Source organism: Phaenicophaeus curvirostris, chromosome 1 (assembly GCF_032191515.1).
Source record: "Phaenicophaeus curvirostris isolate KB17595 chromosome 1, BPBGC_Pcur_1.0, whole genome shotgun sequence".
Taxonomy (NCBI): Eukaryota; Metazoa; Chordata; class Aves; order Cuculiformes; family Cuculidae; genus Phaenicophaeus; species Phaenicophaeus curvirostris.
The window spans coordinates 111,902,945-112,190,540 of record NC_091392.1 but is presented as its reverse complement, the minus strand read 5'-3'; the positions used below and the strand labels follow the sequence as shown (position 1 = coordinate 112,190,540).

Sequence of the window (287,596 nt, the reverse complement as noted above, 5' to 3'; positions counted from 1 at the left end):
CCATCCTTGGGGATTTTGAAGACTTAACTGGAGAAAGCCCTGAGGAGCCTGGTTTGATGTCAGATAGGTTGGGCACTGCTCTGTGCAAGAAGCTGGACCGAAGACCTGCTGAGGGCACTTCCACCCAACAGTATCCTCCTGTCAGGCTGAGTTGCAGATGCAAAAGCTGGCTCTGTACCTCATCGCCTGCCTAACTGTGTGTGAAGAAGATAAGCAAGCTTTTTTGACATGTAAAAATGTGCAGACACAAGTGTATGAGAGACAAATGAGTCCTGAGCAGAGCTTCCCATAGCTCCAACCTATTATGAGAAGTTGCATCATCGACCTCTATGCAAGTGGTGCCTAATAAACACATTGTACACAAGTTCTCAGCAGCAAGATGAAACCACTGTTAAGACTATGGGACTCATCCTGTTTTTCTTGAACATCAAACTCCTGGGCATTGCAATGCAAAACTTCTTTAGAAAACACCAGAGCAGAAAAAAATAAATTAACGCTGTATTCCATATCATGAATGGCATGCCCTTTTTGTAGTGTATGTGCAAGCAACAAACAATAAGCACAACAGAAATTTAATAAACTTTAACAATCCATGTTTTTTCAATTGACATCATCCTTTCTTTTCACAGTGTGGCACGTCAACAGAAGGACATTTCTTTCCTTGTGCCACAACACGGCGGCAGCAACATAAGCAGTGTAGTGGGTCAAGGTGGAAGAGCAAGAAGTTGGCAGTAATTCAACTTCAAACTCTTTCTCCAGGGACAGCTCAGCCCTGCACAAAGGAAGGATGAGCCAGTCTTAACAATCCATCATTTTCTTCTTGTGCCAGGTGATAACACCTTGCAATAAAAGATTGAAGTCTGGTTAAGGGAAGACTCTTCATTGGTTTTACCCTTTTCTCACTTTTTGTGCTGCTGAATAATGAAGGCAAATAATGCTTTCTTTTTAGGACATTTGTTCAGAGCTCCTCTGAATCTGTTGGCAACAAGTTCTTGGAGTGGTGATACATAGAGGTGGCAAACTCAGGTTCTCTCAGTTTCCATAGCTGGGCTATTGAGCCGGCTGCCAGCCAGACGCTTTCTTAAATAACTTGACAACAGCCAGTGGTCCCAGAGGAAGACTGAAATTAACAGAACTAAAAGCACTTTGTGGTAGCCCTAAAGGAAAATATAAAGCCAAGGACAGTTTGGAGCAGGAGGGAATGAAAGTCTTCCCTTGGTGGTACATCCAAGAGGGGCAAAATGGGGTTAAAGTGTGGAGTTTAACTTAAAACACAACAGACATTCTGATAAATATATGCATAATCAAGTTTGCCACTATCTGAAGAGTCATATAAGCAAGACAGAATGTCTCTCATCGCATAATAGTAACAACTGAAAAGTACTCCAGTGAACAGATCCTAGGTGCTTCTTATATTTGCCCGATGCACAGCCCATGCATTTATTACAAAAGAGGGTCCCCCAAAGCACTTCTCCTTCAAAAAGCTGAATGGGCATCTTGGGGAATTCAGGCTCCTGAATGGACTTCTTATGGGCAAAAAGTGAAACGTGGCTCCCTCCGTCTTGAAAAATGATGAGAGGGGACTGGTGTTTCTCACTCACTGGCTCTTCCAGGAAAAAAAAAAAAAATACAGTCACAAATCCCAAATTCACAAATCAGACAACTTGCCTGACATATCTATGGTATAATCAGTTGGACTTTTTCCTTTACATTTCCATATGCAATGCACCTTGCAGATGAGTACTCCCTTACTCCCTGTGCACCAGGCTGGGCACCCCCACCGTGAACACGAGTCGCCAGCTCCCACTGCTTGACCAGGGTCTGCTGCACCCTGGCTCCCCTCCTACAGCAAAGGGTCCTGAGGAAGCTGTCAGTTATCTCCAAGCCTTCCCAGGTGGACGACAGCATCCTGGACAACGTGGGGGCAGAGGTAACAGAGACAGGTAGGGATCCTGCCGGGGTGGTGTTAATGATAGGGGTAGACCTTGGACTGCTCTCATGGTTGTCAGGGGAACGGCATGGGTTGCCGGCCCGTGAAAACATAAAAGAGCAGCAGTGAGTGGGAGAGAAGGCACTGCCGCCTGCCCCACAGGCTGACCCCACTCCCAGCCACAGCCAAGCATCCCTGCCTCAGCAAGCCTGGCCAAGCAGGAAGCCGGGTGGTGACAAACCCATTCGCTGGCATCTGGAGAAAGAGTAAGTTGCTGTCTTTGTTTCAGTTCTAAAAGCTGGGGGGAAAGAACAGAATAACGTTCATTCGCTTGTGTTTTTTATGAATGGGGCCATTTCTCTTCCAGCACAATATTTCCCTTGCCGCTAAATCTGTTCTTGGCAGGTATTTTTAGTTTTTCAGATTTGTTGCTTTGCAATTACAGATTCAGCAAAGTTTGTCTTTCATATGTTGCAATTGTTTATATGCTGTATCTGTATGCTTTAGGTAATAATTAATAGCTCTGTGAATAATAACCATGAAGAACAGTGGAACTACTTTGTTCTATTTTGCATATACTTATTTAGGCAAATCTTTAAAGATTACAGAAGTGTTAGTGGAAATTAATCCAGCTGACTGGAGTTGAGCGATTTTATTCAGTTAAAAATGCCTTGAGAAGAGCACTGGGAGAAGAGGATCAGGTAAAGAGCAGCTAGGACCTGTGTTTTATTCTGCCATTTAATTTATAAGTGAAAGCAGTGATACAGTAAGGACAAAACAAAGTAAATACACCATCTCTATATAGCTCTGGAGTCTCAATGCCAATGACAACATCCACTATCTGAGCAAGTGAACAGGACCCAAGATACCCAGCACTGGGAGGCCGTACTCTAGAATTTCAGTCTCCAGCTACTTAGTCACCATTAAGGCTTCATAACAGCTCTCTATGGTGAAGCTTTCTCCTCTCATATCATTATTTTTTCTTAATTTAGGATTTGAACAATAGAAAATAAAGTGGTAAAGTACGCTTTTTATACCATTTAATTCATGAAGTAAGCATTATGTTCTGGGCTTGGCAAATCTTTAATTTAGTGTAATACTTAACCTGAACTTTTGTCCAGGTCAAGTTAGAAAGGGTGCTGGGAAATAATAACAAAAAGTTGCAGTCAAGCTTTCTTTCCTGAAATTCACTCAGTCTAAGTATCCTTGCTCCAGGGAGTACTTGATTTGATGTAAAAAAATACGAGAATTTTAAAAAGGTTGTTTTAAAATTCATTTTAGTACCTCGGTGTTCAAGAGCTCAGCTTGAGCCATCAAGGACAACTCTGATTTTCACACAGTGCTGATCGCCTGTACTCAGGACACCTGATTTCCCAGATGTCCCTTTCTGAGGATTGATGAATAAACAGGGACTTAACTGCACATACCTTACAATCACAAAACTACTTGTATGGAATTGTGATGCACTTGTGTATTCATGAGCATACAAATTCATGTATTGTGCGTGTGTATACACTTTTTGTTTTGAATATTCAGAATTTAAATCACAGGAAGCACAACCCCTCTAACACTGTAGCTTACGCACACTCAGTGCATTCAGAGTCAGCACCAGTGTCGAAGGAAATTGTATTCACTAATGCTTCTCTTTTACAAAAATAAATAAAATTAGCCTCCTGGAAGGCAAAAGGCAAGATCATTCAAGAAGCAAACAAGAAAATTATTGAAAAATACTAATCTATAATTTAGAGCAGAAGACGGATCTTTTCACAGTGTAAGATATAACTGTGTACTCTGGGGTTGCTTTTTAACATAAAAGCAGGGCATTATTTTCTATTCCTTCCACCTTTAAGGTACAGGGCTCTCTCATAAGCATCAGGATGAGTTCAAGCTCCTAGTTCTTCTGTTATTTGAAAGCTGCAGAAGGCTGTGCAGAGAAATATCAAACAGGTAGCAGACTGGAATAGCTACCTGGCTCAACAGCGACACAAAGAAACTTATTTTTCTGTAATGCCTTCCCTTTGAGACTCTTGAAGCATTTCAGATCCACTGAATAGAAAACTGGTACTTGCAGTCATAGGTTTTACTAGCAGGCAGGATGGAAGCAGACTGCTATAATGGCACTGCTAGAAATAAAATTCTGATTTTCCATTTCATTAGGTCAGATTTACACCACTGATTCCAACCCACTTACACAGGTATAACAACAAATCCTGCCTATGGTGCTCGAGAGGGTAAGGTATGTTCAATCTGCTGCTGCTTTGTAAAGCTGTGCAGAACGGTGCTCTCCTCCTGAACTGGTGAAGTTTTACACCACTTTCTTCTTCCTTTTCATTTATGCAAATCCTTATCTTGGTGCAATTCAGAGGTGAATATCCAGATCAGTGTGCATCAGCTTTCCCAGACAGCATGTACTGTGCACACCTCCAAGCTGGAATAGCTCCAGGTCTGCTCTGGCCAAGCAAATCCTGCCACTAATCTTGGTCTTCGGCTCTTTATTAGGAAAAGTGCAGACTGCATGTGTGAAGTGGGGCATTAAAATGAAAGCCTTACACACGCATCTTTTCTGCTCTCTCAGGGTTGGAAATAATCAGGCTGTGACCTGCTGAGAGTGACCTTTACCCGGGGGAAAAAAAGGAAGTATAACCACTCTCAGTTCTTTGGCAGGACAAGACTTCCTCCTTTTCCTTGAGTTTTTTCCTACTAATCTGCCTCCCCACGGTTACACGTTGCAACCTTCCCGGCTTAACATTTGCCTCTGATACGGAGAGAAACTTTGCATAGGATGGACAGGCTTGACAATTTTGCAGAGGTGTTTTTAGATTAATTGTCTGTCACAGAGTCTGTGTACATCTGAATACCAAAATACCTATAATGGAACATATTCAACGGTCTGTGAGTTGTTCCAAGTTCAGGGCAACAGAATATTTTATCTCACATTTTTATCATTGCTGGGAAGGCATTTGTTCTGCTACACTTAGCAGCACTGCGGCTACAGCACTGGCTGCTCAGTCTAATGACAGCAGCCTGGGCTTTTGCTGCAGAAGCAAGTGCAAAAACAATTTTCAAGTTATTGACAACAAATACAGATCACACTGCAGCCTGGAAGCCTGTGGAATATCAGCTTTTATCACAAAGTTATTTTCCTGCATTTATCTGTGGAGTAACTAAATAAATATGGCAATTTTTTAAGCAAAGAGATGGAAAACAAAATACCTCTGTCTCTCCCATCAGCCCACTTAGGGTACTCCTAAACTTAAAAAGGTCAAATCCAGCAGTTGGTTTCCCTCCACGCCTGAGCCTCCCTAGGGCTTTGTGGTCAGATAGTGTAGCTGCCCTGCAGTGAAGGCTCAGACTAGATTTCTCAGGGTACTGACTCTTTGCATTTTACATAACCCTTTACATTTTTCTGGAATCTTGTATTTTAACACCTGCTTAGTTCAGTAGCTGTTAAAAGCTAACCTCATCCTTTCTCATGTGCATAAATATCTACAAAGGGGAGGTGATATTTTTTTCAGTTACAATTTAGCAATAAAAGTTTTGCTTCCAGACAATCCAACAGTATTTAAAGGAAATGGTTAGAGTTATCTCTGAGGGGAAAAAAAAAAACTCAGTTTACTTTCAAATACCAAAGAAATTGCAAAGAATTGTCTTTAAAACCCTATTTTCAACAAACTTTTTACATGTTAGACTGGTATTAAATATCACTGAAAGAGCACAGAGATGAAGGCAAGACTGGGGCGTGCTTTGCTCCTTAAAGTAACAGTCGCTTGTCTGTGCCCCTCTTCCCCCTGCCTCCCCTTGAGGTTTCCACGTGGCAGGCAAGAAACGCATCAGCCCTGGTGAAATCAGCCCAATTATGCTGCTGTACCTATCTTCTTGCTGCCACCTGCATTCTGAAATGCAATGTATTTTTTTACACATCCTTTCCATACCTGCACGCAAGCAGGAAAAGAAAGAGGCAGTCCTCGTAGTTCTTCTAAATGCTTTTGGCGTTGTCCAGCCTTTCATACTATTTTGATCTCAGTTGGGTGGGTTTGGTATTCATTCTGTGTACGTTACTCAAACTGCACAAGATTATATGGATTTAAGCTTCTCTTTGCTTAATACAGCACTTTCACATAGGCACATGTTAACACAAGTAATCAATGAGGGGGTTTAATTAGTTTTTTTTCTGAATAGAGAATGGAAGAAAGCACCCTGTGAAGAAATTAATTGTATAGGATTGGGGCTTCCATTGAATAGGATTAACTTTCCTTGAGACAGTAGCATTCTCACACAACAGTCAAAGGCTTTTTATTGCTTTTTTGCAGTTTTCTTAATACACAGATCTGCAATTAAAAAAAAAATAGTGGAATGATCAAAGTAAATTCAGAAACCTGAAATGACACTATTACTAAATAAGCACTGAAAATCTCCTTTAGCTATCAAAACCTGTGAAGAAAAATGAGCGGGGATGGAATCTCATGCTAGAAAACTTTTGGGAAGGCATGAAACAAAACCGGAGGTTCAATGCTGGAAAGAGATACACATCTAGAAACATACATGGCTGAAGTAATCAAACTGGAATCGTTTTCCGCTGGCCTCTATGTCTGGTCTGATTTTCACTTGAAAGGCCACCCACTCAGGACAAAAATTAATAAATTATTTGCTAGATTTAGATTGCTCAAAACTGATTATTTTTTTTCAGAAGCAAGTTATTCTTATGGGAAGCAAGTAAAATTTCCCTAAAATCATTAAGATTTTTGTTTGCTGCTAAGCAGTGAATGCAGCTTCTGTCCTCCTCTCCCTGTCACAGAGATTCCAGTTCCAAAGCAGTGATTGACTTACCCCTCCCCAGGCCAGCACTACAGGCTAGAGGGACTCTGAGGCTGGGATCTAGTTGTTCTCCAGTTTTTGCATGGAAGGAATAACTCATTACTGAATTACAAATATTGGATTGGATAAAAACCACACAAATCAGGAGTGAAAGTAGAAGCAGAATGAGTGGCTCTTTTATAGAATAACCAGGTTGGAAGAGACCCACCGGATCATCGAGTCCAACCATTCCTATCAAACACTAAACCATGCCCCTTAGCACCTCGTCCACCCGTGCCTTAAACACCTCCAGGGAAGGTGACTCAACCGCCTGCCTGGGCAGCCTCTGCCAGTGCCCAGTGACCCTTTCTGTGAAAATTTTTTTCTAATGTCCAGCTTAATCCTCCCCTGGCAGAGCTTGAGGCCGTTCCTTCTTGTCCTGTCCCCTGTCACTTGAGAGAAGAGGCCAGCACCCTCCTCTCCACAGCCTCCTTTCAGGTAGTTGTAGAGAGCAATGAGGTCTCCCCTCAGCCTCCTCTTCTCCAGGCTAAACAACCCCAGCTCTCTCAGCCGTTCCTCATAAGGCCTGTTCTCCAGCCCCTTCACCAGCTTTGTCGCTCTTCCCTGGACTCACTCCAGAGCCTCAACATCCTTCTTGTGGTGAGGGGCCCAGAAGTTGTTCCTTTTCTTTTACTTTCCATCAAGACATGCTTGTAAAGTTAGCAAAAAAACTTTCCCAGGATCTCAGTTTTGTACTTTTTCTGTATTTTCTGCCCTATTAAAGAGCTTCCTGATCTGTTGAGGAAAACTTCCTAGTTCTTTCCTACATTGGAAGAGGTTGCCCAGAGAGGTGGTAGAAGTCTCATCCCTGGAAACGTTCAAGGTCAGGTTGGATGAGCTCTGAGCAACCCGATATGCTTGAAGGTGTCTCTGCTCATTGCATGGGGGGTTGGACTAGATGACCTAAAAGGTCCCCTCTGACACAAACTTTTCTATGGCTCTATGGCTCTCCTTCATTCCTCAATCCCATCTCAGGGCTGCACTTGCGCCTCCTCCACCCAGCCCCTTATTACCACTTTTTCCCCTTCTTTTCTCTATAGTTGCTTCCATTGCTCACAGCCACCTCCTTGTTCTACCTATATGGTCCAGCCTATATGGCTGCTGTGGTTTCTTTCTTATCCACCTGCACCTGCCAAGTCTGTGTTCTGGGGTTTATGTACTGTGCCCAGGTACTCCTAGATATGCTTTACTATCTAGACTTAGTTATTTTTTACAGAGTTACTCTTGGTGTTTAGAGTTAACCTTTCTTCCCTGCTCTCCAAGTATTCAACTAAACAGATCTTTTTATAACAAAAAGTCTTCTAATTTGGGGTAATGCCAGAGCTTCCATTCAATGTCAAGGAAGGTGTTTCTATAGGAGTCTATGAGGAAAACCGGATGGTAGCCTTGGACTTCAGGAATCTTAAACAACAGGTGAAAATAAAGAAGATAATACCAGTCACCAAAGCCTTCTTGACTAACATCCTCAGGACAATGAAGAATCTCTTGATTTCAAACATATCCCACTTCCACTTCCCCATTGCCCAGAAAGCCATTACAGTGGCAGAGTTTCTATCAATCAGTATTCTTTCTGTAATCACTGGAACTTTGCGGTCTGATACCTGAACTGAGGTATTCATAGAAAACAAGATCCACACCTCAAAACCTTTGTGAGGTACAATTACAATGCTGTAATTGGCAGAAAACCACTGTGGAAACACTGGCAGCTGTTTGGCGGAGAACTGGATCAACTATCAATAATCCCCATAGGGTAGTCGTTACTCTACGCTGCTCAGTGAAGGTGGGTGACTGCTTACCCAGATGTAAGAAAAAGCAGGCATAAGTAAAGACGTCTGAGGCAACACAATCTAATCACTATTGAAGGCACTGAGTCATTCTCATACACCAATTTAATTTTTCACTTCATTTTCAAACACTAAAGGCTTGCCACATTACCACAGCAAAGCCGGGGGGGGGGGGGGGGGTATGACTCAGAAGATATTTATCTATTAGTTTTATTCACTTCTTGTTTTTTCCACTTCTAATTTTATTTCCAAAACTGGGCTATGTAAACATGGAAAAGGAAGGAAAGTAGGCTTTACCTCCAATTTACCTGTGCAGTGAGTGGATTTGTTGAAGGCTGCAGCTGTAGGAAAAACTGACCAGTAACTGATAAAACGAAATGTTGCAGTCACAGTATATAATTTCAAAACTCCGTGGAATTTTTAGCTGACAGTATGAGATCAACTTAGAAGAAGTATCAGCGCAGTTGGGTGAAGGGCATGTTATTATATTCCACCTATACCTCATTTGAAACATGGTTGTTTGGGATGTTGTTAGAAATAATGCCACATGAAGAAACCATGTTGTTAGAATAAATCACCATCTGTTTGGACAAATTATTTCTTTGCTGCATTGGATGAAGAGGTGAACCCAAGGTGATATTACTTCTGCTGGAGGTCATCTTGCAGCCTGGTAGAATTCTATGTTCTTTTACTCAAAAGTTTAAACCAAATCTTCAGCAACAGGACAAGACTCCTATTGTGCACACCATGTTTAGGCTACAGAGCCGCTATGTGCACTAATCAAAATGTATTTCTCAATCAGCTCACTGCAACTGGATAATGAACAAGTTCAATCACTTTGGAAAATTTTTATTTCTCCAACCACTTTCAAAGACTGATGAACATTGGGTATGAGATGGACAAGGATGGCTGTTTAAACCAGCTGATTGAACAATTGTAGGGAAATAAAATGCAGACAAGCTCCTTCTGAGCTTGAGTTTCTATAGACAAATGAGTTATTCTTTGTTCCAGAATAGATACATGAAAGTAGGTAAGTTTTGATTACCCATCTGTCAAGGAAGAGCATTCAGATAATTTGCCAAGTTCAGATTTGAAATACCATTCTTGTTTCTTGAGTTCAGCAATCTTCTACTAAAAATGGCAAAGCTGAAAAACACTGAAATTATTTTTACAGGACTGCTATACCTGCTATGCTATGTTATGCAAAGAAATGTGAAATGTTTTATGGAAAGAAGTTGTAAAATCTGTTGTGTCAGGTGCATGAGTCTTTAACTAGCTATAGATTTTAAAAGTTTTAAGTAGAAACAACACCCATAGATGCTTTCTTCACAACTGTATGATAAGCCTCCTTTTGCCAAAGTTGGTAGCATAGTAGGAAAGTAAAACATATACTCTGTTCGGTCATTTATCACTGAAATTCTGCCTCCTAGCCAAAATCAGGGAAGAAGGCTGCAGAACTAGTTGAACACATGCATATTAAATGCATATGATGAGAATGTTGCTCAGTTTCTGAATATGTACTGATTACACTGGAAGTCTAGCTAAGCTTCATTTGAAAACTAAGGAAGAGAAGAAGGCACACCTACCAATTTTCCCTAGAAAAATGTGTGTGAATGCTTGACATTTAGCATAATCTTTGGGTTTCTATAGGCAGTATCTAAAAATATTTTAGTGAGCTCAGTGGATAAATGATCTTTATTAAGGGGAGTGGGTAATTTTCAGAGAGAGCACATGGTGGAAAGATGTATTCCACAGACAGCCCCAGCTTGGAGGAGTGTGACCTTTGAAGCTAAACATTAGCTAACAGTTAAACTGGTATTTCTGGTATGTTCCACAACATGGACTAAATATTTGATTTAAGCATTAAAATGTCTGCATCCTTCAAATAAGAAAACAACAGGCTAACTTCAGGGAACACATACAGGATAAAATCACATTTGAGTCAGTTTGTATACATTTACACAATACAGGTCTTGTACAAGAATGGCCATAATGACAGACCAAAGATTCATGTAGTTAAGTAACCATCTCCATGTGCATAACCATCTCCATGTGCAGCCGTAAGAAGGTGCATAGGAGAGATTTTGAATAGGACAAGAACATGTGATACTTCCTGCTGTAACTATCTTTGCCTCCAATTATTTTCAACATGGGGCCTTCTGCAGCCAGATCTGGTGTCTGTGTACCTGATAATCGCAGTGGACTTCTCAATGACCTTATCTAGTCATTTCTTGAATTTGTGAAAACTTTTTGCACCCGCAATATCATTTGCTAAGGATTAACAAGTCAGCTGCGACCCTACTGGTTTTATTTAAGAGGTATTGCTTTGGTTCTGGGAAGAAGCAGTGAAAAATCGATCTCTACCCATCATTTCCATATTATTTGTGCCTAAACCTGCCTAGGGAACTACTTTACCTCGTCCTGCCTTACTTAAAGCAGAGCCCTTCCATACCTTGTCACTCTTGTTGCTCTTCTCTGAACTCCATCCTGTAGTATCCTTTCTGAAATAGTGGGACCTGAACTGCACACAGCAGGCAAATGTCAACAAACAGGTGATTTCTGCAGTAGCTCAACAGCACTCTCTCCTTTTTTTCCCCTAATTTTCCTATTACATCTCAACAATTTAATTACTTTTCAACTGCTGTTAAGCAATGAGCTAGTATTTTCATGCAACCGTCTACCACCCACTAAAAATCTAATTCCTGGAAAGGATCCAGTGCTAATGTCTGGCCCAGAGGCCACTGTTGCTTATGTGCAGGTTTTTTACCCCATGTGCATATAACTTTCCCTTTTCTTTCTTTTCCCATGGATGGGAAAGTCCTGGACACCAACAAACCATCACAGTTTCTACAGATTCACTGACAGGAGACTAAACTTCAAAGAAAAAAGGTGGACTAGAGGACTATATCCTCTATAAGTGAGAAATGTGGAAAGCAGGGCACAAACTATTCTGTCAAGATGCAGTTTTCTGGGGTTTTTAGAATTTTATATTAGTCAAAGAACACTCTCCTTTGAATTTTCAGCAGGAATTGAGCTTAAAAATTTACATCTAAATCACACACCTGGTAAACTATAATACATATGACAGTGCTTATGACTAAGCGAATTTTACTGTGCTCCTAAAGACACTTTCCTTTAATTGTCTGTTAAATGACCATGAGGCTTATAGCAGAAGGTTCCACTCTATAATGATGGGAGACTGAATAACAGATAAAAACAGCTTGTGCTTCTACTATAAATGCTATTATTTTCTTCTTTATCTGATATGTTTCTCCAAAACTGTAGGTGCATTGTCATGTTTTCTAAGGTGCTGGATATGCATTCTGGATATGGAGCAAGCTTTTCAGATGCTAAGGACTAAATTCTACTGCATGCCCTAGTGCTGCCTTTACCAGGACCTGCCCCCTTTGGACAAAAACCGCCTCTAATGTTTCTTTGTGATTCAAAACAATTACAGTCAAATCAGACACACTTTCCAATATCTTATAATTTCTGTTGAGAAATGACATTCTGCATTGTTGCTTGTACCATCATCTAGCAATACTTCAGGAGAACTCAGGTGCTCCTGGTAAGATCCAACCCTGGTCTGAAAACCAAAGGGCTGGTAGCTGAGAATCCAAGTGTCCCTACCAGACATACTCCCAACCACCTGCGGTGGAGCATGGCTGGAATGGAAACTTGCTCCATTGTCATACGCATGCACAGAAGTGCTACTTTGCTTTGCCCTGGTAAATGAAGGGAGGAAGAGCAACCTACAAAGCCAGGATCTATCCTATGCTATCTGCTGTGCACACATCCACTAAGAGATGGTCCTTAGTCTCCAAAACTCACACGTTATTTCCCTTTGCCCAGTCTGTCCCACACTCAGTTTAAAGGGAAGGTTATCACAACCTTTACTCAGCATTTCAGGTGCAAAACAAAACACCTGCCATTAGTCCTTCTCAGACTGCCTCATTCAGTGATGTGGTCATTCATCACCCCTATCTGTTGGGAAGTGGACAAAGAGAAAGCAGAAAAAAGAAACAAGCAGGAGGAGTCCTGTCCTTACCTTCACACTGGGCTGAAGAACTGCTTGGTTAGAGAACAGGGTGTCCAAGCAGTCCCAAAAGCATAATAAACCATTTAGAGCAAATGTGGAGTGAAAGAAGAATCCCAAACATGAATCAATTAATCTTCCTGAATCAGTGTCCCCTCTAATGCAGTGCAACTTACAAAAACGCAATATGGTTCTGAATATCTGAGACAGATGAGTGCGAAAAGCAAATTAATATTAACCACTGAGTGGTCTTTAGTATAATAAAGAAATTGTTTTTCCTCAGTAGGTAAAGCCAAGTGCCATAATTCACTGAGTAAAAGGAGGAGACACTTGGCAGCTTGGCACCAGTACTAATGAAGCCAAAAGCCTTCTCTGCTTTCTCCTTTTGGCTGGCTCTCCTTTTGGCTGGCTTCCTTGGCATACACATCACTGGCAGTTTTGTAAGAAGTCAGAAGAACCATACGCTAATTTTCACCAAGGAAAACACAATTCGCAACTGCAGCTGCTCAGTGGATATCCACGATTGTGATTACTGCCTGGCAAATCTGATGTGCAATTGCAAAACAGTGCTGCCTTCTACCATGGAAAAAACTACCTACAATAGCCACCTGACCATTTGGTTCACAGACACCTCTGTGCTGGAGATGCTACTCAACTTCACATGGGTGTGGGATTTGAAGCTCTCCTTCTGTGGCACTACTCCTCTCCCAACAGAATACTTGGCTATTTGGGGACTTCAAAAGCTCCAGGTAAACAAGGCCAAGGGACGATTTCCAGAGCAGAGTGTAACTATCTACAGCAGCAGCAACAATGAAAAAGACAACTCATTTGCGGTGCACAACAAAGACAGGCAAATGCTTGTATATCTTTCCTTTCTGGATACCTCACTTTTCAATGAATATTCTCTCCTGAAGTCATACAGTGTGGAAAACGTCTCTAGTATCACAGAGCATTTCCCCAGCCTGCTGTACTATGATGTTTTCCCAACCTCAGACAACAAGAGCTATGTTGTAACATTTATTTACTGAGTTATTTAACATATTCAGTAGTCAGAGGCATTGAAAAATGCTAGAAGAGAGATGGGGCTTCTTCAAGTTTGTTTGGTTTGGCCAGGAGGAGCTGCTATGGGATGGACAGTTCTGACTGTGACAGCACTCTACAAGGAGATGTCTAAAGACATTCATCAGATTAATTCAAGTAGATGTTTCCTTAACGAGCAAAGAAAATGTGAAATGACTGCTTTAGAAAGCATTTGTACAAATTCTTTTCCTATATCGTAAGCTAAGAATTAAATAAATTTTAGATTAAGATAATTAATAAATTTTAGATTAATTAGATAAATTTTGGTTTTAGGTAATGCCTCAGATAGAAAAAGACATAACCTTGTACCTCCAGCTGTAGAAAACCCTGAGCCTTCCAGAGGATCACTCAGGTTAGATGGCAGCTCAAGAGGTCACCAGTCCAACCCCCTGCTCCAAGCAAGGCCACCTCTGGGATCAGACAAGGCAGTTCGTTTTCTGCAGTCAGGTCCTGAAAAGCCCCAAGGAATATCCTACACAACCTCATTGGGCAACCTGCTCCATTGCCTGCCTGTCCCCATGGGGAAACTTTTTTCATGTATTAACCCCAGCCTTCCCTTCTCCAGGCTGGGCAAGCCCTGTTCCCTCACGCTTTTCTCAGAGTCACATGTGCCAGCCGCTGACCATCTTGGTACCTCTCCACTGGACCACTTCAGTTTATCCATATCCTACTTGTGCTGAGGGGGCCAAAGCTGCATGCAATACTCTGTATGCAGTCTAGTAAGTGCTGGGACAAGGGGAATAATCCCTTCCCTCCATCTGCTGGCTGTGCCCCTGTTGATACAGCACACAGCTGTCCGGTTCAAGGAGTGTAAGGTCATAACAGGTTACTCAAACTGGGAGTGCTTTGTTGTCCTTGCCCCCTGGTACTCAGTCAGAGTTGGGCACCCTCTGCTTGGACTGGGTGGCATAGCTTCTTAGGAAAACAGGGAAGGGCTGCGCAGGCAGCCTCCATTATCAGCGCTCGGCTGAAGCCGTGTTCTCTGCCAAGCCACAGCACACATCATGGGAAAGCACTGGGCAAGAAGCCACCTGACAGGGAGATATCATGCTCACAAAAGTGCTTTACCCAGGGAAAGGCCTCCCTCTTGCACACTGGATGTGCTGATCTCTGCAATTTCCTCAAATGTAGGGAATTTGACATCATCTTCTGTGATTACAGCAAGCTCTGCCCATGTTCTCCCCTGTGAGAGAATAAAGGCCCCATCCAATGACTCTCATCTGATAAGGGAGGAGAGGCAAGGCTTCTAGCAGACATGTAGCAAAGAATCTTCAGACATGTTTTGGGATAACGTTTGCCATCCCCTGAAAAACATATGTCAGGATTATTGATATAGCCCAAATTCTTCTCCTTGCACATGTCTGCAGGATTCACATTCTATGAGATACCACTAAGGCTGGGATCCATCCATATAGCACAATAAAGGCTTTGGAATATCAAGTCCTAACAGTCTTGCATTTCCAGCAAACGATTACATGAAACTGGGATAAAATATGTGTACTGAGGGGAATGGCTATCAAGATTCCAGGAAATCAATAAATTTGCTTCGACTAAAGAAAGACTTTTTCTATAACTATGATCAATGATGGAGCAGTAGATGTGGTAGGTATTGAATTAACGAGATCTATTTGCAATAGCAAATGAATGGATTTAAGCATATGGGTGTTTGAAGGCTGGGGACTGAACTTGGTTTAGCTCAACCAGAGAACCACCAAATCAGTTGTTGTAAAGATGTTCTTTCTTTTGTCATCACCTTGGCAACAAACTACAAGCCTTCTCCCCAAATTACAAATATTTCTAGTGATACCCCTCACGATTGTGTCACAGGTTACAAAATGGTCAGCAGCTGGAGCTGGGCTGACAGAAATTGGCAGTGCAGTGTGGGAAGGGAATGTTCTGATCACATTACACGCCTGAAATGCATTACAGACACAGGCAAATAATTTATATTGTCTGCCCAGGAATCCCATGTTCCAACCGTCTCTGCAAGAGTACTAACTTTGCCCTCACAAACTGACTAGTTGCTATCCTGCACAGTATCGTGCTGATTTTAAAAAAAATAGAGCTGGCACACACAATTATATTAACTTCTAAATGTTACCAACCCTCTCATCAAAAACAGGGAAAATCAAATCTTAACGATCTTCAGCGACTTCACTGAGGCTCTGCTGCCCTCTAGTAAAAAATGTGCTGAATTAACACGGCATTTCCACATTGTCATGACAGCAGGGGTAGGCCGCTGTCACTGTTGAAAATTCACATATGCAGTACTAACCGAGGATGTACGCATCCTGGCCTTGTCGGGAAGACACCATGAGATTAATAAATCCATGGAATGTTATCCAGAGGGGCCTTGACAGGCTGGAGAAGTGGGCCTGTGAGAACCTCATGAGGTTCAACAAGGCCAAGTGCAAGGTCCTACACCTGGGCTGGGGCAATCCCCAATTTCAACACAGGATGGGGGATGATGTGATTGAGAGCTGCCCTGCAGAGAAGGACTTGGGGGTGCTGGTCGATGAGAAGCTCGACATTAATGGTTGGACTTAATGATCCGGTGGGTCTCTTCCGACCTGGTTATTCTATGATTCTATGATTCTATGAGCCAGCAACGTGCGCTCACAGCCCAGAAGGCCAACCATGTCCTGGGCTGCATCAAAAGAACTGTGGCCAGCAGGTCGAGGGAGGTGATTCTGCCTCTCTATTCCTCTCTTGTGAGACCTCATCTGGAGTGCTGTGCCCAGTTCTGGAATCCTCAACATAAGAAGGATATGGAGCTATTGGAACAGGCCCAGAAGAGCGCTACAAAGATGATCAGAAGGCTGGAGCACCTCCCATATAAGGACAGGCTGAGAGAGTTGAGCTTGTTCAGCCTGGAGAAGAGAAGGCTCCGAGGAGATCTTATAGTGACCTTCCAGTACCTGAAAGGGGCTGCAGGAAAGCTGGGGAAGGACTGCTCACTAAGCCTTGTAGTGATAGGATGAGGGACAACAGGTATAAACTGGAGAGGGGCAGATTTAGGCTTGATAGAAGGAAGAATTTTTTCCTGATAAGAGCGGTGAGGCACTGGCACAGGTTGCCCAGGGAAGCTGTGGCTGCCCCATCCCTGGAGGTGTTCAAGGCCAGATTGGATGGGGCCTTGGGCAGCCTAATGCAGTGGGAGGTGTCCCTGCCCATGGCAGGGGGGTGGAACTGGATAGCTTTAAGGTCCCTTCCAACCCAAACAATTCTATGATTCTATGTGTTTTCTAACACTACAAATTACAGCTTCTGCTACTTTTACCACTGTACTGTCCTGAATAAGGCCTTTTATTCCTGTGCCCAAGTGAACACTGCACTGATTTTCCCAGAATCAGGAAAAAATCCTCCTCTCAATTATACATACAGCAGAAGTCCCTTTCTTCTCCAGAAAATATCAAGAACCTGATTCTTCTTATTTCAATTTTACATGGCTTTGCCATGTGAATGCACTGCATTAGAGGCGTGTAGAATTTTTTCAGAGCAATGCATATAAAACATATACCACATATGTCATGAGTTTTATTAGTTCTGTTGGTGGAGGTTTCTTTTGTCTGCATGTAGACTACACACACAGCAGTACAGTAAGTATCACTCTGCAGAAATAATTATGTGATTTCGTCAATCTGTTTTAAATGCCAGTGTAAGATACTCACTCTTAGCCACACTCAACGCGCTATGGTGTTTGATCAAATTTTTATAGTAATTAGTATTTATAGACACAATGGTTTCATCCTCTATGTATCAGGTTCAATCTGAACATGTTTGCCCATCTTTAACCTTGATGCATGAACATTGGATATGCCAATTTATGGAAACCAAGGTGATTTTTTGGTACTAGAAAAGAAATTGAGATATGAGCTGTAAATTTATGTATTTTCCTTCCTACTAGTAGTTACAGTGTGAGCTAAGTGAGAACAGCACAAAGTTAAGACTATGCTTTCTGCAAGAAATGTTGCTCTGAGCCGCAGTGGAAGGCTGCAGATCAGCCAGACCCCCTGCATCTCCTCCCAAGCAAAACTCCCAAGGTGGCTGGCAAAGATAGGCTGCAGGGGAGCCTGGCCCTCCTGATACACCAGGAAGGCTGAGAAGAGGTGCTTCCAGTTCACACCTCTTGTAGTTGGAGAGGATGTCTTCAAAGAGGCCACTGATCTTTTGGCACCTGCCTCCAAACTCATTATTTTCCTTTTAGTCGAAACAGTGGCTGCAGAGGCTGCTCTGACTAAATTCTGAGGTTGCTGTCAGCCTGAATGAAACTGAACGCCACAGGGCCCTGCATACATAAGATGCTACTATTTAGCACCCGTAAAGAGAACCACCACATAGAATCAAAGAATAGTTAGTGTTGGAAGGGACCTTAAAGATCATCCAGTTACAAGCCCCCTGCCCTGGGCAGGGACACCTCCCACTAGACCAGGCTGCTCACAGCCCCATCCAACCTGGCCTTGAACACCTCCAGGGATGGAGCAGCCACAGCTTCCCTGGGCAACCCCACATTATTTCTCCCATCCAAGCAAGAAGCTGGGATACCTTCAAGGACAAACAGGGTCTTTCTGGCAGAGGTTGTGCAAAGCCAGGAGCAAAACCCAGCCAAGGTCACCAAGAAGACGAGGAGCCAGGCACTGTAGGGGTGTTTGCATGCACCTTCCCTGGCACCCCAAAGCTGGTTGTGGAAAACAAGCCCACAGGGGCAGTGATGGGAAGGTCAAGGCTCTGTGCCCTCCCTTACTCCCAGGGGACATCAAACACCCACACACATGCCCCTTCTTAATGGTGTTCGCATCCTCCCTGGCGCCCCAAAGCTGGCTGTGTAACAGCAGCACAGAGGCATGCGATACCAGAAATGCCAACAAGTAAACTTGCTGAGGCTTGGTTTGGAGTTTATAAAGTAGCAACCTTTACCAGGGCAGGGCAACACGAGGGAGCGATCTCCATCCATCGTGTGCAGCCAGACAAGAGCTGGGACGGGATATATTTCCCACTCACAGGCACGGGGATCAATTCTCCCAGAAACCTTATGCCTATTCCATTAGAATCATAGAATCATAGAATAACCAGGTTGGAAGAGACCCATCGGATCATCGAGTCCAACCATTCCTATCAAACACTAAACCATGTCCCTTAGCACCTCATCCACCTGTGCCTTGAACCCCTCCAGGGAAGGTGAATCAACCACCACCCTGGGCAGCCTCTGCCAGTGCCCAATGACCCTTTCTGTGAAGAATTTTTTCCTAATGTCCAGCCTAAACCTCCCCTGGCAGAGCTTCAGGCCATTCCCTCTTGTCCTGTCTCCTGCCACTTGGGAGAAGAGGCCAGCTCCCTCCTCTCCACAACCTCCTTTCAGGTAGTTGTAGAGTGCAATGAGGTCTCCCCTCAGCCTCCTCTTCTCCAGGCTAAACAACCCCAGCTCCCTCAGCCGCTCCTCATACGGCCTGTTCTCCAGCCCCTTCACCAGCTTTGTTGCTCTTCTCTGGACTCGCTCCAGAGCCTCAACATCCTTCTTGTGGTGAGGGGCCCAGAACTGAACACAGGATTCGAGGAGCGGTCTCACCAGTGCCGAGTACAGAGGGAGGATAACCTCCCTGGACCTGCTGGTCACACCGTGTCTGATACAAGCCAAGATGCCATTGGCCTTCTTGGCCCCCTGGGCACACTGCTGGCTCATGTTCAGTCGCTGTCAACCAACACCCCCAGGTCCCTCTCCTCCAGGCAGCTTTCTAGCCAGACTTCTCCTAGTCTGTAGCACTGCACTATTATTTCCAAGGGCTGAGTTTAATGTTATGAATTTCGCATCAGTCAGATCCCTCACTGCTTCGGAGCCGGCTCCAGCCCTGCCTGACCCCGCACCGGGGGTGGGAGAGGCTGCAGACAGAGGGGATGCAGCAGCCCCGGCCGCTCGGCACAGATCACGCTGCGCACAGGGCGTTAACGGGGCGCACAAGGCGTTAGCCGTGCCGGGAGAAACCCTGATTGAGAGAAAACACGCCGTCCGAGGGACATTCTACCTGACTTGCAAAGAACACAATTATTTGGATTTTAGCTTAAATCAAAATATTCCACTTTCCATAACAGCAGCCGCTTCCCCTTCCCCGAGACAGGTAGGCACCACCCCTCCCCCCCCGCCATGGCGCTCTTCCACGCCGCGCGCAGCCCCGGCCCCGCCCACCGCGCCACAAGATGGCGGCGGACCCGCGTAAGGAAAGGCGGGGAGGAGCTTCTCTCCGCTTCTTGCCGCGTCTGCTCTACCCTCCGTCCCCGGGCGGGCGGGCGGCAGGGGGCGCTGTGGCGCGGGGCCGCCATGCTGGGGGAGCCGGGCCTGGGCCGCGGGGCGGCGGCGGCGGCGGGAGGCCGGGCGGCGGGCGGCATGTTCCGCAAGGCGAGGCGGGTGAACGTGCGCAAGCGGAACGAGTCGGAGGAGGAGGACGAGGAGCGCGACGAGGAGGCGCCGCAGGAGCCGGCGGCGGGCGGAGGGGAAGGCCCCGGCGAGGCCGCGGCGCTGGCGGCGGGCGCGGGGCTGCTGCCTCTCCCCGCGGGCTGCGTGCCCCTCGCCCTGCCCGGCAGCCCCGCCGCCTTCGCCTGCGCCGCCAGCTACGGCGCGGCCCTGGGGCTGGGGCTCGGCCTCCTCGGCGGCGACGGGGCGGCGCTGGGGGCTCTGCCGCCGCCCCCGCCCCCGCCGGGCAACAACGGGCTGCCCGGCCGCCCCAAGGAGAAGAAGCGGCCGCGGGAGAACAAAGAGGCGCCCCGGGCCAGCCTGCTCAGCTTCCAGGACGAGGAGGAGGGTGAGGCGGGGGGCTGCGGGCACCGGGGGTGGAGGGGAAGGGGACGCGGGGCTGCTGAGCGACGCCGGCCCCCGGGAGAGACGGGACAGAACCCTGAGCTGGAAGGGACCCGCAGGGATCGTCGAGTCCAGCTCCTGGCCCTGCATAGGGCAACCCCAACATTGGCGCTGTGTGTCTGAGGGCTTTGTCCAAATGCTTCTGGAATACTGTCAGGTTTGGTGCTGTGACTGCTTCCTGGGGAGTTGTTCCAGTGCTTCCCCACCCTCTGGATGAAGAACCTTTTTCCAGTATCCAACCTTTTCCCTATCCAACTTGTGTCCCCTGGCACATCTTCCTGCCATTCCTTCAGATCCTATCATTGGTCGTCAGAGAGAAGAGATCAGCACCTGCTTCTCCTCCCCTCGTGAGGAAGCTGTAGAGAAAGTCCCTCCCCAGCTTTCCTGCAGCCTCTTCAGGCACTGGGAGGCTGCTCTGAGGTCTCCCCAGAGCCTTCTCTTCTCTAGGCTGAAGAACCCACACTCGGCCTGTCCCCACAGCAGAGGTTCTTCAGCCATTGCGCCATCTTCATAGGAGGGCACAACCCCAACACTCACACCGTGTGTCTGAGGGCTTTGTCCAGATGCTTCTGGAATATTGTCAGGCTTGGTACTGTGACTGCTTCCCTGGGGAGCTGTTCCAGTGCTCGCCCACCCTCTGCGTGAAGAACCTCTTCCCAATGTCCAAACTGGCACGACTTCCTGCCATTCCCTCGGATCCTATCATTGGCTGCCAGAGAGAAGAGCTCAGCACCTGCTCCTCCTCCCCTTGTGAGGAAGCTGTAGACTGCGATGAAGTCTCCCCTCGGTCTTCTCCATGCTGAACAGACCAAGTGACTTCAGTCACTCCTCACATGGCTTCCCCTCTAAGCCCTCCCCCAGCGTTATAGGACCCTTCACTTTATTGATTTTTTTAAGGCAGTCACGTTGCCCGGTGTTATATGGGGGTGAGGAGGGGTCGCACAAGGCAGGGAGGGTCTGAAGGAGGAGGGGATGTTGAGCCTCATCAGCATCACCTTTGACCCTTCCCTTCCCAAGCCAGGGCGCTCCCAGCAGCAGGGTGATGCGCCACAGATTTATTTCTGTTTAGTGGGGTGAGTTGCCTCCATTTTGCCTCTGTATTGCTGGTACCTGACCATTGCACCCCAGTTGCACTGACTGCAGTTGGGTGGCTTGTTGGTCTGGGCGCAGGCTTTAGCCTGACCTGGGTCAAGAAGCATCATTCCTGCGACTTTTTGTCCAGTTTGTTTGCACCTGATGTGGCTGGTGTTTCCAGGTCACGTTGGACTGGTGTTTTGTTGCAGAGTTAGTATGTCTGGCTGTCCGTAGGGTTTATTAGAGTAACCTTCATAAACAGTGGGAAAAATGGTCTAGTTTCTGGACCGCAGGTTTTGGGAAAATGACATAGTTGTGTTTCTACAGTGCTTCAGCTAGTAATTCTGCTGGATTCCAGCAGGTAATGCACTCATGAATTGATCCATTTGGACTGGGATAATCTGATTGTGGATGACAGTTATTACATATTAAAAATTGTCAACAAAGGATCAAAACCCACTCCTCAAACTCCTGAAGTTCAGGGTGAATAAAATGAGCTTATTTTTGTGATACCTTTTGTCAACAGGAGAGTTAGTATGCATTTTTAATTTTCTTTGGAGTTCTCACTGGAACTTGATTTCTAACAGATTTCAAATCTTGACAAATTATGGAAACATGGAATTACAGTGTAGACTTAAAAACACACGTCAAACTTTGATTATTTTTTTTCTATGCTATTTAGTTCTTTAATTTATTGCATACCTTTTAGTACGTTGTAGTGCAGCAGGTGTTTGAACTGGTAGTGCAATCAAAATCAGCCATTCACTTGCTCGTTAGTTGTGTATATGTGTGGCTGTGAAAGGACTGTTGACCCAAAATATTGGGGCTTCATGTCCTTTTCTTCCAAATTCATGGTCACAGTGAAGGATCAGCTGGTTTTTGTTTGGTTTTGTGTTTTTTGGGTTTTTTTTTAAGCTATTGTTGCAGTCAGATAAAAGCAGGCTATGTGCATACAATTTTGTGTAACTTCTGCCTTGCTTTTCTGTGACTGTGCTATGAGTGGGATAAATACACTTTCAAATGGCCGCAAAAAGTCAAGGGAGACCCGAGTCTTCATGGAAGGCTATGGATCTGGTTTTGTTGCTATGGTGCAAAGGTAAAGTCACATTAAATTATAACATTAACGGCATTTATTAAGTTCTAGGTACAAAATCAAAAGATTTAATGGGTAAGTATACTTCTTGCCAGGTCTAATGTAATGTTTTCCAACTTTTCTTTTAAAGAAACTGAAGAAGTTTTTAAAGTGAAGAAATCAAGTTACAGCAAAAAGATTGTTAAACAATTGAAGAAAGAATACAAAGAAGATCTTGAAAAATCAAAAGTTAGATCAGAGGTCAATTCTCCAACAGATGGTAACCACAAAACTAACCAACTAACTAGCTAACTTTTGTAATGGCAAGGATTAAGTATCGTGAATAGAAACTGGTTGTTTACAAGATGAACTGTTAGTCTTTTTAGAAGGTGTAGCATTTAGAACTGAAGTATGCATTTAGTGTGTTCAAATGAACCTTACAAATGCCATTCTGAAGCTAGTAGAGAGTTCTTTAATTCTTCCTCATGTTGAAATGAATGTAGAAGCGTGAAACTTCTCAGCTACATACACAATTGTCAGTAGACCCCAGTAGTTTCTCTATTTCAGCTCTGCTTATGTCAGATGAGTTTCTCCAAAAAGGAAAGTTTTGGGGTGTGAAGAGTGGTGTTAAGTAAATTATTCAACAGCTGCCTATTTCAGGACTTGGACTTGATGAGTAAGCTGAGAGAGTGAAAGTTTTGGAGCAGAAGGATCTTTTAACAATATATAGACCTCCAGACCTTGAAATAGACCCTGGGATTTCAATTTTATTATACTTCTGCTTTTTGGTTTTGGAAGGTCATTGCTAAAGTGTAATGATTCCTTTTCCAGTTAGGTTTTTGTTTAGAGTAATAACCTACAACCCTATGAGCACAAGTTGAGAGTCTTATGATCTTAGAGTTGCAATGATATGGCTGAACATATGAGAGCTGAATGTGGTCCCAAGCAGAAAAGTGCCCTTTTTGAGGTTTATTTAATTAGTCTTTTAAAAATTTTAAAGATTCAGAAGGATTTTGTCTACATTTAAAAAACCCACAAAATTTTTCTTATTAGAAACTTTAAGTTGCCTCTGCGGTGGTATGTGGCATAAACAGAAACACAAATGATTGTTTAGGTGATCTGTGGAAACCTGCATCTTAATTCTTGCGTCTGTCACAAGGATTCTTTAAAAATTGCATTTCACACATGGCTAGTGTGTGCTTATTTTCCATTAGTCTGTTTTGCAGTCTCTGCAGTTGGTTTGATTATATTGCAAAGACCTTATGGCTGCTATTGAGACAGGATTCTCTTAAAAGAATGCTCAGGCCTAGAAACTCAGATACGTGTAGCTTGGATTGGATAGCGGTGTTAAACATACATGTTTTACATAATATTTGTACCTGCTGCCTGTATTTTTGTGTGATCCACCTAACGTAGGGTAATGCTGCACCCCAGCCCAAGAGGAAAATGAAAAGTTTCTTTGAGATGAATCTGATCCTGTGGAAAGATTTGGTGTAAGACAGGCAGTACTTTCTAATTACATACATAAAAGGCTGCGTGAGGGTTGCACGAATATTCATTATTGAGCTCCCTCACTTCTTAATACTTGGCAATATGTAGAATGATTAGTGTTTGTTGAGGTGTCTGCTTAGTCAGAGTTTATTCTGAGAGGATGTCAGTGACTTAATTGTAATTAAGGAGGCCTGTTTTACTAGATCTCAAGCAGTAAAATTATCATTTAAGATTTACATTTGATTTTTACTTTCAGTTATTAGACCTTTAAAAAAAACCCCTTTGCTTGATCTTTATAAAAAGAATAAAACATGGGCTTTGTTGTTTTACCAGTTGAACCGCCGCTAGAAAAGACAGGACAGATTAAGGATACAAGTCAGGAAGATGGGACTGCAAACAGTGAGCATGGTGAAGAAGAAATGGAAGTTGAAAGTGAGAAGGAAGAAGAAAAACCAAAAGGTGCTGGGGCTTTTTCAAGTGCTCTGTCATCGCTGAATGTTCTCCGCCCAGGTTGGTTATTGTAATATGTCTGACGTGTTAACAAAAGTTTTAGCCAGTGTTAACAGCAGACTGATGTATCTAAAAGATGAGGAAATGTTTTCCAGCAATATATCCAATATCTGAGAATTCAGGAAACTACTGTTTTCCAAAACTATTAAATTTGACAAGTCTTAGAGAAAATGCTTCACTACAGGATGCTTCATTTTGATGTGTCAAAAGCAGGAATTTGTCTCTCAAAGTGCCAAGAAGCTGGGAGAAAATCTGGATTTGGAATACATGTTCTAACATGAATTTTAACTATTTTCAATTAAAATTCTATCTTTAGTTCAAATGTCTTAGTTACGAATCTGCAGGGTATCTCAAGTGTTTTCCTATCTCATTTTGTCTAATGAGTTCCTAGGCAAGCCCTGAAGTCAAAGAAATCGGTCTGAGAGCGTATTTTTGAAACTAGGTTACGAGTTATCTAACTCGTGGTAGCCTGCTCCCCAAATAGAAGATGGATGCCCTGGGTCCACAATCTGGGCCATATTTTAAGGGAAAAAGAATTTCCTCATTGATTCCCAAATAATTTTTCCTTTTAGGGTAATTGCAGAGTGATGTGATATCTGATTTATTGCATCTCTAAAGATACTGCTGGCTGGAATAGAGTATCTCATGTAAGATATAAAGAAAATCTGAAATTTAACTTTTTGTGTTTGCCTAATCAAGATAGTGGTAAAAATTACTCCTGTTTTGAAAAATTGATTTTAGGGGACCTTCATATGACTTTTGTAAGCTACGTTAATATTGTGCTGGGGATTTCAGATTTTTTAGGTCTGCTTTTCTTGTTTCCCCTCAACTGTATGGTCTTCCCATGTTAGCTTTGTCTGGTTTGGTGTCGTCTTAATCTCTGAGCTGTCAACATCTGTTGAAATGGCCCATGTTTTTCATTCCCTCAAAATAAGAAAGATTGGGAACAGCATCAGCACAGCAAGTGAAAGTGACACAGTGAAGAAACTAATTTTCTTCCTCCCATAGCAATAGTTGGCTCCTGTAAAGGACTTCCTTCTTTAGGAATATTTCCCATAGAAACATCAGGCTTCTGCTCCTAGAGCGTGCGAGCTGCTTGAAGCAGAGCCAGACTTTGGGAAAGCTCCTAGCTTTGAGGGTTTCTGGTCAGAAAGTTTGCATGTGCAGCCTGTATGTTTCTAGCAGATATTTCTGTGAGTACGGATTTTTTTTCTGTTTGCCAGGATGATTTGGCAAGGTGGCAGTGATGCGTAATGAGTCGTAATACCGGTTTTGTTGCAGTCGTTGTTTAATGGTGCAAACATCTGTCTCTAGGAGAAATTCCAGATGCTGCTTTTATTCATGCCGCTAGAAAAAAGCGTCAAATGGCTCGTGAACTTGGAGACTTTACCCCCGTTGACAGTGAACCAGGTAAAAGCCGCCTTGTTCGAGAAGATGAAAATGATGCCAGTGATGATGAAGATGATGACGAGAAGAGGAGGATAGTTTTTACAGTGAAGGAAAAATCCCAAAGGCAAAAGATTGCTGAGGAAATAGGTAAAACCTTTTGGAAGGACAGCTAATAATCATTCACATTGTTTTCACTGCAAGTGCTCCTAGTCAACACATTAAACATTTAAACAGCAGATTTTTCAAACACATGTGAATCTGGAGTTGTATCCTGCTTCTAAGGAAAAGTATTGCATAGTGGAATCCGTGTATTTTTTGAGCACAAACTATGTTTCTGTGCTTAGGAGGATGCAATTTGACTGCACCTGGTAGAAACTTAATCTAAGGATCAATTAGTATTGTACCTGTGCTTTGTTTTTTTACTAAATACATAGTTGTAAAAACAAAAAAAAAATTAGTTCTTTGGCATAGCATTCCTGTTGCTGACAAGCAGGTAAAATAACCTTTTGGAAAAGGATAATTAGCAGATACATAGGATTTTAACGTTAGAGGGTCTTACCAGCAGTTAGTAGCAAATTCATCCATTGCATTTTTTAAGTGGAACCTCTGTGATAATAATTTACAGGTTAGTGTCCTTAATTCCTTGTGAAGAGGAAAGGATAATGCACTGAGATATTTCAGCTGAAGCATGGTCTCTCAGGATTTTTAATTTATGACCTTACTATGAATACATTATCTTCTCGTTTTTGTTACCTGGCTGCTTTACTTCTATTTAAGGTATTGAGGGAAGCGATGATGAAGCACTGGTGGCAGGGGAGCAAGATGAAGAACTCAGTAGATGGGAGCAAGAACAGATACGGAAAGGAATCAACATACCTCAGGCATGTATTTAGTTGTGCTTATTTGGTATATATTGGATAAATCCATTACAAACTTGAATGGCTAGAAGAAGGCTGTTACATCTGAGTAGTTCAATGTGTAGCTTCGGACATTCTTTAAAGAGAAATGAGAGGACAGATTTTAAGTATCCAGTAGTATACATTTCGTTAGTCCCTCTGTTCTGGGTGGATACTGATTGTGGTGGTGTTAGCCAGCATTAATTTGCAATCTAGAATAATGCCACTTCAAAGAGATTTCTGGTCTTGTTTACCGTTGGGCTTGTAGAGTTTGTGCAAACAGTGTGTGTTTCTTCAGTGTTTCTGTGTCTGTTTCTGCAGGGTAGAGTTGGAATTTGTCTCAGGTTGTACCATATGTTGTCTATGCATTTATAATGAAGTTGCCACTCGGTTGAAGAGGATCCGTTATTTTTTAAAAAGCATTTCAGCAAAATCACAGCCAAACACACTGTCTGAGAACCTGTCAGTATATTAAATGGTCTTAGCACAATTTAGTATAGTCTCAAACACTTGGCTATAGTACGAGTTACAGGCTGGTTAAAATTTTCGTTTAATGACTTATAATAAGTATAAACATTCAGAGTGATTGGTACTAAGAGTTTGTCCGTTTAAGAAAGTGCTTCTGAGGGAATTTTTCTTCCACCTGAGGTGCTGGGGGTTCTGCGCCTGAATCCGCTTGATAGTTACATGATGTGAAAGAAAATAAGTTTCTCCTTTTTTTATGTCTAATATAGGACAATTGCATTTTTTCCTCCATTAGGTTCAACCAAGTCAGCCTGCTGAAGTGAATAATCTGTACTACCAGAACACTTACCAGACACTGTCTTATGGTTCATCATATGGCATTCCATACACTTACGCTGCATATGGATCATCAGAAGCCAAGTCTCAAAAAACAGATAATACAGTTCCTTTCAAAACTCCCAGTAATGAGATGACTCCTGTTACTATTGATTTGGTAAAGAAACAGCTTAAAGACAGGTAGGACAGACCATCTTTTTAGACTTAAAGACCTGTCCCCTAGCTTTCTGTTCCTCAGGCATCTTTTAGTCTCGGTGAGCAAACACAGAGTTTCATCGCTGGAGAAGTATTGACTGGCACATCCATTAAAAAAAAAGGCAAACATAAAAGCTCAAAGTGAAGATGACACTGACACTTTGTTCGAAAATCGCCTTGGATTGCTTCTCTGGAAGTGAAGCTTTAAATATGAGGCCATTGATGTTGTTGAAGACAGGTCTGAGTTGCTTCTTCTGGACACTGCACAGTCTTATAGTCAAGAATTGAAAGGCCAGTGAGGTGTTTAGCTTGTCAAGTTGCATTCTTTTCAACTGTGAATCAGGTTTTTTCCCCTTCAGTAGATAAAGGGTTTAAATTTTAGCGTATACAGGGTAATTTTTCAGTTTAAACTCTGTAATCTGCTTGTCAGGTAGGCAAAAGGTCCTACTGGATGAACAACCCACTTGCAGTAAGAAATCATTTATAATGACCAACTTGCACTTTACATGTCTTCAGATTTGGTTCGTATGCCCCTTGTAGCATTACAGCCTTTGACAGTGAGTCAAGTTAGTAAAGGAATAAGGCTGCTTTATATAAGCTACAGTTCTCTTCCCTCTCCACTCCAAAAATGTTTCCTCCTAGTTTTATTTTAGGGCCAGCCTTGCACTGTTCTGAATGATGTCAACTCCTTTAAAAATGTCTAGGAGTGGCCAGTGCAATGCATTCAGTGTAGTCTAGCAAATTAATTTAAACCATTAACCTTGCTGGTTTTGTGTAGAAGGGAGAAAGTGACAAAGGAAAGTTAGAGGATATGTCTTTGCAGTATTTCCCATATATAGGCTTGATACTTGCACTGTATGTTTAATATCTCAACAGTCTGAAATACGTAGACTTTTGGATGTAAATTTGCTATTTATCCATTGCCCTTCAGGTTGGACTCTATGAAAGAATTGCACAAAGCTAATCGGCAGCAATATGAGAAACATCAGCAAAGCCGAGAGGACTCTACCAAGGCAATTGAAATATTAGAAGGGTCTTCTGGGGGTATTGGTGAACAGTATAAGTTTTTGCAAGAAATGCGAGGGTATGTCCAAGACTTGCTTGAGTGTTTCAGTGAAAAGGTAAGGATGCAAAAACATTCATCTTTTTTCAAAAAAAAAAAAAAACACCAAAAACCAAACAAAATCCATCAAACTAGGGACTCTTAGTACATGCCAAACACCACACTTCTCTTTGCAAAAAAAAAAAGTCCCCTGAGAACATATTCTTCTAAGGATTTGGTTATTCCAAGACTGAAAAGATAACTTTTCATCATGCTAAGCTGGTTATCAGAAACCCATTTTTCACACTTTAAGAGATCTCTGACTTTAGATCACCTAAACCCACTTTTAGATTATCAGTCTTTAAGGTTTTGGTAGACAGTCTGGCATTTCAGGTTTGCTCAGATGCTGCATTTTACTTGTGTTGGATATCAGGTTAACAAAAATAAGGACTGAATTACAATATTGCTAGTCTCTGGAATCCTTTATGAACACGGTAACAAAGGCTCGTATTTTATGTGGTGTTTTATAAACTTCCTCCTGTGAGGCAGTTTTACATTGTTGATATCACTCTAGTGTCTGAAGGAAAAAGTTGTTTAGAAGTAGTGTAGCTGTCTGAAGACACCTGAACTTAATAATATACTTATTTCCTGTAGTGTGATACTTTTGTGTGTGTTTAGCTGAACACTTAGTCATTCTTTATTATGTTAGCTATTATGCTTTAATTACTTTATCTACATATATACACAGGAGCTATAAAATTCAGTGAGCAGTGCATAGGCTATTTCTTCATTATCTTCTGACTTGAATGCGATAGTATAGTACGTTAGCTTAATACATTAGCTGTCAGAATTACTTGAGCAGTTGAAGGTACCGCTTAGCTAGCTTGTTAGTTGTGGAAGAGGAGTATAGAAGCATTCTGGTTGCTAATCAGTTAGGCATTAATTGTCTTGTCCAGCGTTAGTGGTATTGGGAGAATCCCATCTTCAGTCCTGTAAGCTGGAGAATAACTGCTGTGAACAAGCCGAGGAAGTTTGGGGCACTTAATTCACCCAGCTAATTGATTAGTTACAACAGATACGGTTCACTAATGGCATTAGCTGTTGAGGGGTAGTAAAGGTGCTTTTCTTTGCAGCTCTTGCCAATGCTGGTTGCCTAGATGCCTAAATTCTTAACTTAAAGAGAACTTTTTATATTCTTTCTCTGAGATGCATTTTTGTTTCAGAAGACAAGTTAAATACCTGTATCTCTATTCAGCATTTGCTTTCTGAAGACCTCTTGTTAAATTTAGTTTGTGATAACTATAAGCTATATCTGGAGGTTCCCTTTGATAGCCCATGGTTTCTTGTTCTAATATTTTCTTTAAACAAATTGTTCTAGAATGCATCGTTCTGGGTATAAACCAAGCCCTTTAGTCTCCCAGATTTTTAATAAATCAGGAGGGTTTACGGATAATTAATGGTGTAACAATTTCAGTTCTGTTTGCAGGTCGTTGACTTATGTAGCTATACTACTAAAGAGATCAATTCTACCCACTATACAGCAAATTAGCTGCTGATAATTAAACAAGCAGGATTGTTAAAGTTTTCTTACAATATATGTTTGCTTCCCTGGTAGTTGGTCTTTCAAGGGTTCTACACCTGGACACCTTCCTTCCCCTTTCTACCCTCCCCATGCTCCACCTGGCATGCCAGCCCGTTGAACTTTTAAAATGTAATTTTTATCTGCTTCTTAGAAGCCTTCAGGGTTTTGCCAGTTTCACTTGGAGGCTGCTGCAGTACCTGTATGAACAATGAGCTGCAAAAATTAGGAGGAATGTTGTTTAACAGGAACATTGCATTTATTATGATATCCTCTGAATTCCTCAGGTCCTTGGCCAGGTGATCTGTTTTGGAATTCAATGCTTTCAGCATGACAAAAGTACTATCAGATTCAAAAACAGTAGCCCCTAGGACACTGCAAAGTTTCCTAAAACGGAGATTGGAGGAGGGGATAAAATAAATCGATAAAATTAGTATGAGTTTTTATTTAAATGAAGTAACAAAATGCAGCAGGACAGTAAATTCTTATGAGTGTAGAGGTAAATTAACTTCAGCTCTTTTTCTAGAACCTGAGTACTTAATATTTAAAGTGTGTGTGTGTTTATAATGTGCATAGTTGTTACGGGTTTTATATATATAAGCATATTAAATGTGTATCCACATGTGTAATAATACTATCTGTGTGTGTGTATCTGTACACACGCACATGTCTCATAGAATGGGTTGGGTTGCAAGGGACCTTAAAGATCATCCAGTTCCACCCCCCTGACACAGGCAGGGACACCTTCCACTGAATCAGGTTGTTCAAAGCCTCATCCAACCTGGCCTGGAAAACCTCCAGGCTTGGGGCTTCCGTGACTTCTTTGGGCAACCTGTTCCAGTGTCTCACCATCCTCATAGTAAAAAATCTCTTCTCAAAGTCTAATCTAAATCTCCCTTCTTTCAGCTTAAAACAGTCACTTCTTGTCCTGTCACCGCACTCCCTGATAAAGAGCCCCTCCCCAGCTTTCCTGTAGGCCTCCTTTAAGTGCTAGAACGCTGCTATAAGGCCTCCCTGAAGCCTTCTCTTCTCGAGGACATATGAATATATATCCTGAATATGTATAAAGCTAGATCCCTCCCTGTCCTTTCAAATACTATGCTTTCTTTTTATTTTATTAGGACTAGTGATGCTTATTAGTCCAATTCACATTGGTACTGATTTGAATGAGAAAGTGATTTGCTGAAGAAGCGCTAATGGGTTCCCAGTATACTTGACCACTCCTAAAGAGTGCATTCCCCCTGGAGTTTTCTTGTATGTCTGTTGACTCAGTTTTAGAGAACAAAATATATTGTCATAAATTAGACTTTCTTCCCCCATCATCTTATTTCTACACGAAGTCACCATGCTCCAGCCTTTGTGATCCCCAGCTGCGCAAAACCATTTGGTTTGATTTCTGTTTGGAAGAGATTCTGAATGTTATAAACACTTTGATTACTGCTAAGGTGCAGTGGAGAGTATACCAAGGCAGCTATTATGCAGACTTTAGAAACAAGCAATAGAAATGTCAAATCCTCTATCATTTATTGAGGGGGGGAAATCATTAAAACAGTAGTGTGGAAGATACTTGTATGGCTTCCTTCACAAGTAACTACTGTCAAAATTATGCTTTCTGAGAAAGTGGTAACGCTGTCTTTACATTTTGAATATAGGAATATGTAAAGGATAAAGAAAGATTGAATAATTCTGAGCATATCTTTGACAGCACAGTTAAATGAACTGTTGTTTTGCTTGCAAAAGCAAATTGTCAAAACTTGCTCTGTGTGTCAGAGGGGGCCTGTAGGTTAAAATTATCCTTGTTATCTAAATGTTCAGAGAGCTTTCCACTTTTCCCTTTACTCTGTTCACGGTGAAAGTGAAGGGGGGGAAAAATAAGTAGAATGTCGATTTTAAGGAATTTATGGAACAAAGCAAAATGAATGAGAGCTTGAACTTTTATTGTAGCGAAATTGACAGTCACTCATCAACCATAGTATTGGTTATAGAAGGATAATGGCTTCCAAGTCTCTTAATAGAAGACTAGTCCTTAATATTTCCTTAAATAGGAAATATTTTTAGTGTATTCATATGAATACATGGCTGGTTGTTTTCTTTTTAGTACTTAGACAACTGAGAAAGAACTTCTGCATATGCTTTGAAAAGCTTTAGCATCTCAATTTTAGAATTCCCTGTAAACACTTAGGAGAAGAAGCTATATTTTCTATGGGAAACTGCAGTAGGACTAGTATTTCTTTATTATTTCTGTTTTCAAAATTGTCTTAATTTCAGAATATACACTTCCGGTGCTTGGATATTCCCTCTTCCTATTTCTCTCTAATCTGTTTTCGCCAAAAGAAAGTTGTACATATTTTGAGTTGGTGCAAAGTTGCTTTCATTCTAATCCCTGTAGCCCAGTTTAATACCGCAAAGAGCTAATATCAGAGGAGATATTAAAAGGAAAAAAGTGTGTATTGTTCTCAGATAACTGAAATGGCCCTGTAGCTATAATCTCATAATCTTATATTTTACTGGAGGAGGCTCTATAATAGCTGCTGAGTCACATTCTAAATTACATCAGGAAACAATTTCTGATTTTATCTTTTGCTTTGAAAAAAATGTAATCCTGAATGGTAGGCAGCAGTAAAATATTTGAGCTAGAAGACTGTGGACTAAGCATATGTCTCAGAGGTAAGGAGGATATGACTGAAGTGTTCATATCAAAAGGGCTTGTCTTTCCAAGTTCAGAGTTTGTGAAAGTTCTGGGGTTTTATTTGCATATTTATAAGAATCTAATTTTAAATTGTCACAGGAAAGGAATTATCGCAAAAGGGAGAAGTGAATCTACTATTTAATATCAGAGAATTCCTAGTTGTTATAAAATCAACTACTTTTGTTACAATTGCTGCTGAAATTTAGTCCACTTAAAAATAATACAAAGTGGCAAGTCTGATTCAGTCAGCGTTCTTCAAAGGTTATACTTAATGTGTAACTCACACAAATTGTACGTTTTTAATTTAACAATAGGCTAGAGGAGCATTTTACTGATTTGAATTTCCTGTTGTCATAACATTTTTATTGCATTGCAGTAATAATATTTCAGCATGTCCTAATAAGAGTTACAGCAGAACAGTACATGCTGGCTTTGGGTGGTCGCATTCATGCTTTCTGTTTTCAGTGTATACAGTCAGGCTGCTTTCTCATTAAAGCGTAGAACACTACAACGTTCTCATTTAAAGTTAGAGAAGAAACAATGATATCTGGAATTGTAAGCACTATAACACAATATGTAATGCACTTGGGTGAGAAAACAGGAGTACTTGAAGTAACATTTCACACTCTAAGATGGTTGTCTTACTGTGGTAGTCATTCAACCAGCAGAAGTTACTTTCAGAATGCTATTGCTACGGTTGAAAGCGGTCAGCGTTGTTAAATGCATGCATTTTCTTCACATTGAAATATCCTGTGGTCCAGGTGATACAGATGGGTAAAAGGAAAGTTCATGCTGCTAGAAGTGCAGTGACAGCATTGTGCTTTGGAATAGTATGGCGCCCCAGAAACTAAACACGTGAAGAATTTGATATTACGTAGTGTGTTGTATTTTTACAGGTGCCTCTGATTAATGAACTTGAATCTGCAATGCACCAGCTGTACAAACAGCGAGCTTCCCGCCTTGTCCAAAGACGACAAGATGATATTAAAGATGAATCTTCGGAGTTTTCAAGCCATTCAAGTCAGTCCATCTTGAAGGTTTTTATTATTCATTAAACAACCTTGTTTACTTAGTATTTAAATGTCAATGTTTAAAGTATGGCAGTCTTAAAGCTTATCCTTACTCTTGAGATGGGCAGAATCAAGTTTAGATTAAAAGTTCTCTAATCCGTTTTGTTTTAAACTGAAAGCTACTCTAACTATGACTTCACCTCTCCTTTCTGTTGCTCTTAACTGTATTTTCTCTTTCCTAGCACTGAAAATGTACACATGGTGGCAGTGGTAGTAGCATTAGCATGTGATTCCCAATTTTCCTCTTATGTCATTACTTTCTTTTTTTTTTTAACCCTCCCTTGAATCTATTAATTTCCTGTAACATCTACAGTTAACTCTGTACAAAGTCATTGAAACGCTGGGCTAGAGCAGACGTCTATCTAATGCTCTGTTTTCTAGGCAGCATGAGTTTTTCATTTCAGACACTTAACTGGTAAAGATAGAGAACTGGTGCCATTGTTAAAACTCAGACTAATACAAAATGACCCTGTATGAAATATGGCTTAAAATTAGCCACTGAAAATACCTGCTTAACTGTGGGTATAGAGGTGGGGGAATTCTCACTGGGGAGTTTTTTTGTGGTGGTTACTCTCCTGTATGTAAAACTCTACACAAGTGAAATAGTAATTTGAATGGAAATACACGTTCCTTGGAGGTTTTGTTCAGTGTATTACACAATGGGTAAAATATATTAATAGTAGCAGTCTCTCTGCTTTGGAGAGCTTCCCATTTTTAAAAATGGCTTTCTTGTCTATCCTACTGCTGACCTAAAATCTTATAATAAAAGCCATTTCCTATGCTGTCACAGTGTGTTGAGAGATGAAATTTTGCTAATATGATTAGGTAGAACTTACCGAGGGTGGTAAAGCATTAGGGCATCAGAGTTGGTCATCCCTTTACAGAGTGGTTAGCACAGGACTCCCGTTAGGACTTTAGTGGAAGCCTTAGGCATCATATGTAGGCCTTGGCAGTTTTACCATGAAAATGCTGTTGTGAGAACTAGGAACTTAATGTGCTAGAAGCCCATTTCCTAAAAGAAGCTTAGAATGGATTATTTTGGACTGGAATTTCGTGTTGAGGTGGGAATAATTGTCATTGTCAAGACTGGATTTTAAAGAGAGATTTTATTTAGTATCTGGGAGCCTTGAGAATGAATTTCACTGTGTCTAGAAATATTCAGTTCTGCCCCTATCTCAGAAATTAGGAATAGGTGCCAGCCTTTGATTTGTTACATGTTGTGGACATGGACCATCTACTCTTCTTCATGCAGTGTCAGAATACTAAGTGGCATAATTAGGAATACCTATAATGAGTCACAGTTTAAAGAGAAGAGAGAAGATGATTTATTTTCCTGTGGATATCGAAATGTTTTAAGCTTGAGGCAATCTAAAACATATAAACTTAGAAAACACTGACTGGAACTCTAAAATGTCCTATATTCCTGCACTGGTCACGCATCTTTGCCTTCCTTTTTCTTCATTTTTTTTTTCAAAAGATACATAATGTGTTTGTGTAAAAGGCATCTTTTGGTTTGGAGCGTTCAGTTTAAGGAATTTTTGTTAAAACTGTTGATTTTTATGTAATTGGGCACTGTTATGAGAGGGACAAGAGTGAAGTATGGTGAAAAATATATGACATGTAAGGGGAGGATTTTCTGAACTCCACTGCTTCCTCTTTCAACCTCTACACTTGTGAATCCAGGCTTCTGGTGCATCTTTTTGAAAACTTCAACTTTCTACTTCAAATTGCACTTAGTTTAAAGTAGGTAAAAGGCTCTTATGAAACTGCCTACAACACATTTATGTAATCGCAGGTAAGCATTTTAATTTTCATCAATGTAATTTTACAGATAAAGCACTGATGGCACCAAATCTTGAATCTTTTGGACGAGACAGAGTGATCTATCAAGAACAAGTAAAGCGTCGGACTGCAGAAAGAGAAGCTAGAAGGTAGAGTACTGAAGTTTCTCAGCCATTAAGAGTCTTTCCCTGATTTCAGAATACACTTGTTCTGTGCAATGTGCTAACATAAATAGCAATGTTTGGTCCTTTTCAGAGCTCGTCGTAGACAAGCAAGAGAGCAAACTGGGAAGATGGCAGATCACCTTGAAGGCCTTTCCAGCGATGATGAGGAAACTTCAACAGATATTACGAACTTCAACATGGAGCGAGGTTAGAAAAGCCACTAAAGCTTTATGTAACATAATATAGAACATTTGGCAGGAAGAAAAAATTATCCAAATGCAGTTCCATCTGTATATTTCAGCATATTCTGGAGAAAGTTTAGGAACTGTTTCTTGTTGGATCATCAGCGTTACCAAAACAGTCTCTTTTGTTGATCTGTTGTGCAGCTCGTAGCTAATTGAATACTGCATCCTTAATGAGAGTTGTTTATTTCATGCAAACATTCTTTTCCTGGAAAGCAGTAAGATTTTGTATGATCAGTGGATACTAAGTCTTCCTTCTAATTTGTAACATGTTTTATCATTATTCAAATATGTTTTACATGAAATTCTGAAAACCTCAGTGCTTTAGAAGCCTTTTTTGTTTGATAGAAAGTATTTTTTTGAGTTTTGTGTAGGCATCTAGAAATGCAATGACAGAAGTTTTGTAGAGACAAACTTTGCACATGACAGAGAATAATGTTGAATGTAAACATTGCAGGAAGATCTTGTGGTACTGACTTGATTTGAAATCTGCAGTTTTATGATGGTTTGCTCAAGGTAACCATTATTTTCCATAACTTTAATTGTACAATAAATGGGGTTGTAAGTTAAGCTCATCATCTAAAGCACTGGGAGAACTGTTAGAAATCGAAGATTTGGAGAAGTATGGATAGTTTGATGAAAGAATCATCTTTTACAGAAGCTGTTAAAAGGCAAAATTCTAGTGATTACCACAAAATTGGCAGCAAAGAAAAATATAACATCAATGTAATAATCCTGTTACCGTCTCATTTTGAAACTGAGTACTGTTGTCATTCTCTCTGATTAAAGAGAATGTAATCAGATTAGAAGAACTGTGGAGAGGGGAGCATATATAGAGTTGTGTATGTTATGTGTGGGAAGAGATTAAATAGTTTTGGACTCTTCAGCTAGGAGAAAGATGTTGATTTTTTGCAATATGAGAGGTAGTGAGCATGAAAGGAAGTGATAGGATAAGTTTAAAGTCAACGAGTCACTTCCCACTGAGTGTAATAAAAATGCCGAAGTCGTTTCTGTAGGTGGTTGTGGGGATCCAAAGTATGAACAGATTAAAAAAGCTATTAGATGAACTGTCTAGCAGTTGGATCCTTCAGAAGTGCAGTTTCCCCACCTTTAGTTACTGGCTGATATACTGGAATTGTGGATGCAGGGAGATCTTTGATAAGAAAGTAATTACTTAGGGTTCTTAGCAAAGTTAATTATAGCATCTAAGTTAAATGATCTAGATTAAAAATTCAGGCTGTGTGCATTGTGCTTTGTTACTTGGGACTACTATCTGTACAAAAGCCTTTTGTAGGAGTTTCATCAGTCTTCGAGTAAGAATAGTATTTCTAAAGTTGGGGGGGTTTTTTATCATTCTTAGCTCTTGTGTAGTCCAGAATCATCAGGGGAGCAATGTCAAACAGAGAGATGCAGTTTGGACCTGCTAACTTTACTTGTAGCATCTCTTCTTGATCCCAATGTGAGAAATGGCTTGATACGGCATAATCTCATGTTCTCTCTGCCCTGTCTCCCCGTGTTGTGTGTACTGGTTATGTTAGCTGTGCACAGGTTAATACTGAACATTTAAACCTGTGACTGCTACAAAAATAATGGGTTAAAATGAAACTAATCTGGGGAAGTAGAAAAGATTAAGGGAAAATTAAACATAGAGAAAAAGCTTTGGACTGCATAGAGCATTGGGACTGTAAGTACTGAAAATGTAAGGAGGGTGTTACGGGATTGTAATGGTTGCCTAGTGTTAAAAGCATTGTTGGGTTCAGCTGTTCAGTATGCTGTCTGCCAGGACCTGCTCTGTCTGAAGTGCCAGTCCAGTTGGCTTATCTGAGATGCCCTCCTATACTTGCACTTGGATGAGCAAAGTTGTGGAATAATTTTGGTTGGAAGGGACCTGTTTCAAACTCCCATGCAGAACAAGGTCAACTTTGAAGTTAGATCCACACTGTTCTCTTATTTCTATGAATACAGCTTAATTCATCACCAATCCAATGCCTGGTAACTGAAAATCATTGTATGAAATGTTTAAAGCAAGATTTGTGAAAGAATGGTATATTGAAGAGTACTCATGTGCTCATGTTTTTATTGCTTTGTGTATTTGAGGAAGGATTAAGAACTGTTAAAGATGATGTTTTTTTGATTGTGTTCATAGGAGTTGGCTTATGCCAGTGAGCATCAAAGTCTGCTTGAAAGAGATGTGACAGGGAATAGGTGATTAACTTATTACTATTTTTATCCCCACCAGATCGTATATTGAAAGAATCCAGCAAAGTTTTTGAAGATGTTTTGGAAAGCTTTTACTCAATTGATTGTATTAAGTCACAATTTGAAGCTTGGCGCTCCAAGTATTTTGCTTCTTATAAGGATGCTTATATTGGTCTCTGTTTACCAAAGTTGTTTAACCCTTTAATCAGGCTTCAGCTGCTTACCTGGACTCCTTTGGAGGTAAGGTCCTGCGCAAGCAACTTCTGTTTAAGCTTCTATGTAGCAGTTCTCTCACGCTTCTGCAGAACAGTGAATTATGCCTTTGATGTGTGCTTCTCATAAATGTGTGTTCTAGGCATGACCTGTTAAATGGGCATATCTCTGTGGATGGCACTTTTCAGGCGAGTTTCTGGACTGTTGCCCTCCGTTTTCCCAGCAGGTCAAAGTTCAATTCAAGACACGCGTGTGCCTTCTCAGTGAGTGGTGTAGAGACCAAAAAGTCAAACACCCTCTTAAGTAATGCATTTAGGTTTTAAAATACTAAAGAAAAAATTGTGCTTCAAGAGATGTTGTTTCTTCAGAAGTGGAACTAAGAACCCTGTTTTTATGTTAACTTACAGTGTATGTTTACATCATCTTTCTCTCATGTGTACCTTCATACCTTGTAGAACTCTGGTGGGCAATTTCTGAGTCTTCCTCAGTACTCATTGCCCAGTTATGAAGTAGGAAGCATAGGAAAAGCAGGACAGCATTGTTGCAGTCCAGTATCCCTGCCAGATGTTCATTGTTCAGCATGCGTGTATGTGCTGACATGAGTAGCCGTCAGGAAAAACGATTTAGGTAACTTCTGACTCCTGCTCTGTTCTTTCTACCAGTGAAAGCTCTTGTAAGGTATTTCTGCTGCAGTCAGGTGCTTATTTTCACAGTACTTGTAGGAACTTAACTTTTTTCTGCCATATTGTCTTCTACTGGGGAATGGGAGTGGGTAAAGGCACAGGGTGCATGCAATTTTACATAAGCTTGTTGTTTAGGAAACTGTGCTCATTATGTAGATTATCTTCACCCCTTTCAAAACTTACCTTATCTCCAGCACAGTCTGTAGATCAGTCAACCTACCTCACAAATGACTGAATCTCTTTTTTTCAGAAGTGGGTTTTTCTTCTTTACTACTAAGAGAATATTTGTAGAAGGGGATCTTCTGTTGCCTGTGCTTTGATTGCAGAGGAGGGGAAGCAAGAGTCTTCTTCAGAGCCCAGGGTATTTAGTTTGAATAAATGAGGGAAAATCTATGAAAGGTGCCCTCATTAAATTTAGAACTGTTTTTGTAAATTCTTTCCCCATGCTGTTTCTATGTGGGTTCCCAGACTGGCGAAATACGGCTCAAGTTAGTTGGAGACATGTTACAGAATTCTTAAATCTAATTGTTTTCACTCATAGACAGAAAGGACTAGATTTTTGAGTTGTTATTGTGCTGAATTGCTGCTTACTTTCTATTATAATGTGTTGACTTTAAATCTCTGTTTGGGAATCTAACCTGAATTCTTTTTTAATAGGGCAAGTGTCGAGACTTCGAGACTATGTTGTGGTTTGAGTCATTGCTGTTTTATGGCTGTGAAGAACAGGAGCAAGTGAAAGATGACGCTGACATTTCATTATTGCCTACCATTGTAGAGAGAGTTGTTCTTCCTAAATTAACAGGTATAGTCTTAGAAAGAAGATGGGGAGGGAGATGTGGAAGCTGGTGCTTGCTTGTGCTTTCAAATTTTACTGTTTTGTAAATTGTTGTCTGACTGCCTTAAGACCTGTTCTTGCTCTTGCAGTGATCTCTGAAAACATATGGGATCCTTTTTCTACAACACAAACGTCTAGAATGGTGGCAATGGTGCAGAAACTAGTAGATGGGTATCCTTCAGTGGTGAATGCAGAAAACAAGAACACCCAAGTAAGTTGTTTTTTCATAAGTATCTTGGATAAGTTAAAGAATTTAGATCTATTTTTATTACACTGTATTGGAGAACACAGCATGCTTAGTGAGGAGCATGAAAGAGAATTTTGCAATTATTTGGTGCTCCGCAGCCCAGTTATGGAGATTCAAGTATGATGATAAATTAGGAGATGAAGTCTTCCCAAAGTAGATGCTAGAGATAAAGAGAGATAGCAGATGTGCAAAGTCTTGTTGGTCTGCAGTTTTGCCTTAAAGGTCAGCTGCAAATAGTCAGGCTTCTCTTTTTTAGATATTTGTGACCTTTTCAAATTTATTGCCTTGAAATCTGATTGTTTTACTTGCCTTTTGTGAGTACAAGAACCAAGGAAATGAGTTCAGGTGCTGTAGCTAATGCAGTGTTTGCACTGTAGAGGGAGGCAGACCAAAGTGCACGTGTATGGGGAAGTTAGAAGATTAGAAGTGGCAAGCGTCCAGACTTGACAGTAGCTAATTACATAGCCAAGCTTAACCAAAAACTGAGTCCATTGTCTTCAATTGTTACTGAAAGCATCAAGTTTCAGCTCTGTTAATTATTATAGGCTTCTTTAAAACTTTATTTATATGTGTACTCAAGTATTTATGCTTTTTGCTGTTAGGGTGGCAGATGTTTTTTGTTGCTTTGAAAACCAGTTTTTGAGTAGTTTGCTGCTAAGCACTGCTTCAAACAGGTTTTAAAAAAATTTCTCTGTTGCAGATGCTTTTAAAGGCATTGTTGCTAAGAATGAGGAGAACACTAGATGATGATGTATTCATGCCCTTATATCCAAAAAAGTAAGTTTGCTTTCCACTATGATGTTAGACCTTCATTAGCGAGTTGATGTCTTCTGTCCATAGTTGGCAGGGGTTTTTTTTCCCAGTGTGGTTCACTGGCTGGATACAGGAGATCTTTCGGTTATCATGCTGTGAGGATTTAACAAAGACAAGCAGGATGGAAGGGGATATTTATAGAAATGAACTGTGTGTGGGAAGGAGGAAGCCAGCAAACTGCAGACAGAGGTCTTGGTTGCTCATTAAAGAAATTTCTTACTTTCCAGCGTCTTAGAAAACAAGAACTCTGGTCCATATTTGTTTTTCCAACGTCAGTTTTGGTCCTCTGTTAAGGTAAGTCAGTACATACATCCAGTAAACTTTTGGTCTAGACAGAGTAGCAATAAAGTCCTCTTCATATTTGTGGAAAATGGTAGATGGAAAGTCCTTAAACCTTAGTTAGAAGAACTCTAAACTAGGATTCTTAGCTTTTGATAGTGCACTGCACCCTTATTTTAACTTATACCTTATGGGTTTACTTAGCACGCTCAACCCATTTTTTTAATGGCATTGTTCTTGTCAGAATAGAACAGATGCTTTTATTTCATGTGGGGGTGAGACAGCTTGGTTTGTATTTTATATATAGTGTGAAAATCTTCATGACAGTAACTTGAGCCCTTTTGGAAAGCTCACTGCTATTTGCAAAGTATACAAGCATTTGTAGTCTGTAGTTTAATTGAAACAATAAAGTGTGAAAGAATAGGTCTGTGTGTGGAGTGTGCAGTACTGAGTTTGCAAAGATCTGCAAGAAGCTATGTCTGGTTTAGAAGCTATGTCTGGTTTAGTTTATTTCCAGTAAAAGGCTGTGAAGAAAATTAGCTACCAACTAAACAGGGAAGTAAAGTGTGAGACCCATGTTGTTTGGATTGCTGATCTTCATGATCATGCAAACAGAGCTCTTATCTGGAATTTTCTGTTTAAATTGCAGCAGTGAAGGAGACTGTATTCTGAATACGTTGGCAATCACTTCACTTGGCTAAAATATTTGGCACTGAATTCTTTCACTTTGACGTAAAAGTTAGCTTCTTAAGTGCTATCTAGAGCAAAAAGATGCTCAAAAGTCATTTATCCTGTTGTTAAAAGTGAAACATTGCTTATTTAGGGCTTGTGTCTCTTAAGAGTGAAATTGCTTGCTTCTGGCAGTATCTATCAGAGCTTGGGCAGTTTAGAACGATGGATGCAGCTACCACTGTTTTATTTTAGGGAAGCATTAAAAACATGGCTCCCTCGCACTAGTGAGTCAGTTATAGCATCACGGATGAGCAGAAATAGAAGCTGAGAGGCAAGCGCTCATTTACTGTTTCCTGATGATCTGCCTCAACAGTAAACTGCCGGCTCTATTCATTTGTACAAGGCTGGCAGCAATTTTCCACCGGCCGTACGCCAGTGGGGAATAACAGCTGTACAGTTGGCTTTGCCAGCACTCCCCCATGACACTTCCCGTGTCTCTGGTGTCACCGTGCCTTGGAATAAGGGTATGCTGACGGTGTAGCTGGAGATTTGTAGATGGAGGCTGTGGATTTGCCCCCATATGACATATGCTAGGCCTCACTTGGCTTGATGTTGACAACAGCTTTTTGGGAACAAAGTGGCTTAAAACTCTAGATATACATGAGCAAAGTTGAGGTGGGGGTTGTTGTATGAGAATTCATAACACTCTGGGCTGGTACTTCAAGGATTCTGAATAGTTTCGAAACTAACAGTGTATTTCCACTGCTTACCTTGGTCGTGCTGTTGTGTTTGAAGAGCCTCTGAGTGTTTATTCAACTTCCTGGTCTCAGTACATTTTAAAATACTTTTTTTCCCTGTGTTGTATTTTCAGTTATTAGGAAATTTTCTCCAGTGGTATGGAATCCTGTCAAACAAAACTCTTCAGGAACTGTCAATAGATGGTCTGCTAAATAGGTATATTCTTATGGCTTTCCAAAACTCTGAGTATGGAGAGGACAGCATTAAGAAGGCTCAAAGCGTAAGTAAATCAAAGTGTTTAAATTTACTTGAAATTTGTGAGTTCAGAAAAAAATGTAGTTAAACATGAGGTTACGTATAAAATCTTGGCTTTGATATATCAATATTGTGATGGTAGTGGAAAAAAAAACCCTGTTTTTAATACAAAAACTAAGTAAAGAAGCTTCTCTTGCTCATGCTTGTAGGTAGTTTAGGTATGATGTAGGTTTCAGTGTTTCACTGCTTGAATTGTGAATTTCCCCACCCCTGGTTCCACTCAGTTGTACCTTGTCACTGTAGTCTTACATGGTGGACTTTGCTAGTCATGTTAGACAGCTTTTAAAATGTGTTACATTTTGTTTATCTTTAACTTTTAAACTTTGTTACTTTGTTTAACTTTCTTTTTCCTTTTATGTCTAGGTAATTGGTTGCTTTCCAAAACAGTGGTTTACTAATCTAAAAGGAGAGAAAACTATTTCACAATTAGAGAACTTCTGTAGATACCTTGTTCATCTGGCTGATACAATTTATAGGAACAGCATTGGTTGCTCTGATGTAGAGAAGAGAAATGCAAGGTAACTTTTGAGTTAATGCAATTCTTGCACTGCAATTCTTGTGCTTTGTGTTGATTTGCTGATGCATGCAAACATGGGTCAATATCTCCCTACTGCTCCTTGTCTTTTGAAACGATTTTGAATGCAAAGTTAAAAAATATGATGGTATGGTAGATGCAAGATTTTTAAGGTGTCTGAAAACAGCAACTGCTGGAAATCTTGAAACATTTGTCACGTGTTTTGCACTATTGCTTAGTATGCCTGATCCTGGCAAATTTTGTAGTTCCTGGGTTTGGACCCTTGCACCTTGAGAACCTGTAGCAGATTCCCACATAATGGCTTCTAAATTACAAATTGTGCTTTTGTATACAACACAGAAGTTCTGGCTTTACTTGCAGAACCAACTAGATGAACCTGTTTTCTCTGAGACTGAAAAGTCATTTTACTTGTATCTGATAACTAGCATAATTAAAAGATTGGATTAGATGTATAACTATTACTGCTGGCCAAGCAACCTGAAATGTTATGAATGTATAGTTTTAACCAGTGATAAACTTAAAAATCAAATTGTTGCACTGATACACAGGAATATAACAAGACTGGAAGATTGTTTGTTTCTGTGCTGTTGCATGAGAAGAGATATTTCAAAGTCAATAGTTCAATTGTTCCAGCAAACCTGAAACTTGGAAAGACAAACCCTTGCCACCTGCATTAGTCATTCTTGATAGCTGAACTTGCTTTAGCTGTTGTTGAGTGACTTCAATTATTCAGGCTCTACAGGGGATTAGATCCTTGTCCCTTATTTTATCTTATGCGGAACACTGAAACTTGGAGACAGAAATTTCAACCATAGCAGAAAAGTCTTGGTTAAAAGGTGGGCTTTTGTCTGGTATCAGTTTTTTTCCAGTTACTGTGCTGGTTATTAAACACTTTGCAGTCATCAGAGTAACTTTTGGCTGTGGCATATGTCACAGTTTAGCCCTGACGCAGCTAATTTTGGCAGTTAAAACCATGCAGCTGGATTCCCAGTTCTCTTCCCTCCTCCCTACCCTGGGGAAGGAAAATGAGAGGAAAAAGACTTGCAGGTTGGAAATGAAAACTATGGTTTTAGCTAAATAATAATCATAATTAGAAAGTAATAAAATGTATACAAATACATGAGATCATGCCCCCACCTCTTGATGACTGTACATCACCACAAATACTGTAGAGGAGACACAAGGGAATTGCTTCATGGCTAGGAGGGAGCTGAGCTCAGGAGCTGGATTCAGGAACAGGGATTAGGAGCAACCAGACAGATGAGGTCCTTGCTGGACATCCTCCATCAGAGTTTTATACCAAGTATGACGTATATGGGATGGAAAGCTATGTTGATCAGTTTAGGGTCACCTGCTCTATTCGCCCCTCCTTGCAGGTGTGGCTCTTTTTTGCCAGGTCGAGAAGGGCCTTGATTACTATACGAATAAGTATAAGCATTGGCCTTTCTGCACACCAGTGCCCTGTGGTAACACTTCTAGAGAGAAATGTTTTAAAAACTTGCCGTTAGCTTTCAGAAAATGAAGTTACGTAGACAAGACTGAGTTAGAGTCAAGAAACTGACAATGTAACTCAAGCCACAACAGCATGTGAATCATCTCATTATCAGAGAACACCAAGCTTTGTACCACGCTGGGTTGTGTTCAACTCTACTCTCATTTATCTACTCTCATGTTATGCCTTGGACCTTTGTGGCTGAAGTATAACAGCAGTGTTGCATACCAATATAAATTTCCCCATGATTCAAATTCAAAATAGACTTACTATTACTTTTCCCTTCCTAAAACTAAAATGCCTAACCTAGCATGATACTGGAAGTGAAATGACAAAGTTGAAAGGGAATCTAGTAGAGATTAAACTCTGTCTTTTGGTAGTCTGTTTCTAAATTTGAAAGAACTTTCTTTACCAGCTTAAATGATAACTCAGGTAATTTTGTATTGTAAGAGAAACATCCAATTAATCCTTTTTTATCAGTGAGTTGCAATTTAATTACTATTTTCTATCCTTCTGCTTTTTCCAGCATTAACAAATCTCTTGCCATTGCCCCCATTAAGCACATCAAATAAGTGTGAAGCAGAACTACTACATTTCATTACTGAAGAATATCATGTCTTCTCATGTAAAACCCTGTATAGTTGTTTGAGACAAAAATGCTTTAATTTCTGCTGAGGGAAAGTGTTATTGTTACCGATATCTGTTGGTGCTAGTTTTCCAACCGTTGAATGTTTTTTTGCAAATCAGCTAGGTTCATTTTTAAGATTAATTTTGAACTTCTAGTACTTTTTGTGAGACTTTTCTAAATTTCATGTCCATCCACCTAGCAAGATACCAGAATTGTTCTTGCAGCCAAAGAAATACAGTCCTAGCTTGTTCACTCTAAGCTTCCTAGATTGACCTCAGTTGTAATGCAGTTCATTGGTGACAAGCTTCACACCTTTTTTAAGGCATGCATTAAAGTGTACTTGCTGCCTTGATGTTTTGGGGTTTTTTGGCTTAAACATTGGTTACCAAGAGAGATGTGATTCATTGCACGCTACCACTAGTAATCCAAGATTTTCTTAAGGTTCTGCTACATCTAGCATTAAGCTATGTTGTATGATTAATTCCTATCTCAAAATAGTTTTTTTCGGTTTCAGTACAAAGCTTATTAAAAACTTACTTTATCAGGCTAAGCAAGTGGAAGAGAAGATCATAGAATCATAGAATAGTTTGGGCTGGAAGGGACCTTGAAGATCATCTAGTTCTACCCTCCCTGCCATGGGCAGGGACATCCCCCTAGACCAGGCTGCTCAAGGCCCCATCCAACCTGGCCTTCAACACCTCCAGGGATGGGGCAGCCACAGCTTCCCTGGGCAACCTGTGCCAGTGCCTCACCACTCTCGTTGTGAAGAAATTCCTCCTTATATCTAGTCTAAATCTGCCCCTCTGCAGTTTGTAGCCATTGCCCCTAGTCCTGTCACTACAAGCCTTTGTAAAGATGGTGTGAACTTATCTTAAACTGGTTTACTAAATGGATTCCTACTGTAGTCTTCTGATAAAGTATTAACTTTTGTGTATGATTGTTCTATTCCTGTATTGACCTCTCCTTCCTCTTTTTCAGGGAGCACATAAAGCAGATCGTAAAGCTTCTAGCAAGTGTCCGGGCACTAGATCATGCTGTGACAGTTGCAAATGATCACAATGTAAAAGAGTTAAAGATTTTAATAGAAGGAAAATAGACTTTTCTGACAACTAGTTTTGAGCTTTAAAACCATTCCTGATGTGTAATTTATGTACATATGTAAAGTTTCTTAAACTGTAAAGTATTGATCTTTGTTTTAATACAAAGTGCATTCTTATATACAGCATCCTAAAAAAAAAAAAACTTTGAAAACAAAAATCGAATCCCAAGATTGTCATCTTTCCAGAAAACAGATTTTACTTAAAGTTTATCAAAACCTTGTTTACAAAAATACTTTGTACCCATGATTAGTAGTTATCTGCTCCTGTTAATTGTTTCATGGTTAACTGGAATGTGTGTAATATATTCTGTGTAATACAGTGTATGCATATATTTATACCACCATGTTGCTTTCACACTGGATATAGAGATCTTGTACTGTTGAAATAAGCTTTTCATTTGCTAAGAAGTACTTATTTTGACAATTAAATGATCATATTATTGGTCAAAAGGGCTGACAAAACATTCAAATATGTGAAAATCATTTGAGCTAAAGAGTAGAGACACTTTCAAATGGAAGCTGACTTTTAAAAGCAGCTGTGCTGCTCTCAGTTTGGAAGAGCGAAAACGTATTTGCATTCAGAATCTTGAACTCTTAAGACTGTTCTTAGAAACAAAGCAGAAAAGAAAACCCAAGTCGATGATTAATGATTATTTTAATACAAGTATACAATGAGAACTTGATTATTGCACAGGTATATGTGCCAGCACTTCCTAAGCCCAAACACCTTTGATTTTGTAGGGGTAATAGTTCACCTATGAACTCTGGACCCTCGTTTCTTATGCAAGTTGGTTAAATTCACTGTTTGTGTCTTTTTTTTTTTCAATGTTTTTTGTTGTGACTTCATACATGGAACCCGTTTCTTCTGATTAGTATGGCCAACGATGTCAAGCAAAGTTGAAGGTGAAGATTTTATATCCTATGATTTGAAGTATTTGTAGTGTAGTAAATATGCAAGCATAATACTTCCCACTAAATGCCATTTAAGAATAATCTTGCAAAGAAAATCATTTTATTTAAATGTAAATTAAAAAGAAAACACTTTAAAAATTGGTGTTTTACATCAGAATGCCGGTGATTTAATCTTGATCTTTGGGTCTAAGGTATGGGAAAAGCTGTAATAGCCTTGGATTAAGAGCAATTTCTAAGTGTGCCCTACTTTTTTGAGGAACTGTAGCAATACATTGGCATACTGAATAAAAAATCATTGTATTTTATGCTCATGTTGTGGTATAAATGAGTATATGAAAGATGTACAATTTGTAACATGCGCACTTCATTTGAACACTGAACAATTGTTTTTCTGAGCTGTTGGGACTGATGGAATACCTTCAGAAATATCTGCTTTTAAAAACTTTCAATAAACTTGTCTGTCAAGGAGCTGTTGCAGTGCAATGTGGTAAGATTATTCCTTCAGGAAGTTGGTAAAGGGAATGATGGACATGCTGGCTGACTGTTTCAATTTGTCAGAAAGTAAAAGTCATGCATAGAAGGTGGATTTTTTTGAGTGAACAAGTGTCTGGAGTTTGAAAGAGCAATAGGAAAATCACTGGAACTCATATACCTATGTAAAGAGTCATTAGGATATTGAGGAAGATTATCATGCTGATAGTTGCATGATTTAATAATGATGGATTTGACCTATTCTGTGCTTCAAATGTTACTGGGTTTATTATTTTGTTAGACTGTAAACTGTGTTAACGTTTCTAAAAGAGTATTTGTGTATACTGAAGTGATTTATCAGAGATTCAGAGTTGTAAGGTGTTTGATTAAGGAAGGGAGAAGGAAGTGGGCAATAAATGCAAAATGGGAGTGAGGGGGTTGAGGAATAAACTGCACAGAGACTTTTCTGGATCTTAAGGCATAGAATCATAGAACAGTTTGGGTTGGAAGGGACCTTAAAGCCCATCCACTTCCAGCCTCCCTGCCATGGGCAGGGACACCTCCTAGCAGATCAGGCTCCCCAAGGCCCCATCCAGCCTGGCCTTGAACACCTCCAGGGATAGGGCAGCCACAGCTTCCTTGGGCAACCTGTGCCAGTGCCTCACCGCTCTCATGGTGAAGAAATTCTTCCTAATATCAAGCCTAAATCTGCCCCTCTCCAGTTCATACCCATACCCCCTTGTCCTATCACTACAAGACTTGGTGAACATTCCCTCCCCAGCTTTCCTGCAGCCCTTTCACATCCTGGCAGGTCGCTATAAGATCTCCTCAGAGCCTTCTCCAGGCTGAACAAGCCCCACGCTCTCAGCCTGTCTTCGTATGGGAGGTGCTCCAGCCCTCTGATCATCCTTGCAGCCCTCCTCTGGGCCTGTTCCAACAGCTCCATATCCTTGTTATGTTGAGGATTCCAGAAATGGAACCCTCATGCCTGTTTTCTTTTCACAGGATCTCCAGGGGGCAGGATGCACAGTTAAACACCTTTTGCACAGTCTAATTTGGCTACTCTTTTAGTTCAGCCACTGCACCATAAAACTTGGTGGAGGTTAGCTTCCTGGCTTTAGGATAGTCTTTAACACAGGCTTTTATGGTACAACAAAACTCCTGCTGGTATTCAGAGCAGCTGCTATACCCTAACACTCGGGATTATATGGGGGAAGAGGGGCAAATATTTTCCGTGGACCAAATGAAATGTGCTTGAGCAGTTTTAAGACCTGTGCTGCTACGTCAGGTTGGTTGTCCTGTGGGATAGTCAGTGTTAACTGTTCACATTCATTTGCAAACAGTAATATTACTGCAGGGGTGAAAATGAACTTCTTTTCTTTTGGGATATTTTAGACAATGGAATTCATGCAACTGAAATTACTGAAATGATTGCAAAAGTTTAGAGGCCTGTCCTCTCTGAATACATTAACATAAGTGCACATGGTCTACTGTCAAATTTGGTCAGTCACTGGGTAACAACCTCAAGTACCAAAGCTTTTTACTATTTTTCCTGCATCCAGGATTTTGCCTGCCATCTGGTACTGAAGCCGCAAGGTGGCAGAATCAGAGATTTCAACACTAGAAAATAGGGGAAGTACTTGACCAGGAGGTATCAGAGTTTGGATTTTCAAGCATGAAATTTTTCAAACACTGGGGTAATAAAGCTGGAGAGTGCAGAAAAGGGGTTGGAGTAAACTAGTCTCTTTTGGCACCAGGTGCCTGTGTTGAAAAAGGTGCTCTGTTCACAAAAGGTGGTCAACAGTAACCCACCTGCTCTTAAAGCCCTCTTCAGCCTTGCTCTGCCATCCACTCAGTCTCATGGTGGTGATGGTGGTGGCGGTGTGGATGTGCTGGGCTAATAAAACAACAGGAACTGCATTTGGTTTGTAAGTCATGTTTGCTCACATTCTCTACTGCCTCTGGGAAGAATGCTTGTGATGAGTCATTCCCCCTCACTCTCCCTGGCTGTAGTTCAGGGAGGAGAAAGCCTATAGACTCAAGCCAGCAGCTATCATCTCAAACGTTGCTTTTCTTCTGGCACTGTATACATATATACATGTATATAACTACAAAACTTAAATGAAGGTTTGTGACTCTAGTAAGCATGCACACTTCTGAAGGTGTTCCAGACTAACAGAGCAGCAAAGCTGAAGACATTTATTGTTAAAACTACAGACATTTTGCTCCACTTCAGATGATGAGTAGAACTTGAGGGAACGAAGAGAATATCTTCCTTGTAACCTCATTATAAGTTACAGCTACATACAATCTTTTTTCAAGATAGCCTGTAGTCATTTTCCTAATTAACTGCTGCAGAAGACCAGTTATTTGTATGACATTTAGCCCGTGCTCCCTCTACTACAATGACACCACATGGCTATGATGTCTAAGAACTTGTGCACTTGAGGAGTTTCTCTTTCCTGTTGCCAAACAATGTCACATTTGGAGAACAATAACATGAAGAAATTTGCAGCAAATTATACTGAACAGGTGATAAGTAATTGACTTCTCATTTTGGGCAATGTGGCACCTTTCCTATGTGTAAATGGTTATAATTGTATAGGCATTTAAAGACGAAGCAAATCAAGTTACTCAATCTAATTCATAAACAAAATAACAACTTTCACTTCTACTACTTCACTTGTATCTCATTTATTGTTAGAAATTAAATGCTGCTTGTTACGCATCCATATTTTATGTAATGATCTTTAAACAATGTTATAGAACTGTGGCTTGGTTGAGGTAAAATTGGAGGACAGCTGCTTTAGCATTGTTCTCCCACAGTTTACCACGTGTGTCTCACCATTCGTTACTGAAATGAACAAATAATTATAACATATTAAGAGATTGATGTCCCAGATGATGATGAAATCTCATGTGGGAAAGTAGTAACACATCAAACGATGCAGCAATCTTACTACTGCTCAAAATTCTACAGGGACTCTTGAGAAAGTCTAGTAAGTATTTAGTAGTTAACACTGCCTAGGAAAAGGAAAGATACAGAAGATGTAGGAGAAAATTGCATGTAAAATTTTCAGTCGCTGACATTTTTATGAACAAGAGAATATATTATGGAATAATTATGGTTATTTAATTATTATAATCATTCTATTATACAGTTTTGTATTATTACAGAACTATCTTTACCCTAAAAGTCACCAGTAGCAAAGGGAAAATCTTGTCCTTTACTATAAAGGCAAAAAAAAAATGAAATCTGAAATGGAAAACTCTGAGGAAAAATTGTGGAGATACAGGGAACCACATGGTTCCTCTTTCCTCTCCTTTCAGATACATTTCATTTTCTGCAGAAGTTTGCTAACTGTTTGTTCTGCTTTCAGTTTTCCCTAAGTCATTCTGCAAAAAAGGCTTTTCTGCAGAGAGAACCCTAAATATATACACTGGGGAAGGAAATAAACACTGTGATATGCACAGTGATATGCTGTACAGCTTTGGTAGGATGACTTTGTGATATTTGTCTTAACAGGCTGAGCTGTCCTCTTTATGCCAGGTAAGGGCTTAAAAGCAGTGTCCCTGTTACCCCAGGTTTATTAATTGCCCAGTGAATTAAATGTCCTGTGATCTGTGCTGTAAAAGGAAATAATGCCTGTGATCTGACTGTTACCTTTACCTGTGAAGTCACAAGCACACTATTCCTGCAAGAGTTATTAGTGGCCTGTACGAGGAGGCTTCAAAAACAGCTCTTGCAAAGAAGGAGGATGGTTGTGGTTTTTTGAGAAATACACACAAGCAACAGGATGGATGAGAGTTGAGTGGTTTTGCCCTGCATGCGGTCCTCCAAACATAAAACCTCAGTAGACTTACAATTGTTAGTTGAACTAGGCTGTCAGCACCGTGAAATAATGCAGGAACTTTTGTCCAAGAGTACAGAATTTCTGTATGTAACTAAAACTCTTTCTCTAAATATTCAGAAATAAGTGAATGGGGAGAAAATAATGGCTTGGAGACACACTTAATAATACAAAGGCCTGCAATTCAAGGCTCTGATCTAAACAATGACTTAAGCATGTGGTTTTGTTCAAAAATGTAAACTGTCCCACTGACTCAATTTACATTACTTTTGTGCCTTATGTGCGTAGCTAAATCTTTCTATGGAGCAGAGGCCTGGAGTGAAGCACAGAGTATCTCCAAGAATTGATGTGGTCTTCTTCTTAGAATAATAGAATGGTTTGGGTTAGAAGGGACCTTGAAGATCATCCAGTTCCAACCCCCTGCCATGGGCAGGGACACCTCCCATCAGACCAGGCTGCCCAAGGCCCCATCCAGCCTGGCCTTGGACACCTCCAGGGATGGGGCAGCCACAACTTCCCTGGGCAACCTGTGGAGTGCCTCACCGCCCTCATGGTGAAGAAATTCTTCCTTATGTCCTATGTTCCTATATGCTTAATCCCAAATGTTCATAGCCTATGTTTCTTACAAGTTCCTATCTATTTACTGTCCTAAGGCTCTTGTGATACCTACCTAACAGCAAACATTATGTGGGATGTCCATTGCATGCCTATGGGCCTCACATACCCTGGGGACTCGTGGCTTAAATTGATTGTTTTGCACTTAAATGACATATTGCCATTTTACCCAAAAGCTCCAGTCAGGATAAGACATTCTTTGAACTAAAGATACTAAAATTATAATGTACACACATGGTTACTACCTCAAGGAGCTAGCAGTCCAAAGAACTTGCATCTCCAGACAGATGATGGGTAGCAAAAGCAGCTTTAAAGATTCAGTGAGCAGCAGGAGTTTGCAGGAATAAGGCCTATGATAAGTACTAGGAAGGATATGCAAACTAAATATAATTTTAAACCTTTCATTTATTTGCTGTCAGCGTGCCGATTTAGCGATGTACAGCACCACAGATGTACCTGAGAAAATGGTGGTTTGAACACTTAGTGGAATGGGTAAAATAGTCAGTGGCTTTGCTGCCAGCGGTGCATGTGCCAGAGCCTGGCAGCCCTGGGCTGCTGCTGCTGCCAAGGGGAGAGGTGGGGGGTGTGAAGATGCCGATAGTGCTGAGGCCGAGGCTCTCTCCCTGTTTTTTTTCCCATTGCTGGTTTTGCACTCCTCCTCCCAAATTTACAGCAGGATCTGCAGGTCCAGAAACCTCTTCTTCCACTTTCAGGCATCCTAATTCTACCTTCTTCCTTGTGACAGACACAGAATGGCCTTGGGCTTCCTCACCTTTTCGACACCAAAGGTAATGATGCCTAGTTTCCTGAGAAGCCCCGAGCCAACTCTGCTTTCAGCCAGCAAAGAAGTTTTAAATAGGCTCTGCTGGGAAGACCAGTGAAGCCGTGGGGGGGTCGACCTTGGACTGCAGCAAGATGTCACTCAGATGGTCTCTCACTCCCCTCCTGAACAGGACAAGGTAAGAAAATACGATGAAAAAGCTTGTGGGTCAAGATAAAGATGAAGAGATCACTTAACAATTACAATGATGAGAAACAGACTTGACTTGGGGAATTAATATAATTTATTGCCAATTAAAACAGGTTTAGGTACAGAGAAACAAAGACAGTCAACACACCCTCCCTCCTGCCCCTTTATCCCAGGTTGAACTTCACTCTTCATTCCTGACTCCTCTACTTCCTCCCTGCTCCCTGAGCTCCAGCTACAGAGGTCGTCTCAACATTTCCATATATTTAAGGTTGGAGAGATTCTGAAATTCAGTTGGCAGGTGGGGAAAAAGGTACCAAAACCTTTAATTACACAAAACTGAAGAACAAATTAAACCTTATCTGTAATATGCTTTGCTATATTAAGCAGTGGCAATTCGTTAAAATCAAATACTCATTTTCATTTTCCATTAAGGTATAAACAGTAGTATTTTTCAAAGTTAATACCAGCTTTATCAAAGCTCCCACTGTTGGATAGAAACACATTTTCTACATTCTCAGCTGATGTAAACTGATACTGGTGGAATGAAAATTGGACATGAGCCGGTAATGTGCGCTCACAGCCCAGAAAGCCAGTGGTATCTGAGGCTGCACAACAAGCACCATGGCTAGCAGGTCAAGAGAGGTGGTTCTCCCCCTCTACTCCACTCTGGTGCACCTGGAGTACTGTGTCCAGTTCTGGGGTCCCCAGCACAAGACAGACACAGACCTAATAGAGTAGGTCCAGAGGAGGGTCACAAAAATAGGGGCCTTCCATGCAGAAGGACTGGAACACCTCCCCCGTGAAGGAAGGCTGGGAGAGTTGGGGTTGTTCAGAAGAGAAGGCTCCAGGGACAACATATTGCAGCTTTTCAATATAATTGTTTGTACTTCTCAGAAAGATGGAGAGAGCTTTTTTATCAAGGCCCTTAGTGACAGGACAAGGGCCAATGGGTTTAAAGTGAAAGAGGATTGCTTTAGGTTGGACATCAGGAAGAAATTTTTTCCTGTAAGGGTGGTGAGGCACTGGCACAGGTTGCCCAGGGAAGCTGTGGCTGCCCCATCCCTGGAGGTGTTCAAAGCCAGGTTGGATGGCGGCCTTGAGCAGCCTGGGCTGGTGGGAGGTGTACCGTACCGTGGCAGGGGGCTCGGATGATCTTTAAGGTCCCTTCCAACCCAACCTATTCTATGATTCTATATCCCCGAGCACCTTGTCTCTCAGTTTTTTAAACACCTCCAGGGATGGTGACTCCACCACCGCCTTGGGCAGCCTCTGCAGTGCCTGAGAACACTTCTGGTGAATAAAATTTTTCCTGATAGCTAATCTGAACCTCCCCTGGAACAGCTTGAGGCCATTTCTTCTCGTCCTGTCACTTGCTATGAGGGCAAAGAGACCAGTACTGGGTCTACAACCCTCTACAACCTCCTTTCAGGCAGCTGTAGGCAGTGATGAGATTTCCCCTCAGCATCCTTTTCTCCAGACTAAACAACCCCAGTTCCCTCAGCTGCCTCTCACAAGCCTTGTGCTTGTTATGTTATGTCCTTGTTACGTTGAGGATTCCAGAACTGGATGCAGTACTCCAGATGAGGTCTTACATGAGAGGAGCAGAGGGGCAGAATCACTTCCCTCGCCTTGCTGGCCACACTTCTTTTGATGCAGCCCAAGACACAGTTGGCCTTCTGGGCTGCAGGCACACATTGCCGGCTCAAGACAAGCTTCTCCTATCGATACGGGGCTAGGTGAATTAACCATTGATGAACAGGATAACCATTGTTTAGCAGCTCGAGATAAACACAAAGAAAGGACTAAACACTTAAGGGTAAACAGAATAGCAATAATGTAGCTGAAGCAACTGACACTTAAAGAATAGTGGAATAGAAGCTGCTCACACTTGCATACACAGGATGACAGTTGTTTAGCTAAAGCAACATATTTCTATAAGCCTTTAAGTAGGAAGGGGGCCTGTTGCTAGAAGATTTCTGATAAGCAGGACAAGTCATCTGGACCTGTGATAAGAGTGGAAAGCAACACTGATAAGGATGGCAAGGATCCGGAGAACATGTGCACAGCTTGAAGTTTAAGGAAGTTAGGACAATCGACTTCATCCCTGAGAAGACACTGCACAGGCACAAACAGAAAGAAGCCTCTTCTCAAACTCATTATAATAAGAAGCAGGGAAAGGTTATGAATATGTATAGGCGTTTTTGGAATATGTTCACTGTGTAAAGTCAAGACAAGTTGCCACGATGGGCACACACGTTGTTTTGGAGAAATAATTCTCCCGTGCGTCTCAGCGCTGAATAAACATACCCACTTTATAACATTATAAGAGTCTTGATTCCGCGTGTCGATAGACCAGCACCCCCAAGTCCTTCTCCGCAGGGCAGCTCTCAATTACATCATCCCCCACCCTGTACTGACACCGGGGATTGCCCCGGCCCCGGTGTGGGACCCACCACACCCACAGCGCTGTCCCCCAGCCGTCTCCCAGCCCTCACACAGCAGCCCCTCTCCTCAACCACCGCAGCCGCCCCCCGCACGCCCTTCCCGCCGCCGCCCCCGCCTCTCCGCCACTTCCGGCGCGGGGCCGCAGTGCGGAAGGGGCGGTGGGGCCGGGCCGGAAGCGGGACCCGCGAGCGCAGCGGGGCGCGCGCCGGGCGGTGCAGGCGGCGCGGCGGGTGAGGGGGCGCCGGGGCCGCGGCGGGGCTGGGGCTGAGGTGGGGGCAGCGCCAAGAGGCGGCAGCGCCGGGCGCCTTCCGTGCGCGGCGGAGCTCGGGGCCGAGCCGGCGGGGCTAGACAAGATGGAGGTTCTGTCAGCGCCGTGGGCACCGGCGGCACCGGGCTGGGGCGGCGGGTGACGGACCCTGGGCGGGGCGGCTGGGTGCCCCTTCCCCCTCCCCCCCCCCCAACCCGCGCCGTGGGGTCCCCACCCTTTCCCCCGCGCTTTGGCTGTCTCCCCTCTTCCCCCCCTCGTCTGTCTCCCCTCTTTCCCCCCCCGGCCGTGGCTGTCTCCCCTCTTTCCCCCTCTCTCCCCCCGGCTGTTCCCCCTCTCTCCCCCCGGCTGTTCCCCCTCTCTCCCCCCGGCTGTTCCCCCTCTCTCCCCCCGGCTGTTCCCCCTCTCTCCCCCCGGCTGTTCCCCCTCTCTCCCCCCGGCTGTCCCCCGTCTCTCCCCCCGGCTGTTTCCCCTCTTCCCCCCCCCCCCCCCGTCTGTCTCCCCTCTTCCCCCCCCCCCCCCCCCCGGCTGTCTCCCCTCTTCCCCCCCCGGCTGTCTGCCCTCTTCCCCCCCCCCCCCCCCGGCTGTCTCCCCTCTTCCCCCGCCCCCCCCCGGCTGTCTGCCCTCTTCCCCCGCCCCCCCCCGGCTGTCTGCCCTCTTCCCCCCCACCCCCCCGGCTGTCTGCCCTCTTCCCCCCCACCCCCCCGGCTGTCTCCCCTCTTCCCCCCCACCCCCCCGGCTGTCTCCCCTCTTCCCCCCCACCCCCCCGGCTGTCTCCCCTCTTCCCCCGCCCCCCCCCGGCTGTCTCCCCTCTTCCCCCGCCCCCCCCGGCTGTCTCCCCTCTTCCCCCCCCCCCCCCGCGGCTGTCCCCCCTCTTCCCCCCCCGGCTGTCCCCCCTCTTCCTCCCCCCCCCCTTCCCCCCCCCGGCTGTCTCCCCTCTTCCCCCCCCGGCTTTGGCTGTCCCCCTTCTTTCCTCTCGGCTGTGGCTGTCCCCCCTCTTTCCCCTGCTTTGGGGTCCTCTTTGGTTCGGAGGGACGGAGCGGGCAGCCCCGTTCCAGCCTGGCGACTTAAAGTCCGTACCCGCTGGAGGTTACAGCCACACAGCCCAGGGGAAGAGGTGGGCAGGAACCCTGTTCCTGGCTTTTAAGAATCGCCTTCTCTCCCCGTGTGTTTCCTGAGCTTAAACCCTTGAAAATTGGCTGCTCTGGCGTTTGTAGTTTCTTATTATTTGCTGTTTGTTTATTGTTTGAAAGGAAGATCTTCCCTGTGTGGCCTGCAGGCACTGCAATGTTTCAGTCTACAGCCACTGCAGGGGAGGGTTCAGCTCCAAACAAAAACCTGCTTTCAGTTAAAAAAAGAAAAAAAAACCACAACAAAATAGGTTAACGTTTTTTTGTATGGTCTTTTAAAACCTCTTAACGGCTTTAGTGTTTAAAATATGCTGTCCTTTTGTACAAGGTCAGAATCAGTTAAAACAGACCCCAGAATTGAAGCCTGCCCTGGCTTCTTGCCCTCTGCATTTTCTGTTAGTTTACGATTAAAGTAGACGACACTGTTTACATATTTGTGGTGGCTAGAGAACCTTATTTTCATTTTGATTTTTTTCTAAGAAGAAATCCTATTTGTTAAGTATTGTGAAAGAAATTCTTGTTGTCTCTGAGAAGCTTTTAAATGAGCCCTTTGTTTTGAAAGATGTTTCTTTGGATAACTGGTTTTGAAACATTATTATGTTGTTTTTAAATAGTCCCTGTATTTGTTTTATAACACGAGGTAAAGTAAGTCTCATGAAGTAGAAAGAGTGAGCAGATCTTTTTTGTTGTTTGTTTTTGTTAAACATGCAAAATCCCTAGGAAAGGATGCAAGTCAGACCTGCTTTGCAGAAGGTATCTGGAAGCACAAGAAGGCTTCGCTAACATCATCTTGTGTTGGACAGGACTGCCTCTGATAAAGCAAAATGGCTTTCAGTAAAGGATACCGTGTCTATCACAAGCTGGATCCGCTTCCATTCAGTGTGATAGTGGAAACCAGGAACAGAGAAGAATGTCTCATGTTTGAATCTGGAGCTGTGGCTGTCCTCTGTAAGTCAATATGTTTTGATAACTACAGCGTAAGAAGTTGGCAGACTTGATATTGTGTAAGCTGGTTATTTATGGAATATAAAGAAGCAACTACTCTGTTTTTTCTTTGCTAATGGAGAGGCTTCAGATTTAAGTGAGGAAAAAAAGACATTTTCATATCTTAATCTGCCGAGAATTTTACACATTTAATTGCATTCCATCATGCATATATACTTTCATGTGTACTAAACTTTCTTTGTCTAATAGCTTCCCACTACATCTTATTTCTTTAGTTCTGAACAGCCATCTCCTTTTGAATACATGAGAACTCATTGAAAAGCTAATTCTCTGTTGTAATTCATAATAAATTCTATATTGTTAAATGGTATATCATCTTAGTTTGTTTCTATCTTATTTTGTATCATGATTTTTGATGGCTTTTTGATTTTTATCTTTATTTTGTCCCTGTATTTTTAACCTATCTTGAGACTCTGTATTGATTTGTGTTGTAATAAAACGTGTAATATTTGGAGCAAGGTGTCTTACATTGCAAAGTTATTTTTACATATTTTCAGTGGTGAATGCATTCAATATTTCCCTTAAATTCTTTTGCCTGTACCCCCTCTCCCCCTTTTTAAGTCATAGTTGAAGGAGGACGCGGAAATGAGAAGTGCAGAAGAGATCTTCTATAGTGAAGCCTATAGGTAGTTTTAAAATTAATTCGGTTTGTATTCTTCGGAAAGTCTGATCACCTGATTGCACAGAGTTTCTAAGCTTGTTTTTGGCTCTTATAGAAAACTCTCATACCTTGGAAGCATTTTATTTTTTTAGTCAATAACTTTGTGATTAATTCATTCTGACGCCTGTTCGTGGTTTTCTAGCCTAGCTATTCTGAGCACCCGATCAGAAAATGGGAGATTTGATTCACTGCCTGAAGTCTGAGTAGACTTCAAAACCTATGTTTAGGGATGATGCTCCAGGTTGGAAACTGTGGAGTAGGCGTAATGGGGGAGTGTGTTCTCTACCAGGCCTCAGAGTTAGAAATGTGATTTCCAAAGAGGAGCAGGACTTGATACTTTTTCTTTCTTTGGTATTTGCAATTGTCTATCCCATACGTGACTGTTCTTGGCAGTGATATGGTCTCTTGCTGAGGCACCGAACTGTCACTGTGTTCTATGTAAGGTGCTTAGAAGCAGGCCGTGAAGTCTTCCATACTGGACTGGCTGCATGAACATAGCATACAGCTTAATCTGCATCTTTGATGTGCAATTAGAAGAAGCTGCCATTAACAGTAGAGGCCTAGCGATGGGACATAACAGCTGCAATTGTATGATGATCCAGGTGAAGAACAATGAATGCTTTTCTCCTAGTTTTGAGAATTGGGTTGTTGGTTTTTTGGTTTTTGTTTTCCTGATACAGTTTCTTCTTACTGTGTATATACTGTGTATATGACTAATCTCATTGACTTTGCCAGCAGTATTTGAAAGGCATTGTGTAGAGTGGATTGGCTTGGGCATAAATGTCTAGTCATAAAACTAGTGAAGAACTTAAGTGAAATCTGTATAACAGAGAAAAATACTTTGAAGATTTGTTGAAAGCTTTATTTCAGCATATATTTAGTAATTACTGAACATGCTTAAGCTACTTAAGGAGAAATGAATTAAAAATAATTTATTCATCAAATTTGTGCTCAGAAAGGACAGTATGTTGCTTTTTGTGCTGTGATACACTGCAGGCACCTGGATAAACTCATTTTCTCTAAAAATCGTACCAAAGTTCTTGCCTTCATCTATGCCCTGCGTTGTGAAGAAGTGAAACCCAAAGGGAGTTTGAAAACCTCTCTCTTCTTGGGTTCTGTACTTAGTAATAGCATGTTATTAATCTGTAAAGGTTTGTCCTTGTATTCTAATTGATAGATTACAATATAGTAAACATATTTATCTAGCAGTAGTTACTCTAAATATTGTTTTCAGTAACCAGTAAACGGCTCACTGCTTACCCTTCTTTTTTGTCTGGTAAACGGACATGTTTCCCTCATGCACATTTATCTGTGGCATTTTACTTTAATTCCCTTTTTTTCACCTAAATTCTTTAGATACTGAAACATGATTTTTTTGTTAAGGGTGGGAGGATTGCAATCATACCCTTGAACTGACAGCAGAAAAAGCACTAGGCTTCACTGGCTCAGGGTGGTTTTGTTTTTTCTGTTTGTTGTTCGCTGATGGTATCTATACTTTTTAATACATATTTCAAGGAGTACAATTATTAGTGCTTGGGGAAGATTTGTAAAGTACTGCTTTCTCTCTAGCCATGCCACAGAAGTCAGTCAGAAGGTTCTAGTCTGCAGCCTTTACAAACTTGTGGCTATTGGTACAAATCTAAAAGCCAAAGTTAATGAAAGACTAGCGCCTGCAGAAGGTTCCCTAGGTGTTCGTAAAATCTTTGCAAATAGACAGGAAAAAAACAGTCAGATCAAGTACATATCAATTTAAATGAAGAACAGCATTGCTTAAAAATGTTAAACTCGTGGGGGTTTTGCTGCTGATACTAACACTTTTTGGAGTCTACAAAATCTGACAATACTGATTGCAAACTGTTAGACGTTTAAAAATCTATTTTAATAAATACTGAAGATAAAGTGTTCAGCCTTATATGCAATCATAGTTCTTACCTGAACGTAGAATGTCTAATGTAGGCCAAACCTAGTGAAATACACTTCATTAAAAGTGATTCTTGTGGTTTAGTCGTGAGAGTCGTGGTGAACTGCATCTTCAGGGGAATCCACGTATAGAAATTTGTATTTGAAATGGTCTAAGAGAAAGGAATGAGAGCTTACTGGTCCTTTAAATGTCATCTTAAAGGGAAGTACATCTGTCATTTTGCTGAGGGAAGGATAACGGTATTAACCTTCATCCCCTTTGCATTCAGTGAAGCATTGCAAGATGATTCAGAGGATTTAGTTAGGCCTCTGTATGAAATGCTATACAACTCACGTTGTGTGATTTTTTTCAGTGCGTGTTTTATCTGCGCCAAATCTGCTATTCAAGTCAACAAAATAGGATGGAAGAAGGTTGCAGGGATAGGTCACTGAGATGGCTGTTGCACAAGCATTCAGTTTTAATGTGAAAGCAGCTCAGGCCATGCTTCTACTGGAAGTGTTCTGTGTCCTGCTTGTAATGTGGATTAGCTACTGTTACTGTGACCAAAGCATGTGATAAATACTTCATTTGCCTTTATATATAGAATATGTCTTCTAGCAGCTCACCCCTCACCTTGTATTGCATTTGCCGAAGATGCTGAAGCCTGAGAGGATCCTGCCACCTTACTTCTTAAGGGCCTGTAAAAGCACTTTGTTTTAAATGTCAGCAGCTTCACTGCTGATTTGTTTGGAATTTAGTGGAGAGATATCATAGATCTGTGTTTTCTTCTTTGATGTATAAAATAGACAGCACATTTATTCTTTGAAATAGGACTCGCTAATGAGATATCTTACCTGTGAAGTTTCCATTGACTGAGCAGGCGGATGTTCTCTCTCCCTGTTCCTCTCTGGTGAGTCATAACAAAATGAGTGGGAAGTTGTCTTTACTCCTGTCGCCTGCAGTGAGTAAAGGAGAATGTTCTATCGTCTAGGAAAATACTGAGACCTGAGTGAGGAGAGCAGGAACTTAATGCACATTCTTTGACTTACGATAAAGCTGAGAAGAAAGCAGGTGTGAACATGAAGAGGCACTATGCCCACCCTGAGCTTTCTGTATGAGCTGTAATAACATATGCAGGCATGCTGGTATTCATAGTCATGTTTAATAATGCTACTCTATCACCCATTTATTTTCTACTTCTTTTTAAAAACAATATTCTTCCACACTGTGTTCTTGGGCTTGGGGGTGGAAGGGAGAAGCAGATATGCTATTATCTGTCCACAATAGCAGATGAAAGATAAAAATTTTGCAAGAGATTTTAAGTTGATGTGGTGCTTGAGGAAACTTGGATATCTGCTATATGTACATAATTATTAAGGAGGGTAAAATTCTATGTGCTTACAACCAGAGATTTTTTTCTTTTGTGTTTGCTGCCACCAGTAATAAATCGCCACTGTGTGATTCTCACCACCCACCCATCCACAGCCACCACGCTAGTGTTTATACAGAGTTTTGAGTGAAACCACATCTCCTTAACTAGGAAAAGAGAATATTTCAAAATAAATCACTCAATTCTGTTTTTCATTATGGGATCCTATAGAAAAAGCTTAATAGAAATATTTTTGTTTTATATACATATATAGAGGTACAATAAAAAGAATTAAAATTCTTCAAGCAAGTAATTTATGCTCCAGAAAGAGTGTCTTTATGTTAGAGAGGAAAGGTCAGATACAGGCTGTGATGCAAACAATTTTTGAATGCATTTTGATGTAGTATTACATTCATCTGAAGCCAATTTGAAGGGACCAGTGTGAAGGGACTAGGATGGAAAGCCCAATGGCAATTTTATCTTCCTGTCTTTATTATTGTTTCGACTAAGTGTCATCTTCCAGGCTACACCTTCCCATTAAACACTATCTTAAACACTTGAGAAGCTGCAGTGAAACAAGCTACAGTGCATGCCAAGGGCAGCTGTGCTGATGGAGGAGGCTGCAACTTGTCCTCCTGTTATCAGGTGCCTTTCTTGTGACTCTGCCAGCATTCACTGTCCTTTCAAGTTTACTGGGAAGATGTTCCGCTCATTGCTTTCCAAGCATTTCCAAAAAAAATCACATGGTTAAAGACCACTTATGCTAGCCTAGCATGCTTTGAAAAGTACAAAAAGTACAGAAACAATTTTCCCACAAGGGAATCCTCTTGCTTCGGAGGATTGTCACCTCTTTGAATGACATAATGGATATTCAAGAATTTGGTCTGTGGTTCTGGAAATATTAAAAATAAGTTACTTAAAACTGATTCTGAAGGCTTTTTGCTTCTTAATGTAGACTACCTTTACAGCAATGGCAAAGGCTATTTTGTATGTGTATCACAGCACTTTGTATGATTTTAACAAGGGGTTTCACTGGCAACAAATAATTCTCTAGGAATGTTCCCTTTTCAATTCAGTAAATTTTTTATTTCCATGGTAGCATATGTGATAGTAAAAGTCATGGTTTTGCCCTACTGGACATGTGCTGAATGATGGCTCCTTCTAATTAAATGTTTGTTCAGAAGCCTAGTTTGCATACTTCTGGAGTTACTCGGACGTACTTTAGAAAAAATAATTAGCATTTCTACATTTCAGATAATTTGGTAGCTTTTTTTGCATACTGGCCTGCTTTTAAATTGAAAATTTTGTAATTTTCTGAGTTGACTTGTACAGGCAACAGTTGCAGTAGTTGGCTGTCATGTAAAATAACTTTATTTTAATCAAAGCATTCAGAATTAGAAGAAAAGCTTTGTAGACCACTGGTCCTGTAAATTTCTGGTTTTGATGGAGAATATGTAATTGGATTAGAAAGTTCAAACCTGATGGAAAGGGAGTACTTATAGGCTGTTACACAGGTCAGCTTTGTTTTAATGCTTTTATTTCTCAGGGTTTTTTTTTTCCCTTCCCTCCACAGTGATGTTAGTTGAAATAATACATTTTATGAAGTATTGAAAGTAGTATTAAAGCAACCAAATTTTTTATTTACTCATCTGTTATGATTTTTTTTGTTGTTCCAGTGTTTTGTTTTGTTTCCTGGTGTGTAGTATTTTAATATAATTGCTAATGTCTAGACATGTTTTTTTTTTTTCATTGCTGGGTAGAGGTGATTTGTTACTTAGGGGTTCCTCTCCATAGTCTTAAGATACATGTTGCTTACTGTGAGATTTAAATGTCTTTGTGAAGCAAGTGATTTAGACTAGCAAATAGAGTGGGGAAAAAAATCATCGTATTGATTCAGAGCACTTATTGTATGAATTATGATAGACTTAAATATCAGCTGTCGTCCAGTTTTCTGTGCATCTTCTCATGTCATCAAAGTATCAGAAGTAATAAATTATTCAGTTGGTTGATTTATAAATGGAAGTGGGACTCCACTCTGATTTTAATGTTGTCAACGTGGTGATATTGAATTGTTAGCTTTAATTTAAGCACCGTAAGTTTAACTGTCCTAATTTGACAAAAAGCTCGAAAACCTCAATCTTAAAAGCTCAAACCCAAACTGAGAATAGTACATAAATTTTACAGTCTTAAAACTTTATTTGAAGTGACAGTAGCACGAGCTTTTTCTTGTGTGACTTATAATTTAAGTCTTATTTCTGAAGGAACTGCATGTAATTTCAGGAGCGTATCTTTGTTCCCAGCTCACTGTCCTATGTTCTAGCTGGGAATTGTAACCACTAGCTCATAATGTCTCATCATGGCACCTTGTGAACCCACCAAAAAAGGAACACAACTACAGAAAGCCTAAATGATAACTTTTAATGTGATCTTAGCTTTGTAATTGTTAGAGCTGCAAAACTTAATTTGTAATCTGGAATTAAACAGAATACCTATTGGATGAATTTGTCCTGAAGACAGGATTTTTAATGGAGTTTCATTTGCATAACAGTAAGAGGGCTGACATAATTCCGTTAAAATAATTTAATCAGTCCCCTTTCTTCAATGAGTCAGTGATTGATAAGGTGTGATTGTTACAGATGCACGCTTGTAATTTAACTTGAAACAAATGAGATGTTAACATTTAAAAATACTACAACCTGTTAATTTTTACTAGAATGACTTATAATTATTTCATTATTTTTCTCTTGATACTGCAAATGGGGCTTGCTGGACTTTTACAAGAATGCATTACAACTTGACCTGCAAGCCACATTGAAAGTGTTACGGGGGTTTTTTTGTGCTGCTCAATAGCAAGATATTATTTCTTCTTCAGAAACTGATCTGCTTGAATGTAATTAATGCAGTGGGTTAGGCAGAAGTTGCTTTTAATTTCCTTTCTGCTTAACATCTGAACTGACACTAATAGAACAAACACTGCCTTCTAATGTTTTGTGTCCGTCTTTGTACACTGACACATGTATGCTTGCTTTTTCTACTGTTTAGTGCTCCTCTACGGTATGAATTAAAATCTGTTAAGTCTAGTGTTATACATGGAAGTTGTTCCAGCTGGTAATGTCTGTCTGTAGAAATTGTATGTCTTGTTTCATTCTTCTTATCAAGTGACAGTGTTTTATGGTTTTTTTCAGACAGGCTTAATTGTGTTTGCTTACTTCTAGCTATTTAAAGATGAATAAATAGAAAAGGCAATTTCTCAAGTAGAAGTAAGTTCATTAATTTGTAGGACTTTATGCTTCTCTGAGTGCATATTTATACTGGCCGTATTTTTTTTAAGGCTAGGAGATCATAAAGTCAAAAGGGTTCTCATGGCTGCAGGCCAACCTACCGCTCTGGGAAGATATATTCTCATTCATTAGGAATGTTGCAGAGGAAATGCTCTTGGAAATGCTCTCTTCTACTGTCAGGATTACCTTAGCCTTCCTGTGGTTTAACTTCTAAGCTGCAGTTCACCCAGCTGGTAATTTCAGCAATTCACAGAGGACCCTAAAATTTGGCTTTGCATACACTGAATAGAATATAGTAAAGGGATGTGGGGATGTGGTCTTAGTCATGTATTTTTGAAGTTTCAGTAGCTTTTGTATACCCAGCTGTGTCTAATGACCTTGCATGCTGAGTGAAGTCAGAGGGTGTAGATCTTCATGTAGCTTAATGATTTAGTGAAGAAGGAGGAGTTGAGTATGATTCTTACAGGGAGAATCTGGATGGTTCCAGAGCACTTACGTTGTTGATCACACTGTTCAGCACGGAATGATTTAATTTTGGTATCTTCAGAAATGGGAAATACCATGTGCAGTGGCAGGCAGTAATAGATTACACTCTGGCATGAGTGTTTGGGTTTTTTTTCTTCTATTATCCATAAAGGAAAGGCATCCTTGCGGCTAGCGCTCATGGAGGTGCTCTTTTAGGAAATTCTTGTAAATATTTGGAGGCTAAATGGCCTTTTGGTTCAAACCAGCTGGGTATTTTCATTAGCAGTACTGCTAGTGTCAGGACCCTGAGGACACCACCAGCCCTGACTGCCCCTACCCAGTCCTCTTGGGTCTTCCCTCACCCTGCCCACAGCCCCATTTTGGTCCCCTCAGGGCTGTCAGTCCTTGTCCCAGCAATCTTGCAGCAAAGCGCTGGTCTCCAGCTCCCCACAGCCTTGCCCAGCCTGGACATGGGCCATGCTGAAATGGGCTGAAGTCCCAGCCCAAGCTCCATCTGTCCTTGTACCCTGTCTGGCCATCCTGGAGCTGTGTGTGCCCTCATAACCCTCACCAGGCCTGACCCTTGCTTACAGATTGATGGGCTGGCCTGGCCTCAGTCCATCCCCATAGTGGTGCCCAATGTCCTGGGCTGGGGCTGCCGTCAGACTGGCTTGATTCCCTGGGAGAGCCCTCATGGCGACCAGCGCCTCAGTCCCCAGGAAGATCCTGTTCCTCAGGAAGATCCTGGTCCCCGTGGTGTCCCAGGTGTTCAAGTGGAAGAAAATGGAGTGTACTTGTAGCACTGTGTTGTTCCTGATTTCATCTTGGTTTTCAGAAAACTCTAGTGCCTTTCCTTGATATTTTGGTGCTCCTGGTTGTGGGAAGTCTCTTCTTGTGCATTACTATGAGAGCAGCCTCAGAACTGCTGCAGTCAACCATCTAAAATGTCCCTACGTAGTGTGGGCTTGTGCTGTTTTGATAGGGAAGAGGCAGCAATGTGGTGCTGTGGAGCTCTTGGCGCTACTTTTGTGACTGATTTGGTTTTAGCTCGGTTTCTTAAGGAAAAGGAGGTCTATGCGATGACCATTTTTTTTCCTTCTATTGGCTAATACCAGTTATCACCAAGTCTCATAATTTTTCAGGTTTTGTGAATGCTGACAGCTAGGGGTTCAAATGGGTGCCCTCAGTGAAGGGGAATCTGCCTTACGAATTTATGTTATAAAGTTGTAGCTCGTAGTAGGCGTGATGTACCTTATGGGAGGGTCATAGGAGCGTGTTGCAGGTAAGCTCTTCTGCATCCTGTCTTTCTGCTGTGGGGCCTGTTAAATAATGGATGAAATGAACCTTATGAGGTGTGCGATGTTTGTCATTTTCCAATGTGAATTTTGGCCTTACAAAAAAGATGGGAAAATTGCAGGCAACTTGAGATAGAAATGCTTAACGCGCTTAGTGTGGAAAAGCTTTGCTCAGAGTTCCTGCTGTATTAGATCTAATGTAGTTGTAAAACATTTCATGAAATGCTTTGGGTTGGTGCTTTGGGTATGTACTTAAGAAAAGAATAATTGGTGATCCACAGTAAGTTTTTCTCTTTCCATTTCTTGTTGTTTGTTTTTACAACCCTTTGCTGATTTATTAGTGGCGGCTTTTTTATTTATTTGGGTTTGCAAAGCCTATGTTACTTAATTTATTTTGAGCATTTTACCTGCTAAGGCTTAGCAAGGATAATGGACGTTCTATGCAATGGAAAAAGAGAATAAAGACAGAAAAGCAATTGTTCTGAAATATCATTAAAAGCTGGCAGACACCTGTAAGAAAAATCCTGCAAAATGTTTGAAACTATATCTCATCTTTCATTATTTTGAAATGTGATAGAAGAATGTGGCAGTTCTCTGGTTACCAAAAGTTGAGTTTAGAAGAGTACACTGACATCATTAAATGCTCACTGGAAAAATAGATTGAAAATAATAGATTGGAAATAATGCTGCCATGTCACGTTTTTATTCTTGGAGAGGGAGGATAAGTTTTTTCAGGGGGGGGCAAAAAGAAGCATCATTTAGCACTACTCTAATTTTATGTAATTATAGGAGAACATTCTCATGGAACTCATTTGCCTGTGTTTTACATGCTTTGTATATTAGGAGATGATGTTGTTAAAAATGCCAGCATTCTCCTTTAATATCACTTGGAGGTTTTCATAGAATCACAGAATAGAATCACAGAATCACCAGGTTGGAAAAGACCCACCGGATCATCGAGCCCAACCATTCCTATCAAATACTAAACCGTGCCGCTCAGCGCCTCATCCACCCGTCCCTTAAAAAAAGGACTTTTGTAAGTCCTTTTTTTGCCACGTACAAACATAGCGTGATCATACTTTTTCATAAAATCAAATACTCATTTTCTGTTATAAAAGGCCATATGCTCATACATTTTGATTTATTTCCTGAAGTTTCACAGAAGTGCTACTTTTGTAGTCTCAGGGATTTTCAGTTTAGAGTGGACTCATTCTCTCTGCCTTAGTGTACAGTTTTTTATCGAAGAATCTTATGTTTTTCTCCCAATAGCTTCTGCCGAAAAAGACACAATCAAGAATACCTACTCAAAAGTGATGGATGCATATGGTCTCTTGGGTGTACTAAGATTAAACCTTGGTGAGTAAAATATCTAAAACCTTAATTTTTCATTTGGGAAAGAAAATTGTGCTGCTCCTGCAAAATTACACAGCACATGAATTTTGCAACAGGAACTGGGGTCCTTTTCTTTTTATTTTTTGTCTTTGTGGAGTAACTTGTAAGTTTGGAGCACTCCCAGCAGTAAGGGAGTGGACAAAAATAACTTCCGTTTTCACAATCCCTGTTTGTGCAGCATAGTTTCTCCTGTTTGTGTTTCCTTTTCTTCTGTAGAACTTGAGAATGAATTCTTGATGTTGGGGTTTTTTGTACTTTTTTCAGGCAAACTGAGGTCAGATCGTGTGCATTTAAGCATATAAATGCATCAGCCTCCCACTGCACTAAAATTCATTCTGTTACCCCTGCCTTTTTTTATTTTACAGGAGACACATTATTACATTATCTGGTTCTAGTAACAGGATGTATGTCTGTGGGAAAGATTCAAGACTCTGAAGTTTTTCGAGTGACTTCCACTGAATTTGTGTCATTGCGAATTGATTCAGCAGATGAGGATCGTATTTCAGAAGTGCGCAAAGTTTTGAACTCGGGAAACTTTTATTTTGCGTGGTCTGCAACTGGTGTCAGTTTAGATCTTAGTCTCAATGCTCACCGCAGCATGCAGGAGCACACCACTGACAATAGGTTTTTCTGGTGAGTTCATGATGTGTTTTGTCAGCTATTATATAGAATAATGCATGCCTGTACAAACTAATCTGTGGTAAGTTCTCCTTGTCTTTATCAACTCTTAAATGTACACCTTTGTCCCACAAATGTTGATGAGATAGAATAGCATTATTTTAACTCTAAGGACATCAGAAGAATATTAATGATACAGTGTTTCCATGGCCACTTGAAGCTTCTTAGTTGGAAGATGTTGTCATGGTGTTGTGTTTCAGCTTTTGTGTCTCTTAATTCTTCATCAGGTGTGTCAGGTTTTTAAGCTGGGTTTAATCTTTTGAACATTCTGGATTCTAAAATGGTGTGGTGTTTATATATAGTTTCCAAGTGTGTTTGGAACATATGAAAAGGCTTTAAAAATTTGATTACACAGATAATTGTCATGTTGCTGATTTTGTTGAAACAGAGCAGGTATGTCATGCCACAGTGCGCATTGCTTGACTGCTGAACTTGGTATCTTTTTACAGAATGTTTTTGAATAAAGTACAGGTTTTCACACAGATGATCCTTGGTAAAAGGAATACAGCTGTTTCTGCCAATTAGCGTCTTAAATAATGCCAGTGATGCATGTAAGGAATTCTGCTTCCATGTTTTCAGCTTTTATTAAAAATGGTGTCTGTTCATGAACTTTGGAAAAGTCCTGATACTTGGTAGTATGCTGCTGGAAGGCATGAAAATCTGCATTGTGGCCCCTGTTCTGTTCAATGGACAAGACACCAAACCGGCTTTGGCATACATGCCAGTGCTACTCTACTCTTTGCTGCTATGATCAGGTTGCTATCTAAGATAAAATACATGTATTAATACAGAAAATAAGCTCTAGTTTTCAGAAACAGACCTACCTTAGTGTAGATGTACAGGAGTTACAGGAACCTAGCTGCTTGTCTCTGCATCTGTAAAAATACTGGGCTCTCTGTTTGTAAGTCAGTATTTCAAAGCTTGAGAAATGACGATGCCTGTTGACCCTGTCCAGCTCAGCTTAGCTAATTTTGACCCCGTCCTAAAGCTTCTTAAGTTACTTGACTTTTTTTTGCAGTAAAAATCAGTCCTCACAGGAAGTAGGATGAAATGTCACAGATTCCAAGATTTAGAAATATAAACATAAACGCTAGAAGTCAATAGCAAGTATTCTGCTTTTTCTTAAACTTTTGGGGGAGCTTTTTCTCTTCAAAAGTTCCAGTCTCAGATTTCCCAGGGATGTTTGCTTTCTCAGTCTCTTGTTGTATTGCATCTGTATATTTTTCTGTAAAGTGAATGCATACTTGATTCATGGGATTTGAATCTTTGTTAATGATTGGTGTTTGATAAATTGCAGATTTTAGTTTTTTGAATTGAAAGTTTAGGATGAAAAGGCTAAAAACTAAAGTTAATAGCTTCAACCTTTACAACAAATATGTTATTTGCAACTTTGGTAGAATTTTCTGGGCAGTGACAAACTCAACTATCCTACTAGAGTTTACTTTTCTTTGCTATGCAGAAAACTTCACTTCCTTTTTAAACAAATGAATGTTTTCAAAGATCAAAAGCCAAGCCTTGTTAGAGTGAGGTAAACCAAAAGTAAAACTCAGAAAACTCAAACCTTAGTCTTATTTAATTACTACAGTGTTGATTGGTATTAATGCACAGGTTTATCCAGACTGCGTGTCTTCTTTGGTTTGATCAGTAGTTGGTGTTAGAGAAGGGTGTATGCACTATATAAAGTATCAACGCTTAACCATGAAATTCATATTTACAGAAATGTGAAAATTGGTTGACCATGTATTCCTGTAAGCTTGTCTGGGCAAATGATACATTATTTTGGTACATAATAGAACTAATTATGTTGACAGGATTTTTTTTTTTCTAGCTTTATCTTTTGATGATGTGAAATTGCATGTCACTTTACCGATCATAGAAAATAACCCCATAACTGGAATTCTGTCTTGCTTTTCTCAGAGTCTGTAATCTTTAGGTTCCCAAAGCAAGACTGAGTGGAGATATGCAGACAAGCTAGGAGTGATTTTTTTTTTGCCTGGGTGAAGAGCAGAGGCTATGTGGATTATTTTTTAAGGTCATTAAAATTCATGGCTTCACCACAATTCTTATTGTGCAAATGTTTAAGCTGTTCCCTTGTAAATTTCGCTGTTTCAAGTATGTTTAAGTAATAGCTATTTTGTAAAATTATAACATGCATATTTTCCTTTTCTCCTTTGTAGTAGTTACTATAAAATATAAAAAGTTAGTAGCTGGCTTAACAATTTGAGCTGTATTTTATTTCCTTCCAGTTATTTTTTTTTCTTATTCCTGATAGGAACCAGTCACTGCATTTACATCTGAAACACTATGGCGTGAACTGTGATGACTGGTTGTTACGTCTCATGTGTGGAGGAGTGGAGATAAGGACAATTTATGCAGCTCACAAGCAGGCAAAGGCTTGTCTCATTTCACGACTAAGCTGTGAACGGGCTGGCACCAGATTTAATGTCCGGGGAACAAACGATGATGGTCACGTTGCTAATTTTGTTGAAACAGAGCAGGTATGTTTCGCTACAGTGCACATTACTTGGCTGATGCGTGCAAGATAAGCATGCGTGTGGGTATTTTTTTTGTCCTAAGTCATAAGATCACAAGTGAAGCCTGTAACCGACAGATATTGGAATAGTTCCTTTGCTGCTAAATAAGGAATCTAAGTAGGTTATGTAATTTAATGATCTTGATTTATAGTGTAGCTTAGGGTAAGGGGCATGCATGAAGTCAGAGTTTCAATAGCTTAAGAAGCTGCTGTCCATCAGCTGAATTGCTGTAGGTGGCTATACTTGCTTTCAGCCTTCTGAGCTATAGGTCAGTGTGTACTTCTTTGGCCTGTGCTAATAGTAAAGGAAAAGACCTTAGAAATGAGCAAAAGAGATTTTTGGCAAATGCGATAGCTTTTGGTTCAGAAAAGATAAAAGCGTTCCTGTAGTCACTTAACATGGCTCCTCTGAAAGGAAGTTTTTAAAGGCACTAATTCAGCTGCATTTCATGGCATACCTTTGCCCTTATACAGAAATACATGAAACTATTAAATAATTCTTTGCTGGTCTTTCTTTGTTCACTTCTTATGATAACCTAGTTACCAAGTATTCATGTGAGTAGATATCTTTGCTCGGCTCACTGACTCTTTGCAAGGCCTAGGTGACTTCAGTAGGATTTCATCCAGGAAGGACTCGTGCTTGTAGACATTCAGTTTCAGGAGTTTAGTCAGAGCACTGTTGTTAGTTTCTCTAAGTTTCCTGGCAGACTAATATCATTACATGACTGTTGCATATCATTCCACTTAAAGTTTCCTTTCTTGCATGCTTAGTAGACCACTGTATTTTGGATTCTGATGCACAAAGTCTGTGCTGGTGTTCTGAGTAGGCTGCATTGTTATTTTCTGTGCATTGATATGCATTTTAACTGTTCCGTAGAAAGGTTTTGTCAGGTTTCTTGAAACAAGTTACTCGTAGTACAGAAGTCATTCAGGCCCAAATAATAAAAGCTTGCTCTATTTCCTGAAGTGTTGTGAATCATGATTCTGCAAGGAAGCAGAGTCGCTAGAATATCTTTTATGAATTGTTCAGAGGGGATGGAGAGAAAACTCTAGGAAATGCAATTAATATTTTAGTTTGTAGTGTGGAATATGTAATATGTAAATATATTTTATTTATTCTATGTTTAGCTAAGGCTAAGAAACATAAAACCTTACACTTTCTAATACCTAGTAATGCTGTGCTTTTTTTTTTTTTTTCCTTAACAGGTGATATATTTAGATGACTCTGTGTCATCTTTCATACAAATTCGAGGATCTGTTCCATTATTTTGGGAACAGCCAGGCCTGCAGGTAAGCAGGAGGTAGATTTAATTATAAGCATAATTCTTATTCATGTCCTTTTAAACATCTTCTAGCAGCATTCAGGCTCCTCTGCACAGCTACTTGTCAGCATGAGGTTATCCATTGGGACCAACTTGTGCTATTATTTAGTTCACCAAGCCTGCTACTCTGAAGTCTCTGAATACTGTTTTGCACAAGATTTGAATGTCTGGTGCTTTTTAGAGGTTTTCCTTTTGAAGTTCTGAGTTTTCCTGTTTACATTTAAATCGGTGTTTTAAAATAAGTTATCCAAGGGCACCCAGTGGGACTGCTTTTCTTCTGAATTGTTCTTGAGGATAAGTCTTTTCAAGAAGTCAATATGAATCAAGAGTTACTGTAATATAATTTCATCTCAATTTTCTTGAAAGAGAGGTTGTATCAGCAGCTACTACTGTGATACAGCTTTTACAGGCAAGGTTAAAAAAAGTTCATGCCATACAGTGACTCTAGGTTCTTCAAACTAGATATATTAACATTCTACAATAGAACTGCCTTTTACTCAAAACAAGAAATAATTAGATGATAAGACTAAGTATATTAAATTTTAAAAGTGTTTGTTGATTAAAAAAAAGAAGAGGAGTTTAAGGAAATCCTACAAAAAGAATGCACATTATAGCAAGCAGAATAAATTTTGGAGATTTGATTTAGAAATTGAAATGAATTTTTAGGCCACATTTAGAATCAGAAGAGGTCTTTGAAGAACAATTAATCAAATGTGTAAAGACAACATAATTTAATATAATCTTTGTGTCATAGGTGGGATCCCATCGTGTAAGAATGTCAAGGGGTTTCGAAGCGAATGCACCAGCTTTTGACAGGTGAAAGAATGTCTTAAGTTTTTGTTTAACATGCTACAAACCTCTGATAAGTGATGCATCAGAGGGGTAGGATGCGTTGTTCCAATGGAAGGCTTTTTCTATACAAATATGTGATTCAGCAAAGCAGCAAACTGCCTGGACAGCTTTGTCAAACTTTGACAGGATCGCAAGTACCTTTGAGTATTTTGTTGAAAAATTTGAAGAAATTTTAAATAAACGTATTACCTTGTTAAATGGAAAGCAAAAAATATAACATGTTTATGTTGAGGAGTCTGTATTTGTCAGCTGCTGTATAAGAAGTAAAATTTATAGTTTGATATTATTCCTGCCATGACACTTCAGCTTCATAGTCTTATGGTTTTAACTAAATGTATGTTGTTAAATTGGTGCTATTATCCTAATTAAATGGCAGTCAATGGTTATGTGCTATTAGTGAGTTATATTGATTTGTTTGGACATGGCATAATAAAAGGCTTGCAGCTGTTATTAGAGTACCCAGTACACTTCTGCAGTGTTTCAGTCAGTATTGCAGGTATTTGTGTTAATTTTTGGCATGGCAGAAGATAACTGTGGACTCTTCCTCTGTTAACAGGCATTTCCAAACTCTTAAAAATTTATATGGCAAGCAAATTATTGTAAACTTACTTGGGGCAAAAGAAGGGGAGCACATGCTCAGCAAAGCTTTTCAGGTGAGTATGACAATTCTCTCACTGTGCACGTCCTTGGAATCTGCCTGTTTCTACGGAAGCTTTTATATAGCCTTTGAAAAATGAAGCGTATTGCTATACTCTGGAACAACTACTGCTTGTGGTTGAAATTGTATTTATCATAAAAGCATGGCTTAAGATACATAATGTGAAACGAATTTTTAAAAGCTCTATATACAATTAGTGTTTTATTGTGTTCAGATTGGTTACTTAAAAACTATAACAGCAACATAGACAATGCTGAGGGATTTTAGTTATTTTCATATTTCATGATTATTAGTGGCTTATTTTAAAAAAATAATTTTTTTTCACTATAAAATTTTTGAATAAATAAATGATACTTTGTGGTATTTAGTACTGTGATGTTTATTTTAAAAAATCTTTCCCCTAGAATTCTTGGGTATATTCCTTAATATTTTTTTAAAAATCACAAATTTATCAATGTAAACGTAAAAGCTGCTTCATGATTAAATAGAAATGTTTGTTCGGAATATGGTAACTATAAGTAGCCATTTTTGTGAATTCCCACTAGTTAGATTAAAAATAACTGTCACGTTGTAGTGACAATTAGAGGAGTTCTGTCTGAAGCCAGAGAACATGTCAACAGCCATCTGTTCTTTCCCTTTCTCTTTTTCCTTTGTATTATATTGATAGGAATGGTTGGACTCGATGATCCGGTGGGTCTCTTCCAACCTGGTTATTATATGATTCTATGATTCTATAATGGTTGAATGTCTTAGGCTATCCACTAATATATTTTCTGCGCCCAGCTATCCTGGTAGGTGATGTTTGTGCTCCCAGGTGTGTATCAATGCCCAATGCAGATCATAGTTTTGCCTACAAAGATTGTATGAGCACTTCAAGATTATTCAGGGAATATTAGGGAAAGTTTTTACTCAATCCACACTACAGAGCAACCTAAATAATTTTTTCAGCAGTAGTTTATGGAGTGTTTACTCACTCCTCGTTGCTGGCAGGTGTCTCTGAAATGGTGACTCTTAAGTGAAAGGGGTTTCCACTAAAACGGCTCTTGGCAAATCAAAGCATTTGAATAGTAGGCAGGCTGTAGACTGTCTTGGCAACCCCTAATATTGGAAGGAGGAAACTCACTTTGATTGTAACAAGAAATTTGTTGAACAATCATGATGATAAATGGTTTAATTTTACCTAAGAGAAAGCACGTAATAAACAAGATCACTAATAAAACAGCTTTAAAAATATTTGCAGCCTCTGATATATCTTATACTAATATATGTTCAGAAACTGGTATATTTATGCTTTTTTCTTCTATTTTTACAATGTCAGAGCCATTTGAAAGCATCTGAACATGCAGCTGATGTCAAAATGGTAAACTTTGACTATCATCAAATGGTTAAAGGTGGAAAGGCAGAAAAACTACACAGTGTGCTTAAACCTCAAGTCCAGAAATTCTTAGAGTGTGGGTTTTTTTACTTTGATGGAAAAGAAGTTAAAAGGTTTGTATGTATAACTTCTGTAATTTCTTAATATTAAGTTATGGTTCTGGGATGCTTTTTACCCCTCAGCAAGAAGATAGGAGAAAAAATTGTTACTTCTGTTATTGTGTTTTTATTGTATCCATGATGATGCTTAACAACTGAAATATGACTCACTTATTTTGTACCATTAAGGTTTTGTTTCATTCTTAATGTTCTCTAAAAATCTTAAGGGAAAATGTCTCTGAGTCATTGGTGAGACATGACTCAATTTCAGGCCTTTGATCTCACCATTTTGGTGAAAGTGGGCAATTGTCATTTTTTCTCAGGGGCACTCACGTAGGATTAAAGGGGAATATTTTTTTCATCTTCTTGTATAATGTTCATGTTTTACTCAGTGACTGAACATACCATTTTCTGTTTGTTGTAAATACTGATGCTCAATGCATTTTTTTCTAAATCTGCTTGCACCTGCATCCCTCATTTGAGAGATTCAGCTCTGCACAAAGTATGAAGGGAGTGCGTGTTTTCTGCCTGCTTGTACTTGTAATTCTGTCACTGCTTCCCCACCCCTCTTCCTAGAGCAAAGGCTGTACTTATCTCAAGAATAAAAAGGAAGCAGGGCTAGAAATAGGTGTCGTTCCTGCTCTTTCCCCTTCCACACCCTTCCTGCTTTTAATTAATACCAGAACAAACTGCTGAATGCGGTTCTGCATGAGAAAGAGATTTGTTGAGTGCAGGGATTGTGCTACGTGCAGTTGCGTTTCGTCTTCTAGTGCAGTGGGAGAGGAGGAAAAGGTTCCAGTGCCACTCTGGGACTGAATCTCCCTGAAGCTGGTTTTAGTAGGCCTGGAGAAGATTAGATTTAGGGGGAGGGTTCTTAGGTTCCATCTCCACCTCAAAGTGTCACTGACCATTCTTCAGACAGCTGTAAAGTTGGTGGGAGAACATCATTTGGTCTTGATGGAGATTCAAATATTGTCACCAGTCAAAAAGACTGACAATAGAACAAAAGGTGTGGCTTCAGATATCTTGAAGAATTCTGTTAATAAAAGGTACAGTGATGATTTTTAGAGGTTTATGGAGAATGTCCAGTTAAGTCAGCAAGGCTTCATGTTTATTTGGAGATCTAACCATAAACAGTAGAAAGTTTTTAAGAACTTTCTCCAGGATAACTTTTTTCATTACTATTTTTTTGCTTGATTTGGCATACAAAGCAACTTGCTATCTATGTTAGGAAAAAAATTGAGAAAGTGTGTAGTGGAAATGATGAAAGTAAGGAATGTGTCTCACTGGGAGAGCCATTAGAATTTTGTACTCATAGCCAGGCAAGAAGGATATGGATGTTGCCTAATATGATCCTTCTGAGAGCTTTCTAGCAGGAGGTGATGGGTTTCTCTCAGAGAAAGGGAGGTGGTTCAGAGTGCCTGAAGGCCTCAAGCATCTGTTTAGCTAAGGGGGAGAGGCTTATTTTTCATTTCTATTTGAGGAGGAAAGGGAAAGTAACGAGGGATTGAAATTGGCTTTAGTTTTATCACAAATTCTTGTTACTTTTAGTTTAATTAAACAAATCCAAGAACTGTCCTGTGGTTGGATTGGGGTTTTTTTGATTTTTTTTTTTTTTTTGATTAAACAAAGAATATCATTTACCCCAAAAATTCTTGGGAAGTGTGTTAGTTGGATTGTTTGGAAAGAAAACTTAGTCCTGTATAAGACTTGAACTGAGGAAACAAGGAGAAATGAGAAAAACCTTTTTCAGGAAGACTCATTTTATTTGCAAAAAGTAAATCAAATTTGTATAGTGAAATTTACTGCTATTATTGGAGCTAACCCTCTATTGCAGACACATTTGTAAACATACTTGTGATGATGGTACCCTTGCAGTGACAATACCCTGATTTATTGTTCTGGTTCAGATCTTGATGTCCCTGTCTATTGATATGTGTGTTAAATGTGTTATTTCAGTTGTTTTCTCTCTGTCTCTCATTGTCCTTGGCACAGATCTCAAAGCGGTACTGTCAGAACAAACTGCTTGGACTGTCTGGATAGAACAAACAGCGTGCAGGCTTTCTTTGGCTTAGAGGTAAGAAAAACAGTGTCCAGATACTCATCTGCTCCTGATGCTTCTGTAGCAATTAGGCTGTAATGAAAGTAGCACTGCCTTCCTGTGAAAGGTCAGTTAAGATGTTTCATACATGGCAGCTTGTCTTATAACGTGATACTACTTCTTGTTTTGGGGCAACGAGATCTTAGTAGCTACAGAAGCAGTAGTTGTGTATTAGCTGTAATTAAGCAGCAATCGTACAGAATTATGTTAAAATCTTTATTCTTTTTTTAGGTGTCAATTTCTTATGTCTGTTAAGGTTCAGGCTTGCAATTCTAGAAGAGGTAGTAATGTTGTAGTCCTTTACAAAAACACTTGTATTCAGAACTATTTTATTAGATGGAAGTTTTTCAGCATATAGGATTACTGTTCTTAGCATCATATTTTCACTGCACTTTGATGTGAATTCTTCATGGGATGATATCATGGTTGAGGCTTTGGCCACTCTCAGATTAAGTAGTTGGAAATTAACCGTGGGATGCAGTCCTGCAGGATTCTACTTCAGCATATTGGCTTCCTATTGAAGCAAAGGTTCTAGCCTGCAGGCTTATACAGTAGAGCTTGAACACATGAACCTGATGGGAGTTGATGGAGTGAAGTAGTACTTACTGATAGGGCTAAAAAAACTAGCTCTGAAAATCTTTTGACAGCTCCACTCATCTTAATGAACTAAGTTTGACTTCTAAAGATAAAATCCTTAACATATTTAGCAAGGAAAAATTTCGAGTGCTGTAACATCAAACTAAGTAAAAGGATTATTCTTTTGTTTCCTGAATTTTAATTGAAATGCTCTTGTTTTAGCATCTATAGGAGGTGTTTCTATGAGAACTGCCAAATCCATTGGCTATAGAAAAAACATTTCTGATTCTGGAATATGTAGTGCTTTGCTGCTGTGTTTATCTAGTGAGCACTGTTGCCTGCTCAGTAGTGTTTTAGTCTAACAGGATATTGAACTGCTTACCCTGAAGCAGATACTCTGAAATTTTTTCTCTTAACATTCAACATCAGTGCATATTTTAGCAGATACTGCACAGTTCGAGAGATTGAATGCCTTTTTTATCCATTGTTTCAACTCTGTATGCACTGCGAGGCGGGCATACCTTTTAATTACTAAAATTAAGAAAAATAAGCTGATTTTTAATACCTGCTAGTAAAGTAATTCTAGTGAGTCTTAGAATTCTTATTCTTTTCTTCCATTAACTGCGTGTTGAAAAGAGTAGCAGCATGTTTGAAAACCACACAGCATTGTATTTCATTATGTAGTTTGTCTGCCTGTCCATTCAGTATTGACTTTGTCATTGGAGAGTCACCTGATTACGTTAAAGTCTTTCCTGGACCTAAATCTGCTTGCTGGAGTTAACAGTTCATTGTAGATAGAAAAGCAAGTTTGAAGTAAGCAGTTAGGTTATCTTCAATGAGCCATGAGAAATGTTGCCTCTTATGTTTTACCGATAATACAGTAGTTTTCTATGGTATAAGAACAAATCTTTATACACTCTTAATGCATATAGTACTTATATGGCAAACTTAGCTTTGCAGCTCTGTTTTTTTTCCTGTTTTTCCTTTCTTATCCGTTTGAAAACCGGATTAAATATTGTCTTTTTTTTTTTTTAGAACAGGTGTGCCAGATTTTTCTTTGAGAGCTAAATTGTCATTGTAGCTAAAACATGAGAGCTAGAAGTATAAAACTAATTAATAAGAAGGAAAATGACAAATCTTCATGAGCTGCTTACTTAATTTTAGAATACTGTTTAAATGAGATTATAAAACTTAGAAGATGAAGCATCCGATTTCTGAAGCTGCTTTCCTTATTTTTTTTACTTAATTTTGTCTTCAAGTTTCCTTTTGTAACTTCTACTAATTACTGCCCAGCCTTCAGAGTTTTGCCTTTATGTCATTCTGTGTTCATCATTTTAGACTACTTCTTGCTGTTGGACACCTCAAAGTTTTAAAGGTTTTTAAAAGCTCTTGAAAATAGTTTTTTAATTTAATTTTTTTTTGGTAGTTATTTTGGGTTTTATGTTGTTAGGCACAAACACAAGAAACTTACTTGACTTTTTAAAAATAATAATGATTCCATATACCAGGATTTCAAACAATGTACAGTGTCCTATTATACACCCATGAGCATAATGCTACATTTAAAGTAATGTATTAAATGTAAAATACATTTATAGGTATACAATTTAAATATATTTAATGTAGCCTGTACATAATGGAAAATTCATTCATATATATTGATTATATGAGAAAATCCTGCTTTAGTGGGAGGGTTGGACTAAGTGATCTCCAGTGGTCCCTGCCAATCCCTGCCATGTAAAGACTTCTGTATGTTGTGCATGAAAACAGTGAATGACAGAAGCCATTGCTGTTTCACTGATCACAGAGCTCTGTTGCTGCTGCATTTGATAATAAGAGGTCCATGTGCTTGATATCCTGATTTTTTGGGGAAGAACATGAATTGCTCTAATTCTTAATTATCTAAGCAAAAAGACTTGAGAACTGAAACTAGTTTATGTAGTGACTGGTGAATTTTTAAAAGAAAATATTTACAAATAAACTACATAATTCTTTTCCTGCATTGCTACCTATCTTTAAAAGAAAACAAAATGCTGGTGCTAAAGTTGCTTCAGCCTTTCAAACATGTCCTGGTGTTCAGAATGACACACGTAAACCAAAGATATATTTTTATGTACATAAGTGCTGAAAAAATTTGATGTCCTTTTTAATAAATACATTTTGCAAATGTCATCTTCAACTGTTGCAGATGCTAACAAAACAACTGGAGGTATTGGGATTAGCTGAGAAGCCTCAGTTGGTCACTCGCTTTCAGGAAGTTTTTCGATCCATGTGGTCTGTGAATGGTGATTCTGTCAGTAAAATTTACGCTGGAACTGGAGCCCTTGAAGGAAAAGCTAAGGTAAAGTACATTCTGTTAAAAAGTTTAGCAGTATTCTGTGTCAGTTTTAAAAATTCTGTCATTAATATAACAGATATAAGATTTTCTTTTCAAAAGTGTGCTTTTGTTGTAAACCTAGAAACACTCTAACCAATAAGAAAAATTAACATAAAAAGGTTGGTTATGTTGCTAACCAGATCTTGCTTCAGTATGTCCTTTCTCAGCCACACCCATGCCTCCCAGATAACACCATTCTGTAGCAAGGGATGAGGCTCAAAGCTTTTATTTCTTTGGATCATAGTTCAGAAAAATGTGTATTCAAATCGACGTTAGTGTCTTTGAATATTTTCATTTTTCTCTTTGTACCTCTGCCTCCTTTTGTTTTGCTTTCATTCACTGTATCTCCTTTCTTCTAAAATGCATTTCATCAGACATTGTTGTTCATGTGTTTATTAACATTGTTTAAATTTAACAAGGTGCAGCTGAGTATTTTTTGTTTGCATGTTCCTCCAGCTGTTCTTTGTAGTATTGCAATTACTGGAAAAAAACCCCAAATTGTGTTTTGACCTTGCTTTCTAATGTTGTGATTACAATTCTGTACTACATGACAGTGTAATGCTCCGTTTCTCTTCAGTTTGTTTTGTCTTTGCCTGAGTTGTTCAGATTTTCTAGGCTGTCTTTATTTTTCTTCTAACAACGTTGCTTTCTTTGTTTCTGTAATTGTCTGTCTTATCAGGTGATACCTGTGGAGACAAGCAAATGTTAAAGTGTAGCAGTTTTTGCCCTTAGTTCCTTCAAGTTCGTTATTCAACAATACGATGCTTGTCGTTTAATATTAAATAGTCAACTGTTTTGTTTTTCCGTCACTTTTTCATTCAAGCGTGTCAGGGTCCTTCTCTGCATATGTACAAGGCGTACCAGTAAGCTAAATTAAAGGAAATACATAATATAGACTTGTTGCTTACTCTATCCCTAATTGGTGCACACAATATTTTTATTTGGGAATTGCTTGTATTTTAATATAGAGTGAAATTTGGTTAAAGATGTTTAGTTTTATTTTCTTACCAAAATGTCACCCAGACCATCAGGAAAACTACAGTAAGTATTTTATGGCATGTCTCCCATTCTCCTGACTTTCTCATTCAACCTTATTTGTTTGTTTTTCTAAATTAATTGGCTACTTAGTTTTTTTTGTTTTACTTTGTAAAATGCATTTACTGTACCTACACTTCCATTTTGAATCTGTAAAGCATGGAGTACATTTACTCTGCTCTCTTTGTAAAAATACAGAATAGTCAATCACTGTCCCTGGCATCCCTGCCCTGGTACAACTGTTAACAAGCTCCACATCTCATAAATCAAATACAGTGTCCCTGATCAAAATCCGTCTATTTGAAGAGGATCTTTAATACCTGAAAAGTTGTAATACTTGCTATTCTTTCAGTGAAACTTGACCAGGTCACTGCTGAGTATCTTCTTGAGTACTCTGATAATTTTTTTTTTTAGAATATTGTTTTTAAGTTGCAGTTCTTATTTCTTAAATGAAAAGTTTTGATGTTTGAAATGCTTCCATTTCTTGCTCCTCAGTTTGATTCTTCAGAGACCAAGAGAACTTAAGAGTAAAAAATATGGAAATTTATGATAGGAGAAAAGAAGTATTTTAACCTTAAATATGTTAATATAAATTTCTGTACTGAAAAACAGTCCTGTTAAAAGTATTACAATACTTGTTACATCTAACTCCTTACCTACTCTTTCTTTTGCTTTCTCTGGGTTCCTTTCAATTAATTGCCTGATATGTGAATGGTGAGTGTGTTTTTTTGGATCGTGTCATAAATTACATCTTGTCTGGCAGAAAGGGAGCAGCATCCTATTAAAATCCTATTGCAATAGTATGCTCCCCGACACCTCATCCATATTGTTTTCCAAGAATCATGGTGCCAACTTACTACTACTTATCCTTGACTAAAGAGTAGTTTCTTTCTTGTTGTCTAGTACAATTCATTATGGGTTGGTTCTATAGTTTTCTTAAGGTTTTGCCTGTTTTTCGTGTGCATTCAAGAAACCTTCATGAACCATGCAAGCTGTAAACTTTGAGTATTTTTTATAATAATATAATACCATGCAGCATCCCTGATGGATTACAGTCTATATTTCATATAAATGTAATAGCATGTGTTTCCTTACACCTCACAGTCAAAATACATATAATCGCATAAGACACAGTAAACCCTGTGATCAAGAAAATGTCTTTGTGCTGGTGAAATTTTCAGTGCTGTGTACACAGGTTAACACTACGGGTTTTTTAATCAAGTATGAGGCTGCATGACACATTAATTATGTTATCCTCCAGAAGTCTGACCCACAGAGAATATCTGTAGTAGCAGTACATCTCTCGGAGATTCTTGTTTAGTTCAGGTACTTGGAGGCTGTTTTGGAGCACTGTTCAGTCATGCCACTTGTGTGTAGTATGTGCAATGACAGTGTCTTCTTATGTAAGTAGCTATATGTTAGTTTATGTGCTCCTTCTGGGATACTGCATGAGACTTGCATGTTATTTTCAAAAGTTAGGGGATCTTAAGAAGTTGAAGCTCTCTTTTTTTTTAACAGGGATATTTCAGAATATGAATTCTGAACTAATATGCTTATGTGCATATACATATATATTCATGTATCATGACATTTGCACTCAAGTGCTTGCTCGTCTCTCACTATTTGGGGAAAAGCCCAAAATCCTGTGCCATCGTCTGAACGTGGCACTATACCAATTTCATTTTTTAAGACTAAGGGTTTAAGAAAAGTTAAAAATCCCTTCCTGCAGTATTTTGTTTAATTTAAATTGGAGTAATCCGGTTGTTAGATATGCCTTGAAGGTATTACTGTGTTGTTTAGCATTTGGAAAAAAGCACGCATTGTACAGTAAGCTCAGAAGACTTTATTTAAGATTTAAGTTGCCTTAGATTTTTAAAATCATTAATGCAGTTTACAAATACATTACTGAATATTGCCAATGTTTTTGTGAGCGATGTCCAACATAAAATATTTTATACGTGTTCCTCCCTAACAGGCTGGAAAGCTGAAGGATGGTGCTCGTTCTGTGACCAGAACGATTCAAAATAACTTTTTTGATAGCTCCAAGCAGGAGGCCATTGATGTTTTGTTATTGGGAAATACCCTAAATAGTGATTTAGCAGATAAAGCACGGGCTCTCTTAACCACCAGCAGTTTACGCGGTATGTGTCTTTCAGGATTTTAATCTGTCTGATAACTATTTTGGTATAAGAAAGCTGTATGGAGTCTGTTTTCAAAGCAATATTGGAAAATATAAATGTTATTTTATATTCATTGGCTTGTTAAAGATGCAAGTTACTTCTGCTTTACTAATATTACTAAACTAACATGCTGCAGTCATTTCTTTACAGTATATCATTTATTGATATCTGGTAGTATAATAGATAAATATTTGTGGAGCATATTTGTCAGAAATTAGCAGTAGGTGCACATTAGATATGTTTTCTTCAGTTCTTCAAATGCATTTATAGTAAGTGTTAATCGTGGAAATTACATGCTAAATTGGGAAAAAAAATCCTGGTTTATTAAAACAGGGGTTTTTTTATTTGCTAAATTTCTTTAATTTGATCTGTCACGCCAGTGAAGAAGCTCTCACTGTGTGATGTTAGACTAGATACAGAGCATTTATTTCTTTTTCAAGCTTAAGAATGCTGCTGTTTATCTTCATTTTTGTTTCTACGGTACTGAGGAATGAAAGAGGTTTTGGTAACAGAATAAAATTTAAGATAACAGGAACTATTACAAAAATTCCCAATGAATGATTTTTCCATTCACAAAATGTTGTGGGGTTTGTGTTTGGTTTGGGTTGGTTGGGTTTTTTGGGGTTTTTTTTTTTGAGAAGTCTCTCCCAGGAATGGATGTGCCACAGAGGCTTGTCAGGCTGTGGGTGAAATTCCTCTTCAAAATCTGACAGATTTCCATGAGCAGCTCTGCTTAGGCATAGCAGCCATGTGGAACTTGGAAGGTCTGGTTACAAGCAGCTGGTTCACCTAATCAGAACAAGGTGCTGAACCACAGCATCCTGCATGCCCGAACAAGTGTATCCTACATGATCCGCAGGACAGCAGTTGTGTTCCATCCTTCCGCAGGTCTGATGGGCAAGGAAATAGCCAGGTGTAGAGCTGTGTTTACATTATTCTCATGAATATAAAAGGTAGGGTAGCTAATTTTTGGACAAAGGAGGAACTTAAATTTTAATCTTCTTTCCAAGATCCTGGGTAAGAGTGTCCTAAATGGTGAGTTGTTGCCATTTACAGGGATTAATAACATTCCTAATTTTTATTTTTTATTGTTTTCCCCTTTCTCTTGGACACTTCTCAACCTAGAATTGGGATAAATGTTTCAAAGCTTCAGAGCAAATATGTGGCACAAGAAAAAAAAATCTTTTACAATCGTAGTCTACATCCTGTGGGTATTTATGTATTTCCTGTGTGGAACCTGAAAAACTGTTTTCCTCTCATTTCTTTACCACAAGGTTTCATGTTATTGTAACTTTTCGGTCAGCTGAAACCTGCTAAATTGGCCTCACCTCAGAATTAGTAGTCATTTTTGTTTCTTCTCACTTTCCCTGTGAATGTAAGCTATCCTTTAAATATTTGCAGCTCCTGTCAGCTGAGGAACATGACTACCTCTTCACTGAATATAATGTCTTTGTGCTGTCTACTACATGGTGAAATAACTAGAGAGATACTTCATTTGTAAATCCATTATTAATAAATTGAGAAAAGAGAATTTGTTAATATTGTTGTGGAACTTCTTAGATTTTGCAGCATAAAAGGTGTATTTTAAGTGATGCAGATGGTTATGTGTAATAAATCATTTATTACTGCATGTTCTCTCACATATTGCTGGAAAAGTTTAAAAAGCAATTGCCTATTTGACTAATTTTTTTCTTGTTTCCTTCTTACTGCACCCATAGTTTCAGAGCAATCATTGCAATCAGGTATAGTAAAATTAAGCTGTAAATATCTGAACAGCTATTGTTCTTCTCTGGCTCTTTTCTTTTGCCTTTTTTTCCATAATACTTGGTTGTGGGATCACATTTTCCTAGTAGTGTTTGGATCTGGCATTCCTGGGCCCCAAAATCTCTTAATCCAAGAGAAACTCTTTAATACAAGAAAATTGAAAATATAAGTCATGAAAAGTGTTGCTGCTGTGCTTGGATGTGAGTTATGAAAAGATGTGACCAGTTCTTTGAGTTTATTTTTTGTAAATGCTTTATTCTAGCTGTAGAGGAATTTGCTTTTCTGTCTGGTTTGGGAGATTCTGCATTTTTGTTTTGTTTAAATCTTTTGTTTAGGGTAAAAGGTAAAATTCTTCTGCACAATTAGTAACTTCATCATCTTTGCCATTAGAAGGTCTACCTGCTTGTGTTTTTGCATGACACAGACAGATTTTATACTATCTCCTAGCAAATGTTTATGTACTGGAATGATCTGAAATTACGTGCTGACACAGAACAAAAGTTAACAGTGGAAACCACTGCGATACAATTACCACAGCATGTGATGCAAAATGAAAGTATTAGAGCATCTATTTAGGTAAAATTCTTGATGAAGAAAGGGCCTGAAGAACTTTATCGTTAACTCCAAATCTCCTACTTTGAGACATTGTAGTAGTATCTTGACCAATTTCTGTGATATTGAGCTTAAAATATGAGGGTTTGGCTTTGTAGGATTGAACAATACTCTGATCACAAATAAGTGATACATAGTAAGAATTTTCAGAGATGAGCTAGATAGAGGAAAATGGCATGAAAGATCTCTGTAATTCAACTTCTGAAAACATCCAGTAAGTTAGCAACATAATGTCTTTGAACTTTGTTTTCAAAATTTTCTAACTCTTAGTGGAAATTCTCCTTTTTGTCATAACTTAAGCTGTTTACATGAAGCTGTTCCATTTAGGGAGATGATATATAGATATTAAATGTTTTTATGGGAGAGCTGTAAGTGTTTGTCAGCTGTGTCATGCTTCATCTCATTGTTCCCAGAAGCTATTATTTAAAATGAAATATTTATAATATTTGTATGTTCAGATTTTTGTATGTGTTAAGAAAATTTAAATGGCCATTTCTGAGCTACTGGCTTCATAGGGTTAATTTTGCTGCCTTTGGGGAATACTTTCAGTGAAACCAGATCAGCTGCTTAGTTTCTGGGTGAAAGGAAGAAATATGTGCTTAATAGCTGGGAAAATGAAAGAAGAGGAGGAGGGAAAGAAACAAGGGAGCTCTTAAATTAGACAAGTCTCCCATTTAAAGGGATTACTGAAGTTGTGCACAGCGTCCCCGGAACCTGTGTGCTGGGGTAGTAGGCACTAGGTCCAGGGAGTAAATATTGACAGGGGAGGATCCTTGGAAGAAAGACTGGAGAAGTTGTTGGTTACTGTTGTTCAAATACACCTGAAGTATTTAAAGCTTTTTAAAAATTATTTATTCTTGGAAAAGCAATTCAACTGTAATCTCTGTTTTTGAGATTTAAATATTTTTCCCCCTACGTTCATCTCAGCTTCACTTTTTCTAATAGCGTTTTATTGTATCTGCTAAACTCTTAATGAGTACTTAAATAATGAAATCTGAGACACAGGTAGTACACACCTGAAAATAACTGGTTGACTGGCATTTTGTCAGTGCTAGAAAGTTTGCTGGCATAAACAATCACATTGTCTATTATGGTGTTACTATATTGGCTTACCTTACAATTTGTGAAGAGTCACACGTCAACTGTTTTTAACTTCCTGGTGTAATATTTTACTGTGGGTTTCATCTGGATGCTAACTGCATATATTGAAACATATCTAAAGGAATTTGGATATTGTAATAAGATATTTCAATCAAGTTCAGTTGCACAGAATCCATCAAAAATTTCAAATTCATATTCCCTTTGTAGAACTGATTCCTACATGTCTGCCTGCCTAGTATGAACAGCAGTTGAAGTATTTTTGCTGCAAAATAATGGAAAATGTTATTGATTAGATTTTTAAAGTTACGGAGTGAGACACAATATTGTGGAAAAGATAAATTGCTAAAAATATGTAGGAAAATAATGTACGTAAGAGGCTCAGGAGCTCTGAAAACCAGTTGGCTCAGTATTTTGGAAAACAAAGTTTCTCTTTTTTCCTTTTTTTAAATTTTATTCTAATGTAGAAAAAGGTTGTTTCTACAATTTAGAAATCTTGCTAGTTTAAAGGTATGAAGTTCATGTTTGTAATAAGTATGTTGTCAGTTCACTTCTAAAATTAGATTCTATCCTGGTAAGATTTTTCATGTTAGGGGTTCATGACAATGTGAGGAGTTACATAGGCAGTAATTCTTACTTTTTTTGTAGCTTTTCTAAAAAGCTACGTGGTAGCAAATAGGAATTATTTGGAGTAACTATTTAAAACTAAGCTGAAAATTGCTAAGTTTGCAGGAGAAAAAGAAGGAACTCGAGTGAATAAAGTCCAAACTCCTTTTAAACTTAATCAGAGTACTACAAAGGCTAATCTGTACAGATCTTCAGTGCTTGGCTGTGATGCTGTTTTGGGTTCCTTGGGTTCAGCTAATACTTTGGATGATGTGGAAACATCTGTGTGTCATGGCTACAATATTTATTGGATAAGTTTCTCTTCAGTGGTCATGTGCTTGGGTTACTTCTGTCCTTGACACTCAGAGGCTTTTTTAGCACTTAGTGGACTTCTTGACTCCACTGTTACCTAGATATGTATATATATTCAGAAGTAGACTCAGTATTGTATTCTGTTGGCTCTTTGCTTTTTTCATGACTTCATTTTCCTGCATTATGATAAGTAAAGCATGATCCTAAGCATGATCTGATTATAGTATTTCAGGGAGGTATTGGTCAGTTCATTGTCTTATATATGTGATTAGACCTTTTATGAATATGTTATTTGTTCTGCAGTGAAAGAGCAACACAAACAACAAATACAACTTTTTTTTTTTTTCTGTTGTTATCAGTTTGTTTCAAAACCATCAAGGCTAGAGATCCCTGATTTTTGTTTTAAATGCCCAGCCAAGATTCTGTAGTAAATGTAAAGGTATTAAATGTAAAACAAATAACTAAAAAGACCACAACAGCTCACCAATTATCCTATTTTGGGGATTTGAATGAAAGTATTGTGCCCATTTTGTAAGACAGCATACGGTAAAAGGAAGAATTCTAAGAATTTCATCTAATGTTGTCTGTAAGATTCTGTGGGAATCTTATAACCATGAGAGTATTCAAAATAGATAAATCAATATCACTTCGGTAAAGTACACTGCAAAAAATACTGTTCATACTTGATGCAATTTTTATTCCATTGAGATTAAAGAAAAAGGACCATAATTTAAAAAAATATTCAGATCTATTCGTTTGCATTAGGAAATATATCTCTTAATAACATTATGCAGCTGATCTATGAAGAGACTTCTAAAATCTCTGTAACTCTAGTGTCTGACCATTGAACAATCTTGTTTTTTGTTTCTCATAGGGCCCTTTACAGATGGGTCATTACTCTCCCATCTGGCAAATAGAAATGAGGCACAGAAAGGCTGGTGTGACAGAGAAATTAGCTTAATTGTTTTGAATCCTAGCCTACTTCCCTCAATAAAGCTGAATTTTAGGAATTCAGCTGACTTACAAAATAAGTCAGATTTGTGGCTTAAATAGACATACTCTAATGTGATGAAATAATGTGCCTTATCTATTTTAGTAAATGTAGCATATCAATAATTTTTAGTCTTCTAGAAATTAACATATCTGTGAGGTGCTTTTTTTTAGTGGAGATTTAATTTCCTAAATATAACCTGTGAAAATGAGGTAGACACCTGTGTTGGCTTGTATGAAAAACAAAGGATTCCATGGAGAATCACAGATAATGTGAGAGAATGACAGATATTTAGAAAGCATAGAAATTATCTTTCTTTTATATATTATTTTTATATATATATCACTTTGAACTGTCTTTTACTACTGTCTTTCATTCAGTCAGTAACCTATAAAGACAAGTAATAACTCTGCAAAGGTACTTTTCCCTTGTGAAAAGCTCTATTCATCTTTCACAGTTTAACTTTGCGTTGCTGTGCATGGATTTGTTGCCATTATTTTAAAAGAAAGATCTCATTGCCAATATTTCTAAAGAAACATTCTTTATAAAAATAATATCTTTTCAAATGTTTTCACAGCATCTGTAAAAGTGCTAAAGAGTATGTGTGAAAACTTTTACAAGTATGCAAAACCGAAAAAAATTAGAGTCTGCGTTGGGACGTGGAATGTCAACGGGGGGAAACAGTTTCGAAGTATTGCCTTTAGAAATCAGACCCTCACTGACTGGCTTCTAGATGCACCAAAGTTAGCTGGTATTCATGAATTCCAAGGTAGGATGTGTATCCTGCTAATTTTTTCTTGAAAACTCTGATTTTGATAATTGGATCATAAATGTTAAAATACATATATGAGGTCTTGGTCCTTAAGTTAACAACAAATAGCTTTTTTAATATTTAAATGCAGATCGAAAAAGCAAGCCTGTAGACATATTTGCTATTGGATTTGAAGAAATGGTGGAGTTAAATGCAGGAAACATTGTGAATGCCAGGTAGGTGATACAATCTATGCAAAATTAGTTTAGTTGATAATCACTTTTTTTTTCATATTTAATTTTATTCTTCTCCTGTATTGTAAGGGTTGGGATTAGTCTGGATAATTTTTTGACTATATTCCATTTTTCTCTGCCAGTTTCTGTGCAAAGATTAGAGATTTTGTCTTAGCTTCCCGTAGCAAAGCTGTGATCACTTAGAACACGTATGCTGTAATCTTAAGGATCCAAACAGTTTTGGATGTACCTTCAGCAGCCCCTCAACTTTTTCCTTCACATAACACTTTGAAGGAATTTACCTCCAAAGCTCGCAGTGTTCTGCAGTCTCTGTGCTTTCCTACTGCTGGGAACAACGAGTCCTGTGAAATCCTTCCGAAAACCTTGTACTGTTGATATGCCTTTATATAGTATCTTGCATCAGATTTTGATCTGGATAAAGCGAGTACCTCCTTCCATACCATCAGTTTTTGCTGTCATTAAGTGGATAAGTAACCTTTGATTATAACTCTGTCTTATTTGTAGTTTGCATTTACCTGTAATGTTCCATGTATTACATAGACATATTATTGAGTTTGGGGATGTGAAAAGCAGAGTGGGATATGAAAATATGTTCTTACCAGTGGTGGGTGATGCCAGCAATGAAGTCTTTATAGGTAGTTCTAGGATCATGTTCACTTTGCCCATTGTTTTGTCTGTCCGTTTTGCATCTTCTGATGTTTAGCAACCTTTAACTCTTTGGAAAAAGCACGTAAAGCCTATTGGGTGGGGAGAGTTGTCTGCTTTCGAGCCCACTATGCTGTTAGCCTTTGTACAGGCTTTTGTCTTGAGGAGGAAGTGGCAGTTTGTCATCCCTTAATTTCAGGCTGTGTCTAGGTAACATTGTTTCCCGCTGTGATATTTTTCATTTGTATCTAATGCAGTTTCTGAAAACCATAGTCTAGGCTAGGAAGTAACTCCCTAAAAAAATTCTTAGGGTTTGCCTCTCTAATCTAGCCTCAGAAATACAGGAAATATAGCCCTGGCTTCCTATATAGTCTATGTCATTGTGAAAAGTGAGGCAGCATTTTATGAGGTTAATTTGGAATGATGATGTCTGTGCTAGGAGTCATTTGAGCACCATTCACAACTTGGTTTCAGTTTACTACCATGAGATTCAGTTAAGGTTACTGTGTGAAATTTATTCAACTAGATCAACAGTTTAGATACCTGTTTAATTTGATCTATTTTAAAACTGGCATATTTACTCTCACTGCTAGCACAACCAATCAGAAGCTCTGGGCTGCTGAACTGCAGAAGACTATATCAAGAGATTACAAGTATGTGCTGCTGGCTTCTGAGCAGTTGGTGGGTGTCTGCCTTTTTGTGTTCATCAGGCCCCAGCATGCTCCTTTTATCAGGTCAGTGAACACACAGCTGTGCCCAAGTTGGGTCACCTTCAGTTTGTTTTGTATTGCAAGCTAACGTACAAGTGTACCTAGAAGTATATGGGGCTTTAGAAGAGCTGTTCCATCTTCTGGGGAGCTGGTTGCTTACATTTTTATCTTAGTTTTTTAAATGGCTCATCAGTTGCCAAGAAAACCTGAAAAGCTGAAGTGTTACTTTCTTATCAGCTCAATAGCTGTTGGCATGTTTTAAAAGCAGACCAGTGGCCTTACTGCTGAAAGAACAACGTGGAAGTGTTCACTTACCAACACAATGTTATACTTGAACATGGTTGAATCTGTTAATTTCTGTACCATTGTATTTGAAGGTTTAACAGTTGTTTAACTCTTCTAGGGATGTTGCTGTTGATACTGTAAAGACTGGCATGGGAGGAGCCACTGGTAATAAAGGCGCAGTAGCAATTCGGATGTTGTTTCATACATCCAGTCTTTGCTTTGTCTGCAGTCATTTTGCTGCAGGGCAATCACAAGTTAAAGAGAGAAATGAAGACTTCGTAGAAATAGCTCGCAAGCTCAGTTTTCCAATGGTAAGCATCAATGTTCAAATTCCATAATGAATGAGGAGTTAAACCCTCTGAGCTCTATCATTGTCATCCAAAAGTTTTATTTATTTTTTTTCCCCTCCACAGATTGCTGTGGAAATCAAATTTCCTTGGATTAGAGGTCTCAGAGATATTTAAGCTCCTGCAGTTTCTATTAAAATAAATGACTGCAGAAGGAATAGCTCTTTCCCGTGCAGTGACTGAAGGAGATGAAGCATGAAGTCACTTGCATTAGACATCAAGTATTTAGCATAGGAAGGAGACCTTGTAGATTCCTGGTATGTAGTAGAACTTTTCTAGGCATAGCTGATGAACTATGAGAAAAAAAAAATCCATGAGAAACTATTTTCAGTACAAAGAATGATTTTTGCTAATAAATTTTAACTTCTTGTTTACTCTTTTTTTGTCAAGTTAGATTGTACAGTTCTGTACTGTATTCTCATAAAGGATTATCAAACACCAAATAAATACTTGATAATTTTATCAGTGCAACAAAATGCTTCTTTTGAGACTTAAAGTTGTTTTAAATTTTGCAGTCAAACTGTCATTTGTTAGTTTCTGTGGCTCTGTACAGAAGTCTGACATCTTATTTTAAAGGCTCTTAAAGTTCTAGCTTTGGCCCCGTGGTCATGTTACAGTTTTTATTGAAAGTACTATATTCTTGGGGTCCCCAGAAACAGTTTACTAAATACTGCTGTCTTACTTTGCAAGTGTATCTGCTTTGATTTACATAAGGGCAACAGAAAGATGAAAACAAAGAGGGAAGTTGAAGCTCTCACTTCAAACCCTAGGCTGTGGTTAAACTGACAGAGCCGTTCTATCTCTTCCAGCCTTGAAAACCATATGTAACTGAAATGTCTTCAATTAAATCTGAATAATAAAGCCCTTGAAGTGCAGTTTGTCAGGATGATGTGCCACAAAACCCCAGGGTAGTGTTTGTTCTTTGTAACCTCTTTGTGAACACAGGTAGCAGTCATCGTCTTAGAGCAAGCTTCTGAACTGGAGCGAAATGATGAAGAATTTTAGAATCCAATTCAGCTGATTCAAGTTTCTTCAGAAGTATGAACTACATAACAAATGTTACTTCTTTCATATTATGTATGTGTGAACACCATACAGCTGGCTATGTGGTCCTAACTATACGAACATTAAATACTAAGGTGTACTTCAGTTGTCCTCATTATCTAGAAATGTCACATATTTTACAATTAAAAACTGAACTTCTGCATCTGGAAGTAGTAAATTTGTATCTTGGTTGGTTTTAAGTTCATTGTGTGCTTCTCTTTACAGGGAAGGATGCTCTTTTCTCATGACTATATCTTTTGGTGTGGTGACTTTAATTATCGAATAGATATTCCTAATGAGGAGGTTAAAGACCTAATACGACAACAGAACTGGGAACCCCTATTGGCAGGAGACCAACTTATTAATCAGAAAAATTCTGGACAGGTATCTTAAAAATGCTACTGCATTTAAGAACACTTTAGTTTTCTTTTTGGCTTTAGAATAACATTTTTCTCTGGTGCTTCTGGAAATCTATATCTTCAGCATGTTTTACTTAGCGCTTTTGGCCAGGCACTGGTGTGGAAGGGTGGGGCATAGCAACATTTAATAACTTCTTTGAAGGAGCTGTCCTGAAGAGGCAGTGATGTAAATACAGTGAGTAGCTATAGGAATGAGGTTTTTTTCCTTCTCTCCTGAAAAAGAACAAAATTCTACAATCCTTTTAGAACTTTTTGTTGAAGGTTACTGGTTATAATGTTTTGCTTTTTATCAGGTGCAAGTATTTAAAAAATATTTATAGAAGTTATTTTGTTAATGTTACTCTTTAAGTTGCTGCTAATAGGTCTAATGATGTTACTGTCATTCTGTCAGAAAAAGCAATAGTCTGAATGATGAGCTTTTTACTAACTAAGAAAATGCATGGAATAATAAAGTCTGAAGAAAGCTTCAGATGTTAGTTTTTTAAGGTTTCTTGGGAGGCAGCATGTAGCAATTAAAGGAATATTTGTAATGAATCAAATTTTATGTGGAAGTGTTTATTTTTTCTTTCCAGCTTTATATGGGAATGCTGTAGATAGTCAAATGAGAGACAATCCTCTCTTGTTTGTTTTCTCTGCTTGCCAGCACTTTGATCATCTTTCAGAATTTAACGTATTAAGGGCTCTTCATTTCTTTTGTTCTCCCTTAACTCCTATTTATGGGTGGGGCATCTTGTGTCCGTTTGGCTAAATACTTCGGATGTTCTGATAGGTACATAAAATATAAACCCTAATTTGCAGTTTCTGCTGACACGTGGGCAACTAACCAACTGATTGAAGTGCTGTGGACAGCATCTGTTTTTGATGACCTCAAGTTCAGAATGACATTAGAGGAACAGTAAATTGCTCATGAGCCTGGGTGTAAAGATATAAATGTTCACATACTTCTTTTTAATGATAACCAGTCTGGGCCACTAGTCTTGGTGGCAAGTGTAGAATGTTTTCAGTAGATAAGATTTAGAGGAGGACTAATATCAAATTACGGGGGTTTTTTTTGGAGATGTGTATACAGGTCTTCCCTGTTAGAAAAGAGAATTCTTATTAGTTTCAAGCTGTTTCCCATCTATTTCTGTCTTCTGGCATGACACATACCTGCTTTGTTTTTTACAGATTTTTAGGGGATTTTTGGAAGGGAAAATAAATTTTGCTCCTACGTACAAATATGATCTGTTTTCTGATGACTATGACACTAGTGAAAAATGCCGCACACCAGCATGGACAGATCGTATTCTATGGAGAAGAAGAAAATGGCCTTTTGACCGATCAGGTTTAAATGCTTTCTTAAATTGTTAATAGTATTTTTATAACTGGTTGCTAGAATCCATTTAGTGGTATTCACAGTTCCAGTAGTGATTCTGAGCTTCTATTCCTGACTTTGTAAGAGATGGAAGGCTTAAAATAGCATCTTGAATAAATACAGTGAAGCTGAATGGAAGGATCAAGAATCAGATACTAGTTAATGCATATTTCAGTAGTTCACAAGCAACTTCGGTATTTTTCTGTAAAACACTCAGGTTTGTTTTACTTTTTTTTTTCTGTTTTTTACAAATAGCTTATTTTTTTAAGCATATTCATGTAATCACTGTGTTTTTCCCCTTTTGTTTTCATTAACACTGCATGTAGCTGAAGACCTGGATCTTCTGAATGCTAGTTTTCATGATGACAGTAATGTCCCTTATACATGGAATCCTGGTACCTTGTTGCACTACGGAAGAGCAGAGCTGAAAACATCTGATCATAGGTTTCAGTTTTATTTTATACGTTACTTCCTAATAACTGAAGATTTAATATTCATGTTTTTACATATTTTGTTGCTCAGGCACTCTGCTTACAGATTCTTCTTATGTATTTTTTTCCAAGGCCCGTGGTTGCATTAATTGACATCGACATATTTGAAATTGAAGCAGAAGAGAGGCAAAAAGTTTATAAGGAGGTGATCGCAATGCAAGGACCACCCGATGGTACTGTGATGGTCTCCATCAGAGGTTCTTCAGCAGAAGAAAACTATTTTGATGATAACTTGATTGATGATCTTCTTCAAAAATTTGCAAGCTATGGTGAAGTTATACTTATAAGGTTAAAAAGACCTTTTACTTTTAATCTCTATTCCTCGTCATTGTTCACAAGTATTTCCTAAATAAGGTTAACTTCCTTAGCAGGCATTTCAGTTATGTTCTGCTTAATTTTTAATATTTAGATTTCAAGTTTAATTTGAATATATTTACAATTGCAAATTAGTTTTACATACCTTTACATGTGTCAGTTTTCAGACTTAACTTTTTCGGATATTCTGTCTCAAAAATAAGAAGCATCATACTGACTTTGTCAGAAATTGGTCAGAGATAAAATTTGTTGTTTATGTAGTTTTCTACAAATTGTGTTCTAAAATTAGGTTAGTGTTAAATGAAGTGAAGATGAGAGGATGCCTGTGAATGTGGCATTTTCACTAAGCTGTTAATTGAACTATAAGTGTTGTGCTCTTTTGGGTTTACTGGGGGCTTGTTTTGCTTTGGTCCCAAGTCCAATGTGGAACACCTAATACAAATATCTACTCTGTAGCCACACAATTAATATTATGTAGTCACGTAATTTTTAAGAGGATAGTGCTTCCACTGTGTGATATTTACCTGGTTCATTCAGTTAAAGCTTATTAGCCAAATATAGATATATTATGAAACTAAAAAAAGTGTTTAATTTCCATCAAGTGAAACACAGAAAAACCTTTATGATAGGAGGCTTCAAAAGTTAGTAGTAGGATAAAGTATTTTAATTACTGTTTCCAATGGACTTTGCAGGTTTGTGGAAGACAAGATGTGGGTAACATTTTTAGAAGGAAGCTCTGCTTTGAATGTTATGAATTTGAATGGTACCGAGGTAATGTAAAAATTATTGATCTTCCATATAGCAAGTGGAAAGCCAACTTTTTAAAGAATACTTGAGGTTTTTGGGGTTTGTTTGTTTATTTTTAACTCTTAAAAGTTTTTTATGTTCCATACTAGATTGTTGCATCTAATCTGTTTTTTTTTTCACTTTTGATAGCCACATAGCATTATGATTCATTTCAAAAGCTAGCTGAGAAGTACCAAACCTAATTTATCTTTAAGAGGAAGACTGTTAGAGAAGTGAAGAGCCATATTGAGGGACAGCATCATCAAATGAGGGATTTTATTTTTTTCTTTAATGCTTTAAAAAGCAGAGTTTTTACCTTGAGTTTGTAGTGTGAACCAGTTTATCATATCTATAGTCTGTAATTATTCGACTCCGAAATTTGTGCTAGCTTCAGTAATTATTTTTTCCTTTAAATCTAGAATGTTGAATTTTAATGTTCCTACTCTTAACAGTTTCTGTTTTGTGCATACCTTTTTTTGCAATTCAGCTACTAGGAAGGATTATAAACATAAGCTTAAAAAATCCTGATTGGATCAGAAGTTTGGAAGATGAAATGAACCTAGAGAAAATTAATATTGGGCTGCCTTCATCAACAAGCTCCACTTTGCTTTGTGAAGATGCTGAGGTTACTGCAGACTATGATATGGAAGGTTTGTTGAAATAAACTATTCCTTAGTTTGAAATGTTGACAGTCCTAAATAATGTGGCTCATTTAATGCATAATATCAAAACTTTAACAAGTCTATGCCAATCTAAAACAGATAAATTAGAAATCCCATTATTTCCAGCAGTATCTTGACAACTTGCTGAACAGTGTCAGTTTACACTGTATCTCTAGGTTTTACTAATTTGTTGACTTTATTCTTCTGTCTTTATCCTGTGACTTGTGTTCTCAGGATCACTTCATTCAGGGAACATTTCCGTCTTTTTTAACAGAAGGTAATACAAATAGCAGATACCTTGAAAGTCCCTGCCCAGCCTTCTGAATAAGTGAAGCTTGCTATCTTTTGCAAACTAGGGAAATAATTTTTGCAAAGATCTTCTTTGTAAAGCTTATTTTTTCTTAGATGAAGCAACATTAGTTGCCACACCATTATAACTATTCATAATATATATCTTGTGCCTTTGGAGTATTTTCAGCTGGTTTGAATGTATTTGCATTTTTGATGTGCAGTTTTGTGACGCAAGGATCATACTTTGGTTGTTGAGCTAATTCCTTGGAACTCGAGGGCTTTCTGTGGAAAATCTCATGCTCAGAATCAGTTTATGATTTCCCAGCTTTTTAAAGTAAGTAACTACTGTTCTCTTTATTTTACGTGTTTTTTCTTTTTTGGGGGTGGGTTTTGTTATTTAGGAGACATTGATGACTACAGTGCTGAAGTAGAAGAAATCCTTCCTCAGCATCTACAGCCAACTTCAAGCTCTGGTCTTGGAACCTCACCAAGCTCTTCACCACGTTCCAGTCCCTGTCAATCTCCTACGCTGTCAGATGGACCTACGCTCCCAGTGAGACCGAGCCGAGCACCAACAAAAACTCCTGGACCACCTGTTTCCACACACGGTGTGTATTATGTTGCTTGACTGCCTGTATTAGTACTATACAATCTGGCAGCTGTATGCCCCAGTGGTAGAATACTACCTTATAGATTATTTTTAATAGATCTTTTAGATTAAAATAAACGGATATTCTTGTCATTATATAGCTTTCACGTGTAAGTGGCCTTGGGCAAATCACCTCGTTCTTTGTGTCTGTTTTCTTAATGGGCAGTGAAAGAGCTTTTGTTTCCTCAGTTTTATTTATTACACTGTGCATTGATCTATACTGCTGCAAACTACCTAACTTGATTTAGTTCTTCAGCATTTCATCACAAGAGAGGCATCTCAAAAAGTTGATTAATAGGCTTCCTAGGTTGATTAGTTTAAAACCTCTGTTCAAGAATTCTGTTGCAATGTGCCAATATAATCCTAGCTCACTTCAGTGAAACTCTTCAAATACAGGCCATTAATGCTCCTGTCAGCTGTAATATGTAAATTGTAATCAGCAGATTTGTAAGTTATGTGTATTTATGTATTATGAAAGCTTCTGTTGAAACACAACTTTATTATAGGGACAAAGTGGACCTTTGGAATTATAGTGTTTGGAATGGCTTCTAGAACAGTTTTATTTCAATGCAATGTGGAGTAACTTTACAAAGACTTTTAAAATGCTAGAATTCCTCTTGTAACACTTTTTTTCCAGAGCACTTAGTTTAAAAATTTGCATCAAAACCAGAATTCAGAACTCTGCAAATTTTAAGAAAGTTTAGGATTTAATGAAAAGCATATACCATTGATTTTATTCCTCTTGTTTTTCCTCTCTCAAAAACTTCTGTATTGTTGTTTACAGGGCTGGGAATTTCCTGTCCTCTCTGTGAAAATAACTTTCTATTAGAAAAACTTAACTGTGATTAGAATGTACAAGTGATTAATTTTTTGCACTGTTTTCTGTCTGTTCTCCAGCTGAACTTCAGCTTGGTACCCAGCAGAAAGAGTCTTTTCAGAGCTTGGAGCCAAAGCGTCCTCCACCACCTCGTCCTGTTGCTCCTCCTGCACGCCCTGCTCCACCACAGAGGCCACCTCCACCGTCAGGTAATGCAGTGATGTCTATCAGGAGGCCAGGAATATTTTGTTTCAGTTCTGTGAGATGAGCTTTGAAGTTCCACACCCAAACTAGGTATCATATTGTTGGTTTGCGGCTCAATGAAACATACCAGTTTTTCACTAAAATGTTTTATTTATAGGTTTATTAGCAATAACAGCATGGGAAATAACAGCATTTTTTGTAACATTTAAGTACTATTGTCTTTGTTTAATGAGTAAGTTTTTTAAAGTTTTTCTAAACTTATTTTCATATTTGAAAAATGTGGGCTTCCTACAGCAGTGTTTACTCAACAATTCTGTTTTTATAGCATCTTCATTTTTTGAATAAGAGATAAATAATCTTGTGCATTCATTGATTTATATTCCTTTAATTTTGGCATCAGTATGTATGCATTTTATCATGTCCAAGTTTTTAATGTAGAGTTCATTTGGATCATCTGAAAATGTAAACAATTGAGCACTAAGAAACTGGATGTTCAAAAGCATATGAGCAACATAGTTACTAACAAACTGACCCTTGTCATTTTTAACTTTCTCATTCTTTTTCTTCCCTCTTACTGTACTGATATCTTTCATTATTGCTGCATTCATTTCTTAAATACTGTAAGGCGGTAGGAGTCCTGCACCTGCTAGAAAAGAATTTGGAGGTAATGATTTTAATTGTTTTCAATGTGACTACATAGCAAAATTACTGTGGTGGTCTGTTGTGACAATACGTAACATGATGATGCCCAAAGGTATACAAATCAGTAATTCTCAAAGATCAATGGAATTCCTTTCTCAGGGTTTGTATCCTCTTCTGAATTACATTTGATTTTTAGTGAAAAAAATATTTCTCCCAAAGATGACACGTTATAGTTGGATAGATCATAGAATCATAGAATAACCAGGTTGGAAGAGACGCACTGGATCATTGAGTCCAACCATTCCTATCAAACACTAAACCATGTCCCTCAGCGCCTCGTCCACTCGTCCACCCGTCCCTTAAACACCTCCAGGGAAGGTGAATCAACCACCACCCTGGGCAGCCTCTGCCAGGGCCCAGTGACCCTTTCTGTGAAAATTTTTTTCCTAATGTCCAGCCTAAATCTCCCCTGGCAGAGCTTGAGGCCATTCTCCCTTGTCCTGTCCCCTGTCACTTGGGAGAAGAGGCCCCCACCCTCCTCTCTACAACCTCCTTTCAGGTAGTTGTAGAGAGCAATGAGGTTTCCCCTCAGCCTCCTCTTCTCCAGGCTAAACAACCCCAGCTCTCTCAGCCGCTCCTCATAAGGCGTGTTCTCCAGCCCCTTCACCAGCTTTGTTGCTCTTTTCTGGACTCGCTCCAGAGCCTCAACATCCTTCTTGTGGTGAGGGGCCCAGAACTGAACACAGTATTCAAGGAGAAAATTGTTCCAGGATCTTATTACTTTATCCTGGTCAAAATGTACCCACCTAACTTTTCAGGGAAAGTGAAAACTTGTCTTTACTTGTGAAAAGGCTAGCTTTTTCCTAGTTGTTCAGGTTGAAAGTACTGATGGTCTGGCCCAGTTTCTCCTGGGTGATGACCAGTTAATAGAGAGCTCCAAGTCACTGACCTATATTTGTATCTAAGCTGAATACTGACATATGGGCAGGGTTTTTTTTTTTCTGTTTCTGAGTCTGAAATGTGCTCCCAAGCCCTTCCTAGAGACTTGAAACATCCTCCCTAGTTCTTGGAACTAGCACATAATTCAGAAACACAAACTTAGCGAAGAATATATTCAGGAGCTACAGGTCTTCACAAAATAGCAAAATCTGGAAATAATTCTCCCCTCGTTCCTTCCCCTTTGATACTGATGATAGCCTTATCAACTCTTCAAGCTAGTTTTGGTTTTTCTCCAGCTTGATCTGGTTCTATATGTAGTAACAACTCTTGTGTTCTCATAAGTGCTTCTTGAAACTAATCTTTGTCCTTTGTCACATGCTTCATAGTTGAGCTGTCCTGCTAGGACTTAAATCAGCTCATTAATACATGGGATAGAGTGAGAATAGTTAGTGGCTCTGGAATACTTCCTTAATGGCTTTTCAGGCATTGCCACTCAGTTGGTAGGAAAGAGGGTTTTTTGAGAAAATAATTCAAAAATTTTGAGTGACCTCAGAAAATAAATAAACTATTTTACGCAGTATATAAATATCAGCTAATTTATTGTGATGTCAGGCAGAGATGTGCGTGGCTCTTAGATACAGTTGAGTGGAGGAGGTTATTATGCCAAAGTTATAGTATTTCAAATTAGTTAAAATGCTTAAGTTTTAGAAAACATCCAGTTTATATATATCACATAACATATGTGAGATTCAATTCATTGCACTACTCCAGTCCTGTATAGTTTTATGTGCACTGACACAATCTTGCTTGTCTAGTTTGTCTCAATTGTTCAAAGACTAGCTGCCTTTTTTTGCCCTTTTTCCCCAGCGTAGCTTTCCATAAAGAATTGCAGTTTACATAAAACTTGCTTTTCATGCAATCTTTTAAGAGATTGTAGTATTTTTATCATATGTTGTTCTGACATGAAACTCATCCTGCTTTTTCCGTCCTCTTCATTTTCCACTCATGTTGTACATTTATAACGCGTAATGCTTTTATTTTCAGCTCAGGTGCCTGAGCTCAGTTCTGAGTAAATGAGCACAGGACTGGAAGCAGCATAAATGTCAGAGTATTACTGTGCTTGGGGAAATGGCATCTTTTTCATTTACCTAGAATGAAGGCTCCTAAAGCAGTGTGAAAATATCCCTGTATACAGTAAAAGTGTATTGAACTTTGTTTGTAGACTTTGGTAGCACGTACAATGTGACATTGATCATACCTTTAAAATGCTGTGCATTTTAAAAGTTACTTCCCTCCTGCTCCCCGCCATGTGTTTTAACCTTTTTTTCTGAGTGCTTCACTCCCTTCAGTGCCCATAACATTTCCTCTGAGGGCTCACTATGCTTTGAAGATGGGAGCAGGATTTTGGCATTTCAGTATTTTTGAGACTTTGGTCATGTTTTGTATCAGAAGTCACTCAGAATTCAAGGAAACATGGTTATGTACTCATTGCAAAGGTTTGCAAAGTTTTTGCCTACTAATATCCACTGAGGATTTTAGAAGTTCTCAATTGTTTGTAGTTAAAAATAAAAATTTTGCAGTCTCTTTACCCAAGACTTTTATTAATACATTACAGAGTAAATTTTTACAGAACACTAAAAATTATAAAGGTTTCTAATTGTCAATTACTTGAAGTTGCAGGAAAGTCTTAGAGTTGTCTTTTGTTTTAAACTGTTAAAATGGCATTGAGATTGGGTTAAGATTGAGAGAATGCACAGTATTTTCAGTGTATGCAATAATTTGGGTAAAATGCGTTACATTATCCTCCAAGTCAATGAAATAAATCTAGAAAATACAGTAATAAAGTTGGCATTAAAAGAAATGCAAGTATGTTAAGCTATGAAAATACATGCACACAAGCAGCAAGTACTTCTTGGAGCACACTGATATTTATTGTCATACATTAAACTTATCCTTGTAAGAACCATTCGGCATCTTTTTTTTCCCCTGTAGCTTTTTCTTTTTCCAGAGCAGAGTTCAAGTTGGTTTGGTGCATTGGAAAAGCTTCTTTTGTTGGTTGAGATTTTTGTTTTGTTTTTAATTATGGGGAAGAGCACCTTTCTTCTTGTCTGAAAAAGGGAAGCTCAGTAATGGATAAAACAATAAGCCTTAATGCTAGAACAGTAAATACATTGTTCAAAGCAGGCAAATGGCCTACATTTCATATATATATTCATATATACACAGACACACACGTGTGCATATATGCACATTTTACTTTTTGAGAACCTAAGGTTACTGTATAAGCTAATGTGTAAATGTAACCTTTGCAAAACATGCAGTTCTGTCTAAAAGATGTCAGGGTGTATGTTGCAGGTTTTCTGTATAAATCCAACCCCTTTCCTTAAAATACTATTTAAAACAACATATGATACCATTACTTGTAAACTACTGTTTCAAACTGCAGTAGAGATTTCAAGCTATATACAGACTACAGCATCAGTTTAAAATGAACAGGCTAAATTCCCTGCTCTTGGAAAGCTTTTATTGTGTCCATTTCCATTAATACTCTGAGATGGACAGTTAACTTTGTCTTCGTAACCAGTGTCCTGTACTCTGTTGGGCTGCTCTCCAACTCCCTTATTTTCCTCCAGTTAGCAGGTAGGCTTCTCATAGCCTATGGGCTACTGCTTTCTTTCCTCCCACAGGGATACTCTGGGTTGCGTGGGATGAGGGCAGAGCTAATCCCTGAAAGCAGTGGAAAGCAGTGGAACGTCCTCAGGCAGTGCTTTCCTCCTGTGCCCCCTCCTTATACTGTCTGTTCATTCCTCCTCGGTGCTGCTTCTCTTGCAGAGAAGTTCACTGTCAGAAACTTTTGCAGTGGAAATGTAAGGTTAATTGGCAGAGCCTGGCACTCACCCAGATTACAGAATATATAACATATGCCAGTATTTAACATCTTTGAACCAGATGTTCAGCAAAACCAGAGATTTGACATCTCTGGAGATAATCACATATCAGCCTCATCTGCAGCCTTCACTCTTCCTACTCTGAGTGACACCTCCACCCGTTTCTGACAAAATTCACAGCACTCTTTCCAGATCATAGAGAGCTCCTGAGCAGATACCACACACTGGCACATGATGAGAAAGCATGAGGCTGTGTCATCGCTAACGCAAAAGTTGGTTTTAAGGTAGGCTTCTTAAACACTGGCTCTCTCTCCTTCCTCTATACTTGAGCCATTCCAAAGTTGCCAGATATTACTGTTACTTATTCCTATGCGCATGCTTTAAGGATTTCTCCTTGCATACTGTCTACTGTTACCTATGTTCTGACATGTTCTTACCATACAATTTTATGGACCCAGTACATGCTCGATCATATTGCAGAAATAAAATAATTCAGCACGGTTATGCATGATTGAAAATCATCTTTCTCTCAATCCTAACTATAACATCTACTATGCATCTGTTGAAACAGCTTTCCTAAGTACAGAGTGCTGCTTCGAGATAACTTAATGATACAGATCTGTAGATTACAATACAGTATATAAAATGGGAAACTTCTTTATTCCATAAACTTGCTTATTCATATGTAGTCTTCCCTGAATTACAGGAAACAGACTTAATGTTGCAGGCTGTAACTGATGTGTATTTTCAAATATTTGAGTATAGATATGTGCTCTGCTTTAGAAGAGTTTCAAGACTGACTTTTAATATCATTCTGAATTTACAAAAGTTTGTGGAGAGTGAATACTGAAGAAATTAAATTCTTCTTTAACTGCAATGTAAATTGAAACAATAGCATGCTTCTAAATATGATCATACTTGCTGATCTCTAATTCGTATCAGTCTGGTTTCCCCATGCTGCTGCCAACAGTTATCTCCTACAAGTAACTACAGTCAGGTCAGGCCATTTTTAAATTATGTAAAGCTGTCTTGTGGCAGTGTTCTTTCTGGTTTTACTTTCTCAATCTACTGCTTTTCTTATGCAATGTACAGCTTCTCTTCTTTCTCTGAAAAGGTCTTGGAGCTCCTCCCAGTCCTGGGGTAGCTAGGAGAGAAGTAGAAGGTAACATAACAATTTTTGTATTTTAGAAAAAGATTTCTAATTTAATATTTGAATTATGTTATTGCCTTTGTGATACTAAAGGTGGTTTCATGAAGGTATTTATTGTCTAGGATCTCTTTATTTAATATCATTTTAAGTAGGCCAAGTTGCTTTCTGCTTTTCAGTCATGGTGTGAATTGTTATAGATGGCAATCTTTGTTTATGAAAAAATGAAGTGAAAACTTAGACTGCAGTAATCAAGAAGAATACTGTGAAGACTGACTCTCAGAAGAAGCTGTAACTGACTGATTGCTACAGTAAATACTGTACCTGTAACTAAATCGGGAATCTAGGCAGCCTAATTTTTCCATAAAGAACTACATACATATATTTTGGGGTGAGAAATTTCCAGTTGAATAATTTAGCATATAATTTAATATTTTTATCACTTTCTAAAGAGTTATATCTGCAAAATACAGTATGTATTTTCATTCTGGTGCATAAATGTATGTGATACATATGAGAAGAATCTCTCTCGCGTACTAGTGTGTGCATATAGTGCTGAATGAGTGTGTCCTTTTCTAGCCATGCCAGCAGAGTCACATTTTTGGGTTTCTTCTTATTTCTTCAGGAACATGACCCTTTGTAGCAAATTCAGGTACAACAGTGAAAGTCCTAATATAGTCACAATCAGATGTCTTTCTGTACAATTAATTTCAGCTGTATTACTGGTTCATTTTTCTAAACTGGCACAATCACTATATGCATAGAATAATTCAGGTTGGAAGGGACCTCTGGTGGTTATCTAGTCCACCCCCTTGCTCAAAGCAGGTAAACTGGAGCCAGCTTGCTCAGGGTACAAGTTGCATTACTGAGAACTGTACCCAGAAACCCCTTCTAACCAGTTCTAAGAAAGCAGCAGGGTAGCCTGACAACTGGAAGTCAGTTTGATAAAGTAAGTGTCTTACATACCACAGAGTATTCCTTCCAGTAACTGTAACTGGCATGGTGATTTTACCTTCCTGGGCAACAGTCAACAGAAACACAAGCCAGAATCATGAACTTCTTTGCCTGTTAGAAACTGTGCACTGAGGTAAAGATAATTTTTTCATATCTTGCACTTCACAACTTGAATGTTGCATAGAAGGCTGCTGTTAGCATCAGCATTGAAATGTTGAGGGTGATGCTGTAATATATTTATCTTATATGCTGCAATATATTTATCCTATAAACAAAGACATTAGGTTCAGGAACTTTGGCATAGACCCTGTAGATTGCTGAAACATGTATAATTACAGATGTACTCTTCTGATTGCATGATTTTTTGAATCAGCATGTTACATACGTTCTCTTTGTTTTAAAGACTGCTGTTAGAATATCTGCAGAGTATGCTACAAAAGAAAACTTCTAGCATGATTGAGAACACAGGGTACCTGTACAAGTGGGCATCTTTAGCTTGCAACAAATAGGTGATTCAACTTAATTTGTAATTAGTGGGGCAAGTCTTTGTGTACCATGAAATAAGTGTGTGCTAGAGTAACAGCTTAGCTGATGGATAGTCTTTTATATATAACAACTTTTAAAAAATCACTAATGTCTTTTTTTGCTCCCATTTCCGTTAGCGTATCATTGCTGTATAATAATACCCATTTGTAGCTTATCTAACAAAGATAATCTAATTTTTTTTCCCATGCTTCAAAGCACAAAAAAGTCCTGGAACACAAAGAAAAGATAACTTAGGTAATACAGATACGTGCTTTGTACTAATTTTAATACAGAAAGTTGATGTTTGAAATACATTCTAAGTCAGCAATCTCCAATATCTATTCCAGTTCGTAGTCAGCCTCCACCTTCAACTGGAATTTCAAGCACAGGAACTGCTGGATATGGTACAACCAGACCGGTAGGTATTCTGTCTTAAAATAATTTTTCTCCTAAGTTTCTACAGATTATTGTGCTGGTGATTGGGTTTTGTAAGTTGCAAGAAAACTGCAATATTGACTCATCATTTTATAGCTTATATGAGTTAATTACCTCAGCAATTCTTGTCTGCTGATTAAAAATACTTTAGAATATATATACTGCACATTATTGTTTTGTGCTCTATGCAATCATTTCACAGGCTTCCAAATAGTACCACATTTTATGTTCATTTTCAAATAACTGCAAAGTTATTCATGTATGTTCCTGTTGATTACATTGCTGATTTAGTATGATAAAGTATCTTATCTTCTGTGCTGAAATGTATGTGTTGATGGCAGTTAATGTATTATATAGGCAGTCGATATATCATATTGCTGATTACGCGTAATGGAATTTTGTACCTTGTTTTAAAAATGAATTTTGTTAAGGATCTTCATGTAAAAGGGAAACATTTAATTATCTCTCCAAAACATTCAACAATCATTTGTGGAATTGAACTAACTGTTATAATAGCTATCAATAGTCTTAAAAAATTACTAAGAAATGGTATTATTTGTTGATGATTCTTTAGACTTTACAGTGTATTTAAGAGAGAATTTTTGCAGCAGCATGAAAGGACTTGTATATCTACATAATCCACAGTATTTGTGCTTACTTTGTTCCCACTGTTGTGGCAGTTTCAAGCTCTTTAACTTAGATCAGACCTCTTGACACCTAGACTTTTTATAGACTAAAAAGCAGCAAAAGGTGGCTCTTTCTGATCAGTTTCTTGTTAGAGAACTTAGTTTTCCTTCTCTAAGGCATTCTACTCTTCTCATTGGAATAATGTTCACAACAACACTGGCAGGATGGAGAGCACAGTTACAAGTCTTTAGAGGGGCTAAAAAGCATTCTGTTTGCATAAATGTCAGTCGGAAAGATATTGATGAGGTTTTTGACCTTTCTACAAATACGATGCCACCTCTTCAATGTCATATCTTTGTTTCAGGTAAAGGGATAGACCAGTTGTTCCAAATGAGAGAGAGTGAAGAAGCAGTTAGAATAAAGATGCAGCTAACTGCGAGAGATTAAGTTAAATCCATATAAATTTGTTTTATAAAAGCTTGTAGAGTCCTTTTCCACCTTTTAAATGAGAAAAAAAACAGAACACTGTCAGCTGTGCAGATATGAAGTTCTTGCAAAGCTTAAAGGAGTTGCACCTTACTGTTATTACCATTTCTGTTGTACTCCCATGCATTATAGAAACAACTGAAAGTTATCATTGAAAGCCAGTACTGAAATAACTTTTTGCTGATTAATTTTTCTCACAGAGATTGATGACTATTGTGAACAGTTCCTGATCTTTCCTTGTTTTTGTTATTTTCCTAGATTCTAAGATTTGGATAAGGAAAACCTGGTATACACAGGAAAGAATGTAGTAATTTACCACTACATGTCTCACTGTTGGCTTTGGGTTTGGGTTTTTTGGTTTTGTTTTTTTTTTTGCAATCTGGAGCCAGCACAGAATTTGCCAGTTCTAAATCAAAATATTTAAATAAAAAATGAAATCTGGTGTGCAGAACAGACTCCACTCATATCTTGGAATTCTTGGTCACATGAACAGGACAGAAAACAAGTAGTACTGGTCTCTTATTCTCACACCCAAGCTGGACTGCAGTTAGAGCTGCTTACTGTTTTCCCAAAAGGACCATGGTACTACAATTGCCAGCATAATTTGACCAGACAAAGCTGACTGCATCTTTTCAGTTGTTGAGATTTTCTTAAGCAAAAACTGAAGCAAAGCAAAACAAAACAAAAAAACACAAACAACCCCCACAAACAAACCAAATAAATGTAATATAAGTTTTGAAAAAACATATCTTAAGGCCTGCGTGGCTTGTCAAGCTTTAGCTCAACCCTTGTTTGGATTTCATAACTGACATTGCTGCTTCCTTTTTTTCGGCAGAGTTTCATGTCAGGGTTTCAGCACCAGGGACAGTAACCACAGCGGGTGCCGCTTCACACTGAGTGGACCTGAGAATTATGTTAAGATTTCCTTTCTGTTTCTTTTCTGTTCCTTTTTGATATATCTTTCTCTTTTTTTTCATACATTTTGACATTTAATCCCACCATCCTTCTGCCTACTTTCAAAATATTCAAAGAAATGACAATATGCATCTTGGCAATTAAAGGGAAGACAGATTTCAGAGGTTAGGTGGTTTAAAGCATTTAGAAAGTTGTTAAATGGACTCAGCCAAGAATACTGAATCAGATGTTGTGCAAAGTCTTTGAAGTACAGCGCATACATCAATCTGAATTATTTAACAGTAGATGACTACAGATCCAAAGCAGAATTAAAATATATTTTTTTTACCGATTATTGTGTTAGACTGTTCCACCTCGAGCTGGAGTTATTAGTGCACCACAAAGCCATGTCCGCCCTTCTGGGGGAAGACCAGCACCTGAAACTCAAACCAAACCAACTGAACCACCAAGGAGTAAGTTTACTTTAGAAATTCAGTAAAGGGGTACTATCTCTAGTTTGAATGCCTTGCTTTCAACAGATGTCCTCCTTTTTCACTAGAAGCTAAGATTCTTGAATGTAGTAATGTTTGGCTGTTTCTGTTAGTGGTGATCATCCACAAGTATTGTAAACCCTTATCAGATAACAGGAAGCAGACAGAGGAGATCTAGAGAGATCTAGAACCACAGAGTTCATGCCATGAGGAGGAACTTTGATCAGATTGCTGTGTTCTGCTTTGGGCATAATAATGTGTCCTATCATAGCTGTTGATCACTGGATCGTTCCCTGCAGTGGTTGCTCTGTAATCATAATATATGGAATAGTGTTTATGTCTGAACCTCAAAGCATTTCCTAAACTTAAGAGGTTTTCGAATTGTATTAATATCAAAATATGCATAATAGTGACTTCCAAAATACTTTCAAATACAGCTGAAGGGCACTTAAGAATGACATTGTTTCTGGTTCTGTATTTTGTATCTATAGTAATTTTTAATGGAGATATGCTGAGCTTTTGATGACTTTTAATCTAGTTGCCATGAACACCTGCTATTCTTAGAGCCCCTTCTTCTGCAGTCCTGCTTAGTGCTTCCACAGCCACATGTTCTCATTCATGCTGTTCTTAAGATTTCTATTACAATTCTTTACAATGAACAACACTACCAATGTACTTGCAGGCTCCCCATTGCTTCCTGAACCACTGAAGCCTCAGGCTGCTGGACCTGCTCAGCCAACCACTCAGCCACCGCCTGTGCTAAGGATGCAGGAGCCTCTGATACCTGTGGCTTCACATCCCTCTCAGACAAGTGCCCCACAAAGTCTGGAACCCCCACAACCGCCTCCTCGTAGCCGATCATCTCACAGTTTGCCTTCTGAATCTGCTCCTTCACAGCAGCAAGTAAGTAAACCTTTGTATATACCTTTTTTCATTATGTAAATTAACACAGCTTGTTAACACATGCTGCCTGTTCAAATGCTAAACGTTTAACTTATGATTTCATTACAGAGTTACAACTTACTTTTCTTAAAATTACATTATCATTTGACAACTTTCTATGGAAAAATACTTGGTCAAAGAAATTTAATTTTATAATGACGCATAAATTAAACTGTCTAGTAACTATCTAACACAATTTTGATTATAACGTAGGCTTTATAGACTACATGATGTGGTGCTTTGATGGCTGTTTGTTTCAGGAAGATTATACTGATAGATATTTTAATAGAAATACATTCCTTCCCATTTGCCAGTGTCAATTAAAATACTCTGAAAATTTAACACAGTAACATAAATATTTGATTTCGTGGACCATTTAGAGTGTTATTTTCAAAAACACCTCCTTTTCTAGGAAAAGCCATAGTTTATTACTACAGTTTAAAAAAAATGAAGATGTAGATTTTCAGTGTCGTTTATATGTACATACAGCTAAATTTCTTCACTAAGGGCTGGTGCTGTTAGTTTTTACAGTGTCTACATGAATAAAATCACAAATTTATTGAAGCTGATGGATTTGTGCACAGTTCTTAGCAAAAGTAAATTTGTGGTTTTATTTTCTGGTGGTTTTGTTGTTTTTCCTTTCTTTCTGCCAAACCACTCTCCCCCTGTTAACTTTTTTCATTTTGGAAACTTAAGCCAAAAAATGGAGGAGATATTTTTCTATGTAGTTTGTTAGAAAGTATAAAGTGTTTCCAGTAGAGAAACAGATGCATAAGGTATTTGAGAATGCACCAATTTTGTGAATAGAAAGAGATTGCATTGTGTCACTTTTGAAAGCCTCATATGTTCTAAATGTAGTTTTACTGCTGATTATTTTGTGAAGGCGGTGCAAGCAACTCCTTCAAAATTATTATGAAAATTACATTTATGTGTGTATACACAGTGCTGAAAAGTATGCTTAAGTACACTGTAAACAAGTTTTTGAGCTGTGGCTGTATTGTTATAAATAGCAAAACCACATACTTTGAGACTAGTTAAGTGAGCTATAATTTTCTCTGCAGTCGGATTTCTTTGATTAACGAAGACCGTGCAGTGACAAGGAAGGCTCATTTTGAGCTTTGTTTATTGTCCATAGCCAGAGGTTTTTATTTTTGTGGAGTTTTTTCCTTTTTTTGAGTTTTCTTAAATTACGCTAATTTTGTTTCTTGATTATCATTTGGAATATGACATTTTCTGATAATAGATCTTTAAATAAATACCAAGTCTTTAGAGAGGTAGTGGATTCCAAGCCCATCCTTTGATTCAAAGCTCAATTGTGACATTTAAGTACCTAAATCTCTCCTTACTTGTATACAGTTTGAATATTCAGGAGACTGGAGATCACCAAGCAATACATTAAAAAAGAAAAGCAGTTATTTTAAATAGCTTTATTTATTATAATTTAAGGAGATTTTGGTTTTTGATTGAATGAGAAGTCTTATGGGTATGTTTACGTTTGAAAACCTATTACTATAGATAGATGATCACACCAACACAGAATGAGGGTTGTACTGCTGTTCACGTTAATAGATGGTTGTAAAATTCTTATAATCACTCCTCAAAAAAATAGCACAATCAGCTGTGCAGTGACTGGATGTTGTAAAGTTACATTAGCATTGGCTTCAGCTAGGTTTTTTGACTCTTAATGGTAAAGCTTATAATTCTTACTAGAGAGTTGAACAGAAATTTAGAATTTTGTATACTGTGTAATAAATAATTTTGTATTCATATCTCAAAAACAGCTTTGTGAAAACAATGTGGTTTTAACATGAGGTTGCTTTGTTACTTGGATTTTCTTCCTAATTTTCTTTCCTTTTGATGTCTGTTTCTCTTTCACAAGCAGGAGCAACCATCAGGGTAACAGGTATCTGACTATTTACCAATCTTGTATGTGGTCTCCATCTATTTAAGCAGAAAAGATGTATGAATCTTGTTTTCATACATCTGCAGTCTCATCCACATTAAAAACCACCTGTCCCCATTAATGAATTGACTGTCATACCATAGTTTGCTTTTTCCTTTCATAATGCAATTAAAATTGATACTGTTAACTGTATTTATTAGCATCATAGCAAATATTTTGCTTCATCATCTTTTGTGAAACAATGGGAACCTCATGTATGCTGCTTAGTCATGGCTGAATCTCCTGGTCTCATTCTGTTTGGAAAAAATGAATAGGTGTTTTAGTTAACATTTATCTTTAATACAAATAAATCCTGATGCAATTGCACTGCCAAAGGTTTGTTTGTTTTTTAATTTTTCAAAACAAACCCCACATTTCAGATTTCTCAGAGAACAGATAATTTACCGTTAGCCAAAGTAAAATATACTGTTTGTTACAATTAAAATAAGCATTTGGTTCCAGAACTATTCAGAGCAAATTTTTATATACATTAAAAGAGCAACTGGGATTTGTAGTTTCTTTGTGGTCTTGTACTTTTTGATTACTTGGTTAATCAACATGGGACCCAGCCAGCTGGTGCAAAGTTGCATTTGATTTGCATTCTTTCTACAGTTCAGTTTTTCACATTTCCCCCCTCAGATACTTGATGTCTTTGTTTTAATATTATTTTCCAAACCGCTTAATATATACATATAAAAATACCAATATCGAACTCTTCTGCGGTTTGGTTACATTAGGCCTCATCTACTTTAGAACTGTCTGACTTAGTAGCACCAGGAGTACATGTAACTGATATTGTTGTTTCAAAAGAAAAATCACCAGAGTGAGCGTATTGTTGCCTGCATACTTCATTTCTCCTGCCAACCAATTCAAGCTATAACTTCAATTTTTTTAAAAGAAATTGGTATGCTGGATACACTGCGAAAAACTTATAACAGTCTTATTATTCCTGAGAGTCTCTAAAGCCTGTAAACTAATTTTGCATAGTTAGGCAGTGGATATGTGGAGACATGCTTTAAGCTATTCACAATAAGTGCAGTAAAAACAAGATGTTTAAAGACCAAGGTTAGGCTATAATAATATTGTGGTTTAGTTGATAGTTTTAGCTAGCATTCTAGTTCAACAATTCATTAGTTAACAGAATTTTCATGCTAAATATTCAAACTATTTGGGTGTATTGAGGTGGTGTACTAAAATGACAAATCTGAATTCTCAGAAGCTGTTTTAACTTAAACGAATGCAAAGAATTAAAGCTTAAGGGGAAGCTCCAAATTCTGTTCTGTCAGTGTGATGACTTGAACAAAGGTAGATATTCTCTGCCTTTTCAGACAGTTGTTACAAAGTATGAAATTTGCATTGTTTGGAGACATTTATAAAATTGGGAGTATTTTGTTTTTAAAAGATGAGAAGTTATGTGGAGAAAATTCTGCCTTCTCTATTTGGTATTATTCTAAACAATGATAACTTGCCATTTGAAAATATTCTAAACTGATGACCATACCTTCACATGTCAAGAAGCACTGGAGATGCCTACAGATGCATATGTCTACATAGAAATGTTTTAAGTGCGTATACTAATAACACTAATTTTTCCTTTCATTGTGATGCTTAAATATTGCTTGTAACATCACTGTCATAAACTCTCAAACAATGAAACCTAGAGCTTTTTATTTCCTATTTGTGTTGGGTTATCACTTGTTTAGAATACAGCATCGTTTCCCAAGTTTCTTAAAGATTTTTTTACCATGTCCACTAGTTCTTTTGGCTTGGATTCTGACCTGCATGAAGTAGATCCAAGTTGCATCAGCCAACAAGGGGGAAAATTGTGTTTAACAGGTAGTAGGCTTTTCTTCAGAGAAGGTATTAAGAGTTATTGCTTTCCAGAAAAGAAGCAATTGTCCTACAAGTGCATTGTGCAAGTTACAACCAAACTGTCTTGAAGTTTCAGTTTAAGCCCAAGAGTTTCTTTTCCTCTCATAAAAGACTGAGAAATGGGGAGTTAGTAATAATCTTAAAGCAGACAGCCATGTGATTACTAAGCACCTTGTTTTCTTTCCAGATTAAAATAAATGGAACGTTCGGCACTAAACTTGAAACACAGTTAAACAGTGACCCTTTTGAAGATTTGTCATTTCAGCAGCTTGTGTCAAAGATGCAGACGTCTGTTCGAATATCACCTGTTCCAACTTTAAACCAAAAGGAGTTGATGCAATTGCCTTCAGCAAAACAAAGAAATGCTGATATTTTGAATACTGTAAATTGCATGCCAGCAATGCCTCCTACCTTTAACACATCCCAGGAGCATATGCGCAGCTCTCCAAATCCATTTATTACTGGACAGAACTGCACAAATCCATTCACTGAAAGAACTAATGCTGGAAACCCATTTAGAACAGAAATGCAAGAGTCTGAAAAAACTTCACATGTACTAGAAGGACATGCTGCTTGCAATCCTTTCCCTTCTCTAAATCCCCCCAGCTGTAATACAAGCAAGCCTGTATTTTCCGTTGATGCATCTGAAAACACTTTTTGCTTGCAAAGTAAATCTCTCATGGTCAAAAAAGTACAACCAAAAGGATGGGTAACGTTTGATGATGATGATGATAGTTTCAGCGTAAAGCTAAAGCCATCTACAAGTGTTCCAGATTTTAAGCAAATCAGTTCCAGGAAGTCAGCTGGATCTCCAGTTTTCCTGAGCACTGAACAAAATACTTTTCTTGGTTCAGACTTTAACTTTGATAATGACTGGAATAAAAGTTCTACTGATTGCTTCTATACAATGCCAGCAAGAAGACCACCTGCACCTCCTATACCATCAAGAATAACCAGCAACAGATCCCCTGCAGATCCTTTCACTTCTTTGGCACCGAAGGTGTCACCAACACAAGATTTTACGGAAAGATAGATGTTAAAAAATGTTAAAAGGTTATATTTGTTGCTACATTTATCCAGTAGAATAATTGGGCATTTGAGATTATTCTGTGTGCAATAATTAATTGTCAAATGCACTGAAATGTAACTCTACTCATAAACAGCCACTATTGTTTGTGTATAAATTTTGAATATGTATATATGGTAGAGCACAAAAAATTGTCTGAAATTTATTAAAATCCCAATGTAGTAGTATTTGAATAGACAGAGAAAAGAAAGATGAGCTACTAATCTCATTAAAATATATCACTCTTGGAAACAGTTTTTGCTTAGGGAGCTCTCTCATTTGTCTTCCCCTTTGTGGAATATCAAAAAAAGAGGCTCCCTGCTGGTAGCCTCCCCACTCCCTTTTTACTGTTTTGTTAATTGATATTTATAAGTATTTACCAAAGAGCTGCCAAAGTTTGAGATTTGAATGTTAGCAAGTATTGTTTAGAAGTTGTTTAATTTATAACAGAGGCTATGGATATTTGTAAGGCTTATACTTGAATTTGAGGCACAACAGAAATAGTTTAATTTCAAAATACAGATGGAACTTTGCATATTAATATATTCAGTATTTTGAATGTCAGTACATTTCAGCCTTTACATCTTATCGTGGCACATACTCACTAGCATTACTTCAGAATAATTGTTCCATATCATCCATTTATGCATTACTATTTTAAAGACAGTTTTTTCCACAAACTGGAAACAACTGATTGAACAAGTTTTCCCTCAACATCTGGAAAAAAAACCCTCCCCTTGTTTTTTAAAACACAAATCAGTCTTTACCTGTTGCAGACAACATATTGAAGTTGGCTTGTCCCACTCTCCTCCTTTGAATGTTAGAAGGATTTTCTTGTCCTGTAGAAAGACCTGAGTGAGAGAACCTGCACACTACAGCAGAGAGGGAGAAGGTAATCTTTTGTGACTGGTCTGTCTGCTCAGCATCCTCCCCACCTACTAGGCTTCCTGCTGTTTTTAAAATCTTACTTTCAAAGAAAATAGGAGAAGGGCAATTCTCTGATTTGAGTAATAGCATTTGTCACTTTTGCAGTTAAAACTCCATGAGTGATGGAGCCCCTTTGTCTGGGGCTGCTTTGAGGCTAGGGAAGGCTATATCACAGGTCTACATATTATGCTACAAAAACACAGCTCTTCGTGCTTCTGTTTTCTAAAGCTTACTTGAAATTGTATAAAACGTGAGACATTGTTATCTTGAGGCAATTATAAATAACCAACTTCCTTTAGCTGCATTTATGTATGCTATAGAACTTGCAGTTCTTAGAATTCACAGCCTCTTAGGACATAACTCGAATACGAAGCTGTGTCCTTTCATCCAGCCGAATGCGTTACAACGCTGTCATCTCTTGGGGAACTGCAACTACCTGCCTACATGCATTGGCTTACTTGCCAACAGACTGGTTCTGAAACACAATGTACTACACTATCATATTTATAGTAGCAGAATACACGATGACAGTACTTTTTTAATTTTTAAACTCTCAAATCGTATCAGAACATTATTTATAAAGAAATCCACTCTTCCATTAAGCAGTATATGGTTAGCCATGAGCTGCAGTCTGATAGAGGAGTGACGATAGTGAGTTTTATATTGTGCTTTTTTTTCTGTTCAGGTCATTAGACAGTACTTGTACATTTTAAACAGCGGCGGTACTCTACTCCTTGTGCTTCGGTCTGTGAATTACCTTGTTTTAAACTGTTGCTATAAACATCTGTGTGATTGGTGTTTCAGTATATTCTAACATTAGCAAAACAATTTTTTTTGGGAGGGGGGAAACCTTTTTGTTAGTGGGAGTTAACGTGATAAATATGTTCTTTGTTGAATATTTAATTACCGTGATTATTAAAAAAAAAAACAACAAAACTACTGCCTGAAATGGACCTGCGATAACAGCACCTCTACACTTTACAGGATTACGGAGATTGACCGCCAAGTACTGCACAGATCACAAGAAATGTTCCCAAAATGAGTGTGTGTGTGCGTGCGTGTATCTATAAAACTGCTGTGATGTGTATTAACGAAAATACGTACTAGCAGAATAAGAATTAACGCTAGCAGCGCTCAGCACCTTTCCATGGATTCTGTGTTCCCTTGTACCGACCCCCTGCTCGAGGCTGTTCCCCCTCCAGGGCCCCCCGCGCCCTGCAGCATTCATGAAATAAACATGACTGCCTTTAAGGAACGTTTAGCTGTTTTTTTCTGTCTTTGCCTCCCACGGGTCCCCCCCTTTGCTCCTCGTTGCCCGCAGCGCGGGCCCCTTAGGGGACTCTGAGCCCGCTTGTGGGAGTTTTGGGTAGAGCGGAAGCGGAAGTGCGGGCGCACCGTGGCCACGAGGGGAAGGTGGACGCGGTGGAGCCGGAAGCGGAAGTGGGGGGTGCGCGCCCAAAGGCCGGAAGCGGAAGGGCCTGAGGGGGCTGTTGAAGGCGGGGGCGGGTGGCGCCGCTCCCTCTCCCTCGGTGTGTGGGAGGTGGGGCAGGAAGAGCCGGGCACGTCCCTTCTTTCCCCGCCCTCCCCCCAGCCGCCGGTATCCAGGGACGCGGCCCGGTTGCTGTGAGGGGAGAGGGGCCGCCATGGTGCGGCTGCACGTGAAGCGCGGCGATGAGAGCCAGTTCCTGCTGGAGGCGGCCGGCAGCAGCCCCCTGGCCCAGCTGGCGCCCCTCGTCGCCCGCATCTACAACGGGAGGCTGAAGGTGCAGCGCCTGTGCTCAGGTACCGGCCTGCAGCGCGCACCCGCCGAACCGAGCGGGCGTTCACTCCTGTTTGTGAGGGTTGGTGCGCTGGCGAGCACCCTTGGTCTGCCAGCTCGCAGGAAGAGAGGAATAGCACTTCAAATGGCTCCACAGAAGGGTTAGATAATTCAGTGAGGAGTTGTCAACCTGGCCTTGAACACCTCCAGGGATGGGCCATCCACAACTTCCTTGGACAACCTGTGCCAGTGCCTCACCACCCTCATTGTCAAGAAATTCCTAGTCTAATCTAAATCGGCCCCTCTCTAGTTTATAGCCATCCCCCCTCTTCCTATCACTGCAAGGCTTTATTTATAAAGTCCCTCCTTGGCTTTCCTGCAGCCCTCTTCAGGTACTGGAAGGTTGCTATAAGGTCTCCTAACTCTCTCAGCCTGATCTTAGAGGTCTTTTCCAACCTTAATGATTCTATGAGACCATTTGGAGCTCTGAGCTTCACACTGTGAGTAGCTGAGAATCATTCTGAACTGCAGCCTGTCTTGTCCAGTACTAGCTTCATAAACCCTATGTGTGAACAAAATTCTTGTGTTGTTTCACACATACACAATGCAAAGCATCCACTTGACATGTGATGGGAGAGTTGCTGGATGTGTCTTATTTAGTGCTTTAGTTCAATTGAGGAGACAGCTTTTGTAAAACAGATGTTTGTGCCTGCTGGTCACCCTTTGGTTGTCACTGAGGGCCAGCCCGGGAATGCATGAGCTGGGATTCCCTTTGGATGAGACTGACCTGAAAGGTGCAGCCCGTCTGAGCTTGGTCTTTTCCAACCTAAAGTTCTTTTCCAACCAAAACAATTCTATGATCATATAACGTGAAGTTAAAAAAAAACCCGGACACCGTGGTTACCATATTTTCAGCACTGATTCTTTCTATGGATCTGCTGCTGTTGCTCCACAGTACTTGCTGCTTTAGTCTTAGCTTTTTTTTTTCTTGTGATTGCCTGTACTTACAGTTATGGGAACACAATTGCCATTTCTTGGAACTTGGGGTACTTCTGGTGTGTCTGTTACAAGGTGGATATGCATTAATTAATATGGTGAAGAGGCTGAGGGCTTTCAAGGAAAAGATGCTGTGAAATGGTTTGACAGCTAGATAAGTTGATCAGAAGGAGAGTGGTGAGTGTAGCTTGCAGGGTGTGGATCAGATGCTGTACTCTACAAAACAGGGTTAGGAAATGCATCCACACACCGTCCTTTCTGTGTGAAATTGTGCATGGGGAACCAGCATTTACACCTCTCTGTCGTCTCGCCTAGAATTATCCTGGACCATTGCTTCTTGATAGATTAGTACAGAGACTTCTTTTTATGTTTTACTTCATACTGGGTGTGAATCTGACCCTTTGGGTCAAGTGTAGAATGGACAAAGCTACAGGAAATCCAGTTATGTATTTTCTCAACTGCAAAGAAATTAATTACTGTATAACAACAAAGTGGTTTTCCATTTTGGAAAATGTTGCTATCCCAAAAGTGCTTAGATAAAGGAATAAACAATCAACTAAAGCTGGCTAGGGAAATAAAAAAACCAAGAAGTTTGTGACCAGCGATTATTTTCTAGGTGTGCATAGCTGCACTGTGTCATTTGTTACATTGTTTCATATATATGTGAAATGTATTAATTATAATGTAATTACAGCACATAAAGCAATATGTTTGTATGCATATGTATACTTCATTATTCTAGATACATATTGTATGTATGTATACTTCATTATTTATTCTATATACACAGGTCTTTAGAAACTGAAGGCTAGGAGTTAAGTTTTGCCTGTGTCTACGTAGGTTGAAAGGCTTTTGTAAACGATATGTTCTCAGTAACACAGATTTTTAATCTTATTCTCTAAACGCTTTAAAGAGATGGAGGACCTGGCAGAGCATGGTGTTAGCTTGCCTTATAATATGCAAGGACTGACAGATGAGCAAATCGAAGAACTGAAGTTAAAGGATGAGTGGGCAGAAAAGTGTGTACCAAGTGGTGGAAGTGTCTTCAAGAAGGATGAAATGGGGCGAAGAAATGGACATGGTAAATCAATCATAAATGTTTTTTTTTTCCTATAGACATAGATAATCCATATATATATATACATAATCTAATGAGGAACATGAAAACTGTAGTTCTGGACCTTTCACATTTACCTCACTGCCCTGGAAGACCCTCAAAAAATAAGCAAGTACATATTTCAGGCCAGCATGTTAGCTGGTTCATGTTTATTTGCTAGTTGTAAAAATAATCATATAAATAAGCTATATTAAAGGTAATCCTAGATTTCTTAAGTGTTTCAAGAGCCTGCTTTCACAATAGGTCAACTAAAGTATCAGTTACATACAGAAGTCTTCTCTCTTGGATTAGGGCCTGGTGTAATGTTGATTTAAAAGCCAAAGTAGTATTCTCTTCAGCCACATGTTATTTAATTTGCAACTGTAGTGCTTGGAAGTAAACTCTAAAGATAAGTAAGCAATGATCAGAAGCAAATTTGACTGCTTCACTTTAATGTATTCTCCGTATTTGTAAATATGTACTTGTGGACTGTTTTTCTCCCGAGGCTCCAAGATACATTAACAGGTTTTTTTTCCTAATATTTCTCCTTTTTTTTCTCATTCACTGTGACCCAGACTTACTGAAATCACTCCCGTCAGTTTTAACTTCTGCAACTCCAGCCAAGTGGTTTTGCTTTAGCACTTGGTATGTGCATTGGGCACTACTTTAGAGTCAAGAGTGTGAGGACTGATTGCACAGAAGAGACCGTGACTGTCTTCTTGCTGTCTCCCTGTACTCCCAACACCATAACAGCCCTTCTCGAGTCCACAGCCCCCTAGGTGTTGATTGCAGGGAAGCTTGATTAAGGAGGAATCTTGGAATAACTTTGTCTTAGACCGTCGTATGCAAACAGCTTATTCCCAGTGTCTTCCTTTGGGGAAAATAATTCTAACACAACACATGACCCAATCAAATTTAAGCCCTTGCTGAACTTGTTTAAGAACATAAACATAGCTGAATATTTTCACTTCTAAGTGTGTTCTCAGAAATAGTATGTAGGCGTGCAGACAAAGCTGGTCTTGTTTGGCATGGTTGTGCCTCACAGTAGAGATTTGCAAGCAACTTTAACATGAGGAGAGCACCGCTTGTAATTGCACTCAGGCATTTGTTAATGGAAGGATGCTCTGTAATATTAACCAAGTTATAATGTCGAACAACATGTAAACGTGGGCCAAACTAAACACCGTCAAATGATGCATTTTAAATGTTCAGCTGTGAATGAATATGATTTAATTGGATTTTTGGTTTTGAGGAGAGGCTTTTTGTTACAATTAAAATAGGTAACTATAATATGAAATACACATCGCATTTGCAAAACTGCATTTGCTGTTAGATTGAAATCTTAATTTGAAAAAAGTCAGGAAATTCCAAGGCATTGTCCCCTTTTATGCACATCTGCACATCAGTATTAATGTTCCAAATGAAGTTCCAAAACCCAATAAAATGTCTTTGTGGACAAGTAAGTTTGGCTCTCCCAGGAGAAATACTTTTTGTTTCTTAAGTTAATACAAAATATGGCAACAAGTTATCCAACTGGCAACTTATTAGTGCCTCTTCTGCTTTCTGGTTCTGGTAGAGAATAACCTGGACTGGTGGTTTGCTTGTTGCTGTATAGTAAGTGTAGACTATTAAATATGTGTCTCTTATTTTTAGCTCCAAATGAAAAAATGCAGCAAGTTATAAAGAAGACAATAGAGGAAGCCAAGGCATTAATCTCCAGGGTAAGTTTTCTGAAGTAGCAATTGTTGTGTGGGACTTTCTTAATAGGTGCTATGTAGTTGGGAAGCTTAAGAAAAAAATATGAGTTTTATTCAGTGGAAGGGCTGACTGTTTTTCAGTAATATCATGAAGTGATGTGACTAGTCTAATAAAACCTGACATTTCTGTTAATGATTTTCTTAATGGCTTTTGGCAAGCTGGTTCAACAAGTTAAGGAATCAGATATTAAACGCCAAGTGAATGCTGGCAACCAAGACTGTATTAAATGATTAAATCACATTTAATTTTATCCACACACTCTTAATTTGCTATTGATGCATTCTTTAGGCGAATGCTTGTCGTGTTTTCTGGTGAAAAATTAACTGCATTCTGTGATGTTTCTGGAACAGCATACTGTTTGCTAGTTAACAGGGACTTTTCAGTTTTATGTATAATTAATTGAAAAATGTGTTGTAGCATCTTAGATTAGGCCTTGATTTAACAAGCACTTGGACTCATGCTCAGTCCCTGTGAGTGTGTGTTTTTCAAGATAAGCATGAGTGTACGCTGTGATGGGACTACGGTCTCAATTATTCAACTTCACTTTACCAAGTCTGTAGAGGTTCTGTATCATGTCTCAGTTTTCATATGACTTTGAAACACAAGTTAAGTAATATTTATTATCAGATTGCTTTTTTTGTAAACATCTGCAAGTAATTGTCTTCCCACCACTACAATTGTGGGAATTGGTATGTTTGGAACTTTGAAACAGCTTTAAACCAGTTATGCAAATAGATAATGTTACCGAAATTTAGTGTTGCCTGTGCACTTACATTGGCCCCCTTCGCTCATTTTTTGCTGATAACAGTGTCATATCAGTGATTTAGAGCAAGCAGTTTAGTGTTTCCAGAGGCCTCATGGGGGCAAGCAGAGGAGCTGCCCTGTCACGTGGCAGCACTTCAGTGTGCCGAGTTCCAGCAAACCTTTCTTGAATTGAGGCAGGACTTCAGCCGGACTGTTATGAGTTGTATCAAAACCTTTGCAGAATGAAAGATCATTCAGGTTACGCCTTCTGAACTATAAAGATTTTCTCCAGATAGACTTATTTTTCTGTTGGATTGCATCTCATCAACTCTATTTCTGAACAGGGAAGAAATTAATAGTATGTAGTTTTGCTTCTTGAGTCAAAAATATCTACAGATCTGGTCTCCACTTTGCAGGTCTTCCTGGGTGAGAATTCCAGCTATATACCATGTTGTCATCTAATATAAAAAGTTGCAAAATTGCTGCATTGCATGCTAACATACTCTACAAATTACTGCCATTCTCTGGTGAATGAATTTAAGGATTGCTTTTGAAGTGGGTTTTTTACGTTCATAACTTTATAACAATAAAAATAAAGAAATAGGCCTGTGTATTTAAAGAAAAATAAGGTTGGTCATCTGAGATTGAGAAACCAATTGTACTTTCCAGCTAGCTGCTGTAAGAATGCCCACAAGGAGGCAGTATTCTCTTACTCGCTTTTTCATAAAACTTGTTACTTAAAATATTGGAACTGTTAAATGCATAAGCAAAATCTTTCTCTTCTCTTCCAGATGTGTCTTGTTTTTCCTCTGTCCATTAGAGTAGGATTTGGAATGATCTCAAGTATTTGATCTTACAGATCTCTGCACAAGCCACGCAATATGCAAAGCTTTACTTTTCTGCTCCCATGTGCTCTATTTTTTTCTCAAGCTTTAGGCCTCTTCTCTAGCCCTCCCTTGAATTCTACTATTTTGAATCTTGTTCATTAATCACAAGTACTTGGAACAAGAGACTCCTCATCCAATTTCTGTGGTCATATGCGTACTTGCTTGAATGCCTGTATCCCACAGACATTTGTTACTAAATGCCTCCTACACAATTTAGTTGAAGATCTCTTCCCCATGCCCCCTGCCTTCCCCTGTATAAGCAAACTAGATGGAAGGGGCAAAAGTGTAATGATATATTCAGAAGTTGTTATTCAGTTGAGAAAACTTGTGCTCCTAATATCTATGTGCAGCCAGTTAGCTTTGCTCAAATATCCCCCTGTTGAACCTTTGAACTGACTACAAAGTGAAGTCTTTCTGCGTGTTTTTTTAAACTACCAATGATCCCTGCCTGTGTTACAGAAACAAGTTCAGGCCAATGTGTGTGTTAATATGGAGATGGTGAAAGATGCCTTGGACCAGCTCCGAGGGGCTGTGATGATTGTGTATCCAATGGGATTGCCTCCACATGATCCAGTCAGGATGGAGTTTGAAGATAGAGAAGACTTGTCGGGAACACATGTATGCAGTAATGTATCTGGATTATGTGTAGTGCCTGGCTTAAATACGTGCTATACTGTTCTTCTTTTTGTCACTGAAGGTTGTTTTCATTTTGTTTAATATTTTTGTTTGGTAGTTTATGTAAAAGCGCACCAGTAGCTTAATTAGAAATAAGATAAATTAAGTTTATTTCAAATATTACATACAGAGTTGAGTTCAGGTAAGTCTTGAACCCATTTTAGATAGTTTGCTGTTTCTTTCTAATTCCTTTATTAAGAATTTATTGCCCAAAGTGTTTATGTTAGATCAAGATTAGATGGAATATGAATGAAAATGCTGTAGATTGATATAAGGAGGAAAATGTAGTGGAATGTAGTGTAATATCAGATTAAGAATTCCAGAAAGATTTTCCCAGACAATTCTCTGGTTTGAAAACAAACAAACAAACAAAAAGCCAACACAACACACAGCCCCGCTTCACCTTGTTTGTTTATTTTTCACAGGCTGGACTTGAAGTTATAGAAGAATCACAAGCACAATTGTGGTGGGCAGGAAAGGAGTTGAAAGAAACAAAGTTGCTGTCTGACTATGTTGGTAAAAATGAGAAAACTACCATCATTGTCAAGATACAGAAAGTAAGTATAGCTTAGAGATTTCCTTACAAGTTATTGATCTTTGGCTGTCACATTCTCTGTGGAAGAGGATTGTCCATAGGTGTATAAAATGGATTAGATTAGTTCTGACTTGAGTATCTTAAAACTGCACATCTATTTTAAGGTTTCATTTGTTATAGTCTAAGTTTTTCTTTAGTAATTCCTTAGCCTGTATGTTAAAAGACTACAGTTCCTGTTACTTGCTCCATAGCACTTTTCTAAAGTGCAGCAAAGAGGTACTTAAAAATAGATTAAATATAAACTGAAAAGTTTTAAAAACCTCAAATGGCTCTCAGTTCTGTCTCATTGCAGAGAGCTGAACAGACTCAGTCATTTATTCTGCCCTGTTTTTCTGACTGTACTTGTGAATGTTTTTCTCACCGTATTCTGGCCTTTAAAAAACAGCTTTAATGTTTTGAGCGCATACCTCTCATCCCTATTTCAGTCTGTTCTGTGTCTGAATGACAGTGAGTACTCACTGAGTGCTAGAAGGAAAACCAAGGTGCTAGGCCTGCACCACCCAGCTGCACTGTCAGCTGGGGCTCACTTAAAGCTTCCAGATGATCACTTAAAGAAATGGGGACTGTCCTGTCATCAGATATGATAAAGCAGATGAAGCCTTCTCTATTAATTGTGAACATTCTCTGGTGTAATGAGCTAAAATGAGGCAAAAGTCTCCTTCTGCTCCTCAGTTTATAGACCTAATGCTTCAGCAAAAGCTAGTCTAAGTGTATACTGATGTCTGATGCCATGGCCATGTTCTTGCAGTATCAGAATTAGCACTGAGTTACTGGGACTGTTCATTACTGTTTAGACAAAATGATTCTGTCCAAACTACACATTTGTGTTTATTTCTGGTCAGAATGCCATATTCAAGGGAAGAATTTTTAGTCTTTTAATTCAGTTTAAGGGGTTTTGCCAGAAGATGCTCACCCTGTTCGTATGTGTTTATATATCTCTCTCTCCCTCTAAAATCACATTCAAAGGATGGTTTTGTCAATGTCAGATGTTTCAGAATATTTACCCATAGCTCAGAATTATTCCGGAGTGGCATTTCACTTCCCTGTCAGTGAGAGTTTCTCTGCCATGGAAAGCATTAAAGGTTACAGCAGATTTATTATCTGCAGGTGTCTGCAATAGAATTCCTCAAAGATAAGTCAAGTGATTTATGTGTTTGTCATTTAGAAGACCAAAATTGCTTTCTCTGTCCTATCGTGGTGACAGCCATTAAAATTTAGGCTTCCAGGGAAGTTGCATTAGTGTTTAATTAGTTGATAGACCTCTTCAGAGAACGCATAGTGGTACACTGGTTTTCTATCTGACAAGAGTTGCCTGCATTCTTGAGTTGGACAGCTAATTTAAACCACCTCAGATGCTTTTTGTTCCAGAGAGGGTTCAGTATCTCCATTCAAACTGTTCTGTTTGCTTTTGTTGACAATAGCTATCATCAGCTATTTTCTGCTGTGTGCATAATTTCTTCCATGAGGACAGTTGCCTGGAAAAAAAATTCTTTTACTTGTAGTAACAAATAACATTTCTTTTATTTCTAGTGTTTTATAACTGGCTGCCTTCCTTGCTTGACTAAGTCGTATGTCATTTTGAGTCAATATTAGCAGGCGAGCTAGAGATGGTTGAGACATCTAGAACGGCCTTAAAGCAGAGAGATTTATTTTGTCTTTTAGAGTGGAAAGTAAAATAGACTCAATCCTGTTTGCAGCTTCCATTGATGTCCACAAAATTCACAGCATAATTCAGATGCTGAGATGAAAAAATAATTCTTACTTCAATGCTGCAGATGTTTCTCAGCATTTATTTTCCTGTCCTGAGGGACCTTATTAAGTTTGAGAAATCCTATTGTCTGAAGAAAGGTTTTGCTATCTTTGCATAGCAGCTTCTTTCGTATGGCAAATGCTATCATAAGTAAAATTTATGATTTCCCTTTCAGAAAGGACAAGGAGCTCCAGGGCGTGAACCTCTGATTAGTCATGAAGAGCAAAAACAGATGATGCTGTATTACTACAGAAAGCAGGAAGAGCTTAAGGTAACAGTGTCTTTTTTCAGTCTATGTGAGCTGTGCGGTTGTAGACATTAACCGCAGGTTACATTCCTTACTGCCTTCTTAACCTGTCGGTTCTGTTTACAGAAACTAGAAGAGGAAGACGATGACTCATTTCTAAATGCTGAGTGGGCGGACAACCATGCTTTGAAAAGGCAATTTCATGGTGTAAAAGACATCAAATGGGGGCCAAGATGAAGCTCTGCAAACACCTTATTGCCTCTTTAATCTGTTTGGTTGATACACTTGTTTGTGGTAGATTCTGCTGACAAAAGCAGAAGTTTTCATTTCTGTAGCAGATACCTGTTTCAGCCTTAGGTTTTCAATAACTGTTTACATTGCAGCATTTTTCTCTACAAAGCATAGCAGCGAACCCATTGAAGTTTGTTATTTTATTAGAAACTTGTAATTTGAATATTGAAATATTAAACTATTTCATAGATCGTATATCTAATAAACATACACTGGAATGTTTGTTGTTGTTTTGAGTGGTCTTTATACTTTCTTCCTGGTCTGTAGAAGGTAATTTACCTTGTAAGAAATCAGTTTTCCCAGGCTTATCCAGTGAAAGCTAGTGATTTTTATGTGCTTGTTTTTGTTTCAGTATAGCGAGTTCCCAACTATCATTTCTAAGTGAGTTGACCTCTTAACAATTGTTTAAAGGAAGCATTTTTATATAAACAAAAATAACACAAAGGTCCTTGTGGGATGCTTAGTTTTCATTCTTCTGGTTTAGTTTTCATTGACACTGGAAGGTGACCTATCAGTCTACCTATCGGTTTCATTCAGTTTAAGAGTGTTAGCTGTGATACTTTTGTAAAGATTGACAGAAATCTGTTTACAAAAGTCAGCATCTGCAAATAGGTGGGGTACAATAAAACCAAGATTAATAGGGCAAGATCTCTAATGTGGAAGTATTTCTAAGATTATTACTGGGTTAGAAGTGTTCAGTTTCTAAGAAATCAGCATTTTAAGATGAGAGATCATGAAATCTATCAGAAAGTTTTTCACTATATGCTTGGTGCTTAGGATCCTGTTACTGTTTTTAAAGTGTATCATCAGTCAGTTCTGGGTTGAAAACTAATAAAGGAAATACTAGCAGGCTTGAAGCAAATGTTGTGTCTGGTTATGAAGGCAGGATTCTGATTTGGGGTACCATATGACTAATGGTTAATTAAATCTCTAGAATGATCTAGTTAGATAATTAGTGTTTAAAACAAGTTGCTCAGGTTTTACGTGTTTAGACTTCTCTGTTCTTAAAAGAGATGGTCTTCTGTGGAGGCAGATGTACATCATCATCAGTTCACTGAGCAGTGGAAAGCCAGGGTGCCCTGAAAATCCTGTGTGAGCATCAACTGAGTGTTTTAAAAGGTGAACTGATGTGGGCACTCGCAGATATCAATTAAGATGATGTCTTTTTTCACAACCAAGACCAGTTGCCCTAGGGCAGCAGGGAACTGAAAACACCCACCTTTTCACTTCTGCACTGCAGAACGGCAAGCCAGCTGAGGACGTTTGTTTTGTAGTCCGCGGTATACTTAAGGACACCAAGTTGCCCCCATACTTCCTTTCCACCTGAGCCGAAATAGTTCATGTTTACAAACTACATCAGTCTTAAGAACAGGCAGTTGCTCATCAGCACGTAGTTTTAAGTCAGATTTTAATGTCAAAAACTTTCGCAGGTGCCACGTTATGGCACTGTGGTGCTAGGGCTGCTCAGCAAGTCAGATGGGTTGTGTTTGTTGTCTGAAACTTTACCTGCATTTGACTTCTTGATTGGTAGGTTTTTTGTTTTATTTTACCCCAATCCTCATGTCAGGAGGGCTTAGTGGCAGAGACGCTTGAAAACACAAACATCTGAGATGTTATCCACCAGAAGCTTCCTGCCTTGCCAAACCTGCCAGTGCAAGAACATGGAAGTAAATTCTGTGGTTGTTGATTGTCCCCTAAAAATACCTGGCTGTGGTGCTCCAGATTCACTAATCTTGATAGTTCTGCCTTAAATCTCTCTGCCTGTTTGAATTATTGTAAAATAGCAAAAAGGAAGTGTTTTACTAGAAGGTTTTTTTCCATTGCAATGAAAAAAGTAATTGTTTTCTTTAAGTATTAGTATGGTTGAAGAGAACGATCAATTTAAACTGAAGTGTTTGTTGAGCTCACACCTGGAAGATTGAATACAGATAAGACAATGCCATTAGCTATTAATAGTATTTTTACTTCAATCACCTATTCTTTTTACTTTCAGAAAAGTTTTGTATGCAGTAGTTTTTCTGGAATATCAAGTTTATGGTAACATTTTATTTACCAAAAATAATCAGGATGTGGGATTTTTCCAAGTCACAAAACTTCGAATATTTTATGTTTTAAAACTACTTGGAATTATTTCAATGTGTCAAGAAAATTTAGTGGATTTTGAAAGAATACCTTGTTCTACCACTCTAGCAGTTGAAAATAAGTGTCCTGTACAATTCTTTAGAGGTTTTTAACAATTTCTATAGCTGAAGGCTTTTTTCCTCATGTGCTTCTTTGCTGTCATCAAAGGGTGGATTGAAGAAAATCTGCCAAGCCTTAATATCACTGGAATTGTAGCAACCCACAGAGATGTGATGAATCTTCTTGATCCAGAACTGGGATTGGGAGCACTCAGTGAAATCATTATAAATTCACGAAATTCATTTATTTATAATGAAAGCTGTTAGTCACTTAGATCCAGCTCCTGATCAGTCCTATGGGTTAGAAGAGGCCCAGCTTGCCAGAGGTGTTGCTATGCCTTTTAAGGGCATTTCTGCAGATATAAAACCTCTTCCTCCTTTCCCCTCTCTTGCAATGGTCTTAGTGTGTTTCTTGGGGATGTGTACGAATGCTGTCTGAGGGCCCAAATTTCAAAACAGCTTCAGGAAAGTAATTATTTTGTTTGGGCAATTATATATATCTCCTTCAAAAAAGTCAAATGTCTATTTTATAGATTAATGACTTAGGGTTATTGCATATTTGTTTCCCTCTTTTCCAGTAATGTTCTAAATTATTCATGTCCTTTTGGCAGCCAGAAGAAAATGTAACCCTGTTTATAAGCTTCTAAAGCGAGTTCTGTGGCAACCTGGCACATTTTGTATCCAGGGCAGAATTATAACCCCAGGGTTCCCAAACTAAGTTCCTCCAGGGATCGCTTTGTTCCTGTTCTGCTTGTAACAACACTTCTGACCCCTCAAAATCTCATCTTTTCTGTTTAAGAAGCTAGCTGAGGACAGCCAGCTGTGCCATGTGATTTTTGTCTTGCTGACCTGGGAGGGACATTCCTGAAAGGTGGACTGACTGTAAACTACCTGGTCTAGAGTTCTGCTTCAGGATCAGGGATTACAATGTGACCTTACCTAGCAGCAACTATTTATTGTCATTTATGCACCCCAGTACTTATTAAGTTACTTTAGTCATAACTGCATTGAGATTAGGGGCCTTGGCAGGAAGCTTCCCAGATGTTTTGGATCAGTTATAATGAATGCTTGGAAATATCCAACTGAATCCCTCTTACAAATACAGCTTTCATCTTAGATTAGTATTATTCCAAGGAGTTTGTTCTGTGGGCTCCCAGTCCTGTAAATAACTGAAGTCATTGTTGGCTTTTGGCCATTTGATTTAACGTCCTTGATACCAGGGAAGTGTGCAATAGTGAAGGAGACAAAATGAAAGTAACATAAGCAGTAAAGTGTCTGTACTCCCCGGATCTCGCTCATTAAACCCTGCTGTACATCCATGGCTGCAAGTAACTGGTTTTCTGTGGCAAAACCCTAATGTGTTGTTAGTGCCTTGCTCCCAGCAGAGTTCTCTCTGCAGCTGGCCTATGTGTGAAAGGAGCCTGGGAAGCTTTATTGTGTCTCCAAGACTTGTTGAGAGTTACTATTTCAGTGAAAAAGAGACTTTTAAGTTACCGTTATATGGAAGATTCCGAGGGGGGCATTTGAACAGGACCTTTGATTGTGGTGCTTCTAATATTGTCATTTCCTCTCTAAAAGTGAGGGGAAATCAAGACATTAACACAGAAGAAACTCTGTTTTATTCTGCTTACCTTCGACTGCTGTTCACTGCTGTAATTGGCCCTTTTCTTCTTTAGCTGAGAAAACAGACTGTAGCATCAATGCTCTCCTGAGTTCTCACAACAGCTTCTGCAGATCTGCTGGATTCATTTGTTGTGGCTGGAGTTGAATGAAATTACTGGAGGCAGATGAAGGAGTACAAGAACAAAGAAAAGCCCGTGGATACTCGTATCTACTCTGATGAATTTGAGAATTATGAGATAAGAACACTGCACGTAGGTTTGCAAATGTGTGGAAGTGTTTTATCTTTCTTCTAAACTGTTTTATTTCTGGAAGTTTGATAGAAGACGTGCCCTCTTGAGAGAAAATCTGTGGTCTCTCAAAGGACACAGCAGAATGTTACTAAAATGTTTATTTTGTGGCCATATCACCATCCTGATTAATGGAAATTTATATTGTGTGTTGTGAGAGTTGCTAATGCCATTGTAATCCTTAATGTGCTATTGAAGTTGCCTTGATTAGGAGCGCAATGCGAAGCAAGACGCAGGCACTTGGTGCTGTGTGGACGTGGCTCCTGCATCGCTCCCTGCCCCGGGAGCACGGCTGCCGTCCTCCAGCTGTTCCCACTGTCACGCGCCAGCTCGGTGTGATGGGTGACAGGGTAGTGGTGGCCCAGGGTGCCTGCAGGCTGTCCCTTCCTTGCCCCTCAGCCCCAGCTGCACACACTGGGGGTGCAACTCTGCCTCCCCCAAACTCACGTTCCTACCTGCAGTGAGGGCTGTGCGTGTCCCCATCCCCTGCTCCAGGGAGTACAGGCTGTTCAGCAGCTACAGCGGGATTGTGCCGAGAATGAGGTGGTTTATAGCAAAAATAGGAAGTCTGGCATGTCCTCAAGGAAAAAGAAAAGGTGATTATTGTTTTATTCCAAGGGCTGTGTTTGTGAGAGCAGCTCTCAGCAAAGGATGAATAATACAGCCAAGTACTTGTAATGTTGCAGTTAAAAATCATGTGGGGATTTTATTGTCCTGATAATCCGCGTGCAGCTCCCACTCATGTTACGGTGGAAGGGTGTGTAGGCACCACAGTGAAAGCAGTGTGGTGTTTTACACCACCTCTGCTTTATCTCTCATATAAGTGACAGCTTCTCCATTTGAAGGATTCAGCCCATAATTGTCCTCAGCACTCCAGTCAGTTGTGAGTTTGCAGCTTTGTTTCTTCCTGTGTTTCCCTCCGGGCCTCATTCAGAAAAGGACATTTCATCTCTTTCCTGATGTGGGATTTTTCCGGGAACTCCATTTTAAATTTTCGTTATGGATAGATCAGCAGGGTAGTGACGTTACAATGTGGGAAAAAGGCTGTTGCAACTCTGCAGGCTGCTCCCAGGTGTGGTTAGAGCTGGCCACAGGCTCATGAAACAAGTTAGGTTGGGAGGACCTCTTGAGGGCTGCTGGTCCTACCACGCATTTGGAGCAGGACCTGGTTCTGAATTATATCCAGCTTCAAAACTAGGAAATATTGCTCAGGGTCCTGATTTTTCAACAGAAAAGCAAACAACAGGTAGCTCTGTCGTGCCTGGACCTACCAAGGTTTGCTACAGATTTTTATGTCCCAGCTGGTTGGCTCTTACTGCATGAAGATGTGAGCTCTGGATGACGCTTGCAAGCTTTTGCAGCTCCAGGAGACATTACCATTGTGTCTTGGTCTTAAAAAAACATGGTCTTAAAAATGCTATGGTCTTAAGAAATAGTCTGAGGGAGTTGTATAGGGCTGAGCCAGTGTTCACCCCGCTGGCATGCCAGTGATCCTCTACTGCTGTAATTCTTCTGCAACAGGGATCATTAATGGATAGTAACTAATGCACACGCACGCATGCACCCCAAATGCATATTTATCAGGTGCCGTGTTCATTTGACGGCACATTCCCAGAGTCTGTTGCCTGCCCAGCCTGTAACCGGAATGTCACCAGAGCTGTTTGCAACCTCAAGCTGGGATTTGTCCATTTCTCCACAAAAGACGTTGAATTTTCCAGAGCAGAAGTCTTATGAGGAGCAGCTGAGGGACCTGGGGCTGTTTAGCTTGGAGAAAAGAAGGCTGAAGGGAGACCTTATCACTGCCCACAACTGCCTGAAAGGAGGGTGTAGAGAGGTGGTTGTTGGTCTCTTCCCCCAAGTGACAAACAACAGGATAAGAGGAAACGGCTTCAAGTTGTGTCAGGGGAGGTTTAGACTGAATATTAGGAAAAGTTTCTCCCCCACAAATGTTGTCAAACACTGGAATGGGCTGCCCAGGGAAAGTAGTTGAGTTGCCATCCCTGGAGATATTTAAAAGATACGTAGATGTGGTGAATACGGACGTGGTGGACATCACAGTGCTAGGTTAAGGGTTGGACTTGATCTTAAAGATCCTTGCTAACCTAAATGATTCTGTGATTCTCTGATCACTTAGCCATGCATCTTGCGTCTTGTAGTCATTTTACCCCTGAGGCTTTCCAGCACACAGATAAAGCCAACTGGATGGTTTCCACGCTTGGTTTCCACTCCTTTGCTCCTTGCTTGCATAAAGCTTTGCTTTCCCAGGTTTTGCTTTCCCAGGTTGCTCTGGGCTCTGCCCTCACTGCAGCTCATCCCAGCCCTGCCCACATCTTCCTTCTCAGCCTCTCCCTCCGTCTGGCCACCCCAAGCAGCACGGTGCTGCCCCATCGATCACGGATGACTCCTTCAAAATTGCCAGGGATTTTTGGCCACAGTGTCATGCAAGCATTAGGCACCACAGCTGAGCGGCTGCTGATAAAAGGTGTGAGTTTTGGAAGAATTTATTTACTGCTTCCTGCAACCTCATCCAGGGATTATTCCTGGTGATAAGCTCTGGGTTATTTGAAAGGCAGGAGTGGGGAGTTAAACCAGCCACACCAGCACTGCACGTTGCCTTCTAGCAAGTTTAGGTGTGGATGCTTGGGTCACATAATTTTCAAATGCATGTTGTTCCCCAAACTGTGCAGGTAGCAGAAACCTGAAAGTTACATCCAGACCACTTGCAAGCTCTCCTTTGTCATGTTTTCTTCTCAGGCTTCTCTTCTGGGCAGTTGTATGGATTTTACTGCTGAAACTTCATCCTGCTGCTAGTCCCAAATGTCCTTCTCGTAGCGTTGCTGCTGCCTTACAGCACCCTCAATTATTTTTCTGCCCTTAGCCTGGAAATGAAGTAGATACTGGCTGGCTGCAGCATTTCTATTTCTTGGGTTTTTTTCAGTTTGCACATCCCACTAACAGATTTAGGACAACTCTCCATGGCCAGCTCTGTGCAAGGACAACTCTACATGGGGACAACTGTGACCCTAAGCCTAACCCAAGCCTAACTCCAAGCCTAACCCTGACTTTTATGGTTCCCCACAGAGAGTTGTCTCTGCAGAAAGCTGGCCATGGACACTTACCTGTGGAGAGTTCTTACGGTGGAGAGTTGTCCTGCAGAGAGCTGGCTGAAGAGACATGTGCCTTTTTTGCCACTAATAACCAGCCAAATCCGATTGCTTCTTACCATTGCTCCTGTTCCAGTAAAGCAGATCTGTCACTGATTTGAGCCTGGCTCGCTGTGCACACCATTTGTCTTTAATGGGCATATTTTGTGTTTTCCCATAAAACTGTGATTTGTGTGGGCTTAGGTCAGGTGAGTACATTCCCCGTTAATTTTCTGGTTTCTGTGCTGAATGCTTTTTCTGCATGGGATGTCAGTGCAGAAAGATTGAAACAATTCAGTGTCTGTTTCTTAATTTTTTTGTTGTTTTCAACCCTAACTTTCAGACCCTTGTGAACAGTAAACACTTGGGAATGAGGTGAACCACTAATTGATAGCTTTCCCTGATTAGACTTGGAAAGTTTATGCAAAAAGAATAAAATAGCAACCCAAAGTCAGGCTATAAATAGTTCAATCGAGGGAACATCTCCTCAGTGAAGCTCAGCCTCCCAGACTACAGCAAAAGTTGCTTTCCCCGCCCTGCTAAGTTACTTCTGGGGCTGGGGCTCACAATATGGCTTTGCCACCATGTCTGAGGACACATTTAAATAGGCATGCATTATTAAGCACATTTTTTTCTTTCTCAAAACACGTTCCAAGAAGCTTTAAACTGCTCCATATTGGGAAGCAGTCTCTTGTCTGGCACCCACAGAAATCTTTTACTGCCTGCCTGCAGCCCGTGGCAGCCGACAGGGAGGAAAATCAGGAAGGGGCTGGAGAGCAAGTCTTACAAGGAGCGGCTGAGAGAGCTGGGGTTGTTTAGCCTGGAGAAGAGGAGGCTGAGGGGAGACCTCATTGCTCTCTACAACTACCTGAAAGGAGGTTGTAGAGAGGAGGGTGCTGGCCTCTTCTCCCAAGTGACAGGGGACAGGACAAGAGGGAATGGCCTCAAGCTCCGCCAGGGGAGGTTCAGGCTTGACATCAGGAAAAAATATTTCACAGAAAGGGTCATTGGGCACTGGCAGAGGCTGCCCAGGGAGGTGGTTGAGTCACCTTCCCTGGAGGTGTTTAAAAGACAGGTGGATGAGGTGCTGAGGGTCATGGTTTAGTGTTTGATAGGAATAGTTGGACTCAATGAGCCAGTGGGTCCTTTCCAACCTGGTGATTCTGTGATTCTATGAAGAAATCTGGTCTATTAAGTAATTTACAGGCAAATATGCAAAGGTAACAGATAAATTGCTAATCTTCACTTGGTTATAAAGGTGGGTTTTTTTCCCTCTCCAGTGCTACAAAGTAGATGAGAGAACCGGGAGGTGGGAGAAGTGAAGTATTTTGCTGTTTTGCTGCAAGGAAGGGACTAATCTCTAAGTTGCCGATCGATTTCTGCCATTTCAGTTGCTTCACCACCAGGAACAAGCACCCATTGTTTTCAGCATGGAACCCCAAAGCAGGACTATCAAATGGAAGACGTGCATGGACAAAGTGAACAGAACAACAGGAAGAGGATCCGTGGTGCCCAGTGACAGGCCCAGAAGCATTGGGAACAATGTGAAACACACGAGGCTCTGTCTGAACATCAAGAAACTCACTTTTTCTGTGAGGGTGACGGATACTGGCACAGGTTGCACACAGGGACTGTGGAATCTCCACCCTTGGAGATATTCAGAAGCCATCTGGACATGGTCCTGGGCCGGCTCTGGGTGGCTCTGCTGGAGTAGGGGTGTTGGACTGGTGTTGGCCTTCCAGCCTCAGCCAGTCTGTGACCCTGTGGCCACCCCTAGAACACGCTGATTTTACCTAGGCTTGAGCAAAGCCAAAGTCTGGTAGAAAGACTAACTCCTAGGCTTTGTTATAATGTCAGCTGCAGGACTAAAACCTCACAGGGGCTTGCAGATAAAGACTGAGGAAAGAAAACACACCAATTCCAGTGAGCATGGACATTAACTGCTGGACAGATAACTTCCAAAATGGATCAGCTGGAGATCAGCTGGCCTGCGGGGCCCAGGCTCTGCAGAGGGGTTTTCTCTGGGGCTCAGCATTCTGAGGAGACAGCCAGAGCAGGGCTGGGCGCTGGGGAAGGGGCAGTCCCCGGAGCCCCTTGCTGCGCACTGGAGCCCAGCCCACTCTCTGCAATGGAACGGTGGCCTCTTCTTAGGGTCAATAAGAGGAATAATATCAATTTTTTTTACTGGTTATGGTTTGTCAGCCGGGGGAATTGTTGGGACGTAGGTCTTTCTTTCTGATGAGGAAATGGGTGGCTCCTGCCCCCATGAGTCAGGAGGAAAGAGCCAGCTCCTGGCCAGAGCTGTCCCACACCTACCCTCAGGGCTGGCGGAAAGAAAACCTGTTTTCTTCCACCCTCAGGACATGTTTTTGTCCCAGATCAAAACGTATTTGTCAATATTGTGCAATGGCACCGGCTACAATGACGTTCTATTGGAAAGGGGGAAGAGTTGAATCCCAGCTGGCATCAGCCAGGCTCCCGAGCTGTGCCGAGCGTTTCACGCGGTTCCCCAGTGCCATGGGTGACCTAAGCTCTCCGCCCGTCTCTTCAGCCTCTCTTCCTTCCGCTGATAGGATGCTAATCACTGCTGAGATTTTTCCAGTTGAGCACGGGATTGTGCCTTAGTCATCTGAGCAAGCCCCCTTCCTCCCTTCAAAGTTTTCCCATGCTTAATTCAACTATGTATCCAGTAGGAAATGACAAGTCATGCAATTTCTTTTCTTTCCAAGTGTTTCATACTACTTCACTCTACCTAGACGTACAGCGTCTGAGCGGGAAAGCACAATGAACTCACAAAATATTAACATCAGGAAGTGACATTTTTCCTCCCTTTGTTCGGTAAATTCCCAATGGACTGCAGTTAAAATATTGGAGACACTTTACTTAAAGACAGGAAGGTTGTGTTTTCTACTTAGATTCATTTCTGATCTAATTTTCTGTCTGCCTGAAACAAAATTTTACTAGTCTGCATAATTTTCAAGTGCAGATTGTGAATTTATGAAAAAAAAAAATCTTGAGAATATAAGCTCCAATCAAGTGCTGGCTCTAAACCGTGCTTTAATATCAGAAAAATTAACACAGCATTTCACTTACGAAGTAGTTTTCTTAGTATGTGTTGACTTCAAGTGTCTTTTTTTGAGATGTGTGCTTCAGAACCCAGCCAGCATCAGTGGCAGCAGAATTACGTGTTAGGCAGGTATCTTCTGATGGTTTTAATGGTGACCTCATTGCTCTCTACAACTACCTGAAAGGAGGTTGTGGAGAGGAGGGAGCTGGCCTCTTTTCCCAAGTGACAGGGGACAGGACAAGAGGGAATGGCCTCAAGCTCTGCCAGGGGAGGTTCAGGCTGGACATTAGGAAAAAACTTTTCACAGAAAGGGTCATTGGGCACTGGAACAGGCTGCCCAGGGAGGTGGTTGATTCACCTTCCCTGGAGGTGTTTTAAAGACGGGTGGATGAGGTGCTGAGGGGCATGGTTTAGTGATTGATGGGAATGGTTGGACTCAATGATCTGTTAGGTCTTTTCCAACCTGGTGATTCTATGATTCTATGATTCTTCTCCTTAATGACAAGGTAATGAAAATAAAGCGCAGACCAATTTTTGTCCTTATGTCCATGATTCAGGAGCTAAGAGTTAGCCTTATTCTATTGAAAAAGAAGCTGTAGACTCCAAGAACTACTGTGAAATCCCTGCACACTGAAGTGTGTCTGACTTCAGCTGCTATTATGTTACCATCAAGAGGACTGCTCCTAAGGAAACCAATTCTCAAATCCAGAAAAATTGCACTGAAATACCAGACGCTTCCTTGCAGGTCACTTCTGAGACCTCCCAGCCCAGCGAGAGACCCTTCTTTCATGTCTCCTAAGTAACTGCATCAGGACTCAAGTAAGCTGAATTTAACTCTCTTGTAATCAGGATCACTGTTATGGCAGGAATGGTTGGGTTAATGAAACAGCAGAAAAGCTTCAAGAACCTGTGTTCTGTTTTGCTTTGTCCTTCTCACTCATATGAATAATACTCATATTTCTCATCAACAGAGCAAGTTCTCATGTAACTGATGAGCTCCAACACACCAAGCGGTTACACGTCTCATTTCCTAATGCAGATATTTCTCCATGTTATGCAGCTTAAATAGAATCATAGAATAGTTTGGGTTGGAAGGGACCTTAAATATCATCTAGTTCCAACACCCCTGCCATGGGCAGGAACACCTCCCACTAGATCAGGTTACCCAAGGCCCCATCCAACCTGCCCTTAAACACCTCCAGGGATGGGGCAGCCACAGCTTCCCTGGGCAAATAGTTTTGTTCTTTTTTAATATTCCTTAGACTGCCTATGGAAACTGATCCCAAATTACAGTGAAAAGTAATCCATAACATGACACAACATAAAATTATGAAAACTTGTAAAGGCGATTTTCACAGAATGATTTACAGACAGTCAAGGATTTCAAACTCTCCTTTTATTGCATATATTTATTCTGACTTTACAAATAATTATATGCACTGATACAAATGTTCCTTCACAGAAGGTACATTTCTTTTTAAAAAAAAAAAAGGGCTAGGGCGTCATCCAAAATAAGCCATTTATTGTTCGTTAATATAAAACGTATTCATATTTCTAGGAGGTGTCATATCCAAACCACTGTTCATCCAAATTTCTTGTATGATCTGCTCCCTGCGCTCTATCCTTTCGGCCAGTTCTGCTGCCTCTGCTGAATTATAGCCTGAGTAAGAAGGTGTGTAAAGTCCCGCTATTTCATCCTGGGCGTCTGAATTGGAGGAATCTTCCTCCTCCTCCTCGTTTTCACTGTTCTCGTACGCGCCGTCACTTTCTGGCACTAACTGCTCCTTCTTCCTGTGCGATTTCTGGAAGTCATTTGAGCATGACGTGCGGATCACCAGAGCGCACAGCGTGAAGAGTAATCCCACACAAACGCTGGACAAAAACAGGAGACCAGCTCTTTCAGGGTGATCTGAAACGAGAACGCCAGCACTTAAAACACTTTAGAAACTCTGCCAAAGCCCAGCTACAAAAAAAGTCAGCTGCCACTTCCGAAGTGCCCACATTACGTAGCTGTAACGCCGTGGGGTACTTGAGGGGACTGAGGTTGTGGGGAGGCTTTTTATGTCACACACTGAAACCACCCTGCACTCGCAGTCTGAAGGCTTCTCTGCCTCTTCAAATTACTGTGCAAAAATCCAAGCCTCTTAATATCATTATAAAATTACAACACTGTCCCATCTTTTTATTAGCAGCTTGCTGGCTTTCTCAACCAGCTACCAGGAGCATAGCCCTTTATTTTCCAGCCTTTTCCTCATGAAGAGGGAGAATGAGAAAAGCAGCTCTGTGCTTTGTGGAGCGATGACAGCATCTCCAGGCCAGGCTGGGTAGGGAGCATTTGTCTGCCTTGACATAGTCTGAGATGACTTCTCAGTATAGCAAAACGTGAGACAAATGTGGAAATGGCCTTTCTTGATGGGTTGTAAAATCCAACCCTGACTGCTTGGGGTGTTGCTGAGAGGGCTCAAGGGTGGTGGGAGCTGCAGCTTGGGGAGAGCTGCTGGTGCTGGAGGAAGGGGCAGTATCTGTCTTGCTGGGCCAAGAGCCGCACACTGGTTGTAGGATAATGCTCGACAGCTGTGTGGTTCTTGCCATTTTCTAGAACAGCAGCAATTCTAGCTCTGGAATCGCTTCTCAACATCAGCCTTTGCTCACTTCCAAAATTCATCACTTCTCCTGCAGTGTTTGAGATTTGTTGATCATGAATTTGCCTAAACAAAAGCTGCCTCAAGTGTTGCAATGTCACAAAAAAAACCCTGCCATGTCCCATAACAGAGATGGCTGGGTTTGCGTTTGCTTTTTTCCAGTGCTTCTCAATGATCCTTATATGTATGCAAACCAACATTTCCAAAAATGGATGTCTCCGGCGCTGCTCCCAGATCAGGACCAGGTTTTCAGTGAACAACCGACAGTCCCCATTGAAAATATTCCTTATAAAAAGTCTTGGCTGGAGTCTGGATCCTTCAAAATGGAAAATATTCTATAAATATCAATTATGCTGCTATTGTCCCATCCCCAAGACTGTGATTACATTGCAATAATACTGTTACTATAAACATGGGATTACCAGTTGTGACCTTCTGAGGTGATTCCCCCCTTTTCCCAAAATGCCAAAAACTAATGAACCAATCTCAGCCTCATTTTCCTACCTCTAATGTATGCAAATGTAGCCAAGAAGTGGCTAACAAAAGTTCCATCTTTCTTTGGAAGTCTTGACTCCTTTGGATCAAGGTCAACACCTGTGACAGGAAGAGAGAAAGCAAATTCAATCGCATCGCAGATGATGAAGCTGCTAAGCTGATACCAATACAATAACTTCTGGACTTCCAAGCCTGTCTAAAACAGAGGCAGCCTAGCGCTGTGCGGTAAGAAACCTGCAGAACATTAGACCAAACAAAGTTTGATAAACAAAAAAAAATTACAGAAATAAAGTATAAATAACAAAATATTGAAAATATGGAATGACTATAAAGTGGAAAAATTATTTAAGAGCCTGTTACCAAGTGAAACCGCCTGCCTATTCCTATTAAGCTTTCTGAAATAATTATTTCCATTAAGCTTCACAGCTCTCAAATGGACCTCCCAGCCCAATCACTGCAGTACACTCCCATTATTGGTGACAGCAAATCCACATTAGCCACATCATTAATTTGATTATCCCTCAAGAAGAGCAGGTGTTGGCATAACCCATCCTGAAACAACTACAGTTTCACTTTTACTCTTTGTGTGGTTCAAGCACAGCAGTTACGGGTAGGTCTGGACGGGTCACTTGTTTTGCAGAGTTGCTGTGACAGCAGGACTGTGCTGGCACAGGTCTCATCCCACTCCCAGCCTGTTGCGCTTCCATCCGAGGAGAGAAGCAGCTATTTCAGTAGGGTTTCCATTACTTTTGTACCACCTCCCTCGCACCAACCTCTGCATTGGGAAAACGTCCTATTTCAATCAAAGACAATGGAGAGCAGCAAACCATATTTTTTGATGGTACGTACCATCGTTCTGCTTGATGGAAGATTTGTTGTCAGGGACCAGGGGGTTGACAGCCGTAAGGATAAATTTAGGAACTGAAAAACAATGAAAGAAAATTTACTGTTAGTTTCAGGAACCGGATCCTCAGTTAATTATGAATCCAAAGCTAACCCCATTTTTTTAATTGGTTTTCTGATGTTTGTACTGAAGGGATCAGAGCAGGTGGCTCCACTGCTCAGAGACAGGGGTGGGTGGCTGCATCTGGAGCCACTGCAGGCAAATGCCAGCCCTAGGGCTGCTACTGCTGCATGGCCTTTAGTTTTACTACCCTAGTAATGCTCTAACCCCAACAGCTGGCAAATGCTGGGTCTTGCATGAAGAGGAGCCTCAGGAGAAAGGCTGGGCTCGGTGACATGTCCTCCTCCTTCTACCACCCATCCATCTGGTGCACCAGGAGGTACGGCACTGGGTTACTGTGGCATGAGATAGTGGCAAAGAGCACACTGCTGACAGGATTAGCACGGGAGGGAAGGAAAAGAAGGTCCTAAGGGGAATAAAGTAACTGGAAGGAAGACTGAAAGGAAGGTGGAGTCAGGATGGAAGGTAGAAAAGGGCAAGTACAGCAGGCAGAGTGAGCCTGAGGCAGGGGATAAGCAGCTAGAGAGCCAATAATTTTCCCCTAAAGATCAGTGAGACACCACAGGGGACAGATAACGCTGCAATTTCTTGCCAGGGACTAGTAAGGGCAGCTCTGGACCTACGACTGGATTCTCACACCAGCCCCAGCTCCAGAAACATCAATGCAGCTGCATACAGAACAGGGATGTGCCCCCTCGTTTTCCATCCCAAAAGGGGTGTGCCAATCAGTGGATAGGAGACAAAATTGGCCTACTAATTCAGGACAGGACTGCAGTCAGATGCTAAACTGCATCTAGATACTGTTTTTTTGATGAGGATAATTCACTGTAACTTTCAGAGAAATGTTTATGGTCTTCTGTGATATCCTCTGCAAAGCCTCTGAGACAAACAGCCACGAAGGAGGAAGGTGCTCAGGATGGGAAGAGATGCGGTGGGTGGGAGTGGGCTGCGTCCTTCTCATTTCATGATTTTTTTCCCTTGATAGGCTTTCACGCTTTTCTTCAAATAATTAAGAGCTAAAAGCAGGTGCATTGTGCAGACATTTTGAGTTCATATATTCTGTTAGCCAAATGCATCCTTCAGATACCCAGATCTTGGCACCTGCTCCCTGTACTATGTGAAGGTAGACTGATTGATTTTCAGGCTGATGTGAAGGGGGGAAATAAAAGGCAGAAGTTTCAGGTATGAAGCTCACCTTTGTCCCACACAGAAACATTTGCCAATAAATAGTGCTAAGGAAAGTTAAATGGAACAGAAGAGACCAAGTTTTGGGGCTTAGCATAGTTTTCATTTGAAAAACAACTAAAAATAGCACTTCTTTCTAAGCAGAATTTTTCTTTCTCTGTGGGCTCAAAGTCAGATCTGTTTCTTTTCCCGACGAAGGAATTTTTTTGAACTTTTAGCTCCTGTTTGCAATAGAAGGCCAACAGAGAGGGAGAATGAGCTCATTTCTATTTTGGCTTGTACCTCATCATCATTCTCAAGTGCCTTCCAGCAGCAGAGTGTTTTTGTTTGTTGGTGTGTGAGGCAGACAGGGAGAAGGCTGGTTTGGTTTCAGACTGCACTCTGTATTTGCAGAGGTCTAGCTGTTATGAACAATGTGCATGTGTTAGCAACAACATCTTGGGAGGATGTACAGTCCCCAGCGCCTTCGCGTGACCTGAAGCTCCTGTCACACGATCTGGTGCCCGGGAAGGTGCTTCTTCACCTGTGCTGATGTTCCTCCTGTTCTCTTCCCAGAGAGAACTTCCCAGGGTTTTGCTTGCTGCAGGACTGAATCATTTCCTCCTGTCTTCCTATCAGGTTTGAATGGCTAGTTAACTTGCCATTCAAATACCTGTTGTAGGGGAAGACTTAATTCAAAATGGCACGGACAAAAAAAAGCTCCTGACTGCTTGCATTGCTTATTTTTGTTTTGGCTTCTTTTCAGACACAACGACTGGATACAACTAGGATAGGCTGCATCAAGTCACTAAACAGAACCACTGGCACTAGCATGAGGAATTTTTATCAAGATAATCACATCTATGCTACAACTCGTGCCAGCACAACTTTGTCAAGTAGGGTTGGAGTCAGTCACCTACCGCAGCTGCCGAAGCAGCCCACGGATAGATTTTTAATGGCACGCAAGGAGTGCAGATATGACGCAGGGCATCAGGATCTGGGTTTCCTGAGAGAGGCTCCTTGAAGCCCAGCCTCAGCAAGACCCAGGAGATGCCATCCCTGCAGACATAAGATGATGCTGACCAGGTCATAGGGGGCAATGAGACTTCAAGAAACCAGCACCTCCTGGCTCCTGCTAAGTTTTTACTAGCAGCAATTAAACACATAAATAAATACGCAGCCAGACACACTAGATCTAAATGGTTGATGACCACTGAGGTGGGAGTATGATTTTTTTCACATTCCTGACCATGATGGAAATAGTTTCAAGTGTGGCACAGCCCTCATAGAACACTGTCTAACCTGCTGCCCTCCTGTCACTTCAGGGACAGGCCTATTTACCTCAGCTTGGAAATCAACAGATTATCAGCGATCTTCCAGTGAGGGGAAAGAATGTAAAATGTCATTCTGGAATATGCCCAAAGTCTTTTCATGTTCATTAGATGATCTGTATAATGATTAGACCTGCAAATCATTGGCTAATGCTTCAGACTGCACAGCTCAGTAGGATTTGGCAGAAGAAAAAGTCTTCAAAATGTGCCAGCAACACACAAGAACACTATTTACTACCCACGTGTTTTTGCAAAACCACTTTACTACATAACAGAATGCATAACCTCACAACAAACAAACATAGACTGGTTTTCTAGTACGTAGATGTGAAAGAAAACAATCTGTTATAATTACCCTTACTCTAATGAAAGGGAATTCCATTAACTCATTCATAAAGTTACTACAGCACAAAGGCAACTGCACAATAACATAACGCATTAGTGCAAAGGCAGATCTTCAGCTGTCTTCGCCAATATAAAGATAAATTACTGCAGTGCCTCTCACCTGTCAACTAACTCACGGGGAGACTGAAAATCTCACACGCCAGCAAGAATGCAGCATGGGCTCATTTTCTTCTGATCTTCAGTTACGCAGTGATGTGGTAATCAATCCTACACTGCTATTCCCAAAAGAACGTCTCAGATAACCTGTGCCCTTTGACCACTACTCACTAGAGATGCAGAGAAAGGACTCTATGATACGTCCCCACAAAGTTTTACAGCTGTGACTCCCTACAGAAGAGAAAAGGGCCAGGAAGGAACAGGGCCAGCAGCTTTCCAAGCGGTGCACAGTAAGCAGAGTGGTAACTCGGTGAAAAAGCTTTCACACATCCTCTGGTTGAAGCAGAGGTACGTGAGAGACAACCACTCCTGACCCTCACAGTTCCACCCTGCAGTAAGCCAGCTGCAGAAAGCAGAGGCTGAGGAAATCTGTTTGAGGCTTAAGAGACAAACAGAGCCATTCCTAAACATGTGCAATACCAAAATTAGGTGCTACATTAAAGTTCTGCAACCACTTTTCTCTCACCTCTGTTGGTATTACACTTTCTGTCCCATGACCTTTGCTTTTAAGAAAAAGAATTGTATGGAATTTGGCTTTTGCCTGATGTGAATTTATTAGTCTGTGGTAAAGAACACGGAAAGCTGTTCCCTCTTGTCTGAGGAATAAGCTGAAGCAGGCTTCAGTCCTGCAAGGGATGTATAACCTCAAACCTTTACTTTTAGTGTGATTTTGCCCACGAGAAAGGAAATCCCTCTGCAGGCCTGAAGGCTGTAGGTGTGCTCATGTGAATCAGATTTCAGCACTAGGCTAGTACACAGTGCTTCAGTTATGCTGGACTGATTTACTTGCACTGATGGCAGCCAATGCCAGGTTATGTTTCCTAGCTCTGTTTCATGTGAATTCTGTAGAACAGACTCTTATTTTGATAGTGTTTCTCAAAATATTAAAACACATACTTTATATTATCTATAAACATATTAAAAATAAATAATATATACAAAAATAAATGAATGAATAAATAAATATTAAACCATATACTTTATATATATCTAAGGGTAGATTTAGATTAGATAATAAGTAGATATTATTTACTGTGGGGGTAGTGAGGCACTGGCACAGGTTGCCTAGGGAAGCTGTGGCTACCCCATCCTGGAGGTGTTCAAGGCCAGGTTGGATGAGGCTTTGAGCAACCTGATCCAGTGGAAGGTGTCCCTGGTCTTGGCAGGGGGATTGGAACTGGATGGTCTTTAAGGTCCTTTTCGACCCAAACCATTCTGTGACTCTACAATGTTTCATTGTCAAATGCATTTTAACAATTAAAAAAACCAACACTTCAAGGGTTTACACTAGGTGTGACTCTGCCCATGGGATTGTTCACATATTTGGGATATTCTTGACGGCTATGTCACAAACATTTATGTTTAAAGGAAGGGGTGATTTAGGAAGCATCTGTGTGTCCATATGTGTGCACCATGTGTCACTGTTTTGCTCTGCAAGCAGAAAACGATCTTAAAACGATGATGCATTTGCTCTTACCACATGCATAGCTGACATTAAGGTATTTTGTCACTCCAGGTAAGCACGGACTTCCAAACTCCCGGCTAGTAACAATGATTTTGCATCTCTGCTTCCCATAGCACCTTTTCGATAAAACTTCTAGTGCTGTGTAAGACAAACAGTCTGAAAGAAAAATACATACAATAAATATACATCACTGCTCTTATCAGAAATAACAACTGCTGCATGCATGACTATAAATACAAATCTGCTATTGATTTCAGGCACATGTTTGTCTAAGCAGAACGTCAGAATGAAACATTAGGATTTGTTAATGCAAGGAAGTCAGTGTGCAGTGAAAATGTGAACTTGCAGCAAGCTAACTACCTCATGCTGACTTCCAGGTGTGTGATCTGGTTGCAGTAAGATTCATGTCAACCTCCAAACGAGGTGCCCAGTGTAAGTTACCTATGCTACCCTCATGATGACTTGGAAAAACCAATCACATCCTAATACCTCTCCACCTATTCCATCTCAAGAGGAGTGTGGAGATAAAGCAAGACGCAATGCTGTTTGCAGGCCTCTCTCCCTGTGATTTTGATGATGATTTGTGATTTGATCATACTGAGATGATTCGTCTGGATGCCTAATTTCAGGTCAAGCCAGGCAAGATCAATTTTTGTGTGCCACAACAAGGGCTACAGTGAAGTCTGCTGCATTAAAGGTAGCTTTTAATTTATTATGCCTGTAGCTAGTAAGAGCCATTCTGCCATGGTAAAGAGATCAGAATAGGCTCAGTGCTTAACTAGGGAAACATTTGGCTTCTTCCTCCCATACCAAATTTCAGGCTGTTCTAATAAGGCTGCCACCACAAGCCAAGTTTGCATGCCTAAAGCAACCTCAACGGTACCTCCACTGCACTGCCTTCATGCCCTAATTACATGAGGTAACCCACACAATTTTCAAAACCTGACTTTCTGAAGAGAATCCAGGCTGTTCAACCTCTCCATGTGGACTGGGGATGAAGCATGCACCATATGAGAAAAACTGCCTTGCTAATCTCTACACCTGGAGCTGGGATTTCTTTATTCAAGACTTACAACTTCTACCTCAATTTATAAAAAAATAAAACTTGATTAGCAGGATTTTGCACTGATGCATGACACAATTTGAGTGGGAAAGTTTGTGTCAGGCAAAGTTTCAAAAAACTGCTTTAAAAAAAGAATGTCTTTATATATAATTAAATTGCCAGCATACACATGTGCTAAACTCCAAGCCACAAAGCAAAAACACCCCTCAGTTTTGGTTTCTAAACAGAAAGTATGCAGAAAGGACATGTCTGGAGTATATAACACATTTCTGCAGCTGTCTGTTTCCAGTCAGCACCACCACATGTATTTTGTGACTTTGTGTGGATGACAGGTGTTTCTTACTCTAGTCTTCCGAGGTAGAGACATTCTAGAAGTCTGGAAACATATTTGGGCATTAAACCAGCCCTTCTTCCTATAATAAAACCCAAGACAAGGACAACATCTTGTTACCTTCCAACTGCTGAAGCTCATTTGTGCCCCTTTAGAGGAAGGAGAAACAGTGCTTGCAGTGAGACTCCAAAGGTTTCCTGAATCAGTCTTGCTTGGAAAGAAAGGGGGTGTTTGAGATTGGAGTTCTTGACGAAGAAGATTCACCCTTAATATGTGAAAATGGGGCAGATTTATGATTTTTAGAGTTAATCCCCTGACATCAGCACTAAATAAATCACATAATTGTGCACAGCCATTGGGGGATACTGGGCTGATTTCTTTGGCAAAGGAATTACAGGTTACCTTTTAACATGGATTTTTGGGAAAGCGGTTCTTTTGTCTTTTCAGAGACCTAAAATCTAAATGTCTGTGTGTCCTGGGATGCTGCTGAGCAAGCAGGGAATGCTGACCTAAAACACTGGGCAGCTGTTTTAGTCTTCCACCTTGGCAATTTTAGATGTGTAAGGATTAGTATGGGTGGACATTTCATGCAGCTAAGTAGCTTATTTTTGGCAAGTATGAAAACAACTGAAGAATATCAGGAGGAATTATCAGATGATTCATAAACGAATGGGTTGCAGGCAAAACAGCAATCTGAAACTGAATTTTCTACAAAATTTCCTGCCCTTTGAGCTATTCACAGTGTCTTAAGGAACAGGAAGCTGTTGCACTGATGGTTTTCTACAAATTCAGTGATATAGTGAATGCATGTTTCATTTTGCCTTTGGTAGATGTTTGCTCATGTTTCTGTGGGAGTTAATAACTGCTTATCAGCTATAGTCATGTTGGATTTGGCTCCTCTACCTGAAGAGCCAGTCGTCATATGCCTGCGGGCTGTTGGCAGGCCAGTTTTTTGGAGAACTTCCCAAGGTTTGCCTGGTATCACAGGTGAGTAAATGCAAACCAAGGCTGGCCTGCTTCTGCAGGATAGCACAGACGTTAACTGTGAAGACCTATAATAAAAACCTCCTATTTAACAGCTTTCTGTGGTTTAACAAGAGTTTGGCCTTTAGTGATTCAATCAAAAATTGTTCAAATTTTTTCTCTCTAGTTTATATGCGTCCTCTCCATGTCCTCATCAGCCCTCCCCGTAACTACGATGCCAGCTGAGCCATGATTTCAGCTTGGAGGAATTCTGTGTACTTGGTACCAAAGGTCACTTTTTCCAACATCTACATCTTCTATCTGTACAACCTCCCACAAGCAGACGTTGCAGAATTGTACCTACACTGAAGTAAGAGGAATCAGTATGTGCTGAAGGAATGCTCCAGCTTATTTCAACCAGACTTAGTTGGGGTCTAACAGCAATCCAGCTGCAGTGACACAGAGCTTACACAAGGGACAACTCATCCTTCTTATGATCGAGCACCTTACTGCAGTGTCTGAATGAGCATACGATTCATTCAGTGCTGCATTTTGAATAAAGGCATCCACTGAACAGTTCCAAAGAAATCACAAATCAGGAGATGAACACAAATATGCAATGTGTCTTCATTCTGAATAGCTAAGTAATGTTTGAGCTACACAAATGTCTATGGGGCTGCTGAAACCATATGTTTAAAATAAACTGCCCCTTGAGAGGCACCTTCCTGGCATGCTAGAAGGCTGGCGGCACCCATCAGCAGTAGCAGAAAAGACAGTGATGTGTGGCTGGGAAAACACTCGATTCTTCACGCCTTTCTCTCAAAGTTGCCTGCTACACACCGAGACTGTTGGTGGATCTTTTGAAACAGACACTTATATGGATGGCATGGAGATACGGGTGTCAGTAAGAGATTCTTAAACGCAGTCATAAACTATCAAATCTGACTGCAGCTATTTAACACTTAGAGTAGAAAGCCTTGTTTTTGGAGGAAAGGCTCTTTCAGTTCCCTAATTAGCTTTGTTTAGGAAAGTTTTGGCATGCAAATGACATGCCATAAATCATGCAGGCTTTAATGAGAAGCAATTTGTCTTCTGGTTTCTTAAAGCTTCTCTCAATTCAGGCAAGAGGAGCTTTCCCTCCCTTTCTTTCCACCCTGCCACATAAAACCTGCAGGTGATGGAGCAGCCAGAGCTGGCCTGAGCATCTTGTGCCAAGCTCCGGCAATAGCGTCCTGTCACACCCTCTCCCAGTGTTACCAGTTGCCATTTTCTCCCACATCACTATGCACAGGGAGGGCCTCAAGACACGGCGGGCATGGGATGTGTCTCAAATGTAGATCCATATGACATAAAAAGTAATGTGCTGATGAAGGACCAGGGCACCCGAAAAAGAAACCCTTCCACAATTTGTCACTCCAGTACTGGAGCGCAGCTGCTCCTTGTTTTGATCCCAAACTGCTGCCTTACAGTGCTTTATGCTAAGCTGTGCCTACCCGCAAAAGAATAAGGAGATTACTTTTAAAATCAATTGAAAGCAAAGATTTCACACTACCAAATTGGGATGGCTTGTGCTTTGTGGAGCCCAAATATCAGCTCTAGGGATAAGAACTGACAAGGGGAAACTATGGAGTTCAGAGCAAGCTAAGGCTGCAGACTCCTAAAGAAAGTTACCATAATAACATGGTAATTTATGCAAGAGCATGACACACAGAGTCTTGTCTATGCATCAGAAAAGGGCCATTTGAACCACTCATTCTAGGAAAACCACACAAAATCATCAGCAGCACTTACGAAAAGTGTTGCTAGCACTTCATATTCCAGGTCCAAGTATTGTCGGTAAAGTCATTATGACGTGCTAAAAATACTACTTAATGCCAGCACAGGCCACTCCTTAGAAATGAATACAGCACCAAAGCTTTCTGAAAAGCTGCACCCTCTCCCTCTCATTGCAGCGCCTGTTGTGAGGCCCTTGTAGCCTGCAGGACATCAGTCCATTGCCTGGTTTTGTCTACAAGCGGCTCCGAGTCAGAATTCAGTCCGTAAGCATTTTGCACAAAAAAAATCCACTTCGTCTTTCTCTCCTTCTTGCACGTGCACATGCACAGAGTGGGGGATCCATCTGCCAGCACAAACACCAAGGGCAAGAGATAAGTGAAGCTCCACACTCATTGATGGCAACAGGAACCAGATGCTCATTGCTTTGTTTTGAACCATTTGGGTCTGCACGACCACAGTCAGGAGTTCCTCAGCTTATTTTAGACTTGAGTGCAAAGTGTACTTTTCCAAATAGGTCAAAAACTAAGCTAGAAAAAAACTATTCCCAAGAAAATCCCGAAATCGCTAGTAAAGAAAACGCTAACAGATGGAGTGACACGCGACTCAGTGTGCTTCAAGCAACTTCAAACAGCTGCTCAGCAAAATGTGACCTTCCCCGTCGTTTCAGCAGGAAGTTGACTGGATTCTAAAAATGGTGGGTGCTTTTTCATTCCCTTCATAGAATCATAGAATCACCAGGTTGGAAGAGACCCACCGGATCATCAAGTCCAACCATTCCTATCAAACACTAAACCATGCCCCTTAGCACCTCGTCCACCTGTGCCTTAAACACCTCCAGGGAAGGTGACTCAACCACCTCCCTGGGCAGCCTCTGCCAGTGCCATAGAAGTTCATACAACTGTTTCTCATCCTGCCACTGCTTTGAGCACCTTTTCTTTTTCGGGAGCTTCATCTTGACAAGATTTGTTTGGGCCAGCAGATACAATGGCTCCTACTGGCATCTTCTGGGGCCCAAAACATTTACTAAGCTTCCCAGTTTGTTCAAGCTGACACGGACAGGTAACTTTTCATATCTGATATCTTCACATGGAGAGAACTGACAAGGATTTTCATGGTAGAAGCAAAACTGAAAAATTTTATCCTTACTTTTGCACCCGTAAGATTCATTTGACTGTCTCCCACACACGAAGCAGCAAGGCACTAGCGGCAGAAGATGAAAAGGGAGATGTGAACCTACCCCATGACCCTGAGTGCTGGTCCTGCTACAGAACAGTGCCTCTGCATCTACTCTGCTCACACCATCCCTCTGCGCTCTTTCACAGTGTCCCTGTAAGAGGTCCTATGCTGTGTAAATAGAATAACTGCTCTGCAGACTCAGGTTTCTTCCATTCAGGAGCCTGTCACTTGCATGACAGCCCACGGGCTGGTGTCTGAATCAGCTCCATAGTCAGCGAGCAAATATATGCTAAAGAGATGATGCTCAGAAATGGAAGGGCATACAGAAGGGATACTTGCAGTCCACAAAGGACTTAGTCACCTCCTCTGTAGCAGCTCTGAGCAGCAAGCTCTTGCTTCTTCCTGCAGCAGAGGACTGGGCTCAGTGTTTCTGTTAATTGACTATGTGCTCCTTCAAGTGTCTATGCTTCAACATCCAGCATTTCCTAAACTTTGGCCACACTTCTGGTTGGTGTTTCATGGCACCTAGAAGTCTATAGCTAGAATGAACCTAATAACTTCACCATGTAAACACTTCCATATCAGCCTATAGCCATTTGTACCTTTACTCCTTTTTTTACCTGCTCTCAAGAGACTTATGCAAGGGACTGGCTCACACTAGGAACAGTATACAACTCCTAGTAAGAGAAAGAAACCAAAAGCTTTTCAATCACTGTTAGTTAATTCAAGAGGCAGGCCCTTTGAGTTGTCCAAACAAAAATGCTCACACAAAAAAAAATAAAGAAAAAAAAAGGAATCATAGACTCACAAAATACTGTTATATAACAAAATCATGACACCTTGCTGGGCTGGATTTTGGAAACCTCTCTGGCCTTGCTAACGCCCCTTCTTCTTAGCGGAATGCTATTTCACTGGGAAGATGGGATGAAGCCCAGCCCCAGGATATGCCATGGTGTGAGCTGTGACGACAGCGCCTGAATTCTCCACCTCCTCTCTCAACCTCCCAAAGTGGGAACAGGTAAAAGAGAGGGCTGTGCTGGAAAGGACCCTACCTTCCAGCAATGAAGATATGCAGTTCAGGGCTCTGCTGGTCATTAGTGCTCGAGGAAGTGCACATCTGATCAACCAATGGACATCCAGGTGAAATTCCTGGGAAGGACACTTTAGTGTTCCAATCTGCAAGTTGCAGCTAGAGGCATCCTACTACTAAGCCTTCTTTCAAGTACTTTCATGTATTAACAAGAGTAATTTATGATTTGAAAAGTGTTAGTTGATCTGCATCTTCCTTGTACTCTCTATGGCAACCTGTTCAGGCACAACTTTTTAACTTCTTCTGGCCAATAAATCTTCTCTTTCCTCATGCACATGTTAGCACAGATATACAAAAGGTAGTATGTCAGAGAAGGCAACAACTCACAGGAATCAATGGCTACAGTTTCCTGCTTTGCTGGGGGACACAACAGATTCCTCCAAGCAGAACCATCTGCTACAAAACTGCACCCAAAAACATTTTAGTTTTCTTGTGACCTTTTTGATCATCTCAGTAACACAGGAAAGTTAAGCTTCTGTAAATTCAGTACAGTCTTCTGTAAACTCAGGACACTGCCTGGTTTTTATTTTATTTTCCTGCAAAGATCCAAGGATCTTATAACAGAAGTAACTCCCAATGCTTCAATGAACCCTACTACTTATGGTAGGACCTTACTTTGCAGAATAAACTTTTCCTGAAGGCAAAATATCCTTAAATGTCTGGAGACAAATTTTATGCACTCATCTTTAAAGTGGGTAGTGGTGACCACTCATTGGAATGAATGGCCCAGATGACAAGTCAGAGAGCGGGATCAGAGACATGTAAAAATATCGTATTTCAGTTTAGTGGTGAAAGTGATAAAAAGCAGGAAAAATGTTTTGTAGTGGTCTTATATGGAAATTTCAATCTTTGACAAATCCTCCCCTTCCCCCACACTGCACTGAATAAGATGAGTTGTTCTAAGCGCAGCTTTTGTTTCTGGTCATTTAAAAAAAAACACAAAACAAACAAGAGACATTTGGAAATGAAGAGTGCAAGTTAAGCGTGTAATTATGTATAACTCTTGGGACCGAAGTAGTGCTGTCCTATCAACCAGGGTACAGGGTAAAGAGTTTCTTGTAGTTCAAGCCATTATGCAGATTCAAATCTTCTCCTTCTCTGAATCAGAAAAGGGACTTGAATGTAGGTTTCCCATAACCCATCCTGTGTGGGCTTTTTGGTTGGCATTTTCTTGTGCTAAAATTGTTCCACTGCTTAGTGTAAGCAAGACTTATTCAGACCAGACAACAACTCTCCTGTAAAGACTTTATCTAGCAGGGATGACACCATGATGCCACTGGTCTTCTTCCTCCTCTATACTGAAAATGCCACTTAAGTTACATTTTTAAACTGGCTGAGAATACTGGTTCCAATGGGAGGCAGTCATGCTACATGTTGAGCTGAGGCTCAGAATCCTACAAGTGTTCCCAGGCCACAGATATTACCAATATCAGAGGTGGATTTATATATTTTATTTCCTACATGAAGAAGTGCCTTTATGCCAAGGAACTGTTAGGTTTTCCTGTGCTCCCTTTGAAGCAAATCTCTGAAAATCTGTCACCTGATTTGACAGATCAGTTATAAAAAAAAACAGTAATTCAGCATACATCTGTCTCAGTCCAAAGCTGTTGTTTGTCATTAATTGCTTATCAACTATATTATGTATAACATGAAGGTCACCAAGATCTAGAGAAGTTCCTGTCTAATTAATTCAAGACACAGCACTCCTAGCAGGGCTATATCCAGTATAGACAGATGCAAAACTCTTGAGCTCAACAAAGACTTCTTATATATGTCATTAGAATCTACAATTGGATTTGGCTCCTAAGCACCAATTCTTTTGCGACAACTGAATGTGTACTCCCAAGACACGTAGGTGCTTTTGAAAACTATACTCACTAGAGAGGGTTACTGGCACCAGGCAGGAGGAGGCTAAGCACTTACCAGTATCATAGAATCACAGAATAACAAGGTTGGAAGAGACCCACAGGATCATCAAGTCCAACCATTCCTATCAAACACTAAACCATGCCCCTTAGCACCTCGTCCACCCGTGCCTTAAACACCTCCAGGGAAGGTGATTCAACCACCTCCCTGGGCAGCCTCTGCCAGTGCCCAATGACCCTTTCTGTGAAGAATTTTTTCCTAATGTCCAGCCTAAATCTCCCCTGGCAGAGCTTGAGGCCATTCCCTCTTGTCCTGTCCCTCGTCACTTGGGAGAAGAGGCCAGCACCCTCCTCTCTACAACCTCCTTTCAGGTACTTATAGAGTACCAAGAAATCTGTACGAGGATCTGCCTTCTATAGATCTATGTTGTGTTTCTCTTGGTTTTTATGCGCTCTCCTATTATCACAGTTTTAGGTTGCTTTATAGAACACAAAATCAGCAAGAGTCAGTGTTGCTAAAGAGGTGTTAGTATGCAAAGGGCCTCAGCAGAGTTCGTTGCTGTTGCAAATTCTTTATTTATACTGGGAAACTTTGTTCAGTAAGAACAGTTTGCAGCATTGTGATCTGTGAACTCTTAGTGCTGACATCAGAGGCGAGTGATTTCCAGAGGTGAAAGAAGTGCAAGAAATAAGTATGATGTACGGGACTGTCAGAAACCTGCATGTTTCTTAGGTGTAAGACTCAGCCTTTGCAAAGGGTTGGCATCAGTCATGTAAGTCCTCCCCTGTGTGGTATTAAGAGATGTGAACAGTGCACATATCTTGTGCTAGCTGCCTCCACGGCACGAAAATTTACCTTCTTACCTTCAGTGTCAACCACAAGACATTTTACTCATACAAGCACCAAGGATCCTCACAACTGCACATTACTATATATTTAGATATTTAGTGATAAAAAGTCACAAGCCATTAATCATATACCAGCTGAGACTATACAGTGAAATCAATGACTGGTTATTGAGGTAGACCATACAATCACTTGCGATGTTTTTGGTTCTTTTACCTATTAAAAGTGAACAGTCTGTCTGAAAGTGTCCACAGTCTGACCAAGGTAATGTTAGTATTACAGCAACATTAATGCAGTGTTTATTTATTAATTTGTAATATAGTGACATTTATTTATATATATATGTATATATAGGGATGCACCTGTACTACTAAATCAGCAGTGAGAGGGCGTGTGTCTGGCGCTGCAAGACAGTACTCCACTCTGATAAGTATGGTCCCTGCAATTGTCTGGCCTGAGGCCAACAGCATGCTGTCAACAACTCCCCATCATAGTTCAGGAGCTAGCACAGGCCAGGGAGCAGCCTCAAGGCAGTTTGCGCGCAGTCATCTTGCTTTGGATGACAGGAGTTTAGTACAACATACATAAGATGTTCCTGCCTGCTGGACTATGTGCCAGGGAGAAATCCCAGGCACGTTTCATTTTCTAGTATATTGCCACATTCTGGTCATACGACAGCATCTAAAGCAATGGACCCTGACCTATTGATTCTACCCTTACAGTGGGCATTTAAGGCAAGGAAGAGCTGGCAGAAACAGAGATCAAAGAAGAAGCTTACATTAAGACAAGGTATGGTGACACTTGGGTTGCCTAATCATTGTCAGAAGTTGGAGCAAGAAGAGAGACAAACAAACACCTGATACTTAGTGCACATCACCCAAGTTCAAGACAGCCAACAGAACTGGACTTTTTGATGTTAATCATACTAAGGACTGATTAACCATAAGTAAGTTTATTGCTTTGCTGCATTTCTTACTTTATGATTCTTCCTCATACTGGGCAATTTGTTTGAGTTTCAGAAATAATCTTTCTTGTATTTCATAGAATCATATAATCATAGAATCACCAGGTTGGAAAAGACCCACCAGATCATCGAGTCCAACCATTCCTATCAATCACTAAACCATGCCCCTCAGCACCCCACCCACCCATCCTTTAAACACCTCCAGGGAAGGTGAATCAACCACCTCCCTGGGCAGCCTCTGCCAGTGCCCAATGACCCTTTCTGTGAAATATTTTTTCCTAATGTCCAGCCTGAACCTCCCCTGGCAGAGCTTGAGGCCATTCCCTCTTGTTCTGTCCCCTGTCACTCGGAAGAAGAGGCCAGCTCCCTCCTCTCTACAACCTCCTTTCAGGTAGCTGTAGAGAGCAATGAGCAATTTCAAACACTGGCACTTACAAAATGCCACTGCTCTTGCACGTGAAGTTTTCCCCCTGTTCGTTTCCCCGTGCACCTGCTTGGAGAAGGTCTATCAACAGAGTAAAAACATACCAAAAGGGGGAATGCGCTCCACTTCTGTCGAGCAGATGTTTTTCTCCATGTGTGCCCATCTGCCATAGGTGGCAGAGTAGATGATAAGGAACTTGGACTCCTGACAGTGGAGTTTCAGTTCCTGGTTTTCACATGCCGATTTGGTTTTGTATTCAGCTAAAATAGAAGCAAATAACAATATGGTAGCATGAGGCAATTTTCTGAGATGGACTGTAAATAGCAAATAACAGCATGACAGAAAACAGCTTTTCTGCAAGTTCTGTTGTAAATGATGTGTGGCGTAATTACAATCAGAGACAAAGCCAATAGCAAATCAGACTCCAACTGAACTATTCCCATATGACCATCTAAAGCCTCTAGCTCCTGTTCGAAATGAATTAAGAAGTTAACTTTTGCCAACCTTCTCTCCCAGTGGAACAGTCTCCCCCCTTCCCGCTGACTACCCGGCCTGCTTTCCACTGCTGCTCAGTAGAAGCCTCGTCTTTTCCTTTTGTCTCTCCCTGGGACAATATTGCATTCTATGCCTACTTCAGACGCCTTCCTGAGTGCTGAGAGCCTCCACCCATTCATCAATCATAGGGATGGCTGGCATCACGCAGTGCTACCACATACAGCACTGAGTGAGCGCTGAAGAATGGGAGGCACAAAAGCATGGGGACGGGCTACGTATCTGGAGCCAGACACTGCTCTCAGCTATATTTGCAAGGCTTCACCAAGGTCAGTGGTTTTCCCTGGGTGTGACTATCCAGCACAGGCTCATTTGAAAGTTTTGCTGACAAAGCGATGTGAATCAGGAGCCTGAGAAAAATACACCCCCTCCCTTCCTCAGCTGGCACTGGCACATTAGCAGCGCTCTCAGCATGGAGGTGGGGAAGCCAGTAAGATTGTCTTCCAGATAGCATGGTTTATCCCTTCTAGAAAACTGGTTAAAACCTGCTACCTGGTCAAGGAGGTCTCTTGCTGGCCTAAGCAGCTACTCTGCTTGCAGCATTTTACTGCTTAAGTCTTCCTGGTCTAAGCATGCTGGCACATCTTTTTTACTACGCATAAGGCCAGAGAGAAGAGTTTATTTTGCTCTATTTTTTTGTCCTTGAAAAATGTGAAAACAGGAACAGGAGCTTCCTGAACAGAGCAGGAGAAAAGGGAAACCTTATTGTTACTGAGCGGTATCCCTGTTAATGGAGTGGAGGTGCTAAGGGAACTGGAGAGAGAGAAATCTCCTATCTATCTAGTAAAGAAAACATTATTGTTTCATTTAGAATGGGATAAATTTAAAAAATGGGTTAATGTTCCTAGTAACAGTCCAGGCTTTTCCATTTGAGCTCATCAGCAGTCACAAGTTTAAGTCTAAAAGGAATGATTCGTAAAAATTCTTGACCTGCTGCAGGTTGTCACTTCTGCAGAAGTGCCTGCTGTACCAGACACTCATAAGGACTGTGCCAAGAAAACAGAGTCTTTGACCCAAAGGCTGAGAGCCTGACTCTGAATTCTGTGTCTGTACGCCTGTGCTCCATGGCTGCTGGAGAAGCCATGGAAGTACAGGCAACAGAAACAATTCTGCGAGGAGTGTATGACAAGGCTAAGAATACAACAGAGACCTCTGCAGATATGCAGTGACAGTATTTCCAACAGATGAAAAACTAAGGGATTCAGGCAATTGCTTAAGTGCCCACTTGAAGGTAAGGAGACTGTGAACTATACTTAATGTTATACTCAAATGATTACCTAAGTAAGGGTGTTTTCCACAGCCAAGTCTAACAATATCAGTATCTTACTCACAAACATAAATTGCCTGTCACATGAAATTATGTAATTTGCACAGGAACTGGACTATTCCTCAATTCTGAAGGCAGTACTTGCTGTTAAATACACTTTTGACCAGCTTTTGTAAAATTCCGATCACAGGGAACATTGTATATTCAAAGCAGCTCATTTCCAGTGGGAAAAATATTAAGCACCTTATAAAAGTAACAAAGAGGATGCCAGTCCACTTCTGATTAGTAAAAAGAGACGTCTTATGACACAAACAGAGCTATGATATCCATCTATTAGTAATGCAGTAAATTTTTATACTATTAAGATAATAAAACAGATAATTAAAATTTTAAATTTCATTCTTTTTTTTCCCTGACGACTGGCCCAGTAAATCTCCCTGTGAGTTCTTGTGTCAGTGCTTTGCCAAGGGTAACATCTGCCTACTTCATTCCCTTATCTCTGCTCTGACTTCAATACTCTGCATAAACTGGCCCTTTAGCTTGCTTGGCACACCTGTTCCTATTCCACCGATGATGTCTATCTTAATGCTCTGATTAAAGAAAATCTCTTTTGTGCTTTCACCTTTAGTTGTGGAATGATATTTCTGAGTTGGCTGGTGAACCTACTCATAAATCATCATTCAACTATTTTCTTTGGGACCCATTTCAGCCACAATGGTGATTAGCTGCCAAAAAAAGCTGAGCCCCTAGGCAACTGGGGCTTGTTCTCATATATAATAGCAACAAGAAAAATAATTAAAAAACACTAATAAATGAAACCTCATGATGACTTTCCTAATCTTTCTTATGCTTGTCTTATGTTTACAAAGTGCATGGTCTTTTAGAAAGGATTTGTCCTTTTACATACCAATGTCAATTACCTGCATAGAATATAGGTGATTCTCAATGGAATTCTGTAGTAAATTTAGCCACACGTGTATCCTCCAGCTGTTCTTCTACAAATGGGAGGTAACAACAGAGAATCTTTCAAAGCTTTGGTCCTACCTCCTTAAGCATTGTTACCTTCTTCATCATTTGGATCCTTATCCCAGACATCTGGTTTTGTTTTTTAGCTTTATCTTTCTTTATCTTCCTAATAGGACTCTTTAAAAATATGCAATCTCTTTAAAAATAATTTCCAAACAATTTTTCCTTTCTCGTCTGATGTTTGACATCTGACTGCCAAACTACACTGGTCATTAGGCAGCAAGCACACTGAAGCTGCAAACACTAGGGAGAGCTAAGGTAAAGTAGCAAAAATCAATTTGCTATTAATCCCAGAGTCTCAAAGCTTCACATGGACTTAGGAAAGCCTTATGCAGTGGCATTTTAATCAAAACAAACAACAAAACACACACAAAATCATATTTGCCTGATGTGGATTACTTACTAGGTTTGCATTTAAAGGAGACAAGAAGTAATTTAGTGGTCCCTGGACACAGATCAGGCCCAAAAACCCGACTATTGACAAGGAGTTGGCAGGATCTCAGGTTCTGGCATTCATCCAGTACTTTCTAGAACAACGGGCAAAAAGGATAGGCTTGAAAACAAGGTATGAAGCTATACAGCAATGAGAATACATAGTTATACTTTGTTCTATACAGGAGAGAAATAATTTCTCCACAGCTTATTGGCTATAAACATTTAAGAGACATCTGCATCATTGGATTTAGGGCACATCTCTACCGGACTTTGAGTCATGGCCAAGTTTATGGAAACACATTCATCACAGTGATGCCCGTGGCAACTTAGGATGTTACCAATTTGCTGTTGACGCTTTTCCCTCCGCCCCTTGCAGGTTGGCCAGATCTCTCTGTGTGCCACCACAGCCTCGGTAGTACCCAGGACTCCTGGCGGAGCCCAAAGCAGGTGGGAACGTGCTTAGCCTCCAGCCTCTTCACTGATGTGCTCAACGTACTCACGCACTTCTGACAGCATTTATGGAAGAGTAATGCCCAGGTGAAGTATGGTAACTCAAAAAGATGCCTTTTTAAGCATTTCATCTCGATCCACTTAAGTCCATCTGATGATGCTCTGCATTACCTTCGCTTGAAAGAGTTCTAACTAATGATTTTGTGTGACCCTTAGCTATAAGCCATATGTAGGACCTCCAGCTTACGGGGCACTTACTTCTGACTTGCAGTTACACATGTTATCGGTTATCTACTTGCCTGGCCACTTGCAATTCCGGAATTGGTTTTAGTGTATAACACAGATGTCTCTGTCTATCCTATGCCTGCTTGTTCTCTTTTGGTTTTTCTTTTTAATATCCTTGCAAGGCCATATCTACCTCAGATTTTTAGGTCCAGCAATATATCAATAGTTCTTACTGTGCTGCTTCACTGGGAGTGGGAACAGAAGGAGGAAAATAAAAAAAGTCAGAACTCTTATATACAAAAGGTCACGTGGACCCTCTTAAGTTCAGCAAAAGGACTCAGTCGTTCTAGTGCTCACATTGGTGTTAGCACTTCATCAGTGGTTTCAGAGCTGTAGCTATAGAAAATACAAAGGCATTGCCCAAGACGAGTCTGAGTCTAGTTTTTAACACAGTCACAAGCCAAAGCACCTAAACTCCCTCAGTTTAAATGCAGCAGTGTACTTACAAAATTCCTATTCAACTTCAAAGCCCAGTTTAGAGAGGACTTCCTATACATTATTTTTTAATAGTCTGTGGCATCGTGCCCAGGATTCTTGGTGGCTAAAATCACAGCAGGCTGTGATAAGGAGACTGTTGTCTCTGGGTCACCCCCTTCTTTATAGGAGTAACCCTAAGATATCGTTCTCTAATAGTTTAAGGTACTCCCATAAAATCTATGGGAATTTTTGCCTTGTTTCTCATCAGAAGGGGTCTCAGTCATAGCAAGAGGCCAAATCCCAAATTTACAACTGTGATAGCACAAGCTGCACTCTTGTTTTCAGGCTGAGAAAGTTGGCAGTGGCTGGATCTCTCCTGTCATCCCTGGAACCCATCCCTCCCAAGTACAAATTATACAGATTGGCAGCACATTGCAGTGATCCCATAAAACTCTTGCCTTTTTGTTCCTGTTGATAGAAGAAGAGGACTTGCATTCAACACTTGAAGCATTAAGTGCACTCTCAAGAGTTTAAAAGGGAAGAAAAAGCACAGCAGACTTTATTTTATCAGTCAATTCTTCTTTTACAGAGTTGCAAGTCAAACAAATAACTCCTTAGTTGGAATTGTTCTGGAACATGCCAGTGAAACAGAGCTACATCTTTAGCAAGTGGAGATGCTGTACCCTACTGAGTAACCTTCTGTTTGCACCTGAGCTGAATCATCTCCTGTGCATCTGTCTACCTGTTCTCCTACTTAACGCAAGCAGCAGTTGCATTTTCTATCATGCTGCTGTGCAAAATCACAAACACAAAAGCGAGCAATGATACTCATAATGAGACAGCACTGAGCCATTAGCATCTTGACACAGATCTAATTTTGCAGTAATCCTTTTAATAGATCACTGTAAAAAATGCCCGTTATGCTTCCTCTCGGCTGCAGGGCAGCATCACGCCCAATTACGCAGACTGCAGATGCACTTCCAAAGGGAAGGGAAGAGGAATGAGAGCACTGGTGCTCTTTTCTAAGAAATCAGTTTACAGGATGTGTCTCTTCTCCTTGACAGAGCCGGAACTCCCTAAGATGCAGAGCATTTGTATCTCGCATGTTTGTGGCCTCGTCAACATGCTTTCATGCCTTTGATCAGTGGCAATGCCTGAATGATGATGCTAGTTTACACAACTTTTATCCCACGCTGTGTTTATTACATTCAAGGGGAAAAAACTGCCCATGGAGACCTCACAAAGACACTCACAAGCCCAAAATAACCATTGGTGTCACTTCACTGTAGTCAGTAAAATGACATCAAGGATGCATCTGGCCTACTGTTTTTGGCGGAGAGATGTACTTTCACATGGCCCATGGGTCATGTCTGGAACGTCTTTACAAGTCGCAGTACAGCATGGGCAAGCCACACTTATAAAACTGCCCTAAGATTGTTTCTGGAGACAGGATATTAACCACCAAACCACTCTGTAAAACTCTTCATCTCACTAGTGGTGGGAACAGACATTCCCTGCCATCAAGCAGAAATGTTGCAAGCTTTATCAAAGCTTCTGTAGAGCATTTACAACAGCTTCACCAACGGAACGTATTTAGATTCCACTGACTACTCATTTTTGCAATGACTTACTGAATTTGGCCTAATACTGGGCATTTTCACTATGATGAAACAAGCCTTTGACAGCAGTGTAAGTCACACCTTCTAAGCCCTGTCACAAAAGTCTCCACAGCAGAAAGTAATACTTTATGAAGTATGAATCATTTTAAGTTATACTTAAGCGAGCCCAGCAAACAAACCATAGGACATTACCGATACAAATCATGTATTCATGGAAACACAGATATCCGCAGAAGCGCTCAGGGCCTGCTGTTTAGCTGGCAAGGTGCCTTTTCAGTGAGTGAAGACAGGCACGGAACTAGCCAGACACCAAACAGAACGCCATCTTATTTAGTGGATTTGTAACCCAGCTCTGTCCAATGTTTGTATCCTCTCCCAGGGACAAGGAAGGCCTGTGGGATGAATTAAGGCTGATCTGCTTTATTTGTCATGACCAGCCCTTGATTAGAAGGGAATTTATCATCTCAAGGAACTTTGAAAACTAGGTTTCCAAAGCAAGGCTCATCAACATTTTGAAGAAAATCTTCAAAGCTTTCACAATCCTATGGTAATATCCTGCTGGCCAGATAAATCCTTTCAGTTTTAATACTTTTGATGGTAAACTGACATAGACACAATATAATTTCAACCAATGTTGTAAACACTTGTTGCCAAGCACAGCTCACCACACAGAAACTGCCAAAAACATTCTATGCACTAAGAACCTTATCAACATGCGATACCTGCAAAGAGGTGGGTGCCACACAGTTTATGGGTTCTGCCATCCTGGTTTCAGGTTCCTGAGTACTACACGTGTGGTGGTCTTGCCCATAAAATGCTGACTGAACACTTATTGTTGAATGTCGAGGACAGTGCAGTCTCAAATGTTCCCCATCGCAGGCATAGGCAGTATGATTCTGCAGAAGTTTGGTTAGGTAACCTAGAAAATATTCAGCTCTGTTACAACTAGTACAGGAAATGACTCGTTAGATAATAAGAAAACCACAATCAGTCTCTGGAAAGGGCATTGTAGTCAAGGTTATATGTATGGCCTGCTGCCACACCACATGGTTCTGTGAATGGGTCAACCTTTACATGCTAGTAACACTCAGGTCTGCAAAACAAGAGGTTGTGTGGCAGTGAGTCAGAGCCCTGTCAGCACTCCAGCAGTGCCACTAGGTCAGAGATGTCATTTCACAGACAATAAATGGGCTCAGTCCCTTGCTAACAATCCCAAAGTGTGTTTGCAAAAGTTGGTCTTGCAGGCTAGACTCTTGCATTCCAGCTGGCTAAGGTACTCCTTCTACCTTGTCTTAAAATGATGCTTTGCACTTCTGGGCTCCTAGGCAGTTGTGTTTCACACAAGCGATAACTGAAATAATTACCTCTGCATCGTTGTATCAGATGCTAGGATAACAGAGGAAAGGTGGTCCACAACTGCAGGACACCACAGGTGCTAGACAGAAACCCAGAAGAAAGATACACAGAAGTTTCTGTTTGCTAGAGAGTTTGTTGGTGTTACCAGGAGATAGAGGTAGGATCTATATGCAGCTCTTCATCTGTACCCTTCATTTGCATCTTCTAATAATTAAGTCCATGAGCAGAAGAGCTAAAGATAGCTGGTTTTGCGGTTTGTATTTCATCATGTATTGTCTCGTTAGCCAAGATTTCTGTTATTACTGTGGACAGTTATAAATTTAATCTCCTACAACCCTTCTCTCTGTTCTGTAGAATACTTTAATGAAAACATGCAGGCTGCCTATCTCTAACCATTACAAATTAGTGCTTGTGATGGGAAATTCTTAGGGGTAATTTAATTCAAAGACTTTCCTTACCTACGCTTCCAAAGATTTGATATCTCTACCACTCCGTCACGTTTAACTGAAAACTATCTTTAAGCAGAAAAGGTTTGCAGGTGAAGGGGAAGAAGACTCGTGAGGGACAGGAGAGATAAAGGATGCAAAAGACTAGTCTACGAATGAAGCAATATCCTTCTTCAACCCTCATCCATAAAAACATGTAAATTAGACCCCAAACCACATTTTCCCCGTGAGTTTTATGACAACCCAATATACTACAATCAAAGCAAATTTGTTTTCTAATTCTTATACTACTAGCCAAACTATTAATTAATGTGCATACAAGAATTATTTTTGAATAGACTCCTTATTCTTATTCATGCATCACATTCTATATAATTCTTTCTAAAATCAATCCCCAACTTCTAGAACACCAAGTTCATCCACATTCATGTCAGAAAACCCAAAATTCTTCAAACCCAACATATTAAGTAATGAGAATGCATTAAGAGCTTTTGCTGATTTGAGAAAAGGTTTGTAGAAGTTTTAAAACTGAGACCATGATCACATAAGTACTTTTTAATTAAAGAAAATTGCAAGTTTTCTATCTTTGCCTCTTTTCCAAACAAATAATTAGTCTAATTAAAGACAAAAGCTAACATCTTCTCCTCAGAAGTCTTGCTTACCCCATTATGGTGACAGCAACATTATTACTGTTAAGTACAATGGAGGGAAAAAACACACTTTCTTGTTTTGCTGACTGGATCAAAACTAACATGACATGGGTTTTGTATCACTAAAGCAAAAATTAATTTCTCAAAGAAAATACTGAAAAAGAGTTTGTTCATGGCATTTAATGTCCGCACTTTTTGCCCTTTTTAAACTTTTCACCAAAGATGAGGTTTAAAAAGGTTTTTAAATAGAAACTTAAGTATTCCAAGTAAATGATATGAAAATAGAATACTTCAGTTCTCTGGCACCTTTCCCATCTCCAGCTGTGTGACTGGATAGGAAAATTCATCTCCCCTATCGGTTACTAAGCCTAGAGAAAGGAGAAGCCAGCTCCACTACTGTCTTTGCTGTTCCTGATATAGAGCCCAAGAGAGGACAGGAGTCAGCTAAATACATCTTCCAGGGCAGCAGAGATGTAAGCGAGTTCCTCACCTCATTGAACTCAGTCTGAATGCTGGGATTAAAATCAGGACAGGGAGAATTTCATGCCCTGTATTTGCAGTCTAAATGTCAAGGACACCAGCCTAGCAGAAATCCCTGTGGCTTCTCAGAGGTTAATTAAAAAACCCAACAAATCCATCCCTACGTTTTCTGTGTAATTGAGATCACAAATAATTGAGCGCTCCCGCCAGAGCCACTCCTGTCAGGCTGCTCCTGAAAGGTGCTGAGTATTGCCAGGAAAATGGGCTGATTGCCCAATTGCACCCAAGCGACTTTGCTACGGTCTGATACTGTGAAGGGGCCTCCAGTGGTATTTGCTGCCCCTGGATGCCTTTGACGGTGCCATCACAGTATAAAGGGCCACAGTGTAAAAGTGTACTCAGCCCAACATGAGTTGTGGGCACTCAACACCTTGAAAGATGTAGCCCGATATTTGTAATCATTTCAATTCTTCAGGTTTTAAGTTACTCAGAGCCAAGAGTGCTGTATACAAAACAGCCCAGTATTCCCTAAAGAGTATCAGCTATGTTGTGATTTGGATGAGTTCCCTGGCATCTTAACTGCTACTTTGATCCTGCAAATTCCTAATTCAGCTTCTAAGCACCTTTCTCCAACAATTGCAACTATTCAATCCTTTAAAAAACGCTTTTATAAGCAACTTGCTCTGACTCCATATAAAAAATATGGTTCACTTGTAAAAACAGCATTAGATGGACAGGTGAAAATAAGACATCATGCTCTCCAGTCTTGCAAGTAGCATTTAAAGTGACTCTGCTATTAAAATACTTCTGTATTTGCACACAATAAAGGATAAAAATAGTAATGGAAATTGGCTGAAACCTAATGTTCTCTGATAAGAGAAGTGGTGACGTACTAGTATCCAAATTGCTCGTCTCACATGGCAGACCACATAAAACCTGCATTTTTTATTACTAAACACACAGATTACATAGAGGCAGGTGGAGCAGTCGGCCCTTTGTGAGGAGTGGTGCTGGCTGGGCAGCTTACAGCCCATGCTGAGAAAGAATTTGCACTGGAAAAGTCATGATTTCTTCTTTTTCCTCCTTGAAAAACTCTTGCTTCTCTCCTCTCCTCATGCTGCCTCTCTTCACACACCGGGGCACTGCCAGCCCTGTGCTCAGTAAGGGAATAAAGTTTTCTCAGCAGTTTCCACCTCTTGTCTTGGTCTCAGAGTGGTGCTTGCACAGGAGGGAGCAGTTTCCAGTTGCTTTCCATCTTCCCCTGGGCAGCATGGCTGTGTAATCAGCCTGGTAGAAAGCTTCATCTTCTTAAGACCATGAAAATCCCTATTTTGTTTACCAAATTCTGTACAGAAACACACTTCCCCTTGGGGCAGCAAATTTAGACAAACAACAATGTAAGGCTAGGGGAAAAATATGTTCTTATCTCTACAATTAATAACAGCCATGATTATCAGGAGAGGGGGCATTGTAACCATTGAATGGGTCTGTCACTCTTTCTGAAGCACGTTTCCTTTTCTGCATTTCTCTGAACTGGCACAATTAAATCAGGTCATCCAAGATAGACAGCAGGGCTGTGTCACCATCCAAATGAGACAGCAGGATTGTGTCACTTTCAGGCACCAGCCCAGCACACTGCCTGGGCTACAGCCACTTCAGGGCACTATTTGTTGTTCGGAATCTCTCATTTTGTATTTGTTTAATCGATCGATATCTGTCAGTTGTGAATTCTGAGAAGATATCTAATTATGGGAGCAAGATGCTGTGCCTGAACTACAACACATCTCTAAGTCCTGGTCCCCTAAGTGCATGGGAAGTACTCACTAGAGCCTCTCTGGCCAGCATGAGGAGATTCCCTTCCCCTGTAAAGCAGGGCACAGGAGAGCTGGAGCACAACCACGGCTCACCCCAGCGTGGATGGAGTGAGGTCACACCAGTGTGTGAACCTGGACTGGGAAGCCAGAGACTTGGGAATTATTGGGTTTCTTATCCTGAGAAAACAGACTCTTAAGCAGACCCTACAAAAATCCTTAGATGACTCAACGTTTGAAATCTAATGATGGGGTTTTTGTCTTTGTCTTCTGGGTTGTTGGACGATGGAGGGGGAGGTGGTGTTTAGCTATGGCAGCCACTTTTCCAAGCCTTATTCTGTAATGAGGAGGACTACAGATTTCCTCTTTCCTTTTTCAAAAATAAAAAATGTCACTCTTCTTTAAAACAATATGAAACTTTCTTTTAAAAAAGTGAACTACTGTGAGAATTGTCTAAATTAGGAAAACTTGGCAATTCTGCAGTGTCCTAATAACATCTCTACATTTCTGTGTGAAAGTCCCACTAGGAACTTTCCCATTTATGTGAGACACACATTCATAAGCAATGTATACAGTGCTCTGCATATAAAATGATGTACAAGATGTTACAGACTGGCTCAGAAGTTAAGCCTGAATCATACGGCAATAAACAGATCCCATTTGATAAGAAGGCCAGAAGGTATCATCCCACTCAACTGTCTGCATAACCCAGACTACTCATTCATTGTAACTTTTTACTGAGACTGAAATCACCAATGCAGAACCCAAGCGTAATCCTTTCTTCCAGAATTAGCCAAATTAGTCACAGCATCCACTGTGTTGACAAAGAACTCAACCAAGAAAACACAGCACCAGAAAAATACACAAAACACTGAGGCTGAGCAGCGGAACAAAGCTTTAAACCTTACTGATAACTTCTTGCAAAGAAGGACTGATACTGTAATAGCAATGAGAGACAAAAATAACTGGCCTAAGAGAGTAAAGGTTGTAAATAGATACCTCCTTGCATAAAACAGATTAAAAGGTTATAGCTTTTATACTCAACATTTGCTCCTGGCATAATTGCTTTCAATAATGACAATCATCGTAGCAATGAACCTGAAGACAGGAAAATACAAGCTCTTTTTTCTCCTAAAACCACTTTAAAACCGGGAACTGAGAAAGTTTCAGTTTAAAAACAAAATATGATTACCAAAAAGCCTGGACGTGGTCTGTCAAGACGTGTTACATCTCCTGTGTATGGCACAAGACAGGATGGGGTACTTAAATTTAAGGGATTCATTTCTTACAGTGGAGGATGCTAACACAAGGACTAAGGTCCTTTTTCAGCTCTCAGCACTGAAGTAAAAAAGAAAAGTGTGTATTCTGTCCAGCCTCACTGCACTGGCACGAGCCTTACCATATGGAAGCATCAAAGAGAGCAGCATTTCAAGCTGTGAGTCTAATGCCTACCATATACTAAATGCAATCTCAGTGTTGACTGATGTAATGCCTTTTTGGCAAGACAGCAGCTTTGCAATGCAAAATTTTTCGAGCCTGAAATGGAGTAGCATACAGCCTACAAGGATTCTCAGCGTTGGGCCTTCATATACAGATTTAGTAATATAAGTTCCTGTGCCTAGTTCAATCTAGCTTAACTAGCACAGCAATTTGCTAGCTTGTTTTAAAGACATACAAATCAATTTTAGATCAAAATAGATTGAAATAGCACACATATTGTTGTGGGAGTCCCAGAAGGCTAATCCATTCAGTAAATCTACATCAGTTCCTGCAGTTTTATGAAGAACTGTGCCAACAGTCATTAAAAATACACAAGCAAGACTGGCAAGTTTGAAGGAAGAGATCTCATGTGGTGATAACAGAATTGCTGATAAACTCTACTACAAACACCATTTTAAGTATCAATCTGATATTATATATTTATTTGGGATCCAGCTGCAGCACTTTCCCAGCAACATCATCTCCACTGGTTGGTGAAGGAAGCATTGAAGAGAAATTAACCCCTAAGTTTCTTCCCCCATCCCCTCTGCCATGCCCTCCACTGATCTTTAGAGGCAGCTACGCCACAAACCATGCTGCTCAGTGTTACTGCATAATCACTGCTTTCAGAGCCAGGCTGTGTGTGTGGATATGACAGCGCCTGTTTGGCTCCATTCACAGAAGCACAGATCTGCTTCTCGTAATTCTCTCTAGTCTCTTACCTCAGTTGCCTGCAAGTTCTTTCTGTGGTAGCTCTTTTTTAGCATTAGAAATTGTGACAGAGGGCAAAATGTTATCCAGGAAAGACACTGCTTCTAAAATTCACAATGCTATTCTTGACCTATCATTTTACTCTTTCACCCAAGTGCCTCGTGAGCATACTGTGTGAGTCACACTAGCCAGACTTGGTTTTACAGTCTTTTATCAGTAAGACATACCCTTAGGCAGAAGCACTGTTCATTCTACAAATCGTTCAGTAATAAGCATAACAGCTTCACTCAGCAGACACACACAAAAATCCATACTCGCTTATTATATATTTTCTTGCACAGTCACTATTTTGATTTGATTTCCCTCCACTGGTTTTTTTTTTCAGTGTGCTTTTTTTCCACTATTCCTTTCAACACTCACAGCCTTTGTAAGTGAGTGCTATCCTATGAACTTCATCCTTTTTCTTGTACTGTGTGAGAGGGCATGAAAAGCTGATTTGGCATGTAAGGAAAATAATTTTTGCATAATCACTGTAATTTTTATGTTATTGAAACCTTTTTGATGTGGACATAGATATTCACTAGGAAAAACTAGTGGTAATCTAGTTTCACTTATAAGCTAGTGATAATAAAAAAACCTTCCAATTTCCAAATATTTAGTTCGGTTTCCAAGCATGCAAAGCTGTTGATTTTCTTTGGTTCAGTCCTTGAGAGTGTTCAGTTGGCCATTTCTAAAGGAGATGAATCTTATGAGATCATGATCTCTATCTATCTGCTATTCCCTTACTCAACAACTTTTAAGCTCAATGGCCCGTTTCAAACTTGAGGACTACAGGACTCAAGGAAATAAAGTTCCTACAAGTTTCATGAGAACTGAAGCCTGATCTGACAGGTCAAGGTAAAAACTGTCACTTCCAACTCAATCTAATTGACTGATGCTAAAAGTCAACGTACTGCTGAAGAGATGGCGTATTTAGGAGGTCTGACACAAAACCCCCAAGACTGTGCCTGTAACTCATCAACTACGATCACCTTCAAAATAGTTCCATTCTGAGTTGACACACACAGCTGCACATGATGCTGCCAATGTTCAAAGTAGTTCAAAGTAATCCGCAGATCATTTTCTGAAAGGCTGTTGAGGACCTCCGTCAGTTTTGCTTTCACATCTTCTACTAACAAAAAATGGGTTCCTTTTGGCACTAACTGGATCTTTGGGTTCTCTTGACTGTCAGCCTCAGTCAATAACTGGAAAGTCTCCATCACAGATTTCTTCAGTTTCACAAGAAACTTGATGTTAACTTGCTGTTGACTCTTGCACACCGGCATTTTCCAACCGAGGGTTAGAAAACATCTATATTTGAACATGTGTCCACTGGTACTGAGTGAAGCGATAGAGTTGAGCCTTGTCTTGCTGTGACAGGTTAGAACATGTTCTATAAACTGCTCTTTGTTTCTTCCCTCCCACTCTTGGTTTGCGAGCTATAGGGTTAATCTTGGGTTATTTGTGTCAGACTTCATATGCTGGAGAGTTAATCAGCCTATTGCTAATGGAGTAATTTGTTTTCACTGGTCTTAATGACAGATGAAGGATTAAGTCTTCCATAAGAAAGAAGTTAAAAGTGAAAATGCTTATGAGATAGTATGACAATTAAAGCAGGCATCGCTGATGAAGTCATCAGCCAGGTTTTCCACGAACTGCTTTATCAACATGTGCTCTTTCCTAAGCGAATTGTCTTCTTTGATTTTTTTCTTCTCACAGACACATCTCATAGATCATAATGTGGATCCTAACTATCTTATTGAAACTAACTCCTACTGTCTGCTAAATTTGAGTGTCAAATTAAGCAAGAGCTTGGTTATCATTTAAGCCAGAGAAAGGACCCAGGTAACCAGCAGATAATTCAGCGTAAAACCTCATTCAAACTTTAGTGCACTACACTCACTGACTAGATGCCTATTCTCTCTTTCATATCCTCCCACAGCTATTCTCTGCTTCCTTCAGATTTACAGTTTCTCATTCCCTTGTGTTGTTTCCTAGGAGTAATGCTTTTTTCTCTGTTGTATCCCAATGGCTTTTTGAGGAAACTGGAGAGATCCCTATGCACTTCCTTTTTCTCACTCACTTCCTATTTTCTTCTTCCCTTCTCTTGTTAGGAAAAGGTAAACTACTACTGATGCTCAAAGTTTCTGGTCTGTAGTAAATTCCATGCTGCAGTCAGTCATACTTCTATCAACTATTCCATGAAGCCACAGAGGCAAATACTTGTCCTGGGACTTTATATGGGAGTATTATAGTAGAAAATGAGATTTTCTCCCTCCAATTCTAAGATGCTGACAAGAGGTACAACACTGTAAAGAGCGACTGTGAGGCCCTTTTCTGCCCTTGCCAAAAAAATATTTTGATTGGAGAGAGAGTAGCCTCTTCTAGTGCCATTAACCAGAAATAACAAGAGAAAGGCTCAGCAGGTGGCAACTGCTTCTGGAGACAGAACGAGTGAATCACTACACCCAAGAGACAGCAAAGTTATAATCTTCTCAAAGACTGCAAGCAGGAGAACCTCAGGGCCTAGAGAAAAACTTTTCTTTGAAAACTTGGATTTATGAGCTTGAATGTCCATGCAGACTTGGGGGGGGTGGAGGGCTGTTCATTGCCGGTTCCTCAGAAACCAAAATAGAGCTTTTGTTTTGCAAACAGAACTCTGACTCAAACAGCAATTTTTTTGTATCCATATTTATATTTCACACTTAAAAAAAATCAAATAAATACGACATCAGGGAATTTGCTTACTGAATCACTAAGTCCATCCTCTAGCAACTCACAGATCTGCAGGGTTATGATGGCTTACTGCTTACAGTCCAAGCCAGAAAACCAAAAAAAATCCCACCTCACCCTCGCAGCCTGATGATTTTCTTTACAACAACATTTCATTGCCCCCAACCCGGTTACAGCCTGAAGAAATCAAAAGTTCAAAATTGAAAAATTATTCTGAAAAATTAATGCTTGTTTTCCCATCCAAGAATAAATACAACAAAAGAAAATAAACAAATATTTGTGGACTGAGACCCTGATCCAAAGCCCAGTGAAATCCTTAGGAATCCCTCCAGTGACCATAGGCTTTCAATCAGGTCTTACATTATGAGTGATGTTTTAAAATTAATTCTAAATTAAGAGCCAAACATTACTGGCATTTAATTTGTTGCCAGAAGCCACACAATAGACCTTTGAAACAAAACTCTTAAAATGCATAGAAATTCAGATGAAATGACTCACCAATGCTGCACAAATAAGGCGCAACCACACCTCCTTCTGTTTTTCAGCTCCCTTTAAGACACTATTTTCTCTGTGTTTGGTAATATATAAAAATATTTCAATTTTAATTGTAGATTATGGTTGGCAGATGACAGAATTCTGATAACTGGTGACCGATCAGACAGTGCTTTCTTTGTCTGGGGACACTTCCATCAAATTGGAACAGGTCTGTAACCCCTTTCTCTAATAAAGCAGAAAACTTTGTGGAAGCTCTGTCTTACTAGAAAGTGCTTTGGCACCAGATGGAATAGGAAGACAAGAGGGAGCTAATCCGTGCTATTTAGTTTGAACAGAAATAACACCTGATGTGTCAGGTCCCAGCAATCCGTAAAGTGAGGACAAAGAGTTCCTGCCCCAAAGGTGTAAGAATCTGAAAGATAGACTCAAACATGTTGGCCTCTGAGCAGTGGAGTTCAGGAAGTCAGGTTTCCTTCAGGTTTGTCGCTCGTGCCTGAATTTCCCAACATCTTCTGCAGGGGTAGGAGTACCACACTACACTTTAACTCACTCTGGGAGAGCTTTTGGGGAGTTTCCTTCCTTGAGGATGCTAGCAGGACCTAGCTTCTTATGCTTACGAAGTGTGTAGGAACTTAATAGGACCAAAGCTTTTACCTCTCTAACAACAGTGACTAAACCTGATCAGTGGATTCAACAAAAAAGAAGGCAAAATCCACATCTAAAATGGGACTTCTTAAGCTATGCTTCCTCAGGAAAGCAGTGACAACTGCAGAGACAGGCCTGCAACAAGACTTTGGATCTCAGCACTATGATCTAAACTAAGATCTTGCTTCTGACCCACACATCTCTGTTTCATAGAACAAGATCTAGATGCAAACGTACTCCACTCTGAGAAACTATAAACCAAACTTTTGAGGTTAACTCTCATATTACTGAAATGAAAAATGTTTCTAAAATGAAATCTTTTCTTTAAACAAAGCAATCAAATGCTACATTTGACTTTTCCAGGGCAGTATCAAGAAAATGCATCATTGACATCACTACTTTTAGCACCTATTTAAATATTCTGGTCGAAGGACAAGCTCCATTTGCCACAGTGAGTCAAACGAACTGACTCAAGAAAATTTATACAGGATTTTATCTGACCAACACAAAACCAACAAAAATCCCTCTACATCATTGTGGCTGGTCATGATTGATCCTGCCACATTATTACAAACAAAGCATCTGCTCGAAGCATTTGTTTGCTTTCCTTTTGCCTGGGGGAATCTGGGATGGGTGAACACCACAGAACTTAATGGAAAGTTTTAATGCAGAAAGCCCATGGGATCAGATTATATTTCTTGGGTGAGCTGGTTTGCTTTTTCATTAGATCCATTTGCTTTCTATTGTTGGGTCGGAGGATCAAGTCTATGAAGTTAAAGCAATGCCTAGTCCTGTCTGAAATGTTCTGGAAAAAGAAAGACAAGTTGACACCAGCAGGCAAAGATTAAAAGTTTCTACCTAAGCAGCCTCTGCTTTTTCTGTTCACATTCAGAAAGTCATTCTTCACCTCAGTTATGCAATCACACAGTTACTTCATTTTTGATCTTCAGTTACAGCCATGTTTCTTGAAAGCTGCCCAGAAAACCTGGCTGAGACCAAGGTAAAGAAAAGGACATTGACTGATGAAGTGAGCAAAGGAGGCCAATTCAAGCAGAAAGCCTAAGCTCAAAGTAGCACAGAGAAAAGAAGAAGAAAGGGAAATAAGAAAGGGAGAATGTGTGTTCCTTGATATTGCCAGAGGGAAGAAATTTGTTCCCAGCCAGGTAAGAGGTCAGTTCACTTCTGCAGCAGATTTAGAGAATGAGCAAGGATAAGATAGAAAGCCATGGGGAGAGCAGAGCACTTTTCCCATTGCCAGCAAGGAGGACAGGGAGACAAGGAAGCAGTGACTCCTGCTGTTGAGAAGGTACACACTCCTGAACACCACCATCCCCAGGAAAAGCAGCTCTCCCTCTGCAGCAGCGGTAGCAGAAAGTCAGCCTTTATATATACCTGTATAGCTACATAAGCTATAGTATATAAGTATAATATATGAGTTTGCTGGTTTTGCCAACTCCTTATTTTGCCTGTTTTCGGAACCAGTCTTCAAATACAAGAGGAGCTGTGGGGAAAGAGCTGTCATGAGGCCTTGATTTTTTTAAAAATGTGTCCATCTTCACTTCTGACAGTCTCCTGGGAGCCCAGAGTATTTAGGAACTAGCAAAATTTACAGCACTCTTCAATCTTCTGGACTGGGACCTGATCTCAAATATGTTAAGTTGAAAGTGAGCACTGAGAAAAACTATGTGAGGATAGACCTTTGTCAAGCAGGAATGAAACTGTGGATATGAACAAATATTTTGGTGAAAAGGTATTTTAGATGTGTTTTGAAGAGCAGGCATTAAGGGAAAAAAAAATTCTAGCTGTAGGATCAAACCAAGATGCATGAAGATCTAAGGATTAAATCTCTTCCTACAAACCTTCAGCTTTTGGTTTCAATTTTGGGCATAAACACTTGGATTCCACTTTTAAAAATTAATCAGATAGAGGACTACAGACCTCGGAACAAGTCATTACTTTCAACAACCAATGCAATTAATGAATATATTCTTTCTTGGCACAAAACTGCTAGAGAAGAATAGATTATGTAGATCTTTAAGTATTTTGTATATCAACAGTACTTTACCTCCAATACCTGCTGTTATTAAAAGGAGAAGCTAATTTTCCTTACTAACACTGAGCCCTCCTCACAGAGTTTAATTTAGAACTGCAGCTGGAATCCTGTTTCAGAACATTCTTCTCCCTAGAAAACACCAATTCACATACCAATTCACAAAATATTATTACACAGTGAAGAAATGTCTCACAAAAACCTACCAAAAACACCAACAACTTTTTGTCATAATTAAAAGCTGGACTGAGAAATATATGAGAACAAGAATCTGCAACCCTATATCCTATAAGCACAAGAGTGATAGCAAGTCCACAATAGCAACTGACCTGCAATAACCAAATAAAGAGACTCTACTCGCAGCCAGAGCTGCCAACCTCTGTCTTATGAAAAGAGAAGGATAAATACTGTACTAGTTTCACTGCTTCTGTGAAGTGATCCATAAGAAAAGATGACAGATTTCTAAATGGGGAAATAAATACAGGTCAAACATTAAAAAAAAAAAAAAGAATAACCCCAAAAAACAATAACCCTTCACTATCCAGGTACACTGTCCCCTGCTTCCCTTTCCAAACCTGAAAGGGGTCATCTTAGTTGCTGGCACAAGCTAGCAGCTAGGTCTTGTGGTTAACACATGGACTCTGGGCAGGTTAGAATTGCACAATTCAATACAAACAGAAAGAGAACAACAAAGATTACACGTGCAATTCTTGCAATCTGACAGCAGTCTGGGGAAGTGGTTACAGCAAGCTGTCAGAATTGGAGGGAGGAAGGACAGAGGAACAGTCTGGGCTGCTGAGGTAGAGATCTGAAGCTGGAAACACCGAGCAGAAAAGGCAATGGACCCCAAAAAGTATGTACCTGATAATCTAAGAGCCTGAGAGCTGTGAAAAAGGAGGAAAAGTGTAAGCATCTGGCCTTCCAGTTCTCTGTGCACTCCTAAATTCCCAGGGCCAGATAAAATCGTGCAGAACACATTCCAGGTGCAGATGTCGGTTCCTTTCGCTATGACATGAGCAGCACATGGAAACCTGTAACCTGCTGCCCAGAAGCTTTACCCTCAGAAGGGCAGGGTTAGACCTGACCCTTCCCAGAAGAGTGAAAGTGTAGTGATGGGGAAAGCAGGGGGAGCCAAGTCTGTCTCCTCATCTCTCAGAATGATCCCCCAGGAGGTGCCTGCACAGACACTGCGCCTTTAAAGGGGGCAGATTTGTTTTCATGTAAATTCAACAGAGCTTATGAAAATCAAGTCGCTGTTCCTGCTAAGGGAAGGAGCAGATCAGGAACTTCAGCAACTCTAGAAGCTCAGCTTGAAGCTGCTGTTGGAACTCTCTAACAGGTATTAACACAGACTGGTGATGGCACTGCAAGGTGTCGTCTTACGTCTAACAGTTCCTTGCCCGCAGCACCTACTTTTGAAGCGGCTTAAAAACTACTCCATGTGCTCTGTATACCTTTTCTGAAAAGGTTCCAGCAACATTTTGGTCTTTTCTGTCATTCTAGATTAAATCTCCATATTAAAAAAAAATAAATAATAATTTAAAAAAATGTGAGCAGAATTTGTTGGCCTGGAAACTTCCCAGTCTGGCAAGAACTTTGGAGCCTGATTTTCTTTTCTACATCTTATTTGCTGAATTGTCTGCCTGACATTTTTAATGCTGATCCCTGGGGTGAGACAGAGATGTTTTTTTTCTTTGGTCATTCTACCTGTTCAGAAAGTTCAGTGCACAATGAATACTGAATACAGCTGTACTTCTGAAATGTATCTTGGATAACCTTATCTAAATAACTTCATTTGAAAAGTGAATGGACTTTTGTGAGAGGAACTTTCCCAGATAACCTAGAGAGATTTTTTTTTTATCTTAGCGGCTATTTGAAAGGGAAAAATTGTACGTTTATTTTATTTTCTTGTGGATAACTAGAATGTGATTCCAAAACTAACATCTACAAGCCAGCAGTTAAGGAAAAAAAAACTAAAGAATGAGATATCAAACATCTAAGAGCCTCTTACATGTGAAATTAATCTAATAGGTGAAATGTAGTTTATTCAAGTATATAATTCTAGTTTCTAAATTTGGTGTTTGCTTGCTTAGAAATGTCCAGGCTTACAGAAGTGGATGCAATAATAAAATTGCAGATTCTATCCCGTTGCTGAGAAAATAGCTTCTATAGAACCAGCATTTTGAACGGTATTAATACAAATGATGTTAATATGCATAACAACACATTTGGACTATTATATACTAACTTAGTAGTGATGCACTCGACTGGGTTTTGGAAAGTTCTGCTCCGTTCATTAAGAGAAAGGTTTTCTTTCTGCCCTAGAGGCAGCTCCTTACGCCTGCAACTGCCAGGAATACGCAGCGCCTATTGAGAAATAGGGAGAGGAGAGCAACCGCTCCTCTAAGGGGCTTCCCAGCCGCAGAGAGATGTCCTGGAGCACGGGGAAAGCTACAAGCCCGCAGCCCTCTCCAAGAGAGAAGAAAGATCGCGGCTTCGTTCTGCTGGAAACAGAGACATGTGTCCGGTTTCGCTCCGCACGGACACAGCCCCCTCCCGGTGGTCCCGTGTGTGGTTTCTGGACGAGAACCGGTGCCCTGCTGGCTCGGGAGGGGCTCCCGCCGCCCCCGGGATACCGGAGAGAGACGCAGCGTTTGTTGTGGCCATCGGAGCCCAGGGCGGTGCACTCAGGGCCCGGCTCCAAGTCTCCAGGAGAAAGTGGGAATCCTTCCAGGGACTTCCACGCACTTCTCGTCAGGCCCTTCGCCGATTCACGCGCAGCCGAGAAGAAGCCGCCAGCTCCGAGCCCTTCACGCCCCTTCCCACCTGAGCCCTTTTTGGAAGCGCTTAACCCTCTCTTCGCCTCCTTCCCTACGGGAACCGCGCTCCCCCGCTCCCCGGGGACAGGACGGCGTCCCGGCTTCGGGATGCGACGCTCCTGGAGCTCTCGGAGCATCGCACCCCCGGCCCGGGGGTCCCCGGGTACCACCGCCCACCCCCCCCTCCATCCATCCTCCCTCCCTCCCGCAGGAGGATGCGCCGCCGGAGCCGCCGCCCGCCCCGCACCTCGACGCCCTCGCACGGGAATCGTGGGATTTATAGCTCGGGTCGGACGCCCCCGTTACCTGAGAAATCGGCGAGCGCCGCGACCCGGGCGCCGCAGAGGAGGACGAGGCAGGGGAGGAGGCGGAGGAGCCGCCCGCTCTCTACCTGTCTCCGCGGTGGGCGCCGCCCCGCACCGCCGCCGCTCATGGTGCGGGAGAGGGCAGCGCAGGGCGGGGCGGAGGGGGCAGAGCCGCCAACTCACATGATGGAGCGGGACCCGTCCCGCCGGGCGCCCTCCGGCTGCCCCGGCACCGGCGGCGGCGGGAGGAGGAGGAGAAGGAGGAGGAGGAGCAGCCGCCCCGTCCCGGGAGACGCGGGGCAGCCCCGCGGGGACTCTCGGCGGTGCCGCGCCTGGCACTGGCCTCGCCGCGCATCGTGCGGGCCGGGCTGGCTCGGAGCCGGCTGCGCCTCGCCCGCCCTCCCCGGCTCTCCCCACCCCTCGAGGGCCCGGCGCCTCCCTCCTGGCCCGAGAGTTCGCCTTCGCACCCCTGGCGAAAGGCGAAAGGCCCTCGTCCTCATTCCTGCTTGGCAATGGTTGGAGGGGTATCACAGAATCGTAGAATCACCAGGTTGGGAAAGACCCACCGGATCATCGAGTCCAACCATTCCTATCAAACACTAAACCATGCCCCTCAGCACCTCTTCCACCCGTGCCTTAAACACCTCCAGGGAAGGTGAATCAACCACCTCCCTGGGCAGCCTCTGCCAGTGCCCAATGACCCTTTCTGTGAAGAATTTTTTCCTAGTGTTCAGCCTAAACCTCCCCTGGCGGAGCTTGAGGCCATTCCCTCTTGTCCTGTCCCCTGTCTCTTGGGAGAAGAGGCCAGCACCCTCCTCTCCACAACCTCCTTCCAGGTAGTTGTAGAGAGCAATGAGATCTCCCCTCAGCCTCCTCTTCACAGACTAAGCACACGCCTCCCCCCCCTCCTCCCCCCCGCCCACCCCGAGCCCTGTGACATTTCCCTGCTTGCATTTTCTCTATCGCTCTGTTACCCCTGCAGCCCAACTTACCTGCTTTTCCCTCCTCATCCCACATGCCAGACTGCACCCAATGCTCCAGCCCGGCTCCTGTCTCTATCCGTACGCTCACAGGTCTCAGAGGGGACAGCCAGCTGGCAGCTCTGCCCAGCAGAATCCCTGGATGAGGGATGTCAGTGGGCAGACGGCTGAGTTAGGAAATGCCCCTGACTCTTCTGTGTTGCAAAAGAAACTTTCCCTTTCACTGTTTCCTCATGCTGGAGGTGTTTAAGGCACAGGTGGACGAGGCGCTGAGGGGCATAGTTTAGTATTTGATTGGAATGGTTGGACTTGATGAACCGATGGGTCTTTTCCAACCTGGTGATTCTATGATTCTATGTTGCCTCATAACACCTTATCACAGCTCTCAGCTTTAAGACCCGTGCAGTTCAGCATAGCGGAATTTGGAGTGTGTAGGATTGCTTAAAGTGATCATTGCAAAGTGAGAAAACATCTTGAAGTTACTTCGAGGGAGTTCAGGTTGTTCCCTGAAATCTTTTGTGAGACTGAAAAGGAAACCAGTGGGAAGTTCAAACAATTTGTCACTACAACCCACTAAGCAACCTTCAAATAAAATTTAGAGTTCCTTTTAAGGTATGAGGGAGTCAGGGCAAGTAATTTCCTAGTTCCTAGGCTGCCATCGGGAAAGACAGCAGCACTGGAAATGGGGTATGAAAGCATCTTCTGCCATGGGGTTGTGCATAGGTATAAAGTAGATAGGCAAGAACATCTAGCTGTTTACATCCTGGCATGCATGTTCACATTGATCTCCTTTATCCTGGAAAAAACATGAGTGAGTAGGTGAGAGATGATGGAACCAAACGAATTCCGTTAAATCCGTTCCTCTCCTCCTGCTCCAACTGAAGTTGGATAATGTCCAGCTTTGAATTTCCAAACTTTGGCACCTCTTTCTGGAGGTTACACTGAACTTTGACCAGCTTGAACTTCATGTTTGAATCTGAATCCACTTTCTCTGCTCACCCTCTCCCTCTTTACACACAGAACAACTGGATAAGACGTACATTAATGTCATGCTTCCTTAGTCTTGGCCAGATAAGAGCAAACCAGGTTTCACATGAACCTGCCTGAGGTCAGGGACCTTCTGTCAAGTTTTACTGAACCCAGATAAATGGGATCAAAGATGCCGAAAAAACAGGATAAAATGGAATCATTCTAAAGCATCTGCAACTGCAAACAAGCATGGGAAGTGAGAACAGTAGCTCTGCCAGGTGTGTGAAGCTCTTCCTTCTGGCTGCTTTAGATAAGGGCAGTGTTTGCCTCTTAACGGAACACGTTACCCTGTGCCCTCTGACTGCGGTACTGGAAGGAGACTTGTGGGAACCTCCTGCCTACTTCTCTCATTTTCGCTTGATCTTCCCATACCTGGTCATTTAATCTGACAATTCCTGCACTTGCTGCCACAGATCAGTTCCACCAAAAGCAGGAATGAATGCCAGGGAAATGTTGTAAGTAGCACAGAATTTTACTCTTTCATGTAAGAGAGCAATTGGGAGCCATAATTTCATTTCCTAGAAAGGTGTTCAGATGACTATGGTGAACTTACTTGTCTACCCTAACTTGATACCTGCCATATCTACCATTACTATATACCTACCATAACTTTAAGTGAGTGCAGTCAGATGATCTATAGCTTCTGGATGCTGGGTCCTCACTCCCTACACAGTCAACGGAGAGATATCTCATATTCAGGCCACCTGCCATAGCATTAACAAGAAGCATGTCACCTTCTTCTCTCTGAATTGCTCACTATTCCCTGGAACATAGATGTCAAGGATAGCAACTCAGTCTGCTGTGTGTGACTCCAAATGGAGAATATGGAAGAGAGCAACTTACAGACATGACAGCCAACAGGAGTTTAAGATAGGCTTTCAGTAAAATGGCATTGACAATTTTTTTCTTTTGTTATTTTTTTCCCCCTATAGCTACTTTGCTATTCAACATTAACCTAAAATCTGTGATGTTTCTGGTAACCCCTGATATTCCAGCCAGCAATGTAAAACACAAAGGTAGGGAGGCAGAAAGTATTATTTACCCTGATGTGCAGAATGTGTTTTTTTGCCTTAGCCTTGAAAGCACTTTCTACAAGCTGGCAATGCTCAGTAGTTGGAAGACAGTATAACTAATCCAGACACGTTCAGCATGTACAATTACAGAATCTGCCAGCCTTGGCCTTTCCTTATGATCAACAGGAGCAAGATCCATTTTTTCCCCCAAAGGAAAAATGAAAGTCTGTAAGTTAGAATCCAGGCTAGATATCATGTCTGCTTCAAACAGTTTCTCTCTTTTGAACTTGGGGAGAAAAGAAATCATTTCACAGTGTCAGAAATGCAGTAACTGTGTTGTTGCATGGAAGCTTTGCAAGATAAAGCCAAAATCTGAGCTCTTAATTTCTTTTTTTTCCTCCATATTAGTAATTTTTCTCTGTACTTCAGCCAAACTGCCAATTGAAACTCATATCATGGCTTAGTGTATGGAAATTCAAATAAAGTCAGTGATGTAATTTAGGAAACAAACTGTGAAATAATGGAAGAAAGTTGAGTTACATGGCCTAAAAATTTCTATTAGTAAAAAAAAAAACAACTATAGCACAGAAACAAAAATCATGAGAAGTGTCAAAAATTCTTTTTCATAGATATATGTAAAAACACATCACTACACTCCCTACTGCTTTTTGTTTCCTCTTTTCTCCCCAGTAAATTTATTGGGAGCTGATTTATGTCATTTTAGTTCTCTTCTCCCAGAATAAAGTCTCCAAGAAGTTCACTAATGTTCTCTTTGGTAAAAAAATATTGACGTATAAAACCCCAGACTTTTCCCACATTTTAAAATGCTTTATTTTCCTGCATTCTGACACAGATGAAATCTGCAAGACAGTTCAAACAAGTGGACAGCTATCCTCTCCCTGTTTCTATGGAAATGAGTGTCAGACCATTTAAAACAAAGCACATGCTTTACAGTAATCACTATATGGTGATTATTTAAAAATAACATAGCACATTTTTCCTGATTCAACCCCTACTTCTATGGATACAAGAATGAAAACAGTGGTAGAGAAGCCTCTCTTGTATTTTTTCAATTCTAAATGTGTTTCGGATGCTGTAATTTCTCACGGGTTGCTACAGATTTTAAGTTCTAACAAGATCTTCAAGTGTGCAGTAATTTGAACTTGAGAGGACCAATTCTGCGAGCCAGAGTTAAGAAACATTCTCATGCATGTAAGCAGAAGTTTGAATGAATACAGACCACAGTACTTCACCCAGCAGGTTTAGAAAGAGGGAAAATATTTGCTATTTTCTGCCATTTTCTGGACTCACATCAGAGACAGCAAAGTTAGCTAACAAGTTTTGAGCTTTGTGGGCATAAGCTGCTTCCTGCATAGTCAACTGTTGGCCTAACTAATCAGAATGTCATAGACAACCTGACTACTTCACAAAAAAGCTGTAAAATGTAGCACATGAAGTTTGTAAAAACAATCTTCTCATGTTTCATTCCATCTGAATGAAATCTCATTCCAACTTCCTCATGGCACACAGCAGAAAGGTCACTGCTCCTCATCCTCCCGAGCAGTGCCAAATGTAACTGGCACCTCTCCTTTATTTATACAGATTATGTTTTCTAGCAGTACACCTAGGCACTTGTATAGACATGAAGTAAGAGGCATGCCCCATCTCACACAGATTACTGCTGGAAACAAGAAAAAAAAAGACCTAAGGTGGAGGAAGAACAAATGCACTAAGAAAAAAACTCCTGTGTTTGTTGTCCTTTCCTTCTTACAGCACATAAGTCGTCCCATGTCAATTCCTGACATGAATCTTCAAATATGGACTGGAAAAGACTAGGTGATGTGCTGCTCAGTTTAGGAAGGACATTAGGACAGAGCTGCTGGGTGGACCACAGTCTTGGAAATCAGCCTGTTTGCTTGTGAAAGTGCCTTATTATGTGTTTATGAGCCTGCCTATTGGATCATAAACAACCTTTTAGTTGTCGTCACTTTTTCTCCTTTAATATGTATTGAGGCTAATATTTTCCAAAATGACTAACGATTCTGTGTACTTGAAACTCAAAACAGCAGCTTTTTAAAGCCACAGAATCAATGTCAAAGCACTGAAAAATTGGTGGCTTTTTCAAAAGCCTTGAAAAATCAGGCCTCAAGGTCTCCCCAGTTAGGTATGCAAAGGCATGTAAAACTGGCAGTGTTTCAGAAAAGAGTAGCCTGTATGAATACCTGATCAGTGAGAATTAACAGTGTTCAACCTAAGCACCTCAAAATTAGAAGTAAATAACAAAAGCTGAAAAAAATGTTGCACTGTTTGCAAGCATTTGCTTTTCCTCTCAGGACTGTAAGGGTTCAATATTAAATTTCGAAGTGATGCTCAGTGACTATGTTTAAATTAAATCAGCTTGATGATACTTGAAGATTATTCCATGTATGGAAGGATTTCAGTACACACGGAAGTTATCTTTTTTCTGTGTCTGGATATAACTATCCCATAGTGTCAAAAATCCTGTTCTGTATATTGAACTGAAGAGTTTATTCAGTTTATCGCAAGTAGATACGTATAGCTGCTTTCAGCTTATACTTCCTCTAACTCATCCCAGCCTGCTTACCGGCCTTCCCACTCTTCTGTCCTTTTCTGTTCTTTTCTGCTGTTTCCATCTATCTTCAGCATCTGGGCAAGCAGCCTGATTCCCGACTCATACTGTGCTCTGGCTCAAAACCCTGGTACTAATGCATGTTCGTACTGCTGACGCCGCAGGCGAGTTAGGTTCTTTGATATCGATAGGGCTCTGGTTTAATGGTAGGGAAGATAAACTGTCATTAGTCAGGTATTAAAATGCGCTCCTTTAGCTATTCAGAGAAGTGCTGCTCCAGCTGAAATAATTAAGACACTGGGAGAGGAAGAGAAGGGGTGATTTTGTTTTTCAGCATCCAGAGAAAAAAAAAAAGCTGTGGCTTTACTAAACTGCTGTAATGGTTTATGCCAGAGTCGTATTGGCAATGCAGGGCAGTTTCACTAGGATTATTGCCTCAGCCCAGCCTGCCCGTTCTGTTCGTGGGTCCATACACCATTCTTGTGCATCACTCAGGCCCCTTGTTTCTTAACTTCTGGAATTCAAGCCCTGCAGTATCTCTGTCTCCAAGAGTGTGAGCTTGCAGTGGGCTGATCAGAGTGAGGGTGGCTGGAGCATGGGGCACAGGGCATTTGGACATGTGATGAAGAAGAAGTTGAGCTGTGGTGGGAATATTCCTTTCTCATGAGGCTGCGCTGAGGAAGCGGTCTTGACATTTAGCCCATCTCTTCACAGCAGCCTCCCTCTCTCCATCTGTGATCCCATTCCTCAGGTGTCAAAGGCTGGAAAGCGGAAAGATCTGACAAACATCTGTATCTCACACAGGAACCTGACATTTTGGGAAAAACGAAAGGAAACTTCTGTGAAATAATTCTGTAAACCATGAAAGAACACTGAGAAACACAGTTTTAGAGAGGCGATTTCTGATGAAATTCAGTCCCTTTGAATGTTTTCTATGATTAATTTATACATCAAATGAAAAATGTGTGTTAAGAAACTACTGCATTTCCTAGATGCTCTGGACCAAAATTAGCGTGGATTAGGGGATCACAGATCATGTACGGCCATTAAATGCCACCACAAAATCATATTTTGTCTTCAGGAGTGCATGAGTGAGGATTCTAGAGCTAGGAATAATGTTCAGTTTTGTGAGGCAAAGGCAAATCAGGCAGGACTGCACGGATGGGGCTTGTTACTCTAGATGTTCCTCAAGGCAGTGTAAATTTCAGAGAGGTCAGATTATGGCTGATGCAGGAAAGGGTCACTTGGCTGGATTAATTTTGTGCCTGGAACTGTTCCTTGAACAAGGGCAAGACTTAAGGTTCATGCAAGGGACTGGGAATGATTTTTCAGACTAGCAAATACCAAAAGGTCAATGTGCATCCTGGATATGATTATATGATCATCTGGCAAGAATCACATAAGTGTATTTTAATATGCTGAAAACTGGGCAGCTCAGAAATTAATACTTGACTCAGTCACTGCTTACATCTGTTAAATATGTAGGCACAACACAAGAGTGAACTTTGTCTGAGCTTTAATTGGACCACCATGAATGGAGCTGGCCAAAAACCAGGATTGGGGGAGGAAGATTGTCATAGATATAACAGTGAAAGAAGAACACATAGGCTTCAAAGTAGACTACAGCAAGAACATGGAAGTAATCTGTCTGGAAGAGAAACTGATAATCTTCTTCATTCACCATCCTCATTAAAGCCTATGACTGCTACTCAGGCATAGATAGGAGAGAATAATTAAATTTAAAGTTGAAATTAAAAGCTTCACTAGCATTTTACTGTAATATTTTCATACTAGATATTCTATGCAATATGGTGTGATGAAAGTGATCAGACTTGCAAGTCTGACCACTCTGACCTGTACCTGGAAGATATCAGTATGGGTGCTTTGAGCCTTCTAAAAGCTGCGTTAAACTTTTTTCTTGTCAGTCCTACTAGTTCTAGCCTTCCTTTTCATCCCCTCAAAAGCAAAACAACTGAAGATGCTATTTACTTTCCATATTATGTGCCACTCAATTTCGGGAACTGCAGAGGTATTTGTAGATCTGCATATCATCAATTAATTCTTAAGAAAACTGTTATGGTTAAAAAAAAAAAAAGGATTGCCATCATCTAGAACAACCCATCAATAATGTTTTATGGAAGGACTGAACAGTCTGTGCCTTTGCATAGAATTTGCTACATTGTGGTTAATTCTGCATGAAACTGCTATCAAAACAAGCAAAAAAATAGCTGGTCTACTGAGTTGAAATTTAAATAATTCTAGAAATATCATGAATTATTAGCAGAGTTCAGAGTATGATGTAACTAGCAGTACTAAGATGTTTTTTAACCTTGTTCTTGTAAGTTACCTTGAAAAAGTCTATCTAGTATCAAGCAATTAATATTTTCACGTTTGCTATTTCCCCTCCAGTCTTATGTTCTCCTTTTATTTTACCCTTTTGTGCCTTCTAATTTCATCTTTGTTTTAATTTACTCTACCATATGTTCTCAAAATATCACAGCATCTTCCATCAACATTAAAGCATTTCTCCATCCTAAATCCTAGAATGGCTGTTAATGTTGCCCTCTTCTGGATCACTTTTTTTTAACAGTATTTTGTTGAAAGAATAGTTTAAAAAAGACTCATGCCAGGAAAACCAGAAAAATATGAATGTTGCTTTCATTTATTGGAAAAATAATTATTTTTTGATAGATGTCTAACTTCATTTTCATTTTCTCTTTCTGGCATAATATAACAATCTCCTTTATCTTCTACTGCATTTTAGCTGTGGGCGTTTCATTAGTAGGCATGGTGGTGTTGGGTTGGTGGTTGGACTGGATGATCTTGGAGGTCTTTTCCAACCTTAATGATTTTATGATTTTCCACCAGCAAAGCCCTGACGGGGAGGCTGGGGTGCAGCACTTACTGGGCAGTGGGCTCTGTACAAGCTGCAAGGCAGCTGGGGCAGAGGTGGGAGGGAGATCTCAGGGGGTGAGACTGGGAAATCCAATGGAGAGAGCCCGACCCTGGGCTGGGGGTGGCTGGAAAGACTGCCCTTGCGTGCTGTGACAGGGCAGAAGTGTTGTGTTTCTCCAGGGTGACACAAGAAGCAATACTGTTACCAAAAAAAGTGGAATAGTTCCAAGGGCAGGGACACCTCCCACCAGACCAGGCTGCACAAAGCCCCATCCAACCCGGCCTTGGACACCTCCAGGGATGGAGCAGCTACAGCTTCCCTAGGCAACATGCGCCAGTACTTATTTTGATATTTCATATATCTGATGTTTGATATTTTGATTGAAGTTAACGTAGAATTTTGTCTGAGAAATTGTGTTTTTTGGAAGTCAGACAGAATGTCCCTCTGACAGTCTGTTTTCTTTCAAGCAGTGTTTCTCCAGATGCTATTCATTCTTTGGTGATGATAATGCCTTGTGTACAGTGTGAGCTGAGCAGATCATAGTATTATAGAATCACAGAATGGTTTGGGTCAGAAAGGACCTTAAAGCCCATCCAGTTCCACCCCCCCTGCCATGGGCAGGGACACCTCCCACCAGCCCAGGCTGTCCAAGGCCCCATCCAACCTGGCCTTGAACACCCCCAGGGATGGGGCAGCCACAGCTTCCCTGGGCAACCTGTGCCAGTGCCTCACCACCCTCATGGGGAAGAAATTTTTCCTTATGTCTAGTCTAAATATCCCCCCCCCCTCCAGTTTATACCCACTGCCTCTAGTTCTACCACTACAAGTGTTTGCAACCAGTCCCTCCCCAGCTTTCCTGCAGCCCCTCCAGGTACTGGAAGGTCGCTGTAAGATCTCCTTGGAGCCTTCTCTTCTCCAGGCTGAACAACCCCAACTCTCTCAGGCTGTCCTGGTACGGGAGGTGCTCCAGCCCTCGGATTACCCTTGCACCCTCCTCTGGACCCGTTCCAATCCCCTCTGTCTGCAGCCTTCCCCATCCCCGGTGCAGGGTCAGGCAGGGCTGCAGCCGGCTCCGAAGCAGCGAGGGATCCGACTGCTCGTAACAACATTAAGATTAGCCCTTGGGAGGAGCAGAGCAGGCATAAGGTTTCTGGGAGGGTTTGTGCGTGCGGGTGTGACCGGGCCGCCCCAGCCCGCTCCCCTCCCGCTCCCCTCCCGCTCCCCTCCCGCTCCCCTCCCGCTCCCCTCCCGCTCCCCTCCCGCTCCCCTCCCGCTCCCCTCCCGCTCCCCTCCCGCTCCCCGGGCACGCGGCGCCGCGGCCCCGCCCCCTCCCGCCGCCGCTTCCGGGCCCCCCGCGCCATGGCGGCCGCGCCGCCCGCCGCCAAGCGGGCCCGCAGCGAGGGCGGGGAGCAGCCGGAGTTCAACGGCGCCCGCTTCAAGGCGCTGCTGCGGGACCCCGACACTGCCGGGAAGGGTGAGGAGCCGGGAAGGGGGGAGCCCCGGGGTGGCGGCAGTGATTGTCCCCAGCGGAGGGATGTGGAGCTGCCGGAGCGGGCCCAGAGGAGGCCACGAGGATGATCAGAGCTTGTTCAGCCTGGAGAAGAGAAGGCTCCGAGGAGACCTTATAGTGACCTGCTAATACCTAAAAGGGACTGCAGGAAAGCTGGGGAAGGACTGTTCATAAAGGCTTGTGGTGATAGGGCGAGGGGGAACGGGTATAAACTGGAGAAAGGCAGATTTAGGCTTGGCATAAGGAAGAATTTCTTAACTATGAGGTTGGTGAGGCCCTGGCACTGGTTGCCCAGGGGAGCCGTGGCTGCCCCGGCCCTGGGGGTGTGCAAGGCCAGGTTGGATGGGGCCTTGGGCAGCCTGGGCTGGTGAGAGGTGTCCCTGCCCATGGCAGAGGGGCTGGAACTATGTGATCTTTAAGGTCCCTTCCAACCCAAACTATTCTATGATTCTTTGATTTTCTAAAGGCATGGAATGGTGAGATAAGTGGCTTTAAATTGGAAGATTTAGACTAGACATTAGGAAGAAATTCTTCCCGATGAGAGTGATGAGGCACTGGCACAGGTTGCCCAGGGAAGCTGTGGCTGCCCCATCCCTGGAGGGGGTGGGTTGGATGGCCAGGTTGGATGGGGGCCTTGGGCAGTCTGGTCTAGTGGGAGGTGTCCCTGCCCATGGCAGCAGGGCTCATACTGGATGGGCTTTAAGGTCCCTTCCAGCACAAACCTGTGATCCTACAATTCCATGCTCGCAGAGCATGCTGAGCTGGGTGTTTGAGCCATCTGAGAAATCTTGGCTTTCTCCAGGTTATTGGTCTTGCTTTATCTGGGAAGCAGGCTATCGCTGCAGAGTAAAGGTGATGGTTTATGAAGTTGGCTGGATAGGACTGTGCAAAGACTCAGTGTCAGTGTCCTCCCAGTGAGGCTGTGCTATGGGCATGTGCAGCTCCTGCAGCCCCCAGGCAGCAGCTTGGTGGCAGGTGGTGTGTCTTGGGCTCCCCGGGTAAAACTCTTTCCTTACAGGTCTAGAGACCTTTGTGTCCATCGCTAAGACTCTGCCATCACCTGAAGTATATGATGTTGTGGAGGGATACATTAAAATTTCCATGGAGTGTGCTGAGATATTCAAACTTCTGGATGGAGAGAGGAAGCCTGAAAGCGAAGTAAGTTGTCTGTGGGTGTTACAGCTCAATGACAGGCAGCATGCAGCCCAGGTGGGAGAGGAACCCCTAAAGAAATGATTTGCAGTATAAATAACTGGAAGAGGTTGCCTAGGGAAGTCATGGATGCCCCATCCCTGGAGGTTTTCAAAGCCAGGTTGGATGGGGCCTTGGGCAGCCTGATCCAGCGGGAGGTGTTGCTACTCATGGCAGGGGAACGGAACTGAATGGTGTTTAAGATCCCTTCCAACTCAAACCAATCTGTGATTCTATGATAATTTCATGTAGGGTTTTCTTTTTTTTTTTTTTTTTCGAGAAGTCACGATGACAGAGCACTAGTCAAGTAGGAAACGTCATTTTCAGTTCCAAGATATCCCTGGGTTTAATGATACACACAACATCTACTCCTGCCAAAGTAAAGTGTTTAAGTTTCTTTATACGTTATCAAAAGATCATTTAAAAATATGGGGATCAGTAGAAGCAATTAGGCAAACAGGAAGATAATTTAGTAAAAGTAATAGTTTTTAGATAATTAAACATATACATGATACACCAGTATTTGTAGGCGGCCACTGGTGAAGTTGACCTCATTTTTCTCAGCTGGGCGCAATTTTTCCTCATCAGAGTATGATGAATGAACTGAAGAAACTCTTTTCACTGTGAATATGATGGCAGCATTATTATTAAATTCTGCTTATGTCATAAGATTGGATAGTGCTCTTTTTAACCTCCACTTGTTGGTCTTTTACTATGTAATGACAAACTTACGTCATGTTCAGTGACGTGCTTTCCTCAAGATCCTTTTACTCATAGAGGTTAATATTTGTAATGAACACAGTCCTAGCACTGTGTGGATTCTGCACTCATCTAGAAAGAGTTAATTGCAAGACTGGAACAGCTTTATTGTCTGTTTACTAGCAGTTCTCTCTTAAAACACCAAGCCTTGGCGTCCAGCTTGAAAAGAGCTTTCAAGGCCCATCAGTCTGTGCTGATATTTGCACTGCAGTCTGTGTTTGCATCCCCAGAAGCTGTTGTGCACACACAGATGAAGCATGCATGTACATCTCAATTGACATGTGAGGAGGGACCTTTTTTTACATTCAGTTTATTTGTTCAGGACTTCAGTGAGCTGGTTGCATCAGAGGTTGTGCCTCCCTACTGCAGAATTTCATGAGCTTAGACTAACTGAAAAAAAGAATTGGCTGGCTTCCTATGGTTCTCTAGTCTTTCACGTAGTATCTATATAGGGGCTTCCCAGAAAAATTCACACTCTCAGGCCTAATCTTTTAGAAGAGGAAGCATTCATTTATTTCAGAAGTTAATTTTGGCTTCATATGTGGAAGCTTTCTTCTCTCCTGTGATGGGGTTACTAATATCTTAATACTGTTTACTCGCCTGATAATTTCAAGCCATAGATGATAGTGGCAGATATTAACATATTTCTGTATCTTACAGATGCTATTAATCTTTCAAGCTCTAGAGGCCATTTTACTGAGGACAGCCAGTGACCTCTCCCATTTTTCAGCTGTGGGAATGAACATAGTCAAAAAGTTGATTCATTCCTACATGAGATTGGTCTATGCTGCTTTGTATTCTGAAAATCACAGGTAAGCAATCTCTGTACCGTTGCAGAGAATCTCTGTCAGTGGCTCTGAATTGATCTCAAGAGGCTGTCTGGTACTTGCGTACAAGACGTTGCAAAATCCAGCTTGATTTATTGCTAATAATTCACCTTTATTTAATGCTACTGTTCCACATTTCATAAAATAATTGCAAGGTGGAAGCGTTTGCAAGGTGGAAGCGTTTGCAAGGTGGAAGCTCTAATATAATACACAATTTAATGCTCTCTGATGCTTTTCTGGAGCAGTAGTGTTCATTGCTCGTGCCCATCCTAATGAGAGGTAAAGTGGATAGTATTTTGACTCCTATTATTTTAATGCTGCTTGAAGTAAAATGTACTGCATGGAACAGGGAGGAACAGGCTTTCTTGTAGTTCACAGAGACTGAGCAGTCTGTGTTGCTATGGCAAAAAAAGCTCTTGAGTGTTTTATTTCACTGTATTTTTTGTATTCAGATTTCCAAGTTTATATCACAGGTTTTCTTCTGTCATAGTGGCTTTTTCTTTTGAACTTCTCCTGTCTCTTAGATTTAAGGCCATTTTAGGCCAACTGAAGCACTCATGTCAGTCTAAACAACAATTTCTCATGCTCTGTGGATGGGATGAGAGAAATTCCAAGTGCCAGGAAAATTTTAATACAAACGTAGGAGCAAGAGGAAGGAAAGTGAAAAAATAGAGACTGCAAATGACTTGCCATAGGCCAAGGTCTTTTGGTCTTTAGACAGAATTAGAAAAGCTTTTTCTGCTTTCCAGTTCATGGACACAGCCACGCTTCCTGCACAATTTAGTTATTTATTGCAACAAACATTTTAACTGTATATAGAATCCCAAATATGGCTGGATAGGTATATTGCAAATCATTTTTGAAACTATGCAAGATCTGCTGTTCTTGTTGGCATTTAAAGACTATAGCTTTTGGAGGAAACTTTCTAGAAACCTGCATAGAGGAGGCTGCAGATTTCTGATGGTACATGCTTTTACATTTTCTGTGCTACCTCTTTTGATGTGCAAACTGATTTTATCATGGTGGTGTGTCCATAGGGGATCTCTGCTTTAGTCACATGGCTTTCTTGCAGATTGTCCATGAACGAAATATGATGGACAGATTCTAAAACTCTTAATGGGTAATGGCTATTCAGATGATGAGGGTCTGCAGACTTGTAGCAAATGGCCCTCTCATGTTCCCATTGAAATAACTTGCAAACCTCTATGAATTTAGGAGTTCTTAAATTTTGGCACTTTCTTTTATCTTGCATTATAATGTAAATATCCAGCGTCTCATTACAGCTTAATTTTTTGGGAAGAATATAAATAGGCATTCCCTTTCCCTTTCTTCCCTCTCCACTCCTTCCCAGTTGCCATTATCGCTGCCTAGAATGATCTTTTTGGTTGTTTCAACGTCTGTTCTATTTTTTCAAGGACTTCTATTTTTTCAGGCAAATTTTCCCAGTAGCCAGTGAGCAAGAATCGAAACTGAGTAGATCCTGGGATTTACTTCATGATGGGACCATGCTGTATACTTTAACTGAAGAAAACTTTTGTCATTCAGCTAAAACACAGTTTTGTGTGTGTTGTACTTCAGCCTACACTGCGCGTGTCCTTAATGCTGTAGCTCCTAGGACTTGCTTGTGGCAGTAAAGGATTTGCAGGACTGGGGCCTCCGTCCAAGAAATATGCTTGTAGAGATGGGCTCTTCACAAAGATGACCCAAAGTCTTAGCTTGTAGCAGAACAACATTTGTGTTTGGCCCAAATCTATATTGTGGTTGTCCCAAATCTATGTTGTGGTTGTCATTAAAGTGATTGGTTACCTGTTGAACTAAAGCTCCCATCAACTGCAGGGGAAGCTTTGTGTGACCAGGCGTAGTTTCCTAACAGTTATCTTGGTTCCTTGTGTTGCGATTGACTCAGAACTGCTTCATGCCTGAAACTCTTGAAGGCTTAGGGTCATGTTGGAGGTGGAGTGGGATGATTGCTTTTACAGGAAGGTCTTTCTTTAAATTTTAATTTTATACAACCAACCACATCAACACTGTCATCCTGGAAATACTTTGCATGTTTTCCTCTGCATTTTGTTTTAGGATGAGCCGAGTGTGCCTTACCCTGTTGTCAGCAATGGTGGCTCAGGGGCCAGATTCTGCACGGGATGTGTTTAGCCATTTTGATTTCAATAATAAGTTTCTGCCTGGATTACTGAAAAAAAGATGTAAGAAGGTAAGCTAAGCTGATGTGTGCCATGGAGTGCTATGCTCTGGCATACTTCTGCCAAGTAATTAATACTAAGCTCTTGCCAACATCTCTGCTGTATTTTTGCCTGCAAGTACTTCCCTCTTCCTTCCTGTCCTGTGTCAGGCTGAAATACTTCTTGATTGTTTCTAACTGGGGGAAGAACTGATCTGTGGGGAAAGAACTGATCTGTGGGGCAAGAGCTTCCCATCTACTTGCATAGGAAATACCCAGGGAGTGTTTATGAGTATCTGGAGTAATGGGAGAGATGACCTGCACCCTTGAGATATAGCTTGGTTTGTTTTCCATCCCATGCTGGTCTTTCTCATCTTCTCAGGGTGCAGAGCTCCTCAGGATGACCTTGGTTTTACACTGCTTTGTAGAATTTACTGCAGAATATCAAAGTGCCTTGTCTGCTTCTAAGAAGCTGTGGTGAAATATAAATGTATAGTTTCTATAGTCTACCCTTTTCATGCCTAAAATGGGGCAAAAGTGATAGTAAAATTCTGAGAACTATTCAATGATGTGTTTGGGACGAGCTCAATCTTTTTTCCAATGCAGTGGTTGCAGTTTGTTCCCACTGAAATAAATGGAAGTTGGAGGTTCCAGTTGTTTTTATTGGAGAGAGGATTTTGCCCAGTACTAGTACAGTCAGAGTAAATGCATTTGTAAATGTAACCACGAGTTTTAAACAATCTCATTGTGGAAATCCTTAAGGAGGATATGCAAGTGAGTAAAAAATGTCAATTCTCTTTTTCCAAAAGGAACTTTGTTTCTTGTTCCCTGTCCTTTTGCTAAAAACAATCAGGGTTGACCTGAACCAGTGTTTTAGAACACAAATAATTATATGTCATTGCATGTAGAAGTGTACAATTAATCCAGTATTATTTTCAATGCTAATACATTGTTTCTAGTTTTTAAAGATGACTTGCAGAACGAATGTGTACATTTATGTTGCGGTTGTGCCATCTGTGCTGATAAATGAGACTGTTTATAAATAAAGCATCAAGTAGAAGGCAAAAACCCAAACGTACACATTTTTCTATCAGATTTCATAGTGTCTGACCTTCCTGCAGAAGTTGTCTTTAGGAGTACCTCCACCACTTAAATTTAAATGCTGGGATGTAGTCTTTGACCACAAACTTATTGTATATGCAATTAAGGTACAAGGAAAAAAGTTTCCAAAACCAAATTGAAGGTCTTACTCTTGGTTAGCTTTTAGTGATTATGTTACAACTGACTATCAAAGGTGCATTTTTAATACAAAATCAGGCCCAAAGCTTACAGCATAACTTCATTTCTTTCTCTTTATTTCTTATAACCCTTTCGTGAGTCACTTCTGCCTTATGTTTAGCCTAGTCAGTATCTTCTTTGGGCCATTTTTACATTAAACAATTTTGCATGGTAAGTTTAGAAAAACTGTAAATCACGGAAGGACTCTTTATCAGGGAATGTAGCAGTAGGACCGAGGCTTAGCGCTTTTAAGCTGCAAGTGAGTAGATTTAGATTAGATATTAGGAAGAAAATCTTTACAGTGAAGGTGGTGAGGCACTGGAACAGGTTGCCCAGAGAAACTGTGGATGCCTCTTCCCTGGAAGTGTTCAAGGCCAGGCTGGACGAGTCTCTGAGCAACCTGGTCTAGTGGAAAGTATCCCTGCCCATCACAGGGGGTTGGATCTGGATCTTTAAGGTCCTTCCAACACAAACCATTCTGATTCTGTGTTGATATTTTATGATCCTTTTTGAAGACTAAGCTTTCATGACTACCACTATGGCTGAATTTGTAGTTTTATAACATATTAGCTCCCTTTTTAAGGGCTTTTTTTTTTTTTAAGCTTGTCTAAGTCGCTTGAGCAGTAGTGATAGCTGACAAGTGTGTAACGTATTGCAGCTCAAAAGCAGCAATGAGCAGCAAAAGCCTCCAAGTCTGGCGCTACTCTGGAAGCCTCTGTAGTAAGAAATTGCAGCAGCACTACTCTCATTGCCATTCTTGAATATTTTTATGAATTGACCAGTGTACCAAGTGGTGCAGGAGTGAGGATATTCAGTGATGTGTGTACAAGGTTTGGCATGTAACTACTGCTAAGATTTTCTTTTTTTATTATTATTTATAACCTGTTTTTTAAATTGAGAATTGAAAAATATATGAACTAGGACACCTTCCTTTTTGATGTTAACTTTAGCAGACTGTAGCCTGCTTGATGCAAGAAGTTTTTCAAATGACTATACTGTGGATGTATTGTGTATAAATATATGTGTATGGCTGTGTGCAGTATGTTTATAGAGGTTTTTAATCTGCCTGTTTGTAGTAATTCTAAGGATAATAAATTGTTGCAGTATTAGTTTTGCAGATGTGTACAGTCTGTATGCTGTCAGTGCCTTTTATCATTTTCTAGGGGGGACCTGATGTTCGTATGGCCTACATACAGTTTGCTCTCTCCTTTTTGATTGCTGGTGACAATGCAATCTTGACACAGGTGCTGGAATTAAAAGGTACTTCACAAATGCTTGCATTTTATTTTTAAGGTAGAGTTTTTTTCATAGGTGATAATAAATATGAGCTAATTCAAAATATGAACCAGTTAAACAGCCCTAATAAGATACTAAATTAAATATTTTACATCTTGCTACCTGAAAAGTTTTAAACTTCAGTATTCTGGTGAGTGCCACTTCTGCTTGAGAATACTGTTTGCTATCTGCAAAAACTTTGCAAAAATAGAAAGTGCTTGGTGACACAGATGTAAAAAAAGGTAAATGTATAACTTTGAAGTCATAGAGTCAATAAGCAGAGAAAACCTTTCATGGCCTCCAGTCTTTCTTGTAACACAGTAATAATGGATATGTTGCATCAATTTTTTTTTTTTTAAAGTGTTGAAGACTCTGCGTACTTTAGTTTCCTTTCTGTCCTCATGCTGGACAACTGTTGTGTACTCAGCTTTTTATTAATGATTCAGGAAACCAGTGCAGTGGCTTTTGCATCCTTTATGGAGGCATTACATGGGAATGCAGTCCAGGAGTGTGTTGCGACTGTATCACTTAGAGAAGAGGGTCAAACTGGACTGACAAGGTGGTCCAGAAGATTGATTCTTACTTAACACTTGATTGATACTTGATCTCTATTGAAAATAGCGTGAAACTTGTGTTGACTTTCGATTTGAAATCTAATGCTGATTCTCAAGCTGTGAATTGTGACCCTTTGCACGGTTATGAAAGAATTTAGAAGGGATCTAGAAATACTGCAAAAAACCCAAAGAAGTCATTAGCTGGCATCAATTCATTTCTTTTGCAGCAAGGGGATAAGAACAGTCCACAATTATTTACTTCTGTTGTTCATGGGATGCTGCGAGCTGCTGATTTCCTTTAATTGCTCACAGTTGTCCGGTTCTATCAGGACAGGGAATGGCACTGCACACTTAGACCCAGTCAACACAACTAGCTTTCATTCCCACTGGAGTTCTCTATAAACTGAAGTTGTCTAACTTTGGGATGCGTGGGGAAGGCAAAAGATGATGTGTGGATTTGGGGATGTAACCTTGGAACATTTGAGAATCACTCAGTAAAACAATTTTGAGTCCTTCAATGGCAAGGATAGACATTTACTCAAGTTTAAATACTGCATAGTACATTTAGGCCCGAAATATATTTGAAGTTGACAGATGCTGTTGCAATAAGTGTTAATAACCAAGTTGACAAATTAGCTAGTTAGGATGTGAGTAAGTTTGGCAGCATTACTTGTTCATCACTGTAGTTATAGATACATCATTCTTTTGAAGTCCAGTTGCAGCATTTTTGTTCATCCTTAAATAGATCAGCAACATAAATAATATGACATTGAAGAGAAATGGGTAGGAATTTCCTCAAGTGTTTTAGTATGAAAATAGCTTTCACGTTTTCACTTAACATTTGAAATGTCTCCTTAGATTTCATTCCAGATATTCTTTGCTCTGAAATAAAGGAAGACAAAGTTTCTACTATCAATCTTCTACTTTCCACCCTGAGAACTAAGGTATGATATATCCTTGAAACTGTGTTGTCTCTTGTTTTTTATTTTCTTTGCTGCTGGAAACAGTTTTGCAGTAATTTCTTGCAAAATGTACAGCTCTAACATGTTGGCACTGTGCTGCTGCTCAGGGTTTGTCAGCGTGTCTGTTATGAATAATATTTCTTGGAGGTTAATACCTTGGCCATATTACTGTTTCAGCACTGAAACTTGTTATGCTGTTCCAATGCCCTCTTTCAAAGGAAGTCATTGCAATAGCTTGTACTTGGATGCTAATTTCAGCTTGCCTTTAGTGTGTTGTGTCTGATTGTTTCATGGGTTGCTATTCCATCAGTGCCAAGCCTGAAGGTCAGTAGAATTGGAATTTTTTGGTGTTTCCAGTGACAGTAAGATTGGTCCTTCAGTTGGTGTGTCTCATGCCAAAATGGGGAAATCATAGAATCATAGAATAACCAGGTTGGGAAAGACCCACCGGATCATCGAGTCCAACCATTCCTATCAAACACTAAACCATGCTCCTTAGCACCTCGTCCACCCATGCCTTAAACACTTCCAGGGAAGGTGACTCAACCACCTCCCTGGGCAGCCTGTTCCAGTGCCCAATGACCCTTTCTGTGAAGAATTTTTTCCTAATGTCCAGCCTAAACCTCCCCTGGCGGAGCTTGAGGCCATTCCCTCTTGTCCTGTCCCCCGTCCCTTGGGAGAAGAGGCCAGCACCCTCCTCTCTACAACCTCCTTTCAGGTAGTTTAGAGTCAGCTAGGTTTTAGTCGGTTTGTTAGCCATGAGGTAGGTAATGGCGTACTGTTTTTTTTTTTTTAGGAGAAAGGATTTTGTGTGGGTTTGGTATGGGAACTGTCACATAAAATGGTTTTCTAGGAGCTATCTGGTTGCAACTGAAGGGTGTGTGTTACTGTCACTGGACCAGTCTTGGCAGGGCTCTTTTGAGGCCACATCCTGTGGTCCTGGTTAGTCTTTGGAGCAACTTAATTTTAGGGTGGCAAGATATACATTTGGTCAGAATTATTTCTTGGTGGGGTAGAGGAAAAGGGAAATCTTATCATAAAACTCTCTTCCCAAGCAAAGTTTTTGTGAAAGAGTATGTTCTACCTGCTATCAGAAAGTGCTGTTGGAGAGGAAAGTCTGCTCTCCTTTGAAGTTGTGTTTTCTGATTCTTTCATAGCAGACAGAAGTAACCTTGTGATATAGCAGAGTTAAGACAGGAGACTTGAAAGCAGGAATTGCTGAAAACTGTGAGAGTTAATTTAGTCTCAGCTGTCTTTCCTGTGCTCTTGTTCCTTCACTTCTGAGCATGGCTGTGCCTCTTTAACTATGATGCACCAGCTTGTTGCTGCTGTGAGTACAGTAACTGCAACAGAGATTTGATGTAGTTCTATGAAAATGTTTTAAAAGATGTTTTTAGTTCCAGTATCTTATTTTTGAATCTCTGTTTTGAATTAGTGTAGCAATGTTGCACAAGCTGTTGTACGACCAATCAAGAGAATGAAGAAAAAATAGTTTCAAATTTAGGGCATAACCATAAGAGCCTGCCTCATACTCAGGCTTTTTGCAACTGACAGTTTAAAGCCAAAAATATTCTTTCATTTTTCTCTTGCAATAACGTTTGAAGAAAAGGAAGAAAAAGGCTAGTGTTTAACTGTAAAGTAACCTTTGTTTTCTAAATGAAGCTTTTCTCGTGGGAATTGTACATCGTGTACTATTTTGTTATTCATGAAACCTAACACACTGTATGAGTCCTTTGGCTTAACAAGAAAAACAATAATTAAAAAAATACACAGAGAAAAAAACAGTAAGAGAACTTTTGAGAACTTCCTCCACTGTGTTTTCCCTTTCATTCAAACTGTTTGTAGTGGGTTCTGCCATCTCCGCCAGTAGGTTTCTGTGATCCCAGACTGTGGATATGCTAGTCTAAGTATGTTCTGTGCTCTTCAGTTGAATTTGAAAGTCTGTCATGTCCAGCAGTGTTTGCAGAAGTTGGTGTAGAGTCCTACGGCTTTGATTGTACCAAGAAGTGATCATGAGTGTGTGAAAAGTAAACAGGACAGGCAGAACCTTTTTACTGCTGGAGTGAGGAGAGTGAGCTGTGTGTGTGTGTTAAAAGTGAAGTGGGTTGCTAATTTGGCATTATTTTGTGTGTTAACTTGCAATAAATGGAATAGTTTGGTTTGTTTTTTTCTCATTGTTTTCAGGTGGTTCAAAATAAAAATATCACAAAAACCCAGAAAGTGCGCTTTTTTACTGCAGAAGTGTTGATTCACATTGCTTCTCTCTACCGCTGGAATGGGATTACTGATGTCAGCCCTGGGGATTTGAAGGTCTGGTAACACTTCTTTGTAACTTGTAATCCTTGTCCTGCCTTCCCCTTCCTGCCACCCTCTTGCAGCCTGCAGGTTTTCAAATAACTCGTAGTTACTCTAACCATGATGAGCTCAAGACGAAGAGATCTGCTGAGACTACTTAAAAAGAAACCCTGGCTTTCTCCTGCTTCTCACCACTTGAGGAGGGGGATTTGTTTCCCCTCCCCGACTGCCAGAACTGCAGTATGCATCTGTTAACCTGGGAGAAATGGGTCTTTTGGCTGTGAGTGTTGTATTCTATTTCCTGGACACCTTTGTGTCTCTAGGAGAATATATCAGGAACAATCTTCTTACCATGTGCCCCATCCTACACATTGCTCTGATATGAGAGCTGAACCCCCAAGATGGTTACCAGCCTTTTCAGCTTACATTGTTTGAGGGATCGGGGGTTTCCTGAGGGTTGAGCTGTTATTGGTTCTACTGGTCCATGAAGTCACATTCCTAAAGCCCTAGATGAGGCAGGGAGCGGGGCTGCAGCTAGTGTGTGTTAGTACTGCAGATGTTTTGTCATCATCTTCTCATAAATAGTTTGCAATTTTGCTTTTCTATTTTTCTTAATTGTGTAACCTTACCCCCTCCCTTTTCACAGTGGGAATATATAAGGCATGGCTGTAAGCCCAGGGCAAAGCAGCAGAAAAACTTCTGTGTCTCCCCTGGGTTTTGGCTGCAGACTTTTCACCTTTGATCTTTAGAAGCCCAACCATTCCTTTTCAAAACTTCTAACACTGAACAACTGCTGCCTTGTAGTTTCTGTACTGGATTTTTATGCCTGTGCCTTTCCAATCCTGATATATTGTAAACACCTTTTGGAGAAGATCTATTTCAAGTAGGTGTCTGCTTAGAGCTCTGCAAATTTCTGACCCTATTTGTAAACATGAATTTCAGTTTTGAGTAACTTGAAATACTTACAGTTCCATGCAGTCCTTTTGAATCATTGGGATTGTGATTTCCCAACTGCAGTTGTCAAGGGACTTCTCACTCTTGGGCCGTGCTGGATGTAAAAGGTTCATGGAATCTGGGTTCACTTTTTGTTTTCCCTGTTGCTTGACATGAATATTTGGTCACTTCTTCCATTTTTGTATGGTGACTGGAAGGGCATTGATGCTCTCCCTTCCCCCGGATGCATATTCATTGCATCTTTCTTGCCTGGTGTTAAAGCTGTTAGGTCTTCTGCCAGATTGGCAGAGAAGGCATAAACATGCTTGTTTCATATACTTTATGCTGAAGGCTTCAGTGATTTTTTTGGTCTTTCTGAACTTCCTTATAGTGAACTTGGCCTGTATGATTGAAAATAGGTTATTTCAGATTAAATATTAGATCCTTGACTTCAAAATGCCAAGATTGCCTTGCCCAGTTTATGCAAGTTTCATGTCACTACTTTTCTTTAGCTTGATTTTTCTCTGTGTTTTCCTATCTGTCTTCATAGCAAATGCCCTAAGTCAGTAATGCCCTGCAAATGGTACATACATACATAAATTTGGGAGTTTTACTTCCTGTGAAGTGCGGTAATATTTAATGTGTTTAATACAGAAACTGGAACTTATTAATCTGAATGAAAGCCAAACTATCTGAGCATTTCTGTAAAAGGAACATAACAAAATTAAGAATGAAATTGATGTAGGAGTTTTCTTTCATGTTACCAAAAATCATATGTATTTTTTACTCCTTTTTCATTTTTGTAGGTGACTCGAGGTTCTGAAGAGGTGGGAAAGACGATGGTACGGGAACTTGTTCATAATTTCTTAATGGATCTCTGCTGCTCTCTGAAACATGGCATAACTTTCTATGATCCAAGTCTTGGAACTTCTGGCAAGTAAGTCACAGAACAGCTGAGACTGCGTGTGAGCTTTGTGCTACGACCAAGAGAAACTTCTAGTTATCTTGTCTGCCCTTCCAGGCCAGTAACTTTACTGAATTCTGCTTCCAGCTCTCATTTCTTTTGACAGACGAAAGAAATACTTTGGGTTTTTTGCTGGTTTTGTTTTTAACTTCCTGAGGTCAAACTATTGGATCTTCTTACAGCTAAGTGTGCTAGAGCATCACGTGTTCTGCCTTATTCATAGGGCGTAGGCACTGATCCTGTTTCTCTGAACCACCTCTGTGTATAACTAGATACAAAGTCTTTTGTTGTAAGGTGTGATTTTGTACCATGGATCTTTTTTGATGTGACAATAAAGCATTAAGGCTGCAGTGTTAGCCACAATGTTGTAAAATAACTAGTCTCATTTACATTAGTTATCCCATGTTTTGGCAAAATGCTTATGTTGATTTCAGTGGTACCAGAATTTGGCCTGCAACACCCTAGTCTGGAAGCACCTATTTGATCTACCGTTTTTATTTGCTAACTATTTAAAATAAGTGTGCACCAAGATTATCACTGATAAAGAAAGTAATTGAGATTCTTGTAATTCCATTGAGTGGTCTCATAGGGTGGGTTTATGCTTCATCACATTAGCTGGACAAAGAAGGTACTAGAATGCAGTAGTAGGTATTAAGACTGAGTAGTGTTACAGCAGGTTGTTACTTTCTTTGAGCAAAATTTTAACTGCTATTCATCTGGCATTTGCAGTTTTCTCAGTTTGTTTAGGGGCATACAGAAGAAAACTTAAATAGGAAGTGAAAGACTGCAGAAAATACTTAGAAGTTTAATATGTTTACTATTAAGTTTTAATTCTGCTTTTTTTTTCTTTGTGGAGTTTGGTTAGAATATTTCTGAAATGTTGTGGTTTTAATTAAAAGTAACTAGTTTGCCATGCAGAAAACCCGTAGGTAAATTCAGTTCTTAGTTTCCTGGGTATAAACTCAGAAATTATGCCAGCAGTTTGAGAAATCTTGCCTTGAATCTACCCCAGCAACAGTTAGAGGAGTCGCACAGTAAGCATCGTGTGTAAAGTATCTTTTTTTTTTTAAAAAGTATTTTTTTCTCTTCAATAGGGGAGGAAACGTGGTGCTTCTGCGCTTTCTACTTGGTTTAAAAACTGCAACAGAAGACGAAATGGTTGCGGATCTCATGGTGAATATTCTTAAAGTGTGCCCAGATTTATTGAATAGATACTTTAAGGAGACCCCATATTCCTTTGTTCCTAGACTGAAGTCTGCTTGGATGGACAATTTGAAATTGCTCAAAAAGGTGAGAGTGTGAATGATGCACACCAGCTCTCCACAGAAATATGCAATCCAAATGCTTTTTTTCCTTCAAAAATTGAAGTAGTTTTTGTAAAACAGTAGTGCAGAATTACACAAAATTATAATAGGAAAGATGGTAAAGTCAAATATTCCTGCCTTTGACTGCTTTTATTACACGTAGATATTATAGTGCTATTCCTATGTAAAATTTGTTACAATTTGGGCCTGTGGTATGTTAAGTATAAACTAACTCTGAGTTCATAGATTTAGCCAAGGTCTTCCTAGTGACACGGAATAAGATTTCATTGATGTCATAGGTACTAAGCTGAAGATCAGGGGGTGAGGTTTGGTTTTTTGTTTGTTTTTGTTTCTGTTTCAGAAGCAGCTGCTCTGTATCAGAGGAAACTCATATATCTGAAGATTTATTGTGTTTGCAGCTGTAAACGCGTAGTACTTTAGAGTTTATTAAAATCACTAGAAAATATTCAGGCACAGTATTTCATAAATAATGATTTTAAAAACAAAGCAGTTCAGCAGTGGGGAAGTCAGGTGACTGAGGTTTAAATGAGCTAAAGAGGAAGGGCTTAGTGGTTCTGAAATAACACCATCAATTGCTGTAGATATGTTAGGAAAGAAGCAGCAGGATGCTGTTAAATGTTGAAGGAGTAAATGGAGAGGGGAGAAATGACATCCTGTTTTCTGTGGATGCTGAGGAAAATGAGCCAAGACTCAGAGCCACAGCTGCTTTAAATAAAGTGTAGACATGGGGTGAGTTGGAAGGTCATTTGGTAGAATGCCATTCTCAGAGCAGGAGGGTGTATAAACATTTAACTAGGCTGGGAAAGAAGGAATTGGTGTAAGAAGTAGTGGGAAGCCACCTTGATGGTTTGAGATGCAGCAACATGGAAGCTCAGCTAGAAAAACACTTTTGTCCTTTCTGAGTGTTCCTCTGCCTCTGTTTAGCTTAAAATGAATGGGCAAGTAGCATCTGTAGTCTGTTGAAAAGGAGTGAGTAGCCTTTTAGCAGGGATGCAGGTTGCATACAGGTGTTCCATTTAGCTCAATAGGAGTCTGCTCTAACATTTCTGCATAAAAATTGACATATAATGCTGGCATTACTTTCTGTAAGTCAAAACCCTTCTGTTAAAAACACTTCCCAGAAGAAGCTGTTACCTCCAGGGTTATATAAATGTTGATTAAATTGTTGTTTTTATTTCAGATCTATGAGGCTCAACCAGAAATCTCCAATTCTTTTAAGACTTCAGAGTTTATTCCTCTTCCCAGATTGCTTTCTATGGTGATGGTAACAACAGTCCCTGCAGTGTGCAATAAAATAATGTTCACCCAAGGACTAAATGTAAGAGCTAGCTGTAGTATTTCAGTGGATTTTTCTGACTTAGTTAATACTGTTTGATTTAAGTGTGATCATCCAAGAACTTTTTTAATTTGGTTAGTTACTTATGTTTTATATTGTCTGTCCCAACATAAATCTGGCTTGGACAAGCACTGAAAAATGAATTAAAAACCCTTTCATACTGCTTCCAAGATCCATTCACAAGCACAATTTCTGCCAGTGCTCACTAGTGATTTAGGCTGGGGGAAAAAAAAAATACACATTCTTTCGTGCAGGCCAAGGTTTAGGAAATAATTAATTTTGTTAACAAATTTTAACATGTATTCAGAGCGCAAGTTATGTGAAAAGCATAAGAGGAAGCACCAAAATGTGACTAATTCAACTTTCTTCTTTTAGTTACCCAGCACAGTAGTGAAGCACAGCATATTGTCACTTCTGTCGATGGTTCTGAAAAGAGCTTTGAAGAATATTGAGTATTGTTTGAATGAAGAAACATGGCAAAGGTCAGAAATATACACACTGTCAGTGATGCAGGAATTTGTACAGCTCTACAGAGAAGCCGTCAGCAAGGTACAAAGTAAAAAGAAAACTGGGGTCTAGATATGATTCATTTTGCAGCAGGAAACTACTCTGCGCTTTCTCCCTGTGTGGCTGAGGCTTGGGAGCCACGAGAAGTGTCTTTGGGCAGAGGTAGGGGAAGGCTGTGAGTTAAAAGGTGTCAATAACTTGTGGTAGTAGATGACATTTCTTAACACAATTGGCTGATGGGGGTGTAAAAAAAAAAAGTGAATTCTCTTCCTGAAGAGCCAAACATATATGTTTTACAGGACAGTTTTTCAATAAAATGTTCTTTTCAGTATTTATGTCCTGCAGAAGTGAAGGTACGCTGCTTGGTTTCAGATATTTTTCTGATTACGTGCAAGGTCAGTTAAAACCTTTGTGAAAAGCAGCAAATCCTTGTGTTGGTTGGTTGTGAGTATTTTTATCACAGTAGCTTTGTCTCAAGCAGCAGAACTATTGCAATTTACTCTTGCTTTTAGCTTTTGCCAGACATGAACAATATAGTGGCTGCCTGGCAGTCCCTTCTGAAGCAAGGGAGAGAACACCACGATGGCCAAGAAGAGAAAAGGGGAAGTGAAATATCTACTGCAAAGGCAACGTCTGAGACAGCAGAAGCTGCTGAACAGCATGGTAGGCAGGGCAGGTGGAATTGCTCCTTTTTACATATATGTGAATGGGTGTTGGGAAATCCTCATCCTGTGTAAGGTTGTTAGCTTCAGCAGATTCCAGGTGTCACTTGTGCATTTACTGTTCATCTTTGCTTTGTTCAGTTCTTCAAGTGGGTTAATTCTGGCCAGCATCAGAATTGCCTAATAACACAGTTTGGCATATAGGTTGCCATTGCTACTAGGAGGTTAAGCAGTTTAACTTTCTGCTATCGCAGAATCACAAAATGATTAAAGTTGGAAGGGACCTCTGGAGGTCATCTTGTCCAACCCTTTTGCCTAGACCTGGTTGCCAAGGACTGTGTCCATACAGCTTTTCAGTATCTCCAAGGATGGAGACTCCAACAATGTTTCTGGGGAACCTGTGTCAGTGCTCAGTCACTATCACAGTAAAAAAGTGCTTTCTGAGGTGTAGAGGAAACCTCCTTTCTTTCATTTAGTGCCCATTGTCACTGGTCCTGCCACTGGGCACCACTGAGAAGAGCCTGGCTGCGTCCTCTTGTTCCCTCCCGTCAGGTATTCATATACATTGTTGAGATCGCTCTGAGCCTTCTCTTCTCCAGGCTGAACAGTCCTAGCTCTCCCAGCTTTTCATCATAGGAGAGACATTCTGGTCCTTTCATCATCTTTGTGGCCCTTCGTTGGACTCTCTCCTGTGTCCAGGTCTCTCTTGCGCTGGGGAGACCAGAACTGGACACAGCATTCCAGATGTGGCCTCACCAGTGCTGAGTAGAGGAGAAGGATCACCTCTCTTCACCCACTGGCAATGCTTTGTCTAATGCAGCCCAGGGTACCATTGACTCATGACTGACCTGGTGTCTACCAGGTTATTTTCTGCCAAGCTGTTTTCTGGTTGGGTGGCCCCTAGCATCTGCTGGTTATTCCTTCTCAAGTGCAGGGCTCTGCAGTTCCCATTGTTGAACTTAACCATTCTGTCCTTGAACTTCCTGTGCTAGTAGGAGTATTTTGCACCCACAGAATAAAACAGGTAGGGAAAGTTATAGGCTTGAAAAATAGTTTTTGAGGGATTTTCGTTCAGCCAAGTTATTTTATCATAACATAATTTTTTTGGAAGCAATTCAGGTGCTGTGGACACGCAAATGCTTGTGTTGCTGTAGCACAGGATTAGAACTATGTGAGTGTTGGAAGAAGGAGAGAGTGCTGAAGTAAAAGCTTCAGTTTCTTCTCTCAAAACCAGTGTCCCCTGAAGGACTTGCTTTCATAGTCCCATTGAAGAGAACTAGAAGTTCTAGTACTCTCTGTAGCTTAACTAGCAGCCTGTGATGTTTTACTTATAGACTGACAATAAATCTACAGTTAATTTCATGTCCTTCACCAGGGCATATTCCACGGTGATGTTCCACAGAGTTTTTCAGTGTTTGTCCTTCTGTGTATGGCTTTGGGCAGAAAAATGGTTGTCAATGCTGACACTCCAAGGCTCTTTTTGGTAGAGTGCCTGCTGAAACCAGTGGAGCAGCTAATCTCTAAAGTACTGTAGCTATTGTTTCTCTGCATACCAGGGAGATAATGGTGTATCAGTTACCCTCGTCTCACCTTCTACAGCTTTATTTGCACTGTGGCCACTATAAAGAATTCTTGTTTTTTTAATCGCAGTTGAGACTCGGGCAAAGAGTTATGCATGGCATCCATCCAGTTCTTCATAGCTCCCTGAGGGAGACCCAGTTAACAGGAAGAAAGTAGGTGTTAAAAAAAAGATTTGGCTGCCCTTCATTTATTTTGCTTCCTTTGAGTAGTGACTGGACAACAAGTAGCTTTTATGCGTCCTCATGTTATAAACGAAAAGAATATTTAGGTGCTGAGATAGCTTTTCCTGGGAAGTAAACAGCAGCCTTAACTGGGGCTGGTGTTTCTCCCGTACAGACATGTCTTCCTTTTGCCAAGAGGTCACATTGAGAAAGTATTATTTTGAAAGAGGGAAGGGAAAGAAAGAAGCCTTTAACTGAAGTAGTAAATTGGTAACAAATTAGTGTACTGCCTCTTGCACTTCCCTAGTCAGACCTACCTGGCATTAGGTAAAAATAGCGTTCCTGGAAACCAGCAGCATGACCGTATCCTTTTCTATTTTTTTTTTTTCCCTGTAGTTCAGACTTAAACAGCATTGGGACTGATTGGATTCTTCTAGTTGAGGTTGTCTTTTATATGTGTGAGCACTTTTCAAATCAAATTAGAAATGGCAACTGCCAATTTAAGCATAAAAGAAGATGATTTAATTTTAAAAGTATTCGCACACAAATGCTGGGGAAGGAAATTGGGTATTCCATGTGGGTTTTTTCTGTTTCCTCTTGTTAGTGGGGAAGATCAGCATTTCAGAGGCAAGTCTATTAGAAATATAGTTAGTAATTCTCATGTTTGGCAATGCATCTGCTGCACTGTGCTCTCTTGGTATGAAGGAAAGAAAAACTAATTAAGTAAATGGTTTGTTCAGGTTCAGATGATGCTGAGACACTGTTTCTGAAAGCTGCACTGCTTCAGGTCATATGCCTTTATCAGAAGGTTGTGCCCCACTTGGTAGCACGGAGCAATTTTGATTTTAGCAAGCTTTTAAAAGGTATGTGATGGATATTTCTATTACCTTCATTGTTCTCTGTGGTTATTTACCAAGTCTGCAACAGAAGGGAATGTGCTTTTCTGTGTACACAGAGGAAGAACTGGCTTGGTTTGTTCATTGTGTTGGCATTTACTGTTGTTATTTCTTTAGTGCTCTTGCACTCTGCTCTCTTGAACTCCATAGCTGCTCTGCTGCACTCATTTGTGTAAGTGGTAGATTGTGCCACAGACTTCCTCTTTGTGTGTCATATTCTTGCAAATATTTGGTCTTTGTGGGGTTTTAATTCTGATGGTTTTGAGGAAGATTTATGTCCAACTCTTAAGGAAATTTGGGTATGTGATTCTCCTAGACTTATGTCAACAATCTAATGTAAGTAAGTTATTTCCAAACTCTTTTTAGACACAGTGATACAGAATTTTTTTTAACAGAATAGTTTGCAGAAAGTTTGGTATGGGGGAGAGGAACGTAGCAATTCACTAGTCTCCTCTGGAAGATCTTTTAACGTTCAAGTATTTTTTCCATATACTCTGTATGTTGGAGAAGAACAGTATTGTGTATGGTATTATCTCCTGTGGAAGATCTGTATGTGGAAGCACTTCAGCAATATTGTTGCATTTTTGTCTCTGATGTCAAGTTCACAGAGGGTGTTCCTCTTCATATGGCAGAAGTTAACAGAGGTGTTCGTACCTGCTTAATGCAGCAAGGATGACAAGCCACAAATTATGGGCTGTGGGCAAGATCCTCCAATACTGCTTGTGGTACAGGAAATACAGCCATTTAAAATTGAGGCTGGAGGAGAGAGCAAAATGTTGTTTGGGTGGTGTTGCTGCCTGTAGGCCACCAGAACTTGTAGACTGCCAAAACAGAGCAACTCTCTGTGTTTTAGGCAGGTCTGGTATGTGTAAGGATGGGAGTTGCGTAACTGCCTTTAATTAAAGTCCATCAGAGGAAAGAGGGGCTTTAAACAAAAAAACCCTCTAAATCACCTGTCTCGTGCATGAGGTTTTTCCTCCCTCTGTCAAGTGCATTTAATTGGTTTGTATACTAGGTGACTCACCAAATCACATACCCTGTTTATCCCATTATTTCTTGCATTTGTCCGTTCATGAAATCTCGGGAAGATATACCAAGATAAAGTTGATTGTATTGCTTTAACATCTCAGGTATTGTCACTGAAAGGGGCCTCAGAGAGGAGGTCCCTCCTGTACTGCAGCACCATATACTGAAAGTGGCTTTGGAACTTCCTGCAAATAAATTTGCCTGGTTCAGAGTACAGGTAAGAGACTTCAAGGCAGATTTTTGTTTCTTTGGCCTGTTGTCCTCAAATCTTTACATGAAGCACTGCCAGGTTTTAAACTAGTTCCAGTCCAGTCGTTTTAGGAGGTGACCCTTTGGTAAAACCAGTAGGAATTGAATTATAGGCTTAGTATTAGTGCATCCCTTCTGAGCTGAAAAGTTTTTCTACTATGGCAAGAATTTTTGCCTCCCTGAAGAAGGCTGGACAAGGTTCCTTCAGCTCTTCTTGTGCTCGGAGTGGGACAAGAGAGTTTGCTGGTTTCCACTTGTCTGGCAGGTCTGAGATTTCAGACCTAGAAAATAAGCTGCTGATGGGAGCCATCCCACCTCTTCCCAGAGAAGGTTCTAGCATTTGTAAAGGCTGCCCCTCCTCTATGTGATTACTGGAAACCTTCAGGGCTCCTGCTCTCCTCTGTATTCCAGGCCTGTAAAGTAAGAGAGCTGTAGAAAGCCTGCTTTTTATGTCTGGAGAAAAGAGTGTTCCTAGGCAAGCAGAGACACCCATGGGTGTTACGAATTCTGGCCCTGCCTTGTGGGAGATTTTCTGTCCTTCCAGCTGGCTGTAAAGGAAAGTTGAGGAGCATTAAGAGGAAGCAGAGGAAAACCTGGAAACATGCAAAGAAATGGAAGTATTTTGTTATGGCTTTGCCATTATAGTACAGAGAGGTTTTAACAGAAAAGATAAAACCCAAGTCTCGCAATTACAAGGTCTGACAGTTACAGAGAGGCACAGTTGTTAGGCATCAAATGCAGGGGGAGGTGGCTGAAGGATTGCGCAGATAGCGTTCAGCATCCCTGTGACTTGCATTGTTTTCCTGTTCCTTGGGGATCAATCTCTTAAATGATTATATTTCTTATTCAGACAGTACTTGTAGGAAATCTGAATTCCAGGGGATTACAGAAGTAGGATAAATGACCAGGGAGGAACGTGGCTTTATCTTGGACCACTGTATTAGTTGGTGTTTTTATTGCTCTTCTTCCTCTTTCCAAAAAAACATTGTACTCATCTTCTTGGCGCACTGAATGCGAAGGAGTTTAAATGGTCCCTTTTGTTTCTGGCCTTGGTATTTTTGGGCAGGTCTATAAAATAACATACTTCTATTACATATCTGCTTCTGTGCCACATAATCCTGTACACCGTTGCTATACCAGGTGAATTTTAATATAATTTTTCTTTTAGGGTGTTTCTGAGACAGAGAAGATGTCTGGTGAAAAATCAGTATTCTATTTACTGATGAAAATGTTTGTTACAAGTAACCATTCTCATTTGAAAATTTCTACCAAGAAACTGATCATCAAGGTAAGTGGTTGATCTGAAATGTCAGGATGGTCGCTATATCCCATTGGTCTAGATTTTCTGTGTTCTAAGTTTTTTCCTAAAGGAGATACCTTGACTAAATAGTTGTGCTGTCAACAGTTGTCTTTCCTGTTTTCTGTGACTGTGAATGTTGCTGCTAGAAAACTACCTATTGGCTAAATACTTTGAGAAAGTAAATGCTGTCAACTGAATTTGCTGTAATGGTTGGTGAAATAGTAGGGAAAATATCTTTAATGTTTGCACACACCCCTAGGCTGAATTAATTCTGATCCTGTAATAAATTGATGTAGTTTGCACCTGTAAAGATCTTGACAATTATCAAGAAGAGATTATTTGAAGTTTCTTTTTTATCCCCATTTAATCTGAGCTTAATCACTCTAACCTTCCTAAAGCCATAGCTAGTCTGCTTTGGCCTTGCAATACAGTCCTGTTTGTTACAGTCTGATGCAAGCTCTGATCCAAAGAGTACTTTTGTCTTAAAAATGAAATAAAATCCCCTTCTGTGCATTTAAATAAGTTATCTGACTTTTCAGAAGTGCTGATCAACTACAAATATCACGAAGGCACTGATGGCTGTCAGTTCTAGTACCTTTTGAAAACTGGGCATCTTGGTTATTACAATAGCGACAGTGACCTTCATTAAAAACAAACCCAACCATACAAGTGTTCGTTCCCAAGAGAAAATCAAAAAACCTGTTTTAAGCTCTGAACAGGGCTCCTTGTGCAGTGTCCCATAGAAATAGAGGCATACAGGTTTGTATACAGCTTTGTGCATTTAATTTCTGCGTTTAGTTTGAATCAAAGGGTGCAACTGTAATGTTCAAACCACTATACCAAAGTTAGTGAGTGAATTAGATTTTAGTTTTTCTTGATCCCTGCAAGGGATTAAAGGCAGGTTAACTTTGTCTGACAGTAATGAATACCTCAATCAAAAGCTACGCAGTACTGATTTTGTAGTGTGTTTGGATTCTTTTGCTGAGTACAGATGTGGGCTGGCCGAGTCATTCTCGTTTCCTCTTTTGGATTCAGTTCATTTCATTTTTTCTGAAGAGAATACAGGAGCAGTGAAGTCAGGGCAGTTATGTCAGCAGAAAGGCTGCTAAGAATAGCTGCTAATGAGTGTGTTCTGCTTATTTTTCAACACAGTGCCATATAATCGGAAGGCATGTTTTTGGATTTCACATTCTGTTCCTGCCTGTTTTCATGAGAGCTGCAAGTGTATTTCTATTTCAAGACTCTGCCAAAAATAGTTAATTATTTAAAAAAGAATATTTTTTCCCCCCTTCTTTCTTTCAATTAATTATTAATTATCCTGTCAGATTCGTGTAAGCAGCAGTGTTATTTTTATAGCTGATGGTGGTGTACACAGAGTAAATGTAGAGCGAATGAGCTGTGATAACTTCCATTGTATTTTGTGTGTGGGGAGCGATCAGAGCATGGATTCATCCCGCATAATTACAGTCATTTAACATAGATGCCTGAGTTGGGAAGCTGGTCAAATTTTCTTCTGTTGTTGAGTGTGAGGGGCAGGTGGTTCTACCACTGTGCGGTTCCAATTGCCTGTCTTCTGGATTGTCCTTCAGACAGCCATTCTTCCTCCTCCTCTTCTCCCTCCTCCTCCTTCCTTTCTTTTATAGAAGGAACAGAGGGTCACCAAGTTCCTAATTTAGGTGCTTCAGATAAGGGCCTGAATTTAGATAGCATGATAGTAGGCAAAAAATTCTAAATATTTTAATGACTGTTACTTGATTTTTGGTAAAATTGTCTGCCTCGCTACCCACAGCAACCGTGACTGTGCCTACACTTCTGTCTGGTCCTTGCTGTGGTCACGACCCACTGTTCATTTATTTGGCTGTTTACCCACCTGCCCAGCTCTTAAACACAAGTAGCCTGATTTAGATTTAATTTAGCCATGATTTTCCGTTGTATTATATCAGTAGTTTTCAAGTAATTTAAGCCCTTCTGTAGGCTGTTTTTAAAGGAATGGCACTTTTTTTCTTCTTGCTATAATGGTGTTAAGACATGCAACCCCCTTAAAGCAGTATAGCCTGCTCCTCTGAAATAATACTAAGATTTACTAAAGTGAGGGGACAAAATGCATTTTGTGCAGGCAACTTTGACATCGGTAGGGTTTGTGCTGTCTGACGGCTGACAACAGAAGGACTTGGCATGGTTAAAGCAGAAGTCTTGCTTGCGTTTATCCTGGCTCCTACCTTTGGCTGTGGCTTAAGGGGATCTTCCTTCCCATTGTGCGAGACAGCGCTGTAGTAGCCGCTCTGGCAGGGGACACATCTGGTCTTTCAAGCCACTTGCTGTCCAGCATAAGGCTCTTTTGCAGGCTGGAACTGGTGAGATGGGTTGGCCCTGGTTGTGGCTCTGTGCTGCAGCCAGCTCTTTTCTGGCCCTGCACTTTAGGCCTTGAGCAATGAAGCAGCAGAGCGGCTGCTGCAGTGAGCAGCACTGCAGGCAGCACAATGGCCTCTGGATCCAGCACATACTGCTCCGGCAAGCGTTGAAGCTGGTTCTTGCGCCCTGAGTGCTTGTAGAGCTCTTGTATTCCAAATGCATGGGAATGAACATTCAGAGTGAGATCACCATGTGCTCTCTGCCCAGTCTGGTGGAATAGATATTTGCAGCATACTTGAAGGGGTGTGCATGGGAACCATCTCATACACATCGTCAGTGTGAAGGCAGAAACCAAGTGGAGTTGTACTGGATTTGTGCTGCAGACAGCAGGTGTGAAGAGGAGAGGCTCTGGGAAGACATGAGCAGAGAGAGGTTGCTCTCAGCTGATTTTCCCAGTTGTGAGAGAGTAAGCCATGTTTTGCTTGTAACTTCTTGATCATTCTTTAAACTTTGCTTTCTTTCTCCCAGGACTGCTTCTTGCCCTTTCCCTATGGTGCCTGTGTGTCTGGCAAAATTCAGAGGGTTTCTTTCATTGCCTGTAACATAGTCATGCCTCACCTCTTGCTGCTTTTGCTGAGAGAGCAGTAAGCAAAACAGCTGTGATGGAGACACTAGGCCTTGGTCCTAGTTACACTGAGATCAGATGGCAGAGGCTTGGGAGATACTGGTTTAAAAAATGCATTCAGATTTGCCCTGTGTTAGGCAGTCAGAGTGGCTCTGGTAAGTGGGAATAAGGCCTCTTGAACTGAGGGAGACAGATATTTCTTTCTATGAACCTACCTTTCTGTTTTTCTTTTCAAGAAGAGAACATGATGTTGCTGTACAAAAATATCTGTACTTTTTTAGTGTTTTGTTATTTTACGTCTTTATTTTAACCCTCGCTTTTGTTTTCTGAACAGGTTTTACGTGACAGTGGAGTGTTTGAGTACACGTGGAAGGAACTTTCAGTTTGGCTGGAACACTTGGATAATACAAAAGAAGACAAAAAGGAAGCAGTGATTCAATTTTTGGAAAGGGTAACTGTTCATGTTAGCTGGATAAACAATGCTAAGAATAGCATTAATGGAAACTAACTATTTTGTTGCTATTGTTGAGAAACCTGTCTAAAGATCAGTGAATGAATTCTGAGAAAAGCAGTGTTTGGTAATTCTTTATGCAGAGCTGACATCTTTCTTGTCTTGAGTGGGAGGACAGTGAAATGATTTAGAGGAAAATTAAATCCAGACAGTTAAGGTGTTATTGCAGCGTTGTTGATATAGAATTTTGGGGTGGTGGTGTAGCTCTTATCTCCCTTTTCTTTGTGGCAGTACCTGCCAAAATCGTCAGACCTGAGTAAATTGTAATCTTTTACAAGAAAAGCTGACATTTCCCGTTGACTTTTCAAGATGTTAAATGCCCAGTGCTTCCTTTTCAGTGCAGTTTCCCCAGGGACTCAGTCTGTGGTAGCACTTTAGATGCAAAATTGTAGTGGATGTTTCTTTTCTCCATCAGACCCAGTGTCCTATGTACAGCAGTAACTGTAGGCAGATTCATGCAGAAGTATATGGAAGTTGTCCTCCTAAAACTTTCCCTTTTTCCATCCTCTTTTAGAACATAGTCTTTCTTGACAAGGTATGGTTCCTGTAGACTTAATAGCCTGTGCACTTATGTTTCTCTCTCAACCTTTCTTAACAGATCCTGTTGAAACTGGTGACAAACCCCTATCCATATACAGACAAAGCAGCAGACCTTGTTCAGGAAGCCAGTATGCTCCAAGTTAATATGTCTAAGCAAGACTCTGATAACGTCAGCATCCCCATGTCTCACATTGATGGTATGTGGTGATTCCCTTAACAACAAAGAATTCCAAGACTTTGTGCTAAGTTTTCTAGTCCTGATCTGCAAACTGACAATTGATAATTAGAAATCCTACAGGACCTACAGGATTCAGCCCTCTGGTTGTATTTAGTGCTAGAAGTAGAAATATGAATTGCAAAGTTACCACTTTACTCCCAAAAGGAATTTCTGATGCAGTTACACCATTTTAACAGTATATTAAATCACTCTTCAGGCTACTGCAGCAGCATTTTCGAAGTAAAATGAAAACTACTACAGTTCCTCTCCCTTTTCATACAGGAGGAAAGGGCTGAAGTGCCGAGGGAACTTTCTTACTCCCTGGCACATAGATGGAATTTTGCTGCTTCTGCTTTCTGGGACCAATCACAGACCTACTGCAGACAAACTCAAAATTCTGCAGAGATGGACGGTTAGACAGCTTACCACGTGCTACCTGTTCTGCTGTAACAGTCTGAGTGTAGGATTTTGCAGTACATAAATGTAAGGCCAGTGAGGTAGTTTAACACTCAGTACCAGATGAATCCATTGCCTTGAGTTGACAGTACTACAGAGACATAGTATCAGCCATGGAATATATGGTATCTTCTTTGTATGTTAAACCTGTCTTTGGCTCTTTAATGACTGAGATTTGATTTTTCTGGCCATATAGAGCTGAGAAGCTCTTCCAAGGACTGCTCAGGATGTTCTTTTAATGGGGAAGTGGCTAATTCTGTTGTACTTTCCCATACACATTTCCTGTCACTGGTATCCTTATGATAGCAGTGGTGATGTGCCTTTTCCCTTACTTCTGTCAGCTGTACAGCAGTGTTGAAAGGCAAAAAGTAAGGTTAAGCGCACAGCGAGAGACTGATTTCTGCAGTTGCATTTGCCATTGCATTGCTGAACAAATTTATTTAGTCCTTTTTTTCTGCTTTGGGAATTCAGAAGCTGCCTTGTATTTCGGGAGTGGTTGATTCCACCTCTGTTACTTTGTAGTTAGTTTTGAATCCTCTGCTAGCATATTTTCTTCACTTACCAGATGTCCTGGATATGATGGATGTCCTAATGGAGGGCAGTGATGGCTTAGATGAAGAAACTGGGTTCACTTTAAATGAAGACATGATTATCCAAACATTTCCATTCAGTGCTGTTGTCCCTGCTGCATTAGAAGCCAGGAATATGCTGTTGCTTCAGACTGAAAATGAAACAGGTACAGACTTCCTTGTTCCTACGTATAGTCTATACTAATGGAGTGGAAGTGGGATCATTCTTGCCCAATGAGCTCCTCCAGACATTCTGTCTGTGTTGCAAGCAGAATGAGGTGCAGTTCCATGGTATTCTCTGCTCAAGAGAGGCGTTAAAGCTTATGATGTGCTTCTGTCCATTTTTCCAGACCCTAAAGCAGCTTTCTCTTAGTTTCTGGAGTATGGAAAATAGATGGAAATGGAGGCATTCTATAAACTGCCATTTGACTCTAGGGAGCTTCTACTATATAAGGGAGAGAGGACTGGAATAGAAAATGGATGTGTTTTCCAAAGAAAACTTCTTCAGAGATGAAGCTTCAGGGGTTGTTGCAAACTTCTACCTCCTCCTTGAGGAAAGGGTTTGGTGGAGAGAGGAGTCTCAGGGGCAGTGTTTGACCTCAGAGCAGGATTTGCCAACCCTACAGCACCTCCGAGAGTCCTGTGTCTGTCTGTCTGTTCAGTGGCACTTGGGGTGGGACTGTAAGTCCTAGTTCTGAAAGAAAATCCTCCATATTTAACCAGTGCATGTTAACCTGGGTGTGTTCCCCTGGTGCAAATCAGTTCTCTTCTTCTTAGGTGGTGTTTGGCTGGGGTTTGTATTTTGATGCATAAGGACAAGTTTAGCACAACACAGTAAAGATGGAGTTAGTTTTATGCTTGTCTGGAAGGAAACAGGCCAACCTGAGTGTGTATCTTAAAGTGGGATGATTATTTGCTTAACAGGGACTACTGTATGGAGGATTTTTCCAGATACCTGAATGGGTCAGGAACACTTGTCTAGCTTATCACAAACACCTCTTAATCCTATTCAGTACTTTTCTAAATGGTGTTATATGGCCTGTTGCCCAGGTCTTAAGGAAAGGGGGTTGCCTTTGTGTCTGTGATTGTGCAGATTACTTTTGTCAACAGAAGTTTAGTTTTTTCTATTTTGCTTTTCTAGGAGCACACATCATAGAGTATCTTGTTGCTGTTTTCACTGATCTCCTGCACTCACAGAGAGAACCCCTCGCCCTCTGCTTGATGCTCCAGCACTATGATAAAGATCTGCAGTCTTTGAAAGTTTCCAAGTATCCTCAGCTTTATCAATTTAGCCAGTATTATAAACTCTGGATACCTCAGCAGTCTCAGGAACCTGTGGTATGGAATACCTGAAGTTACTTAAATGCTTTAGACAGTTTTACTGTGAAACCTTACAGTCTGCAAGGTTTACGTTTTCATCAGGAAGTGTGTTTACAGTAAACTAATTCTCTGTTGCTTCTTGATCACAATGGGACATGCATTTGCTCAAGGGCTTTTCTTGAATGATACAGGATGTCTGTGCTGTGGTTGGGAAATGAAGCCAGGGCTCAAGGGTTGTACAGTCATCCAAACTACAGCTCCTGATCAGGTATAGTGTAGCATAATGTATAATATGGCCTGAGGAGCCAGTTTACAGTGGTTGGAGTTCACCCAGGTATAGATTGGGAACACATTAGTTAGCTCTGCTGGGGGTTGCAGTGTTTGTCTGTTAGCCCAGCAGTGGCTATGTGCAGATTTGCCATGGGACACCTTTGACTAGCTGTGTGATAGAAGGGCTGTACATCTGTGCTTCTGGAGCTTCAGTTCCAGTTCCAGCACAGAACTCATTCCAAGGCAGCTAAAGAAACTTTTGATTCATACTAATCTTTATTTTTCTTTTATGTTTTTTTTTTTTCCATTTTAAACAGTTTAAGAAACCCAAAGAGATATGCAAAGAATCTGCTGTGGCCCTGGATTCTGTATTTACTGCTTTGCTAAAGAAAGCCTATGAGAGAGGAAGTAACGCCTTACTGGAAGGTGATATCCAAACAAAATTGAGAGACTTGGCTTCCCAGCTCCCTCCGGAACAGCTTTTGTTAGGAGTAAAGCATGTGTTGCTATACCTAAAATCCACAGTGGAGAACTTTGGCAGTGTAAGAGCAATATTGTGATGATATTGTGTATTTGTTTATTTTAATGCAGCAAGTACAAATTACTTGGTTGTTAAAACTTAAGAAACTGGTTCTGCAGCTTCCTTGTGTACTCAGCTCTCACTGAGGCTATAAAGCACCAGACAAACCTGCACCTAATATGTAAGCAAATGCCTGTTCTTCCCAATTGTGGAGTAGTCTTGGATTTACTTGGCATGGGTTACCTTTCTGATCTGTGCATAGCGCAAATAAACTGCAAATTTTAATCCAGCTCTTGGGTCTCCATAAGAAGCGTCTCCTGAGTGTGAATTTCTTCAGCCTGTGTTACACCAAAAGTTGCAGTATAGATGGAAATCTATAATTTATTTGGTACTCTGAGACTTTTCTTTGAATTAGGTTTCTACAGAGTGGAGTGATTGCTTCATCCAGAAAAGGTTGTAATCTAGGAAGTTCTTAGTTAATTTATGTTCCTGTTGGATAATTCTACTTCTGCTCCCAATTATTCTCTTTTCTCAACTTCCAACATGTTTGCATTTTCACAGCTTAGTAAAACTTCTGGTCCTCAACTTGTTGAGCTCTATGTGGACCTGTTGAGCAGCTTGTTGTGCCGAGGAAATCAGATAGAATTGGATTATCAGCAGAAAAGAGAAGAGCATCAGAATCAATCAGATCTCTTTATGGATGAGGAATCTTTGATTACAGAGGAGTCCTCAAATAACAAGGTACTGAATCCCTTGATATACAGGCCAAGTGAACTTTGATTTGATTTATTCTTTAGGGAACTAGCCATAAGTTTTGCTGAACCATTAATTAAAGCAAATGGTCTTAAACATGAACAAATTTTGAGCACATTTTATGTTGATACTGGTTCGCTGATGACCAAAACATGGAATTGACTAAATGTGACAAGTATCAGGCTTTGAGTGCTGTGACTTGATAATAGTCATGTGGATTTCTGGGATTTCAGTTAGGATTAAAGTGTCTGTCATACCCTTGCTGTGTAAGGGCTGGAATAGGATTTCAGTGCTTTGTAGAAGCATTATTATAGCTTTTGCCAAGTCCTCAGGAGGACAGAGGCTGAACTAAATATCATACACTCTGTATTTCACTGTGTTGTATTGCATGGAAGCAGGTCGATGCAGAGAGATACTGTTAAGACCTAGGACATAGGACTTATGAATTTTGAGCATGTGGTCCAGCAGTTGCAGAACTACTGTCTGAAGACCTGACCAAGCTGCATCATCCACAGTCTCACCCCTGAGCTGGAATACATTCAGAAGAGGTCCTGACAAAGATCACTTAACCTTTGCAGAAGAAATTCTATTCCTTCAGCCTTGTATAAAGCCTAGTTATGAAAACTGCATACTTAGAGGGATGGCTTTTTTCCTCCCTTGTGTCTGTTCTGTGGATTTGTGGAGATCAGAATGAAATTATATTGACGGCCCCCAGCATATGTAGCTTTCCTCTGGACATCTGCTTAGGCATGTGGAGAATATTAAGTGAAAGGCATGCTTCCACATCAAAAATTTGGAAGAATAGTATTTATGTGCTTGTAATTTGTTAATATATTTATCCTCTGACCAGTTAATAGAAATTCTGTGTTCAGTAATTGTAATAAACATGTGCTGGAAAATAGGCAGATGATTATTTTTCTTTTTTCCTCCAAACTATAATTATCCATTCAGTGATGTTGCAACCATTTGTTACAGACACTAGAAGATGCACTCATGTTGATTTTCAGACATCCTACGCTGGAGAGTTGGTTCCTGGCTTTAGAACAACGTTCTCTACCTCAACACAGTTTAAACCCTGTCACTGTGAAGCTCCTCTCAGCTCACCTCAATTCTGGTGTGCTTCAGCTGTTGAAAACGAGTGCCCTGATGTTGCAGAGCATGGATCAGAAACATATGTTATCGAAGTATTTTGAAGCAATCACAAAAAGTGTCTTGAAAGAGCTACAAGCTGCAGGAAAAGACAGAAACCAGGTCTCTACAAAGAAATCTCAACAGATGGCGGCTCTGGAGGAGTTGCACATGTACATGGCTGCTGCTCAGCTGAAGGAGATCACTTTAACTATGCTTCAGCTTCCTGAGATGAGCTTAATTGCTCAGAAATCTGAAAAATCCCCTAAGAAAGGGAAACAATTAAGTTTCTATGGACAGATTTTGGTGCAGCTCCTCATAGAACACTACCAAAGGCAACCGCAACAAGGAGAACTGCTGCTATCCACAGAGCACATTAAAGCTTTGGGGATACTGATGTCAGTATCAGCCAGCAAAGATTTGGAGAAAGTTTTCCTTCAGGCTCTCCAAAGCGAGCCAATCCTTGCACATGCAGTCAGCGTAGAGGTGCATGTTCACTGTCTTCACCAGAGGTCAGAAACCTCCCTTGCCATTGTGGGCATGCTGATGAAACACTGTAGGACTCACCTGCTGCAGTTTGAGCTGTGGTGTCTGAGCAGTGCCACTGGAAAGTACCTCAGAACAAACACGGAGAGCTTTCTTCCACTCATTAACATGTATTTGCAATGCAGAGACCAGTACGATTTCACCCGACCTTCCACAGGTAAAGCCACAACTGATCCCTATGCATGATTTGGAAAGCCACATTCTCAGAATAGGCTCTGCTGGCTTTAATATCATGGATCCTCTGCAAAATGGGTAGAGGTGATAGAAGTACTTCTCTAATTTCTAACGGTTCTCTGGTAAACACCTCTGCAGCATAAAAGGTAAATGTGACGAAGCTTGGCTGTTAGACTGAAGCAAAGTACTTTTACAGTTGTTGTCCGGTCTTCTCTTTTGAAGCCCTTATTTAGTACTTAGTGAATGTGAAAATGCTTATATATGTATATATATGCTTTAATATGGAAGGTAGAAACTTTTTATCTGGCATAGGTAGAATGTGTGGTGAGTGGAATGCCATAGCCATATGTTTTTTCAGAATGTAAGCTTTCACTTTTATAAGTGTAACAGTCCAAAACTTTCTTCTCAAATGAATTTCCAAGTATAGCTTCCTTCAGTAATGCCTTTCTAAGCTGGCAGTCCAAAACTTTCCAAACCAACAGCAGCTTTAAATTGACAAGACTGTTAAATTTTCTACCAGCAAAACTATGAGTTAGGGTTCAACTTGACAGAACAGGAGGATCGTTTTGATTTCATTTCTCTTATTGCACAGAAATGTGAATAGCAACAGAAACAGGCTGACTGTAGCAGTTGGTGAAGGCTAGTTCTATCTAGGAGAAGTTAAAGTAGTGAAGGGGTCTCGTTAACACACAGAAAGGTAGAGGATGGGAGGAGAAGGGGAAACTGCTATGTGACTGACTTGATTTATAAGGTACCTGTTAGCTGTCTTTTGATGTGCAAGAAAATTTCCTTTGAATTCAGGGTCAGATGGGAAGGTTTCATCCTTCCTGAGATGCTATGACAAGTCTGCTTATCAGGAAGTTGTTCCTCTTCTGAAGGTCTGCATTGTTTGCCCATATCTGAATTATTTCAGCTGTGTGGCAAGTGATTGTCTGATACACATGCTAAATACTTCCTAATGGTGCTGTGGAGCAACACAGAGTGGACTTCTCTGAGCAGATTAGCAGCTACTGTAATGCAATTTCCTAAAAACTAAGTAATCTGGGCCTTGATTAGAAAAGTGACTTGCATCGGTACTTAACACGCTTAGGTAATGAAACCCGTGTCCCCTGCTCTTTCCCAACAGTTATTTCGGCTGTTATACCTGTCTTGAGGAAAGCTCTGTGGAAGGAGCTCTGTGGTGTAATTCAAGACACAGAAGTGTCTCATGAGACCACTGTGAAACTGCAAGTTCTTTCGAAGCTGTTGCCATCTTCAGAAAGCAAAGGGCTGCGAAACCTTATTGATCAGCTTCCTGCAGCTCTTGAGAAAGCAGGAAATAGTGAGAGGTAAGCAAATCTGGTTGCTGTGTTTCAAGACTAGGTTTGTCCCATAAAGCATTGTTACCAATATGTGTGAATATAAATACTGAGAGCTATAGTAGGATCCTCTCCTCGGAGAGGACTGCAAGGCCTCCAGTAAAAACATGAATCATGGTATAATGCTAAAAAATACCTTTTTGCAGATGGATAGTGGCAGATGCCATATCTAGAGTGCTTGAAAACTCTGGAGAGCTGCATTCCTGGAGGAGACACCTCTTATCAGCCTGCATGAAAGGGTTAATTGTAATGTATAGCAGCAATAAAGATGAAGGCAATCAAGAAGTGGAGAGGTCCATGCTGCTAAGGCTGGAAGAATTATTGGTGAGACTTCTTTGTTATATGCATTGCCAGAGTAGTGTGCATGTACATATTTGTTATCGTGCTCTTGTATCTTGTGTAAATATAGATGGGATTTTATTTTCTTATTTGTAGATTATGGCTTGTATGAGCTTTTAACAGCTTTTATGGAATTAATTTAGCCCTACTAATCCTTTATAAAAAGTAGTTTGGATTTATTCTTGATGATGGCTAACACTCCCCTTTGAAAATCAGAGTTCGAAGTGTTTAAGAGTTTATAATATCAGTTTTGAGTGGATTTTTTTATTTAAAAAAAAAAAGTCATAGAGTGATAGAGACACTTCCAACAAGACCCACCTGCCATGCCCTCTGATGTCTGAGGCAGAAATCCAGTTGCTCATATGTAGAAATTCAGACTTTGATCATAAAGAACACCACTTGATCATTCCCAATGTACTGCTGGTTTTTTTTTGTAGTTTGGTAAGGTAGGCAGAATCATTCATGACTTAAACATTAAGGTCTCTGCAAGCAGTGAATGCCTTTTGACCTCTTAATGCCTTCTGGCAAAACTCCGTTTTAGGACATGTCTGTCTGTGCAGGATGAGATTCTTGCAGGACCTGAGAGACCACCTGATAGCGCTCATCAAGATGGTGTTTGCAGGCCTGACAAAGTTAGCACCTACCTTTACTGGGAGTGCTGGTGTGTGCAGCTGTCAGTCTTCTTAAAACTGATTGTTGTTCATTGTGGTTTATAACATTTTAAGAAAGATCAGTTTTTGTAAAGAACACGTTCAACCAGGTACCATCTGTTTGCTACATGCAGAGGTTGGTTAGGTTAAGTGCGTTGTAGGTACACAGAGACCTAGCACCTGAGTAGCGGTCTCTTGCTTTAACTTGCAGACTTTTTATTCCTCTTATGCTTTAGGAGTGTGAAAAGTTCCAAGACCCTGGGGTTTTTAATACCCACAGCTTAGCTTACTCCTAAATTGCATACAGCTTATGTGCTCCCTTGCTCTCAGGACTAACAAAAGAAAGACTTGCAAATTCATTTGGAGCAGGAGGTAGGATTGTTGTATGCAAGAGCCTTCTTCCCTGTTACCCTTGGATTGTCCCACCTGAGTGTTTGGCTACCACGTTGTTAATGTGTCTCTTAAACAGAAGTTGCTGGTCTTGATGATCTGCAGAAGCTCTGTGTGCTAAATGTAATGACCTTTTTTTACTTACCATGTGCACAGCACTTTGTTGAAGAAGTGGACCCAGGTGACTGGTACAGTCTTGTGAAGGTTGGACTCAAGTAAGTAATTTTGAGAGGCCCCGAAGGTGCTGTAGGAGGTACAGTTCTGTTTGCTTGGCCTTGACCTGCATTATACTGGAAACGCCCTCTCCCATGAATTCAATGAGGTGGGCAACTCTCCTTGTTTCTCAGGATGCGCTTTATATCGCATCCACTGGCTTCATTGAAGCCTGAATCTGCACAACCACAGGCAGATTTGGATTTTGTGTTCCAGTTAGCGCTACTAATATAGCTAACTACACAGCTGGACTTGTTTCTTTTCGACTGGCATAAGGAAGATTTATGCTCTTAGAGCTTCTTTTAATTGAAGTTATTTCTTAAATACAGTTCACATGGAAACAGAATCACCTTTAAATGTAAACTATTTAAATAAAAGAAATAAAAACTAGTTTAGAATAATCTTGACTTCTGTAGAGGAAGAAGTGTTAACCTGAAGGGTTGGTCTCTGAAGGTTAGTAGGCAAAATCCTAATCCTTTATCCAGATCTGTGCAGCTGTGAATGTGACTGTGTTGATTTTCTTTTCTTATAGTTAAGATACCAGTAAAGCTTAAAAAACAGAAAACAACTTGGGGAGACAAATGCATGTGTTTTCATTTTTTAATTTGGTTTGGTTGCAAAGTTCTCATGTCTTAAACAGATTTTTTTCAAGCAGCTTTCCTTTTGGTTGGAGTCTGACTTTTCTGTCATCTTCACTTCTAAAGGTACCGCTACAGAGATGAAGCATTTTTGAAAGTCCTGAACACTGGTATTCAGTTATTATACAAGAAAGAATCCTCATTTAGTCAGAGATTAGTTGAGCTCTCCAAGCTTCATATGATGGTCACACAGCACTCTCTATTTTTGTCAACCATACTGAGGTCAAGAGAAGAAGATGGCATGAACAGCCAGACAAGAGGTATTTTTTTTATCTCCTTCTTTCCTTTAACTATATTTAGTAATGTTGTCTTTCTTGCATTATATTCTATCCATGCAGTAACCTATCCACCTACATATACTTGCAGAGCTATTAAACAATTCCAGCATATTAGTGTTCAGTTTTAAATTCTACTTCTACTTGGATCCAAATGTTGCGTTCATTTTATGCCTGCCGGTTTTAAACACTTGTTTTCTGAAACTACTTTTTGTTTGTTCTTAAAACCCTATTGAAATCTTGAATTGATTCTTTTGGTGCCTGTCAGGCTGTTAATGTAAAATCACTGAAGTGCATATAGGTTCTTTTAGAAACTTGTGTGACGTATCAGCCTGTTTTAAAACAGGTCAATATTGAAGATTTTAATTTGATTTTGCAAGTATTATAAAAAAATGTTAATTTAATTGATGTGTATTTGATACTGCGACTTTTCACAAGGAATATCCTTCCGGGAGTATATAAATTGGTACTAGTTCATATGTAAGATTGGCTTTATTTCTTCATCTCTGCCAACTGAAATACTATCTGACCTTGAACTGGTTGTTTAATCTACTTGCACCTCTGCTTGTTCCACATAGCTTTGAGGTTCAGTGATTGAAGGAGTCATATAAGAAAATGGGAGGAAATTCTCAGGGCAGCATGTTGGTAACAAATTTTGTGTATATTGGTGAGCAATATGTAAAAAAAAAAGCTTTAAAGTTTTAAATCACATGAAAAGAGCGAAAGGCTCTTGAGAAGCCACAAATTCAGTGAAATTAAAAACAAGTGATAATTTTGCTGCATACTGTATGTGTTCTACTTTTTTAATGTATTTCTGTAGGGCAGTGAGATGGATTCTTTGAGGCTAACTTCACTAATTCAGCAACTTAGTGTCAAGGGTGTATTCTCTTAGGCTGTTGTCTTATGATCTGTTTTGTTTTGACAACGTGTTTTATATCCCTATATATACTAGGTGAAAAAGCCTTTGCCTTTTCAGATACTGAGAGTAAAGAAATCTGGATTCGAGTTTTGAATCTGCCATAGATATCCTGTGTACCTTTGAGTAACCTGATCACTTATTTGCTCTGTTTCTCAACTAGTTACAATGTAAAGGTGCATAATTTTTGTATACCCTAGTAAAGAGTCCCTGTAGCTTGCTGACTAATTGGATTCTGCTCTGTTGACCCCTTTTTAAATGCACAATATAGAAGCATTTTGAGAAGTTGCTGCAGCAGGGGCATGAACTTCGAAGTTCTTGCTGTAACTTCTTGAGTAGCTTGGGGAACTTGCTGGGATGTCTGTTCTCTCTGTGTAACTCCTGAGCTAGTTTAAGGTGCCTTCCTGGGAGAGGAGGGAGCTGCAGTACGGTGGGATAGGGTTTAGCACTTCTTTTTAACCAGAGAACAAAAGTGTACACCTGGAAACTTTTTGCAGGGTAATATGCCACATTGTGGACCTCACCTCACAGTAACATTTGTGTGTCCAACTTGGAAATACAGTTGCAACTTCTTCAAAACAAGTTGTTCTGCTTGGGGTAAATGGATCATAATCATCATTTAAGTGTAGTTGGGGAAATGTTCTTTGGTATTTATAGAGACAGATCTTGATCTAAAATGTACAGTACTGTGTGTGCATCTATTTGGAGAGAGTCTCTATATGTAAGGGTATTTATATATGTGCTGTCTAGCTGAGAGAGCAACAAAGCCGAAGCTGTGTATTTATTTCAGAGGCCTTGGTGGATATACTGCTGACAGTTGTGAAACTCACCCCTTCTGTCTGTGAGAGCAGTCACCTTGCTGTGTTGCTGGGTGCCTATGGGGCTACACTGAGTACTATAGGTAAGCATGTTAGCCTGGGAAAGCTACTACCTACCTGGTTTCCACCTTCATAGGTGACTGACTTTGGGTTTCATATTTTTTTTTTTTTAGATCAGAAGATACTGCTGCTGCTTCAGTTATATGAGAAGAATAATCAAAGTCTGATAAATTCCAGGTAAACTGACCACCTTTCTTTGTTCAACTAATTACGTGCAAATAAACAGGCTCACAAGTGGCACTTTTCCAGGGTCATATTTTTCACCAACGTGAACAGTGAGCAAGGTCAAACCTACAGATCGATGTTGCTTCCAGAAACATTTTTCCTATGCATTTCCTATTCTTACCGTCATTCTTTTGGGTTGGGTGAGGGACTGTCTCATTTCACTAGTCCTTCACTCTCCATACTAAGGACCCACTACAGGGATATTGTCACAGATGAAGGCCAAAGCACAAGTTGCTAGTGTAGGACTCCTTCCACTTCCCTGTTTCCTTGGGATATAGTATTTGCTACTCAGCACAGCCTATGCCTTTTTCAGTGTTCTTGCTTCTATACAGGTGATAGTCGATCATGGTCCATTGCTGGAGAGGAATATGCCAGTGATGTTTAACCTTTTGCATTAACACATGTATTGTTAGGTTTGGGGTACTAATGTGGTATCATGGCCTTCCTTATCTTTCACCTTCTTGAAATTCTACTTATAGGGCAACATTGCAGTACATCTACGTGCTTCGTAAGAGACAGAGCCATGTATTGTATAAAATATTTGGTTTCTTTTCAGGCCCTGCGCCCAAGCGGTCCACAGGGAACTCTGTTGCTAACAGTTAGTTCTTCTATATGCTGATGTTTTTGGTCTGCTTTGCTTAAATGCACTTTTTTGTCTTTGAGACAAAAAGAGGGCACTCAGGAGAAGTGCTGTATGTGTAGCCGAGCAGAGTCCAACTTGTGTTACATATGGGAACCTTCAGGTTCTGCGTGATAACAGGTATAACACCTTTCCTCCAGCTGCCTCACTGACAGTGAGGCATTGCTGTTGGCAGTAACTACATAATAAGTAACAGTATAAATAGCACTTCAAGCATGATAGCAAAGTAAGTGGGATCTTATGAGCAACTCGGAGGAGGAGAATAAGGATTTAGGTTTTACCCAACCACTGTGCCAGTCTGAAATATTAGTTGCATTTGAGACAACCTTGTCTGACCAGGTCTTGATCACTGTCTCTTCATGCAGCTGCTATCATACTAACCTTCATTGGTAGCTTAAATATAAAAGTGTTTTTTCTGAGAAAGTAAGTTCTGAGTTGGATTAACAGTCTAGGAAATAGTTAATAAGACACCCTTAGACTGAATTTGAAAAGCTTTTCGATGGATGAGAAAGGTTGCCAGGGAAACGAGTTCTAGTTTCAAGTTCCCATTTAAATACTAATTTATATCCTCTATAATTGCTTTTCGCTCAGTACTAGCAGTCTATTGACTAATACCTTTACTTGTAACAATGTTTAAGAATCCTGCTGTGGGGTCCAGCTGCTGTGGAGCACCACAAGACTTGCAAGAGTCTAGGGAAGTCACTATGGCAGCAGCCAAGCATGGAGGAGATTCTGTGTCTGCTAGATCGGGAAAAGATGATGAAGACAATTCTGTCTTACCCTCAGCATCGCCGCCTTCTGTCATCACAGGTGCTCTAGGCTGCTAAATGATCCTTCTTTTGCTGTAGAAAAAGAGCCTCTCACTGTAATGATTTCTTTCTTGCATTTGTGTAATATATAGCAATTTGTTTACATCAGGAGAAGCATTTAAATTCATAGGAGGGCTGGAATTAATTATTTAGGAGCACTTTCCAAATAAGTTGCGGTGTATGGACCGCATCCTGTCTGCAGGTGTGACTGTGCAGCACTGCAAAGATTACCATGTATAAGTGAGACCAGAATTTAACTTTTAAAACAATTGTTAAATTTGTTTGTGCAAGGATCCACTGACATTGCGCTCTTCAGTCTCACACAGTTTGCTAAGATGCTTCTTTCTATACCTGTTTGTGCTAATCAGGGGAAATAGTTTTGGAACCTTAATAGTGAAAGGCAGATTTGAACACAAGCATGTCTCACCTTGTGTTGCATTATGTTTTGCAAGGTATAGTATCAGCTGCTTTATAATGGGGTGAGGTAGTTGGGGAAGTTTAAAACCAAGCTGGAAATCAGTAGTGTTGCATACAAATGCTGGTTCGGATTTGATTTCAGGACATGCAAGAGTCACTGTATAGAGATGAAAGTGTCAAGAGCCTTGATGACTTCTACGATCCGTGTTTTCTGCTTCAGCTCTTTAGTGAATTGACCAGACCAGGTAAAGTGAATGTTTCTCTTTGATACTTGGTGTCATTTTACTCTGCTGTGTAGGAGCTACATGGCTTTGTCTGTAGCTCTGTTATACTCCATCTAAGATCTAATACTGCAAAGACATTTGTGCCTGTTTTTGAAGTGAAGATACATACGTCATTTAACCACCTACTGCGTTGCATTGTAATTGTCAGAATGACTTAAAAAATTACAAGGTGTAACTGGCATTAAAGTTTTTTGGTTTTTGTTTTTTAAGCACTTTTCCATATAATGCAGTATAACTAGGGAGATTTAGAATAGAATCATAGAATAGAATAACCAGGTTGGAAGAGACCCACCGGATCATCGAGTCCAACCATTTGACTGCTCAGGAACAGAGCAGTGTAGAAGCAGATGTGCATTCCTGACGAGGTGCTCTTGTCCAGATGACTGGGTGCTCCCTCATAGCTCTTCGAACTAGCGGGTCAACCCTATGTAGAAGAACTGATCTGCTTAAGATGAGGAGAGGTTTTTTTTAAACTGGAACTGGAAAAAGCTTTGAAGAGACAAACGGTAGACAAAAGTTTACGTACTCTGATCTATTGAACAGCACAAACCCCAGCACAATATAAATTTCAAATAGCCTAAGAGAGATCAGTAGATAATATTCCACAATGGAAGGCTGTATTTTTTTTTTCTGGTGAACATGTAGGATATTCTGCATCTACTGTGGTGTTATGTCAAAACGGGCATGGGAGGGATGGTACCTTCTGCTGCAGTGCCCCGCCTGCACCTGGTAGGACAGCTCTGATCTTGGGCTGCTTTGTGGCTGAGTATTTGGAAGTGGTAATCTCCTTTCAGCTGTGCTCTTGTTAGGAAGGTAGGTTGAAGAACATTCTGTGCAGTGTTGGAGGAGTTCTCTGGGCATAAATCTGAAGCCAGAGTTGCTAGGGAAGAGTAAAGTTGTTGTGTGACCAGAGTGAATCTCTGCAGTGGTATTGATTTCTGTGAGACACACTGTAACTGAATTGACTGGAGATCTGGCCTGTTACAGGCTGTGTTTATAGTATTGGAAAACTTCAGCCAACTCATTTTCCGTCAGATAGAGGTGCATTGGTGGGTAGTTTGTCATGAATGAGCGTGTGCTCAGAGGTTTTGGAAGGCTTGAGTTCTACATAGAATCATAGAATTACTAGGCTGGAAAAGACCTTTTGGATCATCCGAGTCCAACCATTCCTATCTGCCACTAAACTATGTCCCTGAGCACCTGTCTACCCATCTTTTAAACACCTCCAGGCAAAGTGAATCAACCACCTCCCTGGGCAGCCTGTTCCAGTGCCCAATGACCCTTTCTGTGAAAAATTTCTTCCTGATATCCAGTCTGAACCTCCCCTAGCACAGCCTGAGGCCATTCCCTCTTGTCCTGTCCCCTGTCACTTGGGAGGAGAGGCCAGCACCCACCTCTCCACTTCTTTTTGGGTAGTTATAGAGAACAATAAGGTCTCAGCCTCTTCTTCTGAAGGCTAAACAACCCCAGTTCCCTCAGCTGCTTCTCCTAAGACTCCAGCCCCTTCACCAGCTTTGTTAACGCTGGTGCTTGAAAAACAGTTGCTTAGACTCACTTCTTTTGTTTGATATGACCCTGCTTCACATATGCACATCCCTGCTGTACTTCACAGGCGTGCTGTCTATTTAGAGAGCTCTTAAAAATCAAAGTGAGGCAAGTATCACAAGGAATTCCCTATGTTGCTTATGGTTAACCACTGTGTAGCTACAGCTGGATTTGGCTTTCCACAACAATACTATCAGAAGCAATTGGCAGGCTGATAACTGTAATTCAGTGAAATCGTACTTAAAATCCTTCTTCAGCTGTACCCTTATAGTACAGTATCTGTCTCGTGTGTTCTTAGCCTGTACTTAGCTATAGTTCTAAACCACTCTGTAATTTTGACAGCAGTAAAAAGAACTGTCTTTTAGTTTACTGAGGCAGAAAGGTACCAGAGCTATTTGGCATTTTGCAGTAGGAGGGATCTTAGATGATCTAATTAATTCTGGGGTTTTGAGATTGTTGTTGATGAAGGACATGGACAGCCAGCATCTTTCGAACATGGGTGTAAATTTAAAAAAAGCACTGCTGTCATGCACCTGCCATCATCACCCACCACCTGGAGGCCACCACTCAGCTGGTGGGAGGGATTTGGTGGCTGTTGGTCAGCCTCAGCAGCGCCAGTCAACCGGCGAGGATGACTAATTGTGCAGGGAGCAGTGAGGCTGAGGGAGCTTTTGCACCTTGTATTCTTGCAGAGCTGTGGAGCCAGTGGCTATCCCGACAGAGAGTGCTTGGGATTGGAAGGGACCTTTGTAGGTCATCTAGTCACACATAGGCTGTCTCTAAAACAGAAAAGGACAAAAATAGTTCTCTGAACTGCTCCACGCTGAGTGAGCAGACTCATAGACTGTGTGCTATGAGGGGCATTTTTAAAGGGCCCAAGAGATTTATGAGTTCAAGTCCCCTGGCACTCCTAAATCATGTCAGCTGTTCTTGGAATTCCCAGTTTCTCTTTATTTATTTGCTCTTTGTACTGGCTGCACAGTGCCCTGTGCACAGATGTTCTATAACTGCTGAATTTATAAATGTATACTTACTGCACGGTGTTTAATGCTCACTGAGTACAAAATAAGTCTGGAATTGGGCAGATAGCAAGTTCTGTCTAACTTTAGCTGTGATAAGCATCTTGTAGAAAGCTTTCCATCATGGTTCTCAAGGTACTTTAAACAAACTGTATATCAGACATTAACTTTTTTATTTTTTTTAATAACAGCTTGTTATTTTGTTAGTTGTTGAACGCGCTTTCCAAGGTCAGCTGGATGGAAAATATTTCCACGGCATGTTTTCAGTGGGAGAAAGTTTTCCACATAAATCTTCCTGTGACCAGCATGAACTTTACTGCTGGAATGAGGACCTTGGATTTCACTATGTGGTACCACCCCATAAAATTATCCACTTTATCTGTCTAGTTGGTGCACATTAGTAGTTCTCAAGAACTGCAGTCTGGAGGAGAGCCATGTGGGCTTGCTGTGAAAGGGCATGCAACACATTTGATCCTGTACTGAAAAGATGTTGTTATATAGACTGGGGCTGTTCATGGAGAATCCTCTGCAGGCAGATGAGTTTTACAGTCATTTAAGTTGGAAAAGACCCTTAAGATCATCAGCTGTAAACCTGACACTACGATGTCTACCACTGTGAACCATGTCCCTAAGCACCACAGTCTTTTAAATACCTTTAGGGATGGTGACTCAACCACTTAGATCATCATTTCATGTTCACTTAGGATTCTACAGAAAGCATCTATTTCCCAGTGCTTACCTTGCACCCTTGCATCTTGCCTGAAGAGTGGGAACTGTGGAGTTGCTTTGTCACAGGCAGAAGGTGGCATAGATTACATGTCTCTCTGGGCTGTTTCTTTTTCCTGCCCTGTTGTTGCACACTCCGCACTTTCCATTTACTGGTCAAGTTGTGGCCTCACCCAGTGCCTGGAAGTAAAAGGGGATAGAGTTCTATCTGTGTGATCTCTGGTAATGTAAGAGGTATCACATGCTAGCAAACGAGGGATCTTTTTGCTCACTAGGAGAATGACTGAGGTGTTTTGAATTACACCAGTTAAATCTGATGTGCTTTGGTGAGGAATCACTGAAAAGATCTGTTATTACAATTCAGTGATGCCTTTGCACTGGTCGTGTTGCAGTGGGCTGGCTGGGAGGCAGTGCTGGGAGGTGGAGACCCTGGCATTGCCTGGCCCATAACTAGCAGAGCTGGGTATGAAACCACCAGGCATGAAATTGAAATAGAAGTTTTGGTAGCTGAGGAAAAGGTGAGAGAAACACAACCCAGCTGCTAGTGTAGGGACATAAATAATGTGTGATTTTTACATAAATATATCTAAGATACATTTCTTTTAATTAGGTGGTTAGTGTGGTGGGGGAGGAGATCAGTGGACCAAATGTAGGTACTTGTCAGGAAGACTACAGCATCTTCTTAAAAAGGAATGTTTGTTTCTCGGAAACTTCCTCCAGACCTTCAGCACAAATTACAGGGAAATATGTGTATGTTTTTGCTAAACTCAGAACCACAATACATTTAGCCACTTTAGCTGGTGAAAGACAACTGAGGTGATACTGTATTGCACTACTGGTGAATGGAATGTGAGTAGAAATAGCACAGGAGGTGTTCTGGAGGTTTTACATCAAGTCATTTCTAGCTGTCAGTGGGTAGAAATGGCATAAGCTCTTCAAAGTGCACAGCCCTTAAATGAGGAACTCTAAATCCTGATAGCAAACTGCTATGGCAGATAAATCTTAGTTTCAAGAGAGTATTTTCTGTGTCACTGGTTACTGTTCATTGCTGGATTTTGTTTGCCTTAGGAGGGCATAGGGGCACAGTTTACTACTTCACCTAGAAATGTCTTACCAGCAGAATCGCTCATGCCTGCACAGTAGCAGCTGGTGTGGCTAGTGGCTTATTTATATATTATTCTCCTGTCTGTTTTATTAGAGAAGCTTAGTGCAGATAGGCTTTTTCGTGGCTATGCTGATCTTTCTTTCAGGCACAGACTTAACAAGAAAATGTTTTGAGGAGGAGAATTTTCCCTCTTGTTGTTCTTTGTACTTAACTTTCCTAAAACGGTGAGAGATGTAATGTCTTTACAGAATTTATTCCTAGCTTTGCGTAGTCTAGCAGGCAGAATCATGGCTATCATGTAAATGAGACCAACCACCCTAATCTTAGCTCAGGTAAAGAATTCCCATTCAGAGTGATTTGCAGAATTCCTTTGTTAGCTGGAGGAGCTTTTAGCATGCAGCGAGGTAATAGTTTGTAGTGGCAGATCTAGAAATTGATGTTTATGAGTAGAAGTTTTGCTGAGGATTATAGTGCTGTTATGTACTCTGACATGTCAATGTATTGTACTGAGTGTTTTTCTTCCATTTCTTTCTCTCTTCCTACACAGAGTGTGTAGTGGCTTGTCACAAGTTTGTTGAAGTCAATGCCCTGGGTCTAACAGTAGCTGCCCTTAGCAGCTACGATTCCAACATGAGAGCGGCTGCATATTTTGTCCTCGCTTCCTTTCGTTCTCATCTGGAAGGAGCTCGCTTTCGAGAGAAGAATCAGGTAAGACTGAGCTCAGTTGATAGTTTGCCAGGTTAGACATTCAGAGTCATGGATGGTAGAGTTGCTGCTTTACTCATCCACTTATATGCACGTGGTGAGAGAGCCAAGAAGCTTTTTATGCTCCATTGTTTCTCTTCTATTGCTTTGTGTTTCCTCCTGTTCTAATCAACGGACAGAAAAAAGGAGGAAAATGTGTTTTGGAAATTCTTAGGAATTTTATTTGTACCAATCCCTGATTGGTACAAATACCAATCCTGATGGGATTGGTATTTGATTTATGACCTACAAAATATCCTAAGAGCATTTTTATATATTCATGTTCTCTTGTATTTGTTTGGGTTATGCTTCAAGCTTTTCTCCCCTGGGCTCTTGTTCTGCAGTTGCTGTATCTCTTGGATGCTGTGCAAAATGGAATCGGGCAGCCGAACCTCAGATTTACCTTCTCTTTGACCCTCTACATTGCTCGTGTGGCACAGCAGATTCTGAAGCCAGGTACTGTAACCTACTGCACTTGTTGAACTCCTGGGGTGAGTCACTGAGCATGGAGCGATGTCCTTGACTGATACTGGAAGATGCGATAGCTGTGAAGTATACTTTCCTGTGTTTCAAAGAAACTTTCAGTGCACATGTAGACTGCCTTACTGGAGAAACAAGAAATGCCATTTTAATTTGTGTGCGAAACCAGTCTGATCCATCAGGGATGAAGCTACTCCCTCCTCGTGATTTTGGAGTGGAGGTGGGCAGAGGACTACATGAGTGAAATGGATGAATGTGCAGGTGCTGTTCAGCAGATCAGAGTAGCTTGGCCAGAGTGTTCTTTTGTCCCTAGACATGGAATGAACATAAGTTACTATTGTAAAGGAGATCGTAGCATCAGAGAGTAGTCTCTGGAAGGGACCTTGTGAGTTCTCTAGCTAAACCCTCTGCCCTAGGCAGGGCCAGCTATGAGGGCAGACCACTTTGCACAAGGCTTTATCCTAGAAAACCTTCAAACTCTCGACTGATCCTAGAAAGCCTCCAGGGCTGGAAACTGTATGATCCCTCTGGGCAACTTGTTCTACTGCTCACGGGGGACATGTCTGATCTGTAGGTTAAAAATCACGACTGCCTAACATTGAAGTGTTAGGCTTGCAGTGTGGAGAGATTTGCCTCACTTGCTGCAGATTTCTCTTTTCTCAGTGAAGTAACATCGAATTTGCTGAATTCGGAGCCATGTTAAATGTTTATCTTCTCACCTGCTTTGTGCACACTCTGAATAAGCTTTTCATTTTGTGGAAGAGAAGGGGAGGGACAGCCAACAATATAAAGACCCTTGGAGCAGGAGGTCTCCTCACTGTAATTAATGAACTGTTCTGACATCTAGCTGGAAAATACAGGTCCCATTTATTTTTCTGTGTGGTTATGTGTTGTGAACATTGTCCTCCTCCACAATAACCGTTGTCTCTTCACAGAGGAGCACATGTATATAAAGGTAAACAGATTCCTTCTGTCACACCAGTATTTGGACCTGAGAAAAGTACCAGGATTTTTCCAGCTTTTCTACAGTTCTGATTTCGAGGTAACGTAAGAATCTCATTCTAGGTAATTCTTCAGAAAATAATAGAAAATACCATAAAAATGCAATGAAAGCTTATTCTTCCAGAGGTAATTAATTATAGGCAGCTTTGTTCTGCTTTATATTGGGATTAGAAGTGTTATTTCTGGGTTTCTTTGCTGTTTTCTTAATAGCCACAGATATTGAATTCATGAGTTGTGCTGTGTGCTCTGTAAGCACAACAAACAATGTTCTACCTTGGCTAGCTTACATTCATGTTTGAGTTTAGATTATTAACATTGAGTTGAACTGAGGTGTTTTAGAAACAGCAACTTTTAAAGTTCTATTATCAGTGCATATTTGAGCTGCAGAGTAACTGCTCCTGATGGATGTTATTGATTAAATTTGACAGGGTTGAAACTGCGTAAGCCAGAACAAGCTATTAAGCATTGTGCTGGCACTCCCAGAGAATCAGGTTCTTTATGAGTAGGTATTATGTTGAAATGTCTGATGGTGGTGTTTTTCTTATGGCTTCCAGTACAAAATAGAACGTGAGTGGATTCTCAGATTTCTTGGAGAAGGGCTGCGCGATAAACATTGCTACGAGCTATATGACTACCAGAAGATTTTCCAGGTCATTCTTTCCTTTTTCAACAGTCCTTTGTGTGATGAGGGATCCCAGGTAAGAACTTAAAAAAACCACCAAACATTACAAAAATCCTCCACATCACAGCAGCTTGCGTGGTTTGGAGATCTTATACTAATACTAAACAGAATGGAGCAGTTGACTCTTTGTTTGCCCTCCTGAAAATCTGTTCCTTGTTGATTTTGTGGATGTAAGGAGAGAGGCTTTCATCTAAACCAGAGTCACATCCTTGTCGCCGGAAATTGGAACAGGTCCCTGCCATCATGTAACCTCACTCATTTGTGTCAGCTGGTAGTCTGCCTCGAGTCAGATTTCTATTGCTTTGTGGAAAATATTGCAGATATCACAGTTTTGCTTATATAATCAGGGCCTTTGTTTTTATAGGTCTCCTTATTTCCTGACTAGCATATTACTTGTACAGTACTTTAGCAGGAAGAAAACTCACATGTTAGAATCTTTGTTTAGGCTTCTCAGAGTGGATGCTTATAAACATAATGTGTTAAAAGTATCTCAGTTAGGTGTCAGTCTTGGACAAAAGACAATATTGTCTTGCTACCTTAAGTTATCCTTCAAAGAGTAGTGTCTATGCGTACGCAGCGTTGAAAAGAGTATTTTTTTTTCCCCTGGGGTTGCTAAGAAGATGTGGTATTTGGTAATACATTTTAACTTTAAGTTAATCAGTTCCCAGTCAAATTGATAATTATATCCTTCTGAAAGATTGATAACAATTAGATCCCTACTGTATTCTAATTTTGCAAAAGAACAAGTTGTATTTTTTGTTTCAGAATCGTATTCTGGAGATATTACAAAATGCTGCCCATGTCACCAGAGCTGCCTATGAGCTGATACAAGATCACAGCCTCCTAACCTGGATTCTGCACATCTTAGAGAAAAGGTAACTAGGGAAATACGAGTGAAGTGGGGACAATTTTACTGTCTAGGGTAGAATAATCATGCAGCTGTGTATGAAAACAGGGATGGCATATAGAGAGATGGCCTGTCAGCAGTTGTGACATTTGGCTCCTCGGGCTGTACTGTGACAGAACTTGGTGAATTCTGAAGCATCCCTTGTTTTTCTAAAACCAAAATCAAGATGCTTTCAGGTTGTAGTAGGAGTGTTTCAGGGTGTAGGGGTGATTGCAGGGAGAAGTCATGTTTTTGAAAACACTTTCTTGAAAAACTTAGAAAACAAAATGGCACCTTATTTTAGCTATGTAGCTCTTCTGTAGCTCTTCTTCAAATACCCACAATTTATATCCTGTCTTAGGACCTCTCTATGCAGTAATTTGCCCGGTAATGAATTTGAGTTGTTTGTAACATTTCTCCTCCTGCTCCTTCCTCCTCCCTTTGCCTCTCCCTCACATACACGTGCACGCTGTTACCAGTTTGCCAGTAGTGTTCACTGTGGGGGGATAAGCTTTCTTTTAATCTTTGTTTTCTGGCTGGCATGCCTGTAGAAGTTCTTGTCATTTTTTGTGTCCCTTGCCAAGTTCAGCTCCAGCTCTTCCTTAGCCTTTCTGACCCCATCCCTACACAACTGGGCAACATCTCTATACTCTTCCCAGGATAACTGTCTTTGCTTCCCGTGCCTGTGTGTCTCCTTCTTGCCCTTTAGTTTGACCAGCAGGTTTGGACTCAGCTATGCAGGTCTTTTTACCTCCCTAACGTCTAACACCTGAGGATCGAGAGCTCTTGCAGTGGATGGAAAGTGTACTCCACTGTTTCCCTGATTGCTGCGCAGTGAGAGGAGGGCAGTAACCGGGCTCTCTGTGTGGCTGGGGCTTCAAAGAGCTGTGCTCTTATGCTCTGTTGGGATCCTGGCTGAGAGGCACCTATTGCCATTGATGGCTCTAAAAGTGCACTAGAACATGATCCCCTCTGGGTGGTGGGGCTGGTTCCTGGTTAGGATCTGCCTTCCAAACAAGGGTTTGCTTCTTTGTTTTTCAGGTTTCTGGAAAACAAGCTGTTAAGTAAAATTATTTCCTTACTCCATACTCTATGGATTACAAATTTACCAGACAAGAAAAAAAGCAAGAATCAGTCCCAGGAGAGTAGGAAGTTTCTTCCAATTCAGCTTGTAAATGAATTTCTGTATGTTATGATCATGTTAATCAAACACATCCGGTAAGTCCTTTTTTTTTTAATTATTTTTTTAATCAATGTGCATGTCATCATTACATCCTCTGTCCAGTTTGAAATTTATTAAGGCCAGAAGAATTTCTTGGTCTCTGGCAGTTTAATGCATCTTTTCCCTTTCATTTGAATGTTGAGTAGTGAATCTTTCTGAGATTTCTTTGACAAGAAGACTTAACTGTTTAAAATACACGGAAATAAAATAACAACCGATGCACTATTACTGCCAGGTTTTACATCTGTAATTATTGACTTCTAAGCTGCCGTGTTTTACAATTTTCATGCTGGATTAGAGTCTGCAGTTAGCAGTGCTATTTGCTGCAAAGATCTTTCACACTCTCCAGAGGTTTGGAGGATTGTAGAAAGCAGGTGGGTTACCAGTTCTTTTTGGGTTCATGATAGCACCTGCAGCTCTTCGTGCAGGACAAGCGATGACACAGCCAGGAGAAGCTCTGTTAATTTTTATTTACTCAAATTTTTGAAAATTCATGCAAAATAAGAATTGTAGGTAAAGCTCTGGACTTCTGGCTTCTTTTTGCGTGTCATCTGCCTTTGCTATTTACAGGCAGGAGGGCAGAGACCTATATTTCATGATATGTTCACTGGGGATTCAGTGAGAATGAAACTGGCATATAGCATGCAGAAAAATACATGGCACTTCTGTTTTCTTTTCCTAGGACTAATTTAGGTCTAGCCACACTGACTCAGTTTTTTAGTACACTCAGTTCTGTGCTAGAATATCGTGCTGTAGTTCTGGAAGCCTTCAAAGAAATGAACCGGTTCACTGTGAATGACAGTGTTCTCTCAAACAAAGAGATCCTGCTGCTGTTGCATAAGTGGAGTGTCATCGAAAAAGACCTGCAGCTCCAAGAAGACGTACAAACTCTTGCTCAGAAATACCAAATCAAAGAACTGCTTAGTAAGTACTAAAATAGTTCAGAAATGTAATATTGTAAGTAATATTGTTGTAAGCTAACCATACAAGTTTTTTGATAGGAATGGTTGGGCTCGATGATCCAGTGGGTCTCTTCCAACCTGGTTATTCTATGATTCTAAGTGAGGCAAGCTTTATAGAAAGAGTGTTAATAACTTTTGTCAGACAATCTGATCTAGCTTGTGGGAGGAGGAAAGGAAATGGAAAGCCATTTTTCAGGGCTCTATTGTAGTGATTTCTAACTCAACATAATTTTAGAAGCTTTTTAGAAGTATAATCTTGAAGAGAAAGAGCTTTGAAATGAAAATGAATTGCAGACCTACAGTCAACCATTGAAAAAAATGTGCTTGGGGGCTCTGTGCTCAAAGATTTGAACCATTCTGGGTGTGGATGGGGGATTTGAAAGTGACATATAGATAAAACTGAGCAGTAAGGCAAATGAAAATGAAATAGTTAATTTTTCTTATTGTCATCAGTGTTGGAAGGAAGCAAAAATACATTTGGACTTGTATGACTTCTCTCTTCTTATCTCTATGAATAAAATGTAGAAGGAACTTCATAGTGGGAGGTGTTTAAGCAATGCTGATTTCCTGCAAATACAACTGCTCTTGGTGCATATAATAAAATTCTATAGGTTTCTTTCAGTGTTCTCTATCAGTTAATTATTAAAGCATCACCGTGTTTAAGGCTTTAGTTTTTCCAAAGTTTTTTATAACCTTTACGAGGTTAGTGGCTTTCTGAAGACTTTTAGGGAATTGTAGTAACATCTCCAACTTAGTGTATACTGAGGTTTAAAAAAAAATCTGTTGTTCTAAGCCTCAGGAGCTTATAAGGCAGTCACAAAAATGTGTCCTTACCTGGATTTTTGTTTCTAAGGTTGCACTTCAGGAGTTGTTCTTATCCCCACACAGCCCCTGAGTAAAAATACTGGTATGCGTTTAGTTGATTTTAAGCTGCAGAGTCCAACATAATTGAAATTTCTGATTATTTCTTTCAGTGACTCCTTGGAAGCAAATTGCCATAAAATGCTTTGCACAGCATAGTGATGGCAAAGTACTGTTGCTGTTTTGGAGCCTTGCTGCTCCTGTGACACAGGCAAAACTGAGTGTTGTGGACCTCTGAAATACTGCCTTGTCTTTGTTGGGCTGTGGACCAGGGCCTGGGTGGCATTATTGCTCACCTCAAAGTTAGGAGATCCAGTTCAGAAAAGTGTTTCAGCTGAGAGCTGCCTGCAGCCCGTTTGCTCTGGATAGCATAGGCTTAGTTGGGCTGCTAAATGAGGCTAGTGCTCATCCTTTTAACAACTGAAACAATACATGATACCATCTTTTTTGTATAATTTTGTACCAAGAAATCCTTTGGAGCATCTGATGTTTGTTTTGGTGGTGTTTTCCTTCTTACAGAAAATATTAAAGAAAAGAACAAATCTCAAGCCTCATTTCATGTGTATCACCACGTTCAGAAAAGGAATGAGATAGAAAGAGAAGATGACACTGCTGCAGACCCGAAAGCCTCTGAGCTGGAGAAATGCAGAGATCATCTGAATTGCATATTTGTCCATTGGGAGCCTGTTTTCCCAGCACAGCCCACCAAACATCAAGAGGAGCCCCTCAAATCTGCTGACCTTGCAGATGAAACATTCAGTCTTACTTGTGCGTCCACTTACCTAGTAACTAAATGGCTTGTAAAGTCCATGGTGGAGCACAACCTGAGCATGCAAAATGTTTCGTTAACTCTGCGTTGGCTACAGAATTGCATCTTGCCACACCCGGTGGCAGTGCAGGAGATGCTTAGGGATGAGATATTGAGAAACAACATCTTCAGGTTTTACACCCGGATCTGTGAGGCCAGCGGTGGGACAGCAGGACTCTTTAAAGAGCTCTGTTTGTTCAGTTCAGTCATGCTTCACCTAATGAATGCTCAAGGCCTGGCTAACAACCACTTTCATGAGCTTGTCAAAACCTTGTGCCTGTCAGCAATGACGGAAGAGGATGCGAACAAGAAAGGTAACTCATCTTTTTCTTTTCACTAACATTACAAGGCGATAATGGTAGAAAAGAAGTAGTTCTGTGGGGTTTTTTTTAATTCATCAGCACAGTTAGAAGTTTGCCCATGTCTGTGGGTGCTCATAACTTAAGAAAGTAGAAGCTCTGTCTTTGGTGGTTTGGGCACAGGGGTTGGTCACAGAGTAGGGTCACGCTTTGGGGGTTCCCCAATAGTACAACAGTCATACTCCCTTGCAAGAAACTTTCCTTTCTAGAACTGAAATGGAGTTCATTGAGGTATAAGAAATATAATCCCAAAGGGAAAAATAGCCTGCAACAAATGAGTTCATGCGGGTATGGGTTCTGATCCATATGCTCTTCAATTTTATCATTTGATAGCAAAAGCCACAGGTCACATTTCCAACTTTTCTGTTTGAAGGTTATGCTAACAAGAAACTGTTTTCTTTTGTTAGTGGGGGGAGCATCGCTGGCTTTGTGCGGGCAAAACCCCCACAAATTTTACATCTAGGAAAAGAGTTAAACTATTTTAAAACGTGGGTCTGGAGCTAAGATAGTTTGATTTTGTATTGCTATGTGGAAATAGAAGACTGTCTGTTCTGATTTTTCTCTGATTTTTCTTCCACAGCTGTTTGTGCATTCCTGACTTCTGCTTACATTGGGGATGTATGGCTTGGAGCACAAGAGCCAGAGATGTTAATAACCCACATCAAATTGATCTGCAGTAGTACCGATGATAAATTAAAAGATGATGACTTGGAACTTCAGAAACAAGGAGAAGAAACTATTATGACACTTTGCAAAGCCCTTCACTTTGCAACAGTGGGGCATTAATACAGTGAATTGACATTTAATATTTACTATTACATGCTCTGCCATCGTTGCTGTGAGCCGTGAAACCCTCTTGAACTGTTCTCCATACAAATTTAACTTGCTTTGTCATAAAGATCAATATTTTATTACTGCGTGCAAACTCAGAGGGGGAAAATTGTATTCATCATCTCTCAGTGGAACATTAAAGTCATCATTTTCTTTTTCTTGAACAGTATGGGACACAATGTTATTTATATGATTTTTATTACAGGCATTTTTAACTTTATAAGAACCAAAAGAGGGTGATTAGTACATTGCCTATGGACTGTATTTCAGTCCCTATGTAGTTAAAATCCATCTTCTCCCCAATATAATTGGGGAAAAAAAGACTCAAGGACCTCACCACAATGTGGTATAAGTGCAAAGAACAAGTAGTCAGAGGTTTAGCCATGATGATTTACCATTTCTTGAAGAACTGAGTTTCTTTCATGATATACGATACCAAAGCCAGTATGCATAGAAGACTCTGGAATCTTCATGATCTTGGATTCTTCTTTTTAAATTAAATTGCTTTTCAAAGGATTTATCTCGGAGGTGCTCTGTTTTTATTCTCCTTTCTAGTTTTTGGGGTTTGGGGTTTTTCTGTTGATTTTTTTTTTAATTACAAAAAGCTCTGAAAGCTGGGACTTGCAACAAGGGCCCATCTTCTCTCCACTCTGAAAAGATGAGAGATGGAACTAAAACCCAAATGCCTTACTGTTCATTGATTATACATGCTTTTATTGGAAATTCTCTGTGAAATCCGATAATTTTTTCTTGACTGTGGCCTCAAGGGCAGTTTAACATACCATTCCAGATATGCAAACACACAGAGCCTGAACTTGAACCTTTGAAATGTAAGATGGGATTTATTAAAATGACTCATGAATATGTGCTGTGCCTAGGTACTTTGTACAAAGTCTGTACAGGGGAGAGAAAATCAGATGTGCACACTCCTTGTGATGTTTATGGAATGTGCTTTTTTCTTTTATATATTAAAAAATGTGAGATGTAAATGATGAGGATTTCTTCTGAATGTAAATGTTCTGTAAGGTCTATATCAAGGCTTATTTTTTTAAAATGATTTGTTGAAAAAGCTGTGAGCCCATTAGAAGCTAAATTTTGTGTCATATCAGAACTCTAGGGTGTGACATCAAGAAATTCTTTGTCATGAAAAGAAAAATATTTAAGTAAAAAAAACGAAGCACAATGAAACCAAAGGATTTCCAAAATGAAAGATATCCTGCTGTCTCATCTAACTGGAAAAGAAAATACTCAGGATACATAGGAATAGTGTTTTTTGCTGTTGTGAGGCTCTGAGCACATCTAACAGTGGTTTATAGTATGATTTTCTTGTGAGAATTAAAGAAATGAGGTAAGACCATTCAGCTAGTCTCAGGCCAGTAATGCAGAAACATTTTCTCTACCCGGATCTGTCTTAAAATTGACAATAAAGTAAATGAATTTTCCCTAAGTTGAATCATGGTGGTAACTGGTAAGCAATCTTCCTATCTGAATCTGGACCCATGAGCTTTTTCATCCTATTTCTTCACATTGTCCTGCTGAGGGGTGGTGAGAGAGTGGCTGGGTGGGCATCTAGCAACCAGCCAAAGCCAACCCTCCACATTGTGTAACATAGTGTAGTGTAGCCCCTTCCTCTCCCCTGATAAACTAACAAAGCCCAAATCCTAAATGCCACAGCTTGGACCTTGCAGTCTCCAACAAGCTGCAAGCCTGGAATTGTAGAGTCACAGAATAGTTTGGGTTAGAAGGGACCTTAAAGATTACCTGGTTCCAACCCCCCTGCCATGGGCAGGGACACCTCCCACTAGACCAGGTTACCCAAGGCCCCATCCACCCTGGCCTTGAACACCTCCAGGGATGGGGCAGCCACAGCTTCCCTGGGCAACCTGTGCCAGTGCCTCACTGCCCTCATGGTGAAGAAATTCCTGCTTATATCTAGTCTAATCTGCACCTTTCCACTTTATAGCCATTCCCCCTCATCCTATCGCTACAAGACGTTTGTAAAAAGTCCCTCCCCAGCTGTCTTGTAGCCTCTTCAGGTACTGGAAGGTCGCTCTAAGATCTCCTCGGAGCCTTCTCTTCTCTAGGCTGAACAAGCCCAACTCTCTCAGCCTGTCCTTGTATGGGAGGTGCTCCAGCCCTCTGATCATCTTCGTAGCCTCCTCTGGACCCGTTCCAACAGCTCCATATCCTTCTTATGCTGAGGATTCCAGAACTGGACACAGCACTCCAGATGAGGTCTCACAAGAGGGGAACAGAGGGTCAGAATCCCCTTCCTTGCCCTGCTGGCCACGCTGCTTTTGATGCAGCCCAGGACACGTTTGGCCTTCTGGGCTGTGAGTGCACACTGCTGGCTCATATCGAGCCTCTCATCGACCAGCACCCCCAAGTCCCTCTCTGCAGGGCAGCTCAGTCACATCATCCCCAATCCTGTACTGAAACCACAGATGTTTCTGGGTGTGCATTCACACGCCTGGCGGTAGCTTTTCACCTGTCCCTTGGCTGTGTTTACTTACACTCCTATATAACTGTGGTACTTGCAGGAGCAGAATTATGTGTTGAAGCTCAAGCAGCTGGAAGAGTGATTCTTAAGTGAGATCTTTTTCTGGAAACTGGAAAAGCTGATGCGAACAGGCATCCTCAATTACTTAAACAGGTTTTTGCACACCTTGCTGTTTCCCTTTGTGCATAAAGCCAGCGATTTCTGAATGCAGTTCTGTCATGGCCAAAATCAGATAACTTTCAAGCTCATAACGAGCTTTAGCTAATGAGATGCATGGCACTATGTCAGTGGAAAGTAGTATCTGGAAAACACAACCGACTGTGGCCAGTCATCCATGTTGTGCTTTCTTTAGAGCATCTAAATCCTGAGCAATTGCATGAGTTGGGGTTGTTCAGCCTGGAGCAGAGAATGCTGTGGGGACCTGTAGGAAAGATGGGGCAGGCTTTTTAACAAGGCCTGAATGACAGGACAAGGAGTAATGGTTTTAAACTAAGAGAGGGTAGGTTTAGACTGGATATAGTGAAGAAATTCTTTACAATGAGGGTGGTGAGACACTGGAACAGGTTGCCCAGAGAGGCAGTGGAGGCCCCATCCCTGGAAACGTTCACAGTCAGGTTAGACTGGGCTCCGAGCAACCTGATTGAGCTAAAGATGAACCTGCTCCTGCAGGGGGGTTGGACTGGATAACTTTTAAAGGACCCTTCCAAGCTAAACCATTCTATGACTCCATCAATCCATGCCAAGGGTTCAAGCTTAAATTATTATTTTCCGATAGCCTTTTTACTCTTCAGACAGACCCAGCAGTGGGTACTTTCTCCCTAGCTCATAATGTTTTGTCAGTATCTCCAATAGTGCCATTGCCAAACTACTTAAGGTCAGAGGAGAGGATTGTTCATACACATTTCTTTTCCTTTTGTTGTTTTTTGGGGTTTTTTTAATGGTAGTTTTAGAAGCAGGAAAAGAAAAATAATGCAAATGAACTGACAATTTAAAGCTACTAGGCTGTCATGTAAAAGATCTATAGCTCATGTGCTTATCAGGAAAGAGAATGTAGCTGTGCATATGGGAACTTTTGAAAATAAGGCTTAATCTCTCACTGTCTCTGAGCATAGATATATTATAGAAATGTGGCAATTAAAAGATAATTATGAAGTCCTCCTAAAAATAATGGTGAAGTACCTTTAAAAGCCAAAGATGGTTACCAGTGAAATGGTTTGTACGTGTGAATTACTGCTGACATATTCAAAATGCATTTTAATAAATTATATAGTTGGAGATTCATTATCTTAAGAAATTAAGCTTGATTAAAACAAGTTGTGGAGACCATCTGGAAATGGAAAAGTTGCCCCAGATATAGGCGTATGTTTTAAAATGAGGAGTTTCTACAGTTTTAATACAAGTTACTTACTTTGATGCTGTTACTGTGATGAGAACCATGTGGATCAAGCTCCGGAATGCTCCGCAGCAGACCCAGCTTTCTGCCCTCACAGATGCTATTCCCAGGACGGGTCTTTTAAGCCTTTCACTCAAAATGCATAAAAACTTGGTGAAGTCAATAGCCCTGAAGAATACATTGCTTCCTGTTGCACCTGGTGCATAGACCACCTACCGTTGTGAATTGCAGGTGAAGCTCCTCAGGATTTGAAATGGATCTTGGAGATGGGCTGCTGGTGCTCAGTTGAGGGCATCTGACGGGTTAGCAGGAGAAGACTTCACACAGCAAGAGCAACTGCACAGATGAAGCGGACTTCGTGGGATAGTGATTTGGGTAACATTTTTATAAAAGCCATCTATGTCTTCAAATCAGCAGGAAGAATCGATTTGGCTCACACTTTGTTTACTGGTGGGTGCAGCATTTCAGCCGCTGTAAATGCTGCAGACCACACAGAGGAGGCCTCTGTTAGCAGAGGACTTGGGATGGAAAGGGAAAATAAAGTGCCCACTGTGGCGAGGAAAGCACTAGAAGGGCCTAGAAATTGATATGTATGGAAGTGTCACAGATGGAAATGCATTTCCCCACTCCCCCCCTTCCAAGTTAGGTGCTATAAGATGGCCTCACATTTTGCATATTGTTTATTACATACTTCATACTATATGCCTCCCATTTCCAGGTAATTCTAAAGGAAAAAAAGAAGTCTTTTCTCAGTAGTTACGTACTTTGAGTCATGTTCCAGTACAACTAATGGCAGAACACCAGTTGTTACGAATGGGAGTATCCACATGTTTCAAAAATCCCCTTGGAATATATTTGCAGAGAAGAGGTTCTTGAAAAATAGGGTGATATGAGTTTGTCGTGAGTCAGGGAGGAGGATGCTGGAGCAGACTTCACTGGCAAGCAGCGCAGTCCTGTTGTAGGAGGGATGTTCTAGCTCAGGGTAGACAGATGTGGCAGGAATGATCAAAGAGCCGTTGCTGTATCCTTGATGAGGAAAATGGTCCTGTTGTAGGAGGGATGTTCTAGCTCAGGGTAGACAGATGTGGCAGGAATGATCAAAGAGCCGTTGCTGTATCCTTGATGAGGAAAATGGTCCTCTTCAGACTGTCTCTGATGATCCTGTGTGATTGCAGTTGTTTAAAGATAACAGTCCCAATTTGCAGTAGGACAGCTGGTGTCAAAAAGGGAGTTGATACATGTCTCCTGTGAGAACTACCTCAGCTTTAGCAAAAGGTAAGGTTATCTGAGGGGAGGGGAAGGCTGTTGTGGCCACCTGGGTTGACTGATGGAAATCTGTGGTTCGCTGATAACATCTCTGCCCGTGTTGCACCTCCAGTTCCTGTTGCCTTTCCTTGTTTTCTCCGTCTGCCCCATGACTCAGTCTGGCTTAACAGACTCTGTGCCTTGACAGGTTTCCAAGCCCAACACCAGTAGCTCAAAAACCAAACTACAGAAGTGTTTATCTCGGAGATTAAAAAATTTGAGGATTAAAAAAAACCAACAACCCACCATATAAACATATGCCTGGTGGTTTGGTCCGTCTCTTGCGTTTAAGGCTTTTTTAACACAGCCCAACCCACCTACTCTCTGGTCACATCATAGCCCACACTCCCCACATGCAGCATAAGGTTGCTCTGACAGTGCTTCACTAGGAATTTTTGCTGGCTGCTTGGGGATGTGGAATTTCTAAGCTTCACCTCAAGTTTCAAATGAATTTTGTGACGTCCTCAGTGCAGCAACTCGTTCTGGAGTCAATCTCTCCCAGTCCTCACTGCCTTCCTCAACCTGACTCTGCAGTCCCCATTTCATGCTCCCTGGAGATCTAAGAGTTCCTCGCTCTCCTGTGGACCTTTGCCAGGTTCTGCCTGGTTTGGTGGAGCTCCACAGGTGACGAGAGGTGGAAAGATCAGAAGCCATTAAAGGGGGAAGGAGGGTGAGTAGCCCTTCCAACCCTGCACCAGCTGAGTTAAACTTGTTCTCTCCACCTCACTGAAAAGCTTCTGTGACTCTCACAAGGGCTGTGCTTTCTGTTAAACTATTAGTCATCCCCAGCTGAAAGCAGGCAACTTGTGCAGGAATATGATGTTGCTTTTATGGTTTTGCCAGCAGTTTCCCTTGCTATAGAATATGATAAATGCACTTCCCTTTTCCTAATGCCTGGGTGACTGGCAGATGTAATTTCAAGACTGTTCAATGTTAGCAGTTTCTTTTCCACCAACCGTTTCAAAATGAAAGCAAAGTGACTGGTTACTGGTAGCAAAACTGTATTTCTGGACAATAGATAAAACTAATGACTTTATTCAATAAGATACTCAATTGGGATAGTGAGTGCTGCCACTGGCTTTCTAAAGACTGTTCTACGTAAACAGTGTTTTGTTGTATTTTAAATAACCCAAATATTTTTAGTAGAAAAGTAAATAAAAAGAATATTCTCTTCTTGAAGGAACTGCTGGGCTTTAAGGTTTCTTAGTGAAGAAAGTTGTAACCCTTCTAAAAGAGAAGTTCTGTTGTTGGTGTTGCACTTGACATTGTTGTTTACTTTTCAGTGGGTGGGTAAGTGGAGGTGTCACTAAAATGCAGCTGGTGAGCGTCATCTGTGGACAGAGCCAGAAACAGGCATTTGCAGCTGTCATGATATATGAACAATACTGGTCAGTGAGATCAATGGGATGCTGCTTTCTTTCACGGCAAGACAACCAGCGAAAATAAAGGGATAAAGGGGCTCGGTGTTCATTCAGGTGAGCAAGGCAGAACTTTTTACAGGACTTAAGGGTGTAACTGGTACATGCTTTCTGCTGGAGGAGTAGATCTACTCAGACAAAGGGGTCATAAAGAGAACCGCTCATCCAACAGCGCACCCTCTGACCGTGCAGCCGAGAGAGGAGTTTGACTCTGAATCTTTGCTTAAACATAAGAGAGAAATTTTGCAGTCGTCATTACCAGGATCTAAACTGCTCTTCTAACCAGGCAGCTTCAGCAACGTGGCTCAAATATGGCCATTAGGACTTCCTCTTATGCAGTCAGGACTTTTCACCGCCTTGGTTGAAAGATATTTTTCTTTTTCTTCTTCTCCTGAACTAATTCAAGTTTGTGGTATCAGTGTTTAAGAGGCAGTCACAGCACTGAGCTTTGCTCTGGAGTAAGGAGGGCTGTGCTGCTCTTTTTTTTTTAACCAATTCCAATTTTAACTCAAGCTCAGATGCTTCCATGAATGCCGGTTTCATCCGAAATGGAGGTAGAGGTTTGTGAAGTAAATACATCTGAGCATGGGCTACTGAGATCATCGTCATGAGGCTGCTCACTGCTGGAACGGCTTCTTTCTGCCCAGTTCCTTACAATCACTTGTCTGTAATGTGTGGTGAGAAAAAAAAATATAGTTATCAGGGACATAAATTTGGAAGACAGACAGCAGTACTTTCATAAGGAAGTACTTTATTGAAGTTTCTAAAAAAATAGAAGATGATTCTTCTAATACAAAAGACATTGAATCCAGCATGAGAGATGTTTTGGGACTTGGGCCCTCTTTATCCACCATGTAAACCATATCCTTACCTAGAAATGGAGTATGACTAACAGGAAAATGTAGGTGATATTTGGTAACCCGTCTTTCCCCTCCTCAAGCTGGCACCTTCAGTCCAGCCCTTAAGCATGATTCTTTAGCTGGATTTTTAAACAGGAAACTAGAAACTTTGCTATGACTTGCTCTGTAGGGAAGGTGAAGGGAACAGTCACGGCTGCTCCTGGGAAAGAGAAGGGGGATAAGCACTTTGTGTTACTATGAATGGGTGTACAAGGGACACAGCCATTTACATGGGGACAAGAACAAGAGAGCTGTGTGGTATTTGGGATACATTCCCCGACACCGGGGTTGGGAAAAGGCAAGACAAAGGGTGGCGGGGATTTGAGCAAGAAGATGGAACAGACCTAGAAGGTGTGGGTAGGACTAGGGTAGCAGGAAATTTACAGTGTGTAATTAATAACAATACAAAGGTTGATCTGCTGGAAACTCTTGTTAGAGGTGGGTTGGAGGGGGCACAGATACGAGAACAGTAGAGTGCACCCTGCCTTATCCTCCCTGAGCTCTCCTCGGAGCAGCTTCCCAAACTTCAGCCTTAAAAAATAAATAGCAGGTGATTCCTGGCCGAAAAGGAGTAAAGTTCTGTTCAGGATGGGTAAATACAAAATCCCAACTACGAGTCAATCCCTAGGGCTTCAAACGCGGGGAGGAAAACTGGGGAGAAAAACTCACAAGTGAGAATGAAAATGGAAATTTTCTTAAAAGTCTTAATTATGTTCTGGAGCCATGGTTTGATGGACAAGAAAGAAGACAACTTTCACCAGCAGCCACATTTGTTTCAGTGGCTATACAAATGTAAGAATGTAAATAAATAAAAAAAAACCAAACAAAAAACCAAGAAAAAATAAACAGGATAGAAAGGAAAATATTTTTAACACTTTGGAGAAAGGAAAGTATAAATGTTATAACTTCAAATTTATATTGATTAATTGCTAATGAAAGCTTTAAATATTTGTGCCTGACAAGACAAACACAGCAAAGATTTTGCTTAGTGCTAATTACAAGAACTGACACAAAGCCCAGAAGTCTCAGCAACAGGTCTACCACAAGCAGGCAGCTTTGGAGTTTTCTTTGCTATGAGGTAGGTGTATTCAGGACATCTCTCTCTCCTGAGTTAGACAGAAGCAAGACAAAAATACTCTTACCAAACCAGGATGTTTTCTTTCTATCAAGTAGCTAACTCTCATCAGCTATCTAGCCATATTTTAAAATCATCTGGAGAACTTGCATCCCAGCGACCTGGAGACTGTCTGAGGAGAACTCTGGCTGGCTCTTGTTAATCGTTAACCTTCCCTGGAACAGCAGGGAAGTTGGAGGAGGCTGGAAAAGCCCTAATGTTCCAGTACTGAAAGAGAGCGAACTGGTCAAGCCAGGTCACTACGAGGCAGTGCAATTGACCTCAGCCTCAGGCAAAATCGTGGAGTTAAAGCTAAGATAAGTTACAACTGAAAAAATTATTTTAAAGGACAGAAAAACTAATTGCTGACAGCGTGGTTTTATAGAAAGACAGGTATGTTGAAAAAAGTCTGATGTCATTTTGGAAGATAAAAGTAGCTGCATACATGTAACTATTTAAACTGCACTAAGGTGTCTGACTCAATATTCCATACTCTCTGCTTTAAAAAGAACTATACCTGAGCCCCCTTAAACAGGTGTTATGTGAATTAGGCTTCTCAAAGAGCAACTGGAGAATGATCTCTGGCTGGGGCTGTTTCTAGCAGGGCTTCATAGACCCCTGATCCTGTTCAGCATTTTCATCTGTGGTCTGGAAGTAAATTTAAAGTCACTTGGAATGGAAGATGTAGATAAAGATACAGTGATACAAGGAGGAGCAAGCAATGACTGGATGGCTAGTTAAAATGGACTTTTTCAAACCATATTAAATATTAAATTTAAAGCCTCAGTCCTAGCAATAATATCTTTCATTGAGAAGTGCAGATTTTTCATAAACTATTTTCCTTAAAGACATCATGACACACAGAAAAGCTTGAGATACTCAGAAAAAAAAAGTAGAGCTAATATCTTGTACTTATGGATTTCTGCAGGTGGACATGACCTTTGAAAGCATGGAGGAGGTGATACTGGGATTCCAAAATTTCATATATTTCATATATTTATCACACTGCCTATCCACAGTGATCACTTTTTTTTTTTTGCATTCTTGACTAATAAACAACTACAATATTTTTAAATGCAAATACACGTTTAGCTATAATTTTATTTTAAGTTTACCAGTTAAACCAAGGTGCAATGCAAAGCGTTGTTATTTAACAGGCAGAGAAATGAGGAATACTGACCAACAATAAATACAAGAACATTTTCTCTCCTGCAGATGTACAGCAACTGGGCAGAGACTTTGGGAGCCTGCATCCCTGTCATCAGTGGGATGGAAAATCTCCTCCAGTGCATGAGTTCTCTGTGGTTTGGTTTATGTCCCTTGAGAGCAGGCTGACATAGAATCATAGAATGGTTTGGGTTGGAAGGGACCTTAAAGATTACCTAGTTCCAACTCCCCTGCACTGGGCAGGGACACCTCCCACCAGCCCAGGCTGCTCAAGGCCCCATCCAACCTGGCCTTGAACACCTCAGGGATGGGGCAGCCACAGCTTCCCTGGGCAACCTGGGCCAGTGCCTCACCGCCCTCATGGTGAAGATTCTTCCTTATATCAAGCCTAAATCTGCCCCTCTCCAGTTTATACCCTTTGGCCCTAGTCCTATCACTACAAGCATTTGTGAACAGTCCCCCCTCAGCTTTCTTGTAGCCCCTTTCAGGTACTGGAAGGTCGCTATAAGGTCTCCCCGGAGCCTTCTCTTCTCCAGGCTGAACAAGCCCAACTCTCTCAGCCTGTCCTCGTATGGGAGGTGCTCCAGCCCACTGATCGTCTTGGTAGCCCTCCTGTGGACCTGTTCCAACAGTTCCATGCCCTTGTTATGTTGAGGATTCCAGAACTGGACACAATACTCAAGGTGAGGTTTCACAAGAGAGGAATAAAGGGGCAGAATCACTTCCCTTGACCTGCTGGCCACGCTTCTTTTGATGTAGCCCAGTACAACCTCAGGACTGCCTGGACTGAGCATTCTGTACCCCCTCTAAGACAATGTTAGACTTGATAAAATTATTCTTTCTAGGGCATTACTTGAATGTGTGGCTCAAGAATTATTTCATTCTTGTGACTGTCATTATAAGTGTCTTTCTGGTCACTATTAGATAGGAATACTTTTTGTAACATTTAAAGCAATTTATCAATTTGGAAACAAAAAGCTCCATCATTTCAGTTTCTAGGAGAAAGAGAAAGAACTAGGAAGAACTTCAGAAAGCACTGGAGAGCACCTTAATGCTAACACAGGCTGCCTGTTTCCCAGCACCGACGCTATGCAGTCGTCTGCACAGCCCACCTGGATGGATGTTTGCCTGGTGGCACCAGATGTGGAGAATGTCTGAGCAGCAGCCACAGAGGGCATGTTTGGACATTGCATTCAGCAAATGGTATCCTCTCAACTGTAGAGTTTCAGTGCACAGGATATTTTGGAGGGACACTGGCCACCTCTATTCCCGGCCTGGAGTTCACATGCAGTGCCTGGTGCTAAACGAAACCCCAGCCTGCTAGTTTTCACTTGGAGATCAGTTATCTCTGAACAACCTCAGTGCCACTCTACAAGTGTGATACCAATCCCAGGCCTCTCTCCTGTGGGGTGAGACCTGCTAAAAGGCATGAAGCGTGTTTTTTTTAGACGACAGGAGTGAGAATATTTTCCTGTGAATAAAATGTAATTTGAGCTCCGGTGACTGAAGTCTTATAACAGGTTTTGACAGTTCATAGCTAACCATTTTCACAGACTCTGCTCCTGTGGGTTTGACAGCTGCTCACAAGAAAGGAAGCTGGTTCTGTCAACATAAAAAGAGAAAGTTGTTCTGATGATGGAGGTGTGAAAAACAGCTTCATCCCTTGAAACCAGAGGCTTGTGAAGAGCAAGATTTATTACCTGCTCTTTGAGATTACATTCAGAAACTGTACTGGGAAGAAGTTGGAATAGATCCCCAGGAACACTGTGTATGGGAAGCAAGCTCTAAAGATCTATCTGTCTCAGCTTCTTATGACATAAGGAATGATGCTATAATCTATGCAGATAAGTCATGTAGACCTCAAATACTGGTCCTGTAAGCATACCCTGACCATGAGATCTAAGTACCACTGAGAAACTGTGTTATTTCCGAGTTCTTTGCCAATCTTGGCTGTGAATTTCAAGATACCTGGGTGTGAGAATACGTGATTACCGGTAGCGAAATAGTTGGCAGAGATTGCGGTTGAGTATATCTTAAGTGAGTTTATGAGAGAGACAGGTTACCTTTATTCCAGTAAACAGTGTCCTGTGATAGGAAAGCGGGGAGGGGGGAAGCTGAGGAAAGTAGCTGAAGCAGCTGCCTTAAGAAAACAGAGAACGGGACACTGTCTGCTTAGTCAGAGAAATCAGAGGATCTTCTTACTGTAGTATTAAAAAAGACTTCCTCTCCCCAAAGATAAGATAGCATGCCCTGGAAGAGCTATGACACATCTTACTGTCATGTGGAGGAATATGGTACCTTGAGTATAAGATTCACTGCCTTCATGTTCAGGAACAGGTGCTTTAATATTATGATTATATATATGTTCATGTGTGTGGTGGTTATATTGTTCAGTAATGAATATTACAGTCTTGAAGGTAAGCTAAAAAATAAAACAACCAACCTCTGAAAACTATCTGTCCTCATTTGAGATCTAGGATACTGCTATAGATTTTTTTCTGTCCTAGGGACCACAACCCCTGAGCTGTCAAACATTCAAATTAGTTCCCCAGTTCCAGGAATGAAGCAGCTGTTGCAATTGATCTGGATGGAGCAAAAAAGCCTGAAAGAGCACGTGGACATTGTACAGACTGTACATCAAATCAGTCATTATCTGTCTGTCCATGAAGGAGACTCCTGCCTGCAAACTAAGAAGAAAGCTCTGGCTGCAGAGCAAGTGCTTTCAAGTCAACTGACACAGCTCCGTCTGGCAAGTGTGATCCTCAAGCTATGTAGCCACATACCCCAGAAATTTTGGGTAGAAGGTGGTAATTAGAGGAAAAAATGCCTAAACACTGAACCAGGTCTTTTATTGCAAGAAATCTGCCTGAAACCAGAAAGGCTCATGCTGCCAAGGGATCCAGAGTCACTTGATTGCGCCTGTCTGAGGCTACTGTGATTGCAAGGAATGTGTACAAAGGATGAGACACACAGGCCTTCCAACTGTCAGGTACACGTGGGTATTTTTTTTTTTCCTACGTTATACTGCCTGGGAATAAAGTGAGAGCCAGAAGATTTTGGATGTCCACAGCAGTCTCAGTCACTGCTGCCAGGAAGGCAAAGCCTCTAGTGAGATGCATGGGAAGCCAGGTTGTCCTCTGGAGAGGCCCAGGAAGGAACTTTTCCTTACCTCCCTTCCACTGCATGAGGTTCCAGCCTTGGCCAGGAACTGTTTCCCTTCCACTAACCCTTATTTTTCTGTATCACTTTGGATGGTAACAAACATAGTTGATCCAACTGGCTCTTGATTACAGTAGTGCGGTAATCAAATTCCTTGGCATGCTAATGGGTTTGAAATAATAGGTCCCATGCCGCAAACATTTTTTCCCTCTTCTTTCTTTCTTTCTGTGGAGATAGTGTAATGGTGACAAAAGGGACTGGGACACAGGCTCCTTCCTGCAGCTCTCTAGCAAGCATCAACCCTCCCCCCTCTTCTGAACTCACTCAGTCTGGCTTGGCACCAAACTACTTTGTATTGCAGAGAAGCATGGTGCAATCAGATTCAGGAGGTCTCAGCGTTTAAGGATTATACTGTGGCATAAGTAGATCTAGCTGTTGCATATGGCTTTCGGAAGACACGTTGACACTGTCTTCCCTTCTGTGCAGACATGCGGGTAAAAATCAGCAGGCTATACCGTGGTAGATGGCATGTCCTTGCCAGAATAGTGACGCCTTGATGTCCACTACGGTGGAAGAGATAAAATCACTGTCTGCTATACAAGGCCAAAATGTAACCTTCAGGGACTTCACAGAGATCCAGCTGACAATAAAGACAGCTGACACCCTGCGGTGGGGCTTTGCTCCATGATCAATTGAAGCAAGAAGCTACACTCTTATGAACTGGCAGACTTGAAAGCACGCTTGTTTCACCAGGCGGTTGAGCAAGCTGGAACAGTACATGCTGCCCTATATGCCCCTGGGCTCGGCAAAGAGATGGATGAGCACAGAAACGGTGAAGGTAAAAGTTCTCCAGCCTTGACCAGTGACGTATATGTACACTTGTTGCGTGAATGTATCAGAATTATCGTGGGAAAAGAGACAGGAGATCTCAATACAGAAATTAGATGATTGCCACGCCAAGGGTAATGGATGGATTACATGACAAAGAAGACGAAAGGGGAGAGTGGTGGAAGTTAACAGGATGAACTTCTTTCAGGCTTTGTTTTATTACTGCAACCTGGAGAAGTGTAATTGGAGTGGAGGCTGAAAAACAATTGGAATTCAACCAAAAAGGGCAAGTCTGGGGGGCTGTGGGGTGTGGTTGAATAATCTCTTCAGCCCTAGAATTGTTTTCTTACAGTATGTTTCAAGCCTAGAAAAATGATAACATGAGTTGATTTCAAAGCCTAAGAAAATCTCATCCAGTACTATTCTCCATTAATGATTCCTGGGCTTTCCACAAAATATTCTTAGACTTTCCTTGTTCACAACAGCTTTTTTGATGGACAAAACTGAACATGTCAAAGATAAATATGGATATTTTTAAGCCAAGTATTTCACTCAGTAACATGAAAAAAAGAGCAAAAAAATTTAAAAAATTTGTTTCAGTCTTCCAAACATTCTGAAATTTTCATGTATATAGATTTCTGCCAATTTTTTAGGAGCAGTGAATTAATGGGACCATGCCTCTGTTACCCTGTAATTCTATGTCCGTTTCCATGTGTTTCTTGTATTGTTAGCCTGCCTCCTGCTTCGTGTTTTTTTGGGCAAGTTGCCTTTTTTATTGTTGTTGTTACCTTTTGTGAGCATACCACAGGCCTTAGGGTGCCAATAAATTAGAATATTAGTGCTCCTTTTTGCTGCCATATTACACTCATTTCCCTCTGCTCATTTGTGACCTAATCTTGAACCTCCGCCTAATCTGCTGAGTTTAAAATTCTGCGTCCTGATCAGATTTGGAGAAGCAGTGGGCAAATGCATCCTTGTTTGCATAAAATGTGTTTGCCAGAAAAAAACTAGCAGCAAACAAACTAAACCAAATGTAGAAAGCTGCAAACAGTAACCTGTCCTTAGACAAAGTTCAAAACCACAGGCAGTGTTAGAAACACATTCCCACTCAACTCTCAGGTGCTGCGCCTCCATCAGGCACATCCGTTACAGCTACCTTCACAGGACAGGGTCCATCATCTTTTAGGAGGCTGGGGAGTCTATCATCTCTAGGACACTGACAACAGTGACGTATTCATGCAGCTTCTCTTTCCAGTCATACAGTTTTCAGGTGGAAACACCCTACTAGGACAGCTTAGTTATTCCATCTGCCACTGGAGGATATCTCCCTATTTTTTCAAGTCCAGCTGTAAAAGCAGTCTGGATAATCTGAACCTGGAGTTCTGGGACTATCTTTCTGCAGAGCTAGATACAGGGCACACACTCTGAGCCTGAAGATGCTTTTCTGCTTTACTGGGCTACTCACTAGCTCAGACCTGACTCTGCCTCCTTAATGCTGGATAGTACTCAACTGAAATTTAAATTAAGGTACTAAGGTGAGAGTGACAGAACCACACTTGTAAACATGAACCACTAATGAAATGGCCTGAGGCTAATTCAATGAGATTCTGCCCCAACAGAAAACCCACTTTGGGCCACATTGTCTCACTCCTAAGCTGTTCAGTACTGTGAATGCTACATATCTGTGGTTGGCAGGTATTTTATGTCATTTCACCACCATACTTCCAACTGATTATTACTCTCCCTGACTAAAGTATTTGTGATTTTACCCAGGGCTTATTCTGCTGAAGGACAGAAGCTCAGTTATGGGCCATCTTTAGGAAAGAAGGTATTGTATACTCCTGCTAGGATTTGCAAAACAAGGGAAAAAAAAAAGGAAAAATTGCCCAGATATTCAGCCAATTATAAATCCATAATTTCACTGAGTTAATTTAACCTACAAGAACTTAAAAGTTCCTAGGGACTGAGTCATTCAATTATTTTAGGCAAGAAAGAAGCTTGCCTAACCTTCTGCATAACAGGCTAGAGAATGATAGACCATAATCTCCTCACAATAATTTGTGGATGAATACAAATGCATGTTTTTCAGATGTTCAGTCATCAAATGAAAAAAGAATTAATCACAACCCATTTAACTTTCTACTCGTGTTGCAGTGAATCATTACCCCCACATAAAATATGTGGTATATCTGAATTTGTGTAGGATTTGCTTCCAGCTGTTGCATTTTACTATGATACTTTATCATTTGATCGTTAACACAGAACTCTTGAATTGGACACTAGTGTTCTAAAAAATGCAGACAGTTCATAAGGAGCACATTTGCGCCACTAGTTCTTGAGAAACTAATTGATTTGAATTAATTTCTCTTACTGTAGGATGTGTTTCTGGAACTCATTTTTTTCCTGATTCTTCCCAATTTCTTTAAAACCCCTTTTAAAGAGTTCTTTTGAATATAAGTACAATATTCTTGGGATCATCTAAGCAATGGAACACATACCATTATCTTCCTGATCTCACTAATAAACTTCCTTTTAATTTGATCAAGGCTCACAGAATTGCTTTGGGAGCTTGTGCTCACCTACTTTACAACCATGACTCATAATTCCTTCTCAGGTGTGGTTTACAAGAGGTACTTACCCACTCTATGCATAAATCAGGCACTTTTACTTCCACAGTATGCAACCTGGATAGCTGGCATAAGTAAAATGCGTGTTGCTTGCCAACATACCAAGCAATCCAGGATGCTCTGCTAGTCCTCGTGGTTTCCTGTTCCCCCATCTTTCTGTCTTCTGCAAACCTGATCAGTTATGGATTTATTTTTATCCAGGTGATTAATAAAAACAGTGAATAGCAGTGGGTTGAGAGACGTTCAAACCAAATAACATTAAAAGTGTCATCTCTGTGTGCCGTTATAAATGTTTTTGTGTAACTGCTGGGTCACTTGAAGCAGTAAATTAATGTTTCATGAAGATTTTTTTTATCACACCGATCTATACTTACTTTGTCTCTGGTTGTACTTACTTTACTGGAGTTGATCCAGAGCGGGACATATACAGTAAAATAAGGAAAAGAAACGTCACAAATGCAGCAAGCCCAACCCAAAAGGCTATGACAATAGAATCTGTGGATACAACACAGCAGTTCCGTCACTGGTACCATAGCAAATATAAAACACAGCAATATAATTCATAATCTCTAAGAAAGGTGTGTCATTTTTAATTCACTTTAATGAAACCTTTAGGAGAGAGGAATCTGAGTGCTAATTCATTAAAAGCATTAAAAGCCTCCTAGAAGTTTACTGTAATAGTGTATGGCCAGGGCTGGGGGAGAGGCTGGGGGAAAAAAAAAAATATCTAGTAAGTGTGATGGTGAATAGTACTGTGCATATATTTAAAAGTTATTTCTGAACACTGATGTTTTTCAAAGTCTCAGGTCTTCGGAGGGGATATGGTTCCTTTTACAAAATCACAGTGTGGCAAGCAGTGTGGTACGAAAGATGGAGTCATTACTGCTTAGCGTATAGCCAAATCCTGCTTTTAGGTGAAAGAGTAACACAACCCATGATCTTCATGATGATGCTTTTTGGGAGGGAATGCTAGCATTGACAACATTTTCTGCTTGGAGAAATACCAAGGAAAACTTGTTAAAAGGGCCTTTGATCCTCACAGCACATTGGTCCAGTAGAAGAGAATGTGAACCTTCCCCTGTTCAGTTGCAATACTTTAATCAACATAAAATAGTTAAAATGCAGCACACTTTATCAAGACTAAGTGATTTCTTTAAAGAACAAGTAAGTGGATTCCAAGTCCCAAAGTATGGGTTCACTATTGGTTTAAACCAGCCTAAGATCCTGAGACTGCCATTATCCCCGATTCAGATGAATTATTATTTTTTAGTTAATAAAAGAAAAAACGACTAATTGATGGTTGATCTGAGTGATCAGAGCTAATGGAGTCCAAGGTGGTTGGGGGAGAAAAGAGTTGCTCTTTCAGGAATTAAGGCTATGGCACTGCTGAAATCATTGCCCCAGCTGTGGCTTGCTGTTGGATGGAATGAATCTGCTCCTGCCCTAGCAGCACATTTGGTCACTGGTTCAAAAATACTCCTTCTTAGGGTCAGTGTGGTGGTGGTGGATGTCACAGTTAAAGTCTTGAAAAGTCTGGCTGTTTTGCAGGACACAAGTCAAGAAACGTCCTGAATTCATAACTGGCTACTCACTTAGGCTGAGGTGAAAAAGAAGGGTCATTGACTCCAGAGGCAAATATTGACCAAGATAAAATAAATCTTCCATCTCAAAGGACAGAAAACATTGTGTTCTTTGAAACACGTCCAATATATTTGATTAGGTGTTTCCTTGTGAAAAAGTTCAGAACGTGTTGTCATCAGAGCAAAGAGATTAGGGGAATTATTCCAGTTCCTTTTAAACCTAAAACTAGAGCTTATCCAGCCAGAATTTTATTGGAGAGATGAGTTTTGGCTGGGCTACTGAGAAATAATAATGTGGCGGGTCAGATTATTTTATTCTTCCTCTGTTAAATAAAACCTCTTACTGAGCTTTAATTCCAAGGATGGCAAATTAGCATGGGAGGGCCAATATTCTGACCTGCTCTTCCCAAACTTATTATAGAAAAAAAGTGACAGGATGCTATTGGGCAGCCCCAGCTCCTCAAGGGAGAATAATTAGGGGACTTCTAAAAAAAAAAAAAGAGCTCATTATCCAGAAATGGAGAGTCTGGATTTATAGAATTCCCTATAACAGGTATTTTTGTTTCATCTTTTAAAAGCAGCTTTAATATGATTTATGGAATTCATTGAAGCTAATCCAGCATGCTCCGGGTCTCAAGGGCAAATCGAACTCTTGAGGGATGAACAGAAACTTCCTGTTTTTAAAGTCTTGCAATTATGATTTTTAAAAACCCTGGATAACATATTTTAACAATCTATAAAAAGCTTTCCCTATTGCTAAATTTTACAGTTACCTTTCCTGTGTATCCATCCGTTTTAAAATAGCCTATTAGTTCATGGGTCAATTAAGCTTTTTATTATTTTTATACAAAATTGAGAAAGCTGCACAACACTATTAATAGAAAGCAAGACTATGACTTTATAGCAGGATTTTAATTTTCATGAGACAAACACGGTCTCCCAATGCTTCAGGAACAGGCCATATAACAGAGGAAACAAAGTGCAAAGATTCAGATGTCTGTTTTTCATTAAATAAAAAACAAGCTGGCAAAATTGAATTAGGGAGCTATAACCCCATCCCAAGAGTTATGACTACCCATATGATTCATTTGGGCTGATTCAGCAATGCTCCTAAACAAATGCTCAGCTCCTGTTGCAGTCAATCAGCAAGGGCCCTCTGGAATATCAGTGCAGTGGTGGTTATAATTCTGCAGGTATCCTACATTTGGCCAAACTTGGAATGTCTGTGGCTATCTGAGGGGAAATTATTCACATTTCATCTCCAGTATAACGGGCGAGGACTTGCTGAACATGCTTTGTCTGCATAGTTCCAAACACATGGAGACAATCATCCCAACAGCGGCTTTTGAAGGTATAGGATGTAAATATTATGCAAAGACAGGAAAATCTTCAAAGTATATTCATTCATTGACTAGTGTTTTTATCCAAAACAAGGAAAAAAACCTAACCAATTGTGGAATTATTTCCCTTGGTGTTTTCTTTATAACTTGTAACTCATTGTTCTTCCACTAGTATTGGGAGATGGAAGAATAAAAGTACCAAGATGACGCAGTCTCCATTCCTCATAGACTGCTGACATGGAAAAATGCCGGGAAAGAAAGAAAGAAAGAAAGAAAGAGAGAAAGAAAGAAAGATAGAGAGAAAGAAAGAAAGAAAGAAAGAGAGAAAGAGAGAAAGAAAGAGAGAAAGAGGGAAAGAGAGAAAGAGGGAAAGAGGGAAAGAGGGAAAGAGGGAAAGAGGGAAAGAAAGAAAGAAAGAAAGAAAGAAGAAAGAAAGAAAGAAAGAGAAAGAAAGAAAGAAAGAAAGAAAGAAAGAAAGAAAGAAAGAAAGAAAGAAAGAAAGAAAGAAGGAAAGAAAGAAGGAAAGAAAGAAGAAAGAAAGAAAGAAAAGAAGAAAGAAAGAAGGAAAGAAAGAAGGAAAGAAAGAAGGAAAGAAAGAAGGAAAGAAAGAAGGAAAGAAAGAAAGAAGGAAAGAAAGAAGGAAAGAAGGAAAGAAGGAAAGAAGGAAAGAAGGAAAGAAAGAAGGAAGGAAAGAAGGAAAGAAGGAAAGAAGGAAAGAAGGAAAGAAGGAAGGAAAGAAGGAAAGAAGGAAGGAAAGAAGGAAAGAAGGAAAGAAGGAAAGAAGGAAAGAAAGAAGGAAAGAAGGAAAGAAAGAAGGAAAGAAGGAAAGAAGGAAAGAAAGAAGGAAAGAAAGAAAGAAAGAAGGAAAGAAAGAAGGAAAGAAGGAAAGAAAGAAGGAAAGAAGGAAGGAAAGAAGGAAGGAAAGAAGGAAGGAAAGAAGGAAGGAAAGAAGGAAGGAAAGAAGGAAAGAAAGAAGGAAAGAAAGAAGGAAAGAAGGAAAGAAGGAAAGAAAGAAGGAAAGAAGGAAGGAAAGAAGGAAGGAAGGAAGGAAGGAAGGAAGGAAGGAAGGAAGGAAGGAAGGAAGGAAGGAAGGAAGGAAGGAAAGAAGGAAAGAAGGAAAGAAGGAAAGAAGGAAAGAAGGAAAGAAGGAAAGAAAGAAAGAAAGAAAGAAAGAAAGAAAGAAAGAAAGAAAGAAAGAAAGAAAGAAAGAAAGAAAGAAAGAAAGAAAGAAAGAAAGAAAGAAAGAAAGAAAGAAAGAAAGAAAGAAAGAAAGAAAGAAAGAAAGAAAGAAAGAAAGAAAGAAAGAGCTCAATTTTGACAAGCTATCTTACATAAATACCTGCTCCGGGGAACTCAAATTGCCTTAACATTAACTTCCTGAGGGGGGAAAAACCACACCTCAATCCCTGCACTTGCATCTTTCTCTTTCTAGAGAAAAGATTGCCTGGGAGATTAGCAACTGAAATACAGAATCCTGGTTTCCTGCAGATTTGTTTCCTAAAGCTGAGCCCAAAGGTGATTTCCTTTGGTGTCCAAAGAGGCATGATCTCACCCTGCAGCCTTTTTGTAAGTAAGGGTCTTCACTCACAACGTTTTCTCCATTATTTAGCCACCAGCTGTTTTAACTTGAAGGTATTTTATGACTTTAAGGTCTCTACTCCTTCATACTAGATCAACAAGATAGAGTTACTGTAAGAGCGGACGAGATATATAAACACAAAGTATGATTCCATAAATCATCTCCTTAGAATATTAAAGTCTGTAAGGGTGGCAGATTTTTCTACTTATTTAGGGGAGAAAACAAATTAAAAAAAAACAAGAAGAGGTTTGCACTGCTTTTTTTTATGGAAATAAGGTCTTTGAGCTCACTCATGAGCACTCACACACTCACATGCGTGGGACAATTTCCTCCATGAAACTATCAACAAATTTCAGTTAAATGTAACAGAGGGTTAATCTCTCAGAAGCACAATTTCTACAAGTTCTAAGAAAACGAGCAGCTAGGTAAAGAGAAATATCCTATAAGAGGCCATGGAGGGAAAAGCTGTCAGAGAAACCCCACCTGTATTAAATATCAGGCAACTCAAATGTTAAAAAGATCTTAGTAGAAAAAAAGGGCAGAGGTTAGATTCCTAAGTTCTGTTTTTTCACTAAGCCAGCTATGTGCAGGGAACTTCCAGACAGCTTAACTCAGCAGTCTGGGGTTTCCCTGTCAGAATGTGGGGGTAATTATTCACCCTAACTTTAGAATTAAGATGATTAGAGAACCTTACAATAACTTGCCTGATCCCAGTAACACCAAACGTCACTCTATTCGGATTTTATACATGGAAAGATGTGTGTACTTACACCTCCTTCTTTAAGGCATGCTGCTCTAAGTTTAGAGGCAGTAAACCCTAGGCACATCAGTGTGGACAGAAAAGCTTTTCTAGAGGCAGTGCAGAATAAGAGTGTCTACTCTCTTCTTTTAATCTTGCTCTTATAATGCAAGTGAAGGACATAAAGCTCCTACCACTGTCCAGTTCAGTTTTAACTATTAGAAAAACCATTTCTTGCATTGTTAATTAGAGAGACATGCATATATTTTGAAACAATATCACATTTTCCTTACAGACCAGATCACCAAAATAACCTTGGGAAAAGCAATTCCAGTCTCTGAAACCATACCTGAACAGCCGTGGTTGTCCTTGGTAAACTAAACAGCAACTACGTTCATAGTTTGTAAACAGCCCACACGTTTGTAACTCAAATGGTGATAAACCATAGGTAGAGATTTGGCATAAATCGAGGGAAAATGCTGCCTATAGTCTAAATGACTCAAGCCTGCCTACTTGCTCTCCCTCGATCTTCATCAATCCACCCAACTACACTGGGTTAAATTAACCCCTCATGACATAGCTTGTCATTGTATCTTATCAAAACCTAACCAATACAGTGACATTTAAAAAAAAATTACTTGCCTCTTTAAGTAATCGTTAGAAGACATTGCTATCTCATTGTGCAAAACAAAGCATGAAACAGAATAAACTGTCACAGGCTGAATTTGGTGAATGCTATTGCATATTATATACTTTGAAAATAAACTTCTAAGCCCAGCAGATTCACTGCACTAAAATATTTTGACAGTAATGTATATTATTACTTTATCTTACTGTTCAGTAGCACTAAATCAAAGGAGGAAAGGTAATAGAATATATTATCAGCTTGTTGTTCTTGGCTGGGGGAACATACATTTCTTCTTTTACTAAGGTTTCGAATGTTTATCGGTTGTAATGTAAGCCTTGTGTCCCAAGACAAAAACGTTTTATGAAAAACTCTGCTCATTCAGCCAACATTTTTGATTAGTAGCATGCGGTAACTAATACCCCAAACCACAGATTTGCAAGTCATAAAGTTTCCATTTAGCTAAAGGCTAAAAAAGAATCTCTCCTTCTTAAGAGTTAGTATTAGCAGTCTTACACTTTCAAACACTGTAAAATAAATCAAAGAGTTTCAGTATTAGTAATAACTGCTGTTAGAGCACAGTCAGTTTGGAAGACATCCATCCATACAAACCACACACATATAACCTGGTATGGTCTGTCTTGCAAGGAAAACAAGAAATAAGTCAGTGAGATAAGCTACGCAACAATTTTCTTGTACTAGATTAGCACTTGCTACTCTACAATACTTACATTTATTAACCTTCAACTTGCTTCCATCTACTGGAATTGGATCTATATAATCCCAATAATATTCATACGACCAAAAGTACTCAGAGGAGTTTGTTCTGTTAGCCATTTCAGTAGTGCATTTTAAATCAGCTCGGAACTCCAATCAAATACTTTTTTCATTGTACTTCAGCGCCCTCAGAAAGAGATTGCATAACTGATGCTTGTGTAAATCACTCCGGGGTCCCACAGCTCAAGGACTGCCTTGGTGCTAAAAAACATCCAGCAGCAATGAATATTAATGTCTGACGGGTACGTAATGGCAGACTTTACATATAATCTTCGCTTCCTGGTGGGCAATTATCTTATTCCTCAGCCTATTTTAAACTGAGATGGACATCAGCTAACCTGAGAATGGGGTGGACAAGTGCCAGCTGGATCACAAACCCTTCTCTCAGAAACTCACAGTAACGCAGCGTTCTCTGGAGCTACTAAAAAAGCTGGCATGAAAGACATTCCTGAATTTCTCTTGGCATAAAGTAGTAGATAAGACCTGATAAAATGCTTCATAAACAAAGGGTGTATTGGAATAACCATACATTTAGCTTCGTCGCTTCTTCATTCCCTCCACTCCAAAGGCAATGGGTGGAAACCATCCCAACCATGATGAAGCCAGAGCAGAGGAAGGCATTCAACCCACAGCAGCCCCAAGTGCTTCGGCGAGCACGCACACTCGTGCTTCACTGTGGTTGGCAGCAATTACTGGTGCCAAAACTGAAACAGACCCTCAGCCCACTCCTCACGGCATCCCTAAAGTCCTCAGGGCATGTTGTGGCTGGAGAGGCTGGTGGTGTCTCTGGGACACTCCCAGGGTGTCTCCGGGACACGGAGGGGTGACAGGGCTCCAGGAGTGCCTTCAGGACACCTGAGGGACACAGAAGAGTGACAGGGCTCCAGGAGTGCTTCCAGGACACCTGGGGGACACAGGGGAGTGACAGGGCCTCAGAGGTGCCTCCGGGACACTTGGGGGACACAAGGGAGTGACAGGGCTCCAGAAGTGCCTCCGAGACACTTGGGAGACACAAGGGAGTGACAGGGCTCCAGGAGTGCTTCCAGGACACCTGGGGGACACAGGGGAGTGACAGGGCCTCAGAGGTGCCTCTGGGACACTTCGGGGACACAAGGGAGTGACAGGGCTCCAGAAGTGCCTCCAGGACACTTGGGGGACACAAGGGAGTGACAGGGCTCCAGAAGTTTCTCTGGGATACCTGGGGGACACAGAGAAGTGGAATATATCCAGGTAAGGCTAAGATATTATTGATAGTTCCTGGTGATAAAGAGAATATTGTGTTAGAAATTTAACAAAAACAGGTGTTGGAAATAAATCTACAAGGATCCTGCTCAGTTGCCCCATGTACAGCCCCTGTCCAGCTGAATCATAGGAAATGTCAGTCTTACAACAGAAGTATTAGATTTTTATGACCAGAGGAGCGACACGATCTGTTGGAGTGTCACTTCTGAGAGAGAACCGAAACGAAACAGCAGAGATGAATCATTGAGATGGACTTTTGTGGACTTTTGACTTAATGAAGAATAAAGAACAAGGAGCACGAGGGAAACCACCGAGAACTTGTACAAAGAAAACATCCATCGTATGACGCTATATAAATATCTGATGATTTCGTGTGTGCTTTTGCCACTCACTGGGGTGATGGGCCAGCTGTGAGCTGTGGAAAAAACAAGCCTGGAATTGACCACCGCCTGCTGAAAATCCTTTAACAATCAGCACAAGGAGGCGCGGCCTCAGCTCCAGAGGGTGGTCTCAGGGGGAAGGGGGCGTGGCCTCGTTGGGGGCGTGGCCTCAAGACACGACCCTGTAGCGTATACGCAGGGGGCGTGGTCTCCGTGCGGGGGGGGGGGCGTGGTCTCAAGGCATGTCCCGTGCTATCAGCGCAGGGGGCGTGGTCTCAGGAGTGGGCGTGGCGTCGATCGAGGGGCGCGGTCCCAACGCACGCGTCGTCGTGCCGGTGGGGGCGTGGCCTAACTAACGGGGCGTGACCTCAGTGCATGTTAGGGATTGATGGCGAGCGAGGGGCGTGGCCTAAGCGCGGGGGCGTGGCCTCACCGGCGGGGGAGGCTTTTCCCGCCTCGCGCGGCTCCCCAGCGGTTGTGGCGTCATTTCCGCTTCCGGCGCGGGATGTTCGAAGGCGATGGCGGACCCGCTGTTCTCCGTGTCGGCCGCCGTGGCGGAGCTGAACTCCTCCGTGTCGCTGCTGGAGGCGGGCGTCGGGCGGGCTCCGCCGGCGGTGGCGGAGCAGCCGCAGCAGAAGCGAGGGGCGGGCGCGGAGGACCCGGACCTAATGCCCATGGTGTTCCTGTGCGCCGGCTGCAAGCGGCCCGTGGGGGACACGCTGAGCTGGGTGTCCAACGACGAGGAGACGGGGTGCATCCTGCTGCGCAGTGAGTCCTGCCCGCCGGGCCCGCCTCCCTCACACCTCACACCCCCACACCCCACCCCCCCCCCCAAAGGGGCAGTTACTGTTGCAAAGCGTGGAGTATCTTCGATTTAAGCTAAAGCAGAGTTAGGTTTCACCGAAGTAACTCTGTTCTTAGCAAGTCAGAATGTCCCTCTGACAGCATTTTTTCTCTCAGTCAGGGTTTCTGCAGACACAATTCATTCTCTGGGGACAATAACGCCCTGTGCGCAGTGTGATCTGTGCTGAGCAGCTGGGGCTGCTGCATCCCCTCTGTCTGCAGCCTTTCCCACACCCGTGCAGGGTCAGGCAGGGCTGCAGCCGGCTCCAAAGCAGCGAGGGATCTAACTGATGCGAAGTTTGTGATAACATTAAAATCAGACCTTGGAAAGTAATAAAACATGCATAACATTTCTGGGAGAATTGATCCTTATGCATGCGGGTGGGAAATCCATCCTGACCCAGCTCTTGTCTTGCTGCACACGATAGATCGCTCCCTCATGCTGCCCATCCCTGATAAAGGATACTGCTGTCTAAAACTCCAAAATGAGTCTTGGAGAGTTAATTTGCCGGTATTTTCAGTATCACCCCTCTCTATGCAGGTGCAGCCAGCATCGTCTCAGTGGAGGAGGAACGCCAGCTCTCCAAGCGGCCTGGCGAGTGTGGATGGTGAGGAGCAGCCCCGGGGTGGTGGTGGGCATCCCTGTTTGGGCACTGTTCTCTTGCCTCTGGAGGAACCGAGAGGCTCCAGGGAGGGATAAAAAATTGTCAGGGATGGGAGCGATGTTGCTTTTCATTTTCTCTTGAATAAACATTATGTGTCTTACTTACAGTATGGTAGAGATGTTAACCTGCTCTGGCTGTTCAATGACACTTGGCAGCATCTACAAATATACCCCAAAGCATCTCGACTACAAGAGGGATTTGTTCTGTTTCAGTGTTGACTCAATTGAAAGGTAAAAGCAGATTTCTTATTGGTAAGCCTGTCAGCTAAACCTCGCTCACCGGGCATCAGACCGAGGGACATAGATATTTGTGGCATATCTAGTTGTAGCTAGAAAACAAGTGTGTTTTTCTGTATTACTGCTTAAGTATGAGAAACATCATCTGTGTAATGTTAGATAAATCTTAAAAAAAAATATATATAAAATACCTGCACTGCCTTTTGTATAAGAAATTGCATACTACCAAAGAGAATAACGCCAGGTACAGAACATGGAGGGGGGTTTCAGTCTCATTTGGTCAGTAGATACTGCGTATGTGATCTGCTTTAGACAACATCAAATAAACCTGCACTCTTAGCCAGACCTGTTTGGTCCTGCCTGTAAGCTACTAGAAATAAATATATCAGCAGAGAACATGGGCAAAGAAAATTAAGCAGAACTTAGGGTGAGGCCATACCTGTCCTGGTCAAGTCTGCTTTTTCCTTGCTAAGGTACACAAAACCACATTTTAAAAGTGAATATGTGCTTGATACTCTCATTTAACTGTCCTGCAGTCAAAAACTGTCTAGGAAATGAAGACGTGCTATTGTATTGCTTTTACTTGTCTTATGTCACGTAACAGTAGTCTTAAAATATTCTTCAGTAACTATGTCCTGAATTAAGTCTCTACACCAGAGTGTTTTTATCTAAGCATCATTTCTGCCTAGGGTAGATGTAATGTTTCTGCTTTTTGTTAAGTTCCAGTTTATTCTGCTGTATCTTCGTGGAAGTTCACCTTCCTACTCTGGACAGGTGTCTTTTTTTTTTCTTTTTCAACAGCTAAAGTACTTTGCTTTTTCCATGGCAGTAAAATTCTCTGAGACGCTAGCGTTGCCACAAAATGGCATTTTATTGGGCAGTAATGGTGATGGCTGGTTCTCCCAGCTAGTGCTACACTGTTCTCAATGCCTGCGTTATTTTCCGTAATATCCTGTAGCACCAGAATGCTTAACTCTAACTTTCATAAAATGGTAGTATCTTGGTATTTCCCTGCTTTAAACTGTTTTTGTTCCACCATGCAGTTTGTTTACAAGATTACCAAATGCGCTTTTTTGTTGTTGTTGCTGGAGTTATGCCTCCACTTTGCTGGTGTGTTAATCATAATCTCATAATCACTGGGAACAATAAATGAGTGCTGCATTTGGATTTTTGCTTTCAGAGTGACAAGTGCATGATCTAAACTGTAGCGTCTCAGTTACATTCTAGGATCCTCGGAAAAGAAAGCTCTTACTGATGAAGCACCTTTAACTCTTGAAAAGCAAGCAGTCTTGGAAGAGGTGCTGCAAAGGGTAAGGTTTCTATCATTCTGTGTTTTATCACAGCCGTGTGTCATTCTTCATTAAGGTTTCACAGAGGTGATTTAAACACCCTTAAATAATTTCTACAAAATGGTTTATTTCATCCAGATCAATTCTTTGGGTTTTAACATATGCTGCAATAATTCATGTCATTCATATCTTGTGTTGTGTAAGATTTTCAGTAACTTCCTTCAATTTTAATAGTAATTAGCATTTTTTGTATAGCAAGCACAGCATTAGAATCCTATTTATGTCTGTAGGTAATTAGAGATTTTGTTTCTAATTAGTTCTGGTTTGCTTCTCCAGATTTTCACTTAACTGTGTTTTTCTCTTGTGTGCTGTGTCTCTTCTGTCTTTGATGTAAATTGCCTTAGTGTTTTTAACTGTAACTTTGTATCAAATTATTATGTAATAAGTCAAGTCAAAATTTTGCTCTACTGAAAACTTCTGATTGCTGGTAGGGAGAGTTGGGAGCAAATAGTGTAACAAAGTTGTCTCTGGAAACTGATGGTTGTCTAGCAGAAGCCAAATGTGTGGATCCGACTCTCAGTGAGGTTGGAGGCAATTACAGACTTGAGAAAGTGTGGAGAGCTAATGTTCGAGTTGAGTGAACTTTCAAAGTATAAAAGTAGCAGGAATGGAATCAAATAGGATTGGTGATGCAAGGTCAAATTTGAGCACTTACTGATCTCTACACTTGCTCTTTGTGTTGTCAAGTTCTGTTTATAATAGAATATCTTTCCCTGCTTACTTTACAGGCAAACACTTTGTTAAAGGCTCTGGAGACAAGACTGACTGCTGTTGAAGCGAGTGTGGCTTCTCTTCATGTTAAAAACTGAAAGAATTTACATGCTGGAAGGCTAACTGCAGGAGAATGATGTATATAGAACTTGTCCTGTGGAAGCGTTGCAAAAAAATGTGCAAAGAACTGAGAGGCATCGGTGGCTTGTGCTGTGGTAGAACAAAGCTGACTATGAATCTTCACCATAGACAAGGAGTTCTTCTCTTGTGTTCTAAAAGGATACCCCAGAAAAATACATGATTTTTTTAAAATTGATCTTATGTAGACTCTTGGTTTACATGTAAATATTTATTTAATTTTTTATGTATGAAATCAAAGCATTTATCTCCAGACTTCCCTGCTATTCAGTATCTTCTGAAGTGGGTGTGCATCTCCTTCCTAAACCAATAAAAGAAAATTCGCTGTAATGTCTGGAGGAACAACATAGGTATTGGATTTTTTTTTTTTTCGGTATTCACAGCCTTTGCTTGACCTGTGTGTAGAGATGGGTATGGCACAATAACTGTATGGGGCTCCGTGGTTGGTGGTTTGGGGTTGTGTCTTTGCAAACTAGAGGTTAAAGCATAGTACATAAGAAAGCTTTAAAAGCATTAGGTAAAATGTCTTTCCATGCAGTATTGGAGGTCATATGGTTTACAGCCTCAGGGGGAGGAAAAGAAATAAGGCTTGTAACAGCAAAATTGCCATATACTTGAGCAATGAATTAAAAATGCTAATTAAGAGCACTTGTCAGGATTTTGTTGTTTTAATGCAGATATTTGTTTCCCTTTGATCTTCTGTGTATTTAACTAATTATCAGAATTTCTTATATAGTGTGAATGTTCCAAGTAATTTCTTAATAAAACAAAAGCTAACAGTTGGAGCCTAAAGGAAGAATAACTTTGAAAAGGTTTTTCTTCTGTTACCTAACACTAAATTTTACTACAAGTTTTCAAGTTTTCTCCAAAAATCTAGAATGAATTTCTTACTGTTCTCCTTCAGCTGAAGGTTGGTTACTTGGAGTGTGGTTTTTTTTGGGGGGGGGAAATGCTAACACTTGATGGTTTCATAGGCCTACCTTTTGCAGATGTAATGCTTTTTCAAGATATAGATGTGCATTTCTAAAGATGTGGATTTATTTTTCCATTAATCACAACTATGGGAGCAGGGACACAAGCCTATGAGGATATCTGTAGATTTTATTTTTTTTTTGTAGAGGTGATGTGTTAAATTTTTTTGTTTAAAGATTGAAGACAGAACAGCGTATCTTTAAAATTCGTATTCCAGCAAAGCAGCTACAAAACACGAAAGTGCAAAGAAACTTGAGTGGTTTTCTGATGCTTCCCTAGCCAAATTATTGGCATGTTAGAGGAGGTGGGATGTTGAATAACCTAATGTTTAGCAACTTGGAGGTAGTTTTCTAGGGAGACCTTATAGCAGCCTTCCAGTACTTAAAGTAGGATGACAAGAAAGCTGGGGAGGGGCCCTTTATCAGGGAGTGCAGTGATAGGAAAAGGGATAACAACGGTTTTTAAGCTGGAAGAGGGAGATTTAGATTAGACAGGAAGATTTTTTTTCTCTGTGAAGGTGGTGAAGCATTGGCAGAGGTTGCCCAGGGAAGCTGTGGATGCCCCATCCCTGGAGGTGTTCAAGGCCAGGCTGGATGGGGCTTTGAGCAACCTGATGCAGTGGGAGGTGTCCCTCCCCATGGCAGGAGTGGGTGGAACTGGATGGTATTTCAAGTGCCTTCTGACCCAAGCAATTCTATGATTCTAAGAGGGTTCTTGTATTTGTTAATTACATTATGAAATTACCACTATAGATCCACACTTGATGGCCAGGTTGGCTGGCCTCAAGTAGCACCTGTAGTTATGAACATGTGACTCTATTAATCATGGAGGGCAGCTAACTTTTTCAGAGGGAGTATCTTAAATAGATTTGCCAGCTGAGATCCTTCTGAGACTTGGTTAGGCAGATACCTAGCACCAGTCTCCTGTGTCATATATTGCTACTAAGTGTAATGAAAGTAAAGTTGTATATATGTAAGTTAGTATTCAGTAAAATTGATTGCTTATCTTAACGTAGGCAGCTGAATTCCATAACTATGCCTTTTTTCTAGGCTCTATGGGTAAAATACCCGCTGAAGAAGGAACCCCAAAACCATAATCCTACTAGCATATCCCTGAATTCGTAGAGAGAATTGACTATAAAGAATCTGGGTTGGCCTATGTGTTCCTGTGATGCAACATACACAGGTAACACATTTTAAAAGTGTGTGTTAAGTAAAGGTTTTTTCCTCTTTGGTTTAGTGTATTGGTCTTGTGTATCTTTTCTTTATTGAATACCTGCATTTGGCATCAGTGTATATTTAGAACCATGTCTGCTAACATATTGTGGGTGGGAGCTCTAGCACATTAACACAACAGGCTCTTAAAATAGCATTTCCACTCACTCAGTGGTTGCCAGCTGCTGCTTTGATAAGGTGTGCAGTGAACAGTCTAAGTTTAAAATAGATTTCATATTCATGTAGAGATATTTATATCTGCAGGGGGAAATGTGTATATTTTGAGTATGTATATTGTTCTAAGAGGGTGAATTTTTTTTCTCACTTCTAAGCACGATAAGGAGCTAGTATCTTGAGTTGGTAACTGGGCTAAAGGTAATATAATAGAGAATTTTTCTGTGTAAATGTGTATTATAGAATATTTGAACAATTTTTAAATGTTAAGGAAAGCTATAATTGTTCCCTAGCCAAATAATAGTCACAAAATTTTAGCGTGCCAGCATGATGTACAGTATACAGTCATGTAAAAGGTATTGCTCCTTGCTTAATACCTGTTACTAGTTGACAGTTCCTTCTATACCCAGTCTCTGTTTTTATCCTCAAATGAGGGATAAATAGGAAGTTGAATTCCCCTTTGGGTGAATCGCCATGCTCAATGCACGATTCCTTATACTTGACCTAGGCACTTTGTGCATTATGGGAGGGGGGAAAAAAATACCACTTCTTTTGGTGAATTCTTTAGTTTTGTCTGCAGTTGATAAAGGTGGGGTTCAAGCACAACAGTACTTTGTAGCTCACTCTGCTTATGCCCTTTAGAGACAAAGTGGTATGACATAAAATACATCAGAAGATTAAAACTGAGTTTTCAATATCCCCCAATTCAAACTTTAAAACACTTTTCTGTAACTTAAACTACCCCAAAACACTGATAAGAATAATCAACATAATCTAGTAGCTGAAAAACAGTCTCCATCAATGCCTCTTTCCTTTCCCGCTGACAGGATCGAGAAAAGCTGAAGAAAAGCCCGAACTGGAAAAAATGTGCCAGAGCAGAAGGAACAGAAAGTGGAGAAACCTGGCACATAATATCCTGACAGGAAAGCATGATACTGTGGGAGTGAGCATGAAGAAAATAGCTGTGTGATTCCAAAAAGGAGCAAAGCACCTGTATCTGTTTAGTTCCAGGGAGATCTGAACTTTCGGTTGCTGTAGGTCTTGTGTATGCAGGCAAACAGATACAGTTACTGGAGGGGAAAGTGACATAGTAAATTGTTTCTGGAATAAGGTAACTTTTGTTCTTACAAAATGTGTTTATATGGGGAGGAGGGAACACTAGAGCAGGCAGTGCTCTCCATAAACAGGCCAGTAGATCATTTGAAAACCCTTCTCAAGTCTTCAGGGCGAGAAAGAATTACAGAAAATTGATTCCATAATTGAAAGGAGAAAGCAAATGAAAAATAGTCAGTGAAAATTCTCATTGAAAAACAAAAATAATATGAAGAAAACGGCTAAAAGAGCTTAGTAGTAGATTGTTTTACTCAATATTTGTATGACTATGTTACACTTGGAATGAACACTTGACTCCTCTTATATAGAGCAAAGAATTGCAATGTTTTGTTAGTATAACTAATTGCTTTAGCAATCTAGTCAAATAGTATCAAGCAGCTATTATTAATCTAGTTACAATGATATCAGCACTTTCCAAATCTTCTAATTATTGCTAATTCCCATAAATACAATTAAAACTGTTATATAGGCTTTCTACCAGCTCCCCCTCATATTTGTGGTGTCATTTGTGTCTGTGGTGGAGGGTCTTTTTTTTTACCTCAGATAGAATGGTGCAGGTATTTCAGTGTCCAGATTCTTCAGCAGGTTGTGTGCTGATATTGGTAGTGGGGAGTTTCTCAGACAGCTTGGTGCTATTCATGTGCATTTCCAGGCAGCTGACTGCTTACACATCTTTCTGGTTGGTCTACAAATTCAGTAATACAGTGTTAAATGGGCTAGCATAATCAATGAACATATACGGCATAATGCTCTGGAGTAATAATTGGAGTTACACAAAACTAACCTAAAGCTGAAAACAAATGAAACATTAAACTGCTAAACAGTTCTGCCTTTTATAATGAAAACAAATTTAACTATAGTCATCTGACTATTGGCAATGGGCTGATAGAGCTACAAACAAAATAAAGAAGAGGTCAAGACCGGAAAAGCCTCAACCATGGAATGCTTCTGCTATCAAGAGAGGCTGAGACAGTTGGAGTGGTTCAGCTTGGAGAAGATTCTGAGGAGACCTTATTGTGGCCTTTGAATACTTGAAGGGGCTTATAAGAAAGATTGGAGGAAAAAGTTTTTAGCAGGCCCTGTAGCAATAGGACAAGGGGTAATGGTTTTAAACTAAAAGAGGAGAAGTTCAGACTAGATACTAGGAAGAATTGTTTTACACCGAGGGTGGTGAAACACTGGAACAGGTTGCCCAGAGAGGTGGTTGATGCCCCATCCCTGGAGATGTTCAAGGTGACACTGCATTGAGTGTGCTGTGGGGCTACAGTAGAAGCAAGACTCATTTCTGCAGTGCCCAGCAGCATGACACCATCATGGCAATTCTTTCCATATGTCCCAAGCCTTCCTACCATTTGGCCAGAAGAGCAAAGCATTGTTGTCAGTGTGAAAATGAGCACAGAACCACAACAGTATTTTCCTTTAAATTAACTAGAACTCCAAGCTCACCTAAGTCACCCAGGAGAGCAAACCTATGTAATTTTATAGTACAAAGCTTTACTGCTGGGACAAAAGCACTGTCGACGCGAACCAGGAAAGATCCCTTTGTTCTCACTCTATGCTGGTCTGAAAGCAACATTTTCCTCCTAACCCCAAAGGGCTGATTCTTATAGTAGGATGACAGAGAAGATTTGTTCTAAATCTCCTGTAAACTGATTAGAAACTCTTCCCAAATCTCTCAGAACAGCAAATAGAAGGTGGAAATAATAAGGAAATTAAAAACCGGAAATGCATTTTGGTTTTCTAACTCCTTTTTCAGCTAAGTTAGACTATCAAAATAACACGTTACTGTACAATATCACATGAATCCACTCCGTTGGCAGAGCTGCTTCACTTCAAATATTCCAAAATTATTTTCTATGCAGTCATTTTCTCCCAGAAGGATTTGCTATGAGAGGATCAGGCACAGATGTGTTTCTCATGAGGTTTCAGGTAGAAGAATTAAATAGTGGGCACTAAGTGTAGTGGAAGCTAGGGTAGGGAGGCTGTTCCTGTGCAAAGGGAGAGTTGCTTCTGGAAGACTGTGCTCCTGCTTGATGTCCACGGTTTGAAGAAGGTAGGAGAAGGTCTTAAGAATAGTAAAATATGCTTTATTTCATTGAAGATTTTAACTGTTTGAACTGTTTAAGTGTTGTATTCATCTGTGAGGAACAAAATCTGTTCGTGCAGAGACACTCAGTCTAGCAGCACAGGAGGGATCAGTGCTTTGGACTGCAAGATAGGCTAAAATCCTATTGGAAGTGGCGTGTATGATTTTTTAACAGAATCAATAAGGCAACTCCTATGCACCAATGTGCTCAAGTAATGGATGTTCCGTGGCTGGAAACCTGTAAGACGGGCACAGATCCCAACTGGCTGTGGGTTTGAGCAGGAGCCCTGGGCTGTAGCTGTGTGGGTGGCCAAATTCACAAGTTCAGAGCAGTCCCCGGGAGGGGGACTGTTTGCAGCCAGGGCTCGGTCCATGTGGCAAGGCTCGTGTACGGGCAGCCTTCCCTGGGTCCCTGTTGGGCAAAGCTTTTGCTCCCAGGCCCCAATTTCAAACCACAAACAAACAAAAGCAGCAACAACTACAAAACAGGGATGAAAGTTGGGTTCAGATGATCATCTCCAAGCATCCAAACAGGAGGTGTGACTTTCAAGCTGCTGGCAACTGTCTATTGCAATCTAAGGAGCTGAAGCCCACTATAAGGCTCAGGTGCTCCTGCACTTGTGAAAAAACAGTGCTCTCAGCCACGTGGGAGCTGAACTTTGGGCAGCTCCTCTATTTATTTAAACCTTGACCCAAATGCCTTGTGGATATGTAATTGCCAGGCTGATACGCATTCCATTTATTTGATTGGTAATATTACAGCAGAGTAATACAGGCTCCCGAACCTCCTCCCGGCAGCACCTGTGTCCCCTGCACCTGTGGTGCCTCCAGGCTTTCCTGGTGAGGCCGGGAGAGGGCACATCTCCATAAGAGATTCACTGCTGCTTTAGCAGTGACAATTAGGATTTTCCTCTCCAGCTCATTCTGCTCACTCAGGACTTGGTTTTTTTACCATGTAGCGCTGCAGGTTTTTTGCCCTTCTTTCTTCTCCTATTCGCTCTTCAAGACAAATTTGCAGGCTAACTGGAGAATGCTGGCTGTCCTGCTTTGTTACTTGGAGGTAGGAAGTGTGGGTATGTTGGATACTGTTTAGACTCAAAACTGTTGAGATGGAGCCACAAAGGAGTTCATAGGACTCACATCTTCCCTGCTTGTTCCTTGGGGATGATGTGCTATTATTATTGCGACGCTTTCAATGAAAAAAAAACCTTGAACAGATTTTTCTAATCTTGTGAGTAGATTTAGGTTCACATCTGTCTTTTGTTTCTGATTTATAAGATGTTACAGAAGCAATAAAATATAGGAAGCATTCACTTAATCCATGTTGAGGAGCAAATATCCATGATTTGACAAAAACTAAACCTATTTACCTTACCTTTAAAAAGCAATGAAAGTTAAGGTCGAAACCATGAAAACTTGCTTATTTAAGGATTGTAATCTACTTTTCAGTGGCACTGTGATGCTCTGGAATAGGAACCCACAGACTAAGTTTTTAATGAAAAAGGCAGACTTTTCCTTTAGGTAATTAACATTGCTGGCAAATCTCAAGCAGTTCCTAAAAGAACCAAAATACAGATACACCAAATATGTATTTAAAAATATCCTGGGACAGAGTGTCTCTAGGCAATGATTCCTGAATGAGTAACAATAGGCTCTTCATTATTCACACTTCAATTGTTTTCTGTATTTTGTCAGATTGCAAATTTCTGCAACCTCTTTTTAGCAGCACAGAGCCAGAGAAGAACACCGGATTTAAGGTGAACCCCTGAAAACTGCTGGTTCTCTGAATGTACTGCTACTTTTTAATGGCTGTTCTTTAAACCTTGCATAAGCAAAGCTCTGCATTGTATCAGACCAATAAGGCTTTTCTGAAAGTAGCTGATGAGAAAGGAGGGTTAAGCTTACAAAGTTTCATATTTGGGCAGGAATTAAGTCCTGGAAGTAGTCTGCAAGCACACAAGCTCTTCCCGGTTGCTGCTATCAGAAGTCTCTTCTCCTCCCCAGCCCCAATAAATACAGAGGGCTGGCTTGGCTTAGCCACTTAAGTCCCCATTCATAATGATGCTGCTTAGTTTCTGGCTGCTTACTTGATTCTGGTGTCTCCTTAGCCTCCTTGCTCGAGTACTGTCCCAACCCCGCAGGCACAGTGAAACCCATGTAGCTGAAGCCAGGGCTCAGGGACACAACTTGCAAACCACTTTTCTTATTTGGATAGGTTTTTGACTGCAAAGTTAGTCTCAAAGGTTTTATGCAGCAGAAATAAGCCACAGTGAATAACCCACCAAAAGGTGGTTGGACCAGATTCCTTTCAGGGCACTTTTCCTTAGGAAAACCTTGGCCAGTCAGGTTTAAACTGGTAATTGACTTTATTAGCTGTCTTGAGTCGAAAAAATCTTTCCATTTGGCAATGGAAAGTCCTCGCTAACTGCTTCAAAGCTCCTGCAGTAACGTTACTGGATCCCCCGGAAGGAAAGCACAGCGACGAATGTGCTGCAAGAGACTCTCAGCCTTTATGGTCTGAGCAGCCGATCCACCTGCTGCTCCATCTCCACGCCCATACCCTATGGACTCAATATTGTCATGTCTCTCTTGCTGTGAGATCCCACATGCCAGAGGCTGGGCAGTGCCTGCTACCCCAAGGCAAGCAGAGGATGAGCCACCTCCTAGGGGTTTCAGTCCCTCAACGGTACATGCTGCCATCACTGCCTTCCACCTTACGTCCCGTGTTGCCTGGCCCACACCACCAGAGCAGATCGCAACACAGAGGCTTGCGTGGTCACAGAAGTCCCCTGCAGGGGAACTGCAAGCAGGACTTGTAGCTACTAGAAGTGTCCATGGAGGCTCCCCTCCCTCTCTGAACATTAGTGGTGCCGGACTCCTGCAGCGGCTGGTGATGAGCTCATTCATTGGGTCCTGGCTTTGTTGGGGAGCTGCTGTTGTGCTCTTCCCCAGTCCAGCTGCCTTTTCTGCCCACACACTTGATTATGTGTTGCCGCTGAATACAAAACAGAAAAATAGGCAGGGTTGTGTGCTTGCAGCTCCTGTTGCATTGGTCCATGTGGAGACACTTGTCAGCCCAAAGTTTGACTCTGAGCCCCAGCCAGAGATTGTGACACGTGGGGGCCCATCACCCATAGTGCTGTGGCACTGAACTCTGTGCTGGCTTGCCCTCCTCGAGATGTCAGTCCCAGCTGCAAAGGAATAAGACCACCACTCACTTGTTTCAGTGTCTCTGGTTGCAAATGCAGAGTTCCCACTACACCATGCTGCAGCTCACAGCTTGCCCCTGTGACCGCTCTGCACCACTCATGTTTGTGTTTTGCTCACAAGAGACTTCGCAAAAACTCTTCTCAGCACAAAGAAATCAGGAAAAGCCAGGGCAGCAGAGAGCAGTGTTGTGTGCAAAAATAACAGACACTTGCAATTGCGTGGAGTAGTCAGCATGCTTCAGATGGCCCACAGTCCTTCACACTGAGCCTTCTCTGATGCCACCAGGGTCTGTCGAATTCATAGTCTTCAGCTGTGAAACTCTGTTGTCAGATTAGACCAGGATGACTGAACTGCTGATGGCACTTACTGACTCAATATTAGGGACAAGCAATCATGTCTTCCTTAAGCCACAATGGGCAGTGCAACATAAGGCAGTAAAGTACGTGGGAAATCATCTCTGAAACTGTAAATTTCAATTTGAAGCTCATCATTTTAAAGAAACACATTTTTCCTGAACTATAGTTTTTTCCTCTCCTCTGCCCTGGCTACTGTAGCAGTCACCGAGGTATAAAAACTTGCACAGTGTGCATGCATTCTGTGTTCCTTTGCAAAAACTTGTCAGATATTTTTCTTGGATAGACTTCTACTTACTGCTATTGATTCCCAGTGAAAAGTACGATGCTTAACTGCCTCATGTTTATATGTCAGACCAGTAATGTTCACTGAAATGGTGTCGGGCCAGGTCGTGTATGGTCCTTTTGAACCAGCTGAGCTTATCTGATCCTATGATATCTACAGCAGAAACCATGGGTCTGTTGCCTCATCATTGGACACCATGTCGCATAAAAATCAGGTGATGCAAGGCAAACATTATTCTGCATAAAAAGTCAGCTTCAATAGATGTTTTAAGTATAGCCCATCTTCTGACCAAAAGTGACTCCTTGCCGTTTAAGAGTTTGTTTGTTTGGTTTTTTTTAAATATTATCTTCAGGAGTAAACAATCACTGCCATTAGCTAGTTACAAGCCTGGCCAGATGTCAAAAAATAATCCTGTTGTGGCAGGGGAAAGACAGGGATCTGTTACGGAGTTTGCCTCCTATCATGACTCCCTCCTCCCACAGCTGGGGCAGAAAGGATGGACCTCCCCTCTTCTCTCCAGATATTTTGTGGGCCCTCAGTGACTGAGTGAGCATAGACATCACAGCTACCAAGAGCTGTGGCCTCCTCAGGCCCTTGTCACCAGCATCATTCCTGTCTGGGTGCTGCCTCTGTCCCTGATGTAAATCCACACTACGTTTGAGATGCTGGATATTCTTCTGCCTTGCACTGCTTAATGAGGATCCAACCCTTCTGTAGCTTCACCACCATCACAGTGGTCCTTTGCCACCTTTTACCCCAGCGTGAACTATTTGTTTTGATGGTGCATTAGCCCAAACCTTGTGCACACCCACTGGGAAACACCTTGGATGTGGCAGTGGAGGGTGGGCATTTCCAGTGAGTCTTTCCTCAACCATGTCTCTGATGCAAAGAAACCCAGTCTCCTACAATGAACACACGGTGTCTTCAGGAGCTGCCTTCCTGCAGGATATGGTCTGCCAAGGTGCACAGAGCCATCTGGGTACTTCTTGAGTGTCAGAGGGTAGGCATCTGCTGGAGGCCAGAGGTTCTGCACAGCGGCTGCAAGGTTTGAAACAGGCAACAGTGACATCCCTTGGCTAGAAAGCTGCCTGGCAGAGAAGGACCTGGGGGTGTTGGTTCACAGCCAGCTGAGCATGAGCCAGCAGTAGCCCAGATGCCCAAGAAGGCCAATGCATCCTGGCTTGGATCAGAAAGAGCATGGCCAGCAGGACCAGGGAAGTGATCATGCCTCTGTACTTGACTTTGGTGAGACCGCACCTTAAATACGATGTTTAATGTTGTACCCCTCACTACACTGAGGTGCTGGAGTGCATCCAGAGAAAAGCAAGGATGCTGGTGAAGGGGCTGGAGGACAAGTCTTACAAGGAGCGGTTGAGGGAAGAGGGGTTGTTTAGCCTGTGGAAAAGGAGGCTGAGGGGAGACCTCACCACTGTCTACAATTGCCTGAAAGGAGGTTGCATAGAGGTGAGTGTTGGTCTCTTCTCCCAAGTAACAAGTGATAGGACAAGAGGGAATGGCCTTAAGCTGTGTCAGGGGAGGTTCAGATCGGACATCAGGAAAAATTTCTTCACCAAAAGGGTTCTCAGGAACTGGCAGAGGCTGCCCAGGGAAGCAGTGGAGTCACCATTCCTGGAGGTGTTTAAAAGATGGGTAGACAAGGTGCTCAGGGATATGGTTTATTAGTGGACAGGTACAGTTGGATTTGATCATCTCAAAAGTCTTTTCCAACCAAATGATTCTATGATTCCATGATTTTGTGTGATAACCCTGTCCTTGCAAAAAGTTACTAGCACAAGCTAAAGAAACCCCTTCGTGTCTACTGTTGTCAAATCCAGCACCTACAGGAGTAAACCACAATTTCTAACAGCAGGTTACATCAAGCGGAGAGGAAAAGCCTTTGAATCAGCAAGGAATGGGCCTACAGGTCTTCAGATAATTCAAGGCTATGTGAGTCAGTCATTCAGATGAGGCAGATCCATTTCCACACTGGCAGGAGGAAATGCCATTTAAAAAGTTTATTAAACAACATAGTGTTTGTGAATTTGATCAGGAAACATGGAAAGACAGCACCCTGACAGGACACAAAGCAGAGTTGTGCAACACAGCAGTGAGCAGCATTGACAAGACTGAGACAGGGTTGTTATCTAATCCAGATAGCTCAGAAAAAAACCTCAACCAAACAAATAACTCAAACACTGTATAAAACATACTGTTTCCCAGATTTTTTGCTTATATCTTGGTTGCCCAGCTAAGCAAGTAGCTGCCATTGCACAGGCCAAGAGACAGTGAATCTCTCGGAGTCAGTAAGAGGCCCAGTGCCAGCTGGGTCCCCTGGGACCAGTGCCACAACTTCAGCATCTCACTATGAACTGGCATGGAGCTAGCATTGCCTCAATTTTACTATGCTTTTCCTATTAGTGAGTTTTCATTCATTGTTAATCCAAAAGGCATCCCCTAATTTTTCTTCCTCCTTTATTTATCAAGTATACTTCAGAATATTTGCAGTAGGAGCTCTAGTAACTTTTCAGTTGCTGCCTGTCTTGCCCTTAAGAGTATTATCTCTCTGCCCTGGTGACATATGACAGGTTTCTTTGCGGGTGTGATCACATCCTTCTCCTTGAAGATTATTTTGTTTTGGGAATTTTTTTTCTGCTCTGCTTTGAAGAAGTGAATGTTATCTTTGAAAACACCATGGTAAGCCTGTCAGTAAACGGCTTCACATAGTTTGGGAGCCTGGACCCCACAGCTGGCTGTTGTATCTGGAGGCAGGAGAGCTGAAATTGGTGTAATTCTCTGAGAAGCATCTTTGGAGACTGATAACAGAGCCTGCCCTGCCCTGCACTGGTTAAGGAGCTTAAACCACAGCTTTATGTGTGTTTTTTCTCATGCTTCCTTCCTCAAGGGAGTTCATATGGGCATTTCATGTACAAATAACAAAAACCCAGCATGGGGTTGGAGTGGCTACTGGGTTTGTGTGATGGTTTTAAAGCACTGTATTGTTTAGTATGTCTTTCCACAAGGTTGTGCCTACACTTCCCTATGCAATCATCCATGCTTCTCGCCATCCTTCCTCTCTAATACCTCCCTTTCACTTGCTACAACTTTCCATCTGGCAGTCACCAAAGCTCGGGAGTATGAGACCCTGAGCTTGGTATATCTTGAGGTTACCTTGCTACAGATGATGACATTGATGCTGATGAAAATACACTCTCAAACGGAGTTGCTTCCTGAAAAAAAGTATTTTCACACAAGAGTCATGTTAAGTGCTTCAAACCCCATATGGATTCTGGAGAAGTCCATTATGTTGCTCCTGGATTTTTGTCTTGCAAAAATCATACTACAGAAAAAGAAAGAAAGCCAATTAAATTATTATTTAGTAAAGTCCTAAGAAATACTCTCCCTTATAGACAGTAGGATCCCTACATGTTTAAAGCTATTGAATTGTGACTGAAGGGCAAAATCACTAAAGCATTGAATGGGTCATTAAAACTCACAGGATGTTCAGAAGCTCTTCAGAGATTTGTGTTCCCTGCAGTGGAAATGCCATCTGCCTTGATTTGCATTAACAATATGGCCTTTAATAAGTGTGCCTCTCACCTGCTGCTTCTGTAATGCACCCCAGTCCTCGGGAGCCACAGTTTTAGGGGAATCAGTCTGGTCATATAGGAACTGTGCTGATTCACGCCCACCAGCCAAGGGCCTGGCTCCATTAAAGCCAGCAAAAAATATTTCTCTCTTATTTTAATTAGAAAATAATCGAGTAACGTAAGCAAAACATTTTGTGCTTTCAAGACTCACAATACTATATTGGAAAAGTGATTTTCAGAGACCAAAGAAGATACTTTCCTGTGGGGATGGAGAAGAGCTTGTGTTTCACTCCATCATTTCTTTATCCAAGTTTTTCTAAACGAACAAGTAAAAGTTATACTTCAGTCACAAAGCGCAAGGTGGGAGTAGTATCTATTTGCACCGTTTTCTCTTGAGAAGTCTTTTTGGTGGATGGAGAGGAGACATAGAAAGAACTGAGGGCAGACTGGGTGCCACTGCCTGCTCTGTTCCTTCAAGATTTTCCTAAAAAATGAAAAGGAAAGAAAGAAATGAGCTTTGTGAGGAGATTTCATCCAAAACCATGCATAGTTTGTGCTAGGGTTCCTGGGGGGGTTCAAGAATTGCATGCAGACTATTTCTTCTTCTGTTACTGTGCTACTGTTTGGCTTATTTCTTTCAAGAGGGCTTGGTGGAGCCTTCACGTAAAAAGATAAGGGAAAATCTAGCTCTGTTCATTATCCTCATCACTTGTGCTCTCTTCTGTTAAGAGCTGTCTGACAGAAAATAGTGATGGAGAAGAACCCCTTGCCTTGCCGAGAGGTTGCTTTTAAGCTGTTCTGTGCCCTTCAGACTTTTATGCTGAGGGTGTAGACTTAAGAAGTTTCAATGTGTGGAGATACTAAATGGGGAGAAGAGAAATATTATCTGTGTTTCTTGCCATGCTTGGTTGCCTGTGTGTGTGCGTGCCTAGTCAGGAGCACACTGCAGGAGAAGGACGATCTACAAAGGGTCAACATTTTCAAATATCCTGTGTGAAACCTAAACAAAACTTATCTGATTTTCAACAGCATTAAACAGCACAGTGCATTCAGTGACTTCTCTCAGCTTTACTGTGTCTTTTGATCACTTTTGCCTAGATGGGTAAGCTTTGCTTTCCATTCAGGCCCATTTCTATTTTCTTATTCTGGTAACCTAGGTCAGTACTGTTTGAGGTGTCATTTCTGAAGCTCTCCTCCTGCTTCCATTGAAACTAGCGGGAACGTTGCCAGTGGTGGCAGGGGAAGGAAGATGAAACACTGCATCTTTTGCTGAAGTGAACTTAGAAAATACTCACTAATTCAATCATTTCATGCACACTGACTGCTAGCACAGCTGTAACTTCCTTCCTTCCTTCCTGGAGAAAAAGAAACAAGGACAATCAGGGTTTCAATTAGATGTATTACAGATAAATTAGCATCTCACAGCAAAATAGTTGTTTGCTGTCTCTCTGCTTTGTGTGGTTAGAAATCCTGGAGAAGAATTATACTGAAGCGTAGGAGCCTAAGGAAATGTGCAATGCTCGCTGCCACGTGTCAGTCAGCAGGAATATCACTGAGAGCTATCTTTTCCTCTGGGATTTTTTGTATATCACAGCTGTCATGTTTTATCAGGCTGCTGGAATTTCTCCAAGCTGCAGGAAAAATGTCCTCCCTTGGATGTTTTCTTAGCAGAAAAGAACATGTTCTAAATGTATAGTTTTCAGTTGGATGTTCCCTGAGGTTAACTCCCTATCAGAAGGGAACAAGAAAGCAATTTCTTTCCAGGTTGCTCAACATTTGTCTGCATCAAACCCAGTGCCTCCCTCTGGAAGTGTAACAAGCAAGGGGCGGTTGCTTCATGGGGAGCTCCCTCACCAAGCACTGGAGCAGTGCACAGGAAAGCCGATGGCACCGCCTTGTCATGTGGCTTTGAGTCTCTTATAACCCAGCATTCGAATGTTTCCTGTGCACTGTTCTAGTCTGTGTGATTTTTTGTTTTTACTTATGGAGATGGGTTTACCTGTCTACCTGATGATTTGTCTTTCCCTGCAGTAACTTTTGATGGGTGTTTCAGCTGAGTTTCAGGGAGAGGTAAAAGTCTCCAAGGTAACTGAAGGCTATAAACTTTATGAAATTCGACAATGCAGTGAGGGAGCACTATGCAGTGTCCTACTAAGGGAAAACTGGGAAGAATTAAGCCATTATACATTCTGGACTCATATAGCCTCAGAGGAACTGCAGCACATGGCAGCTCTCATCTGGTACGGGTGTGATGGGGACGTGGAGCAGCTGGAGCTACTGCAGCATTGGCAAACAGGGTAGGGATCAGAGACATCACTCCATAAGAAATCCTGTAGCTTTTATATTGTATATTTGGGTTTGTGATGGGTATCCTAACATCTAACTGATTACTAGGGCTGGGTGTGCTCCTCATTGTTTCGGAGATGAGCACAATAAGAAATTACGTTCTTTGGCCGTTCGGTTTAGATACTACCCAGCTTCTCCTTTCAGATGTTAGGGCATTAAGTACTTATGCAGCTTTATGGCTCTAGAGACATTATTCAGAATCCGCAGGCTGATTAACAATTTTCATCCTTTTGCTCCTTTGTCCTCCAGAGGTTTTCAACTGTGTTGCCAAGGTAGGTTGAAAGCATTTGAAGGTTGGGAACCAAAGACCTTGCTTGTCCATGCCAGAGGGATGCAGTAAGACTAGTATGTCCTAAGCAGAAGAGAAGGGCACGCTGAGCAATCTGAGCCCATGATTTCTTCTGGTAAAATCAAGGAACACCACAGTTTATTTTGCTGGAGCCAGTCCACAATCCTTGTGCCTCCAACGATGAAATTGTGGTTTGGATGGATGCCGCTGTGAGGCAGCCCAGGCCAGGAGGCAGCTGTACAATGCTTGCTGCCCCGCCACCTCCCCTT

The 287,596-nt window shown here is 40.7% G+C and overlaps 7 protein-coding genes and 1 long non-coding RNA gene across 18 annotated transcripts; 6 read left to right on the top strand and 2 right to left on the bottom strand.

Annotated features, from left to right (window-relative positions):
• Positions 1–2,040: 2,040 nt before the first annotated feature.
• On the top strand, positions 2,041–13,891 carry EPCIP (exosomal polycystin 1 interacting protein). Its single transcript, XM_069871274.1, has 2 exons — positions 2,041–2,196; positions 12,888–13,891. The coding sequence occupies exon 2, from the start codon at positions 12,958–12,960 to the stop codon at positions 13,630–13,632; it is 675 nt and encodes a 224-aa protein (XP_069727375.1). The 5' UTR covers positions 2,041–2,196; positions 12,888–12,957; the 3' UTR covers positions 13,633–13,891.
• A 6,099-nt stretch (positions 13,892–19,990) lies between these two features.
• On the top strand, positions 19,991–48,495 carry PAXBP1 (PAX3 and PAX7 binding protein 1). The gene is made up of 18 exons (XM_069871220.1): positions 19,991–20,478; positions 22,832–22,960; positions 24,505–24,681; positions 25,996–26,217; positions 26,848–26,951; positions 27,727–27,947; positions 28,894–29,083; positions 34,169–34,292; positions 36,174–36,273; positions 36,380–36,495; positions 38,770–38,969; positions 40,283–40,427; positions 40,550–40,671; positions 41,408–41,484; positions 41,748–41,814; positions 43,343–43,489; positions 43,888–44,042; positions 47,158–48,495. The coding sequence occupies exons 1-18, from the start codon at positions 19,998–20,000 to the stop codon at positions 47,273–47,275; spliced, it is 2,895 nt and encodes a 964-aa protein (XP_069727321.1). The 5' UTR covers positions 19,991–19,997; the 3' UTR covers positions 47,276–48,495.
• Positions 48,496–58,028: 9,533 nt separating this feature from the next.
• Positions 58,029–118,529, top strand: SYNJ1 (synaptojanin 1). 11 transcript variants are annotated; one of them, XM_069871199.1, is made up of 32 exons: positions 58,029–58,885; positions 69,183–69,269; positions 69,671–69,938; positions 72,256–72,481; positions 73,723–73,806; positions 74,593–74,654; positions 75,247–75,343; positions 76,667–76,836; positions 78,817–78,898; positions 81,687–81,839; positions 84,895–85,051; positions 86,809–86,832; positions 91,051–91,242; positions 91,376–91,460; positions 92,717–92,857; positions 93,237–93,429; positions 94,735–94,893; positions 96,096–96,252; positions 96,609–96,726; positions 96,846–97,061; positions 97,781–97,859; positions 98,362–98,524; positions 99,229–99,435; positions 100,374–100,502; positions 101,123–101,161; positions 106,081–106,128; positions 107,809–107,847; positions 107,940–108,010; positions 110,399–110,507; positions 111,208–111,428; positions 113,347–113,370; positions 115,469–115,607. In XM_069871199.1, exons 1-31 carry the CDS (start codon positions 58,762–58,764, stop codon positions 113,365–113,367), a joined length of 3,921 nt encoding a protein of 1,306 aa, XP_069727300.1. In that variant the 5' UTR covers positions 58,029–58,761; the 3' UTR covers positions 113,368–113,370; positions 115,469–115,607. The 11 variants fall into 11 exon arrangements, with proteins under 11 accessions (XP_069727300.1, XP_069727262.1, XP_069727253.1 ...); XM_069871161.1 differs by having other exon boundaries at positions 84,886–85,051; positions 113,350–113,370; XM_069871152.1 differs by having other exon boundaries at positions 84,886–85,051.
• A 269-nt stretch (positions 118,530–118,798) lies between these two features.
• CFAP298 (cilia and flagella associated protein 298) lies at positions 118,799–128,294 on the top strand. Its single transcript, XM_069871092.1, has 7 exons — positions 118,799–119,056; positions 120,943–121,110; positions 122,779–122,846; positions 124,974–125,132; positions 125,615–125,746; positions 127,710–127,805; positions 127,908–128,294. Exons 1-7 carry the CDS (start codon positions 118,918–118,920, stop codon positions 128,016–128,018), a joined length of 873 nt encoding a protein of 290 aa, XP_069727193.1. The 5' UTR covers positions 118,799–118,917; the 3' UTR covers positions 128,019–128,294.
• An 11,456-nt stretch (positions 128,295–139,750) lies between these two features.
• EVA1C (eva-1 homolog C) lies at positions 139,751–179,890 on the bottom strand. The gene is made up of 8 exons (XM_069871253.1): positions 179,565–179,890; positions 164,267–164,463; positions 160,742–160,865; positions 157,598–157,753; positions 147,007–147,150; positions 142,359–142,430; positions 141,519–141,608; positions 139,751–140,281 (listed from the first exon to the last, which is right to left on the bottom strand). The coding sequence occupies exons 1-8, from the start codon at positions 179,689–179,691 to the stop codon at positions 139,893–139,895; spliced, it is 1,299 nt and encodes a 432-aa protein (XP_069727354.1). The 5' UTR covers positions 179,692–179,890; the 3' UTR covers positions 139,751–139,892.
• Positions 179,891–189,411: 9,521 nt separating this feature from the next.
• On the top strand, positions 189,412–244,530 carry URB1 (URB1 ribosome biogenesis homolog). Its single transcript, XM_069871107.1, has 39 exons — positions 189,412–189,545; positions 190,600–190,739; positions 192,192–192,343; positions 194,435–194,567; positions 196,976–197,072; positions 198,500–198,585; positions 200,788–200,913; positions 202,638–202,768; positions 203,890–204,085; positions 205,301–205,438; positions 205,832–206,005; positions 206,476–206,626; positions 209,108–209,230; positions 210,394–210,506; positions 211,707–211,826; positions 215,150–215,266; positions 215,925–216,063; positions 217,105–217,275; positions 218,250–218,446; positions 219,016–219,240; positions 219,780–219,959; positions 220,947–221,802; positions 222,946–223,147; positions 223,324–223,501; positions 224,713–224,771; positions 225,474–225,667; positions 227,389–227,499; positions 227,590–227,653; positions 228,980–229,151; positions 229,710–229,812; positions 234,794–234,954; positions 235,335–235,446; positions 236,406–236,512; positions 237,027–237,170; positions 237,920–238,029; positions 239,082–239,258; positions 239,945–240,186; positions 241,605–242,207; positions 242,833–244,530. The coding sequence occupies exons 1-39, from the start codon at positions 189,431–189,433 to the stop codon at positions 243,036–243,038; spliced, it is 6,825 nt and encodes a 2,274-aa protein (XP_069727208.1). The 5' UTR covers positions 189,412–189,430; the 3' UTR covers positions 243,039–244,530.
• Positions 244,531–249,760: 5,230 nt separating this feature from the next.
• LOC138728169 (uncharacterized) lies at positions 249,761–266,307 on the bottom strand. The gene is made up of 3 exons (XR_011338678.1): positions 266,088–266,307; positions 259,889–259,988; positions 249,761–250,364 (listed from the first exon to the last, which is right to left on the bottom strand). It is a non-coding gene; the product is annotated as an uncharacterized lncRNA (long non-coding RNA).
• A 1,941-nt stretch (positions 266,308–268,248) lies between these two features.
• On the top strand, positions 268,249–272,479 carry MIS18A (MIS18 kinetochore protein A). Its single transcript, XM_069849931.1, has 5 exons — positions 268,249–268,523; positions 269,140–269,206; positions 269,371–269,493; positions 270,716–270,809; positions 271,577–272,479. Exons 1-5 carry the CDS (start codon positions 268,274–268,276, stop codon positions 271,655–271,657), a joined length of 615 nt encoding a protein of 204 aa, XP_069706032.1. The 5' UTR covers positions 268,249–268,273; the 3' UTR covers positions 271,658–272,479.
• Positions 272,480–287,596: the final 15,117 nt, after the last annotated feature.

What these genes read in the sequence shown, in the direction of transcription:
- MIS18A (XM_069849931.1), top strand. Translation starts at nt 268,274, where the DNA reads ATGGCGGACCCGCTGTTCTCCGTGTCGGCCGCCGTGGCGGAGCTGAAC. An exon ending in GGGGTGCATCCTGCTGCGCA is followed by an intron (nt 268,524 to 269,139) that starts GTGAGTCCTGCC and finishes CTCTCTATGCAG; the next exon opens with GTGCAGCCAGCATCGTCTCA. An exon ending in AGTGTTGACTCAATTGAAAG is followed by an intron (nt 269,494 to 270,715) that starts GTAAAAGCAGAT and finishes GTAGCGTCTCAG; the next exon opens with TTACATTCTAGGATCCTCGG.
- CFAP298 (XM_069871092.1), top strand. Translation starts at nt 118,918, where the DNA reads ATGGTGCGGCTGCACGTGAAGCGCGGCGATGAGAGCCAGTTCCTGCTG. An exon ending in TCATTGTCAAGATACAGAAA is followed by an intron (nt 125,747 to 127,709) that starts GTAAGTATAGCT and finishes TTTCCCTTTCAG; the next exon opens with AAAGGACAAGGAGCTCCAGG. An exon ending in GAAAGCAGGAAGAGCTTAAG is followed by an intron (nt 127,806 to 127,907) that starts GTAACAGTGTCT and finishes TTCTGTTTACAG; the next exon opens with AAACTAGAAGAGGAAGACGA.
- EPCIP (XM_069871274.1), top strand. Translation starts at nt 12,958, where the DNA reads ATGAAGCCAAAAGCCTTCTCTGCTTTCTCCTTTTGGCTGGCTCTCCTT.
- EVA1C (XM_069871253.1), bottom strand. Translation starts at nt 179,691, where the DNA reads ATGAGCGGCGGCGGTGCGGGGCGGCGCCCACCGCGGAGACAGGTAGAG. An exon ending in TGGCACCCACCTCTTTGCAG is followed by an intron (nt 160,866 to 164,266) that starts GTATCGCATGTT and finishes CCGTTGTTCTAG; the next exon opens with AAAGTACTGGATGAATGCCA. An exon ending in TACATTTGCATACATTAGAG is followed by an intron (nt 140,282 to 141,518) that starts GTAGGAAAATGA and finishes TTCTCGTTTCAG; the next exon opens with ATCACCCTGAAAGAGCTGGT.
- PAXBP1 (XM_069871220.1), top strand. Translation starts at nt 19,998, where the DNA reads ATGCTGGGGGAGCCGGGCCTGGGCCGCGGGGCGGCGGCGGCGGCGGGA. An exon ending in TGTTCTTCCTAAATTAACAG is followed by an intron (nt 40,428 to 40,549) that starts GTATAGTCTTAG and finishes TTGCTCTTGCAG; the next exon opens with TGATCTCTGAAAACATATGG. An exon ending in ATGCCCTTATATCCAAAAAA is followed by an intron (nt 41,485 to 41,747) that starts GTAAGTTTGCTT and finishes CTTACTTTCCAG; the next exon opens with CGTCTTAGAAAACAAGAACT.
- SYNJ1 (XM_069871120.1), top strand. Translation starts at nt 58,762, where the DNA reads ATGGCTTTCAGTAAAGGATACCGTGTCTATCACAAGCTGGATCCGCTT. An exon ending in GGTGAAGTTATACTTATAAG is followed by an intron (nt 97,062 to 97,780) that starts GTTAAAAAGACC and finishes TGGACTTTGCAG; the next exon opens with GTTTGTGGAAGACAAGATGT. An exon ending in ACCACCTGTTTCCACACACG is followed by an intron (nt 99,436 to 100,373) that starts GTGTGTATTATG and finishes TCTGTTCTCCAG; the next exon opens with CTGAACTTCAGCTTGGTACC.
- URB1 (XM_069871107.1), top strand. Translation starts at nt 189,431, where the DNA reads ATGGCGGCCGCGCCGCCCGCCGCCAAGCGGGCCCGCAGCGAGGGCGGG. An exon ending in ATTTGAAATTGCTCAAAAAG is followed by an intron (nt 204,086 to 205,300) that starts GTGAGAGTGTGA and finishes TTTTTATTTCAG; the next exon opens with ATCTATGAGGCTCAACCAGA. An exon ending in AGGAGTCCTCAAATAACAAG is followed by an intron (nt 219,960 to 220,946) that starts GTACTGAATCCC and finishes CATTTGTTACAG; the next exon opens with ACACTAGAAGATGCACTCAT.